Source organism: Scyliorhinus canicula, chromosome 9, assembly GCF_902713615.1.
Source record: "Scyliorhinus canicula chromosome 9, sScyCan1.1, whole genome shotgun sequence".
NCBI classification, from domain to species: domain Eukaryota; kingdom Metazoa; phylum Chordata; class Chondrichthyes; order Carcharhiniformes; family Scyliorhinidae; genus Scyliorhinus; species Scyliorhinus canicula.
In genome coordinates, this window is record NC_052154.1 from 48116597 (window position 1) to 48404954 (window position 288358).

Sequence of the window (288358 nt, forward strand, 5' to 3'; positions counted from 1 at the left end):
GGGCATTGTGTTTAAACCTAAATAATTAGGTTATGGGATTTGAGTGGGATAAAGATGATGCTGTAACGGGAAGGGCCAGGTCTGTGGCAGTCAGTTTTTGCATTAGTGTTACAGGAAGCTGTGAGCTGAACAATAACCTCTGCAGAAGGCTGTCAGAGATTCAGCACTAACCTAACATGATATTTTTGTCTCTTCCCAATTAGTCTTTCAAAATATAATCATTTTTATTGTCACAAGTAGGTTTACATTAACACTGCAATGAAGTTTCTGTGAAAAGCCACATTCCGGTGCATGTTTGGGTACACGGAAGGAGAATTCAGAGTCTCCAATTTACCTAACAGCACGTCAAATATATCTCTATCGAGAGAAGGCTAGTAATCCTGTGTTTGCTAACTTTATTTAAAAGTGGTTTTTATCTGTGATGTGTTTTTCTTGATTGGAGATAAAGGAGGTGTCAGTTAGAAGGTAAAGCGATTTTTTTATTGTTAAATTCTGTGATGTCAAGGTAGTTTAATACTGTGTTAATAATAAAGTTCTGTAGTTCCCTCTAGTGGTAAGAAGCATTATCATTAACTTAACTCTTTACATACCAGTCAATATATGACACAAGGCACTGCCGTCTCAGGTGGACATAGATCCCATGGCTTGATGCGAAGAGTATGGCAGTTCTCCCAGGTGTCCAGGTCAATATTTATTATTCAGTACTTGAACGATTATCTAATCATGTATTTCACTGCTGTTTATGGTTCTTGTTGCATGCAAATTGGCTTCATGTTAGTCTACAGTAGAGCAATGACCATATTTCAGAAAATACTTCTGCTGATCCAGTGGTCACCTGAGAATGATTGCGTGGCTGCATAAGAGGTCACATGGCAGGAACACGGGTGTTAATCTGGGAGCGCGAGCAGAGCGCAAGTATTGAAGTAGCTGCGAAGCTAGCGACTAAAATACTATTTGTTGAAGGTCGTTGCTGTCAGTGATTCAGGAACCAACAACATCTACAACTTTAATGGCTGAAAGCATTTTGAGTTCTGATAAATGCTATATACATATAAGTTCTTTCCTTTATTTGTCAAGAATGTAAAATGCCACATGTCAACCCAATATTTAATGAAATTATACTTGAAGACTCTGCAGCACCATCATTCTGAGTTGCGTCAAACTGGTCATAGGCACCCACATGAGGAGCAAATGTGGGGGCATGCCATAAAGCGCATGCGCGGCTGCCGTCAGTTCGCCGTCAGGCTGCCGTCAGTTCGCGCTGTTGTGGCAGCCGCGGGGATCCGTACTGGGTGGATTGACGATTAATATTCGTTGGTTTGTTTGGCTCCGGGGAGTGAAGTCCAACTCGGCCTGATTCGGTCCGGCTCCGGTATCGGTATGGGCCTAACTGCCATCCAGATCCCGAGCCGGCTCCCTCTGCTCCTGACAAACGAAGGGGTTTTACTGCCCGGCTCCTCCATGCGCATCAGCGTGGAAAGTTCTCGAAACTTTCAGCTGGTGAAGAGCCGCCTCCTGAGGGGGACATCGGTGAAAGCACCATCATCGGGGTCATTCCCAACACCAGCGACCCCGACAGCGAGTCCGAGGGTCTGCCTCACTTACACAGGTAGGTCTCGGAAGAAAGTTGTCACCCTGACACCATCAAACTGGGCACTGGGTGAGGGGCAGTGACCATCAAACTGGGCACTGGGTGAGGGTTAGTGACCATCAAACTGGGCACTGGGTGAGGGGCAGTGACCATCAAACTGGGCACTGGGTGAGGGGCAGTGACCATCAAACTGGGCACTGGGTGAGGGGCAGTGACCATCAAGCTGGGCACTGGGTGAGGGGCAGTGACAAACTGGACACTGGGTGAGGGGCAGTGATCATCAAACTGGGCACTGGGTGAGGGGCAGTGACCATCAAACTGGGCACTGGGTGAGGGGCAGTGACCATCAAACTGGGCACCGGGTGAGGGACAGTGATCATCAAACTGGGCACTGGGTGAGGGGTGAGGGGCAGTGACCATCAAACTGGGCACTGGGTGAGGGGCAGTGACAAACTGGGCACTGGGTGAGGGGCAGTGACCATCAAACTGGGCACTGGGTGAGGGGCAGTGACCATCAAGGTGGGCACTGGGTGAGGGGCAGTGACAAACTGGACACTGGGTGAGGGGCAGTGACCATCAAACTGGGCACTGGGTGAGGGGCAATGACCATCAACCTGGGCACTGGGTGAGGGGCAGTGACAAACTGGGCACTGGGTGAGGGGCAGTGATCATCAAACTGGGCACTGGGTGAGGGACAGTGACCATCAAACTGGGCACTGGGTGAGGGGCAGTGACCATCAAACTGGGCACTGGGTGAGGGACAATGATCATTAAACTGGGCACTGGTTGAGGGACAGTGACCATCAAACTGGGCATGGGTGAGGGGCAGTGACCATCAAACTGGGCACTGGGTGAGGGGCTGTGACCAGACTGAGAAGTGGGGGAGTGACCATCTGTGGTGAATCGTAATAGCATAATTCACACTGTTATCACACATGTTGTACCATGCCTCTAAGCTCGGCACACGAGCAGTTGCGCGGCTCTGCCCCTAGGGGGAAGTGTACTGGGAATGTACGGAAGTTTGTACTGGGCTCCACCCTTGGCTCCGCCCAGGACTCCCCCCCCCCCCCCCCCCACTGGTTGTATCAAGCTTGGCAGTCGGAGCCTGCCTGCCAGTTCATCTAGAGTTCATCTCATCACAGGCAGGCTCTGTTGTAAGACGATTAAAACCACTGTTCACTTCTAACCACGTGTCGCGTGAATTGATGGTCTCATCACCACCAGACTGGGCACTTGGTGAGGGGCAGTGGCCAAGAGATGGGACACTTAGTGAGGGACAATGACCATCAGACTGGCCACCATAAAAGGGGTAGTGACCATCGGATTGGGCACTGGGTGAGGGAGGGGCTGTTACCATCAGACTGTACACTTGGTGACTGACCAACAGATTGAATTGTGGGTGAGGGAGGGTCTGTTTCCATCAGACTGCACTGGGTAAATGACCATCAGATTGGATACTGGGTGAGTGGTAGTGACCATCAGATTGGACACTGGGTGAGGGGCAGTGACCATCTGAGTGAACACTGGGTGAGGGACAGTGACCATCAGGCTGGGCACTGGGTGAGTGACCATCAGACTGGGCACTGGGTGAGGGGCCAAGAGGCTGGGCACAGGGCGAGGATCAGCGACCAACAGACTGGGCACTGGGTGAGGGGCAGTGACAAACTGGACACTGGGTGAGGGGCAGTGATCATCAAACTGGGCACTGGGTGAGGGGCAATGACCATCAAACTGGGCACTGGGTGAGGGGCAGTGACAAACTGGACACTGGGTGAGGGGCAGTGATCATCAAACTGGGCACTGGGTGAGGGGCAGTGACCATCAAACTGGGCACTGGGTGAGGGGCAGTGACCATCAAACTGGGCACCGGGTGAGGGACAGTGATCATCAAACTGGGCACTGGGTGAGGGGTGAGGGGCAGTGACCATCAAACTGGGCACTGGGTGAGGGGCAGTGACAAACTGGGCACTGGGTGAGGGGCAGTGACCATCAAACTGGGCACTGGGTGAGGGGCAGTGACCATCAAGGTGGGCACTGGGTGAGGGGCAGTGACAAACTGGACACTGGGTGAGGGGCAGTGACCATCAAACTGGGCACTGGGTGAGGGGCAATGACCATCAACCTGGGCACTGGGTGAGGGGCAGTGACAAACTGGGCACTGGGTGAGGGGCAGTGATCATCAAACTGGGCACTGGGTGAGGGACAGTGACCATCAAACTGGGCACTGGGTGAGGGGCAGTGACCATCAAACTGGGCACTGGGTGAGGGACAATGATCATTAAACTGGGCACTGGTTGAGGGACAGTGACCATCAAACTGGGCATGGGTGAGGGGCAGTGACCATCAAACTGGGCACTGGGTGAGGGGCTGTGACCAGACTGAGAAGTGGGGGAGTGACCATCTGTGGTGAATCGTAATAGCATAATTCACACTGTTATCACACATGTTGTACCGTGCCTCTAAGCTCGGCACACGAGCAGTTGCGCGGCTCTGCCCCTAGGGGGAAGTGTACTGGGAATGTACGGAAGTTTGTACTGGGCTCCACCCTTGGCTCCGCCCAGGACTCCCCCCCCCCCCCCCCCCCCCCACTGGTTGTATCAAGCTTGGCAGTCGGAGCCTGCCTGCCAGTTCATCTAGAGTTCATCTCATCACAGGCAGGCTCTGTTGTAAGACGATTAAAACCACTGTTCACTTCTAACCACGTGTCGCGTGAATTGATGGTCTCATCACCACCAGACTGGGCACTTGGTGAGGGGCAGTGGCCAAGAGATGGGACACTTAGTGAGGGACAATGACCATCAGACTGGCCACCATAAAAGGGGTAGTGACCATCGGATTGGGCACTGGGTGAGGGAGGGGCTGTTACCATCAGACTGTACACTTGGTGACTGACCAACAGATTGAATTGTGGGTGAGGGAGGGTCTGTTTCCATCAGACTGCACTGGGTAAATGACCATCAGATTGGATACTGGGTGAGTGGTAGTGACCATCAGATTGGATACTGGGTGAGTGGTAGTGACCATCAGATTGGACACTGGGTGAGGGGCAGTGACCATCTGAGTGAACACTGGGTGAGGGACAGTGACCATCAGGCTGGGCACTGGGTGATTGACCATCAGACTGGGCACTGGGTGAGGGGCTAAGAGGCTGGGCACAGGGCGAGGATCAGCGACCAACAGACTGGGCACTGAGTGAGGGGCAGTGACCATCAATCACCCTGGTGCTTCTCATCAGAGGCTGCAAATGAGTTTATGAGTCAGTCCACACAGCTTTGTCAAGGATAGGCCATGTCTGTCAAATTTAATTGAGTTCTTTGACGAGGTGACACAGGCAGCAGATGTGGGTGGTTGTATATTTGGATTTTCAGAAAGCATTTGATATGGTGCCACATGGCAGGTTGGTTAGCAAATTACAAATGTTTGCGATTAATGGGTCCTTGGCAACATGGATAGAAGGTGGCTAAGAGATGGAAAACTGGGTCGATCTAAATGGCATTTCTCAGATGAGGCGCGTTCAAAATGGTGTTCTCCAGGGCTCAGTGTTGGGACCCTTGCGTTTTCAGATTTATAAAAATGATTTAGAGATAGGTGTTGATGGCAAAATGTGTAAATTTGCAGACGATACTAAACTAGGGAGAATATTGAATTGTGAGGATGACACTGAGTGACTTTAGAGGGTCATTGACAAGTTGGCCAAATGGGCAATCACCTGGCAGGTGAATTTCAATGCAGAGAAATGTGAGGTAATGCACTTTGGGAGAAGAAACATGGAGAAACAATACAGGCGCACTGGTACAACTTTGAGGGGAGTACAAGAGCAGAGGAACCTTCGGGTTCAAGTGCATAATTCTCTGACGGTGGCCAGGCAAGTTAAAACAGTTGTTAAGAAGGCTTATAGGATCATTAGGGTTATAAATAAAGGCATGGAGTTTAAAAGAAAGGAAGTGATGCAACAGCTCTATAAATCATTGGTCAGACCATATTTGGAATATTGTGTTCCGTTCTGGGCACCTTATTTAAGGAAGAATGTTAAAACCCTGGCAAGAGTGCAGAGGAGATTTACTAAAATGATACCCATAATGAGGAATTTTAGATACAAGAAAAGATGGGAGAAATTGAGCTTGTACTCCTTGGAGCAGAGAAGATTAAGAGGTGACCTTATTGAGGTGTTCAAAATTATGAACGATTTTGAAAGGGTAAAGATGATATTCTGTTTCCACTAGTTGGTAAGTCAGTGACTAGGGGTCGCAATTTCAAAAGAGCTGGATATATATTTGAAAATGATGAATTTGGAAGGCTAGGGAGATAGGGCTGGGGAATAGGACTAGCTGGGTAACTCTTTCAAGAGCCAGTGCTGACACAGTGGGCTGAATGGTCTCTTTCTTTGCTGGAAAATTCTATTGTTCCATGAATGTTCAGAACTGATCATCTTTTTGTCAATTTCCGCTTTCTTCAAATCTGAATATCTTTGTCCAATTTTCTTTTTATTTGTGCACAATATATTTATTTATATATCTGTATTTCGATAGAGTGCAAAGCACAGAGGCACCGTATTAAAAAAAATACATCAATAACAATATCAGACAACACATACCTAGAAATCGCACCGGTTTTATGTTTGGGGGGCATTGTGGCACAGTGGTTAGCACTGCTGCCTCACAGCACAAGGGATCTGGGTTGCATTCCAGCCTTGGGTCACTGTCATTGTGGAGTTTGTATGTCCTAGCCATGTCTGCGTGGGTTTCCTCCGGGTGCTCCGGTTTCCTCTTACAGTCAAAAGATGTGCAGATTAGGTGGATTGGCCATTTTAAATTGCCCCTTAGTGTCCAAAAGGTTAGGTGAAGTTATTGGTTATGGGGGTAGGGTGGTGGGGGGGGGGGGGGGGGGGCATTGGTAGGATGCTATTTCAGAGGTTTGGTGCAGACTAATGGGCCGAATGGCCTCCTTCTGCACTGTAGTGATTCTATGATATGAAGTCTTCTAAAAAATATGGAGGATGCTGGCAAATGTACATTCCCAAGTATCCTGAGAAGGTGAGGGGACATTAGTTTTGAGTAACTCTGGCCACCTAAAGGAGCATCAACCACTGGCCTGACTGGGTGGTAGTGGCAGTTTCCCTTCTTTGAAAGATGCTAATGAACCAGTTGGGTTTTGTGCAAGAAGAAAACAAAAGTTTCCAGTCATTGTTTTCTTGCGCTAACCCATGACTACCAGTTCTTAAAATTCATTTTCAAAGTTTGCCATGATGGGATTTGAATTGACAACCTTTGTGTTATGGCCCAGTATTATATGCTACTATCTCCATCATCATACCTCTCATTCTCTTGTAAAAAGGTCTGTTTATTGCACTTCACACAATCGACCGTCTGAGGCATTTCAAAGCCATGTTTATCTCTATTCAGAAATCCACTATTACAGATTTGGATCCATCCATTTTTCGCCATTAGTACACGTACATTCCTCAAGATCTACTTATATGATTGTGTAACCGAGGAATCTAAAACGTTATTTCCATTAAACCTATGAACTGATATTGTGCCTTTCCCATGCGTGGTTCCTCCAGTTTTTCAGTTGGTGAACTGTTTGCACTTGTGAGTTAAGGCGAAAGTAAAACATTAGTGTGAGGGAGGGTCACAAGAATAAACATGGGAGGAAGAGCTTCAGTTCTGAGTACCATTGCTCCATGATGTTAACCATACTAAATAATAATGCATTACGTAGTGTAGTACTGCTTTTTTTTGTAAAAGGCATCTCTGCAGACTCGCCATGAAATTACCAGTATTTCAAAACACTGCATTTGCATACCTAGTACTATTGTGAAAAGGAAGATTGCAGTGAGTCTTTAGGTTTGCTGATAGGTGTGTGATATGTAGTTAGCATTTTTCTTTATTCGGATGTAAACGTCACTGGCAAGGCCAGCATTTGTTATCCATCCTAAATTACCCATAGAAGGTTGTGACGAGCTGCCACTTTGTACCACTGATATAGGTACATGCACAGTGCTCTCGAGAAGGGAGTTTTAGGACTTTGACAGAGTGATAGTAAAGGAATGGTGATGTATTTCCAAGTCAGGATGGCGTGTGGCTTGGAGAGGAACTTACAGGTAGTGGCTTTATTGTGCACCTGCTGCCCTTGTTCTTCCGAATCAGGATCTTTCAAAGTGTAGGTCGAGTCTCGGGAGGGCGTCAGAAGAGTTGAGGGTCACGCGGCCTGCACTTTTGTTAATGTGGAAAATGTGGGGGATTCAGGTTCATGGACACACAGTCCTATCCTTCAAACAGTCCAGTGAGAGAGAGAGGGAGAGAGAGAGTGAGTACACCCAGAACTGTGACAGAAGAAATGGGGAAAATATGGAAGCAAAGGATAGTGGCTGAGCTCACTTACCTAATGGTGTGCAATGAATGTCTTGTGTTGGCTGTGCCTTAGCCCCACTCCTGACTTGTTGCAACTGCTCAGTATTGGGAGTCAGTTGCTGTCACCAGACTCCATTCATCTGGTGATTTATTTTGAGCCACACTGAAGTATTGGCCCATTAGCACTTCGAGCAATACTAGAAGTGGAACCCAGAATACTCCGTGGTGACATAGCGTCCCAAATCTGTGGCCTCCACCTCGCAGAATGATAATGGTGACAGGTGTATGGTAATTTGAAGGTTTCCCTCTGAATCTTCCTTTTCTGCCGAACTCTATTTTTGAGATCGTGGAAGGATGGATAATCATTAGCACTGAAATAGGGGGCGGGATTCTCCCATGCCGCGCAGTATGGGAGAATTGCCGTTCGCGCCATTTTTTTCCCGCGACGCTGGCAGGCGATTCTCTGAGGAGAGGAGAATTGGCGTGTTTTGCGCGGCGCCGGTTGCGGGCCATTGTCCGTGGCTGGGCTGCCGATTCTCCGGCCTTGATGGGCCGAGCGGTCACGTGGAAACGGCAGAGTCCTGCCGGCACCGTTCACACCTGCTCGTAGCCAGCAGGAACTCTGCGCCTGTGGGGCGGGGAAAAGCGCTCCTTCACCGGGGAGGGGAATATGGTCATTGCTTTGGACTTGTGTAGCACAAATGTTACTTGTCAGCCCAAGCCTGAATGTTGTCCAGGTCTTGCTGCATAAGGGCACGGATTGTTTCATTATCTGAGGAGTCACGAATGGTACTGAATCTTGTGCAATCATGAGCAAACATTTCCACTTCTGAAGGTCATTGATGAAGCAGCTGAAGATGGTTGGGTCTGGATGTAATCCTGCCGGCTGGATGCCAGTGTGGTAATTGGACTAGATCAGCTTGGCCGGGGTGCAGCTGTTTCTTGAACACAAGTTTTCAGTATCATTGCTGGGATGTTGGCAGGGCCTTTGCCATGTCTACTGCCTTCAGTAATTTCTCAGAATCAAGTGGAGTGATGAATAGAATTGTCTGCAAAGTGACGTCTGTAATATTGGGGACCTCAGGAGGAAGCTGAAATGGATCATTCACTCTGTACTTCTAGTTGATGGTTGTCAATGTTTCATCCTTGTCTTTTGCACTCGCGCTTCGTCCTGGATCTGTTCTCTGATCCTTCCCAAGAACTCCAGCCATGAGTGTTCCACAGCCTGCTGCTCCTTTCACTGCCTTTGTACTTGCTGAAGAAATATTACATCTCTAACTTTTTCCAGTTCTGATGAAAGGTCATCGATATGAAATGTTAACTCTGTTTCTCTCTTCACAGATGTTGCCCGACATGTTGAATATTTCCAATATCTCCAGCTCTCTGATTGCTGCCTGATTTATTCTCGTGCGATCTTTGTTCAATGCTCCCTTCTTATTTCTCCCACTAGCCTTGTACTCCAATCCTTACTCCTCAGTCCTCTGCTCGTATGCCCATTCCTAGGCAATTTCATGATCAGCTGCTTTGGATATGTGAACTCTTGCTGCAATTGCTGCCTCCTCACTGAAATAACATTATAATCTGCTCAAGCTTCACAGATATGTATAAATAAGGGCTTGCATTTAAACAGTACCACTGGATGTCCTAAAAGTGCTTAAAGCCATCAGGGATGCAAAAAGACAACACTGCATCAAACTAGAGTCCCAGGCCAGTGACACTAACGCATGATGACTATAGCAGAGCCTACACAAGATCACAGGCTGTAAAGCAAGGCCAGGCGGAATATCTGGGGCTGGAGTATCCTACCTGATGATCTACACAAGTTCTATGCCAGCTTTGAGCAGTCAGACAGTGTATCAATGCCAACAGCCCTGGACACACCCATACCCACTATTACAGCCTCAGAGGTGAGAGCTGCCTTCTTGAAAGTGAATCTGCGACGGGCCCCGACAGAGTCCCTGGGCGAGCACTCAGAGTCTGCGCAGACCAGTTGGCGAGTGTATTTGCAGATATCTTCACCTCACTTTTCCACTCTGAGGTCCCCACCTCCTTCAAGAAGACCACCATAATACCAGTACCAAAGAAGAACAAGGTAGCCTGCCTCAACGACGACTGACCGGTGGCCCTAACGTCTTTTATCATGAAATGCTTTGGGTGGCTAGTTATGAGACGGCTCACTGCCTGCCACCCAGACGGTCTCGATCCACTGCAGTTTGCCTATCACTGCAAACGTTCCACAGCAGATGCTATCTCATTGGCTCTGCAATCAACATGAACACCTCGACAACAAGGACACCTATGTAAGACTGCTGTTCATAGACTACAGCACCGTCTTCAACACCATTATCCCAACAAGACTAATAACCAAACTCCGCAATCTTGGACTTGACCCCTCCCTTTGCAGCTGGATCCTTGACTTCCTCACCAACAGACCTATCTGTCAGGATAGGCAGCAGCACCTTCTCCGCAATAGTCCTCAACACCGGAGCCCCGCAAGGATGTGTGCTCAGTCCTCTACTGTACTCCCTATACACACGTGACTGTGTGGCAAGATTTAACTCCAACTCAATCTATAAGTTTGTGGATAATACGACTGGTGGGCCGTATCTCAAACAACAACGAATCGGTAGAGGAGGGAGATAAATCACTTGGTTGCATGGTGTACCGCCAACAACCTCTAAATGTTGGAAAGACCAAGGAACTGATCATCGACTTCAGGAAGTGTAGCACGACACATACTCCCCTCTGCATCAATGGCTCCGAAGTGGAGATGGTCGATAACTTTAAGTTCATGGGGGTCAACATCACCAACAGTCTGTCCTGGTCCACTCACGTTGATGCAACAGTCAAGAAAGCCCAACAACATCTCTGCTTCCTACGGAAGCGAAATAAATTTATCATGTCTGCATTGACTCTCACAAACCTCTACAGATGTGCGATAAGAGAGCATCCTACCTGGCTGCATCACAGCTTGGTATGGCAACTGCTCGGTCCAAAATCGCAAGAAACTGCAGAGTGTGGTGAACTCAGCCCAACGCATCACACAAGCTTGCCACCCCCACATTGATTCTGTATACACCTCCCGCTGCCTCAGGCAGACAGCATTATTAGAGACCCCTCCTACCCAGGCATTGCGTTCTTCCAGACCCTTCCATCAGGCAGAAGGTACAGAAGTCTGAAAACTCGCACATCCAGACATAGGAACAGCTTCTTAACCCACAGCTACAAGACTCCTCAACGGCTCCCCCTCGGATTGATCTGTTCCCTGTAAGAACACTATTCACAACGCCCTATGCTGCTCTTGTATTTGCTTTGTTTGCTTTGTTTGATTCCTTGTTCTGCACTGTAACCAATCACTGTTTGTCGATGTACCATTTGTCAATGTTCTCTGTTGATTATTCTTTTGTCTACTATGTACGTACTGTGTACGTTCCCTCGGCCGCAGAAAAATACTTTTCACTACTTCGGTACATATGACAATAAATCAAATCAAAATCAAATCAACTGATGGATTTATTTTGCAATTGTAGTCACTATTGTTATGTAAGCAAATGTAGCAGCTAATTTTGTAGACAGTGAGAAGCCAGAAATAGGAGTGATTAGTGGGCATTGAGGGAACCGACTGCTTTTCTTCAAAAAGTGCTATGGAATAATTTCCTTCCACTTCAAAATGCAAATAGGGCCTTTGTTTAACATCTCTGCAAATAGTCAACATGTCTGACCATATAAACTTCCATAGCTACTGAAGTTTGTATTTGAGTCTGAACTCCTTATCCTCTGATACAGAGATGAGAATGCTATAAACTGAGTCAACCTTACACATGGGCCCCATATCTTCCCAGCAGGCACAATGATAGATTGCTGCTGAGCTTTAAAATTCCTCTGACTTGACCCAGCTGCGCACTTCTTCTGTTGTGTTCCAAGCCTGACTTTCATAGAAATACACAGTGCAACGTCCCCTTTTGGGAACTCTGTTGGAGCAGAGTAGAGTTGTGGAGGGAAGACAGGATGTGCTCCCTTTTTAACAATACAGGCTGCTGTATGATAAGTTTAAAGGTCCAGTCATAATGTTAGTGTATGGATGAGTGAATGGGCAGGGTAGGATGGTTGGGTGGGGGGGGGGTTAATCAGGTCTGATTGGTGAAGGGGTAGTTGAAGATGTTTGGGGGGGGGGGGGGCATTGAGGCCAGTTGTGTAGTTATCCAAGTGTTAGACTATGATTCCACTCAATCAGTCTTCGGTGGATTTCCCCACAAATTCCCCCCAGATGGTTGTTCCACAAGTATTTCCAAATTTCACTTTCAAAGTTACTCGCTTTGAAATCCTCTTTCAACTAATTGTTCCATCAGCTGTTTTCGTCAAGGATCCGCCTCCAGGTTTTCCAGCACTCCTTTCAGCCTTCCTTTGTCTTGAATTGCCCCATTATCCAAACTTCTACACAACTCAAGACCCCCAACAGTATAATATTGTTTCCAAAGACTGGAAATAAGAACATCGCACTTATGATTGTTTCCAACTTCAGGCTTTTCTCTAGCCAGTTTCACCCAGATTTGCAGTTTCTCTTTGTTCCTCTAACTTCAACCTTTCTGGAAACTCCTAGCTTCTAGAACTAACTGTTCTTTAGCTTCTCTGGAGCTTGCTTTTGGCATGTTACTCTATTGTATGGCTTTTCTGCTTCCAGCAGAGCTGAGCGCTGTTCACCATTTGTCTTCCTACTAGAACTCAAAAAGGTTGCCTCTCTAAAACTGGCCTCTAATTGCGAAGCAACAACTTATTCTTTCCTCAATCTCTTACTTACTTTACACATCATAAACTCTCTCAGTACAATAGAAACACAATTTGAACTGCAACCAAAATTTCCCTACTTACAAACAACTTTGTTTAACATTAAGCTAATTAGAGTTGTACCCTTACACAAAAGCAGGGAATTAAACCCACTTAAATCTGTACCTTTTTTAAAGTATTTTTATTGAGATTTTTAATTGTAACAAAACCACAGGAATGGAGGACGGCATGTGGCACAGTGGTTAGCAAGGCTGTCTCACAGTGCCGAGGACCCGGTTTGATCCTGGCCCCGGGTCACTGTCCGTGTGGAGTTTGCACATTCCATGTCTGCGAGGTCTCACCCCCACAACCCAAAGGTGTGAAGGTTAGGTGAATTGGCCACGCTAAATTGCCCCTTAATTGGAAAGAAAAATAATTGAGCACTCTAAATTTATTTATAAAAACCACAGGAATGGTACAGCTCCACAAGAAAATAAGTTTCAACGTATATGGATACAGATGGGGACAGGAGAACAGTAATTTCGCTGGCTCAGTATAATCGTCAGACTCAACTTGGTGCCTCTATCTGCAAGGGAAAAAAGGATAAAGCCATGAAAACATGGTAAAATGGTGCACACCTTCCCACCAGCAATGGCTCTCATTAACCAAGAGAATTCAGGATAAATCTTTTGTGCCATGTTTGGCCGTGCACTAGCACATAACTCCCTCAACTCCAGCAGCACCAGAGGCACCAATGACACATTTTAACATCCTCCCCTTGGATACAGATCTGTCTACTCATACAGGATCCAATCACGGATACTTTATGTCCACCATAACAAAAATGAAAAAATATAAAGAAAATATGTGAGGACCCCAGTTCTAAAAGGACTTGACACATATGCTACACAACCACAACACAACCTTGACCTTGGGCACAATACAGAACGGTCATCATCTCTCTAATTTTTATACAGAGAGGACCAGCAACTATAGATTTGTATTATGGTTGGTGCTGTCAGCACCTTAACAAATTGATCAAGACAGGATACCAAAAAAAAGGAAGAAATACCAGGGGCAGAGGGTCCCAGGATAACTGAAGACCAAGATACAACCAAGGATCCGTGTTCCTTCGGCCTATGCCCATCACTTATGAAGAACAGAAAAAGCTGCTTGTTCAGATAAGGGAACGTCCCAAGCATAAAGGGGGCAACAGGATATAAACCATGGTACAGGTCACATCTCAAACCCAAGCCCTCTTGTGCAAAGGAGTCAGTAAACCAAGGATATTAAAGCAGATCAAAAAATGCTCAGCTTCTCAGGATGTCCTTAATAAGCACCTTCGAGAAGGAAACCAAACACAGCATCGGACTTGGCCGAGTCCAACACTCTAATCCGCAGGTGTCCGGACTTCCAGCACAGACCAAGATCTATTACCCAGCCGGCCATACACCTCACGACAAGGGCAGTGTGCCCATCCCACCGATGCCAAAAAAAATCACACAAGCCCCACCCCATTGAAGACACAGTCACGACAAGGAGGACATTCAGGAAACGATTTGGGAGGTCGCACCTAACTCTCCCATCAGCCTACCCCCAAATCGAAGAAAAGGACTCCAACAGCATGACGGATAACATAGACACTCGCTTCAACAATTCTATAAGGATTAACCAACCACACTTGGGCATGCACTTCCCCCGACTCTAAAAACGGCTACCACAAGAAAGAACCAGAAGGACCCTGATTCTCTTCAGGATTCATCATCTGCCAGGCCTTTGAAGGAGATAAGCACGGATTCTCAAAATTCAGAGTAACAAAATAAAAACCCAATACAATTGGCTCTAACTGAGGGCTCTCCTCAATCTGAGTGAGGACTTAACTAACCCTGCTGCCCAGCAGCACACCAACCGATCACCCATCACCCTGCTATGGTTCTACTCATCTTCTTGACGGAGTTAAGAGATGTCTACTTGCACGGATTATAGCCCATAAAAATGGGGCAAGACCGTGCAAAAATACATATGTTTACCGACTCATTACGATTTTCACTAAAATATGATAATGGACGGCCTTGTGCTCACGCATCGCACATCTAGCAGAGGGCAGCAGAGCAGAGCTACTGATCAGCTGTTCTGGGGGAATTTGCAGACGTGCAGTGCGGTCAGCCTAAGTTGAAGGTGAATCTGCGAAGTAGACCCGAGGAGTTTGAGTGAAGGCAATCATCCAGCAGAGGGCAGCAGAGCAGAGCTACTGATCAGCTGTTCTGGGGGAATTTGCAGACGTGCAGTGCGTTCAGCCTAAGTTGAAGGTGGTTTGTGGAGAGGCTGTTGGCAAGTGACAGTTAAACCCGAAACACTTTGTGAGTGTTTCCCACCCTACCTCCTCCTCTAACCAACCCCCCCACCCCACGGTGGTTGGGAAGCGGGAGCAGGGGCCTGTCGTGAAGGTGAGTGAGTGCCTTTAAATTTGCTTACCTTTCAGCGGGAGCAGGGTTTGAGGTAATATCAGGTAAGCTCTTCTTTCTTTTTCTTTTTCTTGTTTTTTTTTTTTTAAATCTAGAGGTGATGTCAGGGAAGGCAGTACAATGCTCCTCCTGCAGAATGTTTGAGGTGAGGGACGCCGTCAGTGTCCCTGCTGATTTCATCTGTGGGAAGTGCACCCAACTCCAGCTCCTCAAAAACCGTGTTAGGGACCTGGAGCTTGAGCTGGATGAACTTCGGATCATTCGGGAGGCAGAGGGGGTCATAGATAGGAGCTTCAGGGAAGTAGTTACACCAAAGACTGGAGATAGGTGGGTAACTGTAAGAGGGAATGGGAAGAAGCAGTCAGTGCAGGGACCCCCTGCGGTCGTTCCCCTGAGTAACAAGTATACCGTTTTGGATACTTGTGGGGGGGACGACTTACCAGGGGTAAGCCATGGGGTACGGGCCTCTGGCACGGAGTCTGTCCCTGTTGCTCAGAAGGGAAGGGGGGAAAGGAGTAGAACATTAGTAATTGGGGACTCAATAGTCAGGGGCACAGATAGGAGATTTTGTGGGAGCGAGAGAGACTCACGTTTGGTATGTTGCCTCCCAGGTGCAAGGGTACGTGATGTCTCGGATCGTGTTTTCCGGGTCCTTAAGGGGGAGGGGGAGCAGCCCCAAGTCGTAGTCCACATTGGCACTAACGACATAGGTAGGAAAGGGGACAAGGATGTCAGGCAGGCCTTTAGGGAGCTAGGATGGAAGCTCAGAGCTAGAACAAACAGAGTTGTTATCTCTGGGTTGTTGCCCGTGCCACGTGATAGTGAGATGAGGAATAGGGAGAGAGAGCAATTAAACACGTGGCTACAGGGATGGTGCAGGCGGGAGGGATTCAGATTTCTGGATAACTGGGGCTCTTTCTGGGGAAGGTGGGACCTCTATAGACAGGATGGTCTACATCTGAACCTGAGGGGCACCAATATCCTGGGGGGGAGATTTGTTAGTGCTCTTTGGGGGGGTTTAAACTAATTCAGCAGGGGCATGGGAACCTGGATTGTAGTTTTGGGGTACGGGAGATTGAGAGTATAGAGGTCAGGAGCACAGATTTGACTTCGCAGGAGGGTGCCAGTGTTCAGGTAGGTGGTTTGAAGTGTGTCTACTTCAATGCCAGGAGTATACGAAATAAGGTTGGGGAACTGGCAGCATGGATTGGTACCTGGGACTTCGATGTTGTGGCCATTTCAGAGACATGGATAGAGCAGGGACAGGAATGGTTGTTGCAGGTTCCGGGGTTTAGGTGTTTTAGTAAGCTCAGAGAAGGGGGCAAAAGAGGGGGAGGTGTGGCGCTGCTAGTCAAGGACAGTATTACGGTGGCGGAAAGGATGCTAGATGGGGACTCTTCTTCCGAGGTAGTATGGGCTGAGGTTAGAAACAGGAAAGGAGAGGTCACCCTGTTGGGAGTTTTCTATAGGCCACCTAATAGTTCTAGGGATGTAGAGGAAAGGATGGCGAAGATGATTCTGGAAAAGAGCGAAAGTAACAGGGTAGTTGTTATGGGAGACTTTAACTTTCCAAATATTGACTGGAAAAGATATAGTTCGAGTACATTAGATGGGTCATTCTTTGTACAATGTGTGCAGGAGGGTTTCCTGACACAATATGTTGACAGGCCAACAAGAGGCGAGGCCACATTGGATTTGGTTTTGGGTAATGAACCAGGCCAGGTGTTAGATCTGGAGGTAGGTGAGCACTTTGGAAACAGTGACCACAATTCGGTGACCTTTACGTTAGTGATGGAAAGGGATAAGTATACCCCGCAGGGCAAGAGTTATAGCTGGGGGAAGGGCAATTATGATGCCATTAGACATGACTTAGGATGTGTTGGTTGGAGAAGTAGGCTGCAAGGGTTGGGCACACTGGATATGTGGAGCTTGTTCAAGGAACAGCTATTGCATGTTCTTGATAAGTACGTACCAGTCAGGCAGGGAGGAAGGGGTCGAGCGAGGGAACCGTGGTTTACCAAAGAAGTGGAATCTCTTGTTAAGAGGAAGAAGGAGGCCTATGTGAAGATGAGGCATGAAGTTTCAGTTGGGGCGCTTGATAGTTACAAGGAAGCGAGGAAGGATCTAAAGAGAGAGCTGAGACGAGCAAGGAGGGGACATGAGAAGTCTTTGGCAGGTAGGATCAAGGAAAACCCAAAAGCTTTCTATAGGTTTGTCAGGAATAAAAGAATGACTAGGGTAAGAGTAGGGCAGTCAAGGACAGTGGTGGGAAGTTGTGTGTGGAGGCTGAGGAGATAAGCGAGATACTAAATGAATACTTTTCGTCAGTATTCACTCAAGAAAAAGATAATATTGTGGAGGAGAATGCTGAGACCCAGGCTATTAGAATAGATGGCATTGAGGTGCGTAGGGAAGAAGTGTTGGCAATTCTGGACAAGGTGAAAATAGATAAGTCCCCGGGGCCGGATGGGATTTATCCTAGGATTCTCTGGGAAGCCAGGGAAGAGATTGCTGAGCCTTTGGCTTTGATTTTTAGGTCATCATTGGCTACAGGAATAGTGCCAGAGGACTGGAGGATAGCAAATGTGGTCCCTTTGTTCAAGAAGGGGAGTAGAGATAACCCCGGTAACTATAGGCCGGTGAGCCTAACGTCTGTGGTGGGTAAAGTCTTGGAGAGGATTATAAAAGATACGATTTATAATCATCTAGATAGGAATAATATGATTAGGGACAGTCAGCATGGTTTTGTGAAGGGTAGGTCATGCCTCACAAACCTTATCGAGTTCTTTGAGAAGGTGACTGAACAGGTAGACGAGGGTAGAGCAGTTGATGTGGTGTATATGGATTTCAGTAAAGCGTTTGATAAGGTTCCCCACGGTCGGCTATTGCAAAAAATACGAAGGCTGGGGATTGAGGGTGATTTAGAGATGTGGATCAGAAATTGGCTAGTTGAAAGAAGACAGAGAGTGGTAGTTGATGGGAAATGTTCAGAATGGAGTTCAGTTACGAGTGGCGTACCACAAGGCTCTGTTCCGGGGCCGTTGCTGTTTGTCATTTTTATAAATGACCTAGAGGAGGGCGCAGAAGGATGGGTGAGTAAATTTGCAGACGACACTAAAGTCGGTGGAGTTGTAGACAGTGCGGAAGGATGTTGCAGGTTACAGAGGGACATAGATAAGCTGCAGAGCTGGGCTGAGAGGTGGCAAATGGAGTTTAATGTGGAGAAGTGTGAGGTGATTCACTTTGGAAAGAATAACAGAAATGTGGAATATTTGGCTAATGGTAAAATTCTTGGCAGTGTGGATGAGCAGAGGGATCTCGGTGTCCATGTACATAAATCCCTGAAAGTTGCCACCCAGGTTGATAGGGTTGTGAAGAAGGCCTATGGTGTGTTGGCTTTTATTGGTAGAGGGATTGAGTTCCGGAGCCATGAGGTCATGTTGCAGTTGTACAAAACTCTAGTACGGCCGCATTTGGAGTATTGCGTACAGTTCTGGTCGCCTCATTATAGGAAGGACGTGGAAGCTTTGGAACGGGTGCAGAGGAGATTTACCAGGATGTTGCCTGGTATGGAGGGAAAATCTTATGAGGAAAGGCTGATGGACTTGAGGTTGTTTTCGTTAGAGAGAAGAAGGTTAAGAGGTGACTTAATAGAGGCATACAAAATGATCAGAGGGTTAGATAGGGTGGACAGCGAGAGCCTTCTCCCGCGGATAGAGGTGGCTAGCACGAGGGGGCATAGCCTTAAATTGAGGGGTAATAGATATAGGACAGAGGTCAGAGGTGGGTTTTTTACGCAAAGAGTGGTGAGGCCGTGGAATGCCCTACCTGCAACAGTAGTGAACTCGCCAACATTGAGGGCATTTAAAAATTTATTGGATAAGCATATGGATGATAAGGGCATAGTGTAGGTTAGATGGCCTTTAGATTTTTTTTCCATGTCGGTGCAACATCGAGGGCCGAAGGGCCTGTACTGCGCTGTATCGTTCTATGTTCTATCTTTGCTAGAAAGGAGATCAACAACATAAAATCAACAAGATCACAAGGGATTAGTAATAAACTGCAGGATGACAATACTACCAATGTTGCTGGAAAAGGCCAAAGCCACGACAGGATCACAAATGATTGTACGAAGCGTTTTCTCCTCCATCACGTCACCGCCTCAACACCCAGGCAATTAGCAACCTAGGCCTCGGCAGGGAGGAGGGGGGGGGGGGGGGGGGATGACTAGACACAACCAGCCACTTCCAACCCCAAATGACGAGCATCAAGAACAGGATAGTATAAGGCCAGTGGTCAGAGTCTCCACCCAACCCCAGGCCTCAAAAACTGGATTCACTGTGCTCCATAGAGTCTGTGCATCCAGCCTCCAAATCAAGTCCGCAACAGCATGGCAGCCTATTTGTATACTCAGATGGGAACTCGCCTCCCACATCTCGCAGGAGAAGAGCTCACGAATGCTCCTTTTCCGGCGTCCATTGCCATCATTGGTCAGGACAGCGCACCATGCAGCAGGATTTCCATGGACCTTCATCAGGTAAATTGCTCTATCAAATAGCAGGATTGTCTATTGAGTTTCCATCATTCTCTCAAGGATACTTCACATTCATCAAAGAGAACACCAAAGACCTGCACCACAGAGCAGTGACCATCACCCAAAACATCATTTACAATGGGAGCCATGATTTAACTCGGCTCCTCATGACCAAACTCCGATCAGGATCATCCAGGGACATAGTGCAAGACATCCCAAAAACAGATACTTATGAAATGTGCACGATGCGCAGAGCTCATGAAAACGCAGCTGCTTCCATGCTTGCATGATGTCCTACACCTTACTTTTAAAAAAAAAAGTGTTTTTTTACTCGTTCATGTGATGCAGGCGTCGCTGCAGCATTTGTTGCCCATCCCTGAGTGCATTTAAGAATCAACCAAATTGCTGAGTCACATGTAGGTCAAGGTGGCAGATTTCCTTCCCCAAAGGACCTTAGTGAACCAGATGGGTTTTTATGACAATGTTTCCATGGTCATTGTTAGACTATTAATTCCAGATTTCTTTATTGAATTCCAATTTTACCATCTGCCATGGTGGGATTTGAACCCTGGTCCCCGAGTATTACCCTGGGTCTCTGGATTACTGGTCCAGTGACAATACCACTGCGCCACTGCCTCCCCTAATATATAACATCACAAATATAGATCACTTAAACCTACCTCTGTTTCCTGATACATTCTTATTTCGGAGAATGTTAAATGTCAATTAAAATCTAAAAACCAAGGCAACAATTTGAATGCCAGTACATCTCCCCATGAAGTTTTGTATCAATCCATATCTCCCGATTGTCATTTTGCTTTCCTTAGATCTCCTATCAGGCTATAAACAGGGACGTTATCCATCTGTGCATATATATTTTTCTTTGTTGTAATTCTCTTATTGCTGCATTTAATTATTTTTGTATCATTCATGTGATAATTTTTTAAAATACAAAAGATAAATTTATACTCTACCTTTCCTTTCATTTTCTGAATGGTTGTTTTTCTTCTTTGTAGGATTGGCACAGCTGGTATTGCTGTACAGATCGTGGGTAGTAATTGGCCAAAGCCACACTATACCCTGTTGATCACAGGCCTCTGTCGATTTCAAATAGTCGAGTTACTGAAGGAGAAACCTTATCCAGTAGCTGAAGTGGAGCAACTTGATCGTCTGGAACAATACACAAATGGTATTGGGGAGCTGAGTGAACTATCGCAGCAGTTCTACAAATATGCAATACAGGTCTGTTAAGTTGATTTGCAACTGCTTTGTTTAAGATGTTTTGCATTTATTCATGTAATTTACATATCATTTACTTGTATAAAGCAGTCTTTAGCTTTATGACAATTGAGCTCCAATGAACGATACTTATGATGTTTGTTAATTGACAGCCTGTTGGTCTTTACCAACTATTCAGTTCCTTTATGTTCTGACTCACAATCTCAGGAAGGGCAATTTGCTTCTCAGATGCTGAAGTATCTTTGAAAGTGTAGGGATTATTGTATCATGGGAAATCAGGCAGTTTACTGAAGTAAGATCTCACAAACTTTAATGTGATAAAAGCCCCAGCTTGGGCGGCACGGGTAGCACAATGGTTAGCTATGTTGCTTCACAACGCCAGGGTCCCAGGTTCGATTCCTGCTCAGGTCACGGTCTGTGCAGAATTCTCCCTGTGTCTGTGTGGGTTTCCTCCAGGTGCTCCAGTTTCTCCCACAGACCCCGAAAGACGTGCTTGTTAGGTGAATTGGGCATTCTGAATACTCCCTCTCTGTACCCGAACAGCATGGCGACTAGAGGCTTTTCACAGTAAATTCATTGCAGTGTTAATGCAAACCTACTTGTGACAATAAAGATTATTAAAGATTATTAAAGCTAACTGACTGGAAATTGGTGGGTTAGATGCATGTTTTACAAAAAGTTACCACTTTAGTCTTTTGAGTAACTATTGGATGGGTTATCTAATGGTTCTGTGATCCGTTTTCCAGATGAATATTCAGGAAGTGAGAAAACATGTGAGCCAGTAGTTTTACCACAAATCTTTCACTGATAAACAAACAGTGCATTTGAGAGAACTTGGAGAGTGAAACAAATTTATTCATGCAATTTCCATATCATTTTCTTCTACAAAGCAGTTTTCAACTTTATGACAATTGAGCTACGATGAATGGTACTTATTCTGTTTGTTAATTGACATCCTGTTGGTCTTTACCAACTATTCTGTTCCTTTATATTCTGCCTTTCACACTCAGGAAGGACAATTTGCTTCTCAGATGCAAAAGTACTTTTGAAAGTGTAGGGATTATTGTATCATAGGAAATCAGGCAAGTTCAGTGAAATAAGATCTCACAAACTTCAACGTGATAAAAGCCCCAGCTTAAAACTAACAGATTCAGTGGAAATTGGTAGTTGGATGCATGTTTTACAAAAAGTTACCACTTGAGTTCTTTGAGTATCCACTGGATGGATTATTTAATGGTTGTGATCCGTTTCCCAGATGAATATTCAGGAACCAATAAAACATGACAGCCAGTCATTTTACCACAAACCTTTCACTGATAAACGAACACTGCATTTGAGAGACCTTGGAGAGTGAAACAAATTTATAAAACCACAAATAAGGGGTGACTCCAAATCTCTTGTTCACGGTGTCACGGTCACAAATTGATGGAAAGGAAGCAACATCTGTACCAAGTCGATTCCACTGTTTACAAGTGCACTATTAAACAGGGTATCGCGCCTTGGGTCAGGAACCAATCCCCCATTTATAATAATGTTCCTATCGGAAAATGTTTGACTTCCAAAGTTTAAATTTAGAACAAGGTTTTCGGGAACCAATTGTGTCTTAAATCTGAAGATTGCCTGTATCAGTCTTAGTTTAATTAAACAAGAAGGTTGCCTACAACATCGCAATGTAGCAGAATGCATACTGTAATCATCACGGTAAATCTTAGCTGTATGAGAAGATTTAAATACAGAGTGAGTTAGATGTAGAACAAAACTTAACTGCATGTTAACGTATCAATTTTCAGGTAGTTAAAGCAACTTCCATTGGATTTTTCTAAGCGTCAGGACAAGAGATGTTTTAGAATCATAGAATCTTCCAACACAGAAGGAGACCATTCGGCCCATGTTGTCTGCACCAGTTCCCGAAAGAGCTACCTAGCTAGTCTCATTTTCCAGCCCTATTTGCGTAGCCCTCTAATTTCATCTCTTTCAAATATATACCCAGCTTTCTTTTGAAACCTCCTGTGGAATATGCTTCCACCACTCTCCCAGGCAGCATATTTCAGATCCCAACAACACTCTGAGTAAAGCTGTTTCTCCTCATCTCACTCTTATCTCTTTTGCTGACCATCTTGAAATTGTGACCCTTATTCACTGACTTAACAACTAGTGGAAACAGAATATCCCTCTTTACCCTGTCAAAATTGTTCATAATTTTTAACACCTCAGCCCTGAGGCGAACAAGCCCAATTTCTCCCATCTTTCCTTTTATCTAAAATTCCTCATTGCTGGTATCATTCTAGTAAATCTCATCTGCACTCTCTCTTGGGCTTTAATATCCTTCCTTAAATAAGGTGCCCAGAACTGAACACAATATTCCAAATAAGGTCTGACCAATGATTTGTAAAGGTGTAGCATCACTTCCTTGATTTATACTCTAAGCTTCTATTTATAGGGATCCTATAAGCCGCCTTAACAACTGTTTCAACTTGCCTGGCCACCTTCAGAGAATTATGCACTTGAACCTTAAAGTCCCTCTGCTCTTGTGCTCCCCTCAAAAGTTGTACCATTGAGCCTGTATTGTCTCTCCATGTTTCTTCTACCAACTTGTCAGGGTCCCTCTGAAGTCACTTGGCGTCATCCTCACAATTTATTATTCGCTCTAGCTTAGTATCATCTGCAAATTTAGAGATTTTGCCCTCAATGCCCATCTCTAAATCATTTAGATAAATCAAAAAAAGCAAGTGTCCCAACACTGAGCCCTGGGGAATACTACTTTCAACTCGTCTCCAGTCTTAGCCAACGTCTCATACTTGCTGCCAAGGACCCATCAATACCAAACGTTTCTATTTTGCTCACCAACCTACCATGTGGCACCGTATCAAATGCTTTATGAAAGTCCAAATATTTTTTAAAATAAATTTAGAGTACTCAATTAATTTTTTTCCAATTAAGGGGCAATTTAGCGTGGCCAATCCACCTACCCTGCACATATTTGGGTTGTGGGGGCGAAACCCACGCAAACACGGGGAGAATGGAATGTGCAAACTTCAAAAGGGCAGTGACCCAGAGCCAGAATTGAACCTGGGACCTCGGCGCCGTGACCACTGCGCCACTGTGCTGCCCTCTGAAACTCCAAATATACAACATTCAGAGCTCTACCCTCATCTACTGCCTGGTGTCACCTCATCAAAGGACTCAATTAAATTTGTCAAACAATACCTGCCCTTGACAAAGCCATGTTGACTATAGTATTGTAACTTACTTTTCACTAAGTGCATTTATCTTATCCCGTATTATGGCCTGTATCAATTTTCCCATTATTAATGTTAAATTGACAGGCCTATAGGTTCCTGCATTATACTCTGTCCCTTTCTTAACCAATGGCATCACATTTGCAATCCTCCAGTCTCCTGGGATTAATCTGTGTTCTGTCAATGGCTCCACAATTTGCTCCCTCTCCTCTCTCAGCTTTCTTAGGATGCATCCCAACCGGGCCTGGCAACTTCTCTACCAGGAGTGCTTGCCAGCCTTTTCAGTATCTCTTCTTTAGCTATCACTGTACTGCTCAGTTGCTCAACTCCAACTTGGTCATTTTCTCCATTTTCTATTTTGGTGAATACAGAAGCAATGTGCTCACTCAGTACCTCTGCCAGTACCCTCTGCTTCAGTGAGTATCTTGCCCTGCTTGTCCCTAATGGGCTCCACTCTATTCCTCGCTAATCTTTTACTATTAAGATGTGTGAGGAGCAATTTACTATTTGTTTTAGTGCAGCCTGCCATCTTTTCCTTTTGTTTCCTTTTAGCCTTTCTTACTTCAACCTTCGCCTCACTCTTGCATTTGAGATACTCTTCTTAATTTCTCTTACTATTATTATTCCGGCATGCATTTCTTCCTTATTTTCTCCTCAATTACCTTGGTGAACTAGGGTACTGTAGCTTTGGATACTCCGTATTTATTTCTTATGTGTATGCACCGTATTCATCTCTCCTTTGGAAGTCTCCCATTAGGGCAACAAACTCCGGTTCAATTCTGGCCTTGGGTGACTGTCCGTATGTAGTTTGCACTTTCTCCCCGTGTTTGCGTGGGTTTCCTCCGGTTGCTGCGGTTTCCTCCCACAATCCAAAGATATACAGGTTAGGTGAATCGGATGTGCTAAATTGTCCCTTCGTGTCCAAAGATGTGCAGGTTTAGTGGGGTTAAGGTGATAAGGCGGGGAAGTGGGCCGAGGTAGTGTGCTCTTTCAGAGGGTCGGTATAGACTACATTGGTCGAATGATCTCCTGCACTGCAGGGACTCTATGGATTCTATGATTCTACTGTTTTATCTACAAAAATGCATTCCAATCAACTTTTAGATCCCTAAAATTTGCTCTTCTCCATTCTGAAATCAAATTCGTGACTGATTTTTATCCTTTTCCAACTTAATATTGAACCTTTATTTTATTATGATCGCTGGTTCCCAGCTGTTCCCCCACTCTGTCATTCCCAACCTGGCCTGCCTCATTTCCGGGTACCAGATCCAGCACAGATTCCTCCCTTGTAGGACTGGAAATGTATTGTTCCAGAAAGTTCTCCGACACACACTGCAGGAATTTCCACTCTTCCGTACCCTACACTAAAACCTTCTCCCAGTCTACCTTAGGGTAATTGAAATTACCACTATCACAACCCTTTGTGCAGATTTCCATAAGCTGCCTACAAAAGCTCTCTTCTACTTGCTCCCCACTATTTGGAAGTTGATAATAAATACCCAACAAGGTAACCACTCCCTTCCTGTTACTCACCTCCAACCATATATACTCTAATTCGGGAACTGCATCTCGTTCAAGGACTATGATTCCATCTTTGACCAAGAATGCTACACCTCCTCCGTTTCCTTATAACTTGGGATGTTAAGTATTCAGTGCTGTCCTGTTGGAGCCGCGTTTCTATCAATGCTACTATGTCATATTTTCTTCTTGAGCAATTTCTGGTTCCAGTTTCCCAATTTTGTACACTATACTCCAGCATTTAGACATTTTCAATTTAACCCTGCCCTCCTCTCTTTCTTACCCTTTGAGAGGCAACCATTTCTTTGTTCACTGTCAATACTCAAGCCGTCCCCCACTTCCTTTTCCTGATTCCTCATCACTCTTTGTCCTCACTGGTTGTTCTAAAACTAGGCCCATTAGCCAACCCACCCCCTTCCCTCATTTTGATACTAATATTTTATTTACAAGTATGTAGCGAGGCATCTGATTCGCCTGCCCCAGGGATCATCTGAACACTGCATTTAAATGGCTCTGCAGAACTTGCTCTCATTCAAACTACGATGATGGCAGCCAGGAAGCCTGCTCCATCATTCATGGAGGAGCCTTCCCCATATGCTGGATGCTGTGGAGGAGATATGGGCAACAATATACCTTCGGGCTGGCAGGAGACTCTTCAGCAAGATAACAAACCCCACCTGAGAGATGGTCGCAGCACTGGTCAGTGCCAGCAGTCTGCACAACAGGGCGGGAGTGTAGTGTCGCAAGAAGATGAACAACCTACTCTATTCTGCCAGGATAAGTGCTACCCATATCATCTCTGCACTCCACCTTGCCGGCACCAGTCTGAATGTCACCTGGATCCTATATGCTGCCACCTAACAGGGACCCAGCATCTGATCTCTAACAAACCTTGCCACTCCTGTTCAGAACTCCTCCCTGCTTACATGCAGGCCCACACATGCCAGTATCAGAGACATCTGACCCACCAGGTGGCCAGCTCACATTACCCCGATTTGTGTTTGTGCACAAGCAGCTTTCTCACAACCTCTGTGAGCAAAAGAAGAAGGACGGTGGGATGCCCAAGCTGAAGATCCTGACTCCCTTTTGAGAAGACAGAGCCCTGGAGCTCGCAGGGGAGGAGCGGGCCTGTCCTGAGAATGTGGTGACCTGCGAGAGAGAAATTATCAGCCACTACATGTTCATCCAGATGACCAATCTTAAGTGAATTCTGCGTGTCCCAGACCACTGACCTTCCCGCCATATACTAATACGATTTCCCTTTCCATTTTCAGGAACAACACCCGATCAGCTTGGCCCGTCCACAGAAATGTCCCATCGCCCACCCTTGATCTTGGAGGAGATATCTGAAGTGGACAGTGAGGAAGCTTCATGGCTATCACTTGCACTGTCCACCAGCTCAGAGACACACTCCTAGGTGGGCAAGCTTAGCAGGCAGGCTACTGGGTCGGTATCTGGTGAGCACTGCACTGCTTCTGATACACATAAGGTGGAGGCAGGAACGCCCAGTGATTGGACAGTATGAGGTCTGCTGGATTCCAGCACACAACTGTGCCCCAACCAGTTACCATGCCTCTGGACATGATTGTCCCATAGCCGCTTGAGATGCAAAGGCAAAGCCTGGAATATCAGGAGGGGGTGTCAGCGACAGTCCAGCGACTGCAAGGCCGAATGGCAGAGTCTTAAAGCCTTTTGTCGGAGGAGATGGTGCCGGAAATGCGTGGCACCCAGGCCAATACTGCAAGGGTGGCATCTGCAGTGCAAAGCCTGGGTCTTAGCAGCCATGACGAGATTTGTGCCCATGGCTAACAGGCCCACTAAATTGCACTCCATATATTTCCTAAAAGATTTTCTCTTTTCTTTAATCTTCCTGAGTATAGAATTTGTCTCTCCACGGCTTTCTCCAAAAAATTGGGGGGATTTCAGACAGTGGCCATGTGCTAGAGCACCAACCAATGCATTAAATAGTGGTTTCACTTACTCTTTTGTAATGGCAGAAAGCACTTGGCATAGGTGAAGAGGGTCAGGAGTTGTCAATCATAACGAGTGTTAATAAACATTGTTGTTAGGATCAATATAGGTTACTTGAGATACTTCAAACGTGAAAGGAAGGGACTTCTGGAGGTGACCATGCAGTGAGTGGTTGCACATTTGGTGGCTCCCGCTCGTGGTTGATTTTTTTGAACCTTTTCCCCGGCTAACAGCGGAGCTGAGTGATGGTATAAGGTGCAGGGGAGGTGGAAGAATACAGTATCCCATCGGTTTATGGATTCATGGACCAGAAGTGGTCGAAAAAGGAGGGAACAACTGTTGAAAGCTAGTGTGGAGCCTGCGACACAGGAAAATATGGTGGAGGGTCAGGGTCCGAGCCTGCTGGCCCAGTGGTCGACAGAGCAGTCAGTGACCTTTCTTCATGAGAGGTTTGCCCAGCAGAGGAAGGAGAACTTGGAGCACCTGGCCAGGGTGGTGGATCCTACAAAGGCGGAGATCGACCGCATCGAAATGAGGTGGAGGCCCAGAGCCAGGCGATTCGGAAGGTGGCGGAGGCGGTGGGAGAGCATGAGGAACAGCTCGTCTCGATGACTGTGGAAATGGGGTTGATTAAATATGAACAGAAGAGACTGCAGGATAAAGTGGAGGACCTGGAGAATAGGTTGCGCAGGCAGAATTTAAGGATCGCACTGCCGGAGGGCAGTGAGGGAGTGGATGCATATGTGGCATGAGTGTTCGAGAAGGTGCTGGGTAAAGGAGCGTTCTTTTTGGCCCTTGGGAGGTGGACCGGGCGCACAGGGCACTTATGATGAAGCTGCAGAGAAACGAGCAGCCGAGGGCGATGGTGGTGCGATTGCACCGGTTCCTGGATAAGGAACCGATTCTGAGGTGGGCCAGGCAGTCAAGGCCTTGTACATGGGAAGGCAGCAAGCTGTGTGTCACCTGGGTGCAGAGCTGGCCAAAAGGAGGGCGAGCTTCAACAAGGTGAAGTTGGCCCGCTTTAAGAAGGCGGTGAAGTTCGGTATGTTGGACCCAGCACATCTGTGGGTAACGTACGAAGGCCAGGAACTCTACTTTGGATCGCCAGAAGAGGCGTTGGAAGAGAAAATGGACTGGCAGGAGAATGAGGTTATTGAACTCTGGAGGGAGTGTTTATATTTTGTATTTTGGTTTTCTTCTGGTTTGTATGGACCCCTTTTGCACTATCGTTGGGGCTGTTGCTCAGTTCTGTTTTGGGTTTGTTGATGGGGGATGTTGGTTTGTTTTTTCTTCTTTGTGTTTGTTGGGGATTGTAAAGTTTGCACCGGGAGGATTGTTGAGCAGGAGGAAAATTGATGGAGGGAAGTGTGCTTGGCGCCACGGACGGGATCTACCAGGCTAGCTGGGCGGGCTAACTCACGAAAGCGCTGTGGGGGACGAGCAGGTGGTAAGTGTGTTGATGGGGGTTGGGACTGTTATTTTGTTATGGGGTTGCGGGGAAGGGAGCGGCTCAGAAGTCTGCTGACAGGGGAGGGACTGACGACAGGTAACAGGGAGAGGGTTGATGACGTTGGGCGCCCGAGGGTGGGCCTGAAGAAGTGCGGGTCGCGGGCTGGGGGCTGGCCTAGGAAGGGCTATGGTTGATCGTCAGGGGGGAAGGGGATGCGGTGGGGGAGGGGGTGCATGCCCCCCCTCCCATGCTGATGACATGGAATGAGAGAGGGTTGAATGGGCCAGTCAAGAGGGCCCGTGTGTTCGTGCAGCTGAAAAGCTTAAAGGCAGACATGGCAATGATACAGGAGATACACCTGAGGGTAGTGGATCAGGCTAGACTGAGGAAGGGGTGGGTAGGGTAGGTATTCAATTCGGGACTAGATTCTAAAACAAAGGGAATGACAATCCTGATTAATAAGCGGGTGGCATTTGAAGTGAGAAGTATAGTAGCGGACTCGGTGGGGGCGGCAGATAAGTCATGGTGAGTGGGTTTCCGAGGGCGGAAGAAGAGCTGGTGGAGGACCTAGGGGCCCAGATTAGCAAAGCCCTGGGGCCGGTCGGGTAAATGGTGGAATTTTATAAAAGGTTTTCGGGAGTGCTGGGGTCCTTGCTGGTCAGGGCGTTTAATGAGGCTAGGAAGGAAGGGTATCCCCCAACAATGTCACAGGTGTCGATCTCTCTTATCCTGAAGCGGGATAAGAACCTGGAACAATGCGGGTAATAAAGGCAAATCTCCCTTTTAAATGTAGACGCCAAATTGCTGGCCAAGATCTTGGCCTTGAGAATAGATGACTGTGGCCAGGGGTGAGAGGGGAGGACCAGACAGAGTTTGTGAAAGGGAGGCAGCTAAGGGCCAACGTTAGAAGGCTGCTAAACGTGTTTATGATGCCCTCCGAGGGAAAGGAGGTGGAGTTGGTGGTCGCCACGGATGCAGAGAAGGCCTTTGATCGGGTGGAGTGGGAGTACCTGTGGGAGGTCCTGGGGCGCTTTAGGTTTGGGCAGGGTTTTGTGGACCGGGTCTGGCTTCTGTACCATGCACCGGTGGCGAGCGTACAGATGAACTGAGTGAGCTCGGATTATTTTAGGCTGCACCGGGGGATGAGGCAAGGATGTCCACTCTCCCCACTGGCAAAGATACAGTGTGAATTACCAAGTTACATTCACCACAAGTCACGGGCAGCACGGTAGCATGGTGGTTAGCATAAATGCTTCACAGCTCCAGGGTCCCAGGTTCGATTCCCGGCTGGGTCACTGTCTGTGCGGAGTCTGCACGTTCTCCCCGTGTCTGTGTGGGTTTCCTCTGGGTGCTCCGGTTTCCTCCCACAGTCCACAAAGATGTGCGGGTTAGGTGGATTGGCTATGCTAAATTGCCCTTGGTGTCCAAAAAAATGTTAAGTGGGGGGTTACTGGTTTACGGGGATAGGGTGGATACATGGGCTTCAGTAGGGTGCCGAATGGCCTCCTTGTGCACTGTAAATTCTGCATGGCCAATCCACCTAACCTGCACATCTTTGGACTGCCAATTTCGGCCAGCCAATTCTGTATCCATTCAGCCAAATTTCCCTGTATCCCATGCCCCCTAACGTTCTGAATGAGCCTACCATGGGGAACCTTATCAAATGCCTTACTGAAATCCATATACGCCACATCCACACACGACCTTCATCAATGTGTCTCGTCACATCCTCAAATAATTCAATGAGGCTTGTGAGCCATGACCTGCCCCTCACAAAGCCATGCTGACTATCTTTAATCAAACTATGTTTTTTCTAAATGATCATAAATCCTATCTCTCAGAATCCTTTCCAGAATTTTGCTCACCACAGAAGCAAGACTGACTGGTCTGTAACTCCCAGGGATTTCCCTATTCCCTTTCTAGAACAGGGAACAACATTCGCCCCTCTCCAATCATCCGGTACTACTCCAGTAGAGAGTGAGGACACAAAGATCATCACCAACAGCGCAACAATCTCCTCACTCACTTCCTGAAGTAACCTTGGGTATATCCCGTCTGGCCCCGGAGAATTATCTTTCCTGATGCTTTTCAAAATTTCCAGCACATCATCCTTCTTAATATCAACCTGGTCGAGTCTATTAACCTGGTTGACGCTGTTCTCATGAGCAACAAGGTCCCTCTCCAGTGAATACTGAAGCAAAATATTAATTTTGGGCCTCCCCTACCTCCTCAGACTCTCGTTCCCTCCACTATCCCTGATCGGTACCTGTGGGAGGTCCTGGGGCGCTTTAGGTTTGGGCAGGGTTTTGTGGACCGGGTCTGGCTTCTGTACCATGCACCGGTGGCGAGCGTACAGATGAACTGAGTGAGCTCGGATTATTTTAGGCTGCACCGGGGGATGAGGCAAGGATGTCCACTCTCCCCACTGGCAAAGATACAGTGTGAATTACCAAGTTACATTCACCACAAGTCACGGGCAGCACGGTAGCATGGTGGTTAGCATAAATGCTTCACAGCTCCAGGGTCCCAGGTTCGATTCCCGGCTGGGTCACTGTCTGTGCGGAGTCTGCACGTTCTCCCCGTGTCTGTGTGGGTTTCCTCTGGGTGCTCCGGTTTCCTCCCACAGTCCACAAAGATGTGCGGGTTAGGTGGATTGGCTATGCTAAATTGCCCTTGGTGTCCAAAAAAATGTTAAGTGGGGGGTTACTGGTTTACGGGGATAGGGTGGATACATGGGCTTCAGTAGGGTGCCGAATGGCCTCCTTGTGCACTGTAAATTCTGCATGGCCAATCCACCTAACCTGCACATCTTTGGACTGCCAATTTCGGCCAGCCAATTCTGTATCCATTCAGCCAAATTTCCCTGTATCCCATGCCCCCTAACGTTCTGAATGAGCCTACCATGGGGAACCTTATCAAATGCCTTACTGAAATCCATATACGCCACATCCACACACGACCTTCATCAATGTGTCTCGTCACATCCTCAAATAATTCAATGAGGCTTGTGAGGCATGACCTGCCCCTCACAAAGCCATGCTGACTATCTTTAATCAAACTATGTTTTTTCTAAATGATCATAAATCCTATCTCTCAGAATCCTTTCCAGAATTTTGCTCACCACAGAAGCAAGACTGACTGGTCTGTAACTCCCAGGGATTTCCCTATTCCCTTTCTAGAACAGGGAACAACATTCGCCCCTCTCCAATCATCCGGTACTACTCCAGTAGAGAGTGAGGACACAAAGATCATCACCAACAGCGCAACAATCTCCTCACTCACTTCCTGAAGTAACCTTGGGTATATCCCGTCTGGCCCCGGAGAATTATCTTTCCTGATGCTTTTCAAAATTTCCAGCACATCATCCTTCTTAATATCAACCTGGTCGAGTCTATTAACCTGGTTGACGCTGTTCTCATGAGCAACAAGGTCCCTCTCCAGTGAATACTGAAGCAAAATATTAATTTTGGGCCTCCCCTACCTCCTCAGACTCTCGTTCCCTCCACTATCCCTGATCGGCCATACTCTCACTCTGATCATCCTCTTATTTCTCACAAAATTGTAGAATGTCTTGGGATTTTCCCTAATCTTCCCCGCCAGGGCTTTTTCATGCCCCCTTCTAGCTCTCCTAAGTCCATTTTGAGTTCCTTCCTGGCTACCTTGTAACCCTCTAGAGCCGTGCCAGATCCTTGCTTCCTCAGCCTTACGTAAGCTTCCTTCTTCCTCTTGACTAGAAGCTCTACTTCTCTTGTCAGCCATGGCTCCTTCACCTTACCATTCCTTCCTCGTCTCAGTGGAACAAAACTATCCAGCACTCGCGGCAAGTGCTCCTTAAACAACCCCCACACTATTGTTATGCATTTCCTGCGAACAACCTGTTCCCAATTTATGCTCCTCAGCTCCTGTCTAATAGCAGTATAATTTCCCCTCCCCCAATTAAATACCTTCCCATACTATCTGTTCCTATCCTTCTCCATGACTATGCTAAAAGTCAAGGAGTTGTGGTAACTGTCACCGAAATGCTCTCCCACCGAGACATCTGACACCTGGCCTGGTTCGTTGCCAAGCACCAAATCCAATATGGCCTTCCCCCTAGTTGGCCTATCTACATATTCAGTCAGGAATCCTTCCTGGACACCTGACAAAATCTGCTCCATCCAAACCATTTGCAGTAAGGAGGTTCCAGTCGATATTGGGGAAGTTGAAGTCACCCATGACAACAACTCTGTTACTTCTGCACCTTTCCAAGATCTGCTGCCCAATCTGTTCCACCATCTCTCTGCTGCTATTGGGGAAATCTATAGAAAACTCCCAATAAAGTGACTACTACTTTCTTGTTTCTGACTTGCACCCACACTGACTCAGTAGACAAACTCTCCTCGACTACCTCCTTTTCTGCAGCTGTGATGCACTCCCTAATTAACAGTGCCACTCCCCCTCCTCTTTTACCTTCCTCCCTATTCTTCTCAAAACATCTAAACTCCAGAACATCTAACAATCATTCCTGCCCCTGTGAAATCCATGTCTCCTTAATGGCCACAACATCGTAGTTCCAAGTACTGATCCATGCTCTTAAATTAATCTCCCTTATTCCTGACACTCCTTGAATTGAACAGACACACTTTAACCCATTCGACTGAGTGCAACTTTGCCCTATCAACTGTCCATCCTTCCTCACAGACTGGCTGCATACTATTTCTGAGTGTTCAACAGCTACCCTATCCTCTGATTCGTAGCTCTGGTTCCCATCCCCCTGCCAAACTAGTTTAAAACTTCTGAAGAGCTCGAACAAACCTCCCGCCCAGGATATTGGTGCCCCTCCAGTTTAGGTGCAACTCGTCCTTCATGTATGGGTCCCACCTTTCCCAGAAGCTATCCCAATTATCTACATATCTGAAACCTTCCCTCCTGCACCAGCCCTGTAGCCACGTGTTCAGCTGCACTCGTTCTCTGTTCCTTGCCTCACTTGCACGTGGCACCGGTAGCAATCCTGAGATTGCTACTTTGCTCGTCCTGCTCTTTAACTTCCAACCTAACTCCCTAAAATCACCTTTTAGATCCTCATCCCTTTTCTTAGCTATGTCATTGGTGCCTATGTGCACCACGACGTCTGGTTGCTCCCCCTTCCCCTTAAGAATCCTGTAGACCCGATCCGAGACATCCCTGACCCTGGCATCTGGGAGGCAATATACTTTCCCGGAGTATCGTTCGCAACCACAGAATATCCTATCCGTTCCCCTAACCATTGAGACTCCTATTGCTTTTCTATTCTTCCCCCTTCTCTTCTGAGCCACAGAGCCAGGCTCAGTGCCAGAGACCTGGCCGCTACGGCCTTCTCCTGGTATGTCTCGTTCTCTCTCTCCCTCTCCCCCTCTCTCTCTCTCTCTGTCTCTCTCTCTCTCTCTCTCTCTCTCTCTCTCTCTGTCTGTCTCTCTCTCTCTCTCTCTCTCTCTCTCTCTCTCTCTCTCTCTCTCTCTCTCTCTCTCTCTCTCTCTCTCTCTCTCTCTCTCTCTCTCTCCCTCTCTCTCTTCTTCCCCCCCCTCCCCCCCCCCACACACACACACACACACACAGCAGAAGGTATACTTGATGTGAAGTGGAACGGCAACGGGCGGTCCCTGCACTGTCTGCCCGTTCCCTTTCCTTCCTCTGACTGAAACCCAGCTACTCTTGTCCAAAATTTTGGGTGTGGCTACCTCCTTGTAACTCCTCTCCATCACAACCTCTGCCTCCCGGATGATCTGAAGTTCATCCAGCGCCAGTTCCCTAATGCGGTCTCTGAGGAGCTGGAGTTGGGTGCACTTCCTGCAGGTGTAGTCAGCTGGGACACGAGTGATGTCCCTCACAACCGACATCCTACAGGAGGAGCATGCAACTGCCCTAGCTTCCATCCCCTCTGATCTGAATTCCCAGAGATTTAAAAGGAGAAATGAATAAATAATTAAAGATTAAACACCTGTTAGACCCTTAAAAAGAAATATATACTGCTGCTACTTTCTCAAGTGAACCCCCTAAAATTGGTTTTGCACTGGTTGGTTTAGTGGTTGTTTTAGCACACTGGGCTAAATAGCTGGCTTTTAACGCCGACCAAAGCAGGCCAGCAGCACGGTTCAGTTCCCATACCAGCCTCCCCGAACAGGTGCCTGAATGTGGTGACTAGGGGCTTTTCACAGTAACTTTATTTGAAGCCTACTTGTGACAATAAGCGATTTTCATAAAATTGGTGATTCTGCTGAATGGTACAAATATAACTTGCTGCCCCCTAAAAAAAAACAAAAAAAAAAACAACTCTTACCTGACAGAACGTAGCTGGGATTCTGCCCTGTGAACCAGCTGGAACTCTGCCCTCCGACTCTGCTCCCATTCAGCTGCACTCTTTGTAAACTCCCGGCTCCCCTCACGCTCTTTGAGGAAATGTAGGAAATGAAAGCAACTTGCACCCTCCTCACCAAATTCCCTCAGTCACCTAACTCCCACTTTAGCACTCTAATGCAGCCCAGTTGGCCCTCCAGTGCAAAAAAAAAATAAAGCACAAGATTCCTAAGGTTTTGAACAAATAAAACATTTTCCTATGGAAGTTCAGAATGATAAAACAATTTTCATTATCTGTCTTATCCTCTTAACATTCAGGATAAGAATAAGGTACATGTGAATTAACAGACAAACTGTTGTTGAGCAAACCGCACTACATAATAAATGCCAATTGCGAGCAAACTTGATTCCATGAATTTCTCAACAACTCACCCAGACATTAGTCACATTGTGAACCAATCTCACTGAAGCTTTGTCTTTCTCATGAGCGTTTCCAGTCTTCACCTTGGAAGATCCTGCCTTGGAACTCTTTTCAAAAATCGCTCCCACTAAGACGGCTTCAACGGCCTCGCAGGCCTTTTAAGATTCCTTTCCCCTGAATTTCCGAGTACATTCCACATTAACTTATAAACACAGTTTGAAATCTTTGGTCTTGCCCAGCAGAACACAACTGCTCCAAAGGGGTTCCTTTGCCTCAACGGCCTGTAGCACAGAGTTACCGATGTTCGGCTGCCCACTCTGACCCTCTGGCCTTGTCTTAAGCCTTCTTCAACTATCAGGGCTTCTTCCAAGCCCACTTCACTTAATGCCATCTCCACGCAGCTCTTTCTTTAATTAGAGTGTTCTCCCAACTGGAACCTGTTCTTATCCCTGTCCCTTGTCCCTGGGTCTGGAACACTTGTTGGGACTTTCACCCTTCCCCCTCCCTTGTGCCTTACTTCGGGCACATGCCACTCATGGCCTCCGTGCCCGGTCACCTGACTTGGATTTTCATGCTGTTCTTTTCTTAAATGTGCAGGCGTGCAGGGCCTGTTCTGGGAGTGAACATGAAGATACTGCTGAACTGGACATTTGCAGCCTACTCCCAGCCTGCGCATGTGTCAGCTCCGAGGTTCGTCAGGATTTTGAGTTCCTGAACTTGTAATTTCATAACATGCAATCGGTTAAACCCCACCAATGATCTTGAGATTTTGAAATCTTGGAAATTGTTTTCTAAGGAGTTAACAGCAAGGTGCTGTGATTTAATGGAGAAATCCTTGAGATTCCCAAAGTTTTTCATGATCAGATAGTAAAGTGACCCACATCACTTACTACTAATTTGTGTAGTAATGGATAATTCCTTAATGTTTGCAGTTGGTGGAGATGTTGGATATGTCAGTACCAGTGGTTGCCAAGCTAAGGAATCTGCTGGATAGCCTTCCTAAAGAAACACTGCCTGACATCTTGGCATCGATTATCCGCACAAGTACGAATGAAAAGCTGCAGGTACGACTGTTTATGCTATTACACTTAATGCCAAGCATTACATACATTTTAAGGACATTTTTGCATTGTGGAGCAGTTTCAGTTAAAAAAAGTTCTAAAATTTCCCCCTCTCCCAATCCTAGTCTCTTTCCATTTTTAAGGGATAACAGTTAAACATTAAACACAGGTAATCTCATTTTCAAGTGGTTAGACATGTCCACTGAGAGATTGTTTTTCCTATGTAGGGAATCTAGAACACAGGTATAGTCTCAAGATGACGGGTTGATCATTTTGAGCTGAGATGAGAGATTTCTTCTCTCTGTGGGTTGTGAATTTTTTATATTGTCTACCCCAGAGGTATCCATTGTTAAGTAAATTCAAGCTTGAGATATATTTTTGGTCTCTCAGAGAATCAAGAGACATAGGGAGCGGGTGGGAAAGTAGAGTTGAGATCGCAGATCATCCCATGATCGTGTTCAATGACCGGGCCGGCTAAAGGGGCCGTATAGCCTACAGCTGCTTATCTTTATTATGTTCTTATGTTCAAATCCCTTTTTTGTCACTGTGTCCATGACTGGTAGCAAAGAGGAGCTCTGCTAACTCTTAATTATTTTTAAGTAGTAGAAACTTTGCAGCTCCTTTAATTGTAAGTTTTGTATTTTTATGTTCGCGCAACATGATACATGATGTAATTTTTAAATTTGCATTATTATTTGGAGCTTTGCTGCCTGAAATTATGGTTTGACAAAGAGTCATCCAGACTCAAAACATAAGCTCTATTTGCTCTCCATAGAAGCTGTCAGACCTGCTGAGATTGTCTAGTATTTTCTGTTTTTGTTTGAAGTTTTAGGTTTGTGTATTTAACGTATTAGACTTCAATAATATCTAATTTTCTTTCTGTTCTCATCTTGTCTCTGACACTCAGATACTAGATGCTGTTGGTTTAGAAGAGAGATTTAAGATGACCATACCATTGCTTGTTCGCCAAATTGAAGGGCTAAAGTTACTTCAAAAAACTCAGAAGTCCAAGCCAAATGAAGAAAAGAGGGTAAGAATTACTTTTTGTATGAATACATTATTATCAGCTATTTTAACCCAATATATAGTCAGGTGTGAATGAGGGTAGGAATGACTTCCTGTATAAATACGTTATTTTCAGGCATTCTAATCCAATATATAGTCAGGTGTGAATGAGGTAGGAATGACGTCCTGTATAAATGCATTACTTTCATCCAATATATAGTCAGGTGTGAATGAGGATATGAATGACTTCCTGTATAAATACATTATTGTCAACTATTTTAATCCAATGTATAGCCAGGTGTGAATGAGGGTAGGAATGACTTCCTGTATAAACACATTATGTTGGCTATTTTAATCCAATATATAGTCGGGTGTAAATGAGGTAGGAATGACTTTCTGTATAAATATATTATTATCAGCTATTTTAATCCAATAGATAGTAAGGTGTGAATGAAGGTAGGAATGACTTCCTGTGTAAATACATTATTATCAGCTATTTTAATCCAATATATAATAAGGTGTGAATCTTGGAGCAAGTTAATGATGAAGGTTGCTGAAGGAGGCTAGGTGATCACAAACTGTACTTGATTTTTTTTAAACCTAAGGAACAATAGAATGATAGGCTATGTTAAAGCTGTATTCATGTTGCATAAAGCATAATCAAGAATCTTGTGGTCCTGGACCCATGAGCATTCCGTGCTCCTCACTCTTCACTGCTGAAGTTTTACTAACACTGTCACTTACATACGAATGCACTTAACATAGACTTTAAATTTTAAATACATTTGTGGAGCAGCTGCAGTTTTAAAAAAACTATCTCCGTCAGTCACTTACATACTTCCTCATTCAATTAAGTTCAGTCCAGTTCTTTGAACACTTTCTACCGAGACTGTGTTCTCTTCTAGTGGTGTCTATACTCTAGTAGTTCACCTGCCCTGGAATTCCTTCCGTAAGCCTCTGCTACTCTTTCTTTTAAGATCCTCCTAAAAAATCTACCTTTTTGACTAAGATCTTAGCCATCTGTCTGAAGATGTCTTTCTATGGCCCTGTGTCAGTTTTGGTCTGATTACACTTTTGTGAAGTGCTCTGGAATGTTTCACTATATCAAAGGTGCTATATTAATGTAAGTTGGATATTAAAAAAAACCCAGAAAATTACAGTTTTATGTTGATTTTATAATGACGTGACAAACCATATTATGAGAAACATTTGGAAGGCATAGGAATATAGGAGCAAAAGTAGGCTGTTTAACCCATCGAGCCTGCTCTGCCATTCAATATGATCATGGCTGATCATCCACCTCAGTGCCTTTCTCCCCATCACTATCCCCGTATCTCTTTATTTCATTGGCATTTAGAAATCGAGCCTTCAATATGATCATGGCTGATCATCCACTTCAGTGCCTTTTCCTCCCTCACTATCCCCATATCTCTTTATGCCATTGGCATTTAGAAATCGGGTCAATCTCTACTTTAAACATACTCAATGACTGAGCTTACACATCCCAAAGATTCAAAACCATTTAATTAAATAAGTTTCCCTTATCTCGGTCCTAAGTGGCTTTCCTCTTATTTTGAAATTGTGTTCCCTGGTACTAGACTCTCCAGCCATGGGAAACATCTTACCTGCACCTATCCATTGATCCCTTTAGGTATTTTGTTGTTTTTAATGAGGACACCTCTCATTTACCCAAACTCTAGAGAATACAGCCCCAATTTCCCTAATCTCTCTTCAATAGATAGTTCTGCTATCCCGGGGACAAGGCTGGTAAACATCCATGTTCATTTTGGGATAAACATCTGAAGGTTAGTTTGGTTACATTGTCTAAAGAAATGCTCACTTGCTAGACTGGATTAATGGCCAAGGAGTACTACACAATCTCAATCAAACCAAGTAGAAAATGTTTCTTGAGTTCCAAATATTTAATGATACTTTGTGATGTGCCTATAGATGATTTTCTATGTTTAAAGGCATTGCAAGTTGTTAAACCCGATGTTAGAGATTCTGTCATACTTACCAGAAGTACTGTACAACCACTAGATTGTGGCCATCCGACCAATTCGGAGAAACAATCAACTTCTTGGAAGACCATTGCATTTGGATGTTGTTGAAGATGATGATGATGATGGTGATGATATTGTCATGTTGGAGAAGAAGATTAAAAATACAAATATGCCGGAGCAGGCAATGAAAGTTTGTATTAAAGAGATCAAAAGGTACATGGAGACTATTGACCAGTAAAATCAACATTTTTTTTGGCTACAGTTGAAGAACAAAATACTTAAATTGCTTGGTGACATTATTAAAAGAATAAAATACCCTAATCCATTTGGTCAATCCTGATTTACAGTCCAGGAAAGGTACCCAATAATTTGGATTAATCTTTTGAATGTGTATGCTGGTACAAGAAAATATATTCAACATGTGTGATGAATGATATATCCTGTAACGGTTAATGTCTTGACAGTTTACCCTGATATTGTTCTCTGTCTCTGTAAAACTAAATTAATGACACAAATGTATATGTTTCAAATCAACATTCTGATTTGGAGTACATTCGCAGATAACTCAACTACTACCTAACTTCTCATCAGAGCTACCTAACTTCTCATCAGCGGCAGTATTGGTAAATCCTGGTTTCTGAAAAATAAATAGTGGGAGCGACCTCCGGCCGCAGTTGAAGAATCTCAGGGAAGCCCTCCAGCGAGCCGGTCGACAAACACCGTGCCTCGCGAGATTCTCCGGAGTCCTGTGAGACATCGGAGTCAGAGCCCTGCCCCAAATGGGCGGGCCTAAATGACACTTGCGGAAGTATATCTTAAACCTACTTACGACCTACCTGAGCGGGATCCATTGGCCTCCCTTGATTATTCGGCCTCCCCGAGGAGGCTGCAGCCATTCAGTGCTGGTCCACGTTTGTGCCATGAAGATGAAATGAGGGGGAGGGGGGCCCATAGCGGGGTATACTCACTTGGAGGGCGTTGGGAAGTGTCCAGGTGTGTGGAAGGTGACATTGCTCATGGGTGGGGGGGTGTGGGTGTCGCACAAGCTCACAAAGAGATCGGGCACCCTTTTAAAATGATGGCCCGATCTCTCAGGTCAGCTTCCCAGTGCTAAAAAAAATTCTAAATGTGGGCTAAACTGAAGAGAAACTCCCTGGGGCCCAAAAAAGTGACTAACTGTCATTGAATAGCGGTTGGGAACTTGCCAGCAGAGCAGGCAGTAAACTCCCTGAAAAACCCGCCACAAATTAACTTCAAGGTTATTTGGGAGAATCCATAAGGCCAGAAGACATAGGAGCAGAATTAGGCCACTCGATCCATCGAGTCTGCTCCACCATTCCATCATGGATGATATTTTCTCCTGCCTTCTCCCCATAACCCCTAATCCCCTAATTAATCAAGAACCTATCTATCTCTGCCTTAAAGACACTTGGTGATTTGGCCTCCACAGCGTTCTGCGACAAAGAGTTCCACAGATTCACCACCCTCTAGCTGAAGAAATTCCTCCTCATCTCTTGTTTTAAAGGATCGTCCCTTTAGTCTGAGATTGTGTCCTCTGCTTCTAATTTCTCCTACAAGTGGCAACATCCTCTCCACGTCCACTCTATCCAGGGATCATTCTTGTGAACCTCCTCTGGACCCTTTCCAAGGCCAGCACATCCTTCCTTGGATGCAGGGCCAAAACTGCTCACAATACTCCAAATGGGGTCTGGCCAGAGTTTATACAGCCTCAGAAGTACCTCCCTAGTCTTGTATTCCAGGCCTCTTGACAGGAATGCTAACATTGCAATTGCCTTCTTAACTACGGACTGAATCTGCACGTTAACCTTAAGAGAATTAAGAACAAGAACTCCCAAGTCCCTTTGTGCTTCTGATTTCCTAAGCATTTCCCCATTTAGAAAATAGTCTATGACTAAATTCCTCCTTCCAAAATGCATTACATCACACTTTTCCACATTGTATTTAATTTGCCACTTCATTGCCCACTCTCCTAGCTTGTCCAAATCCTTCTGCAGCCCCCTTGATTCCTCAATACTACCTGTCCCTCTACAGATCTTTGTATCATCTGCAAACTTAGCAACAGTGCCTTCAGTTCCTTCTTCCAGATCATTAATGTATATTGTGAAAAGTTGTGATCCCAGCACAGACCCCTGAGGCAAATCACTAGTCACCGGCTGCCATCCTGAAAAAGACCCCTTTATCCCCACTCTCTTCCTTCTGCCAGTCAGTCAATCCTCTATCCTTGCCAGGATCCTACCCTTAACATCATGGGCTTTTAACTTATTTAACAGTCTCTATGCGGCACCTTGTCAAAGGGCTTCTGGAAACCTAAATAAATCACGTCCACTGGTTTTCCTGTGTCTAACTTTCTTGTTACCTCCTCCAAGAGCTCTTAACATATTTGTCAGACACGAGCTCCCTTTGACAAAATCATACTGACTCAGTCCTATTTTACCATGCACTTCCAAGTACTTCGTGATCTTAGAACATAGAACATAGAACAGTACAGCACAGAACAGGCCCTTCGGCCCTCAATGTTGTGCCGAGCCATGATCACCCTACTCAAACCCACGTATCCACCCTATACCCGTAACCCAACAACCCCCCCCTTAACCATACTTTAATTAGGACACTACGGGCAATTTAGCATGGCCAATCCACCTAACCCGCACATCTTTGGACTGTGGGAGGAAACCGGAGCACCCGGAGGAAACCCACGCACACAGGGGGAGGACGTGCAGACTCCACACAGACAGTGACCCAGCCGGGAATCGAACCTGGGACCCTGGAGCTGTGAAGCATTTATGCTAACCACCATGCTACCCTGCTGCCCCTCATCTCATCTTTAACAACAGACTCTAAAATCCTACCAATGACCGAAGTCAGGCTAACCGGCCTATAATTTCCTGTCTTTTGCCTCCCTCTCTTCTTAAACAGTGGTGTTACATTAGCCACTTTCCAGTCCTCTGGACCCTTCCCGCCTCCAGTGATTCCTGAAATATTATCACCAATGCCTCCACAATTTCCTCAGCTATCTCTTGTAAAACCCTAGGTCCATCCGGTCCAGGTGACTTATCCACCTTGAGACCTTTCAGTTTCCCCAGGACCTTCTCCTTAGTAATGTTCGCTGCACTCACCTCTGTCCCCTGGTTCTCCTGGAGCCCTGGCATCCCACTGGTGTCTTCCACCATGAAGACTGATGCAAAGTAACTATTCAGTTCTGCCATTTCTTTGTTTCCTATTATTACTTCTCCAGCCACAATTTCCAGTGGTCCAATGTCTATTTTTGCCTCTCTCTTACCTTTTATATATTGAAAAAACGCATCCTATCTTCCTTTATATTTCTAGCTAGCTTGCATTCATACTTCATCTTCTCCCCCCTTAGTGCTTTTTTAGTTGTCCTCTGCTCGCTTTTAAAGGCTTCCCAATCCTCTGGCTTCCCACTAATTCTCACCACTTTGAATGCTCTTTTTTTAGCTTTTATGCTGTCCTTGACATCCCTCGTCAGCCAGGGATGTCTTGTCCTCCCCTTAGCATCTTTTCTCCTCCTTGGGACTTCCTGCATCGGTTCCCATCCCCCTGTCACATTAGTTTAAACCCTTACCAACAGCACTAGCAAACCCCCCCCCCCCCCCCCCCCCCCCCCCCCCCCCCACCGTTGCTATTCCTACCACTACTAGGCCAATACTTATCTGGAATAAGGGAACTGCCAGACCAGGGAACAATGGCCTCTTACTCTGTCCTGGATCCGCAGACTTCCAGTTGGTGTGGAATAAAAGGGGTCAGGAGTGTCTACTCTCATAGCGTGCGTTGTATGACACTTACTTGTCGCTTTAGCAATTGGCCAGGCCTCTCCTTCTCACGTTCAAGTTCTTAGAGAGCTGCTGCAAAGGTGTTCTGCTGGGAGGGCCGGCTAAGAGATCGAATTCGCCTTGGGACCTTACTTTTATAGGTCCCAGGGGCTTCGCGCCCTTTTGGGCGGACCCCTAACTCACTGGCAATTGATTGGGTCCCATCCCAATCGATTGATACAAATCCCCCAATACTGAGGCTGTCCCTCGATCGTGGGGCGGTTCTTTCTAACTTGTTTGTGTCCTTTTGTTTCAGACTCCGTTGGCGCCGGGAAGTCTGACCTGCCCTAGAATGTTTTGATTGCAGCTAATTGTTGTGTCCATTGTGCCCGGGAATCACCGGGAATCGCTAAATTAGTATGCAAACTTGTTAGTTTCAATGCTGTCTGGTTTCTTCGCAGGCAGAATACACAGAGAGATTCTGCAGCCTGCTTCTCTTTCTGACATTGTCCAATTTTCCCTGTATGCATTTCAATTCTTCATTTTATGTCGGGAAGTGGCCAGCTCCGGTGGCTCCCCCCCCCCCCCAAGGACATCGGTTCCAGTCCTGCCCAGGTGCAGACCGTCCTGTTTGTACTGGCCTTGCCACCCACAGAACCGGTTCCAATGTCCCAGGAATTTGCATCCCTCCCTCTTGCACTATCTCTTTTTAGTTTAACTCCTAGCGCCATGAATTTGGCTTGTCGGATCTCATCCCGTTTTTTACCTATATTGTCGGTGCCTATGTGCACCACAACAGCTGACTGTTCACCCCCCCCCCCCAGAATGTCCTGCAGCCGCTCTGGGACATCCTTGATCCTTGCACCAGGGAGGCAACATACCGTTCAGGAGTCTTGATTGTTTCCGCAGAACCGCCTGTCTATTCCCCTTACGATTGAGTCCCCTATCACTTTAGCCCTGCCATTCTTCTTCCTGCCCTCCTTCACAGCAGAGCCAGCCATGGTGCCATGAACCTGGCTGCTGCTGCCTTCCCCTGGTGAGCCATCTCCTCCAACAGTATCCAAATCAGTATATCTGTTTTGCAGGGAGATGACCGCAGGGTACTCTGCACTGCCTTCCTACCCTTGCTCTGCCTTTTGGTCACCCATTTTCTATCTCCTTGAGTAATTTTCACCTGCGGTGTGACCAACTCGCTAAACGTGCTATTCACGACGTCCTCAGCATCGCGGATGCTCCAAAGTGAGTCCATCCACAGCTCTAGAGCCGTCAATCAGTCTAACAAGAGCTGCAGCTGGACACACTTCTTGCACGTGAAGGCACGGTCAGCGGATGTGTCCCTGAGATGCCACATTGAACACGAGGAGCATGACACGGGTCTTGGATCTCCAGCCATGTCTTAAAACTTAACTTATACAACTACAATGCCAAAAAACAAAAGAAAACAAAAAAAAAGTATAGACAATGAAAAGAAAAGAAAAACTACTTACCAGTCACCACTGTTTACCAGCAGGTCCTCGCTTGGCCAATCCAATCACAGCCCTCCTGTGATGTCGTTCTTCAGTTTCTCTCTGCTCCTTACTGAACTCGCCCGCTTTTAAATCTCCGGTTCCTCTCTCGCTTTTAAATCTCCGGTTCCTCTCTCGCTTTTAGATCTCCGGCTCCTCTCTCGCTTTTAAATCTCCGGCTCCTCTCTTGCTTTTAAATCTCCGGTTCCTCTCTCGCTTTTAGATCTCCGGCTCCTCTCTCGCTTTTAAATCTCCGGCTCCTCTCTCGCGCTTTTAAATCTCTGGCTCCTCTCCCACTCTCTTAAATCTCCGGTTCTTCTCGTGCTCTTTTTAATCTCTGGCTCCTCTCCCGCTTTTAAATCTCCGGTTCCTCTCCCGCGCTTTTAAATCTCCGGCTCCTCTCTCGCGCTTTTAAATCTCCGGCTCCTCTCTCGTGCTTTTAAATCTCCGGCTCCTCTCTGGCACTTTTAAATCTCCGGCTCCTCTCCCAGTCTCTTAAATCTCTGGCTACTCTCGCGCTCTTTTAAATCTCTGGCTCCTCTCCCGCTTTTAAATCTCCGGTTCCTCTCCCGCGCTTTTAAATCTCCGGTTCCTCTCTCGCGCTTTTAAATCTCTGGCTCCTCTCCCACTCTCTTAAATCTCTGATTCTTCTCGTGCTCTTTTTAATCTCTGGCTCCTCTCCCGCTTTTAAATCTCCGGCTCCTCTTTCGCGCTTTTAAATCTGCGGCTCCTCTCTGGCACTTTTAAATTTCCGGCTCATCTCGCGCTCTCTTAAATCTCTGGCTCCTCTCTCGCGCTTTTAAATCTCTGGTTCCTCTCTCGTGCTTTTAAATCTCTGGTTGCTCTCCCGCGCTATTAAATCTCCGGCTCCTCTCTCGTGCTTTTAAATCTCCGGCTCCTCTCCCGCTTTTAAATCCCCGGATCCTCTCTCGTGCTTTTAAATCCCCGGATCCTCTCTCGTGCTTTTAAATCTCTGGGTCCTCTCCCGCTTTTAAATCTCCGGGTCCTCTCCCGCTTTTAAATCTCCGGCTCCTCTCCCGCGCTTTTAAATCTCCGGCTCTTCTCCCGCTTTTCATCACACCCTGTGGGCATTGGATATTATTCCACAATTGGATAACACTTGCTAAAGAATGCTAGTTGAAGGGCGGCATGTGGTGCAGTGGTTAGCACTGGGACTGCGCCACTGAGGACCCGGGTTTGAATCCCGGCCCTGGGTCACTGTCTGTGTGGAGTTTGCACATTCTCCCCCTGCCTGCATGCGTTTCACCTCCACAACCCAAAGTTGTGCTGGTTAGGTGGATTGCCCACACTAAATTGCCCCTTAATTGGAAATAAATAATAATTGGGTATACTAAATTTATAAAAGTAAAAGAATGCTAATTATGCTAGAATTACATTGGTCGGGCTAGTAGAATGGCTCACATAACCTTGCTAGAAGCCACATATTTTCACAAGGTCATGTCTTTTTGCAGACAGAAGAAGCATGTCCACGCATTGCACCTTTGTTCAACTAAACAAAAGCTTGGGGACAGCCATTCCATGGTTCATTCCCCATGGCTATGCTGTGACCAATTAGAGTCGACTTTCCCGGTTTGAATTCAAACTAAAACTTGGCAAAAACTGGGGTGGGATTCTTCGGAAACCGGCGGGGCGGGCAATTCCGGCGCAAAGGAGTGGCGTCGGGCCGCCCTGCAGGTGCGGAGTCCTCCGCACCTTCAGGGGCTAGGCCGGTTCCGGAGTGGTTTGCGCTGCGTCGGCTGGCACGGCAGGGGCTTGGCGACACGCCAACCGGCACCGAATGGCCTCTGCCGGCTGACGAGAGTTGGCACATGCGCGGGAGCACCAGCGTGTGCTGGCGTCATCCCAGCGTATGCGCGGAGGGGGGTTTCATTTCTGCCCCGGGCATCGTGGACTGTTACACTGGCCGGCATGGAGGAATAGAGTGCCCCCACGGCTCCGATCGCGGGCCAGGCCACCATGGGAACACCCCCTGGGGCCAGGTCCCCCCAAGGACCCCGGAGGCCACCCACGGAGCCAGGTCCCGCCGGTAAGTACCGTCATAACATATGCCTAATCGGCGGGAACGGCCGAAAACGGGCGGCCACTTGGCCTATTGCGGGCCGGAGAATCGCCGGGGTGGGGGGGGGGGCTGCTGCCAGCAGCTGCCAGCGGCCGCTGACCGACGCGATTCCTGCCCGCGCCAAATCCCTGGCGCTGGAGAATTCGGCAGCCGGCGGGGGCAGGATCCACGCCGCCACCCGGCGATTCTCCGACCCTGCGGGGGGGTCAGAGAATCCCACCCCGGTCTCTGATGCAGTCTCCATGACAACATACCTGCCGATCAGAGTCCACTTGCCTACCAGTTAGCACTCTTTATTATTGATATTCCTGTGAACTTCCTGATGAGTGCAAGATGAAAAGCTTTGAAAGTGTCTCTCTTTCTTCATCAGTAGTCAAGTTCTGTACTGCCAAACAACTATTTGTATTGGAAATTAATTATCATAGAATCCTTACAGTGCAGAAGGAGCCATTCGGTCCATTAAGTCTGCATTGACTCTCCGAAAGGGCAAACTAGCTAGGTGCACTACCTTGCCCACCAGACCCTTTCCCCACAATCTAATAGGCACATCCCTGGATACTAAGGGCTATTTAGCATTGCCAATCAACCTAACTTGCACAGTTTTGGACTGTGCAAGGAAACCAGAACTCCCAGAGGAAACCCATGCAGACAATGTACCAGCTCCACACTGGTCTCCCAAGGCTAGAATTGAACCCGGATCTCTAGTGCTGTGAAGCAGCAGTGCTAATCACTGTACCACCGTGCTGCCCTTGGATCATGATTAAATGTTCACTGTTTCATATGTTCCTATGTTTCATTTAAAATTAGTGAATGATTCAGTATCATTTGGATTAAATTGTCTATCCTTGCTTCAAAGCTCATCCCCAGGAGAATTCTGATATTGATTATTTGGAAATATTTTCTGTCTGTTTTTGGGTGGTTTGAATCACTTCTCCCATCACAGAAGTGACCCCAAGTTCAGTTGGATAGAAAGTTTGAGAAGAACACACCTAAAACTCCACATTCATGTTCGTTATGTTGACCAATGAGGTTTTCCTTTTGCAGGTTAAAGAAGATGCCTCAGTCTATGCCGGAGTTTGCTTTGACCAGGAATTACCTGGAACTAATGGTGGAACTGCCTTGGAATAAAAGCACAACAGGTAAGAAGCTACCCTCAGTAACCCAGAAGCAAAAAAAAGATGAATAAATGCTCATGGAGCTGAAATAATTTATTTTGAGAGGACGAAGCACTGTAAGGATTCTATGATAATTAATTTCCAATACAAATAGTTGTTTGGCAGTGCAGAACTTGACTACTGATGAAGAAAGAGAAATACTTTCAAAAGCTTTTCATCTTTCACTCATCAGGAAGTCCAAAAACGTGCAGATTAGGTGGACTGGTCATGATAAATTGCCCTTCGTGATCAAAAAGGTTAAAAGGGGTTATTGGGCTACGGGGATAGGGTGGAAGTGAGGGCTTATGTGGGTTGGTGCAGACTCAATGGGCCAAATGGCCTCCTTCTGCACTATGTTCTATGTTCTATAAATGCTTAGTAGTGAATATTACACATGCCTGTAGATTGCTAAAGAATGCTTTTTTCTGTGTTGCATTTGTGCAAACAATGACTGCTGTTGTGCGCAAATAAGAATATAATATGAAACTACTGGCAGGAAATAGTAGCGATCACAAGGTGGTTGACCAATTCCTTTTAGTTATACTCCCATAACCATGTCACTTGAATGTATAAGTATGTTAATTCTCATATCTTTTTTTAAATTGTTTTGAGCTAACAGTAATACAATGTAAGGTTATTTTTGCCACTTTAAGAGGTGTGTACAAAGGCAGATGGTTGTGAAAATTTGGGCTATCAAATGATGTGCTAGTTTACGAATGCACCTCGGGCCATTTTCCTATTGGTAAGTAGGGGGAAGGCAATTAAGAGTATTAAATGGCCAATTCAGATCTGTTCCAGAGAGTGACTGGAATTTTTCATGGCTGAGGGCCTCAAAATCATGTTTCAGTCGTTGAGGAACATGTCCCAGACGTAGGTGTACATTGCCGAGACACTGAAGAACATGGCCCAGATGTAGGTAGACATTGCCGAGGTATTCCAGAGCATGTCCAAGCTATTGAGGACCATCTCTGAGGGCGTCAGTACCATGGTGCAGACAATGGGGAGCCAGATGACCCTGAGGCATCTGGAGCTCATTTTAACTGCTCTCTGTCCCATGGAGACACCAGGGTCCTACAGGCACCATCCAGGAGGAGGGAGCCCTGGAGGCTGACACGGTGCCTGCCACCAGGGAGACAACGGCGGTCATCACCTCATCTATATCCATCCTCCCACCCCCGACACCGGCACGTCTCAAGGACAGTGGGCAAAACAGGGTGGCATGGCAATACCAATGATACCGGTAAGTCTGCTGGGGCCCTTCGGCTCCAGCCCCTCCAGAGGACAATCATCAAATGCCACAGGGTGCAAAATGCAGCAGGCCGCCTCCACCTCTGATGTGCATCCAGAGTCTGTACCTGGGGACAATGTAAGTTTCAAATGTTTACCATTAAACATATCACACCCGATACATATGAAGCCTCTGTCACATTATTCTCCACAGCGGGCCTGCCTGCATCCCCTCCCCAGGCACAATGGTCCAAGATTAAGAGCCCCCGATGCAGACCCCGTTCAGAGGATGGTGTGAGTGCAGAGTCGACAACACCATCCATTTTTGTATCTGTAAGGAATTGGAGAAGGAGAGAGACTGACGATCAGTTACGGCTTCCACCCCAGAACCCTGAAATTCCCCAAGCCTCCTACAGTCTTGCGTGTCCTGCCTTCTCTCAGAGTGCCATCCACCATGCCACTGTGTTGGAAAACCTTGCTTTGCACAATCACCCCTGGCCACAACAGGAACTCCTAGACTCCAGACCTCTGCTGGGAAGATTAGGGAGATCGTGCTCAGGTGCCTTCACCTGAACCACACACTCCTTTTGGTCGCAAAGATATCCCCAGTGCTGAAGCCCAGCTTGTGAGTGTTTGACTGTTGGTTGCTGCTTTGTGGTGCTGTCACTTCCAGGGTTCAGGCAAAGTGTCCTGGTCTTACAGTTTGATTGGAATGCGAGACAATAATACTCGTATGAGACATGGCGCGTGTACCCACAAAAATGTAATTAGAAGTGTGAAGTGCTCACATAACTAACGATGCCAACTCCTTATTAGCAGTAGCCTTCAACTGTGCAGCTAGGGGCTGCTCACGACTTTTTCTTGGATGTGATTGGTAGGACAGACAGGCAGCAGCTGTAGTTGCTCTTGTTATTGTAGGCCCCGCAGATGCTAAGTCACTCATAACCGCGCCCCCCCCACCCCCACTCCCACCCAGGGGCAACTCATAACATATGACACCAAGACCCCTGACCAGGCCTCCCTCCTCCCACTAAGCACTGGAGCAGCATGCTGGAGATTGAAAATGGCTATTCACCTCCTCAGACCCTCAGCAACTATTGCCCCAGCTTCTCATTTTTATAAAAAGGAGTGCTAAACGATGCCTGCATGTAGCTCGCTTGTTTGGGAGAAATCTGGGGAACCCGCCACCGGGAGTGGGCCGGTTAGATGGCGAATTGGTTGATTTGGGCCCGGCAAGGATCCCGATTTTCGCCTCTCGTTATTTAACCGGTGGACCCAGATCCGCCCCGGGTGCAACTTGGCCATTAAAACGCACCCAATGTCGTGTATTCCATTTTCCATCATTTTGACCCCATACTCTGGCTATAGTCTGGCTTGGGTTATAAGGATTTGGGAATTGTGATGCATGTAGCATAGTTTTGCCTTAAAAAAGACTTGTTAATGGAAACTGGTCAAGAGGAATGCACCCAAAGGTGTGAATGCTTTTATTAACCTGATATCGCTGTATGTTCTTGGAGACCATCCTCAGTTCTTGCGCAGCCGTTTAAAACTCTGGAAGCATTCTTTTAAAAGTAGGAGCCATTAGAACTGGGTCACAAGTGCCAATGTTTCCTCACCCCCCGGGCATTGGATTAGAGGAACAGGTGGAGGCCATTTAGCCCCTCAAGCCTGTTCCCGTTATTCAACTAGAGCATAGCTAATCTTCAACCACAATGCCATTTTTCCACACCATCCCCATATCCCTTGATACTTTTAATTTCCAATTATCTGTTGATCTCTGACTTGAACATACTCACGGACTGGGAGTCCACACACCTGGTTTGGAGAGTTCATTAACCTGTGAGTGAAGAAATTCCTCCGCATCTCTGTCCTCTTATTCTGAGACTCTGTACGCTGGTTCTAGACTCGCCATCATCCAGGGGAAATATCCTTCATGCATCTACCCTGTTGAGTCCTTTAAGAATTTTTATGCTTCAATGAGATCATTTCTCATTCTTCTAAATTCTAGCGAATACAGAGTCTCCCCAATCTCTTCTCATCAGAGAATCCCACCATCCCAGGAGTCAGCCTGGTAAAGATCCATCCCTCTATGGCAAGTATAACCTCCTTTGGTAAGGGGACCAAAACTGGACACCATACTCTGATGTGGCCTCAGCACTTTCTTCCTCATCTCTCAGTCTCAACTCCTGCTACTCACTTGCGCTCCATACATCCTCTCCAGTTCACTATTTATTTAATGTCCCTGGGAACCCATAGGATGTTTCTGGGTCTGTGTTGGGAAGAAAGGTGAATGATGGTCTGTGTGTTAACATGGTGGTTTGTTTGGAAGCAAAGAAGCCTTATAATCTTTTTCCTCTTACACTATATCATGCTGTGTCACATCTAGGAGGAGAGTGGCTCGGATGTGTTTTCTAGTGGGGTTTGTCTGCGTGGGTTTCCTCCGGGTGCTCCGGTTTCCTCCCACAAGTCCGAAAAGACATGTTTGTTAGATGAATTGAACATTCTGAATTTTCCCTCAGTGTACCCGAGCAGGTGCCGTAGCGTGGCGACTAGGGGACTTTCACAGTAACTTCATTGCAGTCTTAATGTAAGCCTACTTGTGACAATAATAAAGATTATTATTATTATTATTTTGACCTGTTGTTTCTTTTCTCCAGCCAATTGAGCATTTTTCCTTTTGCTTGCTTGGGCTCTTCCATTTCACCATTTATACAGTCTTATTCTTCTTTTGCCTTTTGTCTCACTGACTAATCTTTGATACTAACAGTTGGCTACTGACCGATTAAACATGTTAAAAGTGAATTCAAAGGCTGAAGTTTGCATAAATTCTCTCTCAAAAATAATTTAAAAACCTTGGGGGATTTGTTATAAATACATGGAGGAAAAGTGCTGTTTCTTGTAGTTGGAAATTTATTAAAAACGTTTGATATATTCATACATAATTTACGCACTAGCTTGATTTATTACATTCATGTATGTTGGAATGTACAGCTACAGCTCTTCAATTGTTGATGGATAACGGGAGTGACATGAAATTATTTATAGTGGAAATCAATGTGTAATGGACTGAAAAGCTGCTGTTAGTTGTTGCTCTGCTTTATAATGAAAAATGAAATGAAATGAAATGAAAATTGCTTATTGTCACGAGTAGGCTTCAATGAAGTTACTGTGAAGAGCCCCTAGTCGCCACATTCCGGCGCCTGTTCGGGGTGGTTGATACGGGAATTGAACCGTGCTGCTGGCCTGCCTTGGTCTGCTTTAATAGCCAGCAATTTAGCCCAGTGTGCTAAACCAGCACCATTATACCATTTTATAGGAGACAAATAGGTGATAATCCATCTATAATACTCATTGCCTGATCCACAATATCTGCATTTTACTAGCTTTAGAAGAAAATTGACCATAATGTATTTTTGAAAAGTACAAATTTATATGTTTTGTGTAGATGCACATTCTTGGAGTATGAAGTTGCTTTGTTAATGTTCCTAATGGTTCAGTGCAGTTAATTGCTTTGTACTCTGTGATCTGGAAGTTACAGTTCTTCAATACAATGCCTTTGCCTTTGCAAACAGTTCCTGTTGTGATCATCTGCTTATCAGATTTAACCTTGGATGTCTTTACTAAATTCTCTGCAATATGGGGCGGGATTCTCCGACCACCCCGCCAGGTCGGAGAATCGCCGGAGGTCGGCATGAATCCCGCCCCTGCCGTCCTTCAAATTCTCTCGCCCCCCCCCAAAAATCGGCCCGGCGTGAATCACGCCGCCTGCCTCGGAGAATGGCGGGGACCGGCGTGACTCAATAGGCCCCAGGGCTGCCCGAATTCTCCGGCCTGCGATGGGCCAAAGTCCCGCCCGTTTTTTGCCAGTCCTGCTGGCGTAAATTGGAGTAGGTCCCTTACTGGCGGAACCTGGCGGCGCGGGCGGCCTCCGGGGTTCTTCGGGGGGGGGGGGGGGGATCTGGCCCTGGGAGGTGCCCCCACGGTGGCCTGGCCCGCGATCGGGGCCCACCGATCCGCCAGCGGGCCTGTGCCATGGGGGCACTCTATTGTTATGCACCGGCGGCTGTAGCAGTCCGCCATTGCTGGTGCGGAAACGAAGACCTCACGCGCATGCGTGGGGACAACGCCAGTACACTCTGGCGCTCGCGCGCATGCACCAACTCGCGCCGGCTGGTGGAGGCCCTTTGGCGCCAAGCCCCTTTCCCGCCGGCCGGCGGGCCGCCAACCACTCTGGGGCGGGCCTAGCCCCTGAAGGTATGTAGGATTCTGGGGCGGCCCGACGCCGGAGTAGTTCACGCCACTCCGTCCCGCTGGAGTTGCCCCCCCCCCCCCGGCCGATTACGGCAGAAACCCGCTCATGTTAACTGCTACTGCATTGATCACCATGTCAGGCCTTGAAGAAACAAGTAACATTATTTACCAGAAAGAATAGGAAACATAAGGGTGGATTCTCCATTGACCGCCACTGGTGAGAGGGTTCCCGATCTGGCGGAGAATTGATCTACAGCCAAATTCGGCATGTTCCGATGCTCTGGTCCCTGCTATCGGCGGCAGCAAGCTACACCAGCAGCATAGGCAGATGGGTGATTTGCAACTATTTGCATCCGATTAATGATCTGAAAGCCTAAATCTCCGCCCCACCTTGATGCCCCAGGCTTCTCAGCTGGGATTCATATGGGCATGACGATAGCACAGTGATTAGCACTGTTGCTTCACAGCTCCAGGAACCCCGGTTCGATTCCTGACTTGGGTCACTGTCTGTGCAGAGTCTGCACGTTCTTCCCGTGTCTGCATGAGTTTCCTCTGGGTGCTCCGGTTTCCTCCCACAAATCCCGAAAGACGTGCTTGTTAGGTGAATTGGGCATTCTGAATTCTCCCTCGGTGTACCCGAACAAGCTCCGGAGTGTGGTAACTAGGAGATTTTCACATTAACTTCACTGCAGTCGTAATGTAAGCCTCCTTGTGACACATATAAAGTTTATTATTATTATGAATTGGTGCTGGTATTTTCAAACATGTCCTGACGCGGTACTCCCCGCGGTAGGTAAAGGGGGTCAATACATAAGGACGTTGCCCTCCAAAGTCCATTGGAAGGTCCCCCTCCCCCCCCCCGTTAAAAATGTAAACGTTGCCTCGCTGCCCAACTGCATCTCCCCATCAGAGACCCCATCCGCCTCAGAGTGCCTCACCTGTTCACAGTGTGGCCCCCTGGTTCAGAGTGCCGTCATACTGCTGGTGTTGCTGCTCCCCCTCCCTGTTCAAGAGTGGTGGCGTCATTGTCACCTCCCCCCTCCCCTACCCACCTTCCCCTGTTCAAGAGTGGTGGCGTTCCACTTCCCCTGCCCCCCCCAAAATCCCGGTTCAAGAGTGGTGGTGTCTTGTTCAGAGTAGCAGTATCATCGCCGGCCCCCGTTCAGAGTGGTGGTGTCACTCCGCCCCTCCCCCTCTGTTCAGAGTGTCATCGCCAGGTAGATCCCCCCCCCCCTATTCTGAGTGACCCATTCCCCAGAACAGACCGAAGGGGTTACTGCTGTGAAAAAGAGGAGGTCAAAGCGCCTGGCTGTTTTTGATGTGGTGAGGAGCTGACAATCATAGCAAGAGTGTTACATTGAAGCAGGGCAATGGAGATGCATTCAAGCATAAAGGGAAATAATAGATCAACAATCCACCAAACAGCTGTCTCTGGAGTGATAAAACTGTCAATCACTGGTTAATGCAAAGTAGTGCAGTGTACAAAACTGTAGAAAATTGATTGAAAGCAAAATGAGGCTTTTGATGTTTGGAAATTCCAAAAGAAAATACCAAAATTATTTTGTACTGATGCGAGATCATCCAACTTATTTGGACGTATTTAAAATATTGTTATTTTACTCTTGTCACGCCTTGAAACAACAATTGGTGTGTTCAGTGTGATTTATTTAGATACAGAAACAACATGTAATTACTGGCATTGCTGAAATAAAATAAAATGTTCCCACAAAACCAGACATGGAAGACTGCATTCTGTATTTTAGGATTCAATATGATTGGTAAACAACAAAACAACCTAAATGGTTTATCTTGGAATGGAAACCAGTGCCTAAGCCAATCTGAGCTGATTTGGATGGCCACAGCTGGGGTGACAGTATGTTCTATAGTTGTTTCAGTGCTCTTGGCCTATGAGGAAAATAATCAGTAGGTACTTATGGTCACTTTCCATTCAGCCCTGGTATAAAATGCATAGATGTGACCATGTGATGAGGACAGAATGTGGTTTAACTGTGCTGCTCCACATGGTAAATATAATGTAAATATAGTGTGAAGAAGGTCACTTAAGTGAGTTATCAGAGAGTGACTGATCCTTGTATATTCAAATTCTTGCAGCCAACGGTACTTTCGGGAAAGAAGATATTGCCAGTTTTAACATTGTTGGTGATGTGCAATTACATCAACCTGAATTTTTATGAAATTCCAATTATTCTGGTGGATTAAAACTTACATTCTGTGCCACCTCCTGAGATCAACATTTTTAAAAAGCATTTTAAATATTCTGTTTTGTTCCACTTGCTTTCATGCGGCGCAATCCAATAACCACACTGCATCTAAGAAGCAGCTCTTCGGAGTTCAGTATGGCCGATAAAAGGTGGCAGATCCCACTCCAGGGATCTACCTTGGCTTGCAACACCGCTTCGCGATGTAAATCTCGCACATTGTGGGCAGCATCACTTTTTGGCAAATCTGCGAGACAGTTTCACTCTTAATGTGCAGATTCCTGAGGTACCTGTGACTTTGGGATTCATTCCCTTCGCCTCGGAGACCTTGGGCGAGCCAACCTGTCACCCTGGCAGTGCATTGCTAGCTGGCATGGGCAAGGCACTAGGTTGGCACTGCCAAAGTGCCAAGCTAGCATTTACATGCGCACAATAAGGCCGGGGTGCCCTGTGTGGGTCTTGAGGTGGGGGGGGGGGGTTGGTTGTGGTTTGCTCCGGGGCTTCGGAGCTCTCCAGTTTACAAAACGGGGCTATGTACAGCCTCGGCCGCGCATTCCCCGCTGAGACATTTTATACAGCGTGAGTCGCATTGAATATCTATGTGTTTCTTGAGACTGCGAGCACCGGGAAACACTCTGCTAAACATGCTCGCTATGGGACTTTGTTCCCATTTAGTTGAATTGAGCCCATAGTTTTTCAGAGCACAATTCTCCTTATATTGAAAATATAAATTGGAATATAGTTCAGTATGTTTGATTACATTATAACATACTCTATGTCTGTTTACAACAAATCATTTCTGATTGGTTTACAGATCGCCTAGATCTTCATGCTGCAAGAATTTTACTTGACAGTGACCATTATGCAATGCAGAAGCTCAAACAGAGGGTATTGGAGTACCTTGCAGTCAGACAACTTAAAAACAACCTGAAAGGACCTATCCTCTGCTTTGTGGGACCTCCTGGTGTGGGGAAGACCAGCGTGGGCAGATCAATAGCAAAGACCGTAGGCAGGGAGTTTTACAGGATAGCATTGGGTGGCGTATGTGATCAATCTGACATTCGTGGTCACAGGTATTATACCATTGATATTTATGAGTGCTTCAATTTTCTCCACACATGTCCCGGAAGTGTTGATCTCTTACAATGATAAGGCTTCAAAGCTTCTGTCATCCTCTGGTAATTTGCTCAGTGACTATTATTCAGGTGCATGTCTAACCCTGGGTTGGGAGTACCATAACTGCACTCAATCCTGTCATTACTCAATATAAACACATTCCCCCCTCCACCAAAGGCGACTGGGTAGTGATCAGAAGTTCAATGCTGACTGATTTTTGCCATTGCTAATCCAGGGTAGCAAAGGACATTTGTGGTTAACATCAAAGCAAGGTAATAGCGATACATTCAAGCGTGAAGGGAAAATATCTCAAGAATCCACAAGCATCTGTCTCTGGAGAGGATCTGTTCGGGGTCTGATGGGGGGGGATCTCTGTTGGAGGTCAGATAGGGGGGTCTGATGTGGCGGTGTCTGATGGGGTGTCAATGTGGGTGGGGTTGGGGCACCCTCATGCATGCGTGTTATTGGGTGGTGACCCTTTATTCCTGTGGTGGTGGGGAGAGTGTGCCCCTGCTTGTCAGAGGAGTTGGGGGGTGGGGGGGGGGGGGGGGGGGGGGGGGTGGGGGGGAGGAACGACAGGATTTGAGTTGTGAGGCGGCTTCGTTATCGGGCCTGATACCGGGAATCTGACAGAATTCCGTAAACGCTTCTCCATGCATATGTTTGCATGTAAAATCAGAGGGAATCATACCGAGTCTCTGCAGGCAGGAGCACTTAATAAGGCCAAAGTCTGGGAACCTTCCTAATCTCTAGCTCCATTACACTATTGGATAATTATAATAATACATTATTTCTTAAGGCGTGAAGCAGGTTTAGTCATTTATGACTCCGGAGTCAGTGTATTATGGTACAGTACTGGGACATGCAGGCCAGGGTAAGGCCCAGTTTGATCCTCGCAGATATTAAAATAGATTAGAAAATTAAAAAAATAGAATTATATCGTGCCTTATTTATTACAAATTGACCTGCTCCATGAACAGCTGTTTACCGTGTTTTGTCGGCGATCCCCTTGTACAGGTCTTTTTCCTACAGTGGTCCTTTAAACAGCTACACTTGCTTTCCTCCTACAAGTGATGCTTCTTACCTTCTAGTTCTTTATTTGAAATTTCTGTCAACTCTTGAATAACTCAATAATAGATCAGTAAAATGACAAAATAGAAGGAGAACCATATGCATCTGTTCCCTGAGTTAGTCAGTCACACAGATTCTTGTGCAGAAGTCAGAATGCAGAAAGTGCAGCTCTGAGTTGAATACTAAATTGGTCTTGTAAACTCCTATTATTGATGTCTGCAAACGATTTGCCCTTAGCCACTGTTATATGAGGCAAATTCAGTAGTAAAACTCAATAGACTTGGTAGTCAGTTAAAAGTTCATTCTTGTGCACTCCACCATGATCTTTGTAGAGTTAATTCTGCCAAATAAGAACAGCTGGCCAGGGGACTTCTGGTGGCGATCATGGAGGAGTAGGTCGCACATTCAATAGCTCCTGCCTGAAACGGACTTTCGGACCTTTTTTACCGACTTTTCTCGGACTTTAGGGGATAGTTTGGTGAAGTGGACAATATTAAGGATTCCTTCTCTGATGTATGACTAATTGGAAGTGGCCGTGTGAAAAGATTCAGCCCTGATAGTGAAGCAGTCGGAGCTGGTATCGCGGCGCAGCATGGCGGATGGTCAGGACCAGGGAACGGTGGCTCAGTGGTCTAAGGAGCAGCAGATGAAGTTCTTTAAGGACTGTTGCGCTGAGCTGAAAAAGGAAACGCTGGACCCGATCAAGGCTGCGATCGGTCAAATGATTTTGAACCAGGCGGCCCAAGGGAAAGCAATACAAGAAATTGAGCTGAAGTTGTCCAGCCAAGAGGACTATCTAACCGTGCTGGAAAGTAAGGTGGAGGTGTTGGATGAGCGCCACAAGAGAATGCAGGGGAAGTTGGAAGACCTGGAGAACAGGTCCAGGAGGCAGAACTTAAGGATCGTTGGCCTCCCCGAAGGAATTGAGGGGTTGAACGAGGGAGCATATGTTGGAGACACTGATGGGGCCCGGGGCGTTTTCTCGGTCCCTAGAAGTTGACGGAGCGCATCGAGCCCTCGCAAGGAAGCTTAAGGCGAACGACCCGCCGAGGGCCATGGTGGTGTGTTTCAACCGTTTTTCGGACAAAGAACTTGTCTTGCGGTGGGCCAAGAAGGAGTGGAACAGCAGATTGGAGAACAGCAAGGTGCGCATCTACCAGAACCTGGGAGCGGAGCTGGCCAAGAGACATGCTGAGTTTAACCGGGTGAAGGCGATCCTCTTCAAGAAGGGGATGAAATTCGGGATGCTGTATCCAGCGCAGTTGTGGGTTACGCATGAAGACCGGCACTTTTACTTTGAGGCACATGTATGGTCTTTTATCAAGGAAAACAAGTTGGAAGCGTCTTAAAGGACACTTAAGTCTTGAAGGAGTTATGTGGTGGCGGTTTGTAATTTTTGTAATTCTTGTATTGGTATGGGGTTCTGGGTTAAGTATTGGGCTGGGGTGGTGGTTTGAGGGTGCTTTGTTCTTGCAGAGATTGGATGGGGAGGGGGGCCCCGATTCTGTGGGAGGTTGAGTCTCGTTTCAAGCGATTGTTTCTGCATTGGTTTATGTTAATTTATTTTACTTGAGGTTGTTTACTTACTGGGGACTGCAATGTTTTTAAATGGTTTATGCATGTCGGGAGAGGGGTTCAAACAATAGGGAGCCAGACTGTTTAGCACCAAGGGCGGGGGCTGTCGGGGTCAGCATGGGTCAGCTGACTCTCGGATGTGTGGTGGGGGGTGCCAATGAGCTAAGATGGTGCTTGATCTGGGGGATTAGGTTTCGGGGGCTGGTGTGTGGTGGGGAGGGGGAGGCTGCTTCACTGACAGGGGAGGAACTATTATCGAGGAACAAAAGGGAGGTTGGGGCGGTTGCTGCTTGTCGGGGAGGCGGGGTGCGTGGGCTCTGGGCTGGCCAAAAAAAGGTTATAGCTAGTTGGCAGGAGGGACCGGGGGTGGCAGCCCCCTTTCCAGGCTGATTACGTGGAATGTGAGGGGTTTGAATGGCCCGGTTAAAAGGGCTCACGTTTTCGCGCATTTAAAGGGGCTGAGGGCAGACGTAGCAATGCTTCAGGAGACTCATCTAAAGATTATTGATCAGACGAGATTGAGAAAGGGTTGGTTAGGTGTTTCACTCTGGGCTGGACTCAAAGACCAGGGGGGTAGCGATATTGATCAGCAAGCGGGTGGCGTTTGAGGCTGGAAGAATTGTGGTAGATAAATTATGGTGAGTGGGAAGCTGGAGGGTGTATGGGCGGTGCTTGTAAATGTATACGCTCCGAATGGGATGATGTGGGATTTATGAGATGGGTGTTAGTCAAGATCCCGGACCTAGAGTCTCATGGCTTGATCATGGGTGGGGCACTTTAACATGGTCATTGATCCCGATCTGGACCGGTCAAAATCCAGGACTGGAAGGAGGCCTGCCGCGGTGAAGGAGTTGAGGGGTTTCATGGAGCAGGTGGGGGGAGGGGGGGTGGGGGTAGACCCGTGGAGATTCGAACGGCCGAGGGCGAAGGAGTTTTTTTCTCTCATGTCCATAAAATTTACTCTCGCATTGATTTTTTTGTTCTAAGAAGGGCGCTAATTCCGAAGGTTGCGGGGACGGAATATTCGGCAGTTGCAGTCTCTCATCATGCCCTGCATTGGGTGGATTTGCGGTTGAGTGAGGAGAGAGGGCAGCGCCCGCTCTGGAGACTGGATGTGGGGTTGTTAGCGGTCTGCGGGCGGGTGAATAAGTCCATTCAGAATTACCTGGATACAAACGAAACGGGTGAGGTATCAGCAGCGGTGGTTTGGGAGGCTCTGACTCCAAAGACGAGGGCTTTGTGCAAGTTGATTCTTGTGTAGGGTGTGTGCTTAGTCTGGGTCATGTTGACATCAAAATGTAGGAGGTATTGTGTGTTTTAAAAGATTTTGAGGTAAATAAGTTTCCTGGGCCTCATGGGATTTACCCCAGAATACTCAGGGAAGCAAAGGAGAAAATTGCAGGGGCCTTGACTGATATCTTTGTATCCTCAATGGCTACAGAGGACTGGAGAATAGCTAATGTGGTATCGCTGTCTCAGAAAGGTAGCAGGGATAATCCAGGAAACTATAGGCCAGTGAGTCTCAGATCGGGAGTAGGTAAATTATTGGCGAGAATTCTCAGGGACAGAATTTATACCCATTTGGAAACAAATGGACTCATTAGTGATAGACAGCATGGTTTTGTGAAGGGGTAGGTCGTGCCTCACTAACTTGATTGAGTTAGTGGTGAGGAGGTGACAAAGATGATTGATATGGGGAGGGCGGTGGATGTTGTTTACTTGGACTTCAGCAAAGCCTTTTCAAGGAGCCTCATGGCAGAGTGGTACAAAAGGTAAAGCCACATGGGATCAGAGGTGTGATGGCAAGATGGATACAGAACTGGCTTGATCACAGAAGGCAGAGGGTAGCAGTAGAAGGGTGTTTTTCTGAATGGAAGTTGTGACTTGTGGTGTTCCACAGGGATTGGTGCTGGGGCCTCTGTTATTTGCAGCATACATAAACGATTTGAGGAAAATGTAGCTGATGTGATTAGTAAGTTCACGGATGACACCAAGGTTGGTGGAGTGGTAGATCGTGTTGAGGATTGTCAGAGGATACAGCAGGCCATAGATAGGTTGGAGACTTGGGTAGATAAATTGCAAATGGAGTTTAATCCGGGCAAATGTAAGGTAATGCATTTTGGTAGGTCTTAAACATAGAGGGGAAATATACAGTAAATGGCAAAATTTTTAAGAATATAGAAAGTCAGAGAGATCTAGGCGTACAGGTCCACAAATCTTTGAAAGTGGCAACACAAGTGGACAAGGTAGGAAAGAAAACATGGAATACTTGCCTTTGTTGGACGGAGCATCGAGTATAAAACCTGTCAAGTCATGCTATAGTTGTATGGAACCTTGGTAAAACCGCACTTGGAATATTGCGCGCAATTCTGGTCGCCACACTACCAGATGATGTGGAGGCTTTGGAGAGGGTGCAGAGGAGGTTTACCAGGATGTTGCCTGGTCTGGAGGATGTTAGCTATGTGGGGAGGCTGAATAGACTAGGACTATTTTCATTTGAACGACGGAGGTTGAGGGGCGACATGATAGCGGAAGGTCCACAAGATTATGAGAGGCATGGATAGAGTGGATGGGCAGGCACTCTTTCCCATGGTGGAGGGGTCAGTCACTTGGGGCTTAGGTTTAAGGTCCATGGGGCAACGTTTAGAGGAGATGTGTAAGGCAGATTTTTTCCACAGAGGGAGGTGAGTGTCTGGAACACGCTGCCAATGGAGATTGTGGAAGCAGATACATTAGCAGCGTACAAAAGGCATCTTAAAATACATGGATAGGATGGGTATAGAGGGATACGGTACTAGGAAGTGCTGAGGGTTTTGGCCACCAGTATCATGACCGGTACACGCTTGGAGGGCAGAGGGCATGTTCCTGTGCTATATTGGTCTTTGTTCTAATAGTGGAGTGATAGTCAGGACTGCACAAGAATTGGAGGAATGCAGAGACCTGAAAATAGAAGCAGGCGAAGGCCATTCGGCCCTTCGAGCGTGCTCCACCATTCATTATGACCATGGCTGAACATCAAGTTCAATACCTTGATACCCCCCCACCCACCCATAGCCCTTGATCCCTTTAGCCCCAAGAGCTATATCTAATTTCTTCTTGAAATTACAGAGCGTTTTGGCCTCAACTACTTTCTATGGTAGCGTATTGCACAGATTCACCACTGTCTGGATGAAGAAATTTCTCACCTTCGTCCTAAATGGTTTACCCTTTATCCTCAAACAATGAGCCCTAGTTCTGGACACCCCACCATCGGGAACATTGTTTCTTAAAATACCTTGTCTAATCCTGTTAGAATTTTGTATTTTGTAAGTTTCTACGGGATCCCCTCTCACTCTTTTAAACTCCAATGAATATAATCCTAATCGATTTAGTCTCTCCTCGTATATCAGTTCCGCCATCCCAGGAATCAGCCTGGTAAAACGTTTGCTGCACTCCCTCCATAGCAAGAACATCCTTCCTCGGATAAGGACACCAACACTGTACAGAATACTCCAGGTGTGGCCTCCCCAATGCCCTACACAATTGCAGTAAAACATTTCTATTCCTACACTCAAATCCTCTCGCTATGAATGCCAACATACCATTTGCTTTCTTATTGCAAACTGTACCTGCCCGCTTACTTTCAGCGACTGATGCACGAGGACTCCAAGGTCTCGCTGAGTATCCACCCCTCTCAATTTGCATCCATTCAATCCTATTTTTTCTACCAAAGCAGATAACCTCAGATTTATGCACAGTATACTGCATCTGCCATGAATGTGCCCAGTCACTCAGCCTATCCAAATCCCGCTGAAGCATCTGCATGTAGGACTGGGGGAGGAACAAAATCCTGGAGAAATCTGGAAACAAAGATGAAAATGTTAAAATGGAGATATTGCCCTATCTGCAGCCAATATAGGTCAGTGAGCACGGTGGTATTGTGTAGAAGTACAAGATTGTGATCACTGGGCGAGGATTTGTAGGATGCTCTGGGAAAACGCCTGTCAGTTTCATTCAAACATTTACTCCAGTCTGAAGAACCACCATTCTGAACAGAGAATATTAAATCCTTGTGGACAGATTCCAGTTTTATTTTTCTCATGAATTGTGCCGTTTGAACATCTTTCTGCATCTTTTGGCTCTTTTACTCTAACTTAATTTGACTAAGTAACTTTGGTGCATGTGTATTATTCTGGTAGTGTATTATTTTTAGGCCTTCAACAGTCCCATTTCTTTGTCCAACAATGAGTAATTACCACAATTAGATTATACTAACTTGCCCAACCATAAATAGAGTATAAGTTTTAGTTCAAAATCGACCTGCACTGTTTGTGGAAATGTAACACTTTTAAGCAAAAACAAGTGTTGAGACAATGCATAATCTGTGAAACGTGCCTTCTTTCCTCTCTTTTCATTTTGGTTAGTGCCATTTATTATTGATCTTAGCATTTAAGATTTCTCCTTGTTCAACAAAAAACCTCTTGGCTCTTATTTTCTACATTATTTGAATGTTGTGTCTTTCAGGCGAACATATGTGGGCAGCATGCCTGGCAGAATAATCAATGGGCTAAGGACTGTTGCCGTAAATAATCCGGTGTTCCTGCTGGATGAAGTAGATAAATTAGGAAAAAGTCTACAGGGAGACCCTGCAGCTGCTCTGTTGGAGGTACAAAATAGAATATTCCAGAATTCAAATTACGCACTGACTGATGTGGGCAAGGAGTGCACTTGACCCGTTAGTCTGCATTGAACACTGCAAATGATAATAAGAACAAATCTTAAGCAAAGGAGCTTTTATTTTTCTTGGCTTAAGTGTAAACGCCGAGTTCCATTGAAGTTTCAAAACGGAAGAGCATGGGCTGGATTACGGCCAGGAAATCGACGGCGCCCCCGCACCCATCCTCTACCCAGTGTGGGGCTAGCGGATAAGGCCGCAGGATCATCGTGCGTAAATCATCATGAATGACTATGATTTAGTGGCCATCACTGAAACATGGTTAAAGGATGGTTACGACTGGGAGTTAAATATCCACGGGTAGATGGTAAGGGACAGAGTAGATGGTAAGGGAGGTGATGTAGCTCTGTTATTTAAGGATGACATCCGGGCAATAGTTAGGGATGACATCGGTGATATGGAGGATAAGGTTGAATCCATTTTGGGTAGAAATCAGGAATAGTAAGGCGAAAAAGTCACTGATAGGAGTATTCTATAGGCCACCAAATAGTAACGTTATGGTGGGGCAGGCAATAAACAAAGAAATAACGGATGCATGTAGAAATGGTACAGCAGTTATCATGGGGGATTTTAATCTACATGTTGATTGGTTTAACCAGGTCTGTCAAGGCAGCCTTGAGAAGGAGTTTATAGAATGTATCCGCGATAGTTCCTAGAACAGTATGTGATGGAACCTACGAGGGAACAAGCGGTCCGAGATCTGGTCCTGTGTAATGAGACAGGATTGATTAATGATCTCGTAGTTAGGGATCCTCTCGGAAGGAGCGATCACAATATTGTGGAATTTAAAATACACCTGGAGGGTGAGAAGGTAAAATCAAACACTAGTGTTTTATGCTTAAACCAAGGGGATTATAATGGGATGAGAGATGAGCTAGCTAAAGTAGACTTGGAGCAAAGACTTCATGGTGAAACAGTTGAGGAACAGTGGAGAACCTTCCAAGCGGTTTTTCACAGCGCTCAGCAAAGGTTTATACCAACAAAAAGGAAGGACGGTCGAAAGAGGGAAAATCGACCGTGGATATCTAAGGAAATAAGGGAGAGTATCAAATTGAAGGAAAAAGCATACAAAGTGGCAAAGATTAGTGGGAGACTAGAGGACTGGGAAATCCTTAGGGGGCAACAGAAAGCTACTAAAACAGCTGTAAAGAAGAGTAAGATAGATTATATGAGAGTAAACTTGCTCAGAATATAAAAACAGACAGTAAAGGTTTCTGCAAATATATAAAACAAAAAAGAGGGGCTAATTGGTCCTTTAGAGGATGAGAAAGGAAATTTAATAATGGGAGGTGAGGAAATGGCTGAGGAACTGAACTGGTTTTTTGGGTCGGTCTTCTCAGTGGAAGACACAGATAACATGCCAGTGACTGATGGAAATGAGGAAATGACAGGTGAGGACCTTGAGATGATTGTTATCACTAAGGAGGTCGTGATGTGCAAGCTAATGGGGCTAAAGGTAGACAAGTTTACTGGCCCTGATGGAATGCATCCCAGAGTGCTAAAAGAGATGGCTAGGGAAATTGCAAATGCACTAGTGACAATTAACTAAAATTCACTACACTCTGGGGTGGTCCCAGCGGATTGGAAATTAGCAAACATGACACCACTGTTTAAAAAAGGAGGTAGGCAGAAAGCGGGTAATTATAGGCCAGTGAGCTTAACTTCGGTAATAGGGAAGATGCTGGAATCTATCATCAAGGAAGAAATAGCGAGGCATCTGGATGGAACTTGTCCCATTGGGCAGACGCAGCATGGGTTCATAAAGGGCAGGTCGTGCCCAACTAATTTAGTGGAATTTTTTGAGGACATTACCAGTGCGGTAGATAACGGGGAGCCAATGGATGTGGTATATCTGGATTTCCAGAAAGCCTTTGACAAGGTGCCACGGAAAATGTTGCTGCATAAGATAAAGATGCATGGCATTAAGGGTAAAGTAATAGCATGGATAGAGGATTGGTTGATTAATGGAAAGCAAAGAGTGGGGATTAATGGGTGTTTCTCTGGTTGGCAATCAGTAGCTAGTGGTGTCCCTCAGGGATCAATGTTGGGCCCACAATTGTTCACAATTTACATAGGTGATTTGGAGTTGGGGACCAAGAGCAATGTGTCCAAGTTTGCAGATGACACTAAGATGAGTATTAAAGCAAAAAGTGCAGAGGATACCGGAAGTCTGCAGAGGGATTTGGATAGGTTAAGTGAATAGGCTAGGGTCTGACAGATGGAATACAATGTTGACAAATGTGAGGTTATCCAGTTTGGTAGGAATAAAAGCAAAAGGGATTATTATTTAAAGGATAAAATATTAAAACATGCTGCTGTGCAGAGAGACCTGGGTGTGCTAGTGCATGAGTCGCACAAAGTTGGTTTACAGGTGCAACAGGTGATTAAGACGGCGAATGGAATTTTGTCCTTCATTGCTAGAGGGATGGAGTTTAAGACTAGGGAGGTTATGCTGCAATTGTATAAGGTGTTAGTGAGGCCACACCTGGAGTATTGTGTTCAGTTTTGGTCTCCTTACCTGAGAAAGGACAAACTGGAACTAAAGGGTGTGCAGAAGAGATTCACTAGGTTAATCCCATAGCTGACGGGGTTGGATTACGAGAAGAGGTTGAGTAGAGTGGGACTGTACTCACTGGAATTTAGATGGATGAGGGGGATCTTATAGAAACGTATAAAATTATGAAGGGAATAGATAGGATAGATGCGGGCAGCTGGTTTCCACTGGCGGGTGAAAGCAGAACTGGGGGGGCATAGCCTCAAAATAAGGGGAAGTAGAATTAGGACTGAGTTCAGGAGGAACTTCTTCACCCGAAGGGTTGTGAATCTATGGAATTCTTTGCCCAGTGAAGCAGTTGAAGAATAAATTATTTGAAGAATAAAGGCCTTAAGGGTTATGATGTTCGGGCCGGAAAGTGGAGCTGAGTCCACAAAAGATCTGCCATGATTTCATTGAATGACGGAGCAGGCTCGAGGGGCCAGACGGCCTACTCCTGCTCCTAGTTCTTATGGATGGGCGGGTCCATGGCTGCACGTGTGCACCGTGACGGCCTGCGGCGGCCGCGCCGTACAGCATGATGCTGGCCACGAGCGGAACCGGCCTGTCAAAACCGTCCCACCTGTAACCCCCCCAGACCACCTGTTCCTCCAGCGCCCGCTGAAGCCCCCCTGCCAGCGGAATGCCTCCCCAACTGTGATGGCGCTGGACACGGTCTGCAGCCGCCTGCGAGGTCCCTGAAAGTTGTACGGACACGTGTCCCACGCCTATGGGGACTCGGCTTATCGGGGGTGGGCCTCAGGTGAAGTCCTGAGGCCGTCCCAACGGCGTGTTTTTGAGGGGGCGGTGCATCAGAAAATTCCAGCGTAAAAGTGGATTGTCTGCGATTTTGGCGTTGGTGATATGAGAACCCAGCCCTAAGTGTTAATGCCAACGGATAATCCATGGACTTTCACGCCAGAAAAATCACGGCCACACCTGCACCGGCGCCATGTGGAACACAAACAATCCTGATGAAAAACCGTGCGGGATTCGCCGGGTCGGTGATTGACACTCAGGAGGCTGACAAGCCGCAGCCGTACATAAACGATTCTACTCCCACACACACCATCCCAGCCATCACGGACGCAGATCTGGAGACCCTACTGGATGCTGTGGAGGAGCGGGGGATGACCATGTACCCTGGCTCAGGAAGGTGGCTGCCAGGAGAGAGAGGGAGATGCAGGGAGGAGGAGGTGATGGGGCCCGTGGCAGTGACTCCCGCAGGGGAGATGCCAGAACACCGCAGCACCTCGGACTCTTTCCCCTCCCCCCTCCTGACCCAGGCGTATCAGATGGGCAGCAGGCAACAGGGCGGCCCTACATCACCTGCGTCACCCGAGCTGCGGTCCAGAAGACGTGCGCCCCTGGCCAGCCCTCTTCCAATTAGTCAGTGAACCTGGAGGCGATCAGAGCGTCACGTGTGCATTGGCCCTGGCATACATTGTGTGGCCTCACGTGCCTGCCTGGGCCCCATGTCCTGCCTATTCTCGCCCTCCTCCACATCCTCCTCGTCGCATAAGTCCTGCGAACGTGTCGGGGATCGTCGAGTGTGCCAGGATGAAGACATCGTGCACACTGCCCAGGTATCAGGCGCAGACATGTATGATGCAGCTGATGGTCAAAGACAAGCTGAATGTTCATTGAGTGGTACCCCTTTCGGTTTGTGTAGAGCGACCTGTTATCCGCAGGTGCTTGTAGTGCGACATGTATCCTGTCGATTGCCCGGCAATGGAGGTGAACCCCGCTGCCTGGGCACCCTGGTGGACTCGGTCTACATTGAAATGTGCCACTGTGCTGAACCAGGGCCCGAGGTGGGTGGTCAGTGGGTATGCAGCAAGATGACCGCTGAAATGGTGGTTGGTTCCTGGGCACCACACCGCCCCAGTCCCGTGGGAGGTGTCCTCCCGGCCGTTTGACCTGTTCTCCCACCCCCTGCCCGGCTCTGGTACCAGCCAGCACGGCCAGGGTCCGGGCCGGCAGCCCGCTGTTGCTCTTCTCCGTGTCCTACCTCTCGCTCTCTCAGCAGCCACCACGCCAGGTTCAAGATTTTTTAAAGCACAATTGTGCCGTCGGAACTCGGCCCATTGGAGGGCACAATTTCACCGCACCTTTGCGACCGATGTGGATCGGGGCAGCGGGTGAATAGCGGGAATAGCCAAAATCTAGATTTGTGCTTATTGCAAACCATTTTGTAGTTCACCCGGCCTGCTCCCGATAGTGAGTTCTGGAACTCACCCAAAGATGGCAAGAATATCATTAACCCTTATTTGTATGAATTAGTTTGAATGCAGCGGCCTTCCGAGAATTACCCGACTCTCCAGCAAGAAATCACATGGGTGTCGTATAGTACTTCTTTTGTGGGGATCTGTTGAACAATTTTTTCCTCCTCCTTGCTTGAGAATGAAGTCTGTCAGCAATGGTGAACATTTAGAAGTGGAACAAGTTGTGGAAGCTAACAATATGGTTAGGATTTTTTAAATGTGAAATGCTTGTTTTAAAGCAGTTGTCAACATTTTATTCTTCCAATGCCCTGTAAAGTGTTATATTTATTATTTATTTACCTTATTTATCATCAGGTCTTGGATCCTGAACAGAATCATAGTTTCACTGACCACTACCTAAATGTCTCCTTTGACCTGTCCCAAGTGCTTTTCATAGCCACAGCCAACACTACTGCTACCATTCCCCCAGCCTTGCTCGATAGAATGGAACTCATCCAGGTGGCAGGTAAACAATCCCTAACGTGTTCAAAGTTTTGAAGCATGAGTTAACAACTTTTTAAATGAATGATCACTTTCAGACACCACGGGCGGCATACTCCCAGCCCCGCGCCGGGCCGGAGAATCCCCGCGAACGGGCCATGCAGCCCCGACACCGGCACGCATTGGCGCGGCACCGGTCACGGGCCGCTCCACACGGCTGGCCCGCCGATTCTCCGGCCTGGAGAGAGGAAAGGAACCGAATCCCGCCGGCGCCGTTCTAACCTGCTCTGGGCCGGCGGGACCTCAGCGTGTAAGGGTCGGGTTGCGGCCTGTGGGGGGGAGGGGGGGTCCACCCTGGGGGGAGCCTCCGATGTGGCTTGGCCCGCGATCGGGACTCACCGATCGGCGGGCCGGCCTCTGTGGCTGGGAGCCTCTTTTCCTACGCGCCGGCCCCTGTAGTCCTGCGCCATGTTGCGTCGGGGCCGACCCGTTGGAAGGGGGCCACTGAGCATGCACGCGTTGGCGCCAGCGCTACTGCGCATGTCCTCATTGGCGCAACTGCGCATGCGGGATTCCGCGGCGCCCAGTTCGCGCCGGGATCTGCAGCTGGAGTGGCGCGAACCGCTCCAGCACCGTGCTGGCCCCCTGTAGGGGCCAGAATTAGACATTGGAGCGGCCTGTTCACACCGTCATAAAACGCGAAGCCCCGGGCACTCTGGGTACCTCTTGGCACTGCCCAGGCACTTCTGGGGCTGGGTTGCCCAGGTACCCAGGTAGTGCCATGGGGTGCCAGGGTACTACCTGAGTATGACCCTCTCCCCTGTGCACTGCATTCACCTGAGCACCCCCCCCCCCCCCCTCCCCCGCCTGGAGGTCTGCCCGCAAGGTATACATCTTTGGAGACCAGTTGGGCTTCATGCCATTGTGCTGTCGTGCCGCCATGGATTTTTTTTTGACGATATAATTTCAGTGTATAGGCCTGATGATTCATGTTAATATATTTAGATGAAATGCATCCCATCACTGACCGGGGAAGGGACAATCGCCTCATGCGGTTATGCCAAATTAAAACGTGAAACTTTAACAACGTAAAAGGAGCACTTCAACTCCTCTGTAATTTTCATGGAGATGGGCAAGATTAGGGAAAGAGCCTTGGTTCATGGCCCCTTAGAGGAGTGGTGAATCTTAGTCTACATGAGTGGACCTTCTTGAAAAGTAAATTCAAAAGTCTCCCTCATGTCCTGTATACCAGCTCTGGCACTTCTATCCCAATTGTCCCACTATACAGAATGAACCCTATAGTGTAATGTTGAATGTATTAAAAAAAAACCTGGGAAATGTTGTTCTTTGAGAGGTTTCTCTTATTGAAACAAAAGTCTGAAGTACAAGTAAATAAAAGTGTCAATCATCCAGGCTCTTTTAAAGTTTCAAAAACCACAAACCTTTGAAACTGCTTGACCTGTGTAAACAAACATTGTGAAATTAATCAGAGATCAGAGATCCTGAGCTATCTCATCAAACAATGTTTCCTTAGGGAACAGCTCTTCTCATATTTTAAAAACTGTCTAAACCATGTTAGGAGTATTATACTACAAAATTAGTACGGAATAACGTTTGCATTTCACAAAGGAGCAATGCAAACTGGAATTCTATGAAGTAAATAGGAGAAGCAATAAGAATTGAAGTTAATTTTTCTGTACAGATCTACGCTACATTTCATTCCTACCATCTGAGCCACTTGCACTATTTTAATTGGTTGATTCTTTAAATACTAGGTTATATTCAAGAGGAGAAGATTGAAATTGCTCACAGACACTTGATTCCTAAACAGTTAGAACTCCATGGGCTAACACCGCAGCAGATTCAAATTCCAAAGAGGCAACTGAAGGTATCATCAGCAGGTCAGTGATATTTGAAGTAAAACACTTCTTTCGGAAACAAAAGGCTTAAAAGCTTAGTTTATGACCAGACACCTCCATTTTCTGGACAAAATTAAGCAATAGAGAACTATTACTGGAGCAAGTGGGGAACTGGATATTACTTTCCTTCATCATTATAAATTTCTCTATCGAGCTAAATTAAAGAAGCTGAGAAAGTAGTTGGGAATGCTGCACAATACATTATTCTGCTGATTGATAAATATAATCCAAAATAGCCAAATGATGAATTAAACATTCTATGGTGCCCTAAAGTAAATCAGATGAATGAAATTGAGAAAAGTGCATAGAAAATGCTTGAGGGTGTTGTACAGAAACAGATTGTGATGTTAGTAGTTGAGGCATTTCAGTTTGCAGAAGGTTTTAGCTCACTTATGCAATTACAAAGGCAAGCGGCAAAGGAAATGTTTTTTAAAAAAATATGCCCAGCATTTCATATTGCCTGAAGATTTTTAAAAACAAATGCAATAATATGAATAGAATTAGCGCAGGAGACGTAGAAAACATTTTGCATCATGGAATCCTACAGCACTTGCTGTACTTGGCCCCCATGCAATCTATGTTGGTATTTCTCTGCATGTAAACCACTAGCCTGGTCCCACTTTCCTTACGCATCATATCCCTTATTATTTCACTCCAGGTGGCTAATGTATAAAATCAGATTTAACAATGGCTCATAAAAGAGAATTCTATATTCTAACCACCTCCAGTGTAAAGAGACATTTCCTTTCCCCTTTAATTACTTTGATTATCTTAAATTTGTATCTCGTGATAATTTCACTGTGTATCACTATTTTAATCCTTCACAACCTTGAAGATTTATCAGTTTATACTTTAAAACTTCTTTGCTCAGGTGAAAAATCGAAGTTCTCAAGCGTAACTTCATAATTGAAAAGCTTCATCCAGGAAGTGCAACTTTTTTATTTTTATAGGAAAGAGATTCGCAAAAATGGACTAAACAAATTGTACTAATTCAACAAAATTGCTGGTGTTAAAATAGAGAACCAAGAATTCTGTTTTCCTTCTCTACAGTTTTATATGCACTTGCACCTTTTAATGACCCGTGTATCAGCATATGAAGGTCCTGTGCTTCTGTATTGATAATTTTCAATGCTATGACTATTGTGCAGAAAAAAATGAAAAATGCATAAAATATTGGAATACATGATTAGGCTTGGGGACAAAAATGACAAAAACTATACTGATGCACTAGTAATACCACACATGCTGTGTACAATATTAACCAGCATGCTTCAAAATGGACATTACTCCTTAGAAACTAAAGTGTGCATAGTTCATGGATAATACCTTCCATTGTGGGATGAAAGCATAAATTGCTTAAAGCACAGCAGGTCAGGCATTATCTGCAGAGAGAAACAGGATTTTAAAAAATATATATTTTATTCAAGGGCATTTTCATATAAACCAAAAAAAGAAGTTAAATCAATCAAACTACTTTATAAATAACCAATAACCACTCCCCCCCCCCCCCCCCGCGCCGCTCCTCGAATACCATCCCCTTCTCACATCCTGCTTTCCCCATTTGTGCCCCTTTCCACATCCTGCTAACCCCTCAAACTAAAGAAATCAATAAATGGTTTTCACCTCCAGGTGAACTCCTCCACCTATCCCCTCAAGATAAACTTAACCTTTTCCAGCCTCTTGAATTCTGCCAGGTCGCTCGCCCACACCCCCGCTTTTGGCGGCTCCGAGTGCTGCCCACCAAGCAAAATCCATCTCCGTGCTATTAGAGAGGCAAAGGCCAAAACATTGGCATCTCTCAGCGCCTGAACTCTCGGGTCTTCTGACACCCTGAATATCACCACCTCTGGACTCGGGAGTACTTCCACACCCAGCACCTTGGACATCACGTCTGCGAATCCCTGATAGCCCACGTCTCGGCCTCCACCTCCCCTCTCAGCTCCTCCTCCCACTTGCGCTTTATGTCCCCCACCAGGGCTTCCTCCCAATCCATCAACTCCTAGACATCGGTCACCTTCCCCATCCCTATCGCGTCCCTCAACAGCATCTTGTCATGCAACCCGAGGGGTGGCAGCGCAGGAAAGGATGACACCTCTCCTTAAAAAGGCTCGGACCTGCAGGTATCTAAAGTCGTTCCCCTCATGCAACTTGCTCTTTACCTCCAGTTCCTCAATCTTTGTCCTCCATAAACAGATCACCAAATTGCTCAACCCCTGCCTGCCGAAACCTCGCATCCAGCTCCGCTAGCGCAAACCTATGGTTGTCACCTAGGGTTGTTGCAGATCACTGCCCACACCGAGGCACCCTCCAGTTGATGGAGGTGTCCAAAACACACTTTATTACTAAATATTCAGTTAAAAACATTAGCATAAGAACTGATCAGAACTTAGATCAAATAAAACATAAACTAGTCAGAACATAGCGAAAAGTATTAAACATAAAAGCAGAAAGTAGGAATTCGTAAACTCCTCAAAGTCTTACTTTTAAGAGAATCCATATCTGTGGTCTCACCCTTTATTTACTCTTATTGGTTCTAATTCTGAGCTGAGGCTTTCTGATTCATTCAAACAACTGTCTGTCACTGAGAACATGATTTGTGGACTTCCGGTTGCGGCTATGTGGAGCTAAGCCGCACGTTCGGCAGCTCTCGCTTTGAAAGGACTTGTGAGCTCTTTTAAGGGCCCCAAACGGCGCTGATTCGACGATTCCCGGTGGATAAAGGGGTCTGGAGCAAAACCCCCTGGGATTTATGGTTCGGACTTGAAGTGGGGCGAGGAGAAAAACGGCAGCAGCTCCCCTGGAAAAGCGGGGGATGGTGGACAAAATGGCGGCCGGTGGAGCCCCTGAGGAGTGGAGGCAGTGGGCTGAGGAGCAGCAGGCAGCCCTTCTGCGCTATTTCACGGAGCTGAAAGGGGAGTTGTTGGAATCCCTGAAGGTGACGACTAGTAAGCTGCTGGAGACCCAGACAACCCAGGGTGCAGCGATACTCGAGTTGCAGCAGCAGGCCTCTGAGCGCGAGGAGGCGGTTTTGGCCCTCGTGGGGAAGGTGGAGATACACGAGGCACTTCATAAAAAGTGGCAAGATCGGTTCGAGGAGATGGAGCTTCGGTCACGGAGGAAGAACCTGCGGATTCTGGGCCTCGAGGAGGGGCTGGAGGGGTCGGACTTGCCGGCCTATGTGGCCATGATGTTGAACTCGCTGGTGGGGGCAGAATCCTTCCATCTGCCCCTGGAGCTGGAGGGGGCCCATAGAGTGCTGGCCAGGCGGCCTAAGGCGAATGAACCCCCGCGGGCGGTGCTGGTGCGGTTCCATCGGTTCAGTGACCGGGAGTGTGTTCTCCGATGGGCCAAGAAGGTGAGGAGTAGTAAGTGGGAGAATTTGGTAGTGCGTATCTACCAGGACTGGAGTGCGGAGGTGACCAAGCGGAGAGCCGGGTTTAACCAGACGAAGGCGGTGCTACATGGAAAGCAGGTGAAGTTCGGCATGTTGCCTCCTGCGCGCCTGTGGGTCACCTACAAGGACCGGCATCACTACTTTGAGTCCCCGGAGGAAGCGTGGGCCTTTGTGCAGGCTGAAAAGCTGGACTCGAACTAGAGATTGGGGGCTGTGGGAGTTTTTCTATTCTATTCATGTATCATTGTTTATGCTGTAGAGGGTTATTCTGTTTGTTTTTTCTCTCGTTTTCGGACGATGTGGGTTATGGTTCTGTGTTCTAAGGGGGGTACTGGGGTTTGTGGTTGATCTGTGTCTTTGTTTGTACGGAGTTGGTGGTTGGGTTGGGACTGCGGTTTGGGAGCTGCATTGGTGGGGTGGGGCAGTGTGAAAGCGCGGGCTTTTGCCGAAGCGGTGATGGCGGGGCGAGCAGTCGATGGGTTATGGCTAGTCGAGGGGGGTGGGGTGCCCCCTGATCCGGCTGATTACGTGGAACGTGAGGAGGTGGACGTGGCCATGCTCCAGGAGACCCACCTGAAGGTGGCGGACCAGGTCCGTCTGAGGAAGGGGTGGGTGGGGCAGGTTTTCCACTCCGGGCTCGACTCGAAGAACCGGGGGGTGGCGATCCTGGTGGGGAAGAGGGTGGCGTTTGAGGCGTCTGAGGTTGTGGCTGATAGTGGCGGCAGATATGTGATGGTGAGCGGTAAGCTACAAGGGGAGAGGGTGGTGTTGGTTAATGTGTACGCCCCAAATTGGGATGATGCTGGTTTCGTGAGACGTATGTTGGGCAGTATTCCTGGCCTGGAGGTGGGGGGCTTGATCATGGGGGGGGACTTCAATGCGGTGCTGGATCCCCTACTGGATCGTTCTAGTTCAAGGACAGGCAGGAGGCCAGCGGCGGCCAAGGTATTGGGGTTTATGGACCAGATGGGAGGAGTGGACCCCTGGAGGTTTAGGAGACCGAGGGCTCAGGAGTACTCCTTTTTCTCCCATGTGCACAGGGTTTATTCCCGCATTGATTTCTTTGTTTTGAGCAGGGGACTGGTCCCGAGGGTGGAGGAGGCCGAATATTCGGCTATCCCGATTTCGGACCATGCTCCGCATCGGGTGGATCTGGAGATGGGGGAGGCGCGGGACCAGCGCCCGCTTTGGCGTCTGGACGTGGGGTTGTTGGCTGATGAGGAGGTGTGTAGGAGTGTTCGGGGATGTATTGTGAGGTACCTCGAGGTCAGTGATACTGGGGAGGTCCAGGTGGGGATGGTGTGGGAGGCTCTGAAGGCAGTGATTAGGGGGGAGCTGATCTCCATCCGAGCACATAGGGAGAGGGGGGAGAGGAGGGAGAGGGAGAGATTGGTGGGGGAGCTGTTGAGTGTGGATAGGAGGTACGCGGAGGCCCCGGAGGAGGGATTGCTGGAGGAACGGCGTAGCGTGCAGGCCAAGTTTGATTTATTGACCACACACAGGGAGGAAGGCGCAGGGAGCGGTCTATGAGTATGGAGAGAAGGCGAGCAGGATGCTGGCGCACCAGCTGCGTAAGTGGGACGCGGCTAGAGAGATTGGTGGAGTGAAGGATAGAGATGGGAATGTGGTGCGGCAGGGGGCAGAGGTCAATGAGGTCATTAGGGACTTCTATAGGGAACTGTACCGGTCGGAGCCGCCGGCGGTGGGAGGGGGAATGGAGAATTTTTTGGACAGGCTCCGATTTCCAAGGGTGCAGGAGGAGCAGGTGGAGGGACTGGGGGCGCCGATCGAGTTGGAGGAGCTGGTCAGTGGGATTGGCCACATGCAGTCGGGGAAGGCGCCGGGACCGGATGGGTTCCCAGTTGAATTTTATTTGAAATATGCGGACCTGCTGGGCCCCCTGTTGGTCAGGACCTTTAACGAGGCATGGGAGGGGGGGTGTTCTGCCCACGACGATGTCTCAGGCACTAATCTCCCTGATCCTGAAGCGTGATCCAGTGCGGTTCATACAGGCCGATTTCACTGCTGAATGTAGACGCCAATTGCTGGCGAAGATCTTGGTCACTAGAATAGAGGACTGTGTGCCGAGGGTGATACATGAAGATCAGACGGGTTTTGTGAAGGGGAGGCAGCTGAACACTAACGTGCGATGGCTGCTAAATGTGATAATGATGCCGGCAGCAGAAGGAGAGGCGGAGATTGTGGTGGCACTGGATGCGGAGAAGGCCTTTGACAGGGTTGAGTGGGGGTACTTGTGGGAGGTGTTGGAGAGGTTCGGGTTTGGGGTGGGGTTTATTAAATGGGTGAGGTTGCTGTACGAGGCCCCGATGGCGAGTGTAGCGACAAATGGGAGGAGGTCCGAGTACTTCAGGCTCCACCGTGGGACGAGGCAGGGGTGCCCCCTTTCCCCCTTGCTTTTTGCGCTGGCAATAGAGCCTCTTGCCATGGCTCTCAGGGAGTCGAGGGGGTGGAGGGGTTTGGTGCGAGGTGGGGAGGAGCACCGAGTGTCGCTGTATGCGGACGACTTGCTGTTGTATGTAGCAGACCCGGTGGGGGGAATGCCGCAGGTGATGGAGATTCTTGCTGAGTTCGGGAGTTTCTTGGGATATAAATTGAACCTGGGCAAGAGTGAGCTGGTGGTCGTACACCCGGGAGATCAGGAGGAGGGGATTGGTAGGCTCCCGCTAAAGAGGGCAGTGAGGAGTTTTAGGTACCTGGGGGTTCAGGTGGCTAGGAGCTGGGGGACTCTGCACAAGCTCAATTTTACTAGGTTGGTGGAGCAGATGGAGGAGGAATTTAAAAGGTGGGACATGTCGTTGGCGGGTAGAGTACAGTCCGTTAAAATGACGGTGCTCCCGAGGTTTTTGTTTTTGTTTCAGTGCTTCCCCATTTTCGTTCCAAGGGCCTTTTTTAGGAGGGTGAACAGAGCATTCTGGGATTTGTTTGGGCGCATGGGACTCCGAGGGTAAGGAGGGTCTTTTTGGAGCGGGGCAGGGATAGAGGGGGGCTGGCGCTGCCCAAACTCTCTGGGTACTATTGGGTGGCTAGTGTCTCGATGGTACGTAAGTGGGTAATGGAGGGGGAGGGGGCAGCATGGAAAAGGATGGAGATGGCGTCCTGTGGAGGCACGAGCCTGAAGGCACTGGTAACGGCTCCGTTGCCGCTCCCTCCAACGAGGTACACCACGAGTCCGGTGGTGGCGGCCACCCTCAAGATTTGGGGGCAGTGGAGGCGACACGGGGGGAAGTGGGGGGTCGGTGGAGGCCCCGCTGCAGGGGAACTACCGGTTTGTCCCAGGGAACATGGATGGCGGGTTCCTGGGGTGGCACAGGGCGGGCATCAGGAAGTTGGGAGACCTGTTTATTGACTGGAGGTTCGCGAGCCTTGGTGAACTGGAGGAGAAGCTTGAGCTCCCCCCGGGGAATATGTTCAGGTACCTTCAGGTCAAGGCGTTTGCTAGGCGACAGGTGGAGGGGTTCCCTTTGCTGCCCCCGCGGGGGGTAAGGGATAGGGTGCTTTCGGGGGTGTGGGTCGGGGATGGGAATGTGTCTGACATCTACCAGGTAATGCAGGAGTTGGGGGAGGCGTCAGTAGAGGAGCTGAAGGCTAAGTGGGAGGTGGAGCTGGGGGAGCAGATTGAGGAGGGGACATGGGCGGACGCCCTGGAGAGGGTGAACTCCTCCTCTTCATGTGCAAGGCTTAGTCTCATCCAGTTCAAGGTGCTGCACCGGGCCCACATGTCCGGATCTAGGATGAGTAGGTTCTTTGGGGGCGAAGACAGGTGCGTCGGGTGTTCGGGGAGTCCAGCGAACCATGCCCATATGTTCTGGGCATGCCCGGCACTGGAGGAGTTCTGGAAGGGGGTGGCGGGGACGGTGTCGAGGGTGGTGGGATCCAGGGTCAAGCCAGGCTGGGGACTCGCGATATTTGGGGTTGGGGTGGAGCCGGGAGTGCAGGAGGCGAAAGAGGCCGATGTCTTGGCCTTTGCGTCCCTAGTAGCCCGGCGGAGGATCTTGCTGCAGTGGAAAGATGCGAGACCTCCGAGTGTGGAGACCTGGATTAATGACATGGCGGGATTCATTAAGTTGGAGAGGGTTAAGTTCGCCCTGAGGGGGTCGGTACAAGGGTTCTTTAGGAGGTGGCAGCCTTTCCTCGACTTTCTGGCTCAACGATAAGGTACTAGGTCAGCAGCAGCAGCATCCCGGGGGGAGGGGCGGAAAGGGGGGTGGGTGTTTAAGTTAATTTGCTTATTGTTAATTTATTCTGTTGTTTATTGGGGTTGGGGGGGGGGGGTGGGGGGGGGGGTTTGTTATATGCGTTGTTACGGGTGCCGGGGGGTGTTTATTATTATTACTGTTATTGTTATTATTGTTTTGTTGATATATATTTCTCAAAAAAAACAGTAAAAATTATTTTTTTTAAAAAGAACATAATTTGTATCCAAGCATTGGTCATTACTTAAAATTTACTAATGTCCATCAAATTAATTAAATGTCTATGTACATCCGCCACGTATGTCATTCCTACAAAGATAAGGGACGGGATGATCTGTTTCTGTGTTGACGCCAACGCAGAACCCGTGGACTTCTATGACAGATAAACCGGCGCTGCACCTGGACTGATTCCGCTACTATTGAGGGGCTAGTACTGGTGCCGGGGTGGGGCCAAGTCACTCTCATGCCTGCGTGGGGGCTGGGAGGAGTGGCGTGAACATTTACTGATTGGGGGTGGGGGGTGTTCCAGGGAAAATCGAAACACGATTTGGGTGGAGAATAGGTTCCGACGCTAAAACTGCGTTGGGTGCCAATTTGATGCCAAATCGCAGTTCTCCGTCGCCTTGACAGCAGTGTCAATGCGGTCTGGAATGAACATACAGGAAACAGCATTTGCATGTCATTAGTGGGCCCGACCCAGTATCTCCGGGGCCTCTGCGATGCTCCACCTCTGATGGGCCGAGTTTCCTTGTGATTTTAAAAGTCGTGAAACGGGCATCATGGCTGCTGAGGGAGATAGAGAGAATACGGTTAGTGTCCAACATTGCCATAGTTTACTGACTTTACTGAAGGGCTTCTGCCAGGGCCGGGGGGAGTAGCAGAGGAGGTGGGCTGTGGGGTCGGGGTGGACGAGTACGGAACACCATTGCTGCAGCTGGCAAGGGAGCCATGCTTGCACATGCTGCTAATAGCCCACTTTGAACTTAGGGCCACCGGTCGTATAGGTGTCCCCCCAGGCCACCACCTAGGTGCCCTCTGGCCCCAGCCAACCCATCAGCTGAATGGACAGACTCCATTTTGTTGGCTGGGATGAGTGTGTGAGGGGATTGTAATGTGTATATGCGGCTGCAGCCTGTCAGCCTCCCAAATGTCAAACACGGACCCAGCGATTCCTGCACCATTTTTATTGCAGTCGATTGTGTTCCATGTGGTGTTGGTGCTAGCCCCTCCACAGTTGCTGATTCAATTCCGGTTCAGCGCCAGTTTTGCTGTCGTGAAAGTTCACAGGTTCTGTCAGCACCCTCTGTTCATTGAGCTCGGAGTTCCACATGCTTTTCATTTGACTCTTAGGGATAATTATGGAGTGTTAAACCTGCACAGCTGAGAAAAGGCCCTTGACACATAAATTACTCATTGAAATGGTGGATATGGGGTGGATATGGATATTAGGTGGATTGACGATGTTAAATTGCCCTTAGTGTCCAAAAAACGGGTAGATGGGTTTTCAGGGATGGGGTGGTCTGGGCGTTGGTAGGGTGCTCTTTCCAAGGGCCGGTACAGATTAGATGGGCCGAATGGCCTCCTGCACTCTAAATTCTTTGATTCAATGATTAGAAATAGGGCCATAATTTAACGGAGATGTTTCTTCAGTGTGGTAGTGTAGCCACCTGGGGTGGACACGTCCCGATTCCAAAATGGACACTCGCAAAGAGTGCAGGGAAAAATGGACAGCACTAGAGAAAACAAACAGGTGCAAGGTTTCCTGTGTATTAAGACTTGCAAAACCCAGACAGAACTGAAACCAATAGCTATTAGCATAGTAATGAGCTATCTCCGGGGACAAAAAGAAACATTGAAACAATCGAGACCAGGACAGACTCCCCGGTGCCAGTGGGAGCTAAAACAAAGGCAGGCCAACGGTTGCATAGGGCCCGCTCAATGATCAGGGAACAACCCCGGTATTGGAGAAAATCAACACGAACGATTGGGACATGGTCCAATTAATTGGGACGAAGTCCGGGGTCTGCCCAGAAGGGCGCGAAACCCCTTGGGGTATAAAACAGAGTCCCCAAGGTCAGTTCGCTCTCTTGGTAGCTCTTGGAAGCCCTTGGAAGATCTCTTCACCTTCACCTTGGCTTTTGGCTCTCAGCGACGAGAGGCCGCCAAGCACCAACCAAGTAAGTCTAAGGTCAACGCACGCTACGAGATAGGCGCTCCTAGCTACTATCCTATCCCAGTTCGAAGCCAGCAGTATCAGAACCGGACAACGGCCATTGTTCCTCTGACTGAGTGGGCCACTCGAAGCTAAGTATAGGCTTTTAGTAGTAGTTGTAGTTTAGCGAGTAGAGTTTATACATGAGTAATAATTGACTGTGTGTGTAAATAAATGTGTATTGATTTCAAACTTACTAACTGGTGTATCGAGTTATTGATCAGTATTCGGCTTTAAACCCTGTGGTGGTATCAGAAAGATACTTGGCGACTCTTGAGCAAAGGTAATTAAAACAGAGCAAATTAAGGGAAAGCATAACGAGCAGCAGTAGCGAACAGGAACTGCCGTGAGCTTCGCGACGATTGAACCAGCGAGGCCGCCACTGGTATCAAATGTTAATTACTCCATTTAATGAGGTCCCACGGGCTTCAAGCTGTAATTGACTACCCTGCCGGTTGATTAGCTGGGACCGCACTAGCCAGCCCCCCAGGTAACAAAGGGGAGCAATGCTTAAACCGATCAAACAGAGGTAACCCCACATAGCATGCAGTCATGCCACCAAGGAGACCGGCTCCAAGATTTGGGGATGTCAACCTGGCCTGCTTGCTGGACGCTGTGGTGTTGCAACAGGATACCCTGCCCCACGAGGGGCTCGGCGGGTCAGCAATAGGGCAGCCAGTGCCGCCTGGGTGGGAAACGTGACCCAGAGAATCGTCACAAAGTGTTGCAAAAAACTAAATTACCTCCACCGGGCTGCAGGGGTGAGTTGGCATCAACCCCTGGCACCAGTCCCGCCTGTTACTAATGCAGATTGGCTTGCACCACAGAGGTGGTAACCACCAGCCCCCAACTAGAGGACAGTTCAGATGTGAGTTGTACATAACAGCATGTTGATCCTGGATCCATGGGCGACATGGTGGGACAATGGTTGACACTGCTGCCTCACAGTTCCGGAGACAGGTTCAATTCTGGCCTTGGGTGACTGTGTGGCGTTTGCACTTTCTCCCCATGTCTTTGTGTGTTTCCTTCGGGTGCTCTGATTTCCTCCCGCAGTCCAAAGATGTGCAGGTTAGGTGAATTCCCATGCTAAAACGGTTCCTTCGTGTCCAAAAGGTTAGGAGATAAGTATGTTCTTTCTAAGGCCGGTGCAGACTCAATGGGCTGAATGGCCTTCATCTTCACTGTAGGCATTCTATGATTCCTGCCCCGCACTGACCACATGTCCATTTTCCCACAGAATCTCCATCCAATGGGCTGGCCCATCCAGACTGGTGCCCCAACCCCCCCCCCCCCACCTCCCAAGAGAACACCACGGAAGATAGCTCCGTGGAGGCCAACACAATAGTCACAGCATCCTCACACTCCACCAGCGCAGACACATACCTCGGTGGGCGAAAGTAGTGGACAGGCTTCTGGGGCACATTCTGGTGAGCACCACACAGTTGCTGATGCACATCAGCTGGAAGCAGGAATATTCAATCGAGACAGCAGCCGGAGGTCTGCTGGATCCCAGGACACAGCTGGGTCCCAGTGAGATGTTGAGCCTCTGGACCAGGTTTACCCATAGCCGAGGCAGTCAATAGGGTGTGGCCGAGAGATTCAGAAGGAGATATCAGTGACACTTCAGCAGGCCCACAGCCGATTGGAAGAGCCACAAAGGCTGAGGGCGCAGGAGGTAGTGCCGGCAATGCATGGCACCAAGGATAACACTGCAAGGGTGGTGAACAGAGTAGAGAGCCTGGAGCACGATGTCAGCACCATGAGTGGTGGTGTCCAAGGCGTTGCCCAGTCGGATGGTCATGGCTAAGTGTCTCGGCAGCATGTCCCAGTCACTGAGGGACGTGTCCCAGTCATAGTTGGACTTGGCCGGAGGGTAGCGGAGTATGTCCCAGTCTCGGGTGGGCATCGCTGAGGTGCACCGAAGCATTTCCAGGTCGCTGAGGACCATTGGCGAGGCACTGCAGAGTGTGGCCCAGTCACAAGGGGCATCACTGAATGCATAGACATTATGGTGCAGACATTGGAGAGCCACCTGGGCTGCCAGAGCCAGATGGCACAGGAGCATCCGGAGATCAGTCCAGCTGCCCCTCCATCCCGAGGTGATCACCAGGGCTCTTAAGGGCACTGACTGCGAAGTGGGGGCTGACCAGAGTGTCCTTACGGTGGCCACAAGCATTCCCAAGGCTCCCACTCCCGACAACCATGCATCTCATAGTCAGCATCCGAAACAAGGTTGCATCGTAGTGCATGTTCCGCCGACGAGTGGATTAGGACCCTCCTGTCCCAGGGCACCCAGAAGACATCTGCCAGGGCAATCAAAAGCCACGGGACGTGGTAAGGATCACTGTGAGGGCGCTGGGGTGAGGTTGGGGGGGGGGGGGGGGGGGGAGAGCAGGGAAGGGGTGGGAGGGCTGGAAGGGTGGGCTGCACCATCGGGGCTGGGGTCAGTTGGGGTCACTATTGTACAACAATAAAACAAGTTGCACCCATATCATGTGAAGCCTTGAATATGTTATTCTCCAATGTGGGCCAGTCTCCAACCCCCTGCATGAGTCCTCCAGGCACCTGGTCCTGGATCTGACCCCCATCCCCACCTAGCCAAGGCATACCACTTGCAGGTGATGGTGCGAGCGACACTTGGCAGATAGACAGGAGTTAGACTATGGCATACTGAGTAACAACAGTCCTCCGCTCACAGCAGGTAATCATCACCCTCCTGCCCTCGACATGGACCCATTGACAATGCCGGCACAGGCCCTGGGCAATTGATGGGGGTGCGTTAGCCACATCCTATGTGAGGCGGACGAGGATGAGGGCCTCTGGGCATGCCGGAACTTCGCCGCTGCCTCCTGTCCTCTATCCTCCGGCTCGTCCTGTGGGTCCTCCATGGGCTCATGGTCAAGCCCCTCCTTATCTGCCTCATCCTCCTCATTGCGGTCCTCCTCAGTGGCCGCATGTTCCTCCTCCAACACCTCCAGAACATCGCCCCACTGCTGTGCCAGGTTGTGGAGGGCACAATAGACCAGTGTTTTTCAAACTTTTATCCCTGGGACCCATTTTTTGCCAACCGGCCGACCTTCGGGACCCATGCAGGCTGACCTCTTCACGACCCATGTCGACGGACCTTCGTGATACACGCCACATTTGCTTGCCTTTAATGCGAAAGTGGAGCCCGGTTGGTTCTCATGATCTCACTTGAATCAGGTTCAAAGGAGGATAGGGCAATGGGCATATCAGGTGCAGACTTCAGCCAGTTCCTTTGTGCCGTCTTCATCTTTATGAAAACAGAAAATCCAACCTCGCTCGTGTAGTTCCTCATGAAAGACAATAGCAACAAAATGCTTGTTTTGCTCAGCACAGGATACACCTGGGAGATGCTACACCAGAATGCTGAAAGCCTCATGGGCTTCAGACGTGTTTTTAATGTGGTATCACAGATCAGCTACAGCAGCATAATCTTTTAGTTGGAGTCAGCTGCAAGTTAATAACTGACACTGGAGCCTCAACCTCAAAGGAATTTTTCACCCACCATTTCTGTTTCAAAATCTGAAAATTCCCTTCTCATTTGCCAGTACGTACCTGGATCTAATACACATGGAATTTTCATCCTTATTTGCATTGGCACAATTGACAAAACCACACTGCAAGAAATCATCTTTACACTACTTTGCTCCCAGGTTCAGTTTCTTCTTTGCATGATTTAAACCTGAGGCGCTGGAGCTCTGTACAGAGCTAACACTCGCATTTTTCTGTCCTGCCCTGGACTCTCCTGAGCCACTCTCCAGCAGATTCTGTTGCGAGATTTTGTCCAATGGGTAAACTGCCTGTTTGAATCTCTGGCCATCTCTTACTTTTAAGAAAACCATTCATCTTCACAGTTCACTTCTCTTGCTTGCCTGCAGCTGGAAAATGGAAGCAACACTGCTCTGTAATTTGGCGCCAAAAGCACTTATCTGGAGAGTGTTTTACATCAAGTGTATGTGCAGGGCACGTGAATTGCTCTCCGTTGCCGCATCTGACTGGAAGATTCCAACCAGCCTCATTTATTTCCACTTTAAATGGCAGTAGCTGCCATTCTCGATGTAAAAGCATGTAGTGGCTATATATTGAGTCATAGAATCCCTACAGTGCAGAACTTTGAAAAAGGGCATTGTAATTAAATATTTACCTCGCAAACCATGAATGAATGCTGTGCATTTAATGTTCCCCAGGATAAATCTGATTGCCTCTCTGGTAAGAAAAGATATACGTCATCTTATTTTCATATTGATCATGACAATATGACTTGCCAGAATCAAAAGATGCCAGTAAGGTTTTTTTCATTTGGTTTTAAGTTTATGCCTTCCATATCTTTAAATAACTTCCAAGCAGTTTGTACTTCTTTATGCCTCACGGTAGCATGGTGGTTAGCATCAATGCTTCACAGCTCCAGGGTCCCAGGTTCGATTCCCGGCTGGGTCACTGTCTGTGTGGAGTCTGCACGTCCTCCCCGTGTGCGCTTGGGTTTCCTCCGGGTGCTCCGGTGTCCTCCCACAGTCCAAAGATGTGCGGGTTAGGTGGATTGGCCATGCTAGATTGCCCGTAGTGTAAGGTTAATGGGGGGATTGTTGGGTTACGGGTATACGGATTACGTGGGTTTAAGTGGGGTGATCATTGTTCGGCACAACATCGAGGGCCGAAGGGCCTGTTCTGTGCTGTACTGTTCTATGTTCTATGTTCTATGCGAGAGTGCAGGAATAATGATATCTTCGGAATTCCGTGGTGATGGGTTAATCATTTTTTTTGATTGAATCTAAAAGCATCACAGCCTCTCTCCAATAATCTGTCATACTAAAACCTCTGGTGAAAAGGCGGGAAACTCCAACGTCCAATACTTTGAATCTAGTTTGCATAATGACATATAAATCAAGCATCTCGCTCAGACGTTGCTTTTGGACACACAATGCCAAGTACTTCAGAAGGAGTTCATAATCAACAGTACCAGTTTCCATTGTCACAAAAACTAAAAGTGATTTAGCCACATCACGAGTAGACAGTCGTTTTCCCATCATGTTCAAAACAAGTTGTATTGTATCATTCTACTTTCAATTTCTTCCACTCGTCTATCCTTAAAGGCTTTATAGGAACTGATGTTGTAACTTTAGCTACTGTTGAAGCATCGGCCAATGTGTCGCCCGTTTGACTTTTCGCGAACTCTGCACTTGTTCTGGCTGCCCCAGCTGTGAATAAAGAAAGCAAAAGGCCGGTGTCGACCCTGTGAGCAGTCAATTCTTGTTTACTGTTTGCTTCTTTCCACTTGCTTCCATCATTCTGTTGGTGCTCAGTTGACATTTAAACTTTTGATGAGTGGACAGCTATGGGGCAACGTAACAGGGTAAAAGCCTCGCTGCACCTTGGCACAGTGCAAGCAGAGGCCCAATGACATGATGGAAATGGGGGATAACGCCACGGAGGATCTGAGCTGACATGATGAGCAGTGATGGACGGGGCTGCCCTCTTTAACCTCAGCATCGAGAGTGAAAGGGTGCTATTTGACAATAACATTCTCCCAGTTATTAGCCCTTTGGGACTTTACCGCAGTTCACATTTAGCGCACTGACTGAAGCCTTGGAAGTGGCGCCAGGTTGGTTGGTTCCCCCGAGATCAGGACCACCACGGGAACGGAGTGACTGATCGCTCAGCGACCCCCCCAATACCCACCAGTGGGTCGCGACCCGCACTTTGAAAAACCTTGCAATAGACCACCTTAAAGCAGCGACTGTGTTTGTGTGTGTGTGTGTTTAAGTGTGTAGGTGTGTGTGTACAAGGTATGAGCCGAATGGGATCCAAAGACATTTGGCAACTTGGATCCAGTATTGGCTGAGTGGCAGGAAACAGATGGTGATGGTCGAGGGTTGTTTGTCTGACTGGAAGCTTGTGTCCAGCCAAGTCGCTGGATACAATGGTGAGCAGGGAGATTATACTGGAACTGTATAAAACATTGGTGGGCATCACGGTGACGCAGTGGCTTAGCCCTGTAGCTTCACGGCGCCAAGGTCCCAGGTTCGATTCCGATTCTGGGTCACTGTCCGTGTGGAGTTTGCACATTCTCCCCGTGTTTGCGTGGGTTTCGCCCCCCACAACCCAAAGATGTGCAGGCTAGGTAGATTGGCGGTGCTAAATTGCCCCTTAATTGGAAAAAATTAATTGGGTACACTAAATTTATGAAACAAAATAAAACGTTGGTTAGGATACAGCTAGAGTATTGTGTGCAGTTCAAGAATCCACATTATAGAGGGATGGGAAAGCACTGGAAAGGGTGCAGAGGAAATTTATAAGAACGTTGCCTGGGCTGGAGAGTTTTAGTTATGAAGAGATTGGAAAGACTTGGATTGTTTTCCTTGGAGTGGAAGAGACTGAGGGGGAATATGATTGAGGTGTATAAAATTATGAGAGGAGTAGATAGAAACGTTTCCACTTAGTGGAGGGATCAATGACCAGGGCGCATAGATTTAAGGTAAGCGGCAGGAGATTTAGAGTGGATGTGAGAGAAACCATTTTCACCCAAAGGGTGGTAGGAGTCTGGAATTCACTGCCTGAAAAGGTGGTGGAGTCGGAGACATTTAAGAAATATTTAAATGTACACTTGTGATGCCAAGGCATACAAGGCTATGGAAGTGCTGGAAAATGTGATTAGAATACTTTGGTGGTGGTTTTATGATCAGCGCAGACATGATGGGCTGAAGGGCCTTTTCTCTGCTGTGAACCTCTGTGACTCTAACTTGCTATGCAAAAGGAAAATTGCTTAAGCATAAATAATTTCTCAAAGGTGATCACGCTTCAAAGCCTGCTCAGCGGAGCATGGGAGGGTTCAGGATGAAAAGGGGCAGATTCAACTTTGATAATGGTGAATCTACTTAGAAGCACAGGAATGAAACAAAGCAAAAATGTGTATTTTAAAATGTTACCAAATAAATTGTGCCAGTGCAACTATGGTATTATACTTAATGGTGTGGGATAGGATATGGACAGTGACATTTTTGATGAACGAGACATGACAACCCAAGACTTAAGAGGTAGATGTGCCATTTTTATGACTTGTTTTTTTTTTACCTGTGTTTCCGGTGTAAAATCAAGAGGAAAATATAGGTCCCTGCACAAACTGTTGACTTATTGTGTGAAAGGTACATGTGTAATGGTACCAGCTTCTATGATAATTCTGCTACTTGGTTCCTGCTTTCTTAGGGAACAATGCAATAATTGAATTGTGTTCTTGAAATAGGATTTCTCTTTGCTGCTTGCTGCTGCCTTACTGGCTTTTTGGTGTTCCACTGTGAAAGACCTGTCTCCTTGGCCAATGGAGATTAAGGACTCACTGCTCAGTGTCTTCATGAATAAATAGAGACATTTGGCATTTATAGTGCCTAATTTGCTGAAAGCAGCTGCTCATCCCACAATTCAAATGTGTATTATCCATCTCTGCCAGTACAGCCTGGCAAGGGAATGTCCAATTGAGCTGCTGCTGAGAAACCATTTTAAAATTAGTTATAAACATTTCTGTTCTTTTGAAGATCATGCTGAATTTGTTACGTTGTCTATCCTGGTCATGTCATTGGTAGCTCTCCTTGGACTTCGATTCTGACTGTGCTCAGGTCCCTGCTATGCCGTTGAGTTGTACAACATATACAGCATGTGTTGTACCTACATGTGTTGTGTCTGCATGATGTGGGAGCTGATGGATCCCACTGTGGTTCCTAGTGAGCAGATCTGTGGCAAGTATTGGCTGCTTGAGGAACTTTGGCTCAGAGTTGATGAGCTGGAATCTGAGCTCAGACGCTGCAAGACATCACGGAGGGGGAAAGTTCCCTGGAGTCTGTGTTTCAGGAAGCAGTCACACCCTTTAGATTAAGTACCTTAAATTCGGCCAGTGTTCAGGGGCCGGAGGGTATGACTGAATGAAGCAGGTAGAAGGAGCCACAGCCCTTGTCGTCCAACAAGTTCAAGATTCTTGCTCCCTATGTGGATGAGAGCGGGGACTGCGGGAAGAATGAGCAAACTGACCACAGTGCTGTGGTTATAGGGGGCCATTCAAGTTGGGGGAGAGAAAAGAAATGTAGTTGTAATTGGAGATAGTACAGTGAGGGGTATAGACACTGTTCTTTTTGACCAGGATCGAGAGTCCTGAAGGTTGTGTTGCCTACCTTGTGCTCAGGTGCAGGATATTTCATCTGTGCTGCAGAGGAACTTAATATTAATAATCTTTATTAGTGTGACAAGTAGGCTTACATTAACACTGCAATGAAGTTACTGTGAAACTCCCCTACTTACCACACTCCGGCGCCTGTTCGGATACACTGGGGGAGAATTCAGAATGTTTAATTCACCTAACAAGCATGTCGTTTGGGATTTGTGGGAGGAAACTGGAACACTTGGAGGAAACCCACGCAGTCACGTGAACCCATGCGGGAATTGAACCTGGGACCCTGTGATGCAACAGTGTTAACCACTGTGCGACCGTGCCACCCATCTTGGACTGGGAGGGTAAAGATCCAGTTGGTTGGTCCACGTCGATACCAAAGGCGGGTAAAACAAAGATACAGGTTCTGCTGAAGGAATATGAGCAGCTAGGAGCTAAATTAAAAAGCAGAACTAAAAAGGTAATAATCTCCAGATTACTACCTGAGCCACGAGCTAATTGGCACAGGGTCAATAAGATTAAAGAGGCAAATGTGTGGCTCAAAGATTGGTGTGGGAGAAATGGGTTTGAATTCATAGGACATTGACACCAGCACTGGTGAAGGAAGGAGCTGTTCCGATGGGATGGTCTTCATCTGAAACATGCTGGAACCAGAGTCCAGGTGAATTGCATAACTAGGGTTGTAGACAGGGCTTTAAAATAAATTGTGGGAGGAAGGTTTAGTTGCATGGAAATTTAGAAAATCAAAGTTAAAGGAGAAGGCGGGTATGCAGATTAATGATGAGGACTTTACTAGTTAAAGGGGCTGAAGGCTCAGGGAGGCTTAGTAAAGTTTCCAGAACATGTAATATAACAGAGAATATAGAAAGTGGCAGGAACCTAACTTAAGGCACAGCAAAACTATGAGAAGTGGGGCGGTCAACACAGGACTGAGAGTGTTGTACCTAAATGCGCGCAATATACGAAACAAGGTAAACTGCTTGCGCACATTGAAATTGGCAGGTACGATGCTATGGTCATCACAGAGGCGTGGCTGCAAGGCGATCAGGGCTAGGATCTAAATATCCAAGGATAGGTGTTCTATCGAAAGGACAGAAAGAATGGCTGAGAGGGCGGAGTTGCTTGTTATTAAGGAATGAAATTAAATTGATAGAAAGAAATGAAAGAGGATCAAAAGGCATAGAATCTGTGGGTAGAATTGAGGAATTGCAAAAGAAAAAGGACCCTGACAGGAGTTGTGTACAGGTCCTCCAGCAGCAGTCAGGATGTGGGGCAGAAAATATACCAGGAGGTAGAAAAGACATATAAAAAAGGCAAGATTACAGTAATCATGGGGACCTCAATATGCAGTTGAACTGGCAAATCAGGTTTGTAGAAGATCCCAAGAAAAGGTATTTGTGGGCACCTTGTGGTGGAGCCCACTAGGGAACAGGCAACTCTGGATTTGGTGATGTGTAATGAGGCAGACTTGATTAGGGAACTTAAGGTGAAGGAGCCCTTAGGGGGCAGTGACCACAATATGATACAATTTACCCTGACGTTTGAGAGGGAATTAGATGCAACAGTTTTACAATTGAGTAAAGGTAACTACAAAGACATGAGGGAGGAGCTCGCCAGGGTGATTGGAAGGGGAGCTTATCAAGGAAGACCGTGAAACAGCAATGGCAGGGATTTTTAGGGGCTACAACAGAAATTCATCCCATGGAGGAGGAACTGCTGAGGGGAGGACAAGGCAACTTTGGCTGACAAGGGAAATCAAGGACAGCATAAACGTAAAGGATTGAGGATCCCAGAGGACTGGAAAATGGCTAATGTAACACCCCTGTTGAAGAAGAGAGGGAGGCAGAAGATGGGAAATCAGAGGAAGAACGACAGGCCTCCTCTGATGAGGAGGGCGTCCAGGACGATTGGGCATAGAATGTGGGCTGTCATGGCAGGCCACCCAGCATGTGCTCCAAGACCGCTACACGTGAAAAAAACCTAATCACCACCCGATTTTCAAACTAAGTGGCCTGGCCATCGGAAGCTCCGCTACCCAGTCCCACCCCTCTATACTCTCCCAACCCCCCTACCCCCTTTCATACTCTCCCAACCCCTCTACCCCCTTTCAAGTTGTGCCCCATTCCCCACGGCCACCAACATCCACCACGTCCCTCCTCCCTTCACTCCATCTCAACACCCCAGCTCCCTCTCCCCACTCCGAGGGTGCCACCAACATCATAACAGGGTGTTGGCCCTTGGCTGGCAGTATCAGCGGGTCTTGTCCACTGGACAGAAGATGATGATGACTCGCTGTGAGATGAGCTCTGGTGCTTCTCATTGTTACTCCTGCCTTCAAAATTCTCTGTCTGCCCGGTTGATCCCTGCATTTGTGCTGGCCATTCCATCTCGCTAGCCCACATTATTTGTGGGGGTGGAGGTGTTATGAAGATGGTGAGTGGTGATGGGTCGCTCACAGGGTAAGCTATCCTACAAGGCGGCCTTTCATGTCTGGCCCTGTTTCTTGCTGCCTCTGAGGGTGACCACAGGTGGAACATCCAATTTTCCTGGGGGCCCTACCCAATGCAATGTTCCAGCATCCACACCTCACACCACCGACCCCCTCACACCCTTCAGACAGAGGATTGAGGCAGGTTGCAGTTTTGGTGCAACGGTGCTTAATCATGACTATTTATAGTATGGTGCCCTAATCCCGACCATTAACCTATGTGCTGCACCCGTGCCAACTTAACTGGTGTCTAACTTTACATAGAGAACATAGAACATACAGGAGGCCGTTTGGCCCATCGAGTCTGCACCGACCCACTTAAGGCCTCACTTCCACCCTATCCCCGTAACCCAATAACTCCTAACCTTTTTGGACACCAAGGGCAATTTAGCATGGCCAACCCACCTAACCTGCACGTCTTTGGACTGTGGGAGGAAACCGGAGAACCCGGAGGAAACCCACGCAGACACGGGGAGAACGTGCAAACTCCACACAGACAGTGACCCAGCGGGGAATCAAACCTGGACCCTGGCGCTGTGAAGCCACAGTGCTATCCACTGTGCTTCCGTGCTGCCCAATTATCTTACATTCCTCTAGGTGTGACCCTAGGTGTGACCCAGGACAGCACATCAGATGTGGAGGAGGCCTGCTGCGTACCTCGCCCTCTGACCTGAGATACCTTTGGTGGTTGTCCTCTGAAGGGCCTGAACCTGTTGACGCGACCGACTTTCAGATGTCAACGGTGACGAGACACAGTTCTGCTGCTGTCCATCAGATGTGCCAATGTCGGGTGGGGGAGAATTCCGAAGCAATGAGGTGTTCCAGCAAATCCCCTGCAGGAGTCACCGGCATGGGCCTTATCACTTTCTCCTCTCTCGGGACGGTCCCCAGGTTTCTCTTTGGCATGGAGGTGAGGCAGGACTGAACTCTGGAGGCTCCACTGCCACCTGGCACTGCCAGTCCTGGATGCCTGCTCTTGTCTCAACCAGGATCTTGATGCCCTCTGTACAGAACAGTAAGAAGTCTTACAACACCAGGTTAAAATCCAACAGGTTTGTTTCAAACACGAGCTTTCGGAGCACGGCTCCTTCTTCAGGTGAAATGAAGTGATGCACCTGTCTGGACTACGGCTGTTTCCTGGTGTCAGGTAACCCCCAGACTGCCCACTCCCTCGGGAGTCGCTCCCTCCACCTGATATGCTGCAGCATGTATGACGTGCGCACTGGATGGTGACCCAGGAGCCTCTTCACTAAAATGACCCACTGAGATGATAGTGTTTGGGTTAGTGGTGAATGCAATGCTGAGAGGTTGGTGTCGTCCCCGGACTGGTCTTCCGGTGTGTGCTGGATCTGTGGGCCGGGGGGGGGGGGGCTGGCGAGGTATTCCAGACGAGTCAGCTTTGTCTGTTGGTGATCCTGCAAGACAAAAGACAAGACACATTATGAGATCTCGGGAAGAAATGGTCTGGGGGACAGGAATGACTCGCTTGCTATCGGGACATCACTTTAAACTCGGGGCTTACTTGGTTGTTCCATTCAGACTAATTGGGGCAGCACGGTAGCACAAGTCGATAGCACCATGGCTTCACAGCGTCAGGGTCCCAGGTTCGATTCCCCGCTGGGTCACTGTCTGTGTGGAGTTTGCACGTTCTCCCCGTGTCTGCGTGGGTTTCCTCCCACAGTCCAAAGACGTGCAGGTTAGGTGGATTGGCCATAATAAATTGCCCTTAATGACCAAAAAGGTTAGGAGGGGTTATTGGGTTACGGGAATAGGGTGGAAATGAGGGCTTAAAATGGGTTGGTGCAGACTTGATGGGTCGAATGGCCTCCTTCTGCACTGTATGTTCTAATACATACTAAAGATCTCTGCCTCAGAGATAGTCTTCCCTTCCATCTCACCGGCTAGCACTATCTGCACGGTGGGGGTGAGAGCCCTGAGGTCCGGCTCTCCCCCTCCGGTTTTCTCCTGGCGATTATGGGCTGTCTTTTCATCGGGGATACATCAAGACCATGGTGAGACACATGGAGGCGAGTTACACGGGGGTAGCTGGTGGCATGTGTGTGTCAAGCACCTGGCCAAATAGGACAGTTCAGATGTTGGGGTTTGTTGCAGGGTGGGATGTGAGGTAGATGTAGGCAGATGGGTTTTGATTGGCCTTAGGGCAGTGGGGTGGCTGAGGAGTAAGGGACAGGAGTGATGCCAGGGGCACAGAGGTGGTAAGGAGGTAATTCATCTTTTTTCGATGCTGCAAGTCAGTCCAACTGATGGAGCCCACAGCACTTGCCGCCTCTGCCTCCACCGCCTTGGCCCGTGGGCGATAGGCTCCCGCCCACTTCTCTCCCATTGCACCCAGTATTCGGTCCAACTTGGCATCCACAAAGTGAGGTGCTACTCTCCATGGAGCTATCTTGTTGGCTGGAATGAGTGTGTTTGGGGAGTGGAGTGCTTATAAGCAGCTCCAGCTCATAAAACTCTCAGTGCCAATTCCGGCCCCAGCGAATACAACGCCGGCGGGAATGGGAATTGCTCTCGATTCACGTGGGAAGACTGCTGGTCCATTAGCATATCCTTAATTGCTCCAGAAGATGCCCCCAACGGGAACATAAACTACATGCCATTCAGTCCCGGCATCAACACTTAGCCTCTCAAACGGAAAATTTCACCCAATGTCTCCTATTCATGATTTATAATAAATGTTCTTGAGAACAAGTTATATATGTAAAAAGCTTTGATGCTTTCCAGATATACCAGGGAGGCAGGTGTTCGCTCTCTTGAGAGAAAGATTGGAGCTATTTGTCGTGCAGTGGCTGTAAAAGTGGCAGAAGGTCAACAAAAGGTTCAAAATTCCAGTAGCACACATGTGGCTGCGAAAGAAGGTGAGCTCACAATTCTTTTTATTCAAGAAAAACATCTTTTTGATCACACAAAAATATTCTGTGACACTTGGATATAAGGAGACCACAAAGGAAGTATTGTTCCACATAACAGACTAATTGACAAAGTTCATACTCGTGGAAAAGATGGATTATTATGTGACTGAGAGGCAGAGAGTAAATGTAAATGCATGTTAAGAAATGTCAGAGTGGCCAGTGTTAGGGCCACTGCCTACTGTAAATTATTATTGTTAGAAATGGCTTAAGAGGCAGATGTATTGTTCTATGTGTGCAAGATGGCAGATAATGAGCAAAATTCTCTGCCACCAGTAGCGAGGTTCCTGATGTGTTGGAGAATTGGGCATCGGGGAAATTTGGGATTGGCTCCCCAATTTCCGGGGCGCTGGCCCCCCACTGGTGGCAGAATCAAAGTTTCCGTCCGTACGCCAGCAGGAGGATATAAATTACCTACTTCCATCCCTTCAGTGGGCCGGGCATCATTTTCTCCACGCCTTTATGATTCTCCAGTCCTCTGGGCTGGGAATCGGGTTGCCGAGGATCACTTGCTGGTCCTGTCAAGCTTGGCCCTGAGGTGGTGGACCTCGCCATGGTCCAAGAGGGTAACTCCTTAAGGAAGTTGCCCTCAAAGTCCATCCGAAGGACATTTCCCCCCCCAGAGACCCCCACAAAGGAGACCCCTCACAAAGACTCTGCTAAATAGAGAGACCATCCCCAAAATAGGGAGACCTCTAAATAGGAAACCCCCAGAGACGCCCAAAAAAAGAGACGCTTCTCAGAAAGCCCACCCAGGAAAGTGTTCCCTGTCAGGACGCACCCCCCAGAAAAGAGAAACCTGTCAGGAACCTCTCCAGAAAAGAGACCCCTGTCTGGAAGCTAGAGAGCAGTCCAGCCAGAGGCAGTGAAAAAAATTACTGCTGTAGCACTCACCTGGGCATACACTTGCTGGCTCAGACAGAAGAAGCACCATGTGTCAATTCCTGGAAAGAGAAAGCAGTGACCTGTGTTTAAATCCCTCGGATCCTAAAGCTGCAAGCCATTTGTTCATTTCCCTCATTGGGCTTTGTTTGACAGCTTCCACACACACACACACACACACAGCTTTAGCCTTGCTTCATTTATCTCCCTTCACGCTTGACTAACTCTGAAGTGTTGAACCTCAATGTCTTTTTTTAATAAATTTAGTGTACCCAATTAATTTTTTCCAATTACGGGACAATTTAGCGTGGCCAATCTACCTAGCCTGCACATCTTTGAGTTGTGGGGGCGAAACCCACGCAAACACGGGGAGAATGTGCAAACTCCACACGGACAGTGACCCAGAGCCAGGATCGAACCTGGGACCTCGGCGCCGTGAGGCTGCAGGGCTAACGCACTGTGCCACCATGCTGGCCTTGAACCTCAATGTTTACAAACGTCAACCAATTCAAAGAGAGTTAAGTGCTGTCAATTTCCAGCTGAGCACTTCAAAATCACTCAAGCGTGAAGGGGGGGGGGGGGGGGGGTGATTGGAATGCACTTAATTCTGAAGTGTTTATAAACATTGCAGTTAGAGCACTTCAGAGTTACTCATGAATGAAACAATGCTGCAACTGTGTGTGTGATACAGCTTCCAAACTGCCACCCCCGTACTTGGGGGGAGGGGGGGGGGGGGGGGGGCAGACCCAGAAGATCCGCAGATGGGGTGCTGCTTTGCACAGCAGAGTGGGGTCCACCCCTCGTAATCGTCACCATCGATGAATTTGCATAGTGAAGAATAGTGAATTTCTTCCTGATCTGCACTCCCAGCAATTCACCTGCAGTGGGAGAAAATAGTCTCCCAAACGGAGAATCTTGCCCAATGGTCAAATTAATTGATGCTAACCAATATGCATTCATCTGAACTAGTATAGACAAGCTAAATTAACGAGATGAGAGGTGCAAACTGGACCTCAGCATAATGCAGAATAATGAGATTAGGTGGAATAAGAAAAATTGTTTATTATTAAATAACAATATGGTTGAGATAACAGAATATGAATGAGGTCTGAGAGTTTTGGTGGATAAAATTTCTAGTTCGCTGTCTTTGACAGTGACGGAAGCAAATAAAATCTGAGGACACATACGTACTAAAGGTGTAACTTGCAAGTCCAAGGATGTAACATTGAAAATACATGTGGTCTTGGTGAGGCTACATGGGTTGCTGTGTTCTGTTATGGTTTCATTACTGTGGAAAAGAAGGGCTTTATGGTAAACTGAGGAAATCTGGTCTACTTTGAGATTTGTTCTTGGGAGAAGAGAAATACGAAGAATTTAGATTCGGGAAAATTCTTATTGAGCTCAGGATTTGCGATGCAGGCAAATAGCATAAAGTTAAGGGCGAAAAAGGATGTTTTTGACAACTTTTTTTAAAAGGAGCAGTAGAATTGTGGAACCAAATAATAATAATCTTTATTGTCGCAAGTAGGCTTACATTAACAGTGCAATTAAGTTACTGTGAAAAGCTCCTAGTCTTCACATTCCGCACCTGTTCAGGTACACAATAAAAATTATTCAAAAAAAGTCAGATTAATTCCAATCAGAAAATAAGACAACAATCTATTAATTCTAGGGCCACGAACAGATTGGATAAAGAAAAGTTGTCTCCTATCCCATGCCAAGGTTGCTTTAAAAAAACCTTAGTGTAAACTGACATAATCAGAATGTAGGAAGAAAAAATGAAAATGAGATAGTTCTAGGGACAATCTGTTTGATGCAGAATAACATAAAATAATACATGATGAAATTATTTTATAGAATCAGGTGAATTAATAATTGAAGGCATTTAATGGTTGTTACCAGGATTTGTACAGATTTAATTCCCACATTGTGATTGAAGCTCCCTGAACTACTTAAAACATGCTGATCCCGTTAAGTTCAATCACATTTAATACAATCCCCAGACCAGATCCCAACTATGGCTAGGATACTGGACCGAACCCCCAATATTTTATTTTAATTTTGTAAGACTGTGAGGAAAGGATACTTTGCTCCAGGCGTGATTGTACAAAGAAAAACTGGATGTGGTATTTTTTTTAAATGTTATTACTAACACTATTAAAATCTTTGACATCACAGCTGAAAATTGCTTGCAATTACCCCTTGAACAATACTGCCCAACACATTGAATACAATACCCTTACTTGTTATCTTTATTCCCACTTACACAACAAGGAAATAAGCAATCTCTGCTCTCAATCCACCTTAAATACCAATGGCACAGGGTAATAAATGCTGTACAGAGTTATTCTTTGAGAAATTGATCTCTTGACACTGTTTTATAGAACAGATCTGTCTCAGGTCCGAACCCCTGCAGAAACTCTGGCTGAATGTCTTCAAAAGCTGTCTCAACTAGCTTGTTTCATTTCTCTCTTGTCCTCTGACAAGTCTGCACTGCTTTAAATATGGTTAATCTCTTTTAACTAATTTACAGTGAGAACAAACTGCCTTACTTTGTTTTAGTAATAATATTTACAAGTAGGCTTACATTAAAACTGCAATTAAGTTACTATGAAATTCCCTCAGTCTCCACAATATGGCAGCTGTTTGGGTATACTGAGGGAGAATTCAGAATGTTCAATTCACCTAAAGAGCACGTCTTTCGGGACTTACATAGAACGTAGAACAGTACAGCACAGAACAGGCCCTTCGGCCCTCGATGTTGTGCCGAGCAATGATCACCCCACTCAAACCCACGTATCCATCCTATACCGTAACCCAACAACCCCCCCCCCACCTTAATTTTTAGGACACTACGGGCAATTTAGCATGGCCAATCCACCTAACCCGCACATCTTTGGACTGTGGGAGGAAACCGGAGCACCCGGAGGAAACCCACGCGCACACGGGGAGGACGTGCAGACTCCGCACAGACAGTGACCCAACCGGGAATCGAACCTGGGACCCTGGAGCTGTGAAGCATTTATGCTAACCACCATGCTACCGTGCTGCCCAGGCTTAAGCCAGATCAGAACTCAACTGCAAATGCTTTCTCAAAATGCCTGATGCCATAGCTCCTCCCAGCAATTAACTCATCTCACCAAACTGAAAGAGAATTAACATCCCCGCCAATTGCCATGCTTCCAAGTTTGGTATCATGGCAGATTTTGAAGTTTTACTCTGTGTTTCAATATCCAAGTCATTTATATGCAAAAAACAGTCGTCCTAGCTGGGAGCATCACTGTCTACCCTCCTCTGTCTCAAAAACAACTATTTGCCGTCACTCACTGTTATTTGTCCTTAAGCCAATTTCTTTTATCCAAGTTGATGCAACCTCTTCTACTCCATGATCCTCAATTTTGTTTTCTTTTGTGTGGTGCTTTGTAAAATGCCTTTTTAAAATTCATATTGGCGACAACTATTTAATTCCCGTCATCAACATTTTTCTGTTACTTCATCAAAGTCTTGTGCTACCATTTTTCATAGAATTAATGTAAAGTTACCGACCCCATCCCTAACCTGGTTTTTCTTATTTATATGCTTCGAGAATACTTTACACTATTTTTATATTCCTTGACCATTTATTTCTGTAGTTTCTGTTTGACTTTCTAAATTGTTTTGTTGACTTCTATCCAAATCTTTTTGTTTTCGTCAACCATTCCTTTGTCTTTCATGTTACATCAGGACTTCTTCAAGGAGATACATGGGCATCCTTTTAATTTATCATCATGTTAGACTGTAATGAGAAAAACAGCAGACTGTAAGAAAAGCAAATGTGATTTTATCACCCTGATGAAAAAAGAGACGATCAAAAAAATGTCCTCTTTTAGTTGCAAATTTCCCCTACTTTCTTTATTCATCCATGATATGTTACTACTGACGTTATTCTTACAAGCTTCTTTGCTGTTAAAATTATATTTGAGTTATCCTGTGAGACCAGTACAACTCTTCCAGCATATGCAAATAGTGTGGTAATGTTGTTGTTCCATGTGAAAGTTATGGATTTGAACAGTTTGGGAGAATTTCATGGTTGAGAAAGTGCTTTGTAAATTTGAGTTTTATTTAAGACACTATCGTGCCCTGAAAATTTCAATAGCGCTCTTTTTTTTCCCGAACATCAACATGACTGATACTTTGATAGATTGTGAAATCTGCGAGAAACTTTGTGCAACAATATCCAAAATATTGATTAGATTTGGTCCCCAAATCGATTCCGTGCGATAATTTGACATGTCAGTATATTAAATTTCAGCCTTTTACTCGCTCATTCCACCAACAGCAGAAAACAGCTCTCGATGCCTGCTAGTATTAATATTTGAAATACATCGTACTTTTCTAATTTTCTTTAAACTTGCAGTCAGAAAAAAGTTTGTTATTATTGCACAACTGTGGGAGAGTTTGTTTACGATCAGAGGTCTTTTAGGTTTTTCCCGGTCTGAGTTTCTGTGAATGAGTACAGGTCAACCAGCTTATTTTAGGAATTGATTTAGAAGTGTAGAGACAGTTGTGCAAATGGAGCATTTTTGGACATTACACTGATTATCAGTGTAATTCAATATTTAGCTTAATCCAGATAGTTGCAAATGCTGTTTAAGGTTCCCTTGTTTGAGATGTGCTTAGTTTTCAGTTATTTGTTTATCAGTGAAAAATAGCAATCAAAATCATTTTGAGGTTTATTATGTGGGCTCTTTAATTTTCAGTTTTTGTATTAGAGTTGGAAATTTTCCAGCGTCCATAGCCTCCTAATTAGACATTGTAATTTCACTGAAATAAGTTAAGGAGGTAAATTGAGTTTTGATTTTATCATTGTTTTGAGAACATTTTTGTATTCTGTGCATATTTTAATAGTTTCCTTCATAAGTGAATGCAGTTTCCTCGGTTTGCAAGTAGCTATGTTTATTTTACCAAATGTCTGATGTTTATTTCATTAACAGCATATTCTAATTTGATAGCACACAGAAGTACGTTTTGAAATGCTTCTGTATTTGGAAAAATAACTTTTTTATTTCTACAATGCTTCTTCTAGACTTGGAAAAAGGATGAAGCTATTAATTTGCTACTATTGGATATAATTATTGAGCTTAATGATAATGCTTCGATAGAGAGGAAATTGAGAAGAAGTGTGAAACAGAAGACATAGGCCGGGATTCTCCATTACCTGCCGCTGCAATCAGGAATTCTTATTGGATGGAGAATGGGGTATCTGCTGAAAATGGGATCAGTGCCAGGCAGCAGGCCTGTCTCCAGTCTCCGCTCCCACGCTGCCTGTAGCTGGCTACCCGCCCTCTGCCAGCAGGTAAATACAAATTGAAGATCTGCATGTATGAGCATGCAATTAACAGGCTGGAAGCCTGATTCTTCTACCCCCAGCGTGTTGCTTGGATCCCCACAGCGGGAAATTCACCAGGCGGACTTTGGGTGTAATTATGGCCAAGCGCAGCCCTGGCAGGGTGGACCCTGAGGGAGAGGGGGGGGGGGGGGGGGGGGGGGGGGGGGGGGGGGGGGGGGGGGGGGGGGGGGGTCAAGGGGGTTGATCCATAGCCAATGTGCCCCGCTGCCAAGTTGCAGAGGGGGAGGCCCCCCATGGGTCTTGGAGGCTGGGTGGGCTCGGGCTGTGGCTAAGGGACTGACCCCTGGATCCTCCCCCGGGTTGGGAGACCCGCGTCAGGACTGCTCTTTCCAGCCCTGGGCAACCTGAAGATCACTCTTGGCATGGTGATCTCAGGCAGCCCTCTGTTCAACAACATCCTCCTGGTCTGATTTTTTAAACTCTGAAGTGGCTTCCTTACCCTGAGCTGCTCTGCCTGACAGCTGAAGAGCTGTCCAGGCAGTCCAGTGAGGAATCAGTGCAGGAACATTTTCCTTTTCCTAACATATGCCCCCTCCGCCCTTTGCCTTTAAAACTGCTGCTTTTTGAAGTGTCAGAGGCTCCCTCAAAAGTCCAGAACACTTGAAAAGGCTTCAAATCTCCTGAGATCTTTTGAAAAACTAAACATCCATTCAATTTCACAGAGCAATACAGTTCACTAGCCTGTGATTGACAGTGATTCAGACACAGCTGCTGGGAGTTTGTTTATTTATCTTTCCCTTTGCACTTGAATGCATCTCAAGTACCCTGCTTTGAAGCTGACCACAATATTCATAAACAGTCTTGCTATCATTGCTGGATTTGCATTGTGGGCTGGGGAGCGGGACCTGCCACTGGACACTTAGATTGGGCCATCCGCTCAAAATAGCGACCTGATATCGGCATTTGGATGGAAACCAGTGCGCTCTCTGTCACGCATAAATTCTGCATAGTGAAGGACTGTGACCCGTACCTTGATGCTGCACCAACGGCGTCCAGTTCCGATTCTATGCTAGTGGGAGCACTTAGATTCCGGAATGCAGAATCCCAGCCATAGTCTATGGATTGGATTGAAATCAATTGAAGTTGATGTGACAGCAGAGCTTCAGAAGATTGGAAAGCAATAAGTATCAACAGGGGATGTTTTGTTAAATTTTCCTTTCAAAATCAGATTTATTTTCACTCGTTATTTGCAATGATTTGCCATTCTTAATAATTTTGAATTATGTACAGGTGAACTGATTATGTTAACAGTCCAAATATACATTAGACATGTTGGGGGGCTTTTGCGCGATTGTTTAGGGGGTTAGGATTGGCGATGGGAGCAGGAAATCCTGCAGCAGTCCCGAACTGCAGTTTACTGAGGTAGAGCGATGCAGCGGGCAGGAAACATGGCGATGAAATCGCCAGCCCCAAAGTCAGCTTTCCCCATCGTATTGTTAGGCACATAGTAAGAAAAAAGGGGGGGGGGGGGGGTCCAGTGACATCATGCTGGCAGGGTGGACTCTGATTGAAGCTGCCCCATCAGCAAATTCTGTTGTAAAAGATCAGCAATACAAGAGGTGGGATTTTCCATTCCGATTGCCCCTGCACCCCACCAATGACGTAATGAGAATTCTGACATTGAACACTGGGATTCCAATTTGAATATATTTAAATATAATTATCAGTCCTTTATGCCAGATAGTACCACCACCCCCAACCAATTATATTGCCCATTGTGAATCACGACAGGTCACCCACAGTGTGCACCTGGTGAGCAGAGCTCACCGCAGGTTAAGGTGTGTGCTTGGCTCACGGGAAAAGGTCACACCCGGGCAGTGCCGGGGGTTGCTGCGAGTGGTGGGAGGGAGGTTTCTATTCTTTAATTCTTGTATTGCTGATCTTTTACAACAGAAGTTTCTGATGAGGCAGCTTCAATCAGAGCCCACCCTGCCAGCATTGTGATGATGTCATTGGACCCCCCCCTCCTTTTTTTTCTTACTATGTGCCGAACAATACGGTGGGGAAAGCTGACTTTGGGGCTGGCGGTTTCATCGCCGTGTTTCCTGCCCGCTGCATCACTCTACCTAGTTTTGAGAAAATTCTGCCCATTTTTTTCTTGTACATCCGTTATTGTAGGAAATCTCCTGTGTGGCAACAATATTGTTGTTTAGAAAGTAGGATGTGTTGTGCCTGACTTGTTTGGAACCATTATGCATGCATGTTGCTGGTCAAATAAGATAATAATAATCTTCATTGTCACAAGTAGGCTTACATTAAAACTGCAATTAAGTTACTGTGAAAATCCCCTAGTCGCCACACTCCGGCGCCTGTTCGGGTACACTGAGGGAGAATTCAATGTCTAAACTACCTAACAGCACGTCTTACGAGACTTGTGGATGGAAACTGGAGCACCTGAAGGAAACCCACGTAGACACGGTGAAAAAAGTGCAAATCAGCATAGGTAGTTCTAGTTAAGTGAGCTCGGTGTACCACTTTAGGCTTAGCTTTGTGCAAGTGGAGGTGGAGTTGAACCTATGCAGTGCTTCGCTCCAGAGTCCCCACGCTATTTCGAACCCCAAGTCCTCCTCTCACTTTTTTCTTGTCTCGTCCAGTTGTGTATTAGCCCTTCCCAGTAGTCGCCCATACATGGCGTCGCAGTTCCCCTTCCCTAAGATGTCCACGTCTGGTAGGTCCTCTAATAACCATGGTTGTGGGTACTCCTCGCTTCCTTACGCAAGATGTTTTTGACCTGCATGTTTCTTAGTTCGCCCCCCCCCCCGCCCCTCCCCCAGGTCAGCTGGAACTTGATTAGTTCCTTGAGAGTTGTCAATCTGTTGTCAGTGTAGAAGTCGCTAACTGTCAGCGTCTCTCCGTCCTTTCTCCACCTTTTGAAGGTGGCATCCATTGCCGCGTGCGTGAACCAGTGGTTATTGCAGATGGGGGCCTTAATGGACATTTTGGTTAGCCCGAAGTACTGTCTCAACTAGTTTCATGACCGGAGTATTGCAATTACCACTGGGCTTGTTAACTATTTATTAAGTGGGGATGGAAATATCATCGTGGCCAGGGCCCGGAGGGAGGTCCCTCTGCAGGAGCCCTCCTCCATGGGCACTCGCTCAGCTTCTGGATCTTTTATCGACACCTCTACCCTCTCCCCGGTTGCCGTCCAGTGGTAATATTGCAGGTTTTGGTGGGCTAGGCACCCCATGGTTCTCACTCTCTGCAGTACCTTTTTTGGGATCCTTGTGTTCTTCTCCCCCCCCCCCCCCCCCCCCCCCCCCACACGCACACACACACAAAAACACACGCATGCCATGATCAGTTTTTCTGATGAAGTGAAGAAGGCCTTGGGGATGTAGATCACAATGGATCTAAACAGGAAGAGGAACCTGGGCAGTACATACATCTTCATTGACTGCACTCTCCCTGCCAGAGAGAGTGGGAGTGTGTTCCATCTCTGCAAGTCCTTCTTTACTTCCTCCACCAGGCTGGTCAGGCTCCATTTGTGGATCCCTGTCCTGTCATGAGTGATTTGGATCCCCAGGTAGTGAATTTGTGTTGGGCTTGTTTAAATTCCATTCCCTCCAGCTCTGCCCCTCTCCCTTACGGGCTCACCGGGAAGACCTCACTTTTGCCCAGGTTGAGTTTATAGCCCGAGAAGGCTGCAAACTGATTCAAGAGTGCCATGATTCCTTCCATGCTGCTTTGCAGGTCCGAGATGAGGAGCAGATCATACTCATTGTGCGAGACATTGTGCTCTCTGCCTCCTTTCCTTCCAGTTCTTTGCAGACCTAAGCACGAGCGCCAGTGGCTCGATCGCTAGGGCGAACAGCAGCGGGGACTTCCTCTGTGCAGCTGGAAGTACTTAGAGCTGGTGGTATTTGTCTGTATGCTCGCTGTGGGAGCACTGTACACGGGTCTCACCCAGGTGGTGAATCCTTATCCAAGCCTGAACCACACCAGCACCTCTGTGAGGTACTTCCATTCAACTGCCAAAGGCCTTTCTTTTCTGCGGCCAGGGAGATAATCACATCAGGTGTTCTCTCCCTGGATGGGGTCACGATTATATTCAGCAGGCGGCTGATGTTAGACGTTAGCTGTCCACCCTTGACAAAGACGGTTTGGTCTTCTGCTACCCACCCTAGTACGCAGTACCACAGCATTTTGGCACGGATCTTGGCCAATATTTTCGAGTCTACGTTTAGCAGTCAAATGGGTCTGTAGGACCCGCATTCTATTAGGCCTTTGTCTTTCTTGGGTAATAGCGAGATTGAGGCTTGTGCTGGCGTGGGCAGTAGAGTGCCCCTCGTCAGCGAGTCTGTGAACATCTGCAGGTGTGAGGCCAGTGCCATCGAGAATTTTTGGTAGAGGTCTGCCTTCCCTGCCTGCATGGAGTTGATGCTCTCCATGACTTCTCCTATTTCTAGAGGAGCTTCCAGCCCCCATTTCCTGTCCTTTCCCACGACTGGTTTGTCCAGTCCATCGAGGAACTGTTCCATCCTCAAGTCCCCTGTTGGGGGCTCGGAGGTGTGCAGCCCCAGTGGAAGGTCTTGAATGCTTTCTTGACCTCTTCTGGCTCCGCTACTAGGTTGCCTTTGCTGTCCCTAATCTGGGGTGCTTCCCTCTTGGCTGCCTGCTTTCTCAGCTGGTGAGCCAGCAGGTGGCTGGCTTTGTCTCCGTGCTGATACAAGGTCTCCCGTGCCCGGCGGAGTTGGTGCACTGCCTTCTTCGTGGAGAGCAGGTCAAAGGCCATTTGTAGCTTTTTCCTCTCCGCCAGGAGCTCTTTGGTTGGGGCCTTGAGTATCGCCGGTCTACTTCCAGTATGGAGTCGACAAGCTGTTGCCTAACCCACCCTCTCTTCCCTATGTGCTTTGTAGGCGATAATTTCACCCCTGATCACAGCCTTTAGCACCTAATGTACTTGTCTATGGCCTGTGATATTCTCTCGCAGAAAGCCTTATCGGCCAGGAGGGCCATGTCCAACCTCCAATGGGGAGCGTTGGGCACGGCCCATCTCCAACCTCACATTCATCTAATGTGGAGTGTGATAGGTGATTACAATCATGGAATATTCTGCTCTTACTAGCCCTGGAGGGACTGATTTCCCCACTACAAAGAAATTGATCCGTGAATATACATTGGGTACCTGGGAGCAGAAGGAGAACTCCTTCTCCCCTGGGTGGGTGAACCGCCATCTGCTCCATGAATATGCGATGTTCTTTCGCCATGTTAGAGGTCTTTCCTTTTTTGGCATTCGACCTGTCTGTCCGTGGGTCCTGTACACAGTTGAAGTTCTCTTCCCCCCCCCCCCCCCCCCCCCATGATCTTTTTTATAAACCCTGCGTTGTCCCAGTTGGGAAAGTACACGTTAACCAGGAAGTGTCTAGGACACCGCTGACCATGACGTACGACGTACCATCCCCCTGGGTCTATTGCTGTCCTCGTCACAGTAAACATCGTCCTCTTATTTAGTAGTATGGCTACCCCCCTGGCTCTCGTCCAGTAACAGGAATGGTAGGTCTGTCCCACCCAGCCCTTCCTACCAGCAGTCGGTCCTTTTCTCTTAGGTGTGTCTCTTGGAGGAAGTCTATGTTGGCTTTCAAACTTTCAAGGTGGACATAGATTCTGGATCTCTTCACTGGGCTGTTAAGTCCCCTGACATTCTAGGTGACTATCTTGATGGGGGGTGTCTGTCCCTCGCTCCTGTGGGATCAACCATACCTATCTGGTGGATGCGCCCCTGCACTCCGGGGTTTCCCTTTGTTTGGGGACCCTTCAAAGTGGTTGCTTGCAGTGCCTTTCTGTTCCAAGTCACCTGTGTGGCCTTTAGCAGCCAGCCTAATGCCCTTCCCTCTTTGTTCCTATGTTCCCCTTGTGGTATCTCCCCCCCCCCCCCTCCCCGGCTTGCTGTCGCTGTCGTCCCCCAGCTGCCTTCTCTCTGTTTCTTCCCCCAGTCCTCCCCCTTGCCAGGCACGCACTCCCTTGCAGAAGATGCACTGCGGCCTCTCTTTCCTTCACGCTTCCTGGTGCTAGCTTCTCCGCGAGTGTGGTGGCCCCGTGAGTGTCGTGCCCCCCCCCCCCCCCAACCCGGGGTTAGTTGTGTGTCCTCCCGTCGCTGTTTTCGGAGCACCCTGCCTGCTCACTCATTCCTGCGCTCTGCTGCCCTCGCTCTTTCCTTCTTCTATTTCACCTCCTGTCCCCAGAACGAGGCAGTGCAGTCCTGCACAGTGTTCATCAAGTTGATTCACAGTTAGCAAATAAACAAATAAAGTCTCTTCGGATTATCTCTTCACCAGTACCTCTGTTGCCTGGACTCAGAGATTGGCTAGGTACAGCATCCCAAACTTTACGCCGCTCTTGTACAGGGCAGCCTTCGCCCTGTTGAATTCCGCCCGCCGCTTGGCCAGGTCAACCCCACTGTCCTGGTAAATCCTGATCCGGGGACCTTCCTAATTGCACTTTTTGTCTGCCTCGCCCAGCGCAGGATTCTTTCATGATCTTGGTACCCATGCATTTTAGCGATTATTACCTCGGCTGTTCACCGACTCTGGGCGCAACCAGAGGGCTCTATTTATTTCTGGTGGGTTGGAGCGCTATCCCTTCCCACCAGATTGCCCAGCATTGGGCCATATAGTCCCCTCCAGCAGGCCCACAATCTGAAGGTTTTGGCGCCTTGATTCGTTTTCCTGGTCGTCGATTTTTTTCCTTCAGATCCCCTATGTCACGACCAACCTTGCTGTTTCTTTTTCCAGGGTGACAATCCGGTCACCATGGTCCATTGTGGCTTTCTCCGTTTCTTTCATAGTGCTTTCCTGAGCTTCCAGTCGTCACTCCGCCTTGTCTAAGGCCAACGGCATGGTCGCCAGAGCTTCCGCGACTGAACCCATGACCACAGCTTGAATGTCGTTTTTTGTCTCTTCCCTGTGTTCTCTCCATTCCCTTGGGAGAAACATCCTCCACCCATCCCCTTTGTGCAGCGGGTCGGTCCTTCTCATCGTGGCAAGGCCCTAGTTTTGTTGCCTCTTACGTCTGCCGGCTCAGCCGTTTGTTTCTCCTGTCTTTTTCCACTTCTAGTTTCCACGTTGGTTCTGGAGTGGCTGTTGTTTACCATTTCACTTTGGGTTGCTGATGTTTGAGCTGTGGGATTTTTATTTTCTTCATATTAGTGGGCTATTTCAGGTGAAAGAGCCTATTTTCGGGTTTGTGGGAAGCAAGCCACCTAATGTGCGACTTCCTAGCATATCCCGTCACCAGAAGACGCCATTACTGACAGAACTAAAGATGAAATATCCAGTAATTACAACAGAATAACGTAAGTTAACCTACTACCTCCCCTTTATTGTCCCACCCTCTACCCACTCACATAAGACAAACAAAGTCAGAGGGGTGGAAAGGGGTGAAAATTATAGGGATCAAGGTAAAAATGGATGTGTCCTTGCTTTTGATGTTGAATTCTTTGAACTAAAGGCAGCATAGCCCTCTGGAATCTGCTTGTTTGAATTAAAGACTACTTCATGCAGATTGCTTTCTTAAAGTCATAGGTCGCTGCTTCTGCTTGAGTTAAAGATATACGTTGCAGCAATCCATACAGGAACCCCTCCCTCCCGCCAAACACCATAAATAGTATTGGCGGAGGTGTGGATCCCTGAACAGCAGCTCCCTGGTGACTGCCGCTACTCCAGACAGGAGGGAGCTGTGACACGCGGAGGCCATGTCTTTAAGTAGACTCTTTTTTAAGTAGGCCCTGGTAAAAGATGGGCAATGCCTGCAAGGAGTTACGAAGACCTGTCCGGTCTATGTGCAGGATCTGCACCTCATACATAATTCAGGTCCTGAACCTGGTGGAAAAAATACTTTGCCAGGGCACACCATCTCGGAGGGAGCTCGACATAGAAGTATCATGCAGGGGCTGAAGGCAGAAGGTTGCCACCTGGGTATGATGGCATACCATCACATGATCGCCCTTCCTGAGCGGGAGATTCAGAACCTCAGCAGCCACCCAGTAGTCTTTTGTCTCAGAAGAACTGTTTGAGCATTCCCTGGATTTCTGTGACAAAATAAAGGGAAGGGGTCAAAGTGAGCAGCCGGTCGACCACAACATTGAGGCAACCAGTTGGTTTATGACCGGAACCCGTAGGACAGCACTCAGAACAGTTCTGTCCCAATGTCTCGGGCAAGCGGGTGACCTTGGCCTCCATCTCCTGCCAATTCGTCAGCCAGTATTCCTTAGCCAGGCAAGGATGGACTCCCAAATTGAGGAGGCTGGTCCTGCTCCAGGTGAAAGGCCTAAGTTCCACCGGGTGGGGATCCATCCGCCATTGACCGACCAGGAGCCTGGAACACTTGGCCCAGTTGATCCTGGCAGAGGACGCAGCAAAGCACACAGCCTGGTACTCATGCATCCTCCACAGTCAGCAGGGTCTGTGAACATGAGGATCACGTAATTAGCATAGACTGAAAGGACCATCCCAATGCCCGGCTCATACAGAACCATTCCCAACAACACCCTCCGCAAGAAGTGCAGAATACAGTTGGCCAGACAAGAGGCAGCCCTGACCCACTCCTGTCCTAAGGGACACTGTCAGCTACCCATTAACCTTAATGAGACATTCTGTGGCAGTGTAGAAAATTCTGATCTAGATGACCAATTATGACCCCCAGCTTGCAAGTCCATTGTGTTCTGAGTAAGTATTCGTGATCCACCTGGCCGAGAGACAGGAAGACGCTCGACAGCCCAGCCCTCTGGGAAAGGTGGATCAGTTCCTGGACCAGGTGAATGTTATCGCCAATGGTCCGGCTCTAGACTGTGTAGGACTGGTCAGGGTGGATCATCCTCAGTGCCAAAGTGGGAAAGCAGTGCCCTGGCAAAAATCATATCGCCCTTGCTGAGGAGGGAGACCAGATGCCAGTTTTTTAGCAGGCAGAGACCCCCTTCTTGGGCAGCAGGTCAATAATAAACCCTGTACCATGAAAGGGGTATCTCTCCGTTCGTGATATTCTCCTCCAAGACCGCCACGTAGTTGTTCGCCAGGATGTCCCAGAACACCCTGAAGAACCCCATGGTCAGCCAATCCAGCCCTGGGGTCTTACTCCTGGAGAGACTGTTGAGGGCGCCGGTCAGCTCGCTCAGGCTGAGCATTGAGTTTTATGGAACTGTCCGGGTCAACTTGCGGTAGGTCCTCCCACTGAACTTTGCAAGCACCCTCGCTGGATGGATACCGAGAGAAAACGGCAGTGTGGAAACTTTGATTTGGGCCCTGACGCCCTCCGGATCTGAGACACGGGATCCGTCGTCGGCCTGCAGCGTAGAGAGCTGCTGGCGGACCCAATGGCTTTTTTCCAGCAATAGAAAGGGGAGCCATGGTCCAAATTCAGAAAGAAACAAATTTGCAACTTCACATACACACTGCAGGACCCAACGAGATTCAGGTGCCTCAGCCTGCCCTTCTTCTCTTCATACACTAGCAGTAGGGCTGGGTACTCATCGGGCTGACCAAGACATGAGTCCAGATCGAACACCCCCTTCTCCAAGTTTTTGACCTTGGATTTCGGAAACAGGTTCCACCCACACCAGTCGCCATTCCGTGCATGGCACCTGCTGCACAGAAGCCAACGGAATGTGGGCCAGGTACTTCCTTGAAATGTAAAGGCAGTCGATTCTGGATGCTGTGACTCCAGGCCTCACGTAAGTGAACATGCTGGGAGTCAGGATGAAGATGTCACCACACATCAATCAAGTCAAGGGAACCGACTAGGTCCCTCAACGTGCAGCGCTGAGTGCCAAGGCAGTCCCTGGCTCCGAGGCTTCGAAGATGATGCACTTGTTTGCGTTGATGGAGCCGAGAAAAGTGGACACTTGTTCCATAGACTTGTTACAGTGCAGATGAAGGCCATTTGGCCCATCAAGTTCGACCCTAGGTCCACACCCCCACCCTATTCCCGTAACCCCATCTAACCTTCACATCTTTGGACACTGCTATGGCCACGTGCTGACAAATGGGATAAGGTAGGCAGGTCAGGTGTCATTCATGATTCAGTGTAGACTCGATGGGCCTAAGACCTCTTCTGCACTATATTATTCTGTGATTTTGTGATTAGCATGGCCAATCCACCTAATCCACACATCTTTGAACTGTGGGAGGAAATCGGAACACCCCGAGGAAACGCACGCACACACGTGGAGAATTTGTAAACCCCCACACAGACGAGGCCTGAATTGAACCCAGGTCCCTGGCGCTGTGAGGCAGCAGTTATAACCACTGTGTCACCTTGCTGTTCAACGAACGTCATTTGGCTAGGCAGAGGAGGATAGACATTCACAAAGTCAATCACCACACCCCCTTTGCGGACCTTTGGGTGCAGCAATTGGCCTGGCACAGGCTCCTTGATCCCCAGGCCGCCTGAAAATGTAAGGCCAACAAATAGACACCCTGCCAGAATGGGAGGCCAGATGACTCTTGTAGACCTCTCCCTTCGTGACTCCAGGAGCCATGTGGTTTTGTCTTCTGGAACAGTATGGGTTTCGGGGAAGCACACCACATATTTCTTGCCCTGGAGTACTGAGAAGGTATGGAACCTGCATAGTGCCCCTTTGTTGCCGTTGATGTTGAGACTGGCTATGGTCATCTTCATAATCACCACTTTTTAATGCTCAGATGAAGAGGAGGCGTGTGTGCCCCTCCATTCCTTCAGGAGCCCGGTGAGGAAGCCATTCAGCCAGCGCCACTTGTTCTGGTCCATGTCCAGCTCCCTTTTTGCATAGGCACTCGCGGACTGGACTAAGAGCGGCAGCTCCAACTAGCTTGTCAAAGGCCAGGTGGACTCTGTTCCAGCGATGGCGGTTGAGGAACTGGAAGTCCTGGAGTTCCCCCGGTGGGATGAGGAGTGACTCGGCAGGGGCACGAGGGAATTCACTGCCTCGCTCCAGATGGACTCTAGCTGATCACCCGTGCCCACCTCTGAGCATCCGTCCTCTGGGCAGTCGCCATCCAGGTCAGAGTCCACCGCCACAGTGAGTACGCCGAAAGGCATGGACCCGCCAACCAGCTCTGACTCTGTCCCAATCCCACCCCTAAGATTGACGACAGAGGGATCCTCCTTGGGCTCCTCTTGAGGCTCTGAGCCAGAAGAGTGGCTCCGACCCACTCTTCCCGCCAGACGCTGGGCCCCCTGATGAGTCCGTAAAAAGCTACGGACCCAAGACAAAGGTGCCCACCATTAAAGGTTGGGGTGGAGAGGGGAGCCCTCCTCGCCGCCAACATCCAATGACCCAACATCTGAGACACTGCCACAGTTTCCCCGGCGAATCAATGGGTCTCTCAGTGTCACAAGCTGGGGTTTCTGGGGGTGTGGCCCAGGGCCATTGCTCTCTTCGACCCCCGAAGGGCTCTGCTTGGGACACTGCGGGTCGGGAGAGCAACTCTGACCCACCGGAAGGCGACGCCATGTCTCTTTCATGGGGTTTGGCGAGCTTGGGACATGTTTCATTGTCCTTCCTGGTGGGAGATCCCCCCCCCTGCGAGTGGCACCTCTTCTGGGTGAAGTCAGGGAGACCACCACAGGCGGGTTTGCTCCACCCTCGCTACCCTCAGCTCGAATTCTCGGCTGCTGCGGTTTAGGCTTTGTTTTGGTCTCATTTGCTGTCATTATCGCTCCCCCTTACAAGGTGGAGATCGAGAGATGGTGGGGGAAGGTGCGGGGGTGGAGGTGGGGCAGTTCTTTCTGACAGGCCCTTCCCCCTTGCAGGCATGGCACTGCACACTATCTACAGACCAGAAGACGTGGCAGATGGCCCTTTTGTAGATAACATCAAAGCCTTCCTCCATGCACTCCTTCCGGGCCAGGTAGACAATGGCACCAATAAGAGTAGGTATGCTGGAGGGAGGCTTCCTTAAAGCCGAGCAGGATCGGCGCCACCACGGACCATACCTCCCAGTTAATGGAAGTGGGGGAGGAGGAGCTCAGCGGGGATGAAGGGTGGGACATTGAATATTATGAGTCTCTGAGCAGTGGCTTCCAATGCGTCCATCACCAGGAAGGTCCCATGCACTGTGAGCTCCATTTCTAGGATGAAGTTGACCGCCTGCTTGACCTTCACAAAAAAGATGGCTTTGCCATACGTTTTGGAGATTGCAACAATAGCCTTGGGGCCGACAACCCCAGCCATTGCCTTGACACATGCCTCTATTCTCATATTAGGACGGGTGTAGCATTTCACTTCTAGTCTTTTTGTTGCTAATTTGAAGGGTGATGGGCCAAAGAGTACCGGGGCCTAAGAAGCCGCCACTCCTGCATAGGTGGCCCTGCCACTGGCAAAGATGGTGTCGCCCACCATTCCGGTGGTGTTACACCCATTCCAAGTGATTTTTCTGGTTGTTGAAATTGGGGGAGCGTGAGGAATTAGAACTCTTTCCCCCAGGTGTTAGGATTATTGTTAGAGAGAAAATGAGAGAGTGAGAAGGGAGCACAGGAGGGGGGATGAGGAGGGGGCACAGGATGGACACGGGCTCCATGTCAGGTGGAGATGAGGATCTTTATCTCGGGAGGGTCTGGCTTAAGTCTAAACTGAAGGCTTGTCCTCATCCACCCCCACCTCAGTACAGTCAATCAGTTGGAAAACAGACCTTTTTCCCTTCAACACGAAGCACTAACCTCTCGATATTATGTAAGTTCTTCTTTTCAAACTGTGTTCTCAAGCTGCTGCTCCAGTATTCTCTATAGGCTTGTTAAGCCTTAGGCCTTGGCCTTTCAGCACCACCCAAAAGGGATGCTGCACCAAGCCCTTGCTGCAGATGAAAGCAATCACATTCAAATGGTCTCTCTCTCTCTGACTCCAATCAGTGGCACAGTCATACATTGCAAGTGAAATGACTCACTTAACTGGTTATAAGTACAAGATAGTTACTGATAAATCCAATGGGGAATGAAGAGGAAATGTTTTTACTCCGAGAGCAGTTAGAATGTGTAACTCAGTATCACAGGAAGTGCTTGAGGTAAATAGTTTCCAAATAAAACTAATCACGTAAATGAGAGAAAAGGAAATACAAAGATATACTGGAAGGGTAAGACAAGGCAGATGAAATCGGAGGAGACACATGGAGTATAAACACAAGCAAAGTTAGGCTTACTAACCTGTGTCTGTTTATTCCATGCAATTTACTTATTCCCCATCTCTCCTGTAGCTGTTGATATCTTGCTGGGATATTTGAATCTTTTGCCTTCACTGTCCTATACATTCTTGCTTTTTCTTCCAACAGGGGTGCTTGATAGTGATCAGAAGCACAAAACTTGTCAGATTCCACCTTCCTCCCCCCTAACCCCAGTCCCACCTTTCTCCATTCTATACCAGGAATGCTGAGAATAAGAACAATTATACCATTTCACTCAGTTGCTGTTCATGAGATCATCCAACACATGATTCTTTTCCTTGTCAACATTGTTCAGCTGTTTACTTGATAAACCTATTGACTTCTTGAGAGAGCTGGTCTGATTTAATCGTGTGTTCGGTAGAAAGATTTTAAACAGCAGTTTTCTGCTGACAAATTCATTTTTGGTTCATAATTTGTTTATTGTGCATGACTTCACTGGAAGGTGGAAGTTTCAGCAGTGATCATCTAGAGGAATAAAATTGAAATGCCGTGAAATAATGTCAAACTTATATAGAACCTTAGTTAGACCCATTTGGAATACTACGATCAGTTCTGATCTCCATTTTATAAAAAGGGTATTGGGGTTCAGAGAAATTTTAAAACAAGATTAGAAAGTTGATCCGCAATTCCACCAACCTTTGTGTGATTAGTAAGTTTGCGGATGACAACACAAAGGTTGGTGGAATTGCGGATAGCAATGAGGACTGTCAGAGGATACAGCAGGATTTAGATTGCTTGGAGACTTGGGCGGAGAGATGGCAGATGGAGATTAATCCGGACAAATGTGAGGTAATGCATTTTGGAAGGTCGAATACAGGTAGGGAATATACAGTGAATGGTAGAACCCTCAAGAGTATTGACAGTCAGAGAGATCTAGGTGTCAGGTCCACAGGTCACTGAAAGGGGCAACACAGGTGGAGAAGGTACTCAAGAAAGCATACAGCATGCTTGCCTTCATTGGTCTGGGCATTAAGTATCAAAATTGGCACGTCATGTTGCAGCTGTATAGAACCTTAGGCCACACTTGGAGTATAGTGTTCAATTCTGGTCGCTGCATTACCAGAAGGATTTAGAGGCTTTAGAGAGAGTGCAGAAGAGATTTACCAGGATGTTGCCTGGTATGGAGGGCATTAGCTATGAGGAAAGGTTGAATAAACTTGATTTGTTCTCACTGGAATGAAGGAGGTTGAGGGGCCACCTGATAGAGCTCTACAAAATTATGAGGGGCATAGACGGATGGATAGCCTGGGACTTTTTCCCCGGGTAGAGGGGTCAATTACTAGGGGGCATAGGTTTAAGGTGCGAGGGGCAAGGATTAGAGGAGATGTACGAGGCAAGTTTTTTACGCAGAGGGTAGTGGGTGTCTGGAACTCTGCCGGAGGAGGTGGTGGAAGCAGGGTCGATGGTGATGTTTAAGGGGCATCTTGACAAATACATAAATAGGATGGCAGTAGAGGGATACGGACCCCGGAAGTGTAGAAGAATTTAGTTCAGACGGGCAGCATGGTCGGCACATGCTTGGAGGGCCAAAGGGCCTGTTCCTGTGCTCTACTTTTCTTTGTTCTGTGATACTAGAAATAAGGGGCACGATTTAATGGAAAAGATTCTAAGTGTCATTTTGGGCGTGACTTCCTTGGTGTTTCCCGCCAGCCGACCTGTCAAGACCGCGGCTTGTATTTAACGGCACTTAGTGCCAAAAATGATACCACACGCGCTTCAGGCCGGAACAGCTGACTCACCAGACTCGCGTCCAGCAGCTCCCCGCTAACAATGGAGAGCTGTTTTTAAATGCTCTCTTCAAACTCACTCCCAGTCAGTACACAAGCATTGCGCCACACAGACCTGCTCACGCTTCAAGGATTGCGACCTGGCCAGGCCTCTGGATGCTGTGGAGGTGAGACGGGACACACTGTTCACCTGAAGGAGTCAGAGGACTTGCAGCAGGGCCACCAAAACCGCCTGGGAGACAGTCAGCAGCTGTCAGTTCGGACAGCGTGACAAGGTGGACCGCCGTCCAATGGCGGAAGAAGATCAACGACCTCCATTGTGCTGCAAGGATAAGTTAACACCGGCCCCTGGAATCAGTTCCGCTTGCCACCCCCCTGTCAGCAGCTGGCATGTCGCACCCTCCTCACCTCTGATCATCGCACTTGTACCCAACACATTCTGGCACCCACCAGCACAAATTCTTCATGTTCAGGTGCAGTACCCACACATGTCACCTGCCATAATCCCCTCACCCCAATGCAACAAGTGCGTGGCTCACAATACCCTCTCTCTGTCCCTGCAGGAAAAGTTAGTCCATAATAGGCGGGAAAGGGCCCAGATGCGTGGCGGAGCTCCGAACAACTCCTCACCCCCTATGAGGAACGGTTCCTGGAGATTGCGTGGTTGGCCGAGGAGAGAGCAGTCAATGACTGTGAGCTTGGCCTGCACTGCAGAGGTGAGGATCCATTGTCCCTTCACCCAGATGACCTGCTTCAAGTGAGTTGTTCATGTCAGCCAAAATGATCCTTCCCTGCCACTGACCACATGTCCCTTCTCCCGCAGGATTTCCATCTGATGGGACAGGGCCATCTGGTGTCGTCCGCCCCCTTCCAATCAAGGGACCACCTCGGAGGTCAGCTCTGAGGATGCCACGATGTAGACATCACAGCTTTCAATCTCACCCTCCACCAGTGTAGATACACACCTCGATGGGCGGCATTTGTGGACCGGCTTCTGGAGCATAGTCTGTTGGGCACCACATGGATACTGATGCACATCAGGTGGAGACAGAAACATCCAAGTGAGTCAGCAGTTGGAGGTCTGCTGGATCCCAGGACTCAGCTGGGTCCCAGCCAGATGCTGAGTCTCTGGAAAGGTTATCCCAAAGCCGATACAGATACTAGGATACGGCCGTGAAATCATCTGTAGCTAGGAACAGTGGAGGTTTTTTATGTTCACTACTAAAACATGTTCCACCTGATACATGTGCAGCCTCTGTGACGTTAATTACAGCCTGATGTGGAGCCTGCAACCCCACCCTCAACTGCCCTCCACTCCCACACCTCCTGGCCCCAGAGCAAGATCCCCTGATGCAATCCCCGTGCAGGTGATGAGTGTGAGCACGCTGTCAGCAGAAAACCGGGACTCTGACTTTGGCATAGTCTAAGGAGCACCACAGCTAACCTCACAGTGGGTTATCATCACTCTCTTGCTTATACAGTGACCCGCTGACAGTGCTGACACAGGCCCATCATCCTGGGGTGATGTTACACAGACCTTGGGAGGGTGGAACAGGGTAGTCAAGGAGTAGGGTGTTATGTGATAGTACCTGTAAGAAATGAGTGTTTATAAATAGGTGTGTATATAAGTATCTAGTGAGAGTCCCTATAAGAAATGGGTGTTTATTACTGCAGTGATGTCAGGGAGTGGGTTGAGCTGGCTGTCTGTCAGCTTTTTACTTTTTTAGGCTGTTTGCTGCAGGGTGTGTTGTATGTCCGTTTTCAGAGCTGGATAGCTGCAGTCACAGCCAGAAGGTGTATCAGAGCCTCCCTTTGTCATCTAAAGAAATCGATCCTTTGATGATTTAAAAACTAATAACAGTAGTAACTTCAACCTGATGTGCTTTTGTTTAAAAGTTTTATTTTTAAGTCTTCTGGATGTTAAAAAGACAGCTTACGGATTACTTAGTGTTGTATTCTTTGGGGGTTGTATTTGAATTAATGATTGCTAAGATGTTCACTGTTTGTTTCAAAAAGGTTGACTTGAATTCATAGAATAAACATTGTTTTGCTTTGAAAAATACTTTTCCGTTTCTGCTGTACCACACCTGTAGAGTGAGCCGTGTGCTCCCCATACCATAATCTATTAAAAGTTGTGGGTCAGGTGAACTCCATGATACATTTTGCGGTTCTCTAAACCCTGGACCATAACAAGGGGGAGTTGGGAGGGAGGTGAAAAGTGGCGGTTGGAGAGGAAGGAGGGAAATGGGTCGGAAGGATGGGGGTGAAAGTTGGGGGGGGGGTGCGATTTGACAAACAAAGCCTCATCCTACGAGATGAGGGAGAGAATGAGGGCCTCCCTGGCCCTCCGGCAAGCTAGATCCTCGCCGCTGCCTGTCCTCCAGCCCCTCCTCATCCTCCTCCGACGAGGCGACATATCCCTCCTCCTCCAGCACGTCGCCTCGCTGCTGTGCCAGGTTGTGGAGGGCACAGCACACCACCACAAAGTAGTAGATGAGTGGTGGATATAGTGCATTGCACCAGGCATCGGTCCAGGTATCTAAATCGCTTTTGAGCAGTCCAATGCACCGCTCGATGACAGCATGTGCGGCAACATGGGAGTGGAACCCCTTCCTGTTAATGAAGGGCACTCACTGTTACCCCGGTGTGCACAAGGCAACATGCGTGCCATCTATTACCCCCTTGGACCTGCGGCTTCCCGGGGATGGCAGAGAATCCTGCTGCCCGTGAATCTTGATGGGCTTGTTCTAGCTCAAAGATGATATAGTTAGTGTCCCGGGCATACAGGGCATCCGCGACCTCACTGATGCACGTATGTGCCCTTGGTCACTAGACCCCACACTCTGTATCCCAGACATCTGCACGTAACTTTACTTGGATCGGGCACTATTATGCACACCCACTCTCTGGTTGCAGATATGCCCCTGGGTATTCGGATGTTGGCTGCTGTGCCCATGGTGCTGTATGCTGCAGCATATTCTGCACAAGTCCCCATTCGAGCCCTGGAAAGGTTCAGGGCTGCGGTGATCTTCTTGGCCACTGGGAGCGGGCGTCCCCCTCCACCACGGATGCCACGTCCGTGTTGAGATGGAGCCTCCTGTGGCACATGCTGTCCATCATCTCCTCGAACGACCATCGACACCTGTACACCTTGAATAATCGCCGGCACCCGCCTCGGGATCCCTCCCCTGCCTGATGGGCGGCAGGGTGCGCGGCGTGCCGCCTCTAGTCTGCGCCAACGCTGCTGCCGCCTTCTCTGGCTACCACCAGCACTGCGAGAGCTGCCATTGCAGAGTCGACAACACCATCCATCGTGCTATCTGTAAGGAATTGGAGAAGGCGAGACTGACAACCAGTTACGGCTTCCCCCTGGACCCTCAAATCCCCCAAACATCCCCCACCCATATGTGTCCTCCCTTCTCTCAGAGTGACATCCACCGAGCTGGAGAACCCTGCTCCGCACACTTACCCCCGATCACAGCAGGAGCCCCTAGACCCCAGACCCCTTCCAGAAACATTAGGAGGACCGAGCACAGGTACCATTAAACTACAATGAAAAGTCACTGTTCCATGTTGGTACCAATACAAAGCTATATCAGCTAATTTTCACACAAAAAAACAAACACGGTATCACCCCTCGCATGTTGCTCAACAGAAATGGAGGCCAAGCCTGAGAAAGTTATCATTTCCAGAACTTTGTCGTCGAAATGATCTGTGACATGGACCGCCACCTTGAGCCTCTGCTCCCACTGCCTTCTCTGGCGTCTGGCCGCCTGACCTGCCAGCAGCGCCACAAGGACAGCTTCCGCGGGGTCCAAGATATCATCCATCCCGTGTAATATCTATAAGGAAATAGAGAGAGTGAGACTGACAACCAGTGGTGTCTCCCACCCCTTGCCATCCAGCCGCAGCGGGGGCCCTTGGTCACTGGACCCCACACCCTGTATCCCAGACATGTAACTTTATCTGGATTGGGCGCTTTGTTGTGCACACCCACTCTCTGGGTGCAGATATGCCCCTGGGTATTCAGATGTTTGCTGCTGTGCCCATGGTGTTATATCCAGCAGCATTCAGGCACCATGGACCGATTGGGATGCTAAGCAATGGCTCCCACATGCTATGTGGCGTGCCTACCCATGGGAATCCACTTGGGAGTTATGAATTGCTCACTTAACTACGATTGACAATTCCCAGTTAGCAATAGCCCTCGGCTACATGGCTAGATGCCTCAGTGGTCAGTGGGAGTTATGGGTAGTTAGTGCACAGTCAGACAGGGGCTGGAGTTTCCCCCGGAATGAGAACTTTGCCTTAGACCAGATGCATGGACTCTTGTGGAAGACCCAAGTTTCTTTTTGTAGTTTTGCAAGAGAAGAACAGAAAGAAGCGTGACCCAATTTGATTTAATATTGAACCTTAGGGCGTCATCTGACGCGGTAGTTAGCACTGGGACTGTGGTGCTGAGGACCCGGGTTCGAATCTCGGCCCTGGGTCACTGTCCATGTGGAGTTTGCACATTCTCCCCATGTCTGCATGGGTTTCACCCCCACAACCCAAAGATGTGCAGCTTAGTTGGATTGGCCATGCTAAATTGCCCCCTTAATTGGAGAAAAAAATAATTGGGTACTCTAAATTTATCAAACAAAATATTGAAGCCTTGAGGATTGGAGCCCTATTCTCAATCCTCCAGCTGAATGAGCTTTTGCTCAAACGAATGACAAAATAAATTCAGCTATAGCATTTCTTTAGCATCTTATCAGGTTTCAGAAATGTGATTTTTTTTTTTAAGTGTTGAGACCGTTACAGAGACAAATTCAGTGGCAGGGTTCCACATTAATAGGATGAATAACCATAAAATACTTTTTATGCTGCTGGTTGCTTGAATGAGAAGAGTAGGCCAGCATACTCGGCAAACTCTATGCTCTTTAAATAACGCTGTTGGATCTTAAAATCCACTTGAATTAGTAGAGAAGAGTCGCAGGAGCTCTGACAATGCAGAATACTTATTATATCCAGGAAGGAGAAAAGAGTTCGAACCAGAATTCCTATTTCCCAGTTTTTACTGTTTTTGTTCCTCTGTGTTGTGCTGCAGTGCCAGCTTAGAGTGTCTGTTTGAATTGTGTCAAACCCACAGCCTTATGACTCTGAAGCAAGAGTGCCACCAACTGAGCCAAGTTGAGATAACCCCAGTTAGGTAGTCATGGAGATGATTTTTTTTTGTAGCAAAGCTTTATTTGCTCAACAATTGTACTACAATGATTGTGTCTTTGTCAAGAGTGTACATTTTGGATTATTGGAAGTTTATTTAGATATCTCTGCTTCACAGAGTATTGAAATTGTTTTCAAATCATAGAGATACGGAAATAAACATGGCTTCCCAACAAATAGGCCTCTGCAGTATCCTGCTAACAAAATGGCTTGGATCTTGCACTCAGTGGCGAAGCAGAGGTGTACACTGCTGGTTGCATTAAAAACTATGTGCCAATTATTTTTCATTGGCTGCAGCGAGGACGTGCCCTTGCAGCTGTAACAAGGATCCAGCAATGATGTGAGTGCGGAGGCCGAGTGGCATGGTGCAATAATGTTGAAGCCAGGCCCTTTCTAATGTCACAAGTTGAAGACATTCCCTTTGAGCTCTGCCTTCAGCTCACTGATGCATGAATGTTCTTGGTGATTAGCCAATGTTTTTTATTTATTATTATTCAAATTGTAGGCCAGTTCCTCATGTTTCCCTCCATACTCCCCCCAGCTCCTCTCTGACTGTGGTGGGACTGGGGAGCCGAGCAGAGATGGGCTAGTTGTATCTCACTGTAATGGAAGTTAATCAACACCACACAAACCACTTTTTCTTGTAAAATAACGACCGTATTGAAATAACTCAGTAGCTTAGTCCAGCAATTTGAGACATTCCAGAGACCTGATACAAGATGTAATCATTTGGAAATGGTTGAAAGTTTTACAAAGAGTGGATATTCCTGTTGATTTAAAGGACTGCACTCCACAACGTTAGTAAATCATTATAAGTACAGGTATAACTGCAAGGCAGTCAAACCAAGTATTCACACTGCCAAGTCCCAGTAAGACCATGAGTGTAAGCTCTCTGGAATCCATTCAGACACACCACAATGTCTGAATTTGAGTGGAATTGGGTTCCCTGGAAGTTGCTGTGTTGTTCTGTTGAATACTGGCAAATGTCTAAGCCTTTGCTGCGACTGGGAGCACAAAATTAGGATAATCGGGTAATGAAAATGTGAGTTTTATGACTCTGACTTTCATATACCTCACACAGATGTAGAGAACTCCAGCAATCCATATATCATCTGTGCCTGTTACTTCTAAATCTTTAGTTATTTGGAAAAATATTTGGAAAAATTATATCCCATTCATCATTTCCCGTAACAGTCTCCCCGAACAGGTGCCGGAATGTGGTGACTAGGGGCTTTTCAGAGTAACTTCATTTGAAGCCTACTCGTGACAATAAGCGATTTTCATTTTTATTTCTATAAATTGTTTATTCCTATCACGTATTCAACTAGCTATGACTTAGGAGTGGCAGAAGCATACGTGCGTTTCCATTGACCGAGGTTTGTAAAAAAACAAACTTTATTTAATTGCATCCTGATATAACTTTCTTTTTAATCATATGCTGATATGAATTATGTGCTAAGTGGCTACTAATTAGAAATTTCATTCAGAGACAGGCACACAATAATGTATGTGCATGATACTGTGTTTACTTAAGTGGAGTAGTTTAGGGAATGCTTTTCTCCTTACAGCAATTTTCAATTTAATAAGCTTCCTTTGATGCATTTCTTCTTTTAAAATACTTAAATATTGCAAAAGTTCCTTCCCTTAACAATCTGATCCTCCCTAAATGCTTGAACTGTAGAACTTGGCCCCATATTGCCATATGCTCCAGATGGAGTTTTGGGTGCTGAATGAAATTCGTATGTGTGAGTACACTTCCATGGTTGCTATTTTGGTGAGGGCGTTATGTAGAGGTTAAGAGTGTCCATCACAAATATGAAAAGTAGACAGATTGTGATATCAGTTACTAGTGGTGTACCACAAGGATCTGTTTTGGGGCCATTGCTGTTTGTCATTTTTATAAATGACCTGGAGGAGGGCGTAGAAGCATGGGTGAGTAAATTTGCAGATGACACTAAAGTCGGTGGAATTGTGGACAGTGCAGAAGGATGTTACAAGTTACAGAGGGACATAGATAAGCTGCAGCAATGGGCTGAGAGGTGGCAAATGGAGTTCAATGCAGAAAAGTGTGAGGTGATTCATTTTGGAAGGAATAACAGGAAAACACAGTGCTGGGCTAATGGGAAGATTCTTGGTAGTGTGGATGAGCAGAGAGATCTCGGTGTCCATGTACATAGATCCCTGAAAGTTGCCACCCAGGTTGAGAGGGTTGTTAAGAAGGCATACGGTGTGTTAGCTTTTATTGGTAGAGGGATTGAGTTTCGGAGCCTTGAGGTCATGTTGCAGCTGTACAAAACTCTGGTGCGGCCGCATTTGGAGTATTGCGTACAATTCTGGTCGCCGCATTATAGGAAGGATGTGGAAGCATTGGAAAGGGTGCAGAGGAGATTTACCAGAATGTTGCTTGGTATGGAGGGAAGATCTTATGAGGGAAGGCTGAGGGACTTGAGGTTGTTTTCGTTAGAGAGAAGAAGGTTAAGAGGTGACTTAATTGAGGCATACAAGATGATCAGAGGATTAGATAGGGTGGACAGTGAGAGCCTTTTTCCTCGGATGGTGATGTCTAGCACGAGGGGACATAGCTCTAAATTGAGGGCAGATAGATATAGGACAGATTTCAGAGGTAGGTTCTTTACTCAGAGAGTAGTAAGGGTGTGGAATGCCCTGCCTGAAACAGTAGTGGACTCGCCAAAAACTAAGGGCATTCAAATGGTCATTGGATAGACATATGGACGATAAGGGAATAGTGTAGATGGGCTTCAGAGTGGTTTCACAGGTTGGCGCAACATCGAGGGCCGAAGGGCCTGTACTGCGCTGTTATGTTCTATCAGTCAACATGTAAAAAAGGCAAGGGTTAGTGATGAACCAGAGGATTTGGAAAATTTTAAAAACCAACAGAAGATAACCAAAAAAATAATAATGAGGGAGAAGATAAACTATGATGGTAAACGAGCAAGTAATATAAAAATGGACAGTAAGAACTTCTTCAAATGTATAAAAAGGGAAGAGGGAGGCCAAAGTGAATATAGGCGACTCAGATAATGAAACTGGAGAAGGAATAATGAAGAACCAGGAAATAGCAGAGGATGACAGAGTCTACAGAGGGATATAGATAGGTTAAGCGAGTAGGGAAAAAACTTGGCAGGTGGAATATAATGTAAGAAAATGTGAAGTTATGTACCTTGGTAGGAAGAATAAAGGAGCTGAATATTATTTAAATTGAGCAATATTACAGAAAACTGCAGCACTGAGAGACTTGGCAGCTCATGCATAAATCACAAAAAGCTAGCATGCAAGTTCAGCAGGTAATAGTTAAGGTAAATGGAATGTTGACCTTTTATTTCAAAAGGGAATGGAGTATAAAAATAGGGATATCTTTCTAAAACTTTAGAAGGCACTAGTTAGACCACACCTGACTACTGTGAACAATTTTGGTCTCCTTATCTAAGGAAAGGTATACTGGCATTGGAGGCAGTCCAGAGAAGGTTCACTAGGTTGATCCTGGGTATGGATGGATGTTACGAAGAGAGGTTGAGTAGGTCAGGCCTGTACTCATTGGAGTTTAGAAGAATGAGAGGTGATCTTATTGAGACAGAGGATTATCAGGGGCTTGACAGTGTAGATGGTGAGAGATTGTTTTTCCCTTGTGGAAGAGTATAGCACCAGAGGGGGCCATCTCAGACTAAGGGATCACCCATTTAAAACAAAGAAATTATGAATTTCTTCTCCCAAAGGGTAGCGAATCTGTGAAATTGTTTACTGCAGAGGGCTGTAGCGACTGGGTCGTTAGGTATGTTCAAGGCTGGGCAACGTGGTGGCATAGTGGTTAGCATTGCTACCTCACTGCGCCAGTCCCAGGTTCGATCCCGGCTCTGTACCACTGTCTGTGTGGAGTTTGCACATTCTCCCCATGTTGGCGTGGGTTTTGCCCCCACAACCCAAAAGATGTGCAGGTTAGGTGGATTGGCCACGCTAAATTGCCCCTTAATTGGAAAAAATTAATTGGGTAGTCTAAATTTTTTTTAAAATGAGTATGTTCAAGGCTGAAATAGACAGGTTTTTAATCAGTAAGGGAATGAAAGTTTGTGGGGATAAGGTGGGAGAGTGGAATTGAAGATCGTCATATCAAATCAGTCATGATGTCATTGAATGGCAGAGCAGACCCGATGGGCTGAATGGCCTACTTCAACTCCTACGACTTATAATCCTATGATCCATTCAAAGAATAGTAGTAAAACAAAAATAAAGGCTCTTTTTCTGAATGCATGAAGCATTTATAATAAAATAGATGAACTCACAGTACAAAGAGTTAAATGGTTTAGATCAAAACTTCATTACAGAGTTATGAGCCTGGATTTTTGTGATTGTGGAGACTGTGGCTTAGCCAAATGGTGCCGGAACCCAGATCCGGACGATTCACTCTCATTTCCAACAGCTCCTGTTTTCACCATCAGCGAAAAGGGGTGAGATGTGATTCACACAGGGGGGAAATCTGAACCAGCAGGGCCATTTGAACTCTGTTTTGAGTTTATACAAACCCCAATTTTGCTGGCATGCCATCCACGTATTCAAGGCTGTGAAGAGTTAGATAGTGAGGAAATACTGTTGCTCGATCTGACATTCGCAGCCGACAGCTCAGATATTGGCACTGTGCAGTAAAAGGTTATTGTGTCACTGTATTGATTGCCATGATGTGGAGATGCCGGCGTTGGACTGGGGTGAGCACAGTAAGAAGTCTTACAACACCAGGTTAAAGTCCAACAGGTTTGTTTCAAACACGAGCTTTCGGAGCACGGCTCCGAAGAAGGAGCCGTGCTCCGAAAGCTCGTGTTTGAAACAAACCTGTTGGACTTTAACCTGGTGTTGTAAGACTTCTTACTGTATTGATTAGCATTGGTTAAGGGGTAATTGTAAACTATTTTATTGTGTGATGTGTTAGTAATAAAGTTTGTTTTCAAATACCATATCCCTCTTTTGTATGAAATCACAACTGGAGTGAGGTATGCATTCCTCACAGTCTTAGAAAATTAAAATATTGGAGTTTCTGTCCAGTATCCTAGCAACTGTTGGGGGTTTGGTCCAGGATCATAATATGTGGCAACTCACCTGCTTCCCGAAAGCCTGTCCACCAGCTATAAGACGTAAGTCAGGTGTGCGATGGAATACTCTCCACTTGCCTGGATGAGTGTAGCTCCAGCAAGACTCGAGAAGCTCAACACTTTCCAGCACAAAACAGCCTTCTTGATTGGCACCCCATCCACTACCTGAAATATTCACTCCTTCCACCACTAACGAACAGTGACATCTACAAAATGCACGACAACAATTTACTAAGGCTCCTTTAATAGCACCTTCCAAACCTGCAACCGGTGCTACTGAGAAGGACATGGACAGCAAATGCATGAGAATACCACCACCTGCAAGTTCCCTCAAAGCCACACACCACCGTGACTTGGGAACTATATTGCCATTCTTTGGCTATCGTTGTGTCAAAATCCTGAAACCCTTTCCTTCCTAACAGGATTATAGGTGTACCTTCGCCACAAGGACTGCAGCGGTTCAGGAAGGTGAATCTCCACCACCTTCTCAAGGGCAGTTAGGGGTGGGCAATAAACGCTGGCTTAGTCAGTAATGCCCACAAGCCTTGAATGAATAAAGCTAAAAAATGCTAACCTCTCAAGGTTTTGCATCCTCTACTGAGACATGCAGTCACTCAACAGCACACTTAGTGCTGGAGTAAACATTGCAATCATGATGAGTCAGACAGCAGAAAGTTTATGTGCTGCTTGCAGTGAACAGGTGCACATTAACAGCACATTACAATCCCCACCCCAATTTTGGGGCTTTATCCAATTTTTCCCCCTGATCTTTAAGGTAGCATATGTCTACTTCTGTGATGCTGAGAAATATATTTTTATAGCAAGCTGGTAACTTTTTTCCTCTTTATTACAGGAAAAGAGGGTGTCCCTGAGGAGAACAAATCTGAGTCCATCACTGACACAACTGACCTTGCATTGCCTCCTGAAATGCCAATTGTGATTGATCGGCACGCACTGAAAGACATTCTAGGACCCCCTATCTATGAAATGGAGGTAAGATTGAATTTAATAGTTATTATTTTAGCAAGCCTTGGAAAATATTTCTGAAGCAAAGAACCAGGATGAATTGTCAGAATATTTATTAAAATCAGGAACGAACTGTGTATATAAATTACTTTTAAAATTTTTATTTGTTTGTGAGATGTGATGTCACTGGCAAAGCCAGTGTTGCCCATCCCTACTTGCCCTTGAACTGAGTGGTTTGCTCGGTCATTTTAAAGGGCAGTTAAGAATCAACCACATTGCTGTGGGTTGTGCATCCCATACATGCAAGACCAAGTAAGAATGGCAGGTGCAGATGTCCATCCCAGAAGGGCATTAGTGAACCAGATGGTGCTCTTTCCAAGAGCCGATGCAGACTCGATGGGCTGAATGGCCTCCTTCTGCACTGTAAATTCTATGAATTCTATGATTTACGACAATGGGAGTAGCTTTCAATTCCAGACATTTTTTTAACTAGTTTAAATTCCAGCAGCTGCCACTGGGAATTGAACCAGCGTCCCTCGAGCATTAGCTTGGGAGTCTGGATGACTAGTCCAGTGACATTCACTATACCACCGTCTTCCCCATGATGCTAACTAGATGAGATTGATACTACATGTATGTATTGTTGCTAAAGTTTCTTCTTGGCACTGATAACCCATATCCGTTTTATAATCCAACAAAGTCTTATATTCAAATCTTACTGCAGCTCATGAGTACTGATAACAGTATGCATGTTTGGAGCACACACGTGCTAAGAGTTTAAAATACTTCAACATCAGATCTTGTGGAAGCATTTTGTTGAAGTGAAAACAAGAGCAGTCATGTTAAGGTTGCACTGATACAGGTTACATTTTTGGCTTGAGAGACTGCAAATTTATATGTCCATAGGCTTGCTGCCAGAAGGAGTGAAAATGGAAAACAATTCAAGATCATTTACTATTTTTGTTAGATACTATTTTACTTGCATCAAGTTACAGTTATTTGCCTCAGCCTTCCTGAAATCATTTGTGATCTTATTTGGGCATTCCGGAAGATTCCTGCTGATATCACATTTTAAAACAACAAACATAAACCAAAGCCACTGGAAAAGATTGGGATAGAAATTTGTTTTCAGCAGTAGTGCAAGACAAATGATATTGTATCCACTGCATGTTACATCAACCACAACATTCAGTTCTGTTATTTAAATGCAGCTGGACATTGGGCTGAAAATATAGCAGTCAGGGCCATGCCTTTTCCATCCATTTTGTACTTCCCCGTGATCTCTAACTTGGACAAATTTCATGATTTTGAGGCATTTATATAGTAAAAACACATGGGTAGTACATGTATCACCAAGGTAGATCTGCGGAAAAATTAACATGCAAAGTTCCCCATCTCCTGCAATAACCTTTGATTCCTTCACCTCACAAGAATCTACCTACCTTTGCCTTAAAAATATTGAATGACCTCACTTTCACCACCTTCTGAGGCAGAGTTCCAAAGTTGCATAACCCTCTGAAAGAAAAAAATTTCCTCATCCCTGTCCTATAAGGGCAACCCTTAATTTTAAAACAGTGCATCCTGGTTCTGGACTCATCCACAAGCGGAATCATCCTTTCCATGTCCACCGAATTATCTTGTATACTTCAATCAATTCATCCCTCGCTCTTCTAAACTCCAGTGGAAACAAGCCCAGCCTGTCCAATCTATCTTCAGAAGACAACCCACTCATTCCAAGTATCAAACTAGTAAACCCTGACTGAACCACCTCCAATGCATTTACATTCTTCTTTGAATATTCAGCCCCTACCTGACCGCTACTCGTCACATCCCGTCAATCAGATACGTACCCATTAATGCATACTCTCTGGTTGACTAGCAGAAAACCATCTTCTACCCAAGCTAAATGTTACCACCTACACCATGAGCTTTAATTTTCCACAGTAACCTTTGATGTGACAACTTATCAATTTTGTTCTGGAAATCCAAGAACAGAAGTCTGCAAGCTCCCCCTTATCCACAGCACGAGTGACTCCTTCAAAGAACTCAAATAAATTGGTTAAATATGATTTTCCTTTTTAAAAAACCATGCTGACTCTTCCCGATTCCTTGAGTTTTTCTTTGTGCCTAGCTATAACTTCTTTAATGATTATTCTAACACCTTCCCCATGACAGACTCCAAGCAAACTATTCTAGACTTTCCTGTTCTCTGCCTCCCTCGCAAATCTTTCCTGAATCTTGGGAATTTTGGAACATTAACACCAATGCATCTACAAACATATTAGCCACCTCCTAGAATGAAGTTCACCTGGATCAGGTGACTTGTCCGGCTGCTCTATCAGTTTGCTCAGTACCGTACCCCTCGTGATCCTAATTTCAGCAAGTTCTTCTTCCCTGTTCCACGTCCTGATTTACAGTGGAGCATGGCTCTTCACATTTATTTACTTTCATTTAATGCACAATTAGCTTGAGAACAAGCTGTTTGAGATTTTATTGTATGTATCGTAGAACATACAGTGCAGAAGGAGGCCATTTGGTCCATCGAGTCTGCACCGACCCACTTAAGCTCTCACTTCCACCCTATCTCAATAACCCCTCCTAATCTTTTTGGTCACTAGGGGCAATTTATCATGGCCAATCCACCTACCCCGCACGCCCTTGGGTTGTGGGAAGAAACCGGAGCACCCGGAGGAAACCCACGCAGACACTGGGAGAATGTGCAGCCTCCGCACAGACAGTGACCCAGTGGGAAATCGAACCTGGGACCCCCGGCGCTGTGGAGCCACAGTGCTATCCATTTGTGCTACCGTGCTGCATCAGTGGAGCAAGTCTCTTCAGTGTGTGGTTTTGTGAATTGTATCAGGTGTTGAACATGAAGAGATAAGTGATCGTATTAGAACTGTGTTTTGCTAACACAAAGTGCTAAACAGGAGCATGTTCGTTTAGTGAGAGAAAATGTTTAAGAACTTAGTCAATTCTCATGCCAATGGCTGGCATGGTGGAACAGTGGTTTGCACTGCTGCCTCACAGCGGTGAGAACCCGGGTTTGATCCCGGCCACGGGTCACTGGCCGTGTGGAGTTTGCACATTCTCATTGTGTCTGCATGGGTCTCACCCCACAATCCAAAGATGTGCAGGGTAGGTGGATTGACCACGCTAAATTGCCCCTTACAAAGAACAAAGAAAAATACAGCACAGGAACAGGCCCTTCGGCTCTCTAAGCCTGTGCTGACCATGCTGTCCGTCTAAACTAAAATCTTCTACACTTAAGGGGTCCGTATCCCTTCCGTATTAATTGGAAAAAAAAGAATTGGGTACTCTAAATTTATTAAAAAGAACAATTCTTGTGGCCAGTCAAAGGAACATCATAGGCGGAATGCCAGAAGCAGATGCCCCTGCAAAATCAATATTTGTTTTTGTTGTTCTTTCATCGGTGTGGGCACCTCCAGGCCAGCATTTATTGCCCCTCTGTATTTGCCCTTGAGAAAGTGCTGGTGAGCTGCCTTCTTGAACACTGCAGGTAATATGGTGTAGGTCACTCAAAGTGGTGTTATATGGGGAGTTTACCAATTTTGACCCAGCGACTGTTTTTTAATTTAATTTAAGAAATTGTGAGCTCATATGGCATTCTACGGTATTCATACAATTATTTGAGGGGGTGAAGAGCAGAGAAACTGATGTTAGGATATCAGACCAGACCCCAACATTTGTTTGGATACTGTACGAGAACTCCAAACAGTTTTTTTAATTTGTAAAATTGTGAGGAAAGGATACTTTACCCCAGGCATGATGGCTGTGACCAATACGTATCTTTTATATTGAAAGAAATTTTAATTTAAACACAGTAGTAACCACATTACATAAAAGAAAATAGCTTTACAATTATCAGTTAAACAGTTCTAAAACAAAAGGAAAAACTTGAACTTACTGGCCATGATTTTCCCACCTGGTGCACCGCCGGAGAGATCCAAACTGGTTTTGAGCCAATCAGGAGTCCCGCGACTTGCTATGCCCAGAGTGAGCTGGATCACGTCCTCACTGGGCTTGATCCAGATGATTGTATTTCAATGAGCCACACTAACTTTTCGTGATGGGAGGGGCGGAGGTGAAAGATTTCCCTTCGCGGGTTGAGGATGGGGGTGTTGCCCATGTCTGCAGGGGTTTGCATCGTCCATTGATGGAGTGTTGTGGGGGTCTCTCAACCTCACTTTGAGTTCGGGGCACCCTTTCAAAATGGTGTTACAATCTCTGAGCCGTTGGTCTTGCCAGCAAGTTTAGTTCCCCACTACAGAAAGAAATTATAGGGCGCGATTCACCCAAAAAACTTCATTTTAGGCGAAATTGACAGAATGTTTCGCGCTGGCTGTAATGGCAAGATCGTGACTTATATTCACCCATACTTAGTTCAAAAATGTCGGAGGGCTGCTGTGGGGGTTCATTGTGTGGCTACACGGCTACTTGGACAAGGAGAAAATTCTGCATTAGCAAAGGAGACAAGGGAGTGTAAATGGGAAGGTCATGCGGTGCGCATTTATCAGGACTTGGGAGCAGAGCTGGTCAAGCAGCGAGTCAGGTTCCAAAGGGTCAAGGCAGCCCAATTCAGGAACAAAGTGCGGTTTAGGGTGCTGTACCCTGCTCGTTTGTGGGTCACACATGAGGTCAGGAACATTATTTCGATATGCCAGAGGTGGCGAGTAAGTTCTTAAGGGACCATGGACTGGGGGACTCATGAGAACATTGGAATTTGGGTGAATACACCTGTGAAATGGATAGGAGGTGCTGGATGCAGAGAGGGATGGGAACTGTTTATGTTGGTGCCAGGTTATTATGTTTGGCGGTGTTTATTAATACCTGTTGGGTTTAATTAGTTGTTTGTATGGTAGAACTGTCAAAACCTTTTATCCTCCGAGCGAAGTGGGGTTGGAGTGGTCGAGATGGAGAGGAGAGGTTGGGGGCTTGGGAAGGAATGGGTTTACTTATTTGTGGTTGGTGAGGAGGGATAGAATGGTTGGGATAGGGTAAGTGAGGGAGGGATGGGTTGCTGATGTTGGTGCGTCGCAGTTGCTTAGAGGGAGTGGCAGCCATAATCTTGAGGAGGCCCAGGAGGTGGGCGGGTGTGGACTTGGAGGAGCTCATTAAACAGTGGATATTTATTTATTTTTTAAAAATTGAGAGTACCCAATTCATTTTTTGTTCCCAATTAAGGGGCAATGTCGCGTGGCCAATCCATCTAGCCTGCACATCTTTGGGTTGTGGGGCGTAACCCACGCAAACACGGGGAGAATGTGCAAACTCCACTCGGACAGTGACCATTAAACAGTGGATATGGCTGATTGAGTGGGAGGGGCGGCCTGGAGCCCTCCAACCAGGCTGATCACCTAGAATGTTAGGGGACTGAATGGGTCGATCAAGAGGTCCTGCGTCTTTGCACAGTTAAATTTATATTTATTGCCCAGGTGTACCGAGTTACAGCGAAAACTATTGTTCTGCATACAGTCCAGGCAAATTCTCCATACATGAAAAACATAGGACATACAATAAATAGATAATGTAAATACATAGACATAGACATCGGGCGAAGCATGCGGAATATAGGGGCGAAGCATACGGAATATAGGGGCGAAGCATACGGAATATAGTGCTACAACTGTAGAGAAGATGCATAGAAAGATCAGTTCTTTCCATAAGAGGACCATCAGGAGTCTGGCAACAGCAGGGCAGAAGCTGTTTTTGAATCTGTTGGTGCGTGTTCTGAAACGTTTGCCTGATGGAAGAAGTTGGAAGAGAGAATAACCCAGGTGGCAGGGGTCTCTGATTATTCTACCCGCTTTCCCAAGGCAGCAGGTGGTGTAGAGAGTCAGTGGATGGGAGGCAGGTTTGCATGATGGACTGGGCTGCATTCATGACTCTGTCGTTTCGTATGGTATTGGGCCGAGCAGTTGCCATGCCAGGCTGTGGTGCAGCCAGATAGGATGCTCTCTATGGTGCATCTGTAAAAATTGGCAAGAGCCATTGTGGACATGCTGAATTTCCTTAATTTCCTGAGGGAGTATAGGCGCTGTTGTGTTTTCTTGGTTGTAACGTCGACTGGGGTGGGCCAGGACAGATGTTTACACCTAGGAAATTGAACCATCTCCACCACAGCAACATTGATGCAGACTGGGGTGTGTACGATACTTCACTTCCTGAAGCCGATGAGCAGCTCCTTAGTTTTCTGACATTGGGGGAGAGATTGTTGTTGTTGCACCACGCCACTAAGTTCTGTATCTCCCTCCTGTAGTCTGACTCATTGTTTGAGATCCGACCCTCAACGTTCATGTCATCAGAAAACTTGTGGATGGAGTTGGGGCCAAATTTTGCCATACAGTCGTGTGTGTATAAGGAGTATAGTACTGGGCTAAGTATGCAGCCTTGCGGGGCCCCGGTATTGAAGACTATTGGGGAGGAGATGTCGTTGTTTATCCTTACTGATTGTGGTCTATGGGTCAGGAAGTCGAGGATCCAGTTGCAGAGGGAAGAGCCGAGTCCTAGGTTTTGGAGTTTGGATATGAGCTTGGCTGGGATTATGATGTTGAAGGCGGAGCACTAGCCAATGAATAGGAATCTAATGAATAGGACCGCGCATGCACGATTGGCGGCGATGCTTCGGGGACTGGAGACTCGCGGAAGCGGCGTCGGACCTGATCTCGGGTTTGACGCCCATTCTCCACCACTGCGCCGAGCGTGATTTCGGCTTGGAGAATCTCGCCCCAGGTCTCCCGATATGCAGATGACCTTTTGCTGTATATTATGAAGCCAGTGGAAAACTTTGATAGGATCATGGCACTTTGAGGGAGTTTGGCTCATTTTCAGGGTATAAACTCAACATGGGAAAAAGCGAGATATACCCGGTCAATGCGCAGAGAGGGGACTGAAGGGTTTAGAGAAGTTACCGTTTCAGTTGGTTGGAGCAATGTTCTGGTACTTCGGGATACGAGTGGCAGATAGTTGTGCCCAATTGCATAAGCTGAATTTGGCGAACCTGGTGGAGGGGGGTGAAAGAGGACTTTAAGAGGTGGGATGTTTTGCCGCTGTTGTTGGCTGGGAGGATCCAGATAGTTAAAATGACGGTGCTGCAAAAGTTCCTGTGTGTCTTTCAAAATCTCCCAATCATAGTGCCCAAATCTTTTTTCGGTAGGATCAATAAGATAATCGCGGAGTTTATATCAGCAGGTAAGGTACCCCAGATCAGGAGGACATTCTTGGAGAGCGACAGACAGAGTAATGGGTTGCCCTGCTGAACCTGCTGAATTATTACTGGGTGATGAATGTTGAGAAGGTCAGGAAGTGTACAGTTGAGGAGAGGTTGGTGGTAGATGGAGGAAGTCTTGTGTAGAGGAACAAGTTTAAGCGCGTTGTCATTGGCACCTCTTCTGTTCTCGATGGCTAGGTACTCCATGGGCCCAGTGGTGTTATCAGCACTAATGATATGGAATCAATGCCAGCAGCATTTTAAGATGGTGGGGATGTAACTGTAGCAATCACATTTTGTTTTGCCAGGCCTAGATTCCACGTTTTGGGCGTGGGAGAGGGTGGCAGCAGAGTATTTTAGGGACCTGTTGTGGAGGGGACTTTTGCAGAATTGGGAGAACTAGAGGTAGTTCCCAAGGGGGGAATGGGTTTCGATGTTTTCAGGTTAGGCACTTTGTTTGGAAGGAGTTGGTTGCATTTGCGAAGCTATCGCCCCCCCATCCCTGTAGGAAAAACTTTTGTCCAGGGACGAGATTGGGGAGAGAAGGATCTCAAACATGTATGGGGAGTTGATGGAGAGAAGACGGTCTTCGGTGGAGGAAATGAAACGAAAATGGGAAGAGGAGCTTGGGGGGGGGGTTCTAGAAGTTGGGCTATGGATCAAGGCTCTACGAAGGATGAACGCGTCCTCCACCTGTGTGAGACTGAGTCTCATCCAAATTAAGGTTGTGCGCAGGATGCGCATGACAGTGTCAAGGATGAGTTTGTTCTTTTCAGGAGTAGAACATTGATGCGGGCGTTGCACAAGGAGATCAGCAAATCTGTCCAATGTCCAAAGTTGGAGGAATTCTAGGAGGCCTTTGCAGGAACCCTGTTGAAACTGCTGGGGGCAGAGGTGGCTCCAAGCCCATGCCTCCCTGATAGCTCGGAGGCAAATATTGTTAGGGTGCTGGGACTCTGAGCCATCTAAAGTGACGGTGTGGATGAGTGACTTAGCAGTGTTTCTGCACCTGGAAAAGATGAAGTTTGCGATTAGATGCACAGTTGAGGGATTCTTCTCAAGGTAGAGGTTGTTCATCGACTTCTTTAATGAGTGGTGAAGCAGCAGCATTGCGAGGGGTTGTAGGAGAATGGGTTTTGGGGGTTTTCTTTTGTTATTACAGTTAGAAAACGAGGCAGTGGTTGTATCGGGGAGGTTTGGGCGTGATTTGTGAAGGTTGATTTTTGATGTAATGTCTCTTATTGTTTTCTGTATAAAATCGAAAATGTCTTGAATAAAAATATTTTTAAAAAAAGGGATGTTCTGTACTTAGATTACCATAAAGCATTTGACAAGGTGCCACATCAAAGTTTACAAAGCAAAATAAGAGCTCATCCTATAGGGGGTAACATATTAGTCTGAATAGACGATTGGTTGGCTAACATGAGACAGAGAGTAGGCATAAGTGGGTCATTGGCAAGATGTGCCGAGTGCCACAGAGATCATTGCTATCAATGACTTGGATGAAGGGACCAGATGAATAGTTGCTAAATTTTCTGGTGACACAAAGATAGAGAGGCAAGTAAGTTGTGTAGAGGACATAAGGAGTCTGTAAAGAGACATCGGTTAAGTGAGTGGGTAACAATTTGGCACATGGAGTATAATGTTGGAAAATCTGAATTTATCCACTTTGGTAGAAAGAATAGAAAAGTAGCATATTATTTAAATGAAGCGAGACTGCAGAACACTTGAGGTAAAGAAGGATCTGGGTGTCTTGGTAAATGAATCACAAAATGTTAGTATGCAGGTACAGCAAGTGACTAGGAAGGCTAATGGAATTTTGTTTATTGCAAGGGGAATGGATTATCAAAGTAGGGATGTATGGTTACAGTTGTATGGGTTTTGGTGAGACCACATCTGGAATACTGTGAAAGGTGTTGGTCGAACTAACGGTTGTGACCATGAAGTAAGTGGTCACATATAGGGCAGCACCTGCTTAAAGTCACAGAAAAGAGCTCTTTTTACCCAATACTAGGTGGAATTTTGATGAAAAGGTGTGGGTGAATGTTGGAGGTGTAGTTTCCCCCGGGAGTGGGATGTCTGCTGGTTACCAGGGGCGAAATTCTCCGACCCCCAGCAGGGTCGGAGAATCGCCTGGGGCCGCCGAAAATTCCGCCCCCGCCGTGGCAGAGATTCTCCGCCACCCGGGAAGTGGCGGGGGCGGGAATCACGCCACTCCGATTGGCGAGGCCCCTGCGGCGATTCTCCGGCCCGCGATGGACTGAAGTCCCGCCGCTGGGAGGCCTCTCCCGCCGCCGAGGTTTGAACCGCCTCTGGTGGCGGCGGGATCGGCGGCGCGACCGGGCCCCCTGGGTCCTGGGGGGGGCGCGGGCCGATCGGACCCCGGGGGGTGCCCCCATGGTGGCCAGGCCCGCGATCAGGGCCCCCCGATCAGGGAACGAGCCAGTGCCCTGGGGGCACTCTTTCTCCTCCGCCGCCGCCACGGCCTCCACCATGGCAGAAGCGGAAGAGAAACCCACAGCACGCATGCGCGAACCAGCGAAAGGCTTTCGGCCAGCACCGCTGCCGGGCGGCGGGCCTGAAAGACCGCTGGCGCCGGTGTTTGCGCCAGTCGGCGTGGTGCCAACCGCTCCGGCGCGGGGCTAGCCCCCAAAGGTGCTGAGAATACCGCACCTTTGGGGAGGCCCGACCCCGGAGTGGTTGGCGCCACCCCCCTACGCCGGGACCCCCCGTCCCGCCAGGTAGGGGAGAATCCCGTCCCAGGTCCGGCAGAAAACTGAGAGATGTGGCTGAAAAGTTGGAAGAAGCTTGCACTTCAGCAGCCACAGTAAACATGCAGGCGGGGGAAGGGCTGGAAGGTGGGTGACCTGATGGCTTTGATCAAGGCGGATTCCATCAACACGGTAAAGAGGCGGGCAGCTTTTGGGGCAACACGGTAGCATGGTGGTTAGCATAAATGCTTCACAGCTCCAGGGTCCCAGGTTCGATTCCCGGCTGGGTCACTGTCTGTGCGGAGTCTGCATGTCCTCCCCGTGTGTGCGTGGGTTTCTTCCGGGTGGTCCGGTTTCCTCCCACAATCCAAAGATGTGCGGGTTAGGTGGATTGGCCATGCTAAATTGCCCGTAGTGTCCTAAAAAGTAAGGTTAAGGGGGGGGGGGTTATTGGATTACGGGTATAGGGTGGATACGTGGGTTTGAGTAGGGTGATCATGGCTCGGCACAACATCGAGGGCCGAAGGGCCTGTTCTGTGCTGTACTGTTCTATGTTCTATGTTCTAACAGAGGAAAGAAATGCATGAGGTTTGTGCAAAGGCCATTGAAGAAGCTGTGACACCCCTGAAGTGTTCTCTGAAACAGGTGGAGAGTGTTTGGAGGTGCAGAAGTCACAGATTCGAGAGATTGAAGGAGCGATCGTGTGGTGGCTCTGGAGATGGAGGTGGGGCTCCTAGGGGACCTGCGTAAAACATTGAGGACTAAGGTGGAGGGACAGGAGGATGCCTCGAGAAGGCAGAATCTGCAAATAGTGGGCCTGCCTGAAGGAGTGGAAGGTGTGAGAGCCACGAGGTATGTCTCGAAGATGCTGGCGGGGTTGGTGGCAGAAGGGGTGCTGAAGGTGCCTGAAGTGGACAGAGTGCATAGGTCTCTGAGGCAGAAGCCTAGAGCTGGGGAGCTGCGGCAAACGGTGATCATGAGACTCCACAAATTTGTGGAGAAAGAGAAAATTCTGCGATGGGCCATGGGGAAGCATACCTGCGACTGGGAGGGAAATAATGTTTGAATTTATCAGGACATCGGAGCTGAGTTGGCAAAGAGGCGGGCAGGTTTCAATAAGGTCAAGGCGGTGCTGTACCGACGGCAGATCAGGTTTGGGGCTCTACCCGGCAAAATTATGGGTGATGTTTGGAGGCCGGGAGTATTATTTTGAGACCCCAGAAGTGGCCGAAGACTTCATTAAGGATCATAAACTGGGGGAGAACTGAGCGGGCAATGGTTAGAAACCGGGGTGCTGGTACTTCGTAATGGTCGGGAGCATGTTTGAAGTGAGTGTTGGAATTGGGGGATATTCGTCTTTTTTGCGGGGTGGGTTTTGCTTTTTAATGTTGAGATTGTAAGGAGTTGAAGGGGTGAAAAGTTCATGTGGGGATGGATGTTCCAATTCTCCCCCCCCCCCCCCCCGCTATTTTATGGGACTGTTTCATATTTATTTGTTTGCTTTTGGATGAGCCTTCCTGGAGTTCAGGAGAAGTCCTTGTTTGGGTGGGGGAGGGTATGGTCAGCAGGAGGCCTTCTTCCTTGAGCTGAGGAGAGCTGGGGGGGGGGGGGGTTCATTGGGAGGTGGCTTTGGGCAGGGGCGGCCGTGCTAGTAGGTTATGCTGGTGAACGGAAGTGAGGCGGTGGGGGAGAAGGCTGAGAGGGGTGGCCGGGGGAGAGGGGTGGGGGAGGCGAAGGGGAAAGGTGAGGGGAAGGTTGCTGCGACGTGGCAGAGGGTGAGAGACGACATGGTCAGGGACGGAGAAAGGTGCCATCTGGGATGGGCTGGGTATAGGGTGGAATTAAGGGGGAGGGCGTTAAGTAGGAACGGTGATGGATGATAGAGGGGATTGGAGGTGTAAGGCCTCCAATGGAACATGGAACGTCCGGGGACTGAATGAGCCGGTTAAAAGGTCACGGGTGTTCGCGCACCTCAGGAACCTAAAAGCGGGGGTGGTCTTTCTGCAGGAGATGCACCTCCGTGTGAAGGACCAGGCTAGGTTAAGGAAGGGGTGTGTAGGGCAGGCTTTTCACTCGGGGTTTGATTTGATATCGAGGGGAATAGCGATTTTAATGTGCAAACAATGGGATTTCTGAGTGCGAAGGAGGTGAGGGATTCGGGTGGGAGATATGTGATTGTGAGTGGGAAGGGGCACCGGTAGTGTTGATAAATGTGTATGCCCCAAATTGGACGATGTGGGTTTTTTGAGGGGGTTTGTGGCAGTGATCCCGGATTTGGCCACGCATCAGTTGGTCATGGGAGGAGATTGTAACTGTGTCCTGGAGCCGAGGGTGGATAGATCGAGCCTCGGGTCGATGGGTAGGGTACGAATGGGAACTGGGGGGTTTATGGAGAGGATGGGTATGGTGGACCCAAGGCATTTCCAGAATCCAGGGGAAAAGGAGTATTCCTTCTTTTCACATGTCGTTAAGGTGCATTCGACGATTGACTACTTTGTAGTCGGGCGGGAGATTTTGGTTGGGGTGAAGGGGGCAGATATGCGGGGATAGTTATCTCGGACCATGCACCCCACTGGCTGGAGATTCGGTTTAGAACGGGACGAGAGCATAGGCCAAGGTGGAGGTTTGATTCGGGTTGTTGGTTATTATGGATGGAGGTTATTATGATAAGGTGTGGACGACGATTGAGGAGTATGTGGAGTTGAATCAGAATGGGGTGATGTCGGCGGGCATTTTCTGGGAAGCAGTGAAGACAGTGGTCTGGGGAGAAATTATTTTGTTTATGGCCCGTGCAGGTAAGGAAAGGATATAGGAACATTTCCGTCTAGTGAGCGAGATAGTGGAGGTGGACAGGGAATATTTGAGGGTGCCCACCGTGGAGGGATTGGCGAGGAGGAAAATGTTGCAGAGGCAGTTTGACAGGCTGACAATATGGAGGGCAGTAGGGCAACTGCGTAGGGCAAGAGGGGTGAAATATGAGTATGGGGAGAAGGCGCCCGCATGCTGGCACACCAGCTGCGGAGGCAGGCTGCGTCCAGAGAAATATTGAAGACAAGGGCTGGGGATGTGGTGTCGAAGCCAGGGAAGATAAATGAGGCATTTTTCCTGGGGAGGAGAGGAGGGGGACATGGGGCGGTTTCTGGACAAGCTGGAATTTCCCCAGGTGGAGGAAGCAAAGAGGCAGGCGTTGGAGGAACCCCTGGGGCTGAGGGAGGTGCTGGATTGTATCAGGAGGGAGGTGCTGGGTAGCATCAGGGGTATGAAGTCGGGGAAGGCCCCGGTCTGAATGGGTATCCAGCATAATTTTATAAGGAACTCGCGACGGACCTGGCACCACATCTGTTGGGGGGTTTAATGAAGCACTGGAGAAGGGGGAGTTGCCGGAGAAGGGGGAGTTGCTGGAGACGATGACGCAGGCAGGAATCACACTCATCCCAAAAAAAGGGAAGGATCCGATGGAATGTATAGACCCATATCACTATTTAACACGATGTGAAAGTATTTTTTTTTAAATTTAGAGCACCCAATTTTTTTTTTCCAAATAAAGGGGCAATTTAGCGTGGCCAATCCACCTAACTTGCACATCTTTGGGTTGTGGGGGTGAAACCCATGCAGACATGGGGAGAATGTGCAAACTCCACATGGACAGTGACCCAGGGCTGGGATTTGAACCCGGGTCCTCAGCGTCGCAGACCCAGTGCTAACCACTGTGCCACATGCTGCCTGATGTGAAAGTATTGGCTAAGTTGTTGGCGGGGAGGATGGAGGACTGTGTTCCGGGGGTGGTTGCAGTAGATCAAACAGGCTTTGTGAAGGGCAGGCAGCTTGGAGTAATGTAAGACGGCAGTTGAATGTGGTGATGAATCCGTCGAGGGCTCTGGTACCGTAGGTGGTGGTGAGGTGGTGGTGTCCATGGAGGTGGAGAAGGCTTTGATTGGGTGGAGTGACGGTACTTGTTTGAAGTTTTGGGAAGATTTGGGTTTGGGCTGAGATTTGTGGCATGGGTGCGGTTGCTGTATGTGGCACCAACGGCGAGGGTGAGGACGAATGATATGAGCTCACGAAGCTTTGACTTACACAGGGGTACGAGGCAAGGGTGCCCAATGTCGCCGTTGCTGTTTACGCTGGCCATAGAGCCATTTGGGATGGCTCTCAGGGGGTCGGCGGAGTGGCAGGGGATTATGAGGGGACAGAGGGAGCATCGGGTGTCGCACGATGCCAATGACCTCTTGATGTATGTTTCAGGTCCGATGGAGAGTATGGGAAGGATTATGGGCCTGCTGGGAAGGTTTGGAGGGTTCTTTGGGTACAAACTGAATGTAGAGAAAAGCGAGGTATTCCCGGTGAATGAGCTGGGACAGCGGGCTAATCTAGGCGGGATGCCATTTACGGTAGCGAGGGCGTAGGTTTAGGTATTTGGGGATTCAGGTAGCGAGGGAATGGACGGGCTCCATAAGTGAAACTTAACGTATCTGGTGGAGGAGGCAAGGGAGGATCTTAGGAGGTGGGATACACTGCACTTAATGGTGGCGGGAGGGTCCTAGTCGTGAAAATGAATATGCTGCCGAGGTTCTTCTTTATGTTTCAGGCTCTCCCGATCTTTGTACCATTTTCGGAAAGTGGACATGATCGTATTGGATTTTGTATGGGCGGGAAAGGTGCCGAATGTGGGGAGGACCCTGCTATAGAGGCAGAAGCGGGGGGGGGGGGGGGGGGGGGGGGGGTTGGCATTGCCAATCCTGCTTCATTATTATCGGGCGGCAAATGTGAACAAGGTGCGGCAGTGGTAGGAATGAGAGGGGGTAGAGTGGATTTGTATGGAGGAGGAGCCTTGTAAGGGGGAATCTAGTTTGAGGGCTGTGGTGATGGCAGCGTTGCCAATGCTTCGAATAGGTATCAGGGAGCCCAGTGGTGCAGTCCATGGTAAAGACATGGGGCAGGATTCTCCGACCACCCCGCTGGGTCGGAGAATCGCTGGGGTCGGCGTGAATCCCGTCCCCGCCGGCTGTCGAATTCTCCGGCGCCGGAGATTTGGTGGGGGTGGGAATGGCGGCGTGCCGGTTCGCGGCCTTCCCCTGGCATTTCTCCGGCCCGCGATGGGCCGAGTGGTTGCCCGTTTTTTTTGGCGGTCCCACTGGTGTAAATTACAGTAGGTCCTTACCGGCGGGATCTGGCAGCGCGGGCGGCCTCCAGGGCCCCAGGGGGTTCTGGCCTCGGGGGCTGCCCCCACGGTGGCCTGGCCCGCGATCGGGGCCCACTGATCCGCGGGCGGGCCTGTGCCATCAGGGCACTCTATTCCTCCGTGTCGGCTTCTATTCCTCCGCGATAGCCGATGCGGAGATGGAACCCCCCCGCGCATGCTGTGGGATAACACCAGCAGACGCTGGCGCTCCCGCGCATGCACCAACTCGCGCCGGCCGGCGGAGACCCATCGGTGCCAGTTAGCGTGGCGCCAAGCCCCTTCCCCGCCGGCCACGCGGCGCAAACCACTCCGGGGCCGGCCTAGCCCCTGAAGGTGCGCAGGTCCCGGCGTCGGGCCGCCCCGAAGCCGGAGTGGTTCATGCCACTCCTCGCCGTCGGGACCCCCCGCCCTACCGGGTAGGGGAGAACCCCGCCCATGGAATCAACTGAGAAGGCATTTCAGGATGGAACCAACGTCAGTGCTAATGCCGCTGTGCGAGAATCATGGGTTTGAGCCGTGGAGGGGATGGATAGTGTGTACAGGAGGTGGAGGGAAGTGCCGCTGATCAAGGTGAGGGATTTGTATTTGGAGGAAGGGTTCGCCAGTCTGGAGGAGCTAAGGGAGAGGGTAGAGCTGTGAAAGAGGAGTGAGTTCAGGTATCTGCAGGTTAGGAACTTTGCACGAAAGTTCTGGAAAGGGTTCCCTAGGTTGCCAGGATAAACCCTGCTGGAGCAACTGCTGCTTCCAGATGTGGAAGGGGAGGGAAGAATTGAGGATATATACAAGTGACTGGGGGAGCAGGGAGGTGAGCAGGTGATGAAGATCAAGGAGAAATGGGGAAGCGGAGTTGGGAGGGGAGATCAATTGGAGAGTATGGAGTGAGGCACTGCGAAAGGGTGTACGGGACCTGCTCTTGTGCAAGGATGAACCTGATACAGTTTAAACTGGTGCACAGGGTGCATATGACTAGGGCGAGAATGAGTGGGTTATTTCAGGGGTTGGAGATGAGTGTGAGAGGTGTGTACAGACTTTCTGTTTTTGTCTCATGTAAGGAAGGATCTATATGCTTCAGAAGTAGTTCAGAGAAGGTTCACTCAACTAATACTTGGAATGGAGTGTTGGAACCAACAATTCTACGGACACGTGCTTGTAGGATTAGAATAGCGGTTTTAATATACTCACAATAGAGCCAGCCGGTTAGCCACTGAAATTTTGGTGAACTGGCCGGCTGACCATGTGGCACTGATCTTTATACAGCAGCTTCGGGGGAGGAGTCCTGGGCGGAACCAAGGGAGAAGCCAAGTACAATTCTCGAGCATTCCCAGAGCTACTCCCCCTGGTGGTCAGGTAGTGCAACTGCACTTACAATATAGGCACATGTACAGATTATAATCCGGTGTGAATCACATTCACCACATGGAGGGAATATCTTGTGAGGATTGGTTGGACAATCTGGACCTGTATCCATTGAAGTTAAGAAGAAGGAGAGGTGATTTTATTGACATAAAAAAGATCCTTAGGGAACTTGACAGGATGGGCGCTGAAAGAATGTTTCTGCTTTTGGGAGAGACTTAAACTAGGAGACCCAGTTTCAAAATAAGGAGTCTCCCATTTAAAATGGAGATGAGAAGAAATGGTTTCTCTGAGGGTGAGTCTTTGGAACTCTCTTCTCCGGAGAGTAGATTTCTGACTAACAGAGAGTCATCAGGGATAGGTGAATGAGGCCACGATCAAATCAGCCATGATTTTATTGAATGACAGCAGGCTCGGACGGAATGGCCTACTCCTCCTAATTCGTAGTTTTACATGTATTTTCATATTTCTGCTTTACAGCAGGGATCATTAGACAATGATCTTGGCTGATTTTCTTCTCTCTTTCTTTCCCAAAGAGCATTGCAGAAATTGTGGCACCCTTATAATAACCTCAGTAGTACAGATCAGAGATCAGGCCTGACATCTTGTAATCTTCACAGTGTAATTCTACACAAGGCAGAATAATTAACAACTGAACCATTGGAAGGCTACTTAAATATGACTTTAAAATTGAATTTTCTGGAAATAAATGAATGAACACCATTATTTTATGCTCCACAGGTATCCCAGCGTTTGAGCCAGCCCGGGGTGGCAATAGGCTTGGCTTGGACACCATTAGGTGGTGAGATCATGTTTGTGGAAGCAAGCCGAATGGAAGGAGAGGGTCAACTGACTCTAACAGGGCAGTTAGGGGATGTTATGAAGGAATCGGCCCATCTTGCAATAAGTTGGCTGCGCAGCAATGCAAAGAAGTATCACTTCACAAATGGTATGTAAAATAAACTCTGTAATAAAAAGAATTCCATTATAATAATTTTAACAAAGACTGTTGACAGCTACAGCCTTAATCCATTAAATATTTATTTCTTAATGCTACAAATGACAAAATAAGTCTTGTCTAAATACAGAGCATAGAGCAGTGTTTTTCAAACTTTTTTTTCCGGGGTCCCATTTTTACCAACTGGCCGACCTTCGCAACCCAAGCCAGCCGACCTTCACGACCCACGCCAGCCGACCTGTGCGACCCACCATTTTCTCTTACCTTGTTTGTTGCTGACAAAAATGGAGGAAATGGTTTTAGTTCCCTTTGGCCCCCTGAACTTGGGAAAAAAAGGCTGCGACCATATTTTTTAAATGCGGCCGCACTGCGCATGTGCATCGATGATTGGGCACGCATGCGCAGTGCAGCCGCATTTTTTTTGATCTGTTCCGGGCCATTTTCAAGGTCACTTGCAGCCAGCATTATTAAAAGCCGGCCATTGCACGCAGATTTACGCGATCGGGAGCGCCACAACGGACAGCTTCGAGACCCGATACCTGCCTGCGACCCACCCACGGCTCCCCCGAGATTGACAATGCCTGGCATAGAGTACAATGGCTACATATGGTTGGGAATTCTGTGGCATAGAATTCACCACCTGACTCTCCAAAGCCTATCCACGATCTACAAGGCACATGTTAGGAGTGTGGTGCAATATCCCACACATGCCTGGATGAAAGCAGTTCCAACAACATGCAAAAAGCTTGACACCATCTAGAACAAAGCCGCCTACTTTTTCAGCACTCCATCCACCCAGTTTGAACATTTACTGCCTCCACTCCTGGCACATGGTGGCAGCAGTGTGTACCATGTACAAGATGCACTGCAGCAACTCGCAAAGTTTTAACAGCATCTTCCAACTCATTGCCTCTACCAAATGGAACAACAAGGGCTACCGAAGTATGGAAACACCACCATCTCTAGCATCTTGTCAAAGCCACACACCATTCTGACTTGGAACTATAATGCCGATCCTTCATTCTCACTGAGCCAAAAACCTCAAACTTCCTTTCCAACAGCAATGTTGGTGTACCTACACCAGATGGACTGCAGTGGTTCAAGAAAATGGCTCACCACCAGCTTCTCGAGTGCAATTCGTAATGGACAATGCTCACAACCTATAAAATAATATAAGAAAACATGGGGATTTGAGATTTTTCGAATATAAATTTTACCACAAGTACTAAGAGACGTGGAAATAGACTGTTTTAGCATCAAAAATAGTGCCTCAGTTGTCAAGCTGACGTGGTCCAGACTGAATGACCTGATTCAGCCTGGGTGAACCAGTGTTCATTATGATTGTGAGAAATGTAACTTCACTGTTTGATTGAAGGAAACATAAGACACCCAGATATTTTTATATTTTTTTCTTTTCTAGCAAGCAAATTTCTCCAGTTATAATTGATGATGTTGTGAGCATATATGCTCTAAATAAAGTATTCAATTCCTGGTCATGATTGGACATCGTACAATCAAGAATCCAATCTTGTACAAAATTAGCTCAAGTTCAGGGCATACCATCATTAACATTTCCTGGATACCAGAATTCTTTTTTTGTTGTATATTACTTAAGTACACTCAACCTTTCATGCTTAACAGCATTGTTTAAATATTTGATCGAGTTCTGGACTTATGATTATTGATTTTTCGTCCACTGAGGTTTTTGCCTTGTATCATTTGTTTTTGCAAAGTTCCATTAACATCCTTACCTACCAGAATGTGGAGTCAGCTTATTTTTTTCAAAAGGTTTATGTTCCTATCTTTTTCCTTCTTGTCAATGGAAACATGCTAAACATTGCATTCTAAATAAAAGGTTTGTGTTAAATTTCCATATTGTTCAAATAAATGCAGATCTATAATTATAGCGCTGAGAGAACTAGGAGGGAAGTTTGTAGATTATTCTGATAGGTTTAAAGAAGCACTTATACTATGCCAATCACATGATTAGATCTCCCTGCAGAATTTAAACTTACTAAAAAATGTAACAAAGTTCTTGGCTTCTGGACCAGTCTATAAAGAAAAATGAAAGAAGGAACTTGCATTTATGTAGAACCGTCACAACCTACTGATGCCCCAAAGCACTTTACAACAGTGAAATACTTGTAAAGTATAGCCGCGCTAATGTATGGAACTGTGACATCCAATGAATGCACAGTAACGACCTACAAACAATGAGATAATAGCTAGATAATCTGCATTCGTGACATTGATTGAGAATGTATATTGCTCAAAGTGAAATTTAGTTTGGGGGGGTTGTGGAACAGGCTAACAGACAATGGTCTGGATTAGCCGACCTTGCGGCTATGTCCGCAGGATCCGTCTGGTATTACAATTAGAAAGTCGGCGCCGCTCCCGCATCGATCCTCTGCCCAGTGGGGGGCTTGCAGCCGCGCAGCATATAGCGTCGGCTTTCCCTACAGATACGGCCGCAGAATGGCTGGGTCCGTGGCTGCGCACGGTGGCGGCCGTGCCGTGCAACATGGCACCCGCCGCGCGTGGACCCAGACCAAAAACTGCCCCCTTGTAACCAGCCTCGCCACCACCGGACCACTCCCCAACAGTCCCCCCAGCCTCCACCAAAGCCCCCCCTGTCAGCGGAATGCCCCTCTCCCTGACTGTGGCGGAGCTGGACACAGTCCACAGCCGCCACGCGAGGTTCCCGAACGGTGTGAGCACACGAGTATGCCATTTTTGAGGGGGCGGAGCATCACAAAAATGGCGCTGCCCCCGATTCCTGCGTAAAAGTGGATTCTCTGACCGATCGCCGAACCCAACTTTGGCGATCGGAGAATCCAGCCCAATATTTTTCAAACTCTTGAATAAATTTCGAAAGTTTACTCTTTATTTATAGGTTTTTATTTAATTTAGAGTACCCAATTTTTTTTCCAATTAAGGGGCAATTTAGCGTGGCCAGTCCGCCTACCCTGCACATCTTTGCGTTGTGGGGGTGAAACCTACGCAGATGCAGGGAGAATGTGCAAAGTCCACACGGACTGTGACCCAGGGCTGGGATCGAACCTGGGACCTCAGCGCAGTGCTAACCACTGCACCATCGTGCTGCCTCCTTTATTTATAGTTTATAATGCAAAATAATGTAATTATTGTCACAAAATGATAGGATGCAATTGAAATGAATGTATTGTTTTGCACAAATAATATCAAACTGCCATGAATTTTGTAAAGTATGTTGGGGCAGCAACTAAGAATAGGGAATAGGGTGTCCTTTGTGGTTGAAATATTTAATAGTCAGAGTTCTGTGAGCAAGAAAACAGACTAGTCACAGTGTCGGGGCACAATCTGGAGAACACCACACAGTTGCAGATGCACAGCAACTGGAAGCAGGAACAGTAGCCGGAGGTCTGCTGCATCCCAGAACCCAGATAAGTCCCAGTCAGATGTTAAGCTTCTGGACCAGGCTATCCCAGAGCTGATGCAGTTGATAGGATGTGGCTGAGAGATTCAGAAGGGAATGTCAGCGACACTCCAGTGGGTCCATAGTCAATTGGAGGAGTCCCAAAGGCTATGAGCATAGGAGACAGTGTCGGCAATGCGTGGCACTGAGGCCAACACTGCTAAGGTGGCGACCACAGTGGAGAGCCTGGAGTATGATGTCAGCAGCATCAGTGGTGGTGTCCAAGGTGTAGCTCAGACAGTGACTGCCATGGCTAAGCGGTGGACATTGCCGAGTCGGTACACGGCCCAGTCTCGGGTGGACATCGCTGAGGCGCCCCTGAGTGTTTTCCAGTCACTGACCTTGCCGCAGAAGCAGGAGGATATTGGTGAGGCACTGCAGAGCACGGCCCGCTTACAGAGGAGCATCACCAAGGGCATCAACACCAGGGCTTTGGGGAGTCGCCAGATAACATGGCACAGCCGGAGCCCAATCCAGCTGCGCCCTCCCCTTCCCAAGGTGGCATACAGGGCCCTACGAACACCGATTGGGAGGAAGAAATGCTGGAGGCCGAGCTGGAGCGCACCAACAGGAAGATGATGGCGGTCATCAGCCCTCCCGAGTACACCCCACCTGACAAGGGCACATCTTGGGGTCAGCATGTAGAACAGGGTGGCACAACAAAGCATGTGCCACCGGCAAGCTGGCAGGGGCCCTCCAGCCCCAAGCTCTCCAAAGGACGCACACCAGGCCATCAAACGCCACAGGCGCGATAGGCAGCAGGGTGACTCCACCTCTGATATGCATCCTAGGGAAATAGTTAAACGTAGCGATAGAGTTTGAGGTCCTAGGAAGATTGAGGATCAGGGTGAGTGGGTAGATCATCGGTAGCAAGGGACAGATGGAGCCACTATTGTACTTGTATACCATTGAAGGTACGTTGCACCCAAGACATTTGAAGCCTTTGTCATGTTATTCCGCACTACATCCTCCCATTTATCCTCCCAAGCCCAGCACCAGCCCCTGGGCTCCGTACTACGGAGCCCCCGCCGCCGCCTCAAGGCATACAGCATGTAATTGATGAGTATGAGCGTGCACTCAGCAAACAGACAGGAGTCAGACTGCAGCATAAATTGAGGAGCACCAGAGCTCAGCTCACAGCGGAGTACCATCACCCTCCTATCTTGTATATTGACAGTGCCAACGCAGCCACGTCACCCTGGGGATGGGGTGGGGTGGCTGAGTGTATTGATTGCCTTGGAGGAAGGGGGGGGGGGGGTTGCAGGGTGAGACAGACTGTTTTTTTTCGGTGCGGGGAGAGATGACGAACGAAGCCACATCCTAAGTGAAAGGATGAGAGCCTCCCTGGTCCTCCAGGCATGCCGAACCTTTGCTGCAGCCGTCTGCCCTCCATCCTCCGGCTAGTCCCATGGATCCTCCTCAGGCTCGTCCTCCTCCTCCTCAGGCTCATCCTCCAGCCCTTTCTTGTCCAGCTCCTTGCCACATGTTCCCCCACCTCCAGAACGTCACTCCGCTGCTGTGCCATGTTGTGGAGGCAGGTGACCCTCCTGAGGTGTACTTCAGTGAACCAAAAGAGCAGTCGAGGGATTGGAAACGCGTTTTTAGCAGTCTGATGCACTGCTCAATGACAGCCCAGGTGGCCAAATGGGCCTCATTATATCGGGTTTCTGTATCAGTCTCCGTACTGGCGTCACCAGCCAGGCCTCACCCCCCATGAGCCAACAAAGACTCCTTAGGATGTAGCTGTCAAGCACATCCTGGGAAAGCGTGCATAGATGTGCATAATCTTCATGTACTGGTCGCACACAAGCTGAACATTCAGGGGAACCCCTTCCTGTTGATGAAGTGTGCTCCCAGACCGCCTGGTGTGCGCAAGGAGAAGGCGTGGCATCTACTACCCCCTGAACCTGGGGCATCTTGACGATGGTAGAATCCTGCTCCCTTGGCATCTTGTTGTGTTTGGTCCAGGTTGAAATTTATATAGTCAGCTGCCTGGGCAAAGAGGGCATCCGTGACTTCACGGATGCACTTATGGGCTGTAGGTTGGGATATGCCACACCAGTCCCAGCTTAAGCCCTAGAACAATCACTAAGTGTAGAAGTTCAGGTCTGTGGTGAACTTGACAGCTATAGGAAGCGGGTATCACCCTCCTCCACATGGTACCAAGTCTGCAAGGACAGGTGCTCCACCATCCCCTTGATGAGGCGGAATTTCCTGCAGCACATGGTGTGCCATCTGTTCGAAGGACCAGCGACGCCTGTGCACCTTGGGCCTTCGCTGGTCTCCCCCTCTGGGCTCCTCCCTGGCCTGATGTGTGGCAAGGTCCTCGGGGTGTGAGGCAGGCCCCTGCACATGCACTGCTGCCTTGAGCCTCTGTCAACGTGCTGCTGTTGCCTTCTCCAGCTTCTCTTTGCCTGGCCTGCAACCAGCACCACAATTAAGTTTCCGCAGGCTCCACAATGTCATCCGTTATGAGATATTCTATGGAATTGGAGAGGGTGAGAGACTGACAATCAGCTATGGCTTCCATCCCGGTATCTTTGGATCCTCTAGTCGTCCCCTATCCACGCATCCCCTGCCAACTCTCAGGGTGCCATCCAACCTCCCCGACCATGGAATGGATAGGCAGCAGCTGGAGTTGGCACTGTTATGGGTATACACTATGCGGCGGGGGGGGGGGGGGGGGTGTTGCATGGTGGACTCGCTTCCGCCCCACCACCCACCGATGATGCCCCCCCTCGTGTGCGCACGCTGGGGCAGCAGCCCCAGTGCTACGGGCTGACTTCATGATTTCCGAGATGGTACTCAACCATCTTGGATCCCCACAGCAGCTACTCCGCCAGCTTCACTTTTTTAAAACAGGTGTGCTAAACGGCACCCACGTGACCGCTCGCTGGGGAGGCAGTTAGATCACGGGAGGCCATTCAATAGTGGGTCCTACCCGTTACTGGGATGGAGATTGGTCTTAATTGATGATTATTGGTTCTCGCCATGCTGCAGCAGGATCCTGATCTCACCAACGGTTAGATCGGTAACCAATTGGCGCCCGACGTGGTTCCCGATTTTGGCCTCTCTCGCTATCTAATCGGCCTGCTCATTCTCTCGCCTGGCGCGAGGTGGCTGGTAAATCGTGCTCGGGGTGTTGCATAAGCAAAACCAAGAGAGAGAGGGGCTGCCAATTTCAGGAAACCGCTCAGTTAGAGAGGTGCTGAAGGCAAAAAGTCAATTTGTTCAAAAGATCGTTTTCTTCGCTGAACCAAAGACATACTCAAGCCCTGGTCAATTAAGCCAAATGGTGCGGAAGTCACTGACTAGATTTACAATAGATTTGTGGCTGTTTGGTGCTAGCGGCGTTAAATGAGTCGAGTTATTCAGACCGAATGAAACCTTAGCAAAACATCTTTTAATGCCACATGCATGCGGGAGAGCTAAACTCATCTGTTAGAACTATAGCTCGGTCCAAGTAGCTCTGCCCGAACAAAGCCCCCACGCAATTCTTTGCACTGTTTCTGTTCGATACAGAGAGATTAAAAATGATTCAACATGAAATGAGTGATACAAATAGTACAATGCAAAAGATTATCGGTACCGGCAACGTGATTGGATTACAGTCACTCCCGATTGGATGACGCGGATACATTGTTTTTCATACATTGCTCCTCATCGTTCCGGAGGTACATTTTGCCCACCTGCTTTGTAATACAAAAGGACTGTGTCTAAACAATCGATCCGTGATGGGGTGGTAACTGCTCGATGTCGCTGATATTTGCATGTAGCTAGCTGTACAATGTCTTTCCTAGACAGGCCAGAGGCCAGGCTGATCGCTGTCCTATTAGTTCCTGTCGCTGAAGTGGAAGATGTGTTACCTGTGGCATGCTGGCTTGTACTATGCTAATTGTATTAGGTTCTTGGGGACTTAGGTTCCAGGCAGGTTTTTCCCTGCTGCCCTAAATGTACCTCTGGAGGCTCCATTTTCCCTCCTACATTTGGGAAATGGAGTGCTCTCAGTCGAGTTTAGCATCGAAATAGGCAGATGTTTTTTGGTTTCCAGTCTTTGAGGGCTTAAGTATTTACAGTTAATGTGCCACGGTATAAGATTGTTCTTTGTAGTGTTTCATTATCTTTCTTCTACATTAATAAATACTTTTTTTATTTAATGAAAGAGAGATTTGATGTCTGTTTCCGCAGACATGTCTCACTGATAGCCAAAACATAAAATTAGTGTTTCAGGTTGGAACACTCTCGCACGTAACATCGGTGGGATTTCGTAACATATAAATTGAGGGTTCTTGGACTGGGATATTTTAAAAAGCATAATTTGTTTGGTCTAGAGAATTTGACCTTTTAAAGGTAATAAATGTGAGAAATGTGGAAAGCAAGTGAAAACTTGTTACTTAAAGCAAAAAGACTGCAGAAAAAATGGCTCTCACTCTAGTTCAGACTTATTTGGAAGTGCACAACATAACTGTGGCAAAATTGAAAAATGTATTTAAGGCTAAACTGTTGGAATTGGCAGATAAATTAAAATTAGTATTACCTACAAGGGAACAGATTATTGTACGCATAGCGAAGCATTTAAAGTTGCAGGGGTTGCCTGATAGACGAAATTCTGCAAAAAGTGAGGCAATTGAATTGGTTAAGATGCCATTATAAAAGGAAATAATGATGAAAATCCTGAACTAGAGCTGCAGAAAAAGAAAAAAGAATGGAAAACAAGGAAAAAGAAAGAGAGAAAGCTTTGCAAAAGGTAATTGAAATGAGGAAACTTGATACAGAAATTGAAAGATTAGCAAAGGAAAAAGAGAGCAGGAGAGAGAATTTCAGCTTTAAATGCAAGAAGTTAATAAAAAGACATGAGAGGAAGTGGCGGAAGGAAGTAGTTCTCGTCAGGAACTCCTTGGGGAGATGTTTAGGATTATACAAGTTCTTCCAAAATTTGTGTCATTTTTTCTAAGAGCCCCGATTTCTGGTGTGGACCATGGAGTAAGTGGTCACACACAAGGCAGCTCCTGCCCAAGGTTACAGAAAAGAGCTCTTTTTTAATCAATAAGGGGTGGAATTTTGATAGAAAGATGTAGGTGAATGTTGGAGGAGTACTTTCCACCAGGAATGGTATGTCTCTTGGTTACCAGACCAGGCAGAAACAGTGAAAGATTTGGCTGGAGATGCAGCAAAGACAAAAGCCTCTTTCAGCATGCAGGCGGGGGAAGGGCAAGCTTAAAGGCTTCAAGCTGACTTGAGGGCCTTTATTAAAGCTGAATTCTAGCAGCAGAGGGAACAACTGTGAAAAGATCTTGCCAATGCCATTGAAGAAGCGTTGACGAGGCTTCCGGTGGCGGCCATGGCGGAGTAGGTCGCGAATTCAGCAGCTCCCGTCTGGAACGGACTCTCGGACCTTTTTCAGGAGTTTTCACGGACTTTTTGGGGCAAATCGGTGAAGTGAACACTGCCAAAAGGATTCCCTCTGTTATATGGATAGCTGGACCAGGAGTAGCCGGGTGAAGCGTTTAAGTCCCAACAGACAGAAGCGTGCAAAGCGGGCGCCGAGGCACGGCATGGCGGCCGGTATAGACCAGGGTACATGGGCACAGGAGCAACAGGAGTTCCTTACGGGCTGCTTTGCTGATCTTAAAAAGGACATGCTGGCCCCGATGAAGGCATCAATAGACCAAATGATCGCAACTCAGGCGACACAAGGGAAAGCGATTAAGGAGATGGAGAAAAAGCTATCCGATCAAGAGGACGAGTTGGTCGTATTGGCCCTTAAGGTGGAGGCGCAGGATGACCTCCACAAGAAGTGGCAGGAGAAGCTGGAGGACCTAGAAAACAGGTCCAGGAGTCAGAACTTGAGAATTGTGGGCCTTCCCGAAGGTGTGAAGGGATCGGATGCGGGAGCATTTGTGTCCAAGGTGCTGGAGATGCTGATAGGGATGGGGGTATTCCCTCGACCCCTGGAGCTGGACAGGGCGCACAGAGCCCTCGCAAGGAAGCCCAAGGTGAGTGAACCGCCAAGGGCCATGGTGGTGAGATTTCATCGCTTCTCAGACAAGGAACTTGTCTTGCGGTGGGCAAAAAAAGAACGGAGCAGCAGGTGGGAGAACAGCGTGATACACATCTACCAGGACCTGGGTGCGGAGCTGGCCAAGAGGCGTGCTGGATTCAACTGGGTGGAGGCAACCCTCTTCAGCAAGGCCGTGAAATTTGGAATGCTACACCCAGCGAGGCTATGGGTCACGTACAAGGAACAGCATCACTATTTTCAGACGCCTGACGAGGCGTGGTCATTCGTCAAACAAGAAAAGCTGGACTCTAATTAAAGGACAGCTAAGCTTTGGTGGAATGTGGCGGTGGGGCTGGGTAAGACGGTACTGTTTCTAATATAAGATTGTATACAATGTTGGATGCGTAAAAGGGCTGTGGTGGTGGCTGGAGGGTGCAGTGTTTTCAGCAATGTTGAGATACGGAGGGGGAAGGGGGCCCTGTACTCTGCGAATTTTCGGGAAGTTGGAGCCTTGGTTCAACTTGTCTCCTCACGGGGCAATGTTAGTGTCTTCTGTTTATTTTTTGTTGCATATTACTATTTACTCACTGGGGCTGGAGAGGTAGTTTAATTGGTTTATTCATGTGGGGAGAGGGGTCCGGACAATGAGGCGACAGTCTGATCAGTGCCAGGGGCGGGAGCTGCCAGGGTCAGCATGGGTCAGCTGACTCTCGGAAGCGTAGTGGGGGGTGAGCAAGTGCCCAGCTTGTGCTTGGTGGGGGGTTTTGGGTCATGGGGCTGTTGGGGGGGAAGCGGGGGATGCTGCTTTGCTGACAGGAGGTATCAATTTTGGGGTACCAATTGAGGGTCGAGGGCGGCGGCTCCCTGTGGGGGCGCTCGAGGAAGCGAAGGGTCCGGGCTCGAGGTTGGCCAAGAAAGGACGATGGCTAGTCGGCCGGGAGGGGGGGGTTAGCCCTCCGTCCAGGCTGATCACATGGTATGTGAGGGGTTTGAATGAGCCAGTCAAAAGAGCGCGCGTGTTCGCGCATCTAAAGGGGTTAAAGGCAGACGTAGCAATGCTTCAGGAGACACATTTAAAGCTCGCGGATCACACGAGATTGAGAAAGGGATGGGTAGGCCAGGTGTTCCATTCAGGGCTGGATTCGAAGACCAGGGGGGTAGCAATTCTGATGCGTAAGGGTGTGGCATTCGAGGCTGGAAGAATTCTGGCAGAAAAGGGGGGCAGGTATATAATGGTGAATGGAAAGTGGGAGGGGTTCCGGGTGGTGTTTGTGAACATCTATGCTCCGAATAGGGATGATGTAGAATTTATGAGACGCATGCGAGGCAAAATCCCGAACTTAGAGTCACACAACCTGATCATGGGGGGAGACTTAACATAGTAATTGACCCCGAGCTGGACCAGTCAAAGTCCAGGACAGGGAAGCGACCGGCAGTGGCTAAGGAACTGAAGGGTTTTATGGAGCAGATTGGGGGTGGGGTGGATCCCTGGAGGTTCGCGCGGCCGAAAGCGAAGGAGTTCTCTTTTTTCTCCCACGTTCATAAGGTTTATTCCTGCATAGACTTCTTTGTCTTGAGCAGGGCGTTAATCCCAAAGGGGGCAGAATACTCAGCAATCACAGTTTCGGACCATGCCCTGCACTGGGGGGACCTGATGCTTAATGAGGAGAGAGGGCAGCGCCCACTCTGGAGACTGGATGTGGGGCTGCTGGCGACGAAGAGGTTTGCGGGCGGATTAGCAGGAACATCCAGGATTACCTGGAAACAAACGATACGGATGAGGTAGCAGCGGCAATGGTCTGGAAGGCTCTGAAGGCAGTTGTCAGAGGGGAACTCATCTCAATTCGATCCCATAGGGAAAAGAGAGAAAGAGCGGAGAGGGAGAGATTGGTGGAGGAGATACGCTGAGTGGACAGGAGATGCGCGGAGGCCCCCCGAGGCGGGGCTACTGAGGGAGCGGCGGAGTTTGCCTGCTGACCACAGGGAAAGCGGTAGCACAGCTGAGGAAGGCAAGGGGGGGCAGTGTATGAGTACGGGGAGAAAGCGAGTAGAATGCTGGCACACCAACTGCGAAAGAGGGAGGCGGCCGGAGAAATCGGGGGAGTAAAGAATAAGGATGGTAACACGGTCTTGGATCCAGGGGGGTGCACGGAGTCTTTAAGGAATTCTATAGTAAACTATACGAGTCGGAGCCCCCGACGGAAGCGGAAGAGATGAGGACATTTTTGGACCAGTTGAGGTTTCCAAAGGTGGAAGAGGACCTGGTGGAGGGGCTGGGGGCCCCGATTGAATTGGAGGAGATTGTCAAGGGTATAGAGGGCATGCAGTCGGGTAAAGCCCCGGGGCCGGACGGTTACCAGGTAGAATTCTATAAGGAATCTTTGAAAATATTGAGCCACTCCTGATTGAGGACCTTCAATGAGGCTAGAGAGAAAGGAACCCTCCCCTCAACAATGTCACAGGCTTTGATCTCACTCATTCTTAAACGTGAGAAGGACCCGGAACATTGCGGATCCACAGGCCGATTTCGCTTTTAAACGTGGATGCCAAATTGCTAGCTAAGTTTCTGGCTACAAGAATTGAGGATTGCATCCCAGGTGTGATAGAGGAAGACCAGACTGGTTATGTTAATGCCAGACAACTCAATACCAATGTCCGGAGACTTTTGAATATTATTATGATGCCCTCAGAGGGAGGGGAGGAAGAACTGGAACAGCGATGGACGCAGAGAAAGTCTTTGACTGGGTGGAGTGGGAGTACCTCTGGGAAGCGCTGGGGAGGTTCGGGTTTGGTGAGGGCTTTATTGGCTGGGTAAAATTGCTGTACCAGGCGCCTGTATCAAGTGTATGTACAAACCGGCTGAGGTCGGGGTACTTTGTGCTTCACTGGGGAACGAGGCAGGGGTGTCCCCTCTCCCCGTTACTATTTGCCCTCGCTATAGAACCGCTAGCTATGGCACTGAGAGCCTCGAGGAACGGGCAGGGGGGAACATTGGGTCTCGCTGTACGCGGATGATTTGCTCCTGTACATTTCAGACCCTGTGGAGGGATGGGGGCGGTTCTGCGGATCCTGAGGGATTTTGGTAGTTTTTTAGGATACAAACTGAACATGGGAAAGAGCAAGTTGTTTGTGATCCAGGCCAAGGGACAGGAGGAGGGACTGAAAGAGCTGCCACTCAGGATGATGGAGTAAAGTTTTCATTACCTGGGTATACAGGTGGCCAGGAAATGGGATGCCCTGCACAGGCTCAACCTGACCCGATTGGTGGAGCAAAGGGAAAGGGACTTTAAAAGGTGGGACATGCTCCCGCTGTCACGGGCAGGGAGGGTGCAGACCGTGAAAATGACTGTCCTCCACAGATTTTTGTTTGTCTTTCAGTGCCTGTGAGTAGGATCTTTACGGGCTTTGTGTGGGTGAATAAGACCCCGCGAGTAAGGAGATCGCTGTTGGAGCACAGTTGGGGGGGGGGGGGATGGGTTGGTGCTGCCGCCGAACTTTCGCAACTACTACTGGGCAGCTAATATAGCTATGATTGGGAAGTGGCCGATGGGAGGGGGGGGGGGGGCAGCGTGGGAGCAGCTGGAGGTGGTGTCATGTAAAGGTACTAGTCTGGGAGCTTTGATAACTGCTCCTTTGCTGTTCTCGCTGACCCGTTACTCCACAAGTCCGGTGGTGATGGCGACACTGCGGATCTGGGGACAGTGGAGGAGGCACCAGAAGGTGGAGGGAGCACCAGTCTGGACCCCGATATGCAACAAGCACAGGTTTGTCCCGGGTAGGATGGATGGTGGGTTCCAGAGCTGGCAGAGGGCAGGCATCAGAAGGATGGGCAATCTGTTCATAGACGGAAGTTTTCCCAATTTGAAGGCGCTAGAGGACAAATTTAATCTGCTGCCAGGAAACGCCTTTAAATATCTGCAAGTACGAGCCTTCCTGAAAAAACAGGTAGTGGCCTTTTCTGACTCTGCCGCCATGGAGGATACAGGACAGGGTGGTCTCCGGTACCTGGGGAGGGGAGGGTGTCGGATATCTACCAGGAACTACAGGAGGCGGAGGAAACCCCGGTGGAGGAGCTCAAGGTCAAGTGGGAGGAGGAACTAGGTGAGGAGTTGGAAGCGGGTCTGTGGGCAGAGGTCCTGGGCAGGGTTAATTCCTCCTCATCATGTGCCAGGCTCAGTCTAATTTAATTTAAGGTGGTCCACCGGGCACACATGACGGCAGCAAGAATGAGCAATGTTTTGGGAGTAGAAGACAGTTCTATAAGGTGCAAGGGCAGCCCTGCAAACCATGTCCACATGTTTTGGGCATGCCCGGAATTTAGAGTGTTCTGGCAAGGGCTCGCGAGGGCAATGTCCAAGGTGCTTAACACACGGGTGGTGCCGAGTCCAGAGATAGCGATCTTTGGAGCGCCAGAAGACCCGGGAATTCAGGGGGCGAAAGAGGCCGACGTCTTGGCCTTTGCCTCCCTAGTAGCCTGGAGACGGATTTTATTAATGTGGAGGGACTCGAAGTCCCCGAGTGTAGAGACTTGGGTCAATGACATGGCTGGGTTTCTCAGCCTCGAGAAAATAAAGTTTGCCTTAAGAGGGTCTATGCTAGGGTTTTCTCGGAGGTGGCAGTCACTCGTCGACTTACTCGGGGAAAATTAAAATGTCAGCAGCAGCAGCAATCCGTTAGGGGGGGGGTGTGAGTGCTTCATTGGGATGGTGTGGGAAGACTGGGTCGCGTGGGGTAATGTCTATTTAATTGTTATTGTATATTCTCTTTTTGCACTATGTTAATGTTCACTCTAGTTTGTTTTGTTATGGTTACTACTGTTTTATTATGAAAAATTCTGCAAAACCTTAATAAAAATACTTTTTAAAAAATACTTCCAAGAGCCTCATACAGAAAAGTATGGAAGCAATGGTTATATGAGAATTTTAAATTGATCTGCAGAAATTTATTCCAGAAAGTGATCTCATTTAATATGGGAATATATTTTTTTTTTTGTAACAATAACAATGGAAACTTGTCTCTCCCCTTTAGCTGGTGGAAGCTTTGATCTCCTTGACAACACCGATATACATCTACACTTTCCAGCTGGAGCTGTTACAAAAGATGGACCATCTGCCGGTGTCACTATAGTAACATGCCTTGCCTCTCTGTTCAGTGGCCATTTGGTGCGTTCTGATGTAGCTATGACAGGTGAAATAACATTGCGAGGCCTTGTTCTACCTGTGAGTATCTAAATTTCTGAAGAAAATTATCCTTAACTCTCACTCTTTTTACAATTATTCATCAATATGGAGAATATTTAATCAGTGTTTAACACATAAGCTAGATAAACTTCAATAAATGTATATAGTTTCACTTTCTTTTATTCAATTATTAATAATGACAGTAATTAGATTCTTTGTGGCTCCAATTTAGTCTCACTCTTCACACTGCAGTTCTTTTTCTTGTGAAAATATATCATGTATCACCCAAAGAGTGGTGAGCCTGTGGAATTCATTACCATAGGAAGTAGTTGATGCTGAAACATTGAACATATTCAAGAGGCGGCTAGATATAGCACTTGGGGAGAATGGGATCAAAGGCTATGGGGAGAAAGCAGGATTAGGCTATCAAGTTGAATGATCAGCCATGATCGTGATAAATGGAGGAACAGGCTCGAAGGGCCAAAAGGCCTCCTCCTGCTCCTATCTTCATGTATCTATGTATGTTAAATGTTGTCAGGGAAAGCTAGCCTTCAACTCCAGTTATACCATTGTACCTTTCTTACCAGAGAATATTTTTGAATTATTTCTTTGTTTTTATTTAAATATTTACTGGATGTGTGTCCTGAAAGGCGAAGTCCTGCCTCTCACTGAAACCTCCCATTTTACAAAACCTATCACCATCTAACATGCCAAGCCACCATGGTGGTGGTGTGGTTTTATTACATCTTGGTTTCTCTCCCCTCCTCCTGGCACCTACTCCACCTAAATTGTTCTGCCATCTCTCACCATTTAGATAAGTTTATTTTTTATTCTTCCTGTCAAAATGGACAATCTCACATTTTCTCACATTGTACTTTATTTGCCAGCTCTTTACCCTCTGACTTAATGTGTCCCTTTGTAGCTTCCTGATGTCCTCTTTATAATTTACTTTACTACCTATCTCTATATGTTGTCAGCAAATATTAGAACCAAATGTTCATCCAAGTCATTTATAGAAATTGTAAAAGGTTGAGGCACCAGCACTGATCCTTGTGACCAGAAAAAAAACTTTTATAAGACCATACGAAATAGGAACAGGAGTAAGCTGTTCGGCCCCTCGAGCCTGCTCTGCTATTCAATAGGATTGTGGCTGAACTGACATTCCTTACGTCCACATTCCTGCTCTTTCTCCATAACTCTTGATTTCCTTACTGGTCAAGAATCTATCTATCTCAGCCTTAAATATACACAAGGACTCTGCTCCACAGCTCTCTGTGGCAAGGAGTTCCAAGAACACTCAACCCTCTGAGAGAAGAAATTCCTCCTCATCTCAGTCTTAAATTGTCATCCCTTTATTCTGAAACTATGCCTTCTGATCCTAGACTCTCCTATGAGGGGAAACGTCCTCTCAGCATTTACCGTGTCAAGCCCTTAAGAATCCTATATGTTTCAATGAGATTACCTTTTATTCTTCTAAATTCCAATGAGTAGAGTCTCTACCTGTTGAATCTTTGCTCATAAGATATTTCCTCCATACCGGGGATCATGCTTGTGAACCTTCTCTCAACCACCTCCAATGAAATAATATATTTCCTTAAATAAGGGGACCAAAACTGCTCACAGTAGTCCAGATATAGTCTTAACAGTACCTTGCACAGCTGCAGCAAGACTTCCCTACTCTTTTATTCCAGCCCCTTGAAATGAGGGCCAACATTGCATTCGCCTTCCTGATTACCTGCTGCACCTGTGTGCCTGCTTTCTGTGTTTTGTACACAAGTATCCCCAAGTCCCTTTGTGCTGCAGCTTTCTGCAGTTTTTCTCCATTTAAATAATCTTGTTCTTTTGTTCTTCCTACCAAAATGAACAACTTCACATTTTCCCACATTATACTCCATTTGCTAACTTTTTGCCCATTTACCCATCAATATCTCTTTGCAAGCTGTTTGTATCCCTCTCGCAACTTGCCTTTCCAATTATTTTTGTGTCGTCTGCAAATTTGGCTACAGTACGTTTCACTTCCTTCCTCCACGTCATCAATATATATTGTAAACAGCTGACATCCCAGTACTGATCCCTGTGGAACCTCACTGGATTCAGGTCACCAATGTGAAAAAGAATACCTTATCCCCACTCGCTGTTTCCTGCCCATTTGCCAATTCTCTGTCCATGGCAATATCTTACCTGCAACACCATGAGCTCTTATCTTATGACTTAACCTTTTATGAGGTTGATGTTAGGTTAATGGGCCTATGGTTATCCTATTGCCTCCTTTTTGAATAGAGGTGTCTGTTTTCCAACCCTCTGGTACTTCTCCAGAATCCCATGGATTTTGGGAAAATTACAACCAATGCATCCATTATCTCTAGCTACTTCTTTTAGGAACCTAGGATGCAAGCCATCAGGGCAGGGAGACTTATCTGCCATTAGCCCCATTTGTTTGTCTAATACTACTCTATTATTAAATATGTTATGTTATATATGTTAAAGATGGTGATGGCATTTAATTCCTCCCCCATATTATTGAGTATTAATGGGATGTTCGAAGTATCTTCCACCGTAAAGACTGATGCAAAATATGTTTAACTCCTCTGTTATTTCTTTGTTCCCTATTACTATCTCCCCAGATTCATTTTATAAGGGGCCTATGTTCATTTTGACCTCTCTCTTCCATTTTATATATTGAAAGAAGCTCTTATTGTCAGTTTTATCTTCGCTAGTTTGCCTTTGTAGTTTATTTTCTCCTTCTTTATCATTTTAGTCCTCCTTTGCTGGATTCTGAATTTATCCCAGTCTTCGGGGCTATCACTGACTTTTGCCTCCTTATATGCTTTTTCTTTCAACTTAATACTCTGGACACTAAGGGACAATTTAACGTGGCCAATCCTCTAACTTTCTCATCTTTAGACTGTGGGAGGAAACCAAAGCACTCGAAGGAAACCCACGCAGACATGGGGAGAATGTGCAACCTTCACGCGGGCAGTCAGCCAAAGCTGGAATTGAACCCGAGTCCCTGGCACCGTGCTGCCCCTATCCACCCAGTCCATTTTAGCTAACTCTATCTTCATTTCATTGTAGTTCCCCTTAAGTTAAACACAGTTGTTTCCGACATATGTTTCTCATTCTCAAACTGAATATCCATCATATTGTGATCACTACTACCTATGCTATCTCTGTTTTCTGTTAGCTAACCAATCTTCTCTCCATGCCAATAAGTTACTCCCTACATCATGAGCTTTTATTTTGCGCAATAACCTTTGATGTGACACCTTATCAAATGTTTTCTGGAAACTTAAGTACAGTGCATCCACCGGTTCGCTTTTATCCATAACACATGTGACCCCTTCAAAAAACACCAATAAATTGGTTAAACATGATTTTCCTTTCACAAAACCATGTTGACTCTGCTTGATTGCCTTGAATTTTTCTAAGTGTCCTGCTATAACATATTTAATAATAGTTTCAAACATTTTCCCTTTGACAAATGTTAGTCTAACTGTCCTGTAATTTCCCACTTCTGCTTCCCTTTTTGAATAAAGATGTTTTATTTGTCATTTTCCAATCTAGTAGAACCTTCCTGATTCTAGGGAATTTTGGAAAATTATAACCACTGCATTAACCACCTCCCTAGCCACTTCTATCAAGACCCTAGGATGAAGTCCATCTGGACCCAGGAATGTATTTGACGCAGCCCTAGCAATTTGCTCAGTACCACTTCTCTGGTTATTGTAATTTTTCTGTGTTCTTCCTTCCCTTCCATTTCCTGATTTACAGCTATTTCTGAAATGTTACTTGTGCCCTTTATCATGAAGACAGATGTAAAATACCCGTTCAATTCATCTGCCATCTCCCTGCTTCCATTATCAATACCCAGACGCACTTTCTATAGACCTACGCTCACTTTGTTAACTCTTTTCCTATTTAAATATCTACAGAAATTCTTTATATTTCTAACCATCTTTCTCCCGTACTCTGATGTTTCACTCCATGTTAATCTTTTTCTTTCTTTGCTGTTCTTAGCGATCCTCTCAACCTTGTCTCTCATAAGCCCCTCTACTTCTTCATCAGCCACATTGAGCCCCCACTGACCCCATTTACTTGTGTGTTTGGCCCTAAAATAAACTCTCCCAATCTCTGCTTGGCCTTTGACTGTCTATCGAAAATGCAATTTCTGCAGCTGTTGATCTGCAAGAGCCCAAAAGCATAAGGAAAAGAGCCAAATTGAGACATGACGAGGCAAAATTTCATTGTAGCAATTGTGAAATTCTTTGAAAAATAAGCTTCCATTTGACTTCTCAGTTGGAGGGGTTCACCTTATTCTCTGACATCTGCAGGACAATAAATTTTGAACAGTGCTATTATAATTCTGACAGGGGAGGCGATGGTGTGGTGGTATTATCATTGGACTAGTAATCTAGAGACCCACTGTAATAATCAGGGGACCTGGGTTCGAACAGCAGATGTTGAAATTTTAATTCGATAGAAATCTGGAATTAAAAGTCTAATGATGATTGCCACCCGTGCAGTGTTGGCTTGGGTGGCACGCATGTTCGGCGTCATCTCCTGCTCCTACATGCGGTTCAACTCCTCCAACTGCACCTGGAGGCGCTGGATGGTTGCTGACAGCCCTTCATGTTGTCCCTAGCTCTGTGACTACATCGCCATAATAGATGGGACTGCTCTTTTCTGTAGCCCGAAACCTATCTGGACGGCAGCTAGTCCCTGGGGTTGGGCTGCCCTCTGATCATCCGTCCCCTCGAGAGATCCTACCTTCACCTGCTGTGCTGTACCACAACAGGTGTGGTGAGCACCAGATAGTGCCTCAGGAGCCTCTTCACTAAATTGCACAGCCGAGGTGAGTGTCTCTGGGATGGTGGAGGGTGTTGGAGACAGCTGTGACGGGAAATTAGTGTTGTTCCCAGACTGGTGCTCTGAGATGTGTCCAGCTGTGGGTCGAGGGCTCCTGTTCGTGTTCTCCTCCTCGCTGCTCTACTCCTGGGGTTGTAGTTGGGGTCGGGGGATACCAGAAGGGCCCGTGTCATCGCTAGGTGATCCTGCAGACACAAGATATGACGTATGATTGGTGTTGGTATGTTGGTGTTTTGGGTGGTGATGGAGGTGGCAGTCAGAAGGAGAGTGTGGTGGTTGAGGGGCAGTGTGGAGGGGGAGTGCAAGGGGAATATGGGATGGGGGGTGTGTGGGGGAGGAGGTGTGTGTTTATGTTGGAGGGGTGCGCAGTGTGATGGGGTGGTGGGGAGGGGGCAGTGTGGTGGGGGGTGTGGGGAGATGCTGGTGTGGGGGTGGTGGTGGGGGAGGTGGTGGTGTGAATGGATGTGGGGGCAGGTGGTGGAGGGGGGGATGTGGGGGTAGTAGTGTGGGTGGGTGTGGAGAGGTGGTGGTGGCGGTGGTGACACACATGCCATGGAGAACCACAACTCAGCAGGGTCTCACTTGCTCACCCGATGCCGACCTCCGCCTCAGCGACTACAGAAATGTGGGCCACCTCTCCTCCACTGCACCCAGTAGGACCTCCAGCTCGCCGTTGGTGAACCGCCGTGCCGCTCTCCTTGCTGCCATCTTGTTGGCTGGGATGAGTGTGTGGGAAGTGGAGTGTTTATATGTGGCTGCAGCTTGTCGGCCTCTTGAGTGCCAATACAAATCAGTTTTCCATTGGAATCGGTCGTGTTTCATATGGTGCCAGTGGAATGTTAGATTGATCTGGGAACGGCGCCAATTTTGCTGTCATAGAACATCACCGATTCAGTCCCGGTATCAGCACTTAGATTCTGGCATGGAGAATTCTGCTGATAAGCTTGGGCTTTTCCAAAATGAAAGGCTTTTAACCACCAACGGAGGTTGACTGGTCGAGATTAGGATATCCAGCGATTGGTTGCTTTCACTGGGAGACCTGGGAAAGGAGGAGATGTGCAATATTTTGCCACATGGCATGATACAGAGAGGCATAAAGTGAGCCCAAAGCAGTCTGTAAACTCGGTGAGTTCACCAATCATTGACATGGGTACCACCATTACACGTGAGAACACCACCCACCAGGTACATGGTACATACTCGTGCGACTCAGCCAACATTGTCTACCTCATACGCTGCATGAAAGGATGTCCCGAAGCGTGGTACATTGGAGACACCATGCAGACGCTGCGACAACGGATGAATGGACATCGCGTGACAATCGCCAGACAGGAATGTTCCCTTCCAGTCAGGGAACACTTCAGCAGTCAAGGGCATTCAGCCCCTGATCTTCGGTTAAGCGTTCTCCAAGGTGACCTTCAGAACGCACGACAACGCAGAATCACCGAACAGAAACTTATAGCCAAGTTCCGCACACATGAGTACGGCCTCAACCGGAACATTGGATTCATGTCGCATTACATTCACTCCCCCACCATCTAGCTTGGGCTTTAAAATCCTACCAACTGTCCTGGCTTGAGACTATTCACATCTCTTTAACCTGTGATTATCCCTCTCTCCAGTTGCTCTGTCTGGACCCGTAAAGACTTAATTATCTGCAAAGACTCGCATTCAAAGTATCGTCTTGCATCATTGACTTTGTCTATATATATGTTTCTGGAACCCACCTCTTCATTCACCTGAGGAAAGAGCTGTGCTCCGAAAGCTAGTGATTCGAAACAAAACTGTTGGACTTTAACCTGGTGTTGTCAGACTTCTCACTGTAATTGGTAAACAGTTCTTTATTTGACTAAACAGCCAAAGAGGTTACACTCAGAGGCAGCATTTTCTAATTTAGGATTTAATTTCTTCAATCAACAACTCTATCACAATGCTGTGGCAAACCTTTCCTTGCCTCAGCAATGTCAGTTTCTGTTGGGATCTCAGATTATCTTGTTTAAGTACCCTGCCTTCCTTCATGCTGCATATAAACCAATCAATCTGTAAAGGAGAAAGTACCAAATGTCAGGCTGCCTGGGTTTCTTATCTCAGGGCAGTACAGTTTGCAACAATTAACGGTCTGAAAATCTTCAACTGTGTGTGTATATATATATATATATTGTATACAATTGTCTTATAAAGAGGGAGCGCTTCTCAAACAGGAGTTATTTATGATTAAAATATCAGTTTTCATTTTTGGAGGAACTGGAACCTACCTACCTTGTTTATTATCTGTTTAACATTTTTAATTTCTGTGTTCTAATAGGTGGGTGGAATAAAGGATAAAGTTCTAGCTGCACACCGAGCTGGTCTGAAGACAGTTATTCTACCAAAACGAAATGAGAAGGACCTTGATGAGATTCCTGCCAACGTGAGGGAAGATCTGGATTTTGTAACTGCTTTTTGGTTGGATGATGTACTTAATGCTGCATTTGATGGCGGATTTCCAGCTGACTCACGACATAGTATTTTGAATAGTAAACTCTAAAATCTTTGCTACTTAAATCTGTTTTCATTGTAGGTTAAACTTTAATGCAAGTTTCATGATGCAACTAACACATCATTTCTGAAGAAATTATTGTACTTGATTTGTGATGCATTACAGAATTCAGGCTGCAACCACAGATTCCTGTGCTGTGCTATGTTGTCAAAGGTAGGTATGATCTGAAGGCAAAACACTTACCTTGGCAAAATGAAAAAATGGTTTTGGACCACAATACATACAATCCAGTGGATAACTTTTGACTTGGGCTTTTTCAACAAGAAATTACATATGAGCTGGAGATAGAGAATAATATCAAACAAAATGAGTAATAAATACATTAAATCTATTTTGCCAAAATTCTTTCTTAAAAAGTTAGCAATATTTCTGTTACATTGTGACACATACAATGTAATGAAAATTGTACAGTCAAGAAATTTATTGAGCTGTGCGTCCAGCAACAACGGTGATGGATCTGTTAATAAAAACTTAACTAATTTATAAAGTGATGATATTTAACTGTTAATGCTCATAGCTGTAATGTTGGCAAAAAAAATCTTTTCTCCAACCTAATCACGCTTTGTTTCTTTTGTCCAAACAAATCTTTGCCCATAATTTTATTTAGCAGAGCGGATTGTATTTTAGCTGGATATTTCTTTTAAGTTCCTTGGAAATTAATAATAATAATCTTTATTATTGTCACAAGTAGACTTACATTAACACTACAGTGAAGTTACTGTGAAAATCCCCTGGTCGTATGGAAAGCACAAAATAAATTTATCTCAAGTGATTTCCTTAGTGATCAAGCCAAAGTTTATTCAGGACAAAATCACAAACAAAAATTAAAGACTCATTGATGAAGCAAATATAATGGAGCTGTTGGTTTGCACGATTCTGAAAAGAAAGTGACTTGCAGCATAAAGAGCAATGCAGACATGCAGTGGTTCTGATTCAGTGCAAAGGATTCTTAAATATAGCAATGTGTATTTAAGAGTAGCTGTAAATCATTTTGTTCAGATAGGTAGTATTCTAATATGCCAGACTATATTTTCATCCTCCATATAGATGGTAATTTTTATGAATAAGCAGAGTAACTAGCTGCACTTCCCAATATGCAGGCCTTATAAGTGAAGCTCCATGTCAAACCACACACTCATGAATTTGTCCTTATGTGTGTAATCTATCTTAATAATTCCACAGAAGCCATGTGCTGACTCTGCACAAAAAACTGGCATTATAAAGTTAGCAGGCTCCCAAAGCCAAAGTTTTGCACTGCCAGCAATGCCGCATAATCCATCTGTATTTGCATTGTCTTACTCCCAGTTCCCTGCATTTTCATTGGATACTCCTGTAACCCTCCACAAACTGTTTTACGAGGAGTCAAGACCTGGAACACTCCCTCTACAATGTGGTGGGGAGTACGTCAAAAATTTTGTTTGAGATGAATTGGTTAATAATATTGCCTTGGTCTGTAAGAACCAAGAACCATGATCACATCTAGAACAGATTGTGGGAAGGACTACAAAAAAGGAAAATTCTGCAGACTCTGAACTAAAAAAAATTTAAAATGCTATAAATTCTCAAAAGGAACTGGCATCATTTGTGGAATGTCAAACAGAGTTAATGGCCTGGATTTTCCACTCTTGACACTGAGCAAACCTGCATTAAGAGGACCAAACAGGAGGTGTGCATGGCTGCAAAATTAAAATTATGTGTCCAATACTGTCACCTGCCATTGCGCCATGCCTGGAAACATGGCAGGTTGCAACCCCCCCGCCCCCACTCCCACATACTTAAAGCAACACTGGGTTTGCTATTCAAATGCATGGTCCAAATGTTCCATGGGATTGCCATTTACTTTGAGACAGGTGGGTTCCTGGAGTTGCGTGAACTAAGCCAGGTAAGTCAATTGGCGAACCTTGGGAGAAGCCAGCTGTAAAGTTGGGCATCTTTTGAAAGGTAAGTTTAAAGCTTTTGAAAATTCCAACTGTCATAATTAGATGCTATTTGAAAAATTAAATATTGCTGCAGCGATTGATCATCAGGATCTATTCTTAAAAGAGAGCATTAAATTGACCAGCGCTGTGTGAGGATTCGGATACATTAGAATACATTATCCAAGGGATAAAGTCCGCTTCTTCAATCTTGATTTTCACATTGATATAATGTGCTGACGTCTGCTGAGGCTTAAGCATTTCCACTATCCACTGGGTATAAAAACCATAATAACGCTGACAGGTTTTGAAATACTAATTGAAATATTTTTTAAATCATCCATCCATTTAAAATCCCCTTTAAAATTTGCACCTTACAAACGGGTAAACCTGTCAAACACAGTCATTTGTAATGTAAATGTCACCACAGTCCCAGAGGAACATAGAACAAAGAAAGGTACAGCACAGAAACAGGCCCTTGGGCCCTCCAAGCCTGCGCCGACCATGCTGCCTGTCTAAACTAAAATCTTCTACACTTCCAGGGTCCGTATCCCTCTATTCCCATCCTATTCATGTATTTGTCATATAGGCTGCTCTTCCCTTCCATAGAATCCATAGAGTGCAGAAGGAGGCCCCTTCAGTCCGCACTGACCCTCTGAAAGAGCACTACCTAGGTTCACTCCCCCATTCCGTCCACCTAACGTTTTGGACACTGAGGTGAAATTTAGCATGGCCAATGCACCTAACCTGCACACCTTTGGACTGTTTTGGGAAACCGGAGCACCCAGAGTTTAAGACGAGGGAGGTTATGCTGCAACGGTATAAGGTGTTAGTAAGGCCACACCTGGAGTATTGTGTTCAATTTTGGTCTCCTTACTTAAGAACGGATGTACTGGCGCTGGAGGATATGCAGAGGAGATTTACTTAGGTTAATCCCAGAGTTGAGGGGTTGGATTACGAGAAGAAGTTGAATAGTCTGGGACTGTACTCGTAAGCATTTGGAAGGATGCGGGGGAATCTTATAAAAACATGGGGAGGTTGTTTCCACTGGCGGGTGAAAGCAGAATTGGGGGCATAGCCTCAAATAAGGGGAAGTAGCTTTACAACTGAGCTCAGGAGGAACATCTTCACCCAAAGGGTTGTGAATCTATGGAATTTACTGCCCAGTGAAGCAGATGAGGCTTTTTCATTGAATGTTTTCAAGATAAAGGTAGATAGTTGTTGAAGAATAAAGGATTATGGTGTTCGGGCGGGAAAGTGGAGCTGAGTCCACAAAAGATCAGCCATGGTCTCATTGAATGGTGGAGCAGGCTCGAAGGGCCAGGTGGTCTACTCCTGGTCCTAGCTCTTATGTTCTCAAAACCCACGCAGACACGGGGAGAATATACCAAACTTCACACAGACATTCACCCGAGGTTGGAATCGAACCCAGGTCCCTTGCACTCCAGGTAAGGGGCAAGTTGGCATCGTTCAGCATCACTAACCAACTGTCCAGCCAACTGACCAATTTATACTCGCATTAGAAAAAAATCTTTAATCCATTTAACATTTCTTAATCTTGTCCAAGTAAACAAGCAGACATTGCAAAAACATTTCAAAGATAAACTTCTTATAAGCTCATAAAACTGTCACAGCCAGCAATCCTCTTTATAGCTGTGTAAACATTCCTCACAGGGATGAGTTCATTAGTGAGTCTTCAGGATAAGCCATGCATTCACAATGAAGCCAGCTGACAAAACAGATGTCAGGTACTCTTTTCAGCCTGCTTTGTTGATACATTTGTGAGATGAATGGAACTGGGCTTTATCCCAGCAGATAGAGGCAGGCCTTCTATCCTGCGGTCTCCGTATCCGTCCTCCTCCTTGGAGAAGGTGGAAACAACTCTAGCCCACATCCAAAATTCCAGGTGAATGTGCTGACTTTCTGAAGCATGATAATATGAAAGAATTTGGACTCTGTATTCACAAGTTCATAATGGTCATTGATCTCATTAGGTTTTGTGAAATCTGGTTGGGGTGGAATGGCATGGTTGTTTAATCAGACACACAGCCAAATGTTTTCACGTAGAAAGATTAACCTTAAATGCTGGGGAGGTAGCTTAAAGGATATATAGCTTGAAGCAGGTGACTGCTATTAATCTGTTGAGAATAATTTGTTAATAATCTGTCTGTGTAATTATCTGGAAGCTGGAATCTCAATCAAGAAGCCATGTTGCTTCCCGATTCTTCCACCTGCAGTGCAGGAATCGGGCTGGATTTTCCGGAGCCCGACTTCGAAATCATGATTTAGTAAATGGGCTGGATTGTTCCACCCCGCCTGCCGCAAGATTGGATTGTATTGGATTTGTTTATTGTCACATGTACTGAGGTAGTGAAAAGTATTGTTCTGTATGCAGCTCAAACAGATCATTCCGTACGTGAAAAGAAAATACATAAAAGGTTCTCCTGTATATATTTTAAGAAGTCCACTCCTCCTAATCCCTTAACACTATGACTATCCCAATTAATGTTGGTAAAATTGAAATCAACTAATATAATTACCCTTATTATTTTTTCCCACCTCTGCGAATTGTGCACATATTTGCTCCTTGATTTCCCACAATCGGAGTCTATAATAAACACCTAGCAATGTGGCTGTCCCTTTTTTATTCCTCAACTCTACCCACAAAGCTTAATTTGATGCCACCTCCAAGGTATCATCTGCTTACTGCAGTAATCGACTCCTTAACTAATAATGCAATGCCTTCTCTTTTACCTGCTCCCCTGTCTCACCTGAAGATTCTACATCCTGGAATGTTAAACTGTCAATCCTACTCCTCCCTCAACCACATCTCTTGTGATGGCTGCTATATCACAATTCCACCTGTCAATCCTCACCCTTAACTCATCTGTTTTACCTGTAATACTCATAGTATTAGAGCAAAGGCATCCAGTCTTGCCTGACAAACTTGAAAATTAATATGGCTGTATTCTGTCTGACTTGATTGCTTTACTGTACTATGCTGTGTCCCTATTCTAACAATCCGTATCCCCTCCTGCCGAACACTAGCAAACCCACCTGCAAGGATGTTAGTCCAGCTCTAGTTCACATGTAGACCGTCCCACTTGTACAAGTCCCATCTTCCGCAGAAATGGTCCCACTGATCCAAGAATCTAAAACACTCCCTCCTGCACCAATTCTTAAGCCACTCATTCATCTTCGCTATTCTTCTATTTCTGTCCTCACTATCACATGGCACTGGGAGTAATCCAAAGATTACAACCCCAGAGGTCTTGCTTTTTAGTCTACTGCTTAGTTCCCTGAGTTCTTGAGGCAAGATCTAATCCCTCTTTCTACCTATATCATTGGTACCAACATGTACCATGACGTCTGCCTTATCACCCTCCCCCTTCAGGATGCCCTGCAGCTGTTCAGTGACATCCCAGACTCTGGCACCAGGAGGCAACACACCATCCTGGAGTCACGTTGACGGCCACAGTAGCATCTATCTGTTCCCCTCACTATCGAATCCTCTATTACTATTGCTTTTCCTCCCCTCCTATACAGACAAACTGCCAGTGGTGCCAGAAGTTTGGCTCTTTCTGCACCCCCTGGAGGAACAAGCGCTCTCATCAGCCTCCAAAATGGAATACTGATTTGCGAACAGGACCTCAGCAGACTCCTGAACTATTTGCCTGTTTCTCTTGGACTGCCTGATGGTCACCCATTCCGTTCCTTCAAGTCCCTTCAGCTGCAGTGTGACCACCTCTCTAAATATGCTACCCATGATGCTTTCAGACTTGCAGATGGTTCACAGTGCTCCCAGCCGCTCTTCCAGCTGTGAAACCCAATCTTCCAGACCTGCAGCTGAACACACTTCCTGCACATAAACTGGTCCCGGGCATTTGAAAAGTGCCCAGCTTCTCATATAGAGCAGGAGGAGCATACCATGGCTTTGGGTTCTCCTGCCATGACTACACCCTTTAAATTTAAAACTTTAGAAGAGTTTATAAAAAGAAAATAAATAAATAAGTCCCTACCCTTGCTTAAGCAACGACTTACAATTTAATATAGTTGGAAAATGCCTCAGGACGTGCTTACCAATCAGCTGCTCCTGTTGGTCCCACACCACTTTCTGAACTGTGACGTCACTTTGAAATGCTGCCGCCTGTCCCTATATTACTGCTGATTTGCCCTGCCACCGCTGTAAAGGTAAGTGGATCAAGCCTTACATTACTGCTCTTTTGTACTCTCCAGAGCCAGAGGTTCTCATCCAAGGTCTGAGCTCCGCCGCTGCCACTGAAAAGTAAGTCTCCGAATACTGACTCACCAACTTTGATCAATTTAAGTGTCCTCTTGCCTCATGACCGAATTCGAATGGACTGAATTTCGTTGATTCATTAGGTGCATCCCTAATTACAAATGGTATAAACGGAATTCCTTTCTCCCAATCCTCCTGATAATCCTGAGTATAGGTCCTCAACATGGTCTTTAAAGATTGACGTCACCTTTCTAACACTTCCTGTGATTCTGAATGATACCCAGTTGATTTAAATTGCTTTCCTCCTAAGCTATCCATAACTTAGCTGAATAACTGACATTAAATTGGATCCTTCATCTGATTAGATTTCCTTTGGTAGTCCATACCTGGTAAAATATTTAGTTAATTATTTTACAACCCTCTTAGCTGTAACATTTCTTAATGGAATAGCCTCTGGAAATCTAGCAGATACAAACATTAAAGATTTACTCGCAGCTGTATCCCTTAAAATCATAATCTTACCTACTTCACCGTGTACATATGACTAAACCTTATCCACACAAACAAAATCTTTAAAAAGTTCTGCCACCTGAAAGATCTGCCACCTGTTTACCACCAACCTGATCCACCAACCTCTGAACAGGCTTTGCACTCTTTTGTACCTCTTTCGCTGGAACTATAATAAACCACTTTAATAAACCCCACTGGCTTATCTTGTTTGAACCGCTCTGCCTTCCCAGTACTTTTCTTAAGCAATACTGCGACTTCATGTGTCCAACTTTATTACAATGAAAGTATTTACATTTTCTTATCTCTTTTCCACTGTCTTAGGTTTCCTTTTTAACCTGAAGCAAACTCTCCTTAATATCTCCAACTAGATTTCCTTTGCCTGCCCACCTGTGTATTTCTCATTTTCCAGTTCTTAACCTTCTCAGATTGAAATTGATATTGAAAACCAGACCTTGATTTATGAATTAATTCAAAATCATCTGCCATTTCTGCTGCCAGTCTAGCAGATTTAACTCTTTATTCTTCCACAAGATGTCTCACTACTGTGGGAAGTGAATCTTTAAATTCTTCCAAAATAATCCTTTCCCTAAGAGCATCATATATTTGGTCTATTTTTAATGCTCTTATCCACCAATCAAAATGTTATCTAATTCTTTCAATTTCTATATATGTCTGACCTGGTTATTTCCATAGATTTTTAAACTTCTGTCTGTAGGCTTCTGGCACTAGTTCATGTGCAATTAATATGGCTTTTCACACCTCATCAAAATCCCTAGATACCTTCTCTGATAATGATGCACATACTTGATTATCTCGACCTACTAACATTGTTTGAACAAATAATACCCACATGGTCTTTGGCCACTTCGATTGTTTAGCCACTTTCTCACATGAGATGAAAAAGATTTCCACACCTTTCTCGTCAAACCTCAGTAGCGCTTGAATATATTTAAACATAGCCCCACTAGGCTTGTGATCAGATGAGGTTTCTCCTTTTAGACTTTCCTAAGCTTCTGCTTTTAACTCCCACATTTTCCGTTGATGTTCTGTTTGGATTTCCATTTTCCAAAGTTCAAATTCTCTTTCTTTTTCCTTTGTTTCTACCATTGCCTCTCTCTCTCTTTCTTACCTTATCCATTTCTTCCCTTGCCAATCTTTCCATTTCCACATCAAGTTTCCAATTCTATTTTCTTTTGAAAAGCCCTTATTTTTTTCTTCTGCAATAGCCACTCTCAACTTTTCTTGCATTTCTAATTTCTTCACTTCTATTTCTTTCTGTTTATCTTTCTCCTACATTTCTAATTTTTCAATTTCTAATTTAAGATTAGCTAATTCTAATGATACAGTTAGTATCTCCGGCAAATGTAAATGCTGAGCTGTATTCATCTTCCTTGTGCCTTTACATGACTCCACCTCCATCCACTCCCACACCGACCCCTCCCCCACTACCCACTTCGTAATCATGGCTATATTAACTGCCCAATAGTAATTGCAAAAGTTCAGCAGCGCTCCAGCAACACTTTCTCACTCGGTGGGTTTTACACGCAACACAAAGCCCAAAATAACCTTAATCACCCGCTTGAAAAAAGCCCTCGGGATGAAGATGGGGAGGTACTGAAAGACAAACAGAAATTTGGGGAGGACCGTCATTTTCACAGTCTGTACCCTCCCCGCCAGTGATAGCGGGAGCATGTCCCATCTCTTAAAGTCCTCTTTCATTTGTTCTACGAGCCGGGATAGGTTTAACTTGTGCAGTGCCTCCCATTCCATGACTACCTGGATTCCCAGGTATCGAAAGCTCCTTCCTTTTTTTTTAAAGTATTTTTTATTCTCCTTTTCACATTTTCTCCCAAATTTACACCACCAATAATAAAAAATAATCAGTAACAAATATGTCAATCCCCATATCAATGACAACGATCCCATCCTCCCACCAATCCCCACACATTAGCCCGCATATTCACATAAATAAATGACAAAAAGGAATCAGGAATTACCCATAGCCACCATTAATACAAACCACCACCCCCCCCCCCCCCCCCCCCCCCCAACTAATGATCGATGTTATCCAGTTCTTGAAAGTGAATACAGGGGCTGGTTTAGCTCACAAGGCTAACTCGCTGGCTTTTAAAGCAGGCCAGCAGCACGGTTTGATTCCCGTACCAGCCTCCCCGGACAGGCGCCGGAATGTGGCGACTAGGGGCTTTTCACAGTAACTTCATTGAAGCCTACTCGTGACAATAAGCGATTTTCTTTTCATTTCATTTCATTTCATTTCAATAATGCCCATGAATTGTAGAATCCCTCCATCCTTCCCCTCAGTTCAAACTTCACCTTCTCAAGAGTCAAGATCCCCCTGCCACGCCAGGGCACAGGGTGGAGACGTTGCTCTCCAACCCTTCAAGATCCGCCTTCGGGCAATCAATGAGGTGAAGGCTACAACATCTGCCTCCGCACCCGTTTCCAACCCTGGCTGGTCCAACACCCCGAATCTGGCCTCCCGGGGGCCAGGATCCAGTTTCATGTGCACCACTTTAGAAATTACCCTAAAAACCTCCTTCCAGTAATCCTCCAGCTTAGGACAGGACCAAAACATATGAACGTGATTAGCGTCCCGTTCTGTTACCCCTGCAATGCTCTCACACACCTTCTACTCCTTCAAAGAATCGGCTTATCTTCGTGAGGTGTGCTCTGTATACCACCTTCAGCTGTATCAGCCCCAACCTCGCGCACGTGGTGGAGGCATTCGCTCTCCGGTGCACCTCCCACCAGAACCCCTCCTCCATATCCTCTCCCAACTCTTCCTCCCACTTTCCTTTGATCCCTTTCAGTGGTGCCTTCTCCTCTTCCAAAATAGCTCCATAAACCGCTGACAGTACCCCCTTCTCCAGTCTCCCTGCCATCAGCACCTCCTCCAGCAATGTGGAGGCCGGCTCCACCGGGAAGCTCTGCATCTCCTTTCTGACAAAATCTCAAACCTGTATGTATCTAAACATTTCCCCCTGCTGCAGCCCATACTTCGCTTCCAGCTCCTTCAATCCTGCAAACCGACCCTAAGAAACAAATCTTTTAGTGTTTTAATCCCCTTCTTCTCCCATTTCCGAAAATTTCCATCCCACCTCCCTGGCTCAAATCTGTGGTTCCCCCGAATCAGCATTTCCCTTGACCTTGCCCCCAACCTGAAGTGTTGGCGAAACTGCCTCCAAATTCTCAATGAAGCTATTATTACTGGACTCCTTGAGTATTACCCTGGGGCTAGCAGGGGCGGCGCTGTTGCTAGTGCTTCAATCCCGACCCCCTGCATAAACTCTCCTCCATTCTGACCCACTGGGAATCAACCCCTCTGACCCAGCTCCGCACCTTTTCCACATTCGCCGCCCAGTAGTCATACATCAGGTTCGGAAGACCCAAACCCCCTGCCTGCCTTCCCCTCTGTAGCAGCACCTTTCTAACTCTGGCCACCTTCCCTCCCCATATGAACAAAGTAATCCTTCCCTCAATCTCTCTGAAAAAAGCCTTTGGCAGGAAAATCGGCAGGCATTGGAAAAATAAACAGAAATCGTGGCAACATGTTCATTTTACCCGAACAACCAGTGACAGAGGGAGACCATCCCACCTTGCCAGAACAGCTTTCACTCTCCCCACCAAGCTAGAAATGTTGTACCTGTGGAGCCCCTCCCACCCCCGGGCAATCTGCACCCCCAGGTACCTAAAGTGAGTCCCTGCCCTACGGAATGGCAGCACCCCACCCCTGGCCGAGACACCACAAACAACTCACTGATCTAGATTTAGTTTGTATCCTGAGAAAGACCCAAACACTTGAAGCAGCTCCAATATTCCTCCTATCGACATACTCGGTTCTGACACGTATAACAGCAAGTCATCGGCATATCGGGACATCCTATGCTCTTTTTACCCCCCCCCCCCTCCCCCCGCACTATTCCATTCCATACCCCCGAACTTGTTAATGCAATGGCCAACAGCTCAATCATGAGTGCAAACAGCAGGGGGGGGGGGACATAGGACATCCCTGCCTAGTCCCACGGTGGAGAGAAAGGTATCTCGAGCTGATGTTGTTTGTGCGGACACTTGCCATCGGCTCCTTATATAGTAGCTTTACCCAGTTCACAAATCTTGGTCCAATCCCAAACCGCTCTGGAATTGCCATCAAGTTACCCCCATTCTACCCAGTCAAACGCTTTCTCAGGATCCAATGCCACAACCACCTCTGTTTCCTTCTCCTTTGCTCGCGCCATAACGACTTTCAATACCCTTCTAACGTTTGAAAAGAGCTGCCTCCTTCTCATAAACCCCGTCTGATCTTCACCTATCACCTTCGGGAGGCACTCCTCCAGCCTACCCGCAAGTACTTTCGCCAATACTTTTGCGTCCACATTCAGAAGCGATATGGGCCTATACAACCCACACTCTGTTGGATCCTTATCTTTTTTTAGTAGCAGGGAAATCGATGCCTGCCCCAAAGTTTGTGGTAACACGCCCTTCCCTATCGCCTCTTCAAACATCGCCACCATCAGGGGTACCAGCTGATCCTTGAATTTTTTATAATATTCCACCGGAAACCCATCCGGCCCTGTCACCTTCCCCGACTGAATCTTCCCAATCGCATACTTTATCTCCTCCACTATCGCTCCTTAGCCTCCTTTGAAACATAAGCATAATTTGAAATAACGATGATCTAACTTTTATGACATTTAATTGCCTCCTTTTGCAGCCACAGTGTCTGTCTTTTAAATCAAGATTTTAGAAAATATTACTGCAGCATATATACACACACCTTAACCCAGGCATTTAAATTTATTACTGCACCAGATACATATAATACAATATATATATCAATTTCTTATATTCATCAGAATGAAGGGGAGAGCTGAGACATGGAACCAATGGGTATACTTGTTGGCGGAATCCATCTAGGAACATGTTGCAGTTGATCCACAAATGCAACTGAAAAACTGGATCACCTTGCTGGGATTGAATCGGTGGTGTCCTGTGATGGGAAAATTTGTGCTATTCCCAGAGTAATTCATCAACCGTTAATGGGCTAGCCACGTGCAACACGACCGATTCCAATGAAAAACGGTGTCCGATTTGCCAGAGTCAGGATTGACACTCGAGAGGCTGACAAGCTGTAGCCGCATATAAACTCTACTGCCCACACACCATCTTAGCTGACAAGACAGTTCACAGATGAATTGCAGACCTTACTGGATGCAATGGAGGAGAGGTGGGCCACTCTATACCCCAAGGGGAAGGAGGTTGGCACCAGGCCAGGGCGCAGGTGAAAGAGGTTGCGGGCAACACCAACAAAACCGGCCAGCAGTGCCGCAAGAAGCTACACATGGAATCTCCTCAGGATGGCCAGGGTGAGTAGGTAGCACTGTGGCCCTGGCACTCATCCATAATCCATCCCTCCCCCCCCCCCCCCCTTTACCTGGGGGGGATAGGGGGCGCCAAATCCCCAACCTGCCAGTACCCATACCGGCTGCCATGAAGGCCACCTGCATGCGTCAGACTGTCTGACATAGTGCATTTTCCTGATTCCAACCCCCCAGCAGAAGTCAGCCCACAACTGAATGAGGGGGGAAACTGCAAAGCCACCGTCAGCCCTCCGGCCTTTCACCGTAGCTGAGCAGCACGCTCTGGACCTGATCAGTGGGCCTGGAGAGAGGGCGGTCACCAAGGCGGAGTGCAGCATCAGGTGAGCGAGTGTGACCCCGCTGAGTTGTGGTTCCCCATGGCACATATGTCACCATCCCGCACACTGTCCCCTCTGCCAGTCGCCATCTGAGCCTGTGGTCCAATCATGCATTATGTTTTGTGACTTGAATCTCCTGGATCTGTGGCTGCCCCGTCTGGTGCCCCTTGACCCCATTCACATTGTCAGCAGGAGCATAACGAGGAGGAAATAGATACTGATGGGAGCCGTTGATCAGCAGCCCGAGATACCGGGAGCAGCGGTCCGGGGATGACACTGACTTTGTACCAGTGCTGTCTCCAACACCCTCAACCATCCCAGAGACACCTCGCTAGGACATCTTGGTGAAGAGACACCTGGTGCATTATCAGGTGTGCACCACACACTTGCTACGGTATAATAGGTGAAGGTAGACTCCCCCAAGGGGGCAAACAGTCAGAGGTCGGCCCAACCCCAGGGATAAAGCTGTCTGGATGGTTTTCAGGCTTCTGGAAACGGTGGTCCCATCTATAGTGGAAATGTCACCGAGCCAGGGTCTAGCACCTGCAGGTGCGGTTGGAGGAGGCCAACCACCTGCAGGAGGTGGTGCTGACCATGCATGCCACCCAGGCCAACAGCGCATGGGTGGAGTTCTTGGGGCGAAGTTTTCGGCCATGGGTCAGTATGTCCAAGGCTGGGGCACTCTGTGCGGGTGGTGGCCGAGGCCCAGGACAGGGCTGCCCTACCACAGATAGCCGTGTACCAGGGCCACTTGGACAATGCAGCAGCCCTCCAGAGCACAGTCACAGCAGATCATGGCTGAGGGTGTCTGCTGCATTGCCTGGGCGCTGGCCGACGTGGCACATTCATTGGCTGATGTGGCACAGGCCCAGAAGGTGCGGCACTGTCGCAGCGTGATGTGGCGTAGTCCCAGAGGGAAGTGGTCCACTCGCTATGCTCCATGCCCACGAGTATAGAGACGCTGGTCGGGGAGGATGCAGGCCTCCAGGACTGGCAGCACCAGGCAGTGGGGGATAGCTCTGCTCACACCGTAGCCCAGGAGCCATCAGGCACCCCGAGGGAGGAGGAGGTGATGGGGCCCGTGCCGGAGACTCCCGCAGGGGAGGTGCCAGCATACCACAGTGCCTCAGACTGCCCCCCTCCTGTCACTGGTGCGTCTGATGGGCAGCAGGCAGAACAGAGCAGCACCATGCCACCTGGGACACCCAAGCAACAGCCGAGCCAATGCAGGCCTGGTCGCCCCAAAGGACGGCCGCCAAATGGACCCAAGTTATAACGTGGGATTCACAGCAGGCCGCTTCCACTCCCAATGTACCACCTGGGGATCCACCTCGGCATATAATTAGGACCCTTTAATTTGGCACGGGTGCAGCACAAAGGATAGCGATAGGGGCTAGAGCACAAACCTGTATATGTATGTTTACTTGTTCACATTAAACACCTGATCACAACCTGTCTCGGTGCTCTGTCAAGGGTGTGAGGGATGGGGTGAGCTGGTCTGGGTGAGCCACAAAGGGGGCTCAGGGGCGGTGGAGGGGGGATGCGTGGACATTGGTGGTGGGCTTGGCGCAGGGGCCGCAGTTCAGCCAGCTCCGATATCCCAACCATAATACATTGGAGCAGAATCACGCCATTTGGTTCATCGAGTCTGCTCCACCTTTCAATCATGGCTGATATTTTGCTCATCCCCATTCTCCTGCCTTCTCCCCATAACTCCTGATCCCCTTATTGATCAAAAACCTATCTATCTCTGTCTTAAAGACACTCAGTAATTTGGCCTCCACAGCCTTCTGCGTTAAAGATTTCCACAGATTCACCACTCTCTGGCTGAAGAAATTCTTCCTCATCTCTGTTTTAAAGGATCGTCCCTTTAGTCTGAGATTATGTCCTTTGCTACTAGTTTTTCCTAAAACTGGAAAGATCCTCTCCATGTCCACTCTATCCAGGCCTCGCAGTCTCCTGTAAGTTTCAATAAAATAAATAAGGGCAGCATGGTAGCATAGTGCTTAGCACAATTGCTTCACAGCTCCAGGGTTCCAGGTTCGATTCCCGGCTTGGGTCACTGTCTGCGGAGTCTGCACGTTCACCCCGTTTCTGTGTGGGTTTCCTCCAGGTGCTCCAGTTTCCTCCCACACTCCAAAGACATGCAGGTTAGGTGGATTGGCCATGCTAAATTGCCCTTTGTGTTCAAAATTGCCCTTAGTGTTGGGTGGGGTTACTGGGTTGTGGCGATATAGTGGAGGTGTGGGCTTGGGTAGGGTGCTCTTTCAAAGAGCCGGTGCAGACTCGATGGGCTGAATGGCCTCCTTCTGCACTGTAAATTCGATGAAATCCCCCCTCATCCTTCTAAACTCCAATGAGTACAGACCCAGAGTCCTCAACCGATCCTCATACAACAAGCTCTTCATTCCAGGGATCATTCTTGTGAACCTCCTCTGGACCCTTTCCAAGGGCAGCACATCCTTCCTTAGATACGGGGCCAAAACTGCTCACAATACTCCAAATGGGGTCTGACCAGAAGTACATCCCTGGTTTGTGTTCTAGCCCTCTTGACATGAATGCTAACATTGCATTTGCCTTCCTAACTGCCAACTGAACCTACACATTAACCTTAAGAGAATTGTGAACAAGGACTCCCAAGTTCCTTTGTGCTTCTGATTTCCTAAGCATCTCTCCATTTAGAAATTAGTCTATGCCTTCATTTCTCTTTTCAAAGTGCATAACCTCACACCTTTCCACATTGTATTCCATCTGCCACTTCTTTGCCCACTCTCCTAGCCTGTCAAAGTCCTTCTACACCCCATCCCTCTCTTCCCGTCACCCCAAGGATTTGGTGAGACAGTGGGGCGGAATGGCCAGCTCACATGCAGGGATCACCCAGGTGGATGGTGGAAAGATCTGCCGTGCGCAGGAGTCAAATGTCAGACAGTGTGGAGCATGTGTTCATCGCAGAGCGATGTCATCATTCTCAATCCCATGTACCAGACCCGCTTTTACTGCCAACCCAGGGCCAGCACTCCATAGTGAGGCATATAGGAATCATGGAGGGATTTGCGGGAGGTGGGGGTGGGGAGTTTGCGCAGGGAGGGTGTTCATGGGAGGAGGCTCACTGGAGTGTTGTGTTGGTGGTGTGTTGGTGCCGCTGGTCAGGCCCCTTCGTTGGTGAACCTGAGGGCAAATACAGTGTCCCATGCGTGTGGGCCCAGACGCAGACATGTAAGGCCTGCCCAGGCCCCATGTCCTGCCCATCCTCGCACTCATTCTCCTTGTCGAACGAGGACTGCCATTCATCCTCCTCCTCCACCACGTCGCCCCTCTGCTGCAGGATGTTATGGAGGATGCAGCAGGCCACCACAATGTAGGTGACTCCTAGTGCTATACTGGAGGGCCCTTCCAGAGTGATCCAGGCTCCTGAACTGCATCTTCAGGATGCCGAAGCACTGCTTGGCCCTGGTTTGGCATGGGTGTTGTTGCAGCGGGTCTCCGCTTTGGTCTGTGGACTCCAGATGCGCGTCATCAGCCACGGCTGTAGTGGATCACCCCTGTCGCCCAAGAGCCAACCCTTCAGCCCGGGCTGTGACTTGAAGAGGTCAGGAACCGTCGAGTGTGCCTGGATGAAGGTATCGTGCACAGTGCCGGGGTATCGAGAACGGACGTGTATAATGCACCACTCGTGATCACACACCAGCTGCATGTTCATCGTGTGGAACCACTTTCAGTTTGTCTGGCCTATCATGGGCTGATGCTCGTAGGGCGACATGCATCCCGTCAACCACCCCCTGAACATGGGGCATATCGACGATGACAGCGAACTCCGCTGTCTGGGCATCACGATGGGCTTGGTCCACATTGAAATGGATGTATTGTGCTGACTATATAGGGCCTACATGACGGCACGGATTCATCTGCGCACCGAGCTCTGTGAGATCCCAGACAGGTCCCACTCGGCGACTGAAAGGAGCCAGTGGTGTAAAGGTTCCGGACGACCGTCCCCTTGATGGTGACCAGGAGCGGGTGTCCTTCCCCATACCCCCACAGTGCCAAGTGCGTTGTGAAATGGCAGATATGTTGCACTGTCACCCTGCTCAGCTGGAGTCTTCAACAGCATGCCCAGTCTGGTGGGTCCTCAAATGACAGGCGCTATCGGAACACATGAGGCCTCATGTGGCGTCTCCTTTCCACTTCCTCCTCGGCCTCTTGGGCGGCCGGCACCCCATCCTCAACCGGCTGCCACCTGTTCCTGTGGGGCAGGCTCTGCAGCTGCAGGGTCCTCCCCGTGCAGCTTCAGCTCCTGCAGCCTCAGTGCATCCCCGAGGGCTGTGGCAACTAGGATGAAGGCCACCATTCCTGGTTGAATTCATTGTCATTAGAGGCTGACAGACACGTTAGCATGGTGCGTACCTCGTGCCTGACCAGGTCTATTGGGCTACACAGTGGCCCCGTTCTACCTTGCAGACCCTACCCCTGCATGTCCACTCCTTCTCTCCCCCCCCCCCCCCCCCATCCCCACCGGGAGTTCCCCCCAGCACTCTGCCCTACGAACCCCTGGCCCCATCAGTGCCCGGCACCGTGGGATTCTCGGGTCTTGGTGGCCATCCCTGCTGCCAGGGTTACCCACGGCCCATGTCTGGCGCCGTTCTGCATGGGCTACTGTGGCCGCTGCCCTAGGGTGGGAGGTGGTACGGGGGTGGGAGGTTCCCATATGGCTGGTCCTACTCTGCACAACCAGGGGTCAAGGTGGACGGTCAGAGGGATGCGCAGCAAGATGGCTGCTTTGCTGGCCGCAGCAATGGCGATCCGTACCTCGACACCCTGGTCACATGGGGATCAATCTGACCCCACGGCCCAGCCCCTGGTCAAACTCCTGCTGTCCCACCTGTGCCTGACAGAGGCCTCCCAGCCTGCCCTGCCAGTGGTAGGACCGACAGCATATGGTCTCGCCACTGCGTGGCCTTCCTCCTCTCCGGACCTCATCAGCCACGACGCTTGTTTCACGATTTTTAAAACCACACGTGAAATTTGTCATAGTTAATTTCCCCAGCGGAGGAGGAGCATCACAGAGGCCCCAGAGAATACTGGGTCAGGCCTGCTAATGATATGCGAATGGTGTTTACTGCACGTGCAAGGTCAGCATGGTGGCACAGTGGTTAGCACTGCTGCCTCATGGCGCCGAGGACCCGGGTTCAATCCCGGCCACTGGTCACTGTCTGTGTGGAGTTTGCACGTTCTCCCCATGTCTGTGTGGGTCTCACCCCCACAACCCAAAAATATTCACGTACAGGGTATGTGAATTGGCCACGCTAAATTGCCCCTTAATTGGAAAAAAAGAATTGGGTACTCAATTTATTTTTTTGTAAATACTGTGCATTGGCGCTGCTGTCGGGGCACCAGAGCATGGCATTCCATTGTGCACCCGGCCCCCCGCCACGATTTTGGCATCACGACCAATTCATCGGCCAATTGTGTTTCGCGATTTCGACTTTGGCCGACGGATAATCCCACCCTTTGAATTTCATGGCCGGTGTGGAAACCAGCAGAGTCCACAAGAGGGCACTGCAATGCATTGTTAGTCCCATTTATGGTATCTGCACCTTGAGGAAATCAGCAAAGTCATAATTGAACGTCCTTTTTATGCTTCCCCCTCGGATTTATTTTAAAATTGATTAATTCCCCAAATTTCATAAAGGAAAGTTTCAGGGGCCAGGTCAAGGTGGAAAATGCTCTGTGAAAGTTAGCATAATTACATAGCTGTTTCTTTCTGAACAAGTCTATGGCAGCAGTTTCTACTGTTCGTTAATTATTCTTGGGATTTCTTGGGATGTTGGTGTCATTGTCAAGGCCAACCTTGATTGTGTATCCCTAATTGGCCCTGGGATGATGGCAAGCTACCTTCTTGAACTGGTCCTGGTGAATTTGCACCCACAGTGCTTACTCAATATCTTTAGGCCTGTATAGTCAATTGGGTTGCAGTGGTGGTTTCCTCATCCACCTCTAAAGATGTCACACCTCCTGGATTACCTCTAATTTTCCCTTTTTAGGTGCTGCATACATAGGAGAACCTAAGGTATATAAGTAAAACTTAGTGGGAAGATGCCAAAAAGTTCCGATTGACTAGATAAAGCCCAGCAAAGGGGGAAGGAAAATTCACCCAATTGCACCCCAAGGAGGGAAAAAAATTCCAAAAACGTGCAGGGGGGAGGGGGGCCACGTGATGTGAGCGCGGGAGCAGTTCCATTTTCACCACCTCTGGCTCTAGTCATCTTTTAATCCACCTTTTCATCCTTGTGCATATTTCTTTTTTGCCTTTTCTTGTTCTACATGGTTTATACTATGCCCTGAGATATGTTAATCAGTGTTTCTGCCTGATGGAGCCAAATTAGAATGTTTAAATCCTCGCATGTTTGTGTCGGCTGGAAGGAATTGGGGTGGGACCCGGCCTTTAGTGGCGCAGTTGCTTTTGAGCGGGCTCCTGCTCTGACGCTGCTGTGTGCTGTTGCACGTTTTACTTGAGTGTATTACGCGTTTATTGGAGTGTATTAACACGCCTCCGTTTAAAGGCTGTGTGCTTAACACTACTACAGCTCTGTGTATGTATTTTCAGCTCGGAGTCGCCAGGTGCCGTATTTAGACACCTCACAAGTATATCAAGGTCAGGTTCAAAGTAATAAAACTATACACCGATTAGTAAGTTCAAACGATTGATGTTTATTATACAAATATAATAAATACGCATGCATACGCTAAAGACTAATACTTATTTCTACTATTAAACGACTAAATACTTATCTAAGTAGGAACCAGCAAGGTCAGGGGACAAGGCCTTTGTTCCTTTCTGGGCTGCACCTTCTGTTCTCTAATAGTCGGATAATGTATAAGCAATGCCGGGTTCACGTAGCGAGCGTCATTTTGGCACTTACTGAACGATGGCTGGTGCTCAACGGCCGGTGATGAAAGACAGGATCTGGAGGCTGGAGTCGGAGTCAAAACAGCAGTCCAAGCCGGAGCACAAAAACAGACAGCGAGGCCGGAGCAAAACAGACAGAACCATGTGCGGGGTCTACCTTTATAGGTCCCCCCATGTCCGTGCCTCTTCGGGGCGGGCCTCTACCTGCCATGTATCGATTGGGTCATTTCCCAATCGATATCTTACAAATCCCCCAATCTGAGGGTCTCTTCTCGATGGGTGGGGCGGTCTCTAGGGTCTTTTGTGATGGATACTTCTGGTGCCGTTTCGTCTGGGCGTCCACTCAAAGTATCCATTCAAACTCAAATGTTGCTATTGTGTGGGCCCAGATCTGGATCGCCTCATTACTATGCAAAGCGTTTTGCTATTTACACCTTTGGTTGAGATCTTGCACCTGGCCATAAACTAGTTTCGATACGTGCAGAATGCTAATTAGCCTTTGCAAACTGCTTGTCCTGGCTAAGACTGTTTTCTCCCTACAGCCTTAGCAGTTCTCCATTTTGTTAGCCCAGTGTCCATCTTAGGTGGCTACAGTGCACCGGCGGATGATGGCTGCCAACAAAGATGCTGTTCTGGCTGAATATCTCGGTTCTGAGGTGCAGGTCTTCAGTTGTGGTAAAAGCAAATTACTGTGGATGCTGGAATCTGGAACAAAAACAAAATGCTGGGCAATCTCAGCAGGGCTAACACCTAACACCTCAGCAGGGCTAACAGCGGAGAGGGAAAGGAGCTAACGTTTCAAGTCTGGGTGGGGGCTGTTTGTCAAAGCGAGAGAACTGGAAATTGGATCAGATTTATATTGTTGTGGGGGAGCGTGGAGCAGCGGGATTGGAAAGAGGGCCAGTGAATGTAAATGGTGGTGATCAAGGCCAAGAAGGGTGCTGAGAGTGGCACACTAGCTCTGATAAATGTTATCCATGGGTTTTGGTAGCTCAAGTTTTTACTCTCTTAATTTTCAATGGGAGACCCTGGGTTTGAGGTCTGAGGTATGAGATTTCCTTGGATTGATACCCGGTCCTCTCCTTGTAGTCATGTGATGGTTGTTGGCTCTGTCCTGGGCCTAGAAGGGAGTTTGATTGCATTGTGGGCGTCAGTGTAATTCCCCATTAGCTCTGGGGTTCTTGAGATTTTTATTCCCCTGTTACTTTGCTTTGAAGCTATGAGTATGATAACTCTGTGTTGTTGACTGAATCCTGCCTTGATGCAGGGCCGGTGCTAGGAATTGCGGGCCCAATTAGAAAAGTGATGGCGGGGCCCCTACTCTACAAAAGTAAAAATTTATGTATGTTTATATTTCATGTAGTATGCTCGTCTTTAACCAAAAAAAAACATTAAATGCTTGAGATACTAAAATTTTGAAACTTACTTACCCGGGCGGAAGGATTTGGGGGCGCAGGGCTGAAGGATTTGTCGACGGTAATTCGGTGCGTTCCCCAAAAGTAAAAACTACCCTATAGTTCCTCTTAGAATACAGAAAAGGCTTCAAACGGTAACTCTGTCGCCGCTGGCGCGGGGCCCCCCTTAAGGTGCGGGGCCCAATTTGATGAAATTGGTCAAATAGGCTTAAAACCGGCCCTACCTTGATGCAGAGGGATTTTGTATCCAGGGAGGGAACACAGTGGGGATATTGTCCCCGACTCACTCGGTCCTATTTTTTCCTATGCTTATAATGACTCCTATTATGTGCTATGCCTGTTTTGCAGCGATAACTACAGCCTTTTCTCTTTCATTTGGTTTGAGTGATAATTGTAAAAACTTGAAAACTTCATTAAAATACTTTTTTTTTTAATGTAGACACCTATTGTGGTGATATGATCTGCATGGTTGGGGCTGGTTTAGCTCACCAAGCTAAATCGCTGGCTTTTAAAGCAGACCAAGCAGGCCAGCAGCACGGTTCGATTCCCGTACCAGCCTCCCCGGACAGGCGCCGGAATGTGGCGACTAGGGGCTTTTCACAGTAACTTCATTGAAGCCTACTCGTGACAATAAGCGATTTTCATTTCATTTTCATTTCATACTTGTCTGCCATTGGGCCAGAACGTCAGCTTACCATTGGCCCTGGTCGGTCATGTGCCTCCCGACCGAGAGGCTGAGTTAACCACGCCTCTATTAACGAGGTATAAATGGTCAGACGCCTGACGATCGTCCCTTTCCATTGTAGACGATCGCAGAGCTGTGTTCTAGTCAATTAAAGCCAGACTTTGGTAAATCACTCGCCTCGCGTACAATTGATGGTACATCAATTTAATTGACTACGACTTTGAAGATGGAGTTCCGCATCAAGCCCGAATGCCTCTGCATCAGCCCGCAAACTCCAAACTCTGCAGAACTTTTCCAACTCTGGCTGACTTGCCTCGAAGGGTTCCTAGCATCTACAACCACCCCCCCCACCGGGGCACAGAAGCTGCACGTCCTCCACTCCAGCGTGAGTATCGACGCCTACGCAATAATCAAAGAGGAAACGGATTATGATGACGCTATACGAAAGCTAAAAGGACAATTCATCAAACCAGTCAACAGGGTATTCGCTCGACATCTGCTGGCCACCAGAAAGCAGGTCCCCGGTGAGTCTCTAAGCCAATACGCCCGGGCCCTCTATGCCCTGGGGAGAGGTTGCTCATGTGTAGCGGTCTCGGCTACAAAGCACATGGAGCTACTGATCAGAGACGCTTACGTGGCTGGGGTGCTGTCTTCTGTGATCCGCCAGCGGATGCTGGAAAGAGACGAACTCAGTTTAACTGAGACGCTGACTCTCTCCGCCTCCCTGGAGGTCGCAGATCTAAGCGCTCGCACCTATGACCCTGGCCAGGCCTCCTGGCACGCTTCCCACCCACCACCCGCCGCTCCCGATCTCCCTCAGGCTTGTGCCGCGGGACGCCCCGATAAATCCACGGGGCCCCGCTGCTACTTTTACGGGTACGCTAAACACCCGCGCTCGTGCTGCCAGCCCGCTCCGCCCTCTGTAAGAGCTGCGGGAAGAAGGGCCACTACTCCACGGTCTGCCAGGCCAAAACGCTGTCTGCAGCGCTTCTGGAAGCTGCGCAGCACTTCCCTCCCCTCCCCCCCCCCCCCCCCCCGCCGCGCCCAGGCCTCTGCGAACGGCCTGTGTGCCTCTCTTTCTCCCCCAGGGCCCCTCCAGCCGCTCCCGACTCGCGCCCCACCGGCCGACAAGCGCACCTCCCCGGCCCCTCCAGGTCTCTGCCTGCCCGCCGCGCATGTTTCTCGCCCCCGGGCCCCGCCGTCCGACCGGCTCGCCTCTCCGGGCTCTCCCGGTCCCTGCCTGCCCACCGCGCGAATCTGCTCCCCCCCGCCCCCGGCCTCCCGCACCCGGCCTGCGCGTCCTCGCAGCTGATGCACCCGGCTCGCCTCCTGCACCCAGCCTGCGCGCCTCACCTCATCCGCTCGCAGCGCCGGCAACGCTAGCTCCGCCACCAGCAGCCACGAGGGCTTCCTGGGCGCCGCCATCTTGGGGCCCCAACCCCATGTGCGGATCCTGGGCGCCGCCATCGTGGGGCGCAGACCTCACATATGGATCCTGGCCACCGACTTCCGGGTCTGCCACACAAGGTCCCTCCAGCATCGACTCGGACGGCGACAACGGATTTTCTCCACGGCTCGCGGCCGTTCAACTCGACCAGTCTCGTCCACGCACGCTCGCCAAAACGAATACGCTGATCCACCTCAACGGCCACGAGACGGACTGCCTGCTGGACTCTGGGAGCACGGAAAGCTTCGTTCACCCTGACATGGTAAGACGCTGCGCGCTCCCTGTCCATCCCGTAACACGCAAAATTGGTTTAGCCTCAGGTTCGCAATCCATCCACATCACCGGGTGCTGCATCGCGGACCTCACGGTCCAAGGGAAGATTTAAAAAAATTATAAATTCCTTGTCCTCCCTGACCTTTGCGCACCGGCACTCCTAGGACTGGACTTCCAGTGCAACCTGCAGAGCTTGACCTTTCAATTCGGCGGCCCTATACCCCCCCTCACTGTCTGCAGCCTCGCGTCCCTCAAAGTAGACCCTCCCTCCCTGTTTGCTAACCTCACCCCCGATTGCAAACCCGTCGCCACACGGAGCAGACGGTACAGCGCCCAGGACCGATCCTTCATCAGGTCCGAGGTCCAGGGGTTGCTGACGGAAGGGGTCAGCGAGGGCAGCAACAGTCCCTGGCGAGCCCAAGTGCTGGTGGTCCGGACGGGGGAGAAAAACCGGATGGTCATCGATTATAGCCAAACCATCAATCGGTTTACGCAACTGGACGCGTATCCTCTCCCCCGTATTTCTACCATGGTAAACGAGATCGCGACATACAAGGTCTTCTCCACTGTGGACCTTAAGTCCGCTTACCACCAGCTCCCCATCCGCGCGAGTGACCGACTGTACACCACGTTCGAGGCTGATGGGCGCCTCTACCACTTCCTTAGGGTTCCGTTTGGTGTCACAAATGGGGTCTCGGTCTTCCAACGGGAGATGGACCGAATGGTCGACAAGTACGGATTACGGGCTACCTTCCCGTATCTTGATAATGTCACCATCTGCGGCCACGACCAGCAGGACCATGACGCCAACCTCCAGAAATTCCTCCAAACCGCAAAACTCCTTAACCTCACGTACAATAAGGATAAATGCGTGTTTAGCACCGACCGCCTTGCCATCCTCAGCTACGTAGTGCGTAACGGAGTGATAGGCCCCGACCCCGAACGCATGCGCCCCCGGATGGAACTCCCTCTCCCCAAATCCCTCAAACGCTGCCTGGGGTTCTTCGCATACTACGCCCAATGGGTTCCCAATTACGCTGACAAGGCCCGTCCCCTCATGCAAACCACGACCTTCCCGCCGTCGACAGAGGCCTGCCAGGCCTTTAGCCGCATCAAAGCGGACATCGCAAAGGACACGATGCGCGCCATCGACGAGGCCCTCCCCTTCCAGGTCGAGAGCGACGCATCAGAAATAGCTCTGGCTGCCACCCTGAACCATGCGGGCAGACCCGTGGCCTTCTTCTCCAGAACTCTCCAGGCTTCCGAACTCCGCCACCCCTCTGTGGAAAAGGAAGCCCAGGCCATAGTCAAAGCCGTGCGACATTGGAGGCACTATTTGGCCGGCAGGAGGTTTACCCTCCTCACAGACCAACGGTCAGTAGCCTTCATGTTTGATAATGCACAAAGGGGCAAGATCAAAAATGACAAGATTTTACGGTGGCGGATCGAGTTGTCCACATACAACTATGATATCTTGTATCGTCCTGGGAAGCTCAATGAGCCTCCTGATGCCCTGTCCTGCGGTACCTGCGCCAGCGCGCAGACAGACCGCCTCCGCTCCCTCCACGCAGACCTCTGCCATCCAGGGGTGACCCGCCTACACCATTTCATTAAGGCCCACAACCTGCCCTACTCCATCGAGGAAGTCAGGTCAGTAACCCGTGACTGCCACATCTGCGCCGAGTGCAAACTGCACTTCTACCGCCCCGAGCGCCCACACCTGATCAAAGCATCCGGCCCCTTTGAACGTCTTAGCATTGACTTCAAGGGGCCCCTTCCCTCTAACAACCGCAACATTTACTTCCTGGCGGTTATCGATGAACACTCCCGCTTCCCCTTCGCCATTCCCTGTCCCGACATGACCACATCGACCGTCATTAAGGCCCTACTCTCCATCTTCTCACTGTTCGGCTACCCCGCGTACATACACAGCGATCGGGGGTCCTCATTTATGAGCAACGAGCTGCGTCAATTCCTGCTCGACAGGGGCATCGCCTCTAGCAGGACGACCAGCTATAACCCTCGGCGTAACGGACAGGTCGAGCGGGAGAATGGTACCATCTGGAAGACCATACTACTGGGCGGGTGCACAAGTCCGACCCGTTGGTGGAGCATGTCCAGTTACTCCACGCTAACCCGCAGTACGCGTATGTGGAGTACCCCGACGGTCGGCAGGACACGGTCTCCCTCCGCGACCTGGCCCCCCCCAACCACAGACTCCCCCTCCCCTTTTTCACCCCAGCACCCCACTCAGCTTCCCCATCCCTCATCCATGGCGTCTCCGCGGCCAGCTCAGGTGACGGAGACTACTCGAAGTCTATCGCACCCCCCCCCCCCCTCCCCCTCCCTTCTCCGCAAGGGGTGAATGTGGTGATATGATCTGCATACTTGTCTGCCATTGGGCCAGAACGTCAGCTTACCATTGGCCCTGGTCGGTCATGTGCCTCTCGACTGATTGGCCGAGAGGCTGAGTTAACCACACCTCTATTAACGAGGTATAAATGGTCAGACGCCTGACGATCGTCCCTTTCCATTGTAGACGATCGCAGAGCTGTGTTCTAGTCAATTAAAGCCAGACTTTGGTAAATCACTCGCCTCGCGTACAATTGATGGTACATCACCTATGTTAGTACAAAATGCTGTGTTTTGCTTCCAGTCTGGATAACCTTCCTCCAAAGTCAGCTGAAGCCACTTATTTCACCAGCACCATCTTTAAATGTATTAACAGACTCCCTGACACAGACTAAACTGTAAATGTTAATGGCGTGATTGTCCTTTACAATTTCACACGAGGACTAAAAGGATCCGGTTTCCACTTTAGAATATTTCCTTCCATCAATTGGGTGCAGGACTAGGGTGAAGACAACAAATTAAGGGTACATATGGATGACACTAACAAAAAAAGTGTTCTTAAATCGCAGAATCTCCAATTCTGACTGGTGTCAGGTAAAATGACAACGGTCTCAGAAAATACAAATTACAACTAACTTCATCCGCTAAGGACTCAGAATGCTGCTAGGTGTACTTTCATCCTTCATAGCATTAAAAATCCAGTAAGGATAAAGTGTGAACAGTAGACAGTCTGGATAAACCCATTCACACATGTCCTTCTCTCCAATATGATCTAAAAGTAGTCCATGAGGTTTGGATTGGCAAGATTATTCACAACAATTTCATATTTCCTGTTCTAGAATAATGCTGAAGACTCCTATTGCAGCATCCAAATAGTTTTTTTTTTTTACATAATTGCAGCATTCTCACCTTCCACTTATTTCTGGGATTCACTCAATTCTAATTTTCCATTAGTCAGTTTGAACCCATGTCCCTTGGCTCAGGTTTTGCAGGTTAATTTCTTAAATTTATCATTTCCAGCTTGTACATTTAGGATTATCTCAAATCTGAAAAGCTGTCAAAATTTGTGTAGGACATGTTATACATGCCTTTCCACGTGAATACCTGAATGTAATCATCGGACCCTATCCTGTGCACCCCCCCCCCCCCTTTTTTCAGGCTTGCTTACATAAGGCCTCCCACCCTCCTCCTCAATTTGCTGTTCAATTCTTGAGTCATTTGACTGATACTGTATATCTTTAGCATTTGAAATCTAGATCAATTGTTGTAAATAATTCCAGTTTGCCAAGATTTACAAATGATTAACATTTACTGTCAATTACCACTGAAATTCCTACATTTGAGTGGTGAACCTCTAGAAAAAAACATTTTCCCTTCCAAAATTTGAAATCCCACACCTTTTTCACTATGTTCCAAGTCCAATAAGTGATGTCAGCCTGTTTGGTGCCCTCAAATGCAACACGTTGCTTATTCCTGCAGAAATGTGATCACTCGACCTTTTAAATGTTTGCCTACGGTAATGGTTAAAATTTGAAATTGCACTCTGGATTACATTTTCAATTTCATTTAGTATCTTGTGGTCACACTGGCATTCATTTTGTGTTCATTACCTTTCAACTCAATTTGGGCAGGCAGGGACATTGAGGGAGGAATGCGTGACCTTCAGGCAGCAGAGTGCACCGGAACTGCGAGGGACATTCTACTGGGAGCGGAGAATAAAAGGAACGCGAGGCTTGGGGCTCTCACTCGCCTTCAGGAGGCAGCAGAGAGCACCGGACCGGCGAGTGACATTCTACTGGGAGCGGAGAATAAAAGGAACGCGAGGCTTGGGGCTCTCACTCACCTTCAGGCAGCACAGGGAAGCGGAGCTGCGAGGACAGCCTCTTTGCTATTCAAGCAGCGCGCTGGGTTTGACGACGTCACAGAAAAGCAGCACGCTGATTGGTTGGTTTGTAACTAATATTAGGGACAGTCTGAATCGCTGGAGCTTAAATAACTGAAAAAGATAATCGGAACGAAGCTTGGAGGATAAAGGAGAAATTAATCTGAAAGCAGAACCAGGAAATCAAAAGCTGATTGGGTGAGTACATTTATACTAACCAGGAGCAGAGAAGAAGGGCCCAAGTTAATATTAGTTAATACTAGAAGGATAAATTTAATTTAAAGGGTCAGCAGAGCTCCAAGCCATGGTCTGCTCTTCTTGCTGCCTGTGGGAGACCCGGACCTTTTCCAGTTCCCAGGACCAGCATGTATATGCAACAAGTGTCTCCAGTTGCAGCTCCTGGAAGCCTGAGTTTCAGAGCTGGAACAGCAGCTAGGGATATTGTGGAGCATCTACAAGGCAGAGAATGTCGTGGATAGCATGTATAGAGAGGTGGTCACACCGCAGGCTCAGACTCCACAGGCAGGAAGGGAAAGGGTGACCACCAAGCAGATCAAGAAAGCCAGATAGTCTATGCAGGAATCCCGTGACCATCCCCCTGCAAAACAGATATACCACTTTGGATACCGTTGAGGGGAATGACCTCAGGGGAAAGCAACAATGGCCAAATTTGTTGCACACCGAAGTGTAGGAATGCAATAGTTATAGGGGATTCAATTGCAAGGGGATAGGCGTTTCTGTGGTTGCAGATGAGACCCCAGGATGGTATTGTGCCTCCCTGATACTAGGGTCAAGGACGTCTCAGAGCGGTTATAGGATATTCTGGTGGGGTGGCTGAACAGTCAATTGTCGTGGTAAATACCAACGACATAGGTTTAAAATAAAAAAGATTTTTAAAAAGAGATGAGGTCCTAAATGCAGAATACAGGGAGTTCGGAAGAAAGCCAAGAAGTCGGATAGATAGTGATCTCAGGATTACTACCAATGCCACATGCTAGTCAGAGTAGAAATAGCAGGATATATCAAATGAATACACCGCTGAAGAGTTAGTGTGAGGAGGAGGATGTCAGATTCCTGGGGTGTTGGGAACGGTTCTGGGGGCAGTTGGACCTGTTCAAACTGGAGGGGTAACACCTGGGCAGGTCTGGGACTGATGTCCTGGGGGGGGGGGGGGGGGTAAACTTGCTAGAGCGGTTGGGGATGGTTTAACCTAATATGGCAGGTTAAATATGGTGGGGATCTATGTAAGGATTCAGAGCAGGGAAATCAAGAAGAGGAGAAAAAGTCTACAATTGGAATACGAAAAGTGATGGGCATAGAAGCCAGGGTCCTGTATCAGATAATGACACTATACAAATAGTAGGAACAGGTCAAGGAACATTTAAAGGATGAGCATTAAGATTTTATACCTGAATGCTCAGAGTATTCAAAATAGAATGGATGAATTAGTTGCCCAGTTAGATGTAAAGGTGTATGATATAGTTGGGATTACAGAGAAGTAGCTCCAAGGTGACCATGGATGGGAATTAAATATGGAGAGCTATTCAGTTTTTAACAAGGACAGACAGAACAGAAAAGTTGGTGGAGTTATATTATTGATTAAAGAAAATATGACGAAAAGATATTAGCACAGACAATGTGGAATCTGTGTGGGTCGAGCCAAGAAACACCACAGGGCAGAAAACATGCTTAGGGGTGGTATACAGACCACCAAACTGCAGTGGTAATGTTGGGAATAGCATTAGACAGGAAATCAGGAATGCAATATCTGTGACTATGGGTGACTTTAACTGCATATAGATGGGAGAGTCAAATTAGTCACAGTACAATAGAGAAGGAATTTCTAGAGTGTATACAGGATGGTTTTCTGGACCAATATGTTGAGGAACCGACGTGGGAACAGTCCATCTTGGCCTGGATTTGAGAGCTTTGACAGAGTCATCTGGACTCGAAACGTTAGCTCCTCTCCACAGATGCTGTCAGACTGCAATTGTCCAGTATTTTCTGTTTGTGTTTCAGATTCCAGCATCTGCAGTAATTTTTTTAAATTTTTTTTTTTGGTTTTTAACATTTTATACATAAAACAAATCAACACAAAGCAAAGAAAAACAGAAGAAAATCCCCCACTTTACCAACCAACATACATAATTACTTGACAAATAACCCCCCACACCCCATCCCAGCCCCCTCCCAAACTCCCCCTCTTCCTGACAGGAACTGACTATTTAAAGTGAAGAATAAACAGACCTCATCTCTTATGGAACCCCTCAAGGTGAGCTTAACTTCTTGAGATACAGAAACTCCCATCAGGTCCCCCAGCCACGCTGAGGTTCAGGGCAGAGGAGTGACCAGCACAGCACCCCAACAGGACCTGTCGGCGCGCAATCACCCCCCCCCCCCCCCATCTGCAGCTCCAACAGGTCCAACACCCCCCCAGGGGACCGGGCTCCAATTCCAAATGCAAGATCGCCGACATGGTGCTGAAAAAAAACTCCAAAATTTCTCCAACTTCAGACAGGACCAGAACATATACGTGGTTGGCCTGGCCCCTCCCACACCACTCGCAAGTGTCCTCCACCACCTCAAACACCCGACTTATCCTCGTCAAGTGTATCCTTCAATTAACCCTTGTCTCACACAAAGTGGAGGCATTCACCCTCCACAACACAATCCCTACTCCAGAGCTGGGGGTAGCGCCTGCTCCCACTTGCCTTTAACCCTCTCCAACAACACCATATTCTCGTCTATAATTCACCCAAGAATCGCCAAAATGACTCTCACCTCACCCCCCCATCCCCACCAAACCCATCACTGACAACATCCCCTCCAACAAGGAGGGTGGTGTCATCGGAAATGTCGGGGAAACCTTCCTTGCAAAATCCCACACCTGCATATAACTCCCATGGAATCCAAAACTTCTCCGTCAAACCCTCCAAGCTCGCAAGCCACCCTTCCAAAAATATTCACCACCCTTCACTCCTCCCATCCCCAAAACCTAGCATCCAATCTTGCTGGCTCAAACACGTGGTGGGATTCTCCGTCGGCCGACGTCTAAATCGGGAAAGGCGATTGGGCAGAGAATCAGTCATGAAGCCAGTGAAGGACAGCGGCGTCAATGTGTTCTACTTGGCATGTACAGTAAATGGAATTCGCATATTATTAGTATTCTCCTGGGTCTCCGGGATACTCCACTTCTGCCAGGGGAAATTAATGAGGGAGAGAGAGAAGTTAGGACATGAAGAGCCAGACCTGCACTGGATGACCCACCCGCCCCAAACAAATTTCCCCACTCCGCCAAACCGACTGCCACTGCAGGCGGGGCAGCATGCCAGCACCCACAGTAGTCCCTGCAGGAGAGTATCAGAGGCTGCTGAGCATACAAAACGGCAGCAACCGGTACCCCTGAAGGGCCAGAGGCCCCCATGATGCCAAGCATCAATGGGGCCAGGGGTGCAGAGGGCAGGGTGCCAGGGTACAACCAGGGTCACAGTGTAGTCCGGTGGGCCTGAATGGGCACAAGGGTTCACACCATGCTGACATGCCTGCCTTTCACCACCACCCCACCCCCCCCTCTCCTTACAATGGGCTTCAGAATTCTACCAGAAACGGTGGCCTTCATCTTAGTCACTGCAGACCTGGGGGATGCACTGAGGCTGTAAGAGCTGGAGCTGCTCGAGGGGGACCCTGTGCCAGCGGAGCCTGCCAGGATGGAGAGCCAGCTGCCCAACAGGAGCACAGTAAGACGTCTTACAACACCAGGTTAAAGTTCAACAGGTTTGTTTCAAACACGAGCTTTCGGAAGGAGCAGTGCTCCGAAAGCTCGTGTTTGAAACAAACCTGTTGGACTTTAACCTGGTGTAAGACTTCTTACTGTGCTCACCCCAGTCCAACACCGGCATCTCCACAACAGGAGGTGGGGGGGGGATGGAGGAACCGCATGAGGCCTCAAGTGTACCGGCAGCACCCGTTATTCCAGGACCTGCTGGAGACCCCAGCTGAGCAGGGGGACAGTGCGACATATCTGCCAGATCATGACGCTCCTGGCACTGCAGCGATATGGGGGGAGGACACCAGCTTCCGGTGGCCGTCAAGGTGTTGGTCACCTTGAACATTTATGGCACCAGTCCTTCCAGGCGCCGAGTGGGGAACTGTCTGGACTTCAGACCTTGGTGCACAGGTGCATCAGTGCAGATATGGAGGCCATGTATGCCCAGTTGGCAGAATACATTAAATTCAATGAGGACTGAGCCCACCAGCATGCTCAGGCAGCAGGGTTTGCCATCATTACCAAGATGCCTTCGATCCAGGGGGTGACCGATGCGACGCATGTCCCCCTATGAGTACTATCCCATGACAGGCCTGTCTTCACAAACCAAGAGGTTTGACTCAAATGTACAGCTGGTGCGTGACCGTGAGAGGCACATCATGCACATATACGCCCCATACCCACGCAATGGGCACGACGCCTTCATCCTGGCCATTCAATGGTTCCTGAACTCTTCAAGGCACACCTCGCTGAGGGATTGGCTCCTGGGTGACAGGAGTTATCCGATGCGGCCGTGGCTGATGGCACCTATTCGGAAGTGACAGACCAGCATGGAGACCCACTACAACAACGCCAATGTCCCAACCAGGAGCATGCTCAAGCGGTGCTTTGGAATCCTGAAGATGCGGTTCAGGTGCCTGGACTGCTCTGAAGGGGGCCTCCAGTGTAGCATTAGGAGAGCCTCCCACATAGTGCAGAAGGAGGCCATTTGGCCCATCAAGTTGCACAGTCTCTCTCAAAGAACACCCTACCTAGGCCCATAACCCACCTTATCCTCATAACCCCATCTAACCTTTTGAATAGTATGGGGCAAGAAAGCACAACAGCGCCTTTACTTCCTCAGGAAATTCGGCACATCCACATTTTACAGATGCACCATAGAAAACATTGTATCTGGCTGCATCACAGCCTAGTATGGCAACTGCTTGGCCCAAGCCCATAAGAAACTAGAGTTGTGAAAATCAGCCTGTCCATCACACAAACCAGCCTCCCATCCATCAACTCTGTCCAAACCTCCCGCTGCCTTGGGAAAGCAAGCAGCATATTCAAAGATCCCTCCCACCTGGCTTACTCACTTCCAACTTCTTTCATCAGGGAGGAGATACAAAAGTCTGAGAACACACACACGAACAGACTCAAAAACAGCTTCCCCGCTGTTACCAGACTCCTAAACGACCCACTTATGAACTGATCTGATCTCTTCATACCTTCTCTACTGAGTAGTACTACACTTCTGTATCCAGGTTTACTGACTAGGGCCCTGGGCATTGATTGGCCACCCTCACCCTCTTGCAGCCCCCTCTGTGCCTCAATATGGGGTGCAGGCCCTGGGTTGGCACTAACAGCAGGCCTGGTCCATGGAATGGAACAGTATGACAACCTGGTCTGGGGTGAGCTCTGGTGCTCCACACTATTTGACAACGTCCGGCTCCTGCCTCCGGTAGCACTTTTCACCGTCCACCTGGGTGATCTCTACATGTAAGCTGGCCATTTCATCACAGGGTCCACCAAACATTGGGTGGGGCAGAGAGGAATGGGGGCAGGGGAGAATAGTGAGCGCTGGCTGAACTGGCCCATTTCCCAACCTGCCCCTATCACCCCCTCTGCAGCCAGCCCAGCTCTTCCCTCACACCCTGACAGAGCATCAAATCAGATTGAAATGGTGTGAACATGTGCCCAGATGTGCCAGGGGTGGGGCAGGGAGAAGAGTCGTCAAGGCGCTGTGTATTCTGATATGGGCCCCATCACCTCCTGCTCCCTTGAGGGGGGGTAGTGGCACCCAGGCCTACTCCATGGTATAGGGGTGCGAATGAAGTGAACTCCTGAGGCTCCCCCTGGAGACCTGCTCCCGTCCAGACCCCGGGGGGGGGGGGGGGGGGGGGGGGGTGCGTCAATGCTCACGGCCGTGGAGCATAGGGAGTGGAACACTTCCCTCTGGGACTACGCCATATCACACTAACTGAGCCTTCACCTTCTGGGTCTGTGCCACATCATGCAGTGCCACCTCCCTCTGGGTCTGTGCCATGTCAGCCAAGACCCAGGCAATGTCACATGGTCTGCTGTGACTGGGTCATTCTGTGGAGCTGCTTCCGATGTCCAGATACAGCTGCCTGTGATAGTGCAGCCTGGTCTTAGGCCTCGGCTACTGGCACCACAGAGTGCCCCAGGTCATGGACATCCGGACCCCTGGCTGAAACCTTCGCCCCCAAGGCCTCCATCACAGACACCACCCATGCAGTGTTGTGGCACACATGGTCGGCAGCACCTTCTACTCCTGAAGGCAGTTGGACTCCAACTGCACCTGCAGGCGCTGGATGGTTGCTGACAGCCCATCATGTTGACCCTAGCTGTGACTGCATCTCCATTATCGGTGGGACCTATAGAAGCCCGAACCGCATCTGGACAGCAGCTAGAGAGAGGTCGGTGCACCCTTAGATGGTGCACCTGCCCCCTGTGCGTGCTGTCAAGTGGCGCAGGGTGGGATTTGTTTGCCCTCCAGGTGGGGGGGTAGGGTAGGGTTATGGATGCGCTAAATGGGGGTAGGGTAGGGTTATGGATGCGCTAAATGGGGGTTGGTGCCACGAGTGCAGTGCTGCCTACCCACCCTGGCTGTCCTGCGGTGTTGTTGCAGTTTTTTTTTTATAAAACAGCACTACTGACTGGTCCTGGCAAGTGTTGCTCATGGTGCTCACGACCATTGCCATCTGCGCCCAGGCCCAGTGAATGGCGGCAGGTGGCAACCTACTTCCCACCTTGGGATACAGGGTGACCCGCCTCTCCTCCACGGCATCCAACAGGGTCTCACGGTCAGAGCCAGTGAACTGGGGCGCCGCTCTCCTTGCTGCTATCTTATTTGCTGGGATGAGTGTGTATGGGGAGTGAAGTGTTTATATCCGGCTGCAGCTAGTCAACCTAAAGTGTCAATACCGACCCTTCGGAAACAGTTTTTCATTGGAATCAGTTATGTTCCATGTGGTGCCGGTGCAGTTCATTAACTGTTGATGAATTTGTATGAGAGCAGCACCAATTTTGGGGTCTTAGACATCCACTGTTACGTCGCCAACATTTATTCTCTGAATCGGAGAACCCATCCCATGATTCTCTCGGATCGACATCAGCTTCGGCCCTGCCCTTACTTATCATGCTACCGAAATTGCCTCCATATCTTCAGTGTAGCCACCACCGGCCTACCCATAGGATTAGTTCAGTCGTCAGATAGAGGATGTGGTGGTGGAGTTGTTCCGGAAGGAGGTTGCCTGGATATTCTTTCTGAGAGGGTTGTCGTTTCCAAGTGTCCCTCTTTGGACATTCTTCATTCTGGTTTTTTTCTTGTCCTGGTGGGGGTTTTTGCAGGGGTGGGGAGGAGAGAAGGTGAAGAGAGAAGAAAGGGAGGAGGATTTCTGGGTTGCTGCGGTTGAGGGAATCACTCGTCCTTTCCAGGGCAATAGTTCTTTTTGGGTGGATGTTTTATCAAATACAATTTCCTTTCTCTTCCATTGTTCTCTCACCTGTGCCAGTTGCCTTCCTCACTCGCCGCCCCCCCCCCCCCTTCTTCAAGGGCTGGAATAATTATCCTCTTGTGGTGTAGGTTTTGAAGATGTGCTGGAAGTCCTGGGGTATAGTTTGTCAGTTAATTCTGGACTAGGTCAGCCTGGGAGCTGGGACTGTTATCATGCTGCCCCATGGCACTCGAGATGTCCCTTGGAGGATGTTTTTTTTGGGGGGGGGGGGGGGGGGGGGGGGGAATACTTGTTGGTAGTTCTCCTTGCTGGTGGGATAGCTCTGGTAGATTTTATTTTTGCTCCCATTTTCCACCTTGAGGGGAGGACCTGTAGCAATGTGTTCCAACTTGTCAGGGCCTCCCCAAGTGTAGTTCTGCCCAGTGCCTGTTTTTTTGGGGAGGCTCTGTTGCATTGTCAATATGTATGCAACTCCCTGTAGATGCGATTTCTGTGTACATTTTGCTAGGATGGGTAACTGCTCTTACATGGGTGCAATGGTCTGGAATCCAAGTGGTGCTGGGTCTATGCAGTTTCATTCCAAGTTTCTAGTGGGGCAATGTATAGTTTAATGATGCATTAAGCCAGTTGTGAGGTTATTCTGTTGCATGCAATCCTCATGTAGAACATAGAACAGTACAGCACAGAACAGGCCCTTCGGCCCTCGATGTTGTGCCGAGCAATGATCACCCTACTCAAACCCACCCTATACCCGTAACCCAACAACCCCCCCCCCTTAACCTTACTAAGCTTTTTTTTTTAAGGGGGAGGCGGCAGCAGGAGAGAGAGGCAGCAGCAAGAGAGATGTATTTTGTTAATGCAGCAATGTAAAAACTCAACATACAAAGCAGAAAAACAGTAGTGATATCAACTTTTATTGGAGTTTAAAATAAAAGCATAAACACACAAATCAAGTTTCAGGCAAAACAGTATTAAAAGTTTCAACTGTAACCCATACACAGCATTTACTGTACAACAGCATGGTTTTAAGCATGAAAATGGGTTTACCACAAAGCTAGCTTAAAGGATTAAGATTTGGGGGGGGGGGGGGGGGGGGGGGTGGAAGAAAAGACAGGCAAACAGTGGAAGAGAAAACAAATCGCCTTGGATAAAACAGGTTACTTCCAAATCAAGTTTAAAAAGGAGTATGTGACCAGCTCTGAGGTAATGCACTGTACAAGTGATGAAATTCCACATACTTAAGACAACAAACACCTGAACAGACATGGGATTTTGTATGACAGTTACCAGTACTCTTACCTCATTAGCAAGGATTCTTTGTGGGTAGGTTCCTTCCACAAGTGAAAATCGAAAAACTAATTGAAAGTAGTAGAATTGCTCCCAAGCTTGAACTATGCAGCATAATGAACAAAAACGCTGGTTTTATTACACAAATTTGTAATGTTAAGCAAAGTTAGTCATAAGCTTTCATTACCACTCAAATGGCTGTGTGTCAAGCTGGTAGCTGTATTTATACTACTGGCATGGCACTGCATTTTTGGAAAGGTTCCTGATCAAATCCTTATTGCACAATGATTCAAAAAAAAAGTGAGTTCATTAGAAGAGTAGATGTCAGTTCAGATACCTAAACAGTTTGCTCATACACAAGTGTGGAAAAGCAAGTTGACATTTTGCGGACTACATTATAGGAGGACATTTTACACATGTTGATTTAAGTTTGGTCAGGTGAGGCAAGGATAAAGAAAAAATTCAAAAGCTATACTTCTGTAGTTTCAAAACTTAACCATGTGCATACTATTAAAAGTAATCCAGTTACTCCTAGCACATTAGTCACTATACAATGCAAATTACTTAACTGCAGAGCTCAACTTTTAATATTAGTTAACTTTTAAACATTAAATACTGTTAATATGCATCATGTTGTCATTGTAACACTGTCTAAGTAATGGCAATTGGAGAGTCAAAGTTGCTTTCCTTAAAATGAAACAATTTGAAAATAATTAAACCCCTGCCTTCTAGTACATTTATAGGATTGTACCCAACTGGTTTGGACTTAAAAAACTACCAGTGTCACAGAAAAGAGTTACATGAATAGAAACTCACTCTTGGATCATCCTATATTACTTTATATTTTGCTGCAAAGCTGCTAGTTAGAGGAAAGACACTTGTTTGAATCAAGTTTAATTTTAGGCAATATTGGCTCCTGGGCTACCACTAATCCATCTTAAAAGCACAAAGATTAGGAGGAGACTACTTGGTGTTAACTAATTCATTAGATACAACTGAAGTGAGGGGTGGGAGAGGGCTGCACAGGGGACAGGCAGAAAATTGTACTTTGTTGTAACAGTATTAAAACATGGCTACAACTTATGGGAAGAAATTCAAAGTTTCTACTTAAAAAGGCTTGGGTCTCATACATACATCAAGTATAGGCTGGTTAGATCTAGTTACTGGAAGTTACTTGAAAGATTTACAGTTGGTTAAAATGTTAATATAGTCTGCAGACACTTGAAAATCTGCACAACTCTGACCACAACTGAACCTTTATGTACAGTGAAATGACAAGTCTTTGAAACTTCAGGTAAGTAGTTGCAAGTCATTAAAACATGATCACAAAATTAAATCAAAGGACCAATATGGAAGTATTGATTTATCCTGTACAAAATTAAAAAAATACTGTGCAACTTATTGCATTTAAGCAACATTCTACAAGGTAGGTAGAATAGACTGGCTTGGCAATTCTAATCAGCTAGCTAATCACATCCAACTACCAATAAAATACTTTAAAGCAGGTTTTGTCTCCAAGTGAGCAGAGGTCATTAAAAAAAAGGGGGAAGAGATTCTGAAGTTAACACTGAAGTAGCTCCAATGTATCCTCTCCACAGAAATGAGATCTCCAAATCTCCTGTTCCATTTATTTTACATTTGGATGTTATTCCCCAAAGGACTGAGGTACACAAGGCAGTGCCATTGAGGAAACAATGGTGGTGTAGGAAGATGTGCAATGGAATGGGGGGGAGGGGGGGGGGGGGGAAAGAAGAGAGAAAGAAAGAAAAACAGGCTCAAGTGTCTTATGTATTAGGCTCATGAATTGAAGTGAAATAAATGCTTCTGGACTTAATGCTGAATAGCTAAGGAAAGTGCATTATTTTGGTTCAATTATCCATTATGTATTTTACATACAGCAACTCAAGTGTTCCAGGATTTAGAAATTATTCGTCAAATTGTTTTATCGTCAACTTGGAGGAGTTTAAGAGACATCTAGAAGAAAAACTTGTAAACTGAATATTAAATGAACTAAATGGCTTTGAGGGGTTGGTGTATAAAAAAAAAGGGAATTTGATGAAAAACAAGCAAATTCATGAAAATAGCCATACACAGAAAAATTTACACAAACAGCAGCAGTTCTATGTAGTGACAAATGAGTAAAGCAGCAACTTAAACTGCCCAACATGGCTCATCAGTAAAGACACAATCAGAACAAATGTTTAACACCTATTATCTGACAGTACAATCAAAAGGAACTACAAAGTTGTAGCACTTCTTGCATTTCTGTTTTATGCCCATTTTCTTAGATTCATAGCATTACCTTCTACAAAAGAGGGTCTTCTGTTCAGTGGTTTACTGCATTTATAATTAGTGTTAACTTTTACTATGAGCCAGTTCTGCATCTTACCATCGTGACCCAGACTGAACATTCCAACCAGCCAGTCTGATAAAAATGCCTGGCAGCAAATGTTGTGCAATGCCTCCGATATTCAGAGCTCTTGTACACCATTTAATGCCCCAATACTGGCCTCTGACAAGAGAATTTGTGAAATGTCAGTTTCAACACATTGAGATTGTTACATTGATTCCCAGGTTTCCATTTTCTGCAAAAAGCTGTGCAATGCTAGTGTCAAATACCAGACAGTCACTATTCATAATTGCTGTGGCAATACCCTCATGAATTGATCGAGGAGTTGCTTCCCAAGTCAGTCGCCGTCTGTGGCCATTGAGTTCAAGTCGATAGGCAAAGTTTTCAGCTTGTTTGCGTGTTCCAATTAGTTGTACTATGGCAAAAAATTGTTGGTGGCCATCATACTTTTCCTGTTTTTCTAAGACCAACATGAAATGGAAGCCAAAACATGACTGCATCATAACCCAATCAACTGCACCTGGAAGATTAATGTCTGTGGCCAGAAAAACTATATCCTCACCCTGTAAGGTTGTGATGGACTTGTGTTGATGCATCAGGTGTGGCATTACAGCATCCAGAGAACCCTGCCATTTACAAGAGGCACCAGGGCAAGGACATGAGTATGGCCTGAACTCACAGAGTTCCTCATGGTCTGCTTTCTCTGTATGTGGCAGTGTTATCTCACAACCTGAAGAGGCATATTTACAAGGGAACAGTACAGAGTTGGCCACTTTTTCCATAGCCAAGTTGCGAATGGAACCCAAAGGGCCCCGGCAAGTGGGACAGCATGTAAGTTTAGGACGGCAGTTGCTGCAGACAAGATGGCCACTCTGGCACTGAAGGATTGGTGGTAGCACATAGTCAAAGCACACTGGACACTCAAATAGACTTGCTAAATCACTGTTGGAGGCTGTAGTTCCTGCCAATGCTGGGACTCTCTGGGCAGGAGTGCACTTTGATGTACCTGTGGGGAGTGTTGTGGCAGTCTGACGACTCATTTCTGAAAAAAAAAGAGAAAACAAAAAAAAAAGTTAGAACAGCAGCATTTGAGTCCACAAAATAAAATGTTTCCTTTAAAACTTCCATACCATCCTTCACCCAGGCATTTACCAACATTATGGAGCCGATCCATCGCCCCTTTTAGCATGCATCCATTTTTTCCCTGTAGACAAAGTAGGACTGTGCTCTGAAAAACAGCTATTAAATCCAGTCATGAGCAGATGGCTTTAATAGACTTGCTTTGCCCCCAAATTTGTCAAGTGCCTACACATGGCTGAACAAGGTCGATGAGGATGACAGCCTTGACATCAGCAAAGTCTCTATAGCTAAAAACAATATGCTAAAAACAATATTGCAGAGGCTGGAAATCCTCTAGGCCATGCTACACCTTTGAGTCAACATGAAATTGGCTACCAACTCTTTTCTCTCCACAAATGCTGACCTATTGAATATTTCCCGTACCACCCTCCCCAAACAGGCGCAGGAATGTGGTGACTAGGGGCTTTTCACAGTAACTTCATTTGAAGCCTACTTGTGACAATAAGCAATTTTCATTTACAGCATTTTGTCCCCGTTTTGGTAACTGTTCAGTTGTACATTAATGTTATTATGCTGCATAGTTATCTGCATTATCAAAAGCTCTAAAGCAATAGCAATCATAGTCACAGCACAGAAAAGGCCCTTTCTGCCCAATGTTTTGAACCAGCTAACTATTCTAATCCCATTTTCCAGCACTTAGCCCATAAACTTGGGATCGAAAGTGAATATTTAATGTTGCAAGGGTCTCTGCATCCACCACCTGTAGAAGTCAATATTTGTCCCGCTTCTGGACTGTGGTAGAAAGATTCAACAACGCTTGTTATGGAAAAATAACACCACTTTATTTACAAACAGATTGCATGCAGTAATGGCTGAAACTAGAGGTCAGAGAGCAGTTAGTATTACTGCCGATTCCTTCCTAAGTTCGCGCTTTCACAGAGAATCAGCTCAGTATTTATACGTTATCAGAATCAGGATTACATGACTACAGCTTAGTCAGGAATTCGATCAGAAGTATAAACATAAGCAATATCATAAAACACACCTCACATTCCTGACCTTCCAGGACTCTGTCTCATCACTCATACCATTATCTTGTCCTTTGATGGAACATTAAACGGTTGGAGGAGACTTGTTCCTTCCTGACCTTATCGTCTTATATAGACTGCCTTGGGTTATGACAAGTTAGTCTATCAGAAGTTGCGGAGGTCAGGAATAGCCACATAGGTTTGGCACGCCAGACCCCCCTCCCCTGTCCCTGCTACACTCCAAAAACACCCTCAGGGTCTTATTTGCCCACACAAATCCCATGATGCTCCTGCTTACCCATTGGGAAAAGGCCTTAGGAATCAAAATGGGATGGCACTGGAACACAAAGAGAAACCTCGGAAGGACCGTCATTTTAATCGACTGCACCCTACCCGCTAGTGAAAGTAGCAACATATCCCATCTTTTAAAATTCTGCTCCACTAGCCGCGTCAAATTAAACTTATGCAGGGCCCCCCAACTCCTAGCTACCTGGATCCCCAGGTACCAAAAGCTCCTTTCCGCCCTTTTCAGCAGAAGCTCATCTATCCCCCTTTCCTGGTCCCCTGGATGCACCACAAAGTGCTCACTCTTCCCCCTGGATGCACCACAAAGAGCTCACTCTTCCCCACGTTGAGTTTATACCCCAAACTCCCTAAGGATCCGCATGACCTCTGCCACCCCCTCCACTGGGTCCACAACATATAACAGGTCATCGGCATACAACAACACCCGGTGTTCCTCTACCCCCCAAACCAATCCCCTCCAGTTCCTAGACTCCCTCAGTGCCATGGCCAACGGCTCAATTGCCAGTGTAAACAACAAGGGGGATAAGGGACACCCCTGCCTCATCCCCCGGTACAACCGAAAGTACTCCGACTTCCGCCAGTTCGTAGCCACACTCGCCACAGGGGCTTTGTATAGTAGCCTGACCAACTTGTGAACCCTTCCCCAAACCTCCGCAGCACTTCCCAAAGATACTCCCACTCCACCCGATCAAAGACCTTCTCCACGTCCATAGCAGCCACTACCTCCGCTTCCACCGAGGGCATCATAATCACATTGAGGAGCGTCCGCACATTAGTATTCAGCTGCCTATCCTTCACAAATCCCGTCTGGTCCTCATGAATTACCGCCGGGACAGAGTCCTCAATTCTATTGGCCAAAACCTTCACCAGCAACTTAGCATCAACACAGAGGAGCGAGATCAGTCCATACGACCCACATTGCAATGGGTCCTTGCCCCACTTCAAAATCAAAGGTCAGCACCGTGGACATCGTCGGGGGCAAGGACCCCTCCTCCCTCTCCTCATTAAAAGTTCTCACTAGCAACGGGCCCAGCAGGTCCACGTACTGCCTGTAAAATTCAACCAGGAACCCATCTGGCCCCAGGGCCTTCCCGCCTGCATGCTCCCCAACCCCTTAACCAGCTCCTCCAGCCCAATCGGCCCCCAGCCCAACCACCTGCTCCTCCTCCACCCTCAGGAACCTCAGCTGATCTAGGAATCGTCGCATCCTCTCCTCCCCCACCAGGAGCTCAGACCTATACAGATCCCCATAGAAGTCCCTAAATACTTCATTTATTTTCACCGCACTCCGCACCGTGTTCCCCCCTTTATCCCTGACTCCACCAATCTCCCTCGCCGCCTCCCTCTTACGAAGCTGATGTGCCAGCATCCGACTTGCCTTTTCCCCATACTCATATGCCACCCCTTGCGCTTTTCTCCACTGCGCCTCTGCTTTCCCCGTAGTCAGTAAGTCGAATTCCGTTTGGAGGTTCCGTTGCTCCCTAAGTAGCCCCTCCTCAGGGGCCTCTGCATAGCTCCTGTCCACCCTTAATATCTCCCCCAGAAGGATCCTAGTTAATACTGTTTGATACCAGGGATTAATTTAACTTGAGGGGAAAGACATGACAGCTCCAAGTTGTGGTTTATTCTTTTTCCATGTGGACAGGCAGGGAGAGAATGGGTGACCCGCCAGACAGAGCAAGAGGGCTAGGCAGGCAGTGCATGAATCTCTGTGGCTATTACCCAGCAAAACAAATATACCATTTTGGATACTGCTGGGAGGGGGGGGGGGGGGAAAAGAGAGAGAAAGAAAAGGGTGAAAAGCGAGAGTGACTCTGGAGAAAGCAGCAGCGACAGTTGGCTCTACTGGACAGCAGGAGGAAGAAAAAGAACAAACCTAGCTATAGGTGGTAGAGGATTCAATAGAAAGGAGAACGTACAGACGCTTGTGGCTTGCCTCCAGAATGGTATGCTGCCTACCTATAGTGTCAGGGTCAAGGATGTCATGGTGCAGCTACAGGACATTCTGAAAGGAGTGTGATCAGCCAGAGTTCATACGATGGTGCAGGAAGAACAGCTGGAGCAGGAGGGAGGGCTTTAGATATTTGGATCATTGGGATTGCTTCTGGGGCAGATGGGACCTGGAGAACCAGGATGGGGACAAGTATTCTAGAAGGGCAAATAGAGGATTAACTAGGTAAGATGAGTGGGCAGAGCACAGAGGGGTACAAGACACATGGAAGGATTGGTAGGCTAAACTACTTATTTCAATGCAGAGCCTGACAGGCAAGACTATGCATTGATCAGCACATGGAGTTATGACATTATTGCAATCACACTTGAAGGAGGGCAGGACTGGCAGGTAAGCATCCCAGGGTATAGGTCTCGGGTCTGGCATTAAAAAAAAGGGGAGGAATTGCATTATTGATTAGGGAGGGCATTATGGCAGAGCTCAGAATGATATCTTAATAGATTCCTCAAATGAAGCCATAATCAGTGGAATTTAGTAACAAAAAAAAGGGAGGCAACCAGATTGCTGGAGTGGGGCCGCTGGAACAGTCAGTGTGAAAGGCTTAGAGGGGGGAAGAATTCTTAAAATGAATCCAGGAGTTTTCATGCCAATACGCAGAAAGTCCTACAAGGGTGGAGTGGTGCCTGATCCACTTTTCAGGAATGCGACTTCTGGTGGTGATGATGTGCTGAGCGGATGCACATCAGGTGGCTCTCCTCCCAAACAAACCCAACTAAGGCAATTTATCAGGAATTTGGTTTAAAAAGCCCACCAAAATCCACCCAAAGACGAAATAAGCAAGAAAGGAACAGCCCTAGCGATAACAAACTGAGGGGACGGCAAGATATTAAGAGCAGCAAAGGAAAGGGGCAGGAACAGCAGGTGTGCAGACAGACGGCCACACGAGGAGGCGCTGAAATTCAGGTGCACCAGGAGGGGAAAAGACAGCGAACCGAACAGCGGAGCGGGAGCAGGATACTCTGACCACCCCTCCCAGTGGGACGAATGAAGAAGTGTGCTGAAAAGGGAGCTAAACACCATAAAAGGAGGTGATCAGGATGGAGCTCCACACGATGATGAAGGAGGTGATGTCGGAGGTGACAAACACAATGCAGTGCACCTTTGGAAGCACAGGAAAAAACAATCCTGGAGCAGAGCGATAGGATCGTAGCTCTGGAAACCAAAGCGAGAAGGTTGGTGACGGCCCAGGGGAGCCCGAGGGAATGTGGAGGACGAAGAAAACAGGTCCAGGCGGCAGGACGTCAGAATAGAGGGCCTCCAGAGGGGCTAGAGGGTAGAGGCCCAATGGGCTACATCGCCAAATGCTGGGTAAGCTAGTGCAGAGGGAGGACTTTCCAAACTCCCCAGAAATGGACAGGGCACACAGGTTTCTTCGGCCTAGGCTCAAAAGTCGGTGAGCAGCCCAGGCCGATTATCGCAAAGCTGCCCGGTTCCAGGACCATGAAAAAAATCTTAAGGTGGGCTCGTCAGACAAAATCATGCTCGTGGGAAGGGCACAGGACATTGTGTACCAGGACATTGTGGCTGACCTGGCAAAAAGAGGGCCGAGTTCAATAGAGAGAAATTAGCGCTCTCTAAAAAAAAGTGGGGTACGATATGGGATGCTATTCCCAGCCAGACTTATGGGTGACATTCAATGGCAAGGAACTGTAGCACCCCGGTGGAGGCTGATGAGTTTGTTAAAATAAGCCAACTGGAGGAAGAGCAATCGCAGCAACAATGAAACTTGCAGCGGCGAAAAAAAGAATCAAAACAGAGCGGAGGACAGATCACAAATAGAGACAATACCATGTACTTTATACACTTTCTTTATACATTAGTCTCTTCCCTCAATGTGATGAGGGGGAGCAGGGTCAGGCGAGCGAGTATGAGAAAAGCAGGCAGAAGGGCGAGATAAGGGGTGGAAGGAGGAGGGTAAAGTAGGCCAAGCTAGACAAGCACTGGGAGAGAAGTCACCGTACTAGCAAGGAGGGCTAACTCGAAAGAGCAGAAAGCATGGGGGCTATGGTGCACCTCTCAGGGAAGAGGGAGCGCCTGGCTATGGGGTGGGGGTGCAAACGCAGGACAGAAAAAGCAACAGGAAGGTTGAGGAAGAGAAGCAGAACCCCTACAGGCCTCAGCAGGCATGGAGCAGGGTGGGGAACCAGGATGGCGTTGCAAGTAGCCACTCGGGAGGGCCTCGGGGCGAAGGGAGACCCTGGAGTGCAGGGACACATCCAAGTAGCGTAGACAGTTACCGGCCATGTTGGGTCCCCCTGGACAAAAGGAAACCGCAGAGCGCTGGGGCCCCGACCTCATGGGGAGAGCGGCAACCGGGGTCATTTTGGACGGCCCCCTAACAAAGGGAAACACTAGTTGGCAGGGGCATATCTACCAGGTAAATATGGGTGATCCCGCAGGACTGGGAAAGGGGGGGGGGGGGGGGGGGGTGGCGGGCAGAACTCCTCTTCTCTTCTCCTCCCTCCCTCCCCCCGGATTGCTACCTGAACTGCAAGGGGACCCAGCGGCCCAATGAAAAGATCCAAAATCTTCGCCCACTTAAGCCTAAAAGCCGACAATTTACTTACAAGAGACGCACCCAAGGGAGAAAGACCGACTGTTGGTAAGGAAGGCTGGGCGGGACAGACGTACTATTCGTGTTACGGGACGAGGGCTAGGCAAGTAGCAATACTAATTAAGAGGCCTGGGGTTACAGAAACCAAGAGTTACGGACCCAGGGGGAACAGTACATGGTCAGCGGTGCCCTGGAAGGGGCACCGGTGGTACTGGTAAATGTGTATACTCCCAACTGGGATATGACAGAATTCATGAAGACATCCATGGCGGAAATCCCCGATGTTGACACCGACTGATTGTTGTTTGGGGGCGGGGGGGGGGGGGGGGCGCGCAACTTCAATGCGGCTGACAGATCAAACCTCAGAACAGAGAGAAAGACTGGCATGGCTAGGGAACTAGGAGCATTTATGGAGCAGTTGGGGGCAGTGGACCCATGGAGGTTCCTTCACCCAGGACAAAAGGAATTCTCATACTTTTCACAAGTGCACACCCGTATCGACTTCTTTGCAGTGGGGGAAAAAAAAAATCACTGCTTCCAGGGATCACAGGAGCAGAATACTACACGCTCGTTATCTCCGACCACACTTCACATTACATGGATGCGAGGTTGGAGACATGCCGTGCCCAGCAAAAACAAGATTGAGGAGGAACCACCAAAGTACTGCACAACCCAGGTGGAGGGAGAGAAGAAGACGGAAGGATGGTGGGAAAGCCAAAAAAACGGGTGATATCCGAGTTCACTAGAGAAGGATGATGTAGGTATAGATCAGGGAGGCGCATTGTGATTCACTTGAACAGTTTTGACAGCCTTAAAAGTGGATTAATCCCCAGGGCCAGATGAGGAGATGTATCCCAGATTGCAGCAGCTGACAAAAGTTTTAATATCTCTGGCCACAGTAGAGGACTGCTAATGTGGTGGCATTATTAAGTAGAGACGAACCAGGAAATTACAGGCCAGTAACTATTGACAAAATCCTGAGGGACAAAATTAATGTCCATTCGAAGAGGCTCCACCTGAAGAGGCAGATAATCAGCACGGTTTTGTCATAAGGGAGGTCATGGCTTACAAAGAATTTGAGGGAAGGGGTGTGTAGGTGATGGTAGTGCAGTTAATGTAGTCTACATGGGGGACTTTTGTCAAGGTACCATGTGGGAGGTTGATGAAGGTGCCCATGGGACCCAGGGCAATTTGGCAAACTGGGTCCAAAACTATTTAGTGGTAGGAGACAGAGGGTGATGGCTGGTTTGCTTTTATAACTGGAAGCCTGTGCCCAGTGGTGTTCCACAGAGATTGGCACTGGGTCCCTGTTTGCAGTATACATTAATGATCTGATGTGAAATGTTGACGGTAGGATAAGTTCGCAGATGACAAAAATTGGTGGTGCGGTAATTTGTGAGGAGCAAGGCCTTAGATTGCACGATGATTATAGGTAGCCTAGTTTGATGTGCAGAAGAGTGACACATAGAATTTAACCATGAGCTAATGAATTTTGAGAGGACGAACAAAAGACTACACAAAGAATGGTTGGACACCTGGGAAGTACAGAAGATCAAAGTGATCTTGGTGTGCAGGTTCACAGATCTTAGGATAGGTAGGGAAGGCGGTTAAGAAGGCCTATGGGATTCTTGCCTTTATTAACCAAGGCATTGAACATCAGAGCAGGGAGGTCATGCTAAAGCTGTATAAAACGCTTGTTAGGCAGTGGTGATTGCAGTGGAGGACACGGCTGTGATTCACAAGATTGTTGTCTGCTTGGGTTGTTTCAGCTATCAAGACTGAATAGGCTGGGGTTGTTTTCGATGGAGCAGAGAAGGCAGGGGAGGGGAGGGAGGAGAAGAAACCAGATTGTCCCTAATTTTGGACACTTGATCGATAGGAAGATACTTATCCCCTTAAAGGGGTCAATAGCATAAATTCAAGGTAATAGGCAGGAGGTTTAGAGGAGTGGGAGGGGAAACTTTAGAATGTGGAGCTCACTGCCTGAAAGTGGGAATCCTCAACTTTTGTATTTAGATGAGCAAATGAAATGCCACTGCATACATGGCTACGGACAATAGCTAGGTGCTTGTTGGTTAGCATGGATGAAAGGCTAAAGAACCTTTCATGCTGCAAAACTCCTCAAGGCTCCTTTACAGTAAGGTTATGTATTGTTATGTACTGAGGACTAAAAATCCATAAAGAGACCAATGATTGCTCCAGAAATCCATATCCTCTACATTGCAGAAATTAATCCTCCACCCAGTCTACACAAATGTAAGTCACCCATTACGATATTTCCCAAATTACAAGCAGCTCCAGTTTAGTGGCCTTCGTTTTCTTCCCTTGCAGTTTGAGCTCAACCAAAACCAAATTCACCTTCAATCAAATATCCTCTTTAAACTAATGTAGTGATATTAGCTGCACTACCCTAAGTTTTTTGCCAATCTTTAATATCCAGTTCCATTCACCCTCAAACCACATCTGGAATGGCATTTCCCATGTACTGCAAAGTTGTCCTTTCAAATCTGCTACCTTATATTTTTGAAATACCCACACACACATCACTAAAGCACTTTGGTCTTCTGCAATTATGCTATTGGATGCTTGCCTTTGATCTAATTTTAAATTACCTTTCCACTTCAGTTCATCAGTTTTGCTTCCCTCTAAAATCAGAGCTCTCTCTCTCTGGGAAATCTAGTTTAAACCCGTCCCAACAACATTAGTAAATTGGTGTTTAGTCCTGGTCCTGCTAAGATGCAATCTGTCCATCAGGTCAGGTGCCAACACCTCAAAATCTCATGTCCTCCCTTCAACAATTCTCCAGGCACATGTTCAATCCTCCTATTCCTATTAGACTGCCACATGCAAGCAATGCTCAGATGACTGCTCTTTAATTTCTTTCCCAAATTTGCTTTCAGGACCTCATCCCTCTTCCTACCCATATTGTTGGTACTAATATGGACCATAACATCCGATTGTTCACCCTCCCTGCAACTGCTCCAATACCCTTGCACCAGGGAGACAAGCCTATGGCCACAGAAATATCTGCCTGTCTCCCAAATCCATCACCTTTAGATGGCAAATGGGGTGGACAAATATTGGTCCTGCCATTGATGATCACATACCACGAAGGAATAAAAATTCTAAAGATTTCATTTATATATTCTGCTTTTCTATTCTTCACAAAGTGGAAACCTCCACATTTTACATCTGCCAATGTTTGCCCATTTATATGCCTTTGCAAATGTATCACAATTACTTTTCTAAAGTCTGCAAACCTGGCACAAATCAGGCCCTTGAGACTAGTTGGAGCCATGGCATTGATGCCTGTGGCCAGTTAACAAGTTTGCCATTACCCAAATACTGTTAATTAGCCAGTCGTCCACCATGTCAATGTATCCCTTTAAAACACTAGCTCTTACCAGGAGCACCAACTCTCTTGCGGCATTTTTACAAATGCCTTTTGAAAAGACAAATGTGGCCCACCAGCATGCATTTAAGGAAATTAAACACATTCGAACATAGGGCCTGTACAGCACAGTACAGGCCCTTTGGTCCATGTTGTGCCAACCATTTATCCTAATCCAAGATAAACCTAACCTACACCCTTTCAATTTACTGCTGTCCATGTGTCTGTCCAAGAGTCATTTAACTGTCCCTAATGACCGACTCCACCACCTCCACTTGCAGTGCATTCCACACACCCACCACACTGAAGAACCTATCTCTGGGCAGAACGGTAGCATTGTGGATAGCACAATCGCTTCATAGCTCCAGGGTCCCAGGTTCGATTCTGGCTTGGGTCACTGTCTGTGCGGAGTCTGCACATCCTCCCCGTGTGTGCGTGGGTTTCCTCCGGGTACTCCGATTTCCTCCCACAGTCCAAAGATGTGCAGGTTAGGTGGATTGGCCATGCTAAATTGCCCTTAGTGTCCAAAATTGCCCTTAGTGTTGGGTGGGGTTACGGGGATAGGGTGGAGGTGGTGACCTTGGGTAGGATGCTCTTTCCAAGAGCCGGTGCAGACTCGATGGGCCGAATGGCCTCCTTCTGCACTGTAAAGTCTATCTCCCTGTACCTTCTTCCAATCTCCTTGTGACAACCATTTCCGCCTTGGGGAAAAGTCTCTGGCTATCCCCACACTATGCCTCTCACCTTGTACACCTCTAATAAGACATTCTGCTACCTATTTTACTAGAACTAAATTCACACTTCTGCACTGTTTTTAGTTTGTGAACGGAATTAAAAAAGCAGGAGTTAAAAGTCTGTTTCTAGACTTGGCAATGCTGCAATTGTCAATTTCTCAAAATCAGAATATCTAGTCCAGTTGTTCCTTCCCATATGGAGAAATTACATGAAATTAAATCTCCTTCTCGGATGCCAATGTACAATTGGTCTCCTCAAGAAATAGAGGCCACTAAAATCACAGGTGTAAATATGTCTCACCATCCGAACAACCTCCGCACTTGCACTTGGCCCGATTAGCTGGCTTTCATTTATTCCACATTTAAAATTCCTCATTCTCCCAAACCAGAGGAATATCATGTAAACCAAGTTACAAAGTTATTTTTTGTAAAATATTTAAGGCATTTGTGATTTTATAACAGTAAACCATATACAAACTATAAACATGTGCAATGATCCTCTACCTCCCTCACAGGTCCCACCTTCCCAAAACCATAATCTAGACCAGTGGTTCTCGTCAACATGGACCCTGGGGGTCCATGTAACATTACTGGGGGTCCACACAAAAAAAAATACAGAATTGGAGGTCCACGGTGATATTTTAGTGGTCCATAGAGCAATTCTACTTCAGAACAATTGTTATTACTGAGAATCAAGTTGAAGAAAAAAATGTTTGTTTTCATGATGAATATTCACCTTTCTCTCTCTCTCTCTCACTGACAAAGGTCAAAGAGAGATTATAATCTATCTAATTTATCTTGAGGGCTGAAGGGGCTCAGAACCAAAAAGGTGCATTTGCTGTGTTTATTTTTGTGGTACTGTATTCTGAGAAAACAAAATCCATACCGGTTGATGACAAATGGGTTTATTGTGCTTTAATGACAGTTGTTGTTGAAGATTGCCCGGGCTATTGTCCCCTAGGAACAGCCCGGAGGACCTTTAATGACAGAAGCAGTTTATTAAATACCCACGGTTGACCTGACGCTTATGCCACGTTTCTCCTTGACAAGTTTAATGAATGATTTAACACAGTAATCACTAGAAACTGTGTATATTTGATATGAATGGGTTATTTTTTAGAGTAATTTAATTCAATTTAGTCAGTAAAAAGTTTTTTTCATTACTTTTCATATTAGAATAAGTTTGGCAACGTACGAAAATACCGCTAATCCGTTTCCAAACCTCACGGTAAGGTAGATGGACTTTAGGATTAGTTTACAATGCATATAAGAAGCTTTTTTTTCTGTGGGATGGCTATGGGGGTCCACAAAAAAAAATTAAGAGGAAAAGGGGTCCATGGGTTAAAAAAGGTTGAGAACCACTGGTCTAGATTCTAGACTAACCTTCTGCTGACAGTTAATTCCTCCGAACGAACCCTATCATTGACCCTCTTAGGGTGAACATGATTTTCTAAAGACCGAGAAAGCCAGCCATGTCGTTGACCCAGGTCTCTGATTTCGGGGGCTTCGAGTCCCTCCATGCTAACAGCATCCGTCTCCGGGCTACCAAGGAGGCAAAAGCCAAGACGTCAGCCTCTCTCGCCCCCTGGACTCCCAGGTCCTCAGACACTCCGAAAATCGCCACTTCTGGACTTGATGCCCCCCTTGTTTTAACACTGTGGACATAACATCTGCAAACCCCTGCCAAAATCCCCCAAGCTGCAAACATGCCCAAAACATGTGGGCATTGTTCGCTGGCCCTCCCGTGCACCTTGCACACCTGTCTTCTATCCCAAAAAACGTGCTCATCTGGGCCACCGTGGATGTGTGCCCGGTGAACGACCTTAAATTTTATCAGGCCGAGCCTGGCGCATGATGTGGTCGTGTTGACTCTGCTTTTCGCATCCACCCAGAGACCTGTCACTTATCTCTCCCCCCTAACTCTTCCTCCCATTTGTGCTTTAGCTCCTCTGTCTGCATTCCCTCTAACTCCATGAGGGGGCTGGATTAAGAGAGACTGAGTAGACTAGGACTGTACTCGTTGGAATTTAGAAGGATGTGGGGGGGGGGGGGGGGGGGACGGACGACGACATTATAGAAGCATAAAATTATGAAGGGGATAGATAGGATAGATGCAGGCAGATTGTTTATACTGGTGGGTGAAAGCAGAACTAGTGAGTATAGCCTCAAAATATGTGGAAGTAGATTAAGGGCTGAGTTTAGGAGGACCTTCTTCACCCAAAGGGTTGTGAATCTATGGAATTCCCTGCCCAGGGAAGCAGTTGAGGCTCCTTCATTAAATGTTGAAGATAAAGATAGATAGTGTTTTGGAGAATAAAGTAATAAAGGGTTATGGCGCTTGGGCCGGAAAGTGGAGCCGAGTCCACAAAAGATCAGCCATGTTCTCATTGAATGGCGGAGCAGGCCCAAAGGGTCAGATGGCCTACTCCTAGAAAAGTGCCCAGCCGAGTTCAAACCAGGCAAAATTGGCCCTGTACCGGAGTACAACCAGGCGAAATTGGCCCTGTACAAGAGCAGAGTGAAATGTGGAATGCTGCACCCAGCCAGGCTCTGGGGTCACATTTCAAAAGGCAGACGAGTTTGTTCGAACAGACAGCCTGGACAAGGGGCAGGCAAGGCAGCACTAAGGGCAAAGCAGAGGAGGAAAGAGGGGAAAAAAGCGAACTATGATGGACGCACACAGTTTTCATGGGACTGTATTGCCTCGCTTTGAAAGGACGAGGGCAGCGGAACGCAGAAAGGTGAGGAAGAGGGGAAAAAGAATTAGTGGGCATGGGAAAGGGGCAAAATCAGCCCCTGGAGGGGGGGCCCCCAATCACTAGTAGGAAAAGCTAGCGCCAAGAACAGAAAGCAAGGGGGGGCCACAGCAAGGAAGGGCTGGGTGGAACAGACGTACCATCCATGTTACCAGACAAGGGCTGGGATGTACCTACTCTTGCAAGGGGATGGTGTTTACGGTGACAAGGATAGCAGTATGTCATAGACAATGGTGTTCCAGACAGCCCTGGTAAACATCCATGTGCCCAACTGGGACGACACGGATTTCATAAAGACCATGGTGGAAATCAGACATCGACACACTGTCTGATCATGGGAGGGGACTTTAAACTGTGTCCAGACCTACTGGCAGACCAACCAAACCCCACAGGGAAAGACAGACATGGCTAAGGAATTGGGAGCATTCATGGAGCAGATAAGGGCAGTGGACCCATGGCGGTTCCTACACCCTGGTGAGAAGGAATTCTCATTCTTTTCGCTGGTGCACAAGGTATACACCGGTATCAACTTCTTTGCAGGGGGGGGGGGGGGGGGGGGGACGACTGTTTCGAGACAGGTAGATGGGTTACCGTCAGGGGAGGGAGAGGGAACCGGCAGGCAGTGCAGGGATCCCCTGTGGTCGTTCCCCTCTATAACAAGTATACCGTTTTAGATACTGTTGCGGGGGACGACTTACCAGGGGTAAGCAATAGGGCACAGGTCTCTGGCACAGAGTCTGTCCCTGTTGCTCAGATGGGAAGGGAGAAGAGGAACAGAGCGCTTGTCATTGGGGACTCCATAGTTAGAGGAACAGACAGGAGGTTCTGTGGGAACGAAAGAGACTCACAGTTGGTGTTGCCTCCCAGGTGCCAGGGTTCGTGATGTCTCTGATCGTGTTTTTGGGATCCTTAAGGGGGAGGGGGAGCAGCCCCAAGTCGTGGTCCACATAGGTACCAACGACATAGGTAGGAAGAGAGTTGGGGATTTGAGACAGAAATTCAGGGAGCGAGGGTGGAAGCTGAGAGCTAGAACAAACAGAGTTGTTATCTCTGGGTTGTTACCCGTGCCACTTGCTAGCGAAGTGAGAAATAAGGAGAGAGAGGAGTTGAACACGTGGCTACAGGGATGGTGCAGGAGGGAGGGTTTTGGTTTCCTGGATAATTGGGGCTCATTCTGGGGTAGGTGGGACCTCTACAAACAGGATGGTCTTCACCTGAACCAGAGGGGTACCAATATCCTGGGGGGGGGGGGGGGGGGGGGGGAGATTTGCTAGTGCTCTTCGGAGGGGTTTAAACTAATTCAGCAGGGGGATGGGAACCTAAATTGTAGTCCCAGTGTACAGGATGTTGAGAGCAGTGAGGTCAGGGATAGGGTTAAAAGTTTGAAAGAGGGCACCGGCAAGCAGGACGCTGGTTTGAAGTGTGTCTACTTCAACGCCAGGAGCATCCGGAATAAGGTGGGTGAGCTTGCAGCATGGGTTGGTACCTGGGATCTCGATGTTGTGGCGATTTCGGAGACATGGGTAGAGCAGGGACAGGAATGGTTGTTGCAGGTTCCAGGATTTAGATGTTTCTGTAAGAACAGAGAAGATGGTAAAAGAGGAGGGGGGGGGGGGGGGGGGGGGTGGCATTGTTAATCAAGGAAAGTATTACGGCGGTAGAAAGGACGCTTGAGGACTCGTCTACTGAGGCAGTATGGGCCGAGGTTAGGAACAGTAGAGGCGAGGTCACCCTGTTGGGAGTTGTCTATAGACCTCCGAATAGTTCCAGAGATGTAGAGGAAAGGATTGCAAAGATGATTCGCGACAGGAGCGAGTGTAACAGGGTAGTTGTTATGGGGGACTTTAACTTTCCAAATATTGACTGGAAATACTATAGTTCGAGTACTATAGATGGGTCAGTTTTTGTGCAGTGTGTGCAGGAGGGTTTTCTGACACAGTATGTAGACAGGCCAACAAGGGGCGAGGCCACATTGGATTTGGTACTGGGTAATGAACCCGGCCAGGTGTTAGATTTAGATGTAGGTGAGCACTTTGGTGATAGTGATCACAACTCGGTTATGTTTACTTTAGCAATGGGCAGGGATAGGTATATACCGCAAGGCAAGAATTATAGCTGGGGGAAAGGCAATTATGATGCTATTCGGCAAGATTTAGGATGTATAGGATGGGGAAGGAAACTGCAGGGGATGGGTACAATCGAAATGTGGAGCTTTTTCAAGGAACAGCTACTGCGTGTCCTTGATAAGTATGTACCTGTCAGGCAGGGAGGAAGTTGGCGAGCAAGGGAACCATGGTTTACTAAGGAAGTTGAAGCACTTGTCAAGAGGAAGAAGGCGGCTTATGTTAGGACGAGATATGAAGGCTCAGTTAGGGCACTTGAGAGTTACAAGTTAGCCAGGAAGGACCTAAAGGGAGAGTTAAGAAGAGCGAGGAGAGGACACGAAAAGTCATTGGCGGATAGGATCAACGAAAACCCCAAGGCTTTCTATAGGTACATCAGGAACAAAAGAATGACTAGAGTAAGATTAGGGCCAATCAAGGATAGTAGTGGAAAGTTGTGTGTGGAATCAGAGGAGATAGGGGAAGCGTTAAATGGATATTTTATCATCAGTGTTTACACTGGAGAAAGACAATGTTGTCAAGGAGAACACTCAGGTTCAGTCGACCAGGCTAGATGGAATTGAGGTTCAAAAGGAGGAGGTGTTAGCAATTTTGGAAAATGTCAAAATAGATAAGTCCCCTGGGCCAGTTGGGATTTATCCTAGGATTCTCTGGGAAGCCAGGGAGGAGATTGCAGAGCCTTTGTCCTTGATCTTTATGCCGTCTTTGTCGACAGGAATAGTGCCGGAAGACTGATGGATAGCAAATGTTGTCCCCTTGTTCAAGAAGGGGAATAGAGACAACCCTGGTAATTATAGACCTGTGAGCCTTACTTCGGTTGTGGGTAAAATGTTGGAAAAGGTTATAAGAGATAGGGTTTATAATCATCTTGAAAAGAACAAGTTGATTAGCGATAGTCAACACGGTTTTGTGAAGGGTAGGTCATGCCTCACAAACCTTATTGAGTTTTTTGAGAAGGTGACCAAACAGGTGGATCAGGGTAAAGCGGTTGATGTGGTGTATATGGATTTCAGTAAGGCGTTTGATAAGGTTCCCCACGGTAGGCTATTGCAGAAAATAAGGAAGTATGGAATTGAAGGTGATTTAGCAGTTTGGATCAGTAGCTAGCTGAAAGAAGACAGAGGGTGGTGGTTGATGGCAAATGTTCATCCTGGAGTTCAGTTACTAGTGGTGTACCGCAAGGATCTGTTTTGGGGCCACTGCTGTTTGTCATTTTTATAAATGACCTGGAAGAGGGTGTAGAAGGATGGGTTAGTAAATTTGCAGATGACACGAAGGTCGGTGGAGTTGTGGATAGTGCTGAAGGATGTTATAGGATACAGAGGGACATAGATAAGCTGCAGAGCTGGGCTGAGAGGTGGCAGATGGAGTTTAATGCGGAAAAGTGTAAGGTGGTTCACTTTGGAAGGAGTAACAGGAATGCAGAGTACTGGGCTAATGGCAAGATTCTTGGTCGTGTAGATGAACAGAGAGATCTCGGCATCCAGGTACATAAATCCCTGAAAGTTGTCACCCAGGTTAATAGGGCTGTTAAGAAGGCATATGGTGTGCTAGCCTTTATAAGCAGGGGGATTGAGTTTCGGAACCACAAGGTCATGCTGCAGCTGTACATAACTCTGGTGCGGCCGCACCTGGAGTACTGCGTGCAGTTCTGGTCACCACATTATAGGAAGGATGTGGAAGCTTTGGAAAGGGTTCAGAGGAGATTTACTAGGATGTTGCCTGGTATGGAGGGAAGGTCTTACGAGGAAAGGCTCAGGGAATTAAGGTTGTTTTCGTTAGAGAGGAGAAGGCTGAGAGGTGACTTAGAGACATACAAGATAGTCAGAGGGTTAGATAGGGTGGACAGTGAGAGTCTTTTTCCTCGGATGGTGATGACCAACACGAGGGGACATAGCTTTAAATTGAGGGGTGATAGATATAGGACAGATGTCAGAGGCAGTTTCTTTACTCAGAGAGTAGTAGGGGTGTGGAACGCCCTGCCTGCAACAGTAGTAGACTCGCCAACTTTAAGGGCATTTAAGTGGTCACTGGATAGACATATGGATGAAAATGGAATAGTGTAGGTCAGATAGGCTTCAGATGGTTTCACAGGTCGGCGCAACATCGAGGGCCGAAGGGCCCGTACTGCGCTGTAGTGTTCTATGTTCTACAAAGTGACTACGGAATACTCAGCAATAGTAATTGCTAACCATGCTCCACATTAAATGGATGAGAGGTTGGAGACAGGCAGTGTCCAATGCCCTGCATGGAGGTTGGACACAGACCTCTTGGCCGACAAAGCTTTCAGTCAGAAAACACACTGGTCATAGACGAGCACATCACTAAGAACCAGAATGGAAAAGTCTCACCTTCCACATTCTGGGAGGAACTGAAGGCAGTGATTAGGGAAAGATTATAGCCTTCAAGGCATGTAGGGATAGGGAAGAGAGGTGGCCAGGCAACAACAAGACTCCATCCTGGAGGTTAACAGAAGGTACTCCCTAGGCCCCAACCATAGAGCTGCTGGTGGCAGGACAAAGCTACAAATGGACTTTAACCTGCTCCCCACCAGAAAGGCAGCTCACCAACACCCGTCAGACACAGGGGACCTTTAATGAGCATGGAGAGAAGGCTAGCTGCCAGCTACCAGCTGAGAAAGCAGGTAGCCATGGGTGGGATAGCCCAGGTAAAGGACAGCAGAGGCAGACTGGCAGCCGAACCAAAAAAGGTCAACCAAGCATTTGGGGTCTTCTCCTGGGGACCGGACCCTGAGCCCCCGACGGGTACTTGGGAATTAAACAGTTGCTCGGAGAACTGGATATGCCAGTTGTGGGGGAAGATAGACGGAGGGAGCTGGAAGGACCAATAGGACTGGGAGGGGTCACGGAGAGCATCAACTCCCATGCAGGCAGGGAAGGCTTCGGGACCTGATGGGTTCTTGGCAGACTTCTATAAAAATATGCTCTGGCCCCACACCTACAGGAGATGTTTGCAGACTTGCCAGCAAGTGGCTCCCTGTCTCCTACACTAACAACCATATAGCAGTACCCAAGAAAGACAAAGACCCAACGGAATGTGGATCATATGAACCCATTTCGCTGAATAATGAAGATGCAAAAATACAGGCCAAGAAACTGGAAGACTGTGTACCGGAAGTGGTCAGAGGACCAGACAGGCTATGCCAAGGGAGACAGCTCACTGCGAACTCAGACAGCTGCTGTCCCCGTTCATCCTGGCAATTGAACCCATGGCGATAGCTCTGCGAGATGAAAAGACTGGAAGAGCACCGAAGAGGAGGCAGAGCCTCACTATGCAGATGACCCGCTCCTCTACATCATCTCCGACCCACGCAACGGCTTGAAGGAAATCATGAAGCTCCTGTTCGGGGCCTTCCCCGAACTCAACTCCAGCAAGAGCGAGGTATTCCCGGTGATGAGGGGTCTACCATTCAAACTAGTCAAGAACAAATGGGGACTCAAGATAGCCCATGACTGGCCAGGGATCCACAAATAAAACCTGACTAGTCTGGCGGAGGAAGTTAAAAAGAACCTACAGAGATGGGATGCACTCCCGCTTCCCACGGCAGGGAGGGTGCAGACCATTAAGATGAACACACTGCCAAGGTTCCTCTTCCTGTTTAGATATATACTGATCTTCATCCCCAAGGAATAGATAAAATGATTATGCCATTTTGTGGGTGTGTGGGGTTGAGGGGCGGGGGGAAAGAAAAGGAGACAGACAGGAGAGAATCCAAGAATCCCCAATTCCATGCAGAGAGAAGAAACATGGGCAGCCTGGTCCTTCTTAACCTGCTACTACTTCGCAGCCACAGCCGAGAGAGAGTGAGGGGATCGGTATGGGAGCCGAGTGGAATGTTTGGCTTTTGTAAATTGTATCAAATGAAAAACCTGAACAAAATGATTTTTAAAAATTTTTTTTTTAAATAAAAAGGCCTTTAAAAGGATACAGGTTAATCAGCCATTTGCCTGCCATAATTTCAGTCATTGCTATTCTCATCCCGGAGAGCTGATACCATGCTATGTACATTTTCCTTCAAGACCAGGCATGCTTTGGGAAATATGTGCACCTGAAGTGGATGGCAAGGGTTTTGCTGCAAGGGGCTGTAACAAGTTACTTCTAAGAAAGGCAAATTCACCTTCTGATTTGCTGTCGTCTTCCTTAGCTTTAAAAGATCCATGTCCCAGTTGTTCAAGATCAATTAGTGACAGGCCTATCCGGTAGCAGTTGTTTAGGATAATCAGATTCACAACTCCCAACTCATCTGAACTTCACTTATTAGATTCGGACTCCTCTTTAGTCTTAGTCTCAATGTGGTTTTCGACTAGATTGAGGTTATCCATTTTGGCCGAAAAAAATTAAAAAGGCAAATTATCATCCAACTGGAAAGCAGATTCAAAATGAGTTTGGGCAGAGGGATCTGGGTATCTTTGTTCAGGAATCACAGAAGGTCGGTGTCCAAATAATAACAATCCTGGGCTTACATTACAATAAGTTACTGTGTAAAGCCCCTAGTCGGGTACACAAGAGGGAGAATTCAGAATGATACAGCATGTAATTAAAAAGGTAAATGGAATGTTAGCATTTATGGCAAAAGGACTGAGTATAAAAGAAAGATAAAGTGTTGATGAAATTGTATAGGTGTTGGAGAGACCACATCAGGAGTATTGTGCCCAGTTTTGGTCTCCTTATTTGATGAAGAATGGTGGCAGCAATAGAGGTAGTTCAGAGGAGGCTCCCCAGATTGATTCCGAGGATGAAAGGGTTGATGCACGAGGAGAAATTAAACAATTTGGGCTTGTACTAGAGTTTAGAAGGTATGGGAATCTGGTCACGGTATGCAAATACTAAAATGGATTGATGATCGAGGATACAGATTGATAAAGTAAATGTAAACCAAATGTTCCCCGTGCAGGGAATGAGAAGTCATGAATATAGGTTTAAGAGATGGTAGATTTAGAACGGAGACGAGGAGGAATTACTTCTTGCAGAGGCTGGTGAATTTGTGGAATTCGCTGCCCCATAGTAGTGGAATCAGGATACTGCAAGGCCTGGATAGAGTGATATGGAGAGGATGTTTCCACTACAAGGAAAAACTAGAATCAGAGGGCACAATCTCAGACGATCCTTTAAAACAGAGACATGGAATTTCTTCAGCCAGAGAGTGGTGAATCTGTGGAACTCTTTTGCTGCAGAAGACTGGAGGCCAAATAACCAACTGTCTTTAAGACAGAGCTAAATAGGTTCTTGATTAAAAAGGGATCAGGGGTTATGGAGAGAAGGCAGGATGAGAAAAATATCAGCCACGATTGAATGGCGGAGCACACTCGATGGGCTAAGTCTGTTACCATGTCTTATGAATCCGAATTGCACATATATTTCTGATTTTAAAAACTTGGAGATCAGCCATGATTTGATTGAATGGCAGAGCAGGCTTGAAGGGCTAAAACACCTACTTCTGCTCCATATACAGAACTTCCTAGATTTAATCTTTGACAAACGTGTGTGGTGAATCATTCTTGTAGAGATAATTACATCAATATTGGCAGAATCTGATTCACTACCATTGTCATTTGGTGATCTGGAATCATTTGATGCCCAATGAGTATTCCTAATTCCACCTGCCTTGCCATTGGTATCTCATGCGCTGTCCACAGTATTTCCCTCAAACTTTAATCACGGGTAAAGCCACAACCGTCACTTGTCAAATCATTCCCACTGGCAACTCCTTAACCAAACAACTACTGTACCAGACACAAAATATTCAATTGTACTTTATACAATAGAACCGGGATTATAATAGCACTTTCTCTCTCCCCTCCTCTTCTTCCACCCCCCTCACTAATACCTTAGCATTCATTGGACTATCTGGATGGAAAGCCAAAAATGTTCTCTTGTAAGAGTCCGACTAGCATGTGTGTTGCTTACAATAATTACAAGCTTGGCTGTATTGGTTGATCTGGGGTGATCCTCCCCTTACACAAAAATCCTATTATATCTCATCGATTACATTCATCATACCTGCTCCCACAGTGTTCATCTCTGGTCACCCAAGTCCAATTAGAGCTACAGTCTGCCCTGTAGTATTGTTCCCTTTTCAAAAGTCCCACGGGCTTTCCTTGCAACTTCTAACATGCTGAATGAATGTGTCCCACCTTAACAGTCTTGCCATCACCCTCAGTATCTTCCTTCCTGGTCTGAGGGGGGGGGGGGGGGGGGGGGGGAAACTCAGCATTCCCAGCTATCCATTCCTTACCATGCTCCCCACCTTCCTTTCACTCTCCCAACTTTGTCCTTTTCAAAATTATGGGGATGATGGATCATCAGCTAGCTTGTCTGGTGGTTTTCACCTTTTGTCCTCGACATGGATTCTTATCAAAGAAAGTAGGGAATTCTTAATGTTTATGAGAGAGAGAATTACTTCTCAAGAGGTAGTTTCAACTCCCAATGCTCCTACCCATCTATTAACATTGTTCTGCTCTTCCTTGCCTTTCAAATTTGGCATACATCTGTCCCAACTGCCTTGGGAACCAATTAATATGTACCCCAAATAGCTTTTTTTAACCAATCATCATGCCTGCATTGACCTGACAGGGAAGCATAAACTTCCTGTGCTTGCCCCATCAATTTACTCTACATGGGTACGGTCCATTTTTTTTTTGAGCCTGATACAAGAAAAAAAAGGATAAAAAAGGTCATATTACTGATTAGGAACTTTGTGTACAAACAAATTGGCTGCCACATTTCCCCATTTCCTATATTACAACATTTAAAAACTTTGGTTGTAAGGGATACCCCAAAGCCATGAAAGATACTATACGGTGCCAGATTCTTTTCAAAGTCAGTTTGACATTTTCCATCAGTCTCAACGGGTTGGCCAGCAGAAACAATAAACCACGTCCACTTGAACCATGACATATCCTGGTGATCCTGAACTGATAGGTGGAAGAAATTTGATTTGACAAGTTCAAAGATAGCAAGCTTATGAACAGTGGAGGAGAAAGGGATGTACTGTAATTAGATTAGGACAAAATTACAATAGGAATAAATGATATAACAAAAGAGAATGAAATTAGAAAAATAGGGATCCAGAGGATGAATAGAAATAGTTACAATATGATAAAAGGTGGGGGCAAAATAGAACCCGCTGTTCAACTGGAGTGCATAGCAGAGACCACATACGGAGGCCAGTCTGATGACTTATGACTGACATGATGTCCATTCCACAACATTGGAGAATTACAGGTGCAGCTTGTACTATACACAGCACCAACTGCCCGAGTACTGTAGTAGAGGCCAAAGGTTTAAACATTAACATTGTAAACATTTTAGTACTGCTGCCTCATGGCACAGAGGTCGGAGGTTCGATCCCAGCCCTGGGTGACTGAACATAGAACATAGAACAGTACAGCACAGAACAGGCCATTCGGCCCTCGATGTTGTGCCGAGCAATGATCACCCTACTCAAACCCACTATCCACCCTATACCCGTAACCCAACAACCCCACCCCCCCTTAACCTTACTTTTTAGGACACTACGGGCAATTTAGCATGACCAATCCACCTAACCCGCACATCTTTGGACTGTGGGAGGAAACGGGAGCACCCGGAGGAAACCCACGCACACACGGGGAGGACTGAGTTTGCACATTCTTCTGACGTCTGCATGGGTCGCACTCCCACAACCCAAAGATGTGCAGGATAGGTGGATTGGCCATGCTAAATTGCCTCGTTAAAAATTGTAAACAGACGTCTGGTGGCAGCCATGAGCTGAGCAGTTGCACAAAAGGTGGCAAGGTGGCTCCTGCTTAACTTCTTTTTGAACCTTTTTTGACCCGGGGAAAAAGCAGAACCAACCAGCACCCCCACACAAATCAATAATATGCCAGCAAGCCAACAAAAAAACAGGTTACAAGGGGAGCAAAGGCAGAAAGACCCCAACATCAGAGCAGAGGGAGCCATATGGCAACAAATCCAAACCATGGCAGACCCAGAGTTACCAATGCCACCCCAGTCAGCAACAGAGGCTGATGGAACTCAAAGCACAGGGAGGCCGTAAAGGAGGACCTAATGATGGTGATGAAGATGGCCGGCCCTCTTGTATGAAATGATGGGACAGGGTGGAGCAGCAACAACAGGAAGTCCAAGGAGCAACAATCCGGGAACTGGAGAAAATGGTCACCGAGCAAGACAAAGGAACCTTGCTCGAGGCCAAAATAATGTGGTTGTCAGCGACACAAGTCTTGGCCAAGATAGACGGCCAAGAGAACAGGCACCGACACCCAAACCTCAAATTGGCCCAAACCAAGTTCAGCTACTGGGGATTCAGATAGCCCAGGTTCAGCTCCACAAGTGGAACCTGTCTAGCCTGGTGGAGGTGAAGGGGGACCTGCGACGGTAGGACTCTCCCTGCCAGAGAAAGAGTGCAGACAAGAAAGATAAAGACCCTGCTCCTGATAACTAATAATTGGACTACGTGCAGGCGGAAAGAACCCCAGGGTCCTGCAGAGGCAGTAACCGGAGGTGGGGGGGGCAAGCACTTCCAAACCTCTTGTTCTACAATTGGGCAGCATGTGTGGGAAGAGTGCAGGGTTGTCCGGGGACAGAGTGGGTGTAGAAGTGTGTTGGCACATCCCTGCAGGCACTGGTCACCGCCCCACTACCATTTCTCCCAACACGCCAGGTGGTGATAGCCTCACCGAGAGCCAGGAAGCAGCCTACCCACCATCAAGCTAAAAGTCCATCTCAGCTCCCATCTGCAAAACCACAGATTCATCCCAGCCAGAATGGATGCCATGTATGAAACATGGAGAAGGGCAGAAGGGGTGTTGAAGGTCAGAGACTTGTACGGAGATGCCAGAGTGGCAACCATGGGGGGGGGGGGGGGGGGGGAAAGAGAGAGAAAGAGAGCAACTTAGGCTCCCAAAAAGGCACGAGCTCCGGTATCTTCAGGATACTGAACTTGCTCTGCAAGGAGGCACCATTGTCCCCCCCCCCATTGGACGAAACAAGGAAAGATGGGAGGAAGGAGGGTGGGGGTGTCAGCTGGACAGACAAACGAGATTTGCAGAGTGAACTCCTTCATCTCATGCACAAGGTGGAACCTGATACCTGATGCAACTGAACGTGGTGCACAGGGCATACCTGACCAGGAGAAATATGAGCAGGTTCTTCCTAGGAGTGAAGACAGATGAGCGATGTCAGGAGAGTCCAGCCAACCATTCCCACATGTTCTGATCATGGAGCACATATTTCAAGGCTATGTCCGAGGTCTTGGGGGAGCCATGCCCATTAGTGGTGGTCTTCAGTGTGCCAGAACAACCAGAACTCAAGAGACAGAATGCTCTGGCCTCCATCTCCCACGGAGGTCAGCATCTCCACCCATGACCTCACTGGATGGCTGACCTGGCAGAATTCCCAAGGCTAGAAAAGATCAAATTTGCCATTAGGGGGTCAGAGAAAAGGTTCCACGCAGTGGAAACAGCTCACTGCCATCTTCAAAGACTTGTTTGTTACCAGTTGCTTGGGGGAGTGCAGATGTTTGTTCTTTTTCGGGGGGGGGGGGGGGGGGGGCGCAAAGGAACCCTGTAGGGTGCTATTCCAGAGGCTTACATAGAGTTTCCCTGGAATAGCCACCAGGAGCAGGAATAGTTAATAGGCCCATCAGGCCTTCACCATTCAATCATGCCTAATCTTTCTGTGACCTAACTTACTTCCCCACCTACCCCTCCCAACCTAGGCTCAGCGATCAAATATTTATTTCAACCTCAAATGACCAAAGCTTCACTGCTTGTTTGGGTAAAAAATCCAAAGCTTCAGCCCGAGCTCTACCCATGAGAATCATCCCGTCAACTTCCCCATAGAATCCTATATAATTCAGTGAGATCACCTCATTCTGAACTCCAATGAGTATGGGCTCAGCCCAATCAACCTTTCCTCACAAGACCATTGTCCCAAATCAATCCAGGTGAACCTCCAGAGATACCTCCTCCTTAAATTGAGACCCAAACTTACAGTATACCAGATGTAGCAGTGGCAAGCATTGCTGCCTCACCACATCAGGGACCCGGGTGACTGTATATGGAGTTTGCCATTTCTCCCCGTGTCTGCTCTGTATAGTTGTAACACTACTTCCCAACTTTTAGAGCGTGATCAGGAAACTGAGGAAATTCGGCATGTCCACACTAACTCTTCAACTTTTACAGATGCATCTATCTGCCTGGGGAAAGCAGGCAGCATAATCAAAGACCCCTCCCACCCAGCTTACTCACTTCCAACTTCTTTCATCAGGGAGGAGATACAAAAGTCTGAGAACATGCATGAACAGACTCAAAAACAGCTTCTTGCCCACTGTTACCAGATTTCCTAAACAACCCTCTTATGGACAGACTTCATTAACACTACACCCATGTATGCTTCACCTGATGCCGGTCCATGTACCTTGTGTTGCTCTATTATGTATTTTCTTTTATTTCCTTCCATTCTTAGTGATCTGTTGAGCGGCTTGCAGAAAAATACTTTTCACTGCAACTCAGTACACATGACAATAAAATCCAAATAAAAAGGTCAGAGTGGAGAATTATAGTAGTGACTGGTACTTCCACATTTGCAGATCGAACAATGTCCCATCCAGCAGAACTTGCTTTTGATCTCCCAATGCAAGGAAACCACAACAAACAGTATTCTAGATTGAAAGAGGCACAAGTAAACAAAATTTGCCTCAGTGAGGGGAGAAGCTCTTGGAACACAATGGTGGCAAGGAAAGTGATGAAAATACAGGTACTACAGCATTGAAAGGAGCAGCAATTTCCAGGTAAAGGCCAAATGCTCGACTAAGAACAGCCCCTTCAACATGCTGAACAATAAGGGGAAGAGGTACTTGTTGGTGCGATTGTGCCCATGCGATGGAAATAAGAGCACGAACTGTCAAATACAGATGTTGGTTGGAGGAAAGAACAAGAGGGTGCCAGTTTAAAGGAGAAGGTAATTCTCAGACAAGGAATTAGACAGTGGACCAATTTTATGTAGCAAACTGCCAAGAATCCAATTTTGGCTTTTAAGATTTACAAATTCTCCTTCACCTCTCTTCCATCCCACCTCCCCCCCCCCCAATCAAAGTCACCTTTCAAGCAGGTTTTGCACAGCATCGTAATCTTTCCCATTTTACCTGGTTCCTGTAAACTACTTCAAATTGAGAGCAGTGACTAAGCAACCAGATCAGCCATTACATCCACGCAGGTTGCGTTTATAACCTAAGTGGGGCGACTTGGGAAGAGACCGAAAACAGCTGGAAAACCCCTCTACAGCAGGCCTAGTTTGCACCTGCTGCATCTAAAAAAAACGTCAACATGTACGTAGCGTTGGGCTGCCTGTATGTATTAAAACACCCCCCCTGCACACACGCGTATTTTCTCATGAGTTAACCGAATAGCTTCAGCAGCTCTGCGCTAGACCAGAGACCTTGTGATCCTTGGGCGAATTGTATTAAATTATAAAGCGACTGACTTGTCAACAACGAACAAAGACGCGGTGGCCGGGGGATTTTTTTTCCGCCTACAAACATCTCCATTGTGTCAAACATACACACATCGCACACGAGGTTAAACTCTTTCGGATCACAAACAAACGGCCAATCCGCCAGCGTGCCATTTGTGTTTATCTTTCCGTTGTGTCACTCCAAAACAGAAAATAATAAAAGAGAGAGAGAGCTGCAGAGAGAGGGGGTGGGAGCGAACACGGTGGAAGAAACCAGACTGGGAGCGAAGGGACTGGGCGGCCGTTCGGGAAACTGAGCTTCAAAAAGTCACGTTTATTCGCGCGGGGGAGGGCTGTCCCCAACAATGCGGGACAGGATTCAATGGGTGGGGAATAAAAAGAAAGGTAGGAAGCGGAGCGCGGAAGCTGTTGACAACAATAGAGAGTTGGAGTAAAAGAGCAGAGAGCCGCGGCCTAGCAAACGCTGGGCCACGCCGGCGGCCTCTCCCAAACAATAAACACCAGCCGCTCCCGCTTCAGCCTCCGCCAACGGCGAGCATCCCAAACAGAGCGGAGGGAAAATAAACCGCTCCTAAAGGAAAATAAAAACACACATCAAAATAAAGTCCGGGGGCTCGCCCGCCTGCATCACGCACAGTTCGGGTTACTCTGACCTCTCCGCCCCACAACCAAAATTTTTAAAAAGGGTCTTCCTCCCTCTCTTTGTGTGTTTAAAGGTCCGATTCTTAACCGCCCTTACCTGCTTCACACTGCAAATTCAAGCCGGAGGTACGGCTTTGTTTCCTCCCCCAGCCAGGCAAAGCGAGCTCAGACCCACCGACTGGCTCCACTGGGGTGGACCGGCTGCTTTCCCCCTTGCGTTGGGCCGCCTCTCTCTGTCCACACCGGCTGCTTCTCCCTCTCCTTGGGCCGCCTCTCTCCGTCCGGACCGACTGCTTCCCCCTTTCGCTGGGCCGCCTCTCCAGGACCGGCTGCTTCCCCCTTTCGCTGGGCCGCCTCTCCAGGACCGGCTGCTTCCCCCTTTCGCTGGGCCGCCGCTCCCGGACCGGCTGCTTCCACCGCGCCCCCCCTCGCGCTGGGCCGCCTCTCTCTAACCGCCGCCTGTGCTCGAGCCCCACACGCGCTCACCTGCCCCGCGTGACGCGTTAATTATTCCAGCCGACCATCCAATCATCACCGCCGGCCAGACTCCGCCCCCCTCGCGCTCTTTCCCGCGCCTCCCGCGGTGGGCGTCAGTCAGTTGGCAGCAAAGTTCGAAGACGCGGTTTAGTGAATCGCAGCATGTTACAGCACCGAAAATAATAAGGCACATCTCGCCCCTCAGGCCTGTGTGCTGTTCGTTTTTCCATGCAGTCCATTGAGTACAATCCCGGACAACATCCAGACTTGGGCTGATAAGTGGTGAATAACATTAACGCCACACAGGTGCCAGGCAATGTCCATCTTCCACAAGATACATTCAACCTTCTCTCCTTCACTTTGAGTGGCATTACCGTCACTGAATCCTCCCCACTCTACATCCTGGCGTACAATTGACTCGAAACTGAACTGGACCAACCATATAACTACTGATGCTGGGAGTCCTGCGGCAAGCAACTCACCTGACTCCGCAGGGTCGGGCCACCATCTACATATCAGGACTGGTGGAGTACTCTCCATTTGCTTGGAACGCCTACCAGGCATGCAGCTCCCATGACATACACGACTTGACACCATCTGGGTCAAAGTAACCCGCTTGGTTTGCATCCCATCCAAAACTTTAAACATTCACTTGCTCCATCACTGGACAGTGTGTACCACCTATAAGATACACTGCAGCAAGTCACCGAAACTCCTTCGGATGGCATCTTCCAACCGCATGACCTCTACCACTAAGAAGGACTAGGAAGGCAGGTACATGGGAACACCGGCACCTACAAGCTTCCCTGTCACTGGGCTACAATCCTGGAACTTCTGGACAACATTATGTGTACCAATACCACATCAAGTGCAGTAGTTCAAAAAGGTGGTTCACCACCTCCTTCTCAAAGGTAATTAGGATGGATAAGAAATGCTGGTTTAGCCAGCAGCACCTTCATCCTGTGAAAGAATACAATTTTTAAAATTCCTCTCTTCTCCCATATATCATTCAATGTTTTTATGTCATAAAGAATTTTCCTTTAAACACTTTAATTTATGGAATGTGCGTATCTCTGCAAGGCCACCAATTATTGCCTATCCCCAATTGCACTCGTAAGGCCGTCTTAAATACCAAGTTCCAGGATTCTGGCGCAGTTGCAATCGGTTCTACTGGTAGCTGCCTATACTTAAAGTTAATAGGTCATCAGGAGCAAACCAGATGTGTGGATGCTGAGGGTAGTCAGGTGGAAATTGTAGCGTCACTGGCCATAATCCTGTGATCTTCCTTAGGTACAAGGGTGGGGCCAGAGGACTGGAGAATTGCACATGTTTCACCCTTACTCAAGTAAATCAATGATAGATAGATAGAGAAATACAGCACAGAACAGGCCCTTCGGCCCACGATGTTGCGCCGAACTTTTGTCCTAGGTTAATCATAGAATTTTGGACAATTTTTCATGGCCAATCCACCCAACCTGCACATCTTTGGACTGTGGGAGGAAACCGGAGTACCCGGAGGAAACCCACGCACACACGTGGAGGACGTGCATACTCCACACAGACAGTGACCCAAGTCGAAATCGAACTTGGGACCCTGGAGCTGTGAAGCAATTGTGCTATCCACAATGCTACCGTGCTGCCCTTAAGAAGTTAACCTACACTCCATTATTCTACCCTAATCCATGTACCTATCCAATAGCCGCTTGAAGGTCCCTAACGTTTCCGACTCAACTACTTCCACAGGCAGTGCATTCCATGCCCCCACTACTCTCTGGGTAAAGAACCTACCTCTGACATCCCCTCTATATCTTCCACCATTTATCTTAAATTTATGTCCCCTTGTAATGGTGTGTTCCACCCGGGGAAAAAGTCTCTGACTGTCTACTCTATCTATTCCCCTAATCATCTTATAAACCTCTATCAAGTCGCCCCTCATCCTTCTCCATTCTAATGAGAAAAGGCCTAGCACCCTCAACCTTTCCTCGTATGACCTACTCTCCATTCCAGGCAACATCCTGGTAAATCTCCTTTGCACCTTTTCCAAAGCTTCCACATCGTTCCTAAAATGAGGCGACCAGTGATGCCAAGAGTCAATATCAGACCAAGCTAGAGTCACAGACTATCATCACGGACTCTCGTCGGTTGTGGCAAGGCTTGAACAACATAACGGGCTAAAAAGCGAAGCCAAGCAGAATCTCTGGCAGCAGCACACCCCTCCCCGATGAATTCAATGCATTCTGTGCTCGGTTTGAGCAGGAAACTTTTAAACCGCTATCAACTGCTCCAGCAGCCCCGGACACCCATACCTATCGTCACAGCTTCCAAAGTCAGATCGGCCTTCTTGAAAGTGAACCCTCGGAAGGCGACGGTTCCTGATTGGATCCCCGGTCGTGCACTCAGATCCTGCACGGACCAGCTGGCAGATGTGTTTGCGGCGTCTTCAACCTCTCCCTACTCCGTTCCGAGGTCCCCATCTGCTTCAAGAAGACCACTATCATACCAGTGCCAAAGATGAACCAGGCAACGTGCCTCAACGACTATCGTCCTATGGCCTTGACATCGATCGTAATGAAATACTTTGAGAGGTCATGAGGCACATCAATTCCATACTCCCAAAATGCCTAGATCCATTGCAATTCGCGTACCGCGACAACCGGTCCACAGAAGACACCATCTCCCTGGCCCTACACTCATCCCTGGAGCTCCTCGACAACAAGGATTCCTACATCAGACTCCTATTAATTAACGACAGCTCTGCCTTCAACACCATAATCCCAGCCAAACTCATATCAAAACTCCAAAAGGACTCGGCTCCTCAACCTGCAACTGGATCCTCGACTTTCTGACTCATAGACCACAATCAGTGAGGGTAAACAACAACACCTCCTCCATGATAGTCCTCAATACCGGGGCCCACAAGGCTGCATACTTAACCCCCGACTATACTCCCTGTACACACGTCAGCGTGGCAAAATTTGGCTGCAACTCCATCTACAGGTTTACTTATGACACGACCGTAGTGGGTTGGATCTCGAACAATGATGAGTTAGAATACAGGAGGGAGATAGAGAACCAAGTGGAGTGGTGGGTGTAACGACAACAATCTCTACCTCAATCTCAGCAAAACTAAAGAGCTGGTTGTGGTGAATGTAACGTAGTAATTCACACTGTATTTACCAATACCATTGTAAGCGCAGTAGCGTTATCCGACCACTAGGGGGAGTAGCTCTGGGAATGCTCAGGAGTTTGTACAGGGCTCCACCCTTGGCTCCGCCCACGACTCCTCCCCCTTGACTGCTGTATAAATAACCGTGTCCAGAGCCAGCCTGCAGTTCATTGAGAGTTCAACGGGTAACAGGCTGGCTCTGTAGTAAGTAGATTAAAACCACTGTTCATATCTTAAAGCACGTGTCTCGTGAATTGATGGTTCCATCAATTTAATCTACTTAAGAACAGTCAGGATCGATCATGGAATCAGCCCTCAAGCCTGGACGCCTAGAACTCGACCCACAGGATGCAGAGGCAAAATAAATCTTCTCCCACTGGCTGCGGTGCATTAAGGCCTACCTGGCAGAAGCGAGCACAGCCTAAACAACAGAGGAACAGAAGTTAAGTCTACTGCACGCGAGGGTGAGCCACAGAATCTCTATGTAACTAAACTCAGCCGGTTCATATACTGCAGCGCTAGTGATACTTGATAAGATGTATGTAAGGCCCATTAACGAAGTTTACGCACGCCATGTGTTCACGACTCGCCGCCAGCGGCCTACAGAATCACTCGCCGAATTTTTAAGAGAGCTCAATAATCGAATGACTGTAACTATCAAGCGGTTACCGCGGCTGAACATAGAGAACTTGCTGTACGCGATGTTTTTGTAGCGGGCCTCAGGTCTAATTATGTGCGCCAACGACTGCTGGAAAAGGGGGCCCAAGACTTAGAAACAACTGCGGAAATTGTTACCACGATGGAGGTCTCCTTACGCAGCCTCACCTCGTTCCCCGCGGACCCCGCGACCCAATCATGGGCCCCCGACCAGCGACTCACGCAGGCCTGTGCCACGAACAGGCCGCTGTGCTCCCCATACCCGCAGGCCCGCGGGGCCCGAAACGCTGTGGCCTATGCCCCGACCCCGCCCCCTCCCGCTACGTGCGGTCCATGGGGGCTGCCATCTTAGCAAACCTCCACCACGCGGCCGGCCATGTGCGACTCATGGGGCCGCCATCTTGGATGCCATCTTCCTCGCCGCCCGCCACGTGCGATCCACAGGCCCGACCTGCATCTCCACGCTCGGACAACTCATCAGAAGAGTACGACCTCCCCGGGCGCTCGTCACGCGGCCCGCAACTCGGCGCAGTCACCCTGGATCAATCGCCCCGAAGCATCTGCGAAATTCGATGGCAGAGGTCCAAATCAACGGGTACAACACACCATGCCTTTTTGACTCCGGGAGTACTGAGAGCTTCATACACCCAGACCTGGTAAGACGCTGTTCGCTCCCCATTTTCTCCGTGCGGCAAACTTTCTCGCTCGCTTCAGGCTCCCATTCTGTACAGATCCAGGGGCGCACCGCCGCGACACTCACAATCCAAGGCGCTAGCTACTCAAAATTTCAAGTCTACGTTTTGCCCGACCTCTGCGCGCCACTCTTATTAGGCCTAGATTTTCAGTGTAACCTTAATAGCCTCACCCTCAGCTTCAGCGGGCCCCTGCCCCCACTCACTATCTGCAGCCTCGCTACACAGCGAATCTCCCCTCCTCCCCTCTTTGCCAATCTCACACAGGACTGTAGACCCATAGCCACTCGTAGCAGGCGATACAGCCTGCAGGCTAGGATATTTATCAGATCAGAGGTCCGAAGGCTTCTCAGTGAGGGGATTATAGAGGCCAGCAATAGTCCCTGGAGAGCTCAGGTGGTGGTCGTTAAGACAGGGGAAAAATTCCGCATGGTTGTCGACTATAGTCAGACCATAAATAGCTTTACGCTCCTCGACGCGTATCCCCAGGATTGCAGACATGGTAAATCAGATCGCCCAGTATCGGCTCTTTTCCACGGTGGATCTGAAGTCTGCATACCACCAGCTCCCAATCTGCCCGGAGGACCGCCACTACACGGCATTCGAGGCCGATGGCCACCTCTTCCATTTCCTCCGGGTCCCCTTCGGCATCACGAATGGGGTCTCGGTGTTCCAACGAGCAATGGACCGAATGGTAGACCAGTACGGGCTGTGGGCCACGTTTCCATACTTGGACAATGTCACCATCTGCGGCTATGACCAGCAGGACCGCGACGCCAACCTCCACCGTTTTTTCCAGACGGCACAGAAATGAAACATCACCTACAACAAAGAGAAATGCGTTTTCCACACAAACAGACTGGCCATCCTCGGCTGCGTCGTGGAAAAAAGAGTCCTGGGCCCAGACCCGGACCGTATGCTTAGAACCCCCCCTCCCCCATTGCCCCAAGGCCCTCAAACGGTGCTTGGGATTCTTTTCCTACTACGCCCAGTGGGTCCCTCAATATGCGGACAAAGCCCGCCCACTCTTTAAGGCCACACGATTTCCCCTGTCAGCTGAGGCACGCCAGGCCTTCAACTGCATCAAGGAGGACATCGCCAAAGTGGCCATGCGGGCGGTGGATGAATCCACTCCATTCCAGGTTGAGAGCGATGCCTCAGAGGTAGCTCTAGCAGCCATACTAAATCAGGCAGGGAGACCAGTCGCATTTTTCTCCCGTACCCTCTCCGCTTCAAAACTCCGACACTCCTCAGTCGAGAAAGAAGCACAAGCCATTGTGGAGGCTATTCGTTACTGGAGGCACACCTCGCAGGTAGGAGGTTCACCCTCAACACCGACCAAAGATCGGTCGCCTTTATGTTTGATAACTCGCAAAGGGGCAAAATAAAAAATGATAAAATTCTTCGATGGAGGATCGAACTCTCCACCTACAGCTATGATATTAAGTATCGACCCGGGAAGCTCAACGAGCCTCCGGATGCCCTATCCTGCGGGACATGCGCCAGCGCGCAGATTGACAGACTAAAACTCATGCACAACAACCTCTGCCACCCTGGGGTCACCCGGCTCGCCCACTACATCAGAGCCCGAAACCTGCCTTTCTCCAACGAGGAGGTAAAAGCGGTCACCAGGGACTGCCCGATCTGTGCGGAGTGCAAACCGCACTTCTATAGACCAGACAGGTCCCACCTGGTCAAGGCTTCTCGGCCCTTTGAACGCCTCGCGATTGATTTCAAAGGGCCACTCCCCTCAACTAACAAGAACGTTTACTTTTTAAACGTCGTAGATGAGTTCTCCCGTTTCCCATTTGCTATCCCGTGCCCCGACATGACCTCCCACACAGTCATTAGGACCCTGCATAGCATCTTCACCCTGTTTGGTTTTCCCAGCTACGTGCACAGCGACCAGGGTTCGTCCTTCATGAGCAACGAGCTGCGTCAGTACCTGCTCGACAAGGGCATTGCCTCGAGCAGGACTACCAGCTACAACCCCAGGGGGAACGGGCAGGTGGAGAGGGAGAACGCGACGGTCTGGAAGACCGTCCTACTGACCCTCCGGTCTAGAAAGCTCAAAGTCTCCCAGGGGCAGGAAGTCCTCCCAGACGCGCTCCACGCTATTAGGTCCCTCTTATGCATAGCGACCAATCAGACCCCTCACGAGAGGATCTTCATTTTTTCCAGGGGCACTACCACGGGGGTCTCACTTCCGGCATGGCTGAGGACACCGGGCCCGGTACTCCTGAGGAAATACGTCAGGGCACACAAAACCGACCCCCTTGTTGAGAAGGTGCGCCTGCTCCACTCCAACCCCCAGTACGCCTTCATCGAGTTCCCTGACGGCCGCCAGGACACAGTATCCTTCCGGGATCTGGCACCCGCCGGATCCAGCACCCCCTCTACCCCCACAGAAAGACCCCTCACCCTACACCCCATGCTGCCACCCCCTCGCGCTCCCAAGCCCACGAGCTCGCTCCACCAGTTCCGTGCACCCGCGCCGGCCAGCCCCCAGATCCCCCAGTGCCCGGTCGAACCAGAAGAGTATGAAGCTCGGACACAACCCTCCCTGGAGTCCGCCATTGTACCCCAGCACACAACACCCATCCAGCCACCGCAAGAGGCTGCAACCCCGGTGCTCCGCAGATCACAGCGGACAGTTCGACCACCGGACAGACTTACTTTGTAGACCACCACCCCCCGCCGGACTTGATTTTTTTTCAGGGGATGAATGTGGTGAATGTAACGTAGTAATTCACACTGTACCAATACCACTGTAAGAGCAGTAGCATTATCTGACCACTAGGGGGAGTAGCTCTGGGAATGCTCAGGAGTTTGTACAGGGCTCCACCCTTGGCTCCGCCCACGACTCCTCCCCTTGACTGATGTATAAATAACCATGTCCAGAGCCAGCCTGCAGTTCAACGAGAGTTCAACGGGTAACAGGCTGGCTCTGTAGTAAGTAGATTAAAACCACTGTTCATATCTTAAAGCACGTGTCTCGTGAAGTGATGGTTCCATCACTGGTCATTGACTTCAGGAAGCAAAGTATTGTACACACCCCTCTCTGCATCAACAGGAACGAGGTGGAGATGGTTGACAGCTGCAAATTCCTCGGTGTGCACGTCACCAACACTCATTCCTGGTCCATCCACATCAACACTACGACCAGGATTGCACAACAGCGCCTATACGTTCTCAGGAAACTAAGGAAATTCGGCGTGTCCATTTTGACTCTTACCAACTTCTACAGATGCACCGTAGAAAGCACCCTATCTGGCTGCATCACAGCCTTGTATGGCAACTGCTCGGCCCAAGACTGTAAGAAACTACAGAGAGTCGTGAACACTGCCCAGTCCATCACACGAACCTGACTCCCATCCATCGACTCTGTCTATACCTCCCGTTGCCTTGGGAAAGCAGGCAGGATAATCAAAGACCCCTCTCACCCAGCTTATTCGCTCTTCCAACATCTTCCATCGGGCAGGAGGTATCTTCTGTATAAAAGTCTGAGAACACGCACTAACAGATTCAAAAACAGCTTCTTCCCTGCTCTTACCAGACTCCTAAATCACCCTCTTATGGACTGATCTGATCGCTTCACACATCTTCTCTACTGAGTAGTACTAACTCCTGTATGCTTCACCCGATGCCTGTGACTTTGTATTTACATTGTGTATTTTATGTTTGCCCTATGTATTTTCTTTTCATGCATGGAATGATCTGTCTGAACTGTATGCAGAACAATACTTTTCACTGTACCTCGGTACACGTGACAATAAACAAATCCAATCCAATAAGGGTGTAAGGATAAGCCCAGCAACTACTCCAGGCCAGTAGGTTTAACCTGGAGAGGTAGGAGAGCTTTTAGAAATGACAGTACGGGACAGAATTAAGTCTTAGACAAATGTGAAAAATCAGAAAAATTTAAACCCATGGAATAAAAGGCTCAGTCACGTTGACAGACCCTGATTAGGACCATTGCTTTTATAGATCTATATTAATGACCTTAACTTGGGGTATGTCAGGCAAAAATTCAAATTTGTAACTAAACTTGTAAGCATTTTGAACTGTGAGAAGGCGAGTGATAGACCTCATGGGGATATTGACAGGCTGGTGTAAATGCCAGATTAAATTTAATGCAGCAAAGTTTGAAGTGATACAGTTTGGTCGGAGGAATGTGGAGAAGCAGTTTAAAATAAAGGACATAATTCTAAAGGAGGTGAAGGAACAGAAGGACCTACAGATGTACATGCTCAAATTGACAGAGGTCAAAGGGCAGATTGAGAAAGCTGTTAATAGGTAAGATGCCATCCTAGGCTTTATAAATAGTGGCATGGAGTACAAAAGCAAGGAAACTATGGTGAATCTTTATGTAGCCCTTGTTTGGCCTCCTTCGAGTTTTGTCCAAATCTGGACACCACACATTAAGAAGGATGTGAAGACATTAGAGAGGATGCAGAGAAAATTCAGGAGAATAATTCCCATAATGAAGGCCTTCACTTATGTGGGTAGATTGGAGAAGCTGGAATTTTCTTCATCTAAAGAAAGGACTTCCATCCATATAGCACTTTTCATGACCACCAGATGTCTCAAAGCACTTTACAACCAATGTGGTACTCTTTGAATTGTAGTCATTGTTGTAATGTAGGAAACGTGGCAGCAAATACATGCACAGCAAATTCCCACAAACAGCAATATGTTAGTGATCAGATAATCTGTTTTATGTGATGTTGGTTGCTGGATAAATATTAGCCGGATACTGTAGATAACTCTCCTGCTCTTTGTTAAAATAGTGCAGGCAGGTGGGGCCTCAGAAGTGTGTGTGTGTGTGTGTGTGTGGGGGGGGGGGGGGGGGGGGGCCGTAATGCCAGAATCAGGTCCCGCCTGCTATTTTTAAAGGCCTCTCAAGTTGGCCTGACTCAGCGAAAATCAATACTTTGTGTTTCTTGCATGGTGCAAATGTAACTTTTTTATGCGGCATTTGTTTTCATATTTTTTCCTCTGATCGCCGATAGAATTGTGAGACCAAGACCTCCAGGAAATTCAAAAAAAAATTTAAAAATAGAAAGTTATTTTTTTCCTCCTAAAAAGTATGAAAATTGACCTATGATAGTTACCTTTGGTTTTTACACTGATTTTTGGTCATTTCAGTCACTGGCATGTTTAATCTCCTGTAAGGTTCTAAATATATAGGTGGCAAAGCAGCACAGCAGCTTTCCACTCCAAAGCACTTTATTTAGAACTGGTATGATTTGAATTCCATTCCATGATTCCCTCTGGAATTCGTTTGCTATCTCAAATGTACCACGATGGGAAGATAATGAGTTACAGAGCTTGCAAATCCAGACATAGGGATATTCCTGGAGGGAAAATGAAGTTATAAATTGAAATTAAAATATTGTTTTGTAATGTATAAACACTAGTTGCAGGGATTACCAGTCATTTCTTGTTGTTCCAAGTTTTGATTTTACATGGTCTTCGTTCTTCAGATTTTTTCACTGATCATTGGCAAGGCGTGTCTCCTTTTACTCTTCCTCTCATCTCGTCTTTTCACATTCACTGCTACTGACGTTAAGCTGTAATCTTCCAACACTCTAATTTTCTGTCTTTACTTGTTTGGAATTCTGTCTTCTTTCTGACCTTGTGTCACCTATACCACCTGGTTGTCCTGTCTTTACATCGCTGCAATTTGTGTAGCAAACCTGTGCTGTGGAATGCAGGTTGTCATTTAGTCACTGTGCGCTACAAACAGGAGATGAACCAGGACGCCATAGGCTTTCAAATCGAGCCATAAGCCTGAGTCACTAATTTGCAAGGATCTCCGTGGGACTTAGAGAGCTATTCACTTGCTGATGTTATTTTGGTCCAATTTCACAGGCATTTTTGGAAGTGGAGCAATTCCCAGGATCCCCTATGGGACTGTAAGAAACCTGAGGATTTGGGTAGAATAAACAACAATTTTAATGTCAATGAATCTTTGAATCTAAGCATACCATGCGTATCTTGTGCTGCATAATTTTTTTTGATTAGGTGCTCTATTGCTGTTTAGCATGGAAATACATATATATATATAGTTATGATTGGGCCAGGGACAAGTAACTTTTTGTTTAAAGTGAACAAAGTTTAAAATTCCAGTTACCCACGAGAAGAATAAAGCCACAAGATTCCATGTTTTTAAGCAAACAAATTAAACTTCACATTACAAAGTCAGAAAATTAAAACAATCTACAAAATTTATCTTATACCCTAACATTCAGAATTAACATGAGGTCATTATAAATTAACAGGAAAACTGTGGCCGAACACAGTACATAGAGAACATAGAACATAGAGAAATACAGCACAGAACAGGCCCTTCGGCCCACGATGTTGTGCCGAACTTTTGTCATAGGTTAATCATAGATCATAGAATTTTGGACACTAAGGGCAATTTATCAAGGCCAATCCACCCAACCTGCACATCTTTGGACTGTGGGAGGAAACCGGAGCACCCGGAGGAAACCCACGCACACACAGGGAGGATGTGCAGACTCCACACAGACAGTGACCCAAGCCGGAATCGAACTTCGGACCCTGGAGCTGTGAAGCAATTGTGCTATCCACAATGCTACCATGCTGCCCTTAAGAACAAATTAATCTACACTCCATTATTCTACAATAATCCATGTACCTATCCAATAGCCGCTTGAAGGTCCCTAACATTTCCGACTCAACTACTTCCACAGGCAGTGCATTCCATGCCCCCACTACTCTCTGGGTAAAGAACCTACCTCTGACATCCCCCCTATATCTTCCACCATTTACCTTAAATTTATGTCCCCTTGTAATGGTTTGTTCCAGCCGGGGGAAAAGTCTCTGACCGTCCACTCTATCTATTTCCCTGATCATCTTATAAACCTCTATCAAGTCGCCCCTCATCCTTCTCCGTTCTAATGAGAAAAGGCCTAGCACCCTCAACCTTTCCTAGTAAGACCTACTCTCCATTCCAGGCAACATCCTGGTAAATCTCCTTTGCACCTTTTCCAAAGCTTCCACATCCTTCCTAAAATGAGGTGACCAGAACTGCACACAGTACTCCAAATGTGGCCTGAACAAGGTTTTGTACAGCTGCATCATCACCTCACGGCTCTTAAATTCAGTCCCTCTGCTAATGAACGCTAGCACACCATAGGCCTTCTTCACAGCTCTATCCACTTGAGTGGCAACTTTCAAAGATCTATGAACATAGACCCCAAGATCTCTCTGCTCCTCCACATTGCCAAGAACCCTACCGTTAACCCTGTATTCCGCATTCATATTTGTCCTTCCAAAATGGACAACCTCACACTTGTCAGGGTTAAACTCCATCTGCCACTTCTCAGCCCAGCTCTGCATCCTATCTATGTCTCTTTGCAGCCGACAACAGCCCTCCTCACTATCCACAACTCCACCAATCTTCGTATCATCTGCAAATTTACTGACCCTTCCTTCATCTCCCTCATCCAAGTCATTAATGAAAATCACAAGCAGTAGAGGACCCAGAACTGATCCCTGTGGTACGCCACTGGTAACTGGGCTCCAGGCTGAATATTTGCCATCCCACCACTCTCTGACTTCTAACGGTTAGCCAGTTCGTTATCCAAATGGCCAAATTTCCCACTATCCCATGCCTCCTTACGATCTGCATAAGCCTACCATGGGGAACCTTATCAAATGCCTTACTAAAATCCATGTACACTACATCCACTGCTTTACCTTCATCCATATGCTTGGTCACCTCCTCAAAGAAGTCAATAAGACCTGTAAGGCAAGACCTACCCCTCACAAATCCGTGCTGACTATCCCTAATCAAGCAGTGTCTTTCCAGATGCTCAGAAATCCTATCCCTCACTACCCTTTCCATTACTTTGCCTACCACCGATGTAAGACAAACTGGCCTGTAATTCCCATGGTTATCCCTATTCCCTTTTTTGAACAGGGGCACGACATTCGCCACTCTCCAATCCCCTGGTACCACCCCTGTTGACAGTGAGGACGAAAAGATCATTGCCAACGGCAATTTCATCTCTTGCTTCCCATAGAATCCTTGGATATATCCCGTCAGGCCCGGGGGACTTGTCTATCCTCAAGTTTTTCAAAACGCCCAACACATCTCCCTTCCTAACAAGTTTCTCCTCGAGTACACTGTACATTTAATGGCTTATGGAACCAAGGAAGATTCCATGGATTTCTCAGCATCCCACTCAGATGTCAATGACCACTATGAGTTACAATAACTCATTAAAACTCTGCTCTCTCATGAGGGATTTCAACTTTTCTGATGGATCCTGGTCAAGAAACCCAACAATTTGCAATTGGTAAATCTGTGAGGAAAGGATACTTCATCCGAGGAGTGATAACATTGACCAATAGGTATCTTTTATGTTGAAGCAAACTTTAATTTAAGCACAGAATCAATCACATGAACAACAAAATAACAGCTTTACATTTAACAGTTCAAACAATTCTTAAATAAAAGGAAAAACTTAAACTTACTCCATGCACCTGCAACTATATATACATCCCCCAATTAAGCAAACCAATATTGTTCAAAAAACACATATAAATAAAGTTAAGTTTACTTGCTTTTTTTTCTGCAAATTTCTTGGAGAGAATATTCCAGGAGCCAGCTGAAACTCAGTCTTGTCAAACTAAAATCCTATGGCAAACTTCAAAACTACATATAGACCTGGCTCCACATATTAATTACATCATAACACAGTCTTCGGTCACCCCACACTAAGATGTCCTATGACCTGTTTATTCAGGACTAAGCACCTTCCCTCATAAATTTCTTACACCCCAGGGATCCTCCAAAATCAAAACAATGTTTCATTAGCCATCTTACTGCCTGTATGTACCTTGTTGGCACCCCCTTCATTTCTCTGAACACAGTCTCCTGGCTCTACTGAGCAAAAATGGCTCCCAGGGGTTCTTCTGAGCTTTAACTCTCTCCAGCATAGATCCAATTACCTTCTATCACCTTCTCACAGCCTGCTGGCAGCTCCCAGCTGCAAAACACATGAGGTCCAAGTTACAACTTACCTTCCCTCAGCAAGCACAGAGATAAAGTGTACCTTCCCTCAGCAAGCACATAGATAAAGTGTGTGATGAATGGTATCGGTAACTGCTGTAACTGTACCTTGCCTTTAATACATTGGCCCTTTAAGACTGGGCTTGGAACCCTGGGGGACTCCGCCTCTGGCTCCGCCCCCAGGAAATGATATGTAAGGTGATGCTCACTGGGCAGCATGCTGTGACCACACTTCTTGGCAGCTGTCCGGTTCTCTGGTAATTAAAGCCTTTGAATTACCAATCTTCTCTCCTGTGTCGTAATTGAGGGTATCTCAATTTAATTACCAGACATATCAAGATGGACAGCGCTCTAAAGCTGGAGAAACTCAACCTAGAAGCTCGGTCGCCGGAGGCCACAGAAAATTTGAAATATTGGCTCCGGTGTTTTGAGGCCTAGCTAGACTCCTCAGAGACTGAAGTCGACGGCGCTCGCAAGCTGAGCTTACTACATGCCCGGGTGGGCCACCGACTCTCCTCCATGATCGAGAACGCTACGACATACGAAACTGCGGTCGATATACTAAAGAAACGCTTCGTAAAGCCGATTAATGAGGTACACGCCAGACATTTGCTCTCGACCTGCAGCCAGCGCTCCGGGGAAACTCTAGACGAATACGTGGAGAGACTCACTGCGCTCGCGAGAAACTGCAATCATAAAGAAGTGACGGCAGAAACCCACATGAACTTACATATTCGTGATGCCTTCGTGTCCGGTATCAGGTCCTCGTACATCCGGCAGCGGCTCCTAGAAGACGGGGCAAAGGATCTCCAAGGCATGGTAACGCTCGCCCCTTCTCTAGAAATGGCCCACCGTAACCTCCGTACATACTCCGCGGACCTTGCGAACCCCTCTCAATCCCCTCCAGACTCGGCCACGCTACAGGCCTGCGCCGCGCGGTGATCCGCTCACTCCGGGGGTTCCCCATGCTATTTCCGTGGGCAAGGCCAGCACCCATGTCAGCATTGCCCGGCCCGCTCCACGATCTGCAATGACTGCTGGAAGAAGGGGCACTTCGCTAAAGTTTGCCTGGCTGGGCCCAAAGGCCGCAAACAAAAGCCTCACCAGGCCCAGAAATCAAGCTCCCGGCCTCATAGGTCCCGCAACGCGGTCGTGAGGCGGCCAGACACGCCTACTTCTGACGTGTCATCGACCTCGTGCGAGTCATGTGGCGGCCATCTTGGCAGTGGCCATCTTCGATTCCCGACACGTGCGACCGATGGCGACGGCCATTTTGTGACTCCAGGCGGCCATTATGTGAGTCTGACTTAACCGAGGACTCTGACTACCCGCAACTAGGAGCGATCACGCTCGATCAATCGCGGCCAAAGCATCTGCGGAACTCAATGATGCGGGTACAAATCAACGGCAACGACACTCCCTGCCTATTCGACTCCGGGAGCACGGAGAGCTTTATTCATCCAGACATGGTAAGGCGCTGCTCCCTGCGCACCCACCCCGCCTCCCAAACTATCGCCCTCGCTTCAGGGTCCCATTCGGTACAAATCAAGGGGTATTGTGTCGCGGACCTCACAATTCAAGGCGCTGAAATCACCCGTTTTAAACTCTACATCCTCCCTCACCTCTGCGCCCCCCTGCTGCTCGGTCTGGACTTTCAGTGCAGCCACCGGAGCCTGACACTGAAGTTCAGCGGACCCCTGCCCCCACTCACGGTATGCAGCCTGGCGACACTCAAAGTTGCGCCATCCCCACTCTTCGCGAACTTCACTCCCGACTGTAAGCCCGTCGCCACTAGGAGTCGGCGGTACAGTGCCCAAGACATGACTTTTATCAAGTCAGAGGTTCAGCGGCTACTATAGAGTGGGTCATAGAGGCCAGCAACAGCCCTTGGAGGGCTCAAGTATTAGTAGTCTGCTCCAGGGAAAAGCAAGGTAGTGGATTATAGCCAGACCATAAACCGCTTTACGCAACTCGATGCGTACCCACTTCCCCGCATAGCGGAAATGGTGACTCAAATCGCCCAGTATCGGGTATTCTCCACGGTCGACCTAAAATCGGCCTATCATCAACTCCCTATCCGCCCAGAGGACCACCCCTACATGGCTTTCGAAGCAGCCAGCTGGCTGTTTCACTTTCTCAGGGTCCCTTTTGGTGTCACAAATGGAGTCTCCGTTTTCCAGAGGGCGATGGATCAAATGGTAGACCAGTACGGCTTACGGGCTACCTTCCCGTACTTGGACAACGTCACCATCTGCGGCCATGACCAGCAGGACCACGACACAAACCTGAGGAAGTTCCTCCAGACTGCCCGGGCCTTCAACCTCACATATAACAAAGAGAAATGCGTGTTCCACACAACCCGGCTAGCCATCCTCGGCTACGTCGTGGAAAACGGGGTCCTAGGCCCAGACCCCGACCGTATGCGTCCCTTTAAGGAACTCCCCCTCCCCCGTAGCCTCAAGGCACTCAAACGGTGCTTGGGGCTTTTCTCCTATTACGCCCAGTGGGTCACCAGATATGCGGACAAAGCCCGACCACTCATTAAGACCACGGTTTTTCCCTTGACGGCTGAGGCCCAGTCGGCTTTCAGCCATATCAAGGCCGACATCATCAAGGCCGCCATGCACGTGGTGGACAAAGCCATTCCCTTCCACGTAGAAAGCGACGCATTAGACGTCGCCCTGGCTGCTACTCTCAATCAGGCGGGCAGACCAGTAGCGTTCTTCTCCCGAACCCTCACCGCCTCGGAAATTCGGCACTCTGCAGTCGAGAAGGAGGCACAAGCCATAGTGGAGGCCGTGCTGCACTGGAGGCACTACCTAGCCGGTAGGAGGTTCACCCTCGTCACCGACCAACGGTCGGTTGCCTTTATGTTTGATAATGGACAACGGGGCAAAATAAAGAATGTCAAAATTCTGAGGTGGAGTATAGAGCTCTCCACCAAATTAAATATCGCACGGGGAAGCTCAACGAGCCCCCGGATGCCCTATCCCGCGGCACGTGCGCCAACGCGCAAAAAGACCGCCTGAGAGTCATCCACGATGACCTCTGTCACCCGGGGGTCACCCGGCTTGCCCATTTCATCAAGTCCCGCAACCTACCTTACTCCACAGAGGAGGTCAAGGCCATGACTAAGGCATGCCAGAACTGTGCAGAGTGCAAACCGCACTTTTATCGACCAGACAGGGCTTGCCTGATAAAGGCCTCTGGGCCCTTTGAGCGACTAAGTGTGGAGTTCAAAGGGCCCCTCCCGTCCACCAACGGCAACATCTATTTCCTCACCGTTACCGATGAGTTCTCCCGCTTCCCTTTTGCGGTCCCCTGCCCCGATATGACCTCGGCCTCTGTGATCAAGGCACTGCACAGCATCTTCACACTGTTTGGTTTCCCCGCTTATATCCACAGCGACCGAGGTACATCGTTCATGAGCGCTGAGCTGCGTCGATATCTGCTCAGCAAGGGCATCGCCTCGAGCAGAACAACGAGCTATAACCCGCGGGGAAACGGGCAGGTGGAGAGGGAGAACGCGACAGTTTGGAAGGCTGTCCTTCTAGCCCTACGGTCAACGAGTCTCCCAATCGCCCGCTGGCAGGAGGTCCAACCCGATGCCCTACATTCCATTAGGTCGCTCCTCTGTACGGCCACGAACGAGACCCCTCACAATCGTTTGTTTGTCTTCCCCAGGAAGTCCACCTCTGGGGTCTTGCTTCCACGCTGGCTGACGACTCCGGGTCCAGTCCTACTCCGGAGACACGTGAGGAGCCATAAAACAGATCCGATAGTCGAGAGGGTCCAATTGCTACACGCAAACCCTCAATACACCTACGTCGAGCACCCCGATGGCAGGCAGGACACCGTCTCCCTGCATGACCTGGCACCCGCCGGCTTCCCCACCGACCCCCCCCCTCCTACCGACGACCCCCTCCCCGCACCAACTGCCGACCCCAACAGCGCCCCCCCCCCATAGCACCCCCTGCCCCCCAGCCGGTGCCGGCACCAATCACCCTAGTCACCCCGGATACTCCCCCCCCCCCCCCCCCCCCCCCCCGCTCCAAAGCGGGCAAAGGCTCAGTCAACCGTGCTCCCGGATATACCATCACCGAAACCGACCGTATCCACCGCACCACCACCGGAGCGGAGAAGGTCAGCACGGACGGTCAGACCACCCAAAAGACTGAACTTATAACTCCACTGTCGCCCCCGACGGACTATGTGTTTTTTTTAAACAGGGGGTGAATGTGATGAATGGTATCGGTAACTGCTGTAACTGTACCTTGCCTTTAATACATTGGCCCTTTAAGACCGGGCTTGGAACCCTGGGGGACTCCGCCTCTGGCTCTGCCCCCAGGAAACGGTATATAAGGTGATGCTCACTGGGCAGCATGCTGTGACCACACTTTTTGGCAGCTGTCCGGTTCTCTGGTAATTAAAGCCTTTGAATTACCAATCCTCTCTCCTGTGTCGTAATTGAGGGTATCTCAAAGTGCAACCAGAAAAACTTCTTAAGTTCCACCCATCTCCATGACCGTGTGGACAGGGTTCATTGGATGCTTTTTAAATAATTTAGCTCCTACTCCCAACACAAAATATCTCTCTGAACTGCATTTCTTTGTGAGCAGTGTGGGCACCAGTGTCCAGTTCTCCAGCTAAGTAAGCCCACCTGCTGCTTCATGGGTCTATCTCTGTTACTCTTACCCTACTAAACAAACAAGGCTAACCTATTGAACTGCCATTTCACTTCAGGTGTTCTTGTAATCTCTCCAAAGCTCAGCATTTTACTTATCTTACCCTTTACAACTTTAATGTTCCCAGAACTAAACATTGACCGGGGTTCTCCGGTCCATGTTCATTCTGCCACTACTGCCAGTGAGAACGTAGAATTTGGTGCTCAGCCAAAACTCCATTCACTTCAGCGGGAATGGAGAATCCTGCTGGCGTGAATGGACTGAGAATTCCGGCCATTACCTCCAAAGTATTAACAGGAACCATGAACTGGATATCCATAACAATATATATATATATGTGTGTGTGTGTGTGTGTATGTACATTATCTTTAAACTCAGCAAAATTAGATATTAATGTAGTTAGTGAAATGTTTTTCCATTTGGGAAAGTAATGACAGCAATCATCTCCAGAACAGGCAGTAGAAAGATTTGCATTTATGGAAGCTGGTCCCTTTAGAGGGTGAGACTAGAGAACTAATAATGGGAAACAAAGAAATGGCAAAGGCTTTGAAAAAATATTTTGTATCTGTCATCACAGTAGAGCACACGGAAAGCATCCCAAAAATGGTTGAAAACCAAGAGGCAGAAGAAACTTAGAACAATCACTGGTCACTAGGGAAAAAGTAACTGGAATGCTAATGAAACTTTAGGCAAGTCCCCTGGCCCTGGTGGTCTGCACCCTAGGGGATTAAAATAAGTGGCTGCAAAGATAGTGGATGTGTTGGTTGCAGTCTTCCAAAGTTCCCTAGATTCTGGAAAGGCCCCAGCAGATTGGAAAACTACAAATGTAACACCTTTGTTTAAGAAAGGAGGGAGACAAAAACAGGAACCGACAGTCCAATTAGCCTAATGTCTGTCTTCAGGAAAATACTTGAGTCCGTTATTAAAGGGTTGGTAGCAAGGCATTTGGAGAATCATAATACAGCAGGCAGTGTTAGAATATTTTTGGGAAAAGGAAACGGTGCCTGACAAATTGAGCTCTTTGAGGGTGTATCGGGTAGGGTGGATAAAAGAGAACCTGTAGATGTGCATTTGGATATCCACAAGATATTCACTAAGGTGCCACATAAAAGGTTAAAACACAATTGCATATGGTGTTAGGTATGATATTAACATGGATAGAGAACTGAATAAGTTACAGGAAACAGAGTTGGGATAAATGGGTCATTTTCAGGTTGGCAAATTAGTGCCACAGGGTTCAGTGATAGGCCCTCAACTATTTTCGAGTGTGCTTTCCATGTTAATGAACTGGATGAAGGGACCAACTGCAAAGGGATATAGACAGATTAAGTGAGTAGGCAAAAATTTGACAAATAGAGTATAATGTGAGCAAGTGTGAGGTTATTCACTTTGCAGGAGCAATAGAAAAGCAGAGTATTATTTACATGGAGAGAGAGACTATGGAATGCTGTGGAACAGGGGCTAGGACCTGTACATGAAAGACAAAAGGTCAACATGCAGATCCAGGGAGTAATTAAGAAAGCAAATAGATTATTAGCCTTTATTGCAAGTGGGATGGAGTATTAAAATAGTCTTGCTACAACTGTGCAGGGCATTGGTAATACCACTTCCAGTGTGCCTTTTTGGTTACCTTACCTAAGGAGGACAAACTTGGATCGAAAGCTGTTCAGAGAAGTTTCACTAATTTCTGGGACAAAGGAGTTGTCTTACAGATAAAGAATGAGCAGGGTGGGCCTATACTCATTGGAGTTTAGAAGATTGAGATGTGATCTTACTGAAACATCTAAGATTCTGAGGTGGCTTGAGAGGATAGATGCTGGGAGGATGTTTCTTCCTGAGCAGGAATCTAGAACTAGGAGACACACTTTAAAGATAAGAGGCATCCAACTTAAGACAAGCGATGCGGAATTTCTTCTCTCAGCGGGACGTTACAGTGGAGGCTGGGACATTGAATATATTTAAAACTGAGTTGGACACATTTTTGTTGACGAGGGGGGTCAGGGGTTTTGGAGCAGGCAGGTAAGCTGAGATAAGGCTGTGTCAGATCAGTCATGATTTTATTGACTGGCGGTGCAGACTTGAGGGGCCAAATGTAATCCTGCTTCTATTTCTTATGTGCTTCTGCTCTTATCACTTCACACTTAATCAATTACCTTAGAAATACAGATACATTAATTGTGTAGGCAAATGCAGCATCTAGTTTGCACAGAGCACAGTTCCACTACAGCAACAAAACTGTTAATCTGTTGGTGATGGTTGAGCATTGAATTTTAGTAAGGATGTCACTATTTACTCGTCTTCAAATAGATATTTTACTTCCGCTTAAAATACAGATTATGCTTGGCTTAACATCTCATCTGAACTGCACCACCTCCTATAATGCAGTCTTCGTTCAAACTTTCTCTGAAGTGACAGCCTAATTATTTCTTAGTGCTGAAACAAGCTGGAACCCATAACCTTCTAACTCAGCAGTGAGTGTGCAACCAACTGAACCAAGTGACCACCAGACAGATTAAACCTGCCTTCACCCTGATTCAACAAAATGCATTGAACCAAACATGAGCTCCTCCACTACATCTGTACAATTTATCCCACTCCTAACTCCAACGTCTTCTTTATATTATCTTTGAATTAGATTACCAATAGAGTTGCAAGTTATAACGTAGTCAGTATATATGTGCAGTATATTTGTAAGCAGTGAATATAACGTGGAAACTACTCACTCATTTCATATAGGATCTTCGTGAATAGTAGTGAGAAGACATTTTTATCCTATTGACCTAGAATTAATTCAAATACAGACACCAGTGATGAAAAGGCAGTGTGCTGTGAGCCTGATTTTGCCACAGTTACAGGGATGTGAATAGGAGTAATTTCTCACTACTGGCTGCTGAGCTGGTCTGGCCGCCATGTCCCTGCCTCTGGCTTTTTTTCAGCGAGGCAGCTTCTAGGGGCAATTGAGGGCATTTTTCACACATTATCTGGCTTTTCCAGATGACAAATGGGCTTCCCAACATGCCCACAAGCCCATAGCGGGAAGATGAGCAATCTCTTGCCAGCAGCTTGAGTTGGGGGTGTGGAGTGGTAGGGGGAGTGGGTTTCTGGAGTTTCAAAGGGTCATCTTGCAAAGCAGCCCAGCATTGATACACGGAGCTGTGAAGGTTACATAGACGTGGTTGCAGGCCAACGTATAGAGAGGACTACCCCCTTCGCAATGCACACTTGGCAGCTGTGGCCCCACAGATTATTTTGTTTTGTTTTCAATTCCTCAGAAAGTGATTCCATGCTGAGACAATCTTCTGATCCCCAACCTGCTTCAGCAGGTTCCCTGTAGGGCAGGGCTTCCAAGGCTCCATAGCTGCAGGCTCGCTGGTCTTGCGATTGAGCAGGCAGCATTGAGAGCCTGCCAGTTAGAAGGTTGTCTCTGGGAACAGTGTGCCAGTGGTTGTGTTTCTGGCAAGTGTGGGCTCAGCATTCCATTTGGTTCCAACATTGGGGGTCCAAAGCCCATTATAAGATCCAGCCCAGTATCACTCAATACCCATTCAGAAACCTGTTAAACCAATACTTTATTTGAACATTTCCCATTAATCCCAATGTGTTGCTTGGAAGAGCAGACATGTGAAAGTTACCAGTAGTGCAGGGTGAGAAGTAGCATCAAAATAATTACTTTCCCAGTAAACAATCTCAGGTCCAGCATCATTGACAGCAATAGTTTTCTCTTTTTTAAGCAGACCCGTGTCACTCTAAATATTAACTATTATGCAAATTAAAATCAACTTTCAAGAGCACAAATAATGGGGTGGTGGATTGGTAGCTTATCATACACCCTGTTGGATTTTCTTTTCTATTTGATTCATGAAGGCACCCAATGCACTGCTTCAAAATGCCAATATTATTCTCAATAATGATGACTGTGTGTGTCTCTTATCTAGTCTCAGCTGGTGAGTATGGCTGTTACAATGCTGTCATAATGTAAATCTAAAGAGGGATCCTTACTCTTCTGAGAACCATTCTTCATTTTTTATGGTTTCTTCAAATAACCCAGACATCTTAAGATGAAGGAATAATGTGTCCTGCCTGGGATACTGATATACACTTGCATGATCCTGTGTTGTTAATGTGAGTGTCTTTCCTGTCTATTTCCTTTGTTCCATTTTTAATGTTATTTTAGTCAGTATGCCCATAATCAGGATGTGCCTTTCGGCAGAAAACTCAAGGTTGAAACTTCCTGCTATTCAAGCCACTGCGTTCCCAGGGTTTGTTTTTGGAGGGAAGATGCCTGACTCATCAGCACTGAGTGGATCTTAGGAACCAGCTTTGGAGGCAGTCGGATCAATTGGTTAACTGGCAACCAGTGGGTTGGCCAGGGATGGAGTTCTGCCTGACAACGGTCAGTGATTGATTCCTGCGTGATGCTTTCTGAGAAAAGGTAGCAGAAGTGTATAGACCTCAAAAGTGAAAGGAATGCTCTGTCTGTCTCCCCCTCTCTCCTGCTTGCTGAAGTGAAAGAACTACTCTGTTGTTCTGACAGAAGTGAGGGCCTGGCACATCCTTTGCTGTTAAATGATGCAGGGTCTGCAGAGAAGGTAGACAACCTTTCCAAAGAAAATTATCTCAAGCCTGGAAGGAAGAAGTGCCAAAACGAAAAGATGAACTTCAGAAAGACACTGACTGGAAGTCATCCCAGTGCATCAAAGATCCTTATATTTTTATTTTATTAATATTTTCTTTCCCTTTCCTCCACCCTTTCCCCTTGTGTTGTTTGTATGTGTGTTTGTGTGTGTATAGAGAGTGGGGGTAGTTAGGAAGGGGGATTGGGAAAGGCGCAGCAGATAGCTACATTTTCTGTCCATTTTTTTTTTTTATAAATGTTTTTATTCAGTTTTCATATTTTATATTGAACAAATTACAAATTGTTAGGAGAGAAAAAGAACAAAAAAAAAAAAAAAAAAAAAAAAAAGAAAAAAAACAACAAACAAACACGCAAAAATTAACATACATATTTACAGGTAAGCATCTTCGTAGTAGTAACTGCGCCCGCCCCCCCCCCCCCCCAACATGTTATTTAGTTTGGTTTTGGGCCTTAGCTAGCCATCGAACCCCCGTACCGAACCTGTAGCCCCTCCCGCTACCTTCCCCCGACTATTCTTCCTCTTGTACATTGGCCACAAATAGGTCCCGGAACAGTTGCATGAATGGCTCCCACGTTCTGTGGAAGCCGTCGTCCGACCCTCGGATGGCAAATTTGATTTTCTCCATTTGGAGAGATTCCGAGAGGTCGGACAGCCAATCCGCAGCTCTGGGCGGTGCTGCTGACCGCCAGCCAAACAGGATTCTACGGCGGGCGATCAGGGAGGCAAAGGCAAGGGCGTCCGCCCTCCTCCCCAGGAATAGATCTGGCTGTTCTGAAACCCCGAAGACCGCCACTATCGGGCATGGCTCCACCCTCACTCCCACCACTTTGGACATAACCTCGAAGAAGGCTGTCCAGTACTCCACGAGTCTGGGGCAAGACCAGAACATGTGGGCGTGGTTGGCCGGGCCTCTTTGGCACCGTTCACATCTGTCTTCCACCTCCGGGAAGAACCTACTCATACGGGTTCTTGTTAAGTGGGCTCTATGTACCACTTTTAGTTGCGTCAGGCTGAGCCTTGCGCACGTGGAGGTGGAGTTGACCCTATGCAGTGCTTCGCTCCAGAGTCCCCACCCTATCTCCATCCCCAGGTCGTCCTCCCATTTCCTTCTTGTTGCGTCCAGTACGGTGTCGTCCCTATCTACCAGTCGGTCATACATGTCACTACAGTTCCCTTTCTCTAGGATACTTGCGTCCAGTAGGTCTTCCAGTAGTGTCTGTCGTGGCGGTTGTGGGTACGTCCTTGTCTCCTTTCGTAGGAAGTTTTTGAGCTGCAGGTACCGTAGCTCGTTCCCCCCAGCTAGCTGAAACTTCTCTGTCAGTTCGTCCAGTGTTGCGATCCTGTCGTCCGTGTATAGGTCCCTGACTGTCAGTGTCCCCCCGTCCTGCCTCCACCTTTTGAAGGTGGCGTCAGTCAGTGCTGGTGTGAACCTATGGTTGTTGCAGATGGGAGCCCTGTTCGACATTTTGGTCAGGCCAAGTTGCTGCCGCAGTTGGTTCCAGGATTGGAGGGTGGCTGTCACCACTGGGCTGCTGGAGTGTTTTTTGGGTGGGGATGGGAGTGCTGCCGTGGCGAGGGCCCGGAGGGAGGTTCCCATGCAGGAGGCCTCCTCCGCACGCACCCACTCAGCCTCTGGCTCCTGGATCCATCCCCTTACTCGCTCGGCTGTTGCTGCCCAGTGGTAGAATTGTAGATTCGGGAGGGCTAGCCCTCCCCTGGTTTTTGTTTTTTGTAAGACCTTCTTTGGGATCCTAGCATTTTTACCCCCCATACGAACGCCATGATGAGTTTGTCCAGCGCTTTGAAAAAGGCCTTGGGGATGTAGATCGGAATGGATCTAAACAGGAAGAGGAACCTGGGCAGTACGTTCATTTTGATCGTCTGAACTCTCCCCGCGAGGGAGAGCGGGAGTGTGTTCCATCTTTGCAGGTCCTTTTTAACTTCCTCCGTCAGGCTGGTGAGGTTCCATTTGTGGATCCCTTTCCAGTCATGGGCTATTTGGATCCCCAGGTAGCGGAATTTATGTCGGGCTTGATTGAACGGCAGCCCCTTTAGTGCTGCCCCCCCCCCCCCCCTTGCGGGTGTACTGGGAAGATCTCACTTTTGCTCATGTTGAGTTTGTAGCCCGAGAAGGCTCCAAACTCTTTCAGGAGCGCGATGATTCCGTCCATGCTGCTTTGTGGGTCCGAGATATAGAGGAGCAGATCATCCGCATAGAGTGAGACTCTGTGCTCTCTACCTCCCCTTCGGATCCCCCTCCAATTTTTTGCTGCCCTGAGCGCGATTGCTAGCGGTTCAATTGCTAGTGCGAACAGCAGCGGGGACAGTGGGCATCCTTGTCTGGTGCCCCTGTGCAGCTGGAAGTATTGGGAGTTGGTATTGTTGGTCTGTACACTCGCCATGGGTGCGTTGTACAGGAGCTTTACCCAAGCGGTGAACCCTGTTCCAAGCCCGAACCGCTCCAGTACCTCTATGAGGTATTTCCACTCGACTCTGTCGAAGGCCTTTTCTGCGTCCAGGGAGACGATCACCTCTTGTGTTCTCTCCCCGGAGGGGGTCATTATCACGTTCAGCAGGCGCCTGATGTTCGCGGTAAGCTGTCTACCTTTGACAAAGCCCGTCTGGTCCTCTGTGACCACCTCAGGTACACAGTCTTCTAGCCTCTTGGCTAGGATTTTGGCCAGTATTTTGGCGTCTGCATTCAGCAGAGATATGGGTCTGTATGACCCACATTCCGTTGGGTCTTTGTCTTTCTTAGGTATCAGCGAGATTGAGGCCTGTGCTAACGTGGGTGGCAATGTGCCCCTAGCTAGCGAGTCTGTGAACATCTCCCGCAGGTGCGGGGCCAGCGCTGTCGCAAATTTTTTGTAGAAGTCCGCCGGGAATCCGTCCGGTCCCGGCGCCTTCCCCGCCTGCATGGAGCTAATGCTGTCCATGATCTCTCCCAGTGCTAGTGGTGCTTCCAGATCCCGTTTTCTGCCCTCTCCCACAACTGGTATGTCCAGTCCGTCAAGAAACCGGTTCATCCCAGCCTTCCCCGTTGGGGGCTCTGAGGTGTACAGCTCTTGGTAGAAGGCCTTGAAGGTTTTGTTAATCCTCTCTGGTTCTGTTTCCAACGTGCCTCTGGTATCTCTGATTTGCGCAATTTCTCTGCTGGCTGCCTGCTTTCTCAGCTGGTGGGCCAACAGGCGGCTGGCTTTGTCTCCGTGTTCGTATAGGGCCCCGCGTGCCTGGCGGAGTTGGTGTACTGCTTTCCTGGTGGAGAGCAGGTCAAAGTTCCTTTGTAATTCTTTCCTCTCCGCCAGGAGTTCTACGGTCGGGGCCTCGGAGTATTTATGGTCTACCTCCAGTATGGAGTCGACCAGCTTCTGCCTAGCCACCCTTTCCTCCCTATCTCTTTGCGCTTTGTAGGCTATGATTTCCCCTCTTAGTACGGCCTTAAGCGCTTCCCAGAACGTGGAGGGTGAGACCTCCCCGTTTTGGTTGATTTCTGTCCATTTAATTAAAATTCTGCACATAATAAAAGGTTACTTGTGTTGTAAAGTTTCAAACCTGGTGACTGTAGTTTATTTGGCTTAAGCAAGGACCTCAGTTATCTTAAATAAAATCTAATTTCGCCTGTGCTGCGAGTCTGGGTTAAGTGGGGCTGGAATTGATCACGCCCAGGGTGTCGTGAGATGAATTATTGGCCACTCAACATTGAAGAATTACACCACTTGTGATTAAAAAATCCTTAGGGTCGTGTTTTTTCAATACACTCAGGGAGTGCAGGCATCGCTGGCAAGGCCAGGGTTAAAATACCCATTCCTAAATTGCCTTAAGAAGGTGGTGGTGAGCAGCTTTCTTCAAGCTCTGCAGTCTGTGTGGTGTAGGTACACTCCTAGTGTTGATAGATAGGCAGTTCCAGAGATTTGACACAGCAAAGTTGAAGGAATGGTGACATATTTCCAAGTCTGAATGGTGTGTGACTTGGAGGGATCTTTCAGTTGGTTGTGTTCCCATGCACCTACTGCTCTTACTTCTCCAGGTGGTAGAGGTGGCCTCATAGTTGCCCGGTTTTGAGCTACTAGACCTGTTTGGTATCTGTCCCATTTAGTACAGTGAGAGTGTCATGTAACACGATGGAGGGTGCCCTCTGTGTGAAGAAACAACTCAGTTGCCTCAAGGACTAGGCAGTGGTCATTCCTACAAATATTTTTTCATAGAATCTCTACAGTGCAGAAGTAGGCCATTCTTTCAATCAAGTCTCCATCAGCCTTGGAAAGAGCACCCTACTTGGGCCCACGCCTCCACTCTCACCCCAAAACCCCACCTACTCTTTTGGGAAATAAGGGACAACTTAGCATGGCAAATCCGCCTAAACTGCACATCTTTGGACTGTGGGAGAAAACCAGAGCACCTGGAGGAAACCCACGCAGACATGGAGAGGAAGTGCAGACTCCACACAGACAGTCACCCGATGCCAGAATTGAACCCTGGTGCTGTGAGGCAGCAGTGCTAACCACTGTGCCACTGTACCGTCCTATCGTCATAAACAGATTGTAGCCCTGGCCCTAAGCATACTGGGAAATACGGCCAAGTTAAACGAGCCTAATGGACATTTGTAAATGCACCAACAAATGAAAACATTAGCAAAGCCTGACGGTTAGACAGGGTAACCCTGCATCAGCATAAGCAACATAAATAGTAAAGAACAGGATTTGCAGCCAGGGAGTGAGCACAGGACCTGATTGGACAATGCCTTATCTCGACACTGATTAAACTCAGACTTCTGTGAGTTGTGCTCTTGAGAAGAAATATGATCTCTGACTGAGTCACGACTCCTTGAACATTTGTGACAAGAAAAGGTATTGATTGATTAGTCCTGCCCTGTGAGCACATGACTGGAAGCATGAGATCAGAGCCAGCGAGATCTGTATAAGAAGGAGAGACACAGGCTGCTCAGGGATTTGATCCCTCTTTACTTTAGAGCTGAGGATGAATCTCAGACACTCCAAAGGCTGTAGCGATAAGAAGCAAAGACAGAGGTGTCATGAGTGAAACCTTGAGGGAAACCTTGAGGAACCACGGGCGAAATTCTCCCCTACCCAGCGGGGCGGGGGGGTCCCGGCGTAGCGTAGTGGCACCAACCACTCCGGCGTCGGGCCTCCCCAAAGGTGCGGAATTCTCCGCACCTTTAGGGGCCACGCCCTCACATTGAGGGGCTAGGCCCGCGCCGGAGCGGTTGGCACCACACTGACTGGCGCCAAAACTCGCAACAACGGCCTTTGACGCCCGCCGGTTCGCGCATGCGCCGGTGCGTCAGCTGCCGCTGACGTCACCACCGGCGCATGCACGCTGGGGGATTCTCTTCCACCTCCGCCATGGTGGAGGCCGTGACGGCGGCGGAAGAAAAAGAGTGCCCCCACGGAACAGGCCCGCCCACCAATCGGTGGGCCCCGATCGCGGGCCTGGCCACCGTGGGGTACCCCCCGGGACCCCGGGGGCCCGCTCGCGCCACCGATCCCACCGGCACAGAAGTGGTTCAAACCACGGCGGCGGGAGAGGCCGCTCAGCGGCGGGACTTCGGCCCATCCGGGCCGGAGAATAACGGCAGCACAGAAACCCGTAGCCTCCCGCCGGCCCCCTGCCATTCTCCGAGGCGGGCGGCAGGATTGGCGGCACGCCGACTTTTTGCGGGTGGGAGAATTCTGGACATGGCGGGGGCGGGATTTCCGGTGGCCCCGGGCGATTCTCTGACCCTGCTGGGGGTCGGAGAATTTCGCCCCACATTGCAGAAGGAAGAAGCCTCAAGCCTCCAACTTGAAGATGGAGTCCGTTCGCCACTTGTGCCTGACCAGTGTGATTGGGTAGTGATATCCTTCACAAATCCACTATTAAAAGTTAGATAAGTATTAACAGTTTAATCTATGCTTGTGAATTTATAGTGGTAGCAAAGGAAGGTAGCTCCATTTATGTGTTTTGATACAGTGCATGATAGAACCACTCTTGTAGTCGTGATAAGCATTGGGATTTTTATATTGTGTTCAATAGAGAAGTGATTTAATTCAAAGTTAAAAGTGTTGGGCGGAATTCTCCGCACTCACGACGGGGCGGAGAATCGCGGGCGGCGTAAATTTTTACGGTCATGCTGGTCCGACGCCCTCCCGCTATTCTCCCCCCCCCCCCACGCCCGCCTCCCGACACGAATCGCTGCCCGCCATTTTTTTACGGCGAGCAGCGATTCACCGATGGGCCGATTTCCAAGGCCTTTACGACCGTTTTTATGAACGTAAAACACACCTGGTCTGACCGTTCGTAAAAACGGCCGTAAAGTCCCGATCTGGGGAACCATGGCACCGATTGGCACAGCAGTACCACGGCCGTGCCAAGGGTGCCATGGGCCCGCGATCGGTGGGCACCGATCGCGGGCAGCGGGTACTTACCACGCGCACTCTTTCTCCCTCCGCCGCCCCGCTGTATCCATTGCGGGGCGGCTGAGGGGCATACCGGCCCGCGCAGGCGCGGGTTTCATGCATATGCGTGATGACGTCATCCGCGCATACGCGGGTTGGAGTCGTCCAATCCACGCATGCACGGCTGACGTCATCTGACGCGTCAGCCGTCGCTAACTCTGGCTAGCGTTGGGCAACACGGTGGCCTAGTGGTTAGCACAACCGCCTCACGGCGCTGAGGTCCCAGGTTCGATCCCGGCTCTAGGTCACTGTCCGTGTGGAGTTTTCACATTCTCCCCGTGTCTGCGTGGGTTTCACCCCCACAACCCAAAAATGTGCAGAGTAGGTGGATTGGCCACGCTAAATTGCCCCTTAATTGGAAAAGCTAATTGGGTAATCTAAATTTAAAAAAAAAAAAAAAAAAAAAAAAAATTTAAAAAAAAAAAAAAAAAACTCTGGCTAGCGTTAAGCCCGCTATGCCGGAGGTCACGGCCGCACGATGCTAGCCCCGACCGGGGAGCAGAATCGGTTCCCGGTCGGGGGGGGGGGGGGGGGGGGGGGGGGGTGCGGAGGCCGGCGTCAAACCCGCCCGTTTTTGACGCCAGCTTCCCGAGTCTTCGTGACTCGGGAGAATCGCGCCCGTTGTGTCTATCAATTGACTGGAGTGAGGATCCCGGTCAACAAGATACATCAGAGACAGGTAGACTGATGAGGCAAAGCCAAGTAGGCTTTTCCCTCTTGTTGGTTCTCTCACCAGCTGTCACAAGCGCAGATTGGCAGATATGTCCTTCAGGACTTAGTGAGTTCAATCAGTATTTGAAATCCAAGGGCAGAATTTTCATCTCCATATGGGACGAGAATGTTGTGTCCCTGGGCAACATTGCCAGTTTGTTGATACCTCCCTCAGGTTGATACCTTCCTGGAGGTGGTATCAGAATAAGAGTTAGCCGGCTATAAGTGGTGGGTATGCAATTAAGATTAATTTATAGCCAATTAAGGCCAATTATTACTAGAGTTTACTGGCCAACTTGTAGGCTCCTGGGAGGCTTCATGGATCTTGGCACTTACAAAAGTCACCATTACTACATACTAATTTTTGATTACAGATTTATCTGGTTAATTAAATTCAATTAAGCCAGCTGCTGTGTTGAGATTTGAACAATGGCTTCAGCTGTTTAGTCCAGGTTACTAGTGCAGTAAAATAACCACCATGCGATTGTTTCCAGTGCAGTATCATTACAAATGTCCTAAATTTTAATAAATTATTCTATGGAGAAATCAGCATCTTCACATTGGTTGCTAGCTTTCCTTCAGGAACAAATGAAGTGTTGGTCCATGTAAATAACACATCAGTGACCTGATACATGAATATCAAAAAATTATATATGTTTATTATGTCCCATATGGCAGACTGGAATAACACTGACCTTCAACCCCTATTATAAGTGGGTGCTCTCAGCACACAATACATTCCCCATGAGAAAATCATTGAAAATCCAATTTCCATGGGCTCACATCTAAAATGTGTTATGAGCCCCGCTGATATTAAATGCAAGGGTATCCCAAAACTCAGAAGGGTATCTTGGAACACCAGTTCGTAGTGGTGTATGTACTTTTATTGGTATAATGTGAGGAATGGTGTACAATCCAGTAAGGAACAGTCCTGTTGTTGTGTGAACAATTAATAAAGAATATTTATTAACTTAAAAGAAAGACAGGAATGTACATGGCAGAACGGATTGTAATACACCATGGCACTGAAATAGACTGATGATTATACACACATAGTTTTATGTGAAACCATCCCTTTTTTAAAAATTAATTTACGGGATATGGGCATCGCTGGTTAGGCCAGCATTTATTGCCCATCCCTAGGTGCCCTTCAGAAGTTGGTCCCCAACTCCCTACATTTACCTGAACTCTGAACACCTCTTTCCCCAAACAACATCCAATTTTAAGTACCTTTATGAGCTAAATCCTGCAAATAATTACCACAAGCAGGTTAAGGTGGCCACGTCTGGTAAATCGTCTTCAGGTTCAGCAAAGGCAGAAAATGTCTGCTGCAGAGACTAATGTGCAACATGCTGCAGTTCTGATGTTATCTGTCTCACTCTCTTTCCTTAGTGTTCTACAGTTATACAATTTCTTTCCCTTGATGCTACCTGCCCTGTGGAGTTGGCTTTTGGCAGGTATGTGTGAATTTCCTTATATCTCCACTTTGAAGTTCCCACCTCTATAGCTCCATTGTTTTCTGCTGTCATATATGCAAATATACTTGTTTTCAACTGATCGGCAAATTCTCATCTCATCATCGCTTCAGACACCTGCCTCTAATCAACTTCCTGTTTTACTCTATTTTCATTTTTAATCTTAATTTTCCCCCTTCTTAACAAATGAAATTCTCATGTAGAATGCGTAGGAGCATTTTAGGTCAGCCTAAAAAGAGCGCTGAGGGTTTTTGTGGTGGTAGTGTATACTGTGTGATTTGGATATGGATCTTTGCATGAGTTACTGCCTTTCATTTACCCATCCTTGATTTATTTGAAAATCTATCCTATTGACTGGAGCTTTTACCACTTTTTAAGAAAGGTTACAATGAAGCAGAAAGAGACGTAAGATGTAAAATACAACAGAAATTCACAGATCAAAACATTGGAGGACTGGAAATAAAATAAAAAGTATAAAACATTTGCTTATAAGCTACTTTGTTTATTTTTGCTACATTTGAACAGTAAATTGCCCAAGATTTACCGGTGTGTACGAACTGCCATCAGCAACCTCCCATAGGCAATTATAAAATAAAAATGAGAACATAAAAGGAACTATTTTTAAAAAAATCAAAATTTAAGTGTTTAATTAATGTGTGCTTAAAGGGTTTCATAATTTAATGGACTCTGGGATATGATTTGCACAAGTTATTAACTGCTTTGCAATTCCATTATCTGCAGTACAAAGCTTAGTGCAGGCCATTGTCTTATTAAACAGCTACTTGTACTGTTTCTATTCAATTTGGGTTTTCTCAATCAGGACAACTGATGTTTCTTCTATTATTTGGTTTGTTCTCATCTTCATTTGTTGTTCCACACACTTAGGAGCAACATTTATCCACTTGATTATCTGCAAATTTGCGTTACCCTTTCATTAGGAGAATAATTGTAATAACCCTCACGGGATCCACAGGGATGACTTAATTGATCTCCCTGTGGGGCTCGTGGAATAGGAGCTCTCCCACCCTGCGATGTGGTTCCTCAAGAGAGGCGGAGGCCTAGCAGCTGGGGCTTGTGAACCAGGCACTTAAAAAGCCGGCCAGGATTGAGACTGGCATGATCAGTAGTCCGGACTGGGAATTCTGTGCTCTATGCTGTGTTGCGGCGTTTACTTTTGTTTGCCTAAATAAACCTTTGTTGTTTTACCTTCATGGGACTCCTGAAGGTATTAAACTAGTGAAGAGAAAAAGCTGCAGGTGCAATTCAGGACTGCGTTTGAATTCCTTTGTACAAGATCACGGTCCGAGCAAGTTGAAAAATGTTGCATTTTGGGAGACTTGAGGCTTTCGATGCAGGCATAGAAGATTGGGTCCAGTATGCTGAACGAATGTGGTATTTCTTTCAAGTGAATGCAATTAATTTTTAATTTTTAAAATAATCTTTATTGTCACAAGCAGGCTTACATTAATGAAGTTACTGTGCAAATACCCCAGTTGCCACACTCCGGCACCTGTTCGGGTACACAGAGGGAGAATTCAGAATGTCCAATTCACCTAGCAAGCACGCCTTTCGGGACAAGTGGGAGGAAACCGGAGCTCCCGGAGGGAACCCACGAAGACACAGGGAGAATGTGCTGACTCCACACAGAGAGTGACCCAAGCGGGAATCGAACTTGGGACCCTAGCGCTGTGAAGCAACAATGCTAACCACTGTGTCACCATTACAGGAGACAACTGACAAAAAGTAATACTCCTGACGGCCTGCGGAGTCCCAACCTTTAGTGTGATCAGCCTTACCTACCCGGTGGCCCCAGATTCAAAGATCTTCGATGAACTGGTAGCACTTGTGGCAGACCATTACAACCCCAAACTGTCGGTGATAGTATAGAGGTACAGGTTCAACATGGCCACACAAACCCAGGGGGAGTCAGTCATGGAATTTCTGATGCATTTACTCAAACTCGCTGAGCATTGAGACTATGGGCCCCTTCCAGAGATGCTGTGGGACCACCTCGTGTGGCATAATCAACAGGGCGACCCAATGTAAGTTGTTGGCAGAACCTTCTTTGGACTTAAAAAAGGACATAGAATTATCCCTCTCGTGTGAAAACACAGAGAAGGGAGTCCAGGGCTCTATGGATATGGAGGTGAACAGCATTGCCCCCCCCCCCCCCCCACCTCTGGTGAATAACGTCCCCCAAGAGCAGAGCCTATGGGACTCAGTCACCACTCGAACCATGTAGTGGTCAGATCCATTGGCCAAGAGTCACTGCAGCCTGGCAAGACATCTTCCTGAGCTCCAGGAGGATGACTCATAACGATGCTATGCCTGTGGTCACAGGACCGTTAGGGCTGGGAACCCCAGAACCATCAGCGAACACATCGCTCTGGGCAGGGGATATGTCTACTCAGTGCCAGGGCTTTACACATAGCACAACCTGAAGAGGATGACTGCAACAAAATTATATTGCTGCACCAAAAGTAGCCCTCATCAAGATCACCAGCCAGGTGATTGGCTACTCAATAGAGATGGAGATAGATACAAGGGCTGCTGTCTTGGTCATTGGGCGACAAATGTACTGGAAAGTCTGTACAGGGATCCAACACCTGTACCTAAGGGACACTAAGGCATGATTGGAGACATATACCGAAGAGCCATTGTTGATCATTGGAAGAATGAGGACTCCTGTTGCCTACGAGCAGCAATCTATTGCACTGTTTTTCAAACGATTTTGTCCGGGACCCATTTTTATCAACCGGCCATCCTTCAGGATCCACACCAGCCGACTTTCGCGACCCACCATTTTCACTTACCTTTAATGTGACAGGTAAGCCTGTTTGGTCATCACGATCTCACTTGCTTTATTACTCAATGTTACATTTCGGATAATGACTTCAGCTGATGATTTAAGATCTCACTGCATCCACTGAAAGAAATAAAGAGGTTTGTCCTCGAACCCGCCATGTTTAGTCTTCAAATGTCTGTGAAGTTTTGAGGGTTTTAAACATTCATTTGCCAGTACTTCCCTGCATATAGCACACATGAACTTTGAATCCTTATTTGCAGTGGCACAATGAATAACCCATACCTCAAGTAATCATCTTTATGCTGCTTTGTTCCTGTTTTCAGTTTCTTCATGGGTTGTACACCAGAGGCCCAGGAGTTCATACCAGCAATGCTGACAGCTGCAACATGGAGGAATCTCTCTTGCGCCCAGAACACGTGACGTCAGCATATGGGGCACGTGACCTGCTCTTTGCCACCTCTTCTGATGGGAGGATTCCGTATTTGCTGAAAAAAAAAGAGGCCCTGGACAGCGCGCTGACATCAGGAGGAGGCGGTCCACTCTGCTGGGCTCCAGACCTACACACTGCTTGATCTGGCATGCATGAGCGGGATGACCAGCAATCTCAAAAGTCTGTCGTGGCTGGCATTTTTAAAAGCTTTCTCCAAGTTGGACATGAACCACACATATCCCCCGTTGGAGTTGGATGCGGTGTCCAGGAAATGTGTGATCATCAATACCCACAGGGGAAGAATAAATTTATCAGGCTTCATTTGGAGTATCACCGCCTGCACAATCTTCAAGTGGGTTATGGAGAGTGTCCTTCAAGGGCTCCCAAAGGTGGCAGCCTACTTAGGGGACATCGTGATTACTGGAGCCACCAAGAAGGCGTGCCTAAATAATTTGGAGGAAGTCTTCCACTGTTTCTCTCAGGCAGTCCTCTGCCTAAAAAGGGGCAAGTGCATCTTCCAGGTGAAGGAGGTCATATACCTGGGGCACAGGGTAGACAAGGATGATTTGTAACCGGTGGAGGAGAAGGTTCGAGCTATCAAGCAGGCCCCACACCAAAGAATATAACAGAGCTACGGTCATTCCTAGGGCTCATAAACTATTCTGGAAAATTCATTCCAAATCTGGCAACCATATTGGCAGCACTACATGCGCTCCCAAAGAAGCATCAGAAGTGGGCATGGAGGAAACCATAAGATGAGACATTTGCCAAAGCAGGGAACCCGCACCAGAACCAGCCCCGCTAGATGAATTAATTCCTCTACCCTCTTGCCCAGAATCTATCCAAGAAGCTGTACTCCCCAAGGACCAGGACACAGCTATACGCGGGATGGAGGATTCTGGGTCAGACATGGAGACGGAAGCACCCCTAGCCTTGGCTGTCAGTCTGGCCAGAGAGAGACCGCCGACAGGACCTTCCAGACGATCGGCGTGGAAGTGACACTCCCCGACGCATTACACCCCCTTTCCCCCCCGACCCAACCCCACAACCACTGGAAACACAGCTGGGGGCAAATGGCAAAGGAGACCTCCTCCTCCTCCAACGACAGAGGGACCTATAGCTTCGTTGGGGGGGGGGGGGGGGGGGGGGAGTGGAAGAAGGTTGTAATAACTGTTGCACGTTTTGGTATGAGGGCAAAACGCGTTTATTGGGGTGTATTAACCTCCAAGTGCTTAACACCACTAGGCTCTGTTCTATGTATTTATTCAGCTTAGGAGTCGCCAGGTGCCGTATAGACACCGTCACGAGTATTCCAAGGTCAAGTTCAAAGTAATAAAGACGATACACCGATTAGTAAGGTCCAAACGATAATATTTATTATACAGTTATAATAAATACTCATGCACACACTAAGAGACTAAGCTATGACTAAACTAAAGTAATCAGAATACTTATCTAACAGGAACAGGCAAGGTCAGGGAGCGAGGCCTTCGTCCTGGTCTTGGGCTGCAACCTTCAGCAAGCGTTCTGGTCACTGGGGGTTCTAGCGGGCTTAGTTCGCGTAGCGAGCGTCGTACTGGCACTTACGGTTCGGCGGCTGGTGCTCGACGGCTGGAGTCAGATTGGATCTTCAAGTTCTTGGTCAGGGCCGGAGCACGGAAAAACAGACCGGACAACACGAGGTCCCTGTCTTTTATAGGGATCCCATTGTCCTTCCCTCTTCTTGGGCGGGCTTTAACCTTTGGATATCTATTGGGTCAATTCCTCATCGATACTGTTTTAATTCCCCAATGCGAGGGGGTCTCCGTGATGGGGGGGCGTTTCTTATGCCCTTTTGTTTGGAGGTTTCTGGTGCCTCGATGTCTGGGCCTTGATTCAAATGTGTCCATTCAGAATCAAATGTTTCTATTGTGTGGGTGTTCAGGTCTGATTGCCTCATTAGCATGCAAAGCGTTTTGCCATTTGCACCTAGCTAAGGTCTTCTCACCTGAGCCCAAACTGGTTTCTGCTACTTGCAGAATTCAAAATGCTCTCTTTGCAGACTGCTGGTCTGGCTAAACTGTCTGTTTCCCTGCAGACTTAGCGCTTGGCTTATTTTGTAGCTCAGCGTCCATTTTAGGTGGCTACATTCCCTCCTTGTGATCCTCACAATCAAAATATTGTGAAGGATCACCTATGTACGTCGCCTTGAGTGCATCTGGGTTGCCTTCTTTGTGTCCCCTGACCTCTTGCCAGTTCCTGGGCTACTCTATCTTAAACTATGGGAAGAAAATTTTTACCTTACATCTCTACTTGGCGCTATGTCAAAGGGGACATGCATTACCATAAACTGGGAACCTCTACCTATCACAATTATCCTTAACTTAACTTAAACATTTCCTCACACTCTAAAACCTTAACCATTCACACCACAACATCACATTTCCTAACTCGGCAGTCGAGTATAGGACAATACAATACAGGGTCGAATTTTTATTCATTACACAGTTCTTTATTCATCATGGGGCAAAGGGGATTGATGAAATCGGAAAATAGGAGATCGAACTCCATAGACGGAAGGGCAAGAACGGGAGGCTCTCCTCTTCCACTTCCTCAACCTGAGGGTCTGTACAAGGATAACGAGGATCGCAATCACCAGTAGTGATTCGATTACGTATGACATGGAGTACCATGTCATAAATTTTGTGCACCAGGTCTGAACCTCACTGATCAGAGCTGAGCACTGGGGAGTGGCTGTAAGGGAAACATTTACTGTGGGGGTTGTGGGGGAAACGTGTCTTGCTTCCACACAAACAGATATAACAGTTAACAACAATAGGTGAGCTTCCATCATCTTCAACTTGGTTTTCCTTCTTTCTTCCTCCTGTATGGACAATCCTTGCTTCGATCCCTGTCTCGTCCTTCGAAAGCTATGGGATCAAGCACAGTATCTGTCAATACACAGTTTAAGATCTTTACCTGTTAGTGCATCTGTCTTTTATATTCCGATTGACCCTTTAAAAATGACTGGCCAAGTCACACCCTGTGACTCCCCTCATTTTTTTTTTTCAAAAGCGAATTTGAAGACCAGAATACACCTAACAATCCTTCTTCTGCGAGCCGTCTCGCAGGCTTTGCTAGTTTACCATCCGAATGTTCCTGGATGTAAATAGCATGTGGGATGGCGGCCTAAGGGCTGCCTAACGAAAAATGAAAACAAAATTTTGAAAGAAACGTCCGAATGAGTTGCGTATGGGCCGCTACGGGTACGAGTTGGATGGGATCCCCGGGTAGGGCGTGCTGTGCCATACCCGAGCTTGGCTGACCAAGGTTGGTTCTCAGACAGGGCGGGTCCTCAGTGCCGTTTGTCCACTGCCTGAGTAACCTGGAGTAAACGGGTACGAATATGTTAACCGTGACTTGCAGCCTCTATTCGCCGAATAGAGGGGCACCTAAAAACAATGGAGCCAAGATGCTCCTTTTGGGAAATGAGCTGGGCTTCAGACATTGTAGCCGATACGGTGAGCTGCTCACCATAGAAGTTCTCAGAGGTTTCGGCAGAGAAACTATTGTGCGTGTAAGGTGGTCACAAGCCTTACAACTTTGAAAAGATCTCCAATCAAACTGGTTTTTTGGAACCGAAGTTCTCAAAGGTATCGGCGGACAAGCTAACGTGTATGTGAGGTGGTCACAATCTTTTCAGCTGAAAAGAAGATGTCCATCCTCCAACTGAACCATTTACATTCCTGAAACAAAACAAACATAAAACGATAGACAAACATACGTGCAGGTTCCATCAGAAAGGACATCGTTTCCCTCAAACGATTCCTATTTTACATCATCTGGACACCTCACTTTTTCTCTGTCTCTGTGAACAGGGTCACAAAGGGGTTGCCTTATCGGGATTCAGACACCGTGTCGTCCTGCTCTCCCCGATCCCACACCCTTGTGTGGATCAGGCATGCTATTTTCGAATTGTGTGACCGGGGGTCACTTTCGTCATTGCGGACAAGTCTGTATGAATTGTCCCTGTGCCATAGTGTTGTGTCAAGTGTGGTGTCGGGGTAGTCGGGGTCGGGTGGTGGTTCTGGGTTTTTAAGGTAAGTGACTTCCATGGGGTCACTGGAGTCGGGGTCGTAGTTGGTGCAGTGTGGGCTGTATGGCTGTGTGCTGTCGCTGTCTTCAGAGTCAGTGTCTGTCCTGCTGTCTCTGCTGTGGCAGCTTGTGGGCGTTTCGGGGCGTGGTCTGTCGTGGTCTGTGGGCGGAGTCGTGGGCGAGTCCGTTGATGAACTGGTCTGTGAGGGGGATGGTGGAAAAGTGTCTCTAGTGGGCGGGGTGAAGTGTTCTGCTGCATCTAGCAGGACATGATGAGCATGGTTAGACTGTGTTCCATATGCTTTAAGCTGGTTAATATTAAACCACGCGGTCTTCCCATTAGGATATTTTATCCTGTAAACTGAGGGGCTAATTTTATCCGAAATTGAGTATGGGCCGGAATATTTTGGAGCCAAAAAACTGCTGGGGTTGTAAACAGATAACATTACCTGTTGCCCAACCTGGAATTCTGTGGGGTGTACGGTCTTATTAAAACAAGCTGTGCGTTGTTGACGGCGTTTTCCTAGCTGAACTGCGGCTGCAATCTGTGCAGACCTCACAGTCTCAACCAAGTCTTTAACCGTCTTTTCGTGTGTGAGGGCTGTCACCTCGGGGCTGGTCATGTCCAGTCCTAAAAGGAATTCTGTACCTTTCATAGGGCGTCCGGTTATGAGTGTGTGTGGTGTGTAGCCTGTGGAAGTGGAAACAGTGTTCCTTATGAACATGAGTGCAAATGGGAGCACTGAATCCCATGTGGAGTTATTCTCCTGAACCATTTTTCTAAGGGTAGTTTTTAGAGTCCGATTCATGCGCTCCACAATCCCGCTGGACTGTGGATGATACGCAATATGAAAATTTTGTTTTATTCCAAATATTGTCAGGACGTTCTTCATGACCCGTCCTGTAAAGTGAGATCCCTGGTCCGAATCAATACTTCGGGGTAAACCCCATCTCGTGAAGATGTGGTGGGTCAGGATCTTTGCAGCTGTCTTAGCTGTATTTGTTCTGGAGGGGAACGCCTCTACCCATTTGGTAAAGGTGTCGATGACCACCAGAACGTATTTATAGCCATTCCTGCAAGGGGGCAATGGTCCTATGAAATCGATCTGGAGGTTTGTCCAGGGGCCATTAACTGGGCGAGTATGCCGAAGTTGTGCCTTCTTAGAATACCTCTCCGGGTTATTCTGTGCACAAATAAGGCAATTCTCAATATAATGCGTTACATCAGTCCTGAGATTAGGCCACCAACAGAGCTGTCTGAGGTGCCTCGTTGTTGCATCAATTCCCTGATGCCCGTGGTTATCATGGAATAAAGCAATCATTGCATTCCTGTCCTGCTGCGGGACCACATAAAGTTGTTCCTTAATGATCACACCCTCATGTGTGGTCAGTGCGTGTTTAAATCTCTCGTACTCTGGCGCAAAGTTGCCTTTAAAAACCTCCCTGAGGTCCTTATCCTGCTTCTGTGCTGCTACAAGATCTTTAATATCTGTCTGTGAGATGTGGACTGCGCTCACAGGGGCGCTAGCTGGTGCGCTAGCTGGGGGGGTCCATAAGTGTCCTCGCCTGGAACCTGCCTTAGCCAGTGCGTCGGCTTTTACATTCCCAGGGGGGGATGACCTATGGTGACTTCTTACCTTTATTATTCCGAAGGTCCTGTCCTTCGCTTTTTCTAAAATATGCTGGAGTAGAGGGGCTGATGGAAGGGGTTTCCCGTCTGCGGAGACAAAACCTCGTGTCCTCCACAGGGGCAGAAAATCGGTTAAGCTATTACAGACATATAAGCTGTCTGAATATATGTCTGCTGGGCTGGGGAAAGAAGCGGGGTGGTCCACTATATACGCTATGGCCGCGAGCTCTGCTGCCTGCGCGCCTAAGTGACCTGGTAACTTTAAAGCTATCTCTTCGAGAGCGCGCCCCTGCGCGTCCTCTACATAGATGCCGCATCCTGTGATACGCTCACCATTTAAAACTGTGGATGAACCGTCTACATAAATCCTCAGTGGTCCACACGTGTCTGTGGGTTGGGGGCTTTGTTTTGGGTTCCCTATCTTCCTGGGGGGTGTTTTTGCGATAAAGGGTCCTGTGTTATGCAGGGGAGCTACAATTTCACAGTCATGGGGCTGTCCTGGGTATTGGAGGTTGTCTGCTAAATATGTGTGTGTGCGGGTCCGTTTTACTGTAATGTCCCGTCCTTGTAAAAGTAATGTCCATCTAGCTGCCCTAATCTGGCTAACTGAACCGTCCTTCAGTCGACCGTCTAGGAGTAGCTGTGTGGGTGTGTGTTCGGTCAGAATAGTAATGGGGTTGAGTCCGGTAATGTATGAGAAGTATTGTACTGCCCAGAAGACAGCAAGGAGGTGCCTCTCACAGGCAGAGAATCCTTGTTCTACCGGGTCTAACAGTCGGGAGGCATAAGCCACTGGTCTTAGCTGCTCGTGCCGTTCCTGAAGCAACACGGCCGAGAGGGTCAGATCGGTGCTCGCTACCTCTATTGCATATGGGGAAAGTTGGTCTGGGACTAGCAGCGTGGGTGCTGCGCTAAGGGCTCGTTTTAACTCCTCCACAGCCTCTGTATGCTGCGGAAGCCATTCCCAGGGGGCTCCTTTCTTAAGGAGGTCTGAGAGTGGGGCGGCTTTTGTCGCGAATCCGTCGATGTGGTTCCGACAATAGCCAACCAGTCCTAAAAACGACCGGAGGGCTGATACATTTTGGGGAAGGGGCAATTTGACAATCGAATCAATTCTTTTGAATTCGATCTCGCGTTTGCCGTGTGTGATGATTGTTCCCAAATACATCACTTTAGTTTCCAAAATCTGGGCCTTTCTCGGGTTAACTTTACATCCAATTGAAGTCAACAGTTCCAGGAGTTCGGCCAGAAGCGTAATGTGCTCTGCCTTTGTGTCTGTCTGCAGTAGTAGGTCGTCTACATACTGTACCAGACATTCGGGGCGGGAGAATTTCTCTAAACCACTTGCCAACTGTCGGTGGAAAATGGAGGGGAAATTGTGGAATCCTTGTGGGAGGCATGTCCACGTATACTGTTGTGTTCTAAAAGTGAAGGCAAATTTGTATTGGCACGCTTTTGCCAATGGTATTGACCAGAATCCGTTACTGATGTCCAATACCGTGAAGTATTTGGAGTTGAGTCCCTGCTTGAGCATGGTCTCGGGACTAGTAGCTACCGTTGGGGCTACTGCGGGGGTGACTTTGTTGAGTTCCCGATAATCGATGGTCAGACGCCATGATCCATCGGGCTTCCTCACTGGCCAAATAGGGGCATTATTGGTCGAGGCTACCGTTCTGAGCACACCTTGCTCCAATAAGCTTCCTATCACCTTTTCTATTTCCACCTCTGCTTCCAGGGGAAATCTATACTGTTTCTGTGGTCGGGGGTCCTGTCCGGTTACGTGAACTGGTCCAGTCATTCTGCCACAGTCATGACGGTGACTTGCAAATGCTGTCCTGTGTTTGTTCAGTAGGGCTTTTATTTGTCTGTCGGTGTGGAGTGTAGTCAGGTCAAATGAGTACTCTCCCACTGCGCTAATCCGATTAGCGTAGTCTCCTACTGTGAGGGTGGCTGGTGCTCTGTCTGATCTAGCCATTCGCCAGACACACTGGTTCACTGGGTCGAACGACAAGCTATGAGCGTTCATAAAATCTATCCCCAGGATGTGTTCTGCTGTCCGGGGAAGATTTACTAAAACTACGGGGTGTTTGGTTGAGATGTTCCCTAGCTGGATCGCTACGGGTGCTGTGATATGTCCCTGCTGCGAGTGTCCGGTGAACCCGCTAAGTGTAATGGTGGATGTGGTCGGCCACGTGTCTGCGTGTGCCGTGGTCGTAGAGTTAATGGTGGTGCGGGAGCCTCCTGTGTCCCAAAGTAACTGTATGGGCTTCCCTTTTACTCTGGCTGTGACTACGGGTCTCCCTGATGGATCCCATAGTGTGTCACAGACCCAAGTGGGGGAGCCCGAACACCGTCAGTTCGTCTCGTCCACATTGGTGGGTCCTGACTGTACTGCTATATTGTGGATGGGTTTTGCCTTACTGCGGTTCAGAGTGCCTGTCTGCTGGCCTCTCTGAGATCGCTGGGGTGCATTGCATTCTTTTGCCCAATGCCCTAACTGTCCACAGTTATAGCATTCCTGGCCTTTCTGCTGTGGGCTGCTCTTCCCTTCATTTACCCATGCGGGTTTCTGATGCTCTCTCACTGCCTGAATATCTGCTGCAGCCTGAGCCTCTTCTGGGGATTGAACCTTACTCTTTCCCTGAATTGATTGCTCCCAAGCGCGGGACAACCTTTTCAGGACCCATTTCTCATTATGGGCCTCTTCTGAGGGGTCATAACTGTTGCAAGCGCTCTGTCCTGCCTCTGTCGCGTGTGAGATAATGGTGCGCGTCCATTTGACCATATTTTCCTGGTTCAAATGCGCTCTATTTAACTCGCCGAAAACTGCGTTGAAATGAATCCACAGCCTTCCTGCGAATGCTGTGGGGTGTTCGGATCTTTTCTGCCGGCACTTATTAAGTCCTTCTACGGGGTCACCTCGATTATACCCGATGGCATCTAAAATGGAGGTGTGCATCTCTTCTAGGGTGCCTCCTGCAACGTTCTGTGGGTCGGGGAGGGCTGCTACTACTGACTGGTCTAAGCTCAGAACTGTGAGCTTAACCTGCTCTCTCTCATCCAGGCCGTACATTGTAGCCTGCTGCTTTACTTTAGCAAAGAACTGGTGGGGGTCTGCGGTGGGGAGGAACGGAGTGATCTTCTCACATGCGTCCCTGAGCTGGGTTACAGTTAAGGGGGTGGTGTAGGTTATATCTGGTGCGCCTTCTGCTATAGCTTTTCTCTGCGTGGTTACTGGGTTCATGGGTGCGGTTATGATCTGATCTGTGGGGGGTGGGGGTGCCTGCCTTTTCTGTTGCGCTGTTGGCGCACATGTTCCCTGAACATATCGCTGCGCTGTTTCACTTAATTCTTGCCAATCTGGGGCATTTTCTCCATCTAACTGGGTTCCAAAGGTGCTTTGAAACCCATTTTGCACCGAAAGCAGCGATTGCAGCTCTGCAATCTGTTTCCTGCATTTCGCGTGATCCACAGTACTTTGCCTTTGCTCTGTGGTTGCAGCATGGAGTGCTCTCAAAGCTGCTTTGAGATCAGAGCATTGCCTCTGCAACGCCTCCACCTGCTTGTCTGATTCCTCTCTTATCAGAACGGCACGTTGCACGTCCTGATAAGCCTTTTCGTACTGGGTCTGGGAACTGCTGAGATGGGCTAGACAAGACTGATGTGCCCTCTTGGCATCATCCACCTCTCTACCTTTCTCTACCAACTTCCCTCTTAGATCCAGATTTTCTTTCTCAATGTCCCTGACATCGACCTTACTCATTCGGTTCCTTTCTTCTAATTCTGCCCGGAGCGTCCTGACGACCTCCTCTGTGCCTCGCAATTGTGCCAAACAGGACACGATTGCCATCGGCTTACGTGCTTTACTCATGTTCTTTTTATGAATTTGAGAGAGGTTCTCCCACCAGGTATGTCCTATACTTCCGGGACCTGTCTCCTCATTCAAACAAAACTCTTTCCAAAGGGGCCATCCCTTTCCTTGCAGATACTTGCGGAGTTCCAGCTCCCACGTGGGACACTGACCTACCCTGCTACTGCTGCTGGTCGCTGCGACCACAAACTTTTCTGGATCCATCAGACGTTCCATTGCCTGCATGGCCATTTCCTCTGACTCTCTTTTAGTTAATTTGGAACAGGGGGTTGCTGGGGTTGTGTTTCAAGAAACGGGTACGGCTTACGCTATGTTCCGTTCAAAAACTGCCGAAAGTTTGTCGCAACAAAAATGCTTTCAGTTTTACCTTACAGCCCTGTTAGTACGCATGCACTAAACACACTTCCGAATTACGCTTATTAGTTTGAACACCGTGAATACTCGTGATTTTCTTTACTTTCTTACTTTCTCTGTAATTTGGAGTTCCAATTCAAATTTCAGGGTCCTGGACGGTGTGGGGTTTCCACTTACAACCGTGTCCCGTCAGGATGTCGCCACTAAATGTTGCACGTTTTGGTATGAGGGCAAAACGCTTTTATTGGGGTGTATTAACTTCCAAGTGCTTAACACCACTAGGCTCTGTTCTATGTATTTATTCAGCTTAGGAGTCGCCAGGTGCCGTATAGACACCGTCACGAGTATTCCAAGGTCAAGTTCAAAGTAATAAAGACGATACACCGATTAGTAAGGTCCAAACGATAATATTTATTATACAGTTATAATAAATACTCATGCACACACTAAGAGACTAAGCTATGACTAAACTAAAGTAATCAGAATACTTATCTAACAGGAACAGGCAAGGTCAGGGAGCGAGGCCTTCGTCCTGGTCTTGGGCTGCAACCTTCAGCAAGCGTTCTGGTCACTGGGGGTTCTAGCGGGCTTAGTTCGCGTAGCGAGCGTCGTACTGGCACTTACGGTTCGGCGGCTGGTGCTCGACGGCTGGAGTCAGATTGGATCTTCAAGTTCTTGGTCAGGGCCGGAGCACGGAAAAGCAGACCGGACAACACGAGGTCCCTGTCTTTTATAGGGATCCCATTGTCCTTCCCTCTTCTTGGGCGGGCTTTAACCTTTGGATATCTATTGGGTCAATTCCTCATCGATACTGTTTTAATTCCCCAATGCGAGGGGGTCTCCGTGATGGGGGGGGCGTTTCTTATGCCCTTTTGTTTGGAGGTTTCTGGTGCCTCGATGTCTGGGCCTTGATTCAAATGTGTCCATTCAGAATCAAATGTTTCTATTGTGTGGGTGTTCAGGTCTGATTGCCTCATTAGCATGCAAAGCGTTTTGCCATTTGCACCTAGCTAAGGTCTTCTCACCTGAGCCCAAACTGGTTTCTGCTACTTGCAGAATTCAAAATGCTCTCTTTGCAGACTGCTGGTCTGGCTAAACTGTCTGTTTCCCTGCAGACTTAGCGCTTGGCTTATTTTGTAGCTCAGCGTCCATTTTAGGTGGCTACATAACCCTCAAGACCAATGGGGATAGAACATAGAACAGTACAGCACAGAACAGGCCCTTCGGCCCTCGATGTTGTGCCGAGCAATGATCACCCTACTCAAACCCACGTATCCACCCTATACCCGTAACCCAACAACCCCCCCCCTAACCTTACTTTTATTAGGACACTACGGGCAATTTAGCATGGCCAATCCACCTAACCCGCACATCTTTGGACTGTGGGAGGAAACCGGAGCACCCGGAGGAAACCCACGCACACAGGGGGAGGACATGCAGACTCCACACAGACAGTGACCCAGCCGGGAATCGAACCTGGGACCCTGGAGCTGTGAAGCATTTATGCTAACCACCATGCTACCCTGCTGCCCTGCTGCCCCAATTGGGATGACCCAATTGATCTCCCTTTGGGGCTCGTGGAATGCAAGCTCCCCCCTTGAGGGGCGGCAGCCTAGCAGCCGTGGCCCGTGAATCGGGTACTTAAAAACCGGCCTGGATTGGGAATGATCGGTCATCCTGGCTGGGACTTATGTGCTGCATGCCACGTTGTGACATTTACTTTTGTTTGCCTGAATAAATCCTCAATGGTTAACATTCTCAGGACTCCTGAAGATATTATAATAATTGCCCCTTAATGAGCAAAATAAACATTTAAAAAAATAACAGGGCATGCTGCTACAGAAATAAATAATATTATGAATTCCATGCATATTTCGAGATTAAATCCACTCCAGTAAATATTTAGTACACCCAGACACGCTGCATTATTCTGAGATGTTTAGACATTGCAATAAAAGCAGTTTTATTCATTTAGAAATAGAATACCTCTCTGAACATCTTAAATCAAAGCAAAAAGACTGCAACCAAAAGGAAACAAAAATGTAAAACCAAAACGTCTCATCACTTCAAAGAAGTTACAATTCTTTTTTTCTTGTGACAGCAAGTGGCAGCAAAGTGTACACAAAGCTTTTGCCTCAAGGAAGAAAAGTAGAAAAGCAAAGCAGATCAAAGATGCCCGAACCACACAGAATTATCTGCAAGTTAGAAGTAGTTATTACCATTTTTTGAAGTTTGGATTTTGTTTGTGAAATTGAAATGTATCACAATGTGACGTTTGTGGAATGAAACTAAATGGTGAATGGTCTATAATTTTTTTCTGACTTGTAATTTTATTCAATATCAATGATGATATTGTAAAAGAGTCTCTCCGCCATCAGGCTTTCTAAAATCAAAATAACATTGTTATGTTTATTTGTGACTTTCTGAGTATTTTGAATAATATAAGAATAATAATCTTTATTAGTGTCACAGGTGGGCTTACATTAACACTGTAGTGAAGTTACTATGAAAATCCCCTAGTCGCCACACTCAGGCGCCTGTTTGGGTACACTGAGGGAGAATTCAGAATGTCCAATTCAACTTAACAGCACATCTTTCCGGACTTGAGGGAGTAAACCAGAGCACCCGGAGGAAACGCACGAGGACAGGGGGAGAACGTGCAGATTCTGTACAGGCAGTGAACCAAGCCAGGAATCGAACCTGTCATAATATACACACAAGTATATGATGGTGCATAGACAGACACTGACTGACACACTGAATGACCAATCAACACACAGAACACAGCAGCCAATCACCTGACAGGACACGGCCACTATAAAGCCAGAGGGCACTATTTTTCCCGTTCTCTTGGGATGCAGCCTCTGAGACAGCCAGAGCCCGTGATCAGCAACACGAACATCTACCATGTGCGAGCAGGATAGTCTGGTCAGGTTAGCCTCAGGTCTCCAGTCAACTCAACATAGTGTCAACCCACAGAGCAAGTATGTTTAACAGCTCATAGTTAAATAAAATAGAGTTGTACTTCTATAAGTGTTGGTAGCCTCTCTCTCTCTCTGCTCTGGTCAACGCAGTCCTCGCAGACCCAGCATACCAAACACATCAGAACCCGGGTCCCTAGCACTGAGAAGCAACAGTGCTAACCACTGTGCTACCGTCACTCTGAACAATGAATCTAGCAACCTAACTGAGGTAATACTTCAGAAAGAGTTATTCAGCTTCAAATTTTTTATAGAATTTACAGTGCAGAAGGAGGCCATTCAGCCCATCGAGTCTGCACCGGCTCTTGGAAAGAGCACCCTACCCAATGTCAACACCTCCACCCTATCCCCATAACCCAGTAACCCCACCCAACACTAAGGGCAATTTTGGACACTAAGGGCAATTTATCACAGCCAATCCACCTAACCTGCACATCTTTGGACTGTGGGAGGAAACCGGAACACCCGGAGGAAACCCACGCACACACGGGGAGGACGTGCAGACTTCGCACTGACAGTGACCCAAGCCGGAATCGAACCTGGGACCCTGGAGCTGTGAAGCAATTGTGCTATCCACAAAGCTACCGTGCTGCCCACGAGAAATGCGAGATATTTTAATATAAAATAAAGTATGCTACTTATCTCATAGTAATTAAACAACCATGAGATTTCAGTGTCAATTTTAATTTGGCTCTCTCACACTGAGGAACAGCAATCACAATTCTTTGCATCTGGATTTTATAGTACTATTACTAAGATTCTCTTTGTTCGTTAAAATCCTCTCCTGTTTGTCACTAAAATGGCAGTTGACAACTGTGGTGTAAAGGATGTAAAGCAGGATGGACATGACAATCTGCCAGTTAGTTATTTCTCAGCTTCAATGAGTGATGGACAAAGATTCACACTTCCATCAGGTCATACACATCCATATTCACATGCACCAGCAAATGATTGTGCATAACTCATGCATAAAATGTAAATACTGCACAAGGAGTTGCGGTGGGGGTAGGCGGAGCGATATAACTGCAAAACATAAAAGATTTAGAATGGCTGGAGATTTCAACAGCAGTTTTAGGGGCAGGTAAGTGGTAATCTGTGGACGTGGTCTGCTGGGTATCGACATGGACAACTTTTGTGTGATTTTGCGGGCATTTTAGAAAATACCTTCCACTTCAGGAAGGACCATAGGCAGCTTTTTAAAAGAAGAGAAGGCATAAAGGAGAGAGAAAAGAACCACAGATAATTTCTATGAGGCTGACCTACAGACACACCTGGGTGAAATGCAGCAAAGGGGAGAAAGAAATGGCTGGATGCTCACGAGAGAAAACCTCAGCAACTGTCTCATCTACCAGATGGAGGGAGGTGACAATGGAACCATGCCATTTCTCTCACTCCCAAAACTGCGGAACACTGCTGAAGAAAGGACGATTACCTGATGAGGGTAGGTAAACGTACATAGCAACTACCATTCTCCTTCATCGATGGGTATCCAACGTTCACCCTATCAAAAGGAATAGTTGCACAAATCATTCTTCACCTTGCACAGAGGTCAGGATACACTAATTGAGTATCTTACAAGCTGTCTTTCACCTCTCCTAACACAAAATACTTGTATAATGAACTTTAAAACCTCCTCCTTCCATTCAAAAAGTAAGCAACCAACAGTAATACTTCAACTCTACACCAGCTGAAACATTTTTTCACATGTTACTATTAACCCATTTCATGCTTTTGGTTTATTTTAACAAGAAAAATATCTCCATGAAAGACCGGGAATCAGTGGAGGCAGTTGGACGTCAGTTTTGGAGAATACACCGAAGAATTGGTGTAGAGATCCTTAATTCTCATTATGAAAATAGTAAAATCAGCAGGAAAATGCAGACCACAATTTAATGGATGCAATTCCAAACAACAAGCATAAGATTGGTGTGAACCAACAAGCATCCAGAATGGGGGCTATGGTGTGAGGCAATGCGGCGGGTGAACTCAACATCCTCCTGCATGAGGATGAGCTTTGGAACTCTTTGGACTTTTGGAGACTTCTTTGGACTTTGGAGCTTTGGACTTCTTTGGACTTAAAAAAGAACATAGAATTATCCCTCTCGTGTGAAAATGCAGAGGAGGGAGTCCAGGAACTCCAGGGCTCCATGCATATGGAGGTGAACAGCATTGGGAGTCTCTCTCTCCCCCCCCCCCCCCCCCCCCCCACTCTGGTGAATAATATTCCCAAAGAGCAGAGCCTATGGCTCCCAGTCACCATGTGAGACAAGTTGTCAGCTTTGACAAAGAGTCATCGAACTCGAAATGTTCACTCTTTTCTCTCCCTACAGATGCTGCCAGACCTGCTGAGATTTTCCAGCATTTTCTCTTTCGTTGCAGATGAGCTTGATTCAGTTCAAGGTGGTGCATAGGGCACAAATGACTCGAGCGAGGTTGAATGGGTTCTTTCAGGGGGTGGCCGATGGGTATGAGAAGTGCGGGCTGGGACCTGCGAATCATGCTCACATGTTCTGGGGCTCTGAGAAGCTGGAGAGATATTGGGTGGTGGTGTTTGGGATGCTATCTAAGATAGTGGGGATGGAAGTCAGGCTCTATGGTGACGATCTTTGGGGTGTCGGAAGTGCCAGAGCTTCTCGAGGGGAAGGGGGCCGATGTGATGGCCTTTGCCTCTCTGATTGCTTGCCGAAACATCCTGTTAATTGGAGATCAGATATGCTACTGGGTGGTGTCTTGGTTGGGGGAATCAGTATGATTTCGCTCCAGTCGGAGAAGATTAAGTTCGAGCTGAGGGAGTCGGAGGAGGGCTTTGAGGTGCGGTGGAGGCTATTCATGACATTATTTGAGGAGTTGTTCATCGTTGGGGGGGAGGATAAGGGGGTGGGGAGGAAATAAAAGGGGGAAACATCTGTACAAACTGTGAATTGTGATTTGATGGACTGTGTATTTGGTTGTTGATGTCACATGTGTTTGGAATAAAATACCATTGAAGAAAAAAGCAAGCATCCAGAATCTTCTCAACCTTCAGTATCTCCGTCATGTTAAATAGTTATGCTCAACCATTCTCACTACTGGGAATGTAGCAGAGGGAACTTGGTGGGAAAACTCTGTCATCATCCCTAGGTATGTTCCACTGGCAGGATTGACAATCTGGTGGAATATGGATAGGAGGAAGGAACTCTGAGAGTTTTCAACATTGAGATCCTGAACCCTGGCATATCAGGTGAAGGAAACTCCCCTCAGCTGATGAATCAGTACTCCTCCATGTTAAACACCATTTGGAAGACACACTGAGGTTACCAAGTGTATAGATAGATTTTACTTGGGTTGAGGACTATGTCCATTACCAAGAGTGGCACTACTGACCAAGTTGGTCAAGTTCTGATGGACATGGTTGCCCGACGTGGCCTATGGTGCATGGTGAGAGAACTGAAATGATGGAAAAACCCACTTGATCAAGTCCTCACCAACCTACCCATCACAAATGTACTTGTCCATCTCAGAATTGGTAGAAGTGACCCATTGCACAGTCCTTGTTGCATCAAACCCCATCTTCACACTCTCCATCATGTTGTGTGACATTAGCAGTGTGCTAAATAGAATGTAGCAGCTCAAAACCCGGTATAAATGAGATACTGTGCAGCATGAACACCACCCAGCTCTAGTGGCTCTAGCTGCTGATACACCCCGGGGAAATGCCGGCTCCATGGCCGTGCATGCGCATGGTGACAGTGGCGGTCTGCAGTGGCCATGGCGGGCGCATCCCGCGGACCCGACCCACGAAATAGTGTCCCCCCCATGGCCAGTTTGCGCAACCCGGACCACCCCCTCCCCCCCACAGTGCCCCCAGCCCGAAATAATGCCCCCCCCCCTGCCTGCGGATCTGCCCTCCCCTGACTGTGGCGGTGCTGGACTGAGTCCACAGCCGCCACATTGAGTTCCTGACGGATGAGACTGTGAGAGACCCACACCATTGGGAACTCGGCCGGTTGGGGGTGGAGCATCGGGGGGCGGGCCTCAGGCTAGGTCCTGAGGCCGTCGATATGTGGTGCAGTATTCTCCTAGAGTACGCTCCTTTGGAGGGGGCTGAAGCGGTGCCGCCTCCGATTCTGTCGTAAACTTGGATTCTCCAGCCGATCACCGAACGCCATTTAGGCTTCAGCTACTGGAGAATCCTGCCCCATAAATTTTATCCGAGTCCATGCTTCTGGATGAAGGTATCCGCGTCCTTGGCTGTATCAAATTGAAGTGCCTTGATTCTTCAGTGACCCGCAGCCTCGCCAGGTACACCACCTCGAACCAAACTCCTTTCCTGTACAAGGCGGCCTTAGCCTTGTTGAAGGCTGCCCTCTTCCTCGTCAGTTCAACTCCCACGTCCGGGTATATTCGCATGAGATCGCATTCCCAATTACCCAATCCTGATGATCCTTGGCCCATTTCGAGACCCGCTCTTTCTCCTGAAAACTATGGAAGTGCACTATCATCACATGTGACGGCTCGTTTGGTTGAGGCTTTTTGGCGAAGGGTCCAATGGAATCTATCCAATTCCGGGCGGGATACGATTCCACCCTCCTCCATCATTTCCCCGAACTTTCGAGCAAGATATGCAGCTGGGTTCTGGCCCTCTGGCAATCGCACGACTCTAAGCTTCTACCTCCTAGCTCGGTGTTCGAGGTCGTTTAGCCTTACGCCTCCTGTTTTCAGCAGCCACCACGGCTATTTCAGCTTCTAGTGAGTCAAGTTGTTCCCCATGACTTGTCAGTTCTTTTTCCATGCTTTTGATCACCCCGCCGTGTTTTTTAACCTACTCCGCTGTTCGTTCTAATTTCATCCGGACAGGGCCCATGGCTTACACCAATGACTAAGATAGTTTTTCTTCCATCCACCTCCACTGTTTACCGAAGTGGTCACCAAATTCTTTAGCTAGTACTCTGGCCAGCACGTCTGCAGTAATTGGGGAGTCTGCCGTCGCCAACACAGCCTTCGTCATTTTGCCCACGGAGGATCTGTACGACGCCTCCGAGTTGGTCAAGGAATTTCTTACAGTGGATTGCTTATGCCCTTCAGCATTGCAATGATTGAGGGATCCTTTGTAAACAATAAAAAGTATTTTGATGAAAAAAACGGGCTAAAAAGGCTCCAAAAGCGGATCCTGATGGGAGCTGCGATGCGAGCGTCCTCACCACATGTGACATCACCGGAAGGCCGCCTCTGCTATTTCTTCCCTAGATTTCTTTTATGTACGTACAATCCATCCAGAGCAGAGGCTTTATCCTGTTTGAGTTTATTCAATACAACCCCTCTTTATTTTAAATGCACTTGTCCCATTGCGCATCTCAGCATTCAATGTCTTGACTACCTGTCTTATCTTGCTGGTTAACACTGAAGCAAAATAATAATTTAATATTTCTGCCATCACTCCATCATTATTTGTGGTAATATTCTGCCTAGCCTTTAATGGGAGCACGATAGCACAGTGGTTAGCACTGTTGCTTCCAGCTCCAGGAAGCAAGGTTCGATTCTCGGCTTGGGTCACTGTCTGTGCGGAGTTTGCACCTTCTCCCCGTGTCTGCAACGGTTTCCTCCAGGTGCTCCGGTTTCCTCCCACAAGTCCCGAAAGACATACTGTCAGGTGAATTGGACATTCTGAATTCTCCATCAGTGTACCGGACCAGGTGCCGGAATGTGGCGACCAGGAGCTTTTCATAGTAACTTCATTGCACTGTTAATGTAAGCCTACTTGTGACAACAAAGATTATTATTATTATAATGGTTCTATTTCCATCACAGCCTTCCTTTCTTTTTATTGATGCATTTGTAAAATATTTTACTATTTTGTTTTATGTTCCTTGATAATTTAATTTCATAATTCATCTTTACCTTCCAAATAGTTTTCTATACTTCTCTCCCATTCTCTCTTATCATGCGCCCCTTAGCTGTACATGTACATATTGTATGCCCCTTTCCTAACCCTCAAAGTTTCCCTTATGTCTTTATTCATGCAATCTCAATATAGTTTACTCTTTCCTTTTTTCCCTGTACTCTGTTGAAATGTTTCCCATTCTTGTTCTACGTCATTGTTTGCCAATATTTAGCTCATTTTAATGTCCCAAGTTCTATTCACAGCCCCTCAGTATCAACTTTCCTCCAATCTATCATGATTGATAGATACTTATGCCCCTCTCTACCATCAAGGAGAGGAGGCCATTATAAAATTTCAGCAATGTTGGTCATAGTAGAGGCATATGCTCTGGTGAGAACTACTTTCCTGTTGCTGTGGTTTAAGCATGATCAGGTGATTATTAGCACCCTTGAGAAGGCAAGTCAGGTTACTGGCGAGATGGCTCATGACAGCAAAGACTACACCAGCTCTCCCATTCTTCTTTCCCAAGGTCACTCCAGAAGAATGTGTAAATGGCACCAGTTTCCTTGAGCTGACCCTTCTAAAGTAGATAAGTCTCATTGTATTTCACTTCTGCTTCATTGCTGTGAACAAAATTACTCAATGGCCTGAAGCGCCTGTGCTGCTATATTGCA

General features: G+C 47.7%; 2 protein-coding genes across 2 annotated transcripts; one reads left to right on the top strand and one right to left on the bottom strand.

Annotated features, from left to right (window-relative positions):
- The first annotated feature begins 1248 nt into the window (after positions 1–1248).
- Positions 1249–167625, top strand: LOC119971298 (lon protease homolog 2, peroxisomal-like). Its single transcript, XM_038806660.1, is given in 17 exon segments — positions 1249–1531; positions 1534–1609; positions 20724–20949; positions 36790–36921; positions 37826–37948; positions 39964–40139; positions 48347–48441; positions 56968–57226; positions 64419–64560; positions 69742–69892; positions 71643–71735; positions 71738–71768; positions 95013–95146; positions 127483–127622; positions 144814–145021; positions 159514–159704; positions 166837–167625. Coding segments are annotated over 17 exon segments (2550 nt in total). The 5' UTR covers positions 1249–1380; the 3' UTR covers positions 167059–167625.
- A 35184-nt stretch (positions 167626–202809) lies between these two features.
- On the bottom strand, positions 202810–234159 carry siah1 (siah E3 ubiquitin protein ligase 1). Its single transcript, XM_038806661.1, has 2 exons — positions 233772–234159; positions 202810–206595 (listed from the first exon to the last, which is right to left on the bottom strand). The coding sequence occupies exon 2, from the start codon at positions 206591–206593 to the stop codon at positions 205745–205747; it is 849 nt and encodes a 282-aa protein (XP_038662589.1). The 5' UTR covers positions 206594–206595; positions 233772–234159; the 3' UTR covers positions 202810–205744.
- Between the last annotated feature and the right edge of the window lie 54199 nt (positions 234160–288358).

Excerpts from the sequence above, each read along its gene's own strand:
- siah1 (XM_038806661.1), bottom strand. The coding sequence starts at position 206,593 with ATGAGTCGTCAGACTGCCACAACACTCCCCACAGGTACATCAAAGTGC.